The 233,574-nt window shown below is 39.5% G+C and overlaps 4 protein-coding genes across 14 annotated transcripts; 2 read left to right on the top strand and 2 right to left on the bottom strand.

Annotated features, from left to right (window-relative positions):
- The first annotated feature begins 11,544 nt into the window (after positions 1–11,544).
- Positions 11,545–73,829, top strand: MADD (MAP kinase activating death domain). 10 transcript variants are annotated; one of them, XM_075152265.1, is made up of 36 exons: positions 11,545–11,737; positions 14,532–15,146; positions 17,890–18,193; positions 18,506–18,637; positions 19,877–19,990; positions 20,698–20,778; positions 22,566–22,622; positions 23,383–23,561; positions 24,163–24,398; positions 24,776–24,932; positions 25,919–26,022; positions 26,886–27,079; positions 27,687–28,018; positions 28,663–28,802; positions 30,057–30,158; positions 32,086–32,145; positions 32,604–32,706; positions 33,760–33,946; positions 34,121–34,271; positions 36,744–36,950; positions 41,921–41,974; positions 45,082–45,179; positions 45,522–45,605; positions 48,640–48,798; positions 50,556–50,664; positions 51,216–51,278; positions 51,666–51,786; positions 52,927–53,032; positions 55,520–55,630; positions 56,548–56,655; positions 56,739–56,903; positions 58,207–58,279; positions 60,025–60,131; positions 65,534–65,603; positions 70,498–70,544; positions 72,295–73,829. In XM_075152265.1, the coding sequence occupies exons 1-36, from the start codon at positions 11,676–11,678 to the stop codon at positions 72,400–72,402; spliced, it is 5,100 nt and encodes a 1,699-aa protein (XP_075008366.1). In that variant the 5' UTR covers positions 11,545–11,675; the 3' UTR covers positions 72,403–73,829. The 10 variants fall into 10 exon arrangements, with proteins under 10 accessions (XP_075008366.1, XP_075008367.1, XP_075008373.1 ...); XM_075152266.1 differs by lacking the exon at positions 22,566–22,622 and having other exon boundaries at positions 27,738–28,018; XM_075152267.1 differs by lacking the exons at positions 32,086–32,145; positions 41,921–41,974 and having other exon boundaries at positions 11,588–11,737.
- Positions 73,830–86,522: 12,693 nt separating this feature from the next.
- Positions 86,523–147,298, bottom strand: MYBPC3 (myosin binding protein C3). The gene is made up of 32 exons (XM_075152276.1): positions 147,274–147,298; positions 138,282–138,548; positions 135,630–135,725; positions 135,277–135,363; positions 134,981–135,129; positions 133,916–134,033; positions 132,468–132,516; positions 131,155–131,199; positions 128,740–128,796; positions 128,016–128,018; positions 123,643–123,666; positions 122,738–122,904; positions 121,778–121,910; positions 120,974–121,098; positions 120,244–120,349; positions 115,923–116,089; positions 115,367–115,532; positions 114,312–114,418; positions 113,968–113,997; positions 113,668–113,804; positions 112,041–112,118; positions 110,620–110,779; positions 109,433–109,537; positions 106,533–106,721; positions 104,366–104,500; positions 102,978–103,145; positions 101,523–101,611; positions 96,395–96,590; positions 91,040–91,179; positions 90,093–90,252; positions 89,394–89,530; positions 86,523–86,849 (listed from the first exon to the last, which is right to left on the bottom strand). Exons 1-32 carry the CDS (start codon positions 147,296–147,298, stop codon positions 86,610–86,612), a joined length of 3,855 nt encoding a protein of 1,284 aa, XP_075008377.1. The 3' UTR covers positions 86,523–86,609.
- A 10,957-nt stretch (positions 147,299–158,255) lies between these two features.
- SPI1 (Spi-1 proto-oncogene) lies at positions 158,256–178,565 on the bottom strand. Its single transcript, XM_075152277.1, has 5 exons — positions 178,096–178,565; positions 171,431–171,524; positions 163,880–164,067; positions 159,751–159,907; positions 158,256–159,063 (listed from the first exon to the last, which is right to left on the bottom strand). Exons 1-5 carry the CDS (start codon positions 178,138–178,140, stop codon positions 158,747–158,749), a joined length of 801 nt encoding a protein of 266 aa, XP_075008378.1. The 5' UTR covers positions 178,141–178,565; the 3' UTR covers positions 158,256–158,746.
- Positions 178,566–209,968: 31,403 nt separating this feature from the next.
- Positions 209,969–231,620, top strand: SLC39A13 (solute carrier family 39 member 13). Of its 2 annotated transcripts, XM_075152279.1 has the most exons (11): positions 211,960–211,977; positions 215,525–215,633; positions 216,838–217,137; positions 217,553–217,666; positions 219,367–219,488; positions 220,740–220,892; positions 226,197–226,286; positions 226,650–226,700; positions 226,930–227,062; positions 227,196–227,295; positions 228,808–231,620. In XM_075152279.1, exons 3-11 carry the CDS (start codon positions 216,870–216,872, stop codon positions 228,881–228,883), a joined length of 1,107 nt encoding a protein of 368 aa, XP_075008380.1. In that variant the 5' UTR covers positions 211,960–211,977; positions 215,525–215,633; positions 216,838–216,869; the 3' UTR covers positions 228,884–231,620. The 2 variants fall into 2 exon arrangements, with proteins under 2 accessions (XP_075008379.1, XP_075008380.1); XM_075152278.1 differs by lacking the exons at positions 211,960–211,977; positions 215,525–215,633 and adding an exon at positions 209,969–210,059.
- The last annotated feature ends 1,954 nt before the right edge of the window (positions 231,621–233,574 follow it).

The following is a 233,574-nucleotide window of genomic DNA, read 5'->3' on the forward strand; positions in this document are numbered from 1 at the left end:
TGACTTGGCTGTCATTCCACACTGTAGTTTTTTAACACAACCTATGCTATCGTGCCCACAAGATGGAAATTGATACTTTTTTGTTAAAGCCAAGTAGAGAGTTGAATGTTTCACTTACTTTCCATTAGGAAGGAATCGGAGACAGGCGATGCATATGTTACAACCCAGATTAATTCCTGCAAATGTCCTTTGGCCCTATTGTGCCTGCATTTAAGATATACTGCATTAAATTTCCGGGCAGCCCCTTGGCAGAAAGGCTTTGACGTAGAAAATACAGAATGCAGCTACTGATTGGGGATTTGCAGCAATGGGGAAAGGATTTAGAAACAAGAGTGAAAGAGCTTGATATGCAAGATTAATATCACTTCCCCAGTTTAAATGATCTCCATCTATCTCAAAGTATAAATTTTCATGAAGGAAAAGCATCGTCAGTGACCTAACGAGACACAAAGTGAAATAAAAATGAGCAGCATGAGGCATCAATTAGAAGGGAATGTTTTTTAATGGGATAATCTGTTAATCTGTGGAATAATTGTGATATTTCTTTTGGTGATGGAAGGGTTTGCTGCTTTTCCTTCTCCACCTCAAGAGCTATGAAAAACTGTTACGGTGACCTACTGTTCACTCTCTGTAACTGAGCCGGTATAATTCAGCTGGTCTTTGCTCAGTTGTCTGAACTAGAAAATAATTTTAGAGCGATTAGATTCTCTGTCACTGGAGGCCTTTAAACCTGTCACGACCACATGAAAATTACTGTTGTTGATTGAGAAACATGCTCCTAATTTGTCTCTTGGAACTAGAATAACCAGCTGAAACCCCAAACCCAGCAAAACTCTGAAGAAATGACCCACATACCCCACATTTAGAGCCAGAACCTCTAAAATCTCTTTATACCGCAGAACTCCCAAATGGGGAGGCTGTGCCTTTTGGTACCCAGAAACCACTGAATTGTGAGAGATTGTGTTTACTTTTAATCACCGCTACTAGCAGGACCCTTGCCGTGATTTAAAAGTAAGAAGTGCTGCTTGCGTACGCCTACATTAGCTATGCTGAGGCAGTTCTCCTGCTGTGTTCCTAGGCATTGCGGTTAAATGAGAGACTGTTGTGTTTCCAGGTCCCTGTGAGAAATCATGCATCAGTGTAGCTGCAAGGAACAAAGTTTCATGGTTTTCTGTTTCTCCCACAGCCTTCAATATTTCACAGCAGCGGCAGCCCTCAAAAAAGGGCTGGTCGTCACGTTGCCTTTGATGTATCCTGTAATGTTTGTCAGGTCTCTCCTTTTTGTTTGTGACTAATTTCTAAACAGTTGTTCTACGTGGTATTTGTGAGAATCGGGAAATTAACCTTTTTTTTTGAGACAAAGATACCCAGATTGACAGTAATGTATCTGATGACCTCCAGGAACTGTGTGTTATCTTATGAGCAGAGCAGCCTTTTTTTTTTCTTAATCTGTTGCTTTTCTTTGTCATGTCTGTGAGTTCAGCGCCATGCTTGTCTCCTGCTTCCCTTTATATTCTAACTGAATTTCCCACTGTCAGTATCAAACGTTTGATCGTCTTCTTACCCGTAGCTTTGACACCAGCTTCCCCGGATCTCCGTTCGCCTGGGTATATTGTACTTGCTCTGGAAAGGCCCTTGTGACAGGAGATGGGGAGTTCTGCCTCTGCATCAGATCGCAGGCGTGCTTTTTGTGGTAAAGATGATAAAGAATTCAACCTGGTATTCACCAAAATTGCTTCACCCAAGAGCACTGAGCCACTCCGCTGCCGTGTCTGTATCTGTTTCCGCGGTTGATAGCGGTTAAACTGTGCTCTGCTGGAGCAACGAGCTGGGCATGCTTGCTCTTTCCTCTAGGCCACCTCGTTTCTCCCTTCTTTCTCTCATTAGTCTTCAGACATATCCAGCAGGTGTTGCGTTTTCCCTCCCCGCTTTGCCCTGATGACTGCCGATGTCTAGAAGGTCCTCTCGGGACCACTTGTTCTGTCACTCGCTGGCCCAAACAGTCGCTCGAGGCGGTTCCTATCCCTTCTTCGCTCTGAGCTTGCTTCCTCCAATGTTTACGTGTGGGTGAGTCTGCCAAACACGCGCTTCCCACATCCCAGAGCTCTAGCAGAGAGAAAATGGGCTTTTCTCTTTGCTTTCCTTTCAGTTTTGACCAGCTGGTACTATGATTTATCACCAAAATGAATAGTAGGATCGGTTTGAGAGTAGGAATTTTTGATCTTCCACAGTGTTGATGAAGAGAAGGGGAAGGTGTGTAGAGGGAAGGAATAACAAGGCAGGTGGTACACGTGGGGAGACAGGCTGAGTGTTTCTCAGGCGAGGCAAAACAGATGTGAGGCTCCGAGTACCAGTTCTGTGGTGCTACAAATAAACTGGATTATTTCAAATAAACTGGATTATTCAAATAAACCAAATTATTTCAAATACTTCTCTTTATTTTCCAGTTCTCATTATCCTGAGCAATGTTTCAGTGTTTCCACGCTGGTTGTGAGTGTCCCCCTTTTCTGCCTTATAAATGGCTGGAATGTTGGGATCCCGGCGAGCCTGTCGTTTGTCCCTGTGTGGCCCATCTCCAGCAAGGAGGGTTGAACGTGCCTGTATTTGGTGGTGGTGCTGCCATGAGCGATGTCACCTGTTAAACGAATAGGTGAATAGCTTGAAACCTATGTGAGAGGAGAAGCCGTCATTCATTGGGGTGCTCCTCGCTGTTTGCCTGCGGTGTGTCTTTTCTACCTGCTGTCCTCTTGTTCAAGTCTCTTCTCTGAACTCCTGGCTCGGAGCTGCTTACCGTGGCTGGGGCAGGCGTCGTGGCAAGGGAGAGCACTGAATAATTTAGCGGTTGTAGCTGCATCGAGCAGTTCTTTCAATTTAAATGTCATATGCTTTGTTGTTTTCTTGTTAATTTTTTATGGCTGTACATTTGCAGTGTTTGGCTTTTGGAAAAAACCCTGCCGGTGCCCGCGTTATGGGAACTGTTCCCTCAAACGGGAACTGGGCGGAGCGCTGGGAATGGAAACATCTCTTGGGTGCTGGGGTCTGGGCTGCGCTCAAAAGCAGCGAGAAATTTTCTCAGCTCAAAACTTGAGCCAAAAACAGTTCTGGTTTGGAAAAGAATGTACTTCCATAGAGGTTGCAGAAGGTGAGGCTAATTCAGCTCGGGGGCATTGTGGAGGTTTTGAGGTTTTGTGTTGCCTCCCCACCCCCACCCCTTGCAAAATGTGTAAGCGGCTGCTGCTGGAGTTTTGAGGTTGGACAAAAAGCTGATGAGGTAGAAATAGATGAGAAGGCTCTTGTATTTTGTGATGGTGACGTTGCAAGGAGGGGAAAAAAAGGACGGACTTGAAAAGAGTGAAGGGCAGGGAGCCAAAGCTCCTGTGTTACTGTTCTTTCAGGCAAATCTCTAGAGATTATTTTTAAATAAAAGATGAATTTAAATTCGAACATTGTAGAGCAGGAGAACTGGCTGGGTTGACAGAGGGGTTTTATGCTGGAATTTATGTTCTGTGAGAAGGTGGCGAGTGGTGCTCCGCGTGTCCTGCACTATGAGAGGCTGCAGGGAGGATCGCGAGAGAGGGTGTTTCAGGCAGGTCCTTAACCTAAATTGAAGTGTGCAAAATCAACTGGGGCTGAGGCTAAAATCTGTCATCTCCTTTCTATTAGCTGGTAGAGTACTGTAAAAGTGTGTGCTTCTCCTGCGTTAGTTTATTGTTGATGGTTTTCCCCAAGAGTGTAGTAGAATAAAATGGATAACAATATTCGCATACTGTTCTTTCTCACACGCTTATCTCTCATGGCTCATTCAAGGCCTCGGTCTTGGTTTTTCTTTTTTTTTTTTTCTTTTTTTTCCCTTTTTCTCTTTTTTGCTTTTTTCTTTTTTCCTTTTTTTTTCCTTTTTTCCTTTTTTCCTTTTTTCCCTCCTTTTTTCTTTTTTCTTTTTTCTTTTTTCCTTTTTTTCTTTTTCTTTTTTCCTTTTTTTCCCTTTTTCCCCTCTTTTTTCCTTTTTTTCTTTTTCTTCCTTTTTTTTCCCCCTTTTTTTTTTTCTTTAAACAATTAGTAGATAAATGTCCCAGCCACATGGTTTTCAAATACCTGCTGGTGGGTGCAGCTGTGCTTCTGTGGGGCAAGTACTGCTGGGACCTCTCCTGTGCGTTTGCTGCTGCCTGCAAGTTCCCGCTAGGATTGCACGTTTGTGTTGGCGCACTTTTGCGCGTCCTTTTTGCGCAAGGCTAAAGGAGCCGCTGTGGTGGATGTCTGTGGAAGCATCCTGTGTGCGTACCTGGATAAGCGGATTTTGTCAGCTGCCGTTGGTACTCAGCTGTCCGTGAGCGGTAACGACTTCAGATATTTGTAGCATTCATGGATGTGGAAAACCTCACGGACTGGGAGGCGTTTAACGTGTTGCAGATACCACGCTGTCATCTCGCTCGGGGGCCCGCGGGTGCCGGGAGGGCCGTGTTTCAGCGCTGGCTCGGGGCAGTCCTTGCGCCTGGGTGAAGCTTGTTTGTGGTGTGGGCAGCGCTGGGAGCTTTGGTGGTGGAGCGGAGGGGGTGGAGCGCTGCAGCTGCTCTATAAATAGACCCGACGGGCTGAGATCTAGGGACTAAAGATTGGGTTGCTATGGAGATTGATCTGAATCAGATTACCTGTGGGGCTGTTTTCACAGCATGTGCATGTGTGGCGACTGCGTGGTCTTGCATGTACAGCAGGCTGCTTTAGCCAAGCACTTGGGGAGAGAGGAGGCAACGCTGAAGGGCCAGCATGTGGCAAGGACGGGGAAATCTGTCACTATAGCGACCGAGAACCTGAATCAGTCCAGCTTCACTCCATGATGCTGCAAAAAGGTTCCCGTGTGTGTGGCATGATACTTCTATTTGTGAACTAATTATGGTCATGTTCAGTCTATTTGTCAGCATCCCTGTCCATGCTACCTCCATTTTGCTCTGGAAGACTGATGTGGAGGCCAAAGATGTTTGGCTGTGTCAGTATTGTTTTCAGAAGGTAAAGAGGTAATATAATTCTGTAGTAGGAAAGGAAGAAATCTTTAAATTATTATCGTGCTTCAGAAGGACTTCCAAGGATGTCTGTTTTCACGAATCATTCTCTAATTTTCTTTAATCTGATTTATTCTGTCCTTTCCCTCAAGCTTTATGGATAGATGGAAAGTGGAAACAGTTGGGACGCATCTGCTGTTTTATCTGTAAGGAACTCTTACTGACTCAACTGATCCATGTGCTCCAGGGAGGATGCTTTTAGAAATCTGCCTGCAGTCCTGTTCTCTACTGGGTGATTTCTTATGCTTGGAACTATCCCTAGGCATTTCGCAGAACCACACCTATATTATAGACTAACCATACTAGATAAATATGTCATTGTCTGTTTTAGGCATGCTTGCAATGCTTTGAAAATGCCTTCCTTTTTTTTTTTTTTCTTTTTTTTCCTTCACCAAAGTGCTAGTATCTTTTTAGCGGTCACAGCATTGGCATGCACTGCTGCCTTGCCAAGGTGGATGGTAACACACAAAGCAGCTGCACCAGTATAGCAAGTCCATCCAGGTCTGACTTTAGAAATTGTTCCATGTTCTGTCAGGCTCTGGAGAAGGGGAGGTGTTCTCAACTCATCTGCGCTGTCATCTGTGTTTCTTGTGTTAGTAGAACCACTGTAGTATCTGGATAATAGGGATAATGGGCTTCCTAGAATGTTGCATATTTTTAAGTATAAAACTACTAGCAATGTTTAATGTTAATATAGCTGTTAAGCAGAGAAAGTGTAAAATGGCTCATGTGAAATGTGGGCTGCTTGTCTGCTTCTTTAAAAGCTTAGCACAAGCAAAAATAGTATGTGCTATACCAGAGATGATGGCTGGAATGACTTGAAAGAGACTTGGAAGAAGAAGTAACCAAAATGGTAATGTTTCCATAAAGATTATTAAAATGTCCAAAGACAGGTCAAAGCTACCATGAAAAGTTCATATTGTGCTTCAAAGTGTGTTGATTCCAGTTCTACAGTGAGTTAAGTGGGGTTCCTGGCCACACGGGTGAGGTTGGCTGGTCCTGAGGTGCTTGCACCTATTTCTCATAGCTCAGCAGATAGCTGTCTCAGCGTACTCAAGGTGTGTAATGTGAGAAAAGGAAACATAAATCAACCAAAAAGTGGGCATTGAAACTCCTGACCCTATTTGTGTTTGTTTCAGCTTTCAGTTTAGTCCAATTGGTAGGGATCTTGAGTTCACAGTAAACAATGCACTAAGGTCAGGCATAGTAGCTATAGATCTGAACTGAGTACAGACTGTCTTGGCTGAGAATAAATAGTCATTCAAGATGTTCCAAGGACATTTTAGAACTGAAAATGTAGTCCCTTTTGGACATGGCTGGAAATCTGGTCTTTCGCAAGGTGAGATTTCAGTGAACCAGAATTCATGTGGCTTCTGTCCTGTAATTCTTGCTGTCTCCTTCATGACTTCCTCTTTTTTCTCTTAGAAATTAATGTCCCACTGTATGCTTTTCACTCAGTCAGTTAGTAAATTGAGTTGTGTGACCCTGATTTATATACTTAAGGTATCCATGCTCCGGTGTACTGTGCGGTACGATCCTTGTACCAGATAAAAGCTGGAGATAATGGAAGGAGAGGCCTTTCTAGTACCATCCTAAACTATGGAAGAGCTGCAAGGAAAGCAGGGCTTAACATTTGCCTGTTGGAAGATAATCTGTTGTCTTCATACCATTTTTTCAAGCGATGATTTAAATAGCTGCTGACTGTCATACAGTTGAGTGTAAAGCTGGCCTGTCAAAGCTGGAAGCTTCTGTGTGAGAAAAACGACTGTAAGTGAGCTAATTTGGGTTAACAGTTTGTTGCGTTCAAGTTATTCTTTGACTAAACGTCTTTGTTCCTCCAGCTTTGTGTCTAGAAAGAAAAGACACTTTTAAAAAGACTAAAGACTCCAAGGGGTAGATGAGACAGGGGTGCTGCACAGTTCGTGTCTCTCGGGACTAATGCTGGATGTCGGTCTGACACAGATGGCTCTAAACTGATAAAAAGTCTGCTGCAGTTCTTTCACGCTACCATATCTGTTCTGTGGTGTGGTGCTTTTCATGAGTGTGTGTGTGTGTTTATATCGACTTTTATTTCTGGGAGGCCTTTAAATTGCAGAATATCATGCAGATTGTCCTCTAAGAAGTCGTGCTACAACCTAAAACGTGGGTGTTTGGGGAATTTTGAAATGTAGAGTAGTGCCAGTAATAGAAGCGTTGTTTTGAACACTTTTTTGTCTTGAGTTACTGGTAGGCTGTGGGTTAGTGCTGGCTCTGGCCTTTGTCTTTGCATCTAGGCTACTGTGCCAATTCCTACTAGTTCTTGAGTATTGCTGACAGCTGCTACCCACTACTATGTGGGTAGTGTTAGTTCTCACCAACCTGTTCACCATCCATATGAGTGCTTATTTAAATTATGGTGTTCTCTGATATGTGATATGTTTGTGCAGTATGTTTCTGTGGTGGCCTTCACTTCTTTATTTTTCTCCTTTTCTTTAGTTGAAGTTATAGGAAGTTTCTTCTCAAGCGCTGCTTGAGGATTCAGCCTTCAAAGGGCTGGTTCCAAGATTTTTGCAAAGAGAAAGCACACTGCAGAAGACCTTTTCAGAAAAAGCAACCTAGAGTTAAAGCAGCTTGAGAGAGAGAAGAGGCCATCAATGTCAAAACCTGTACCATCGCAGAGTCAAGATAATCTCTCAGTTCAGGTCCAAATGCCAACATGAAAGAGAAGGAATGGAATTATCTCTCAGTTGTTTGATCTCTTTCTGTTCTAATGTACTTAGTGTGTAAAATCTAGGAGCTAGAGGAAGGATGATAGCAAATCTCTGAGAAGGAAACTACTTTACCTCTTTATTGCCTGTAGAGAAGCTGTCATCTGTAGTTCTGTGATCGTACTATGTTCCATCAAATTTTCCAGATTCCCTTAGCTGCTTGCTCCTACCTTTTCTTTGTGCCCACACAAGCATTTGTGCGGCCACTTGGTGAACCAAGTCATAGAAATAAGCTAGTAAAAACAAAAGTGGCAAGGGAGGAGAAGGGAGGGTGTTAGTTTTAGTCCATATCAATTCCACAGTCTGGCTCACCATGTAACTGCATGAGGACTTCTACCAGCACAGAGGAGGGAATGACGCTGGCCTGAAAGCAAGCTTTTGGCAGGTGGGGAGAGAGAGGCAGGACTGTAATGCCTGTTTGTGTTGATTTATACAGATCATCAACTGTGGTGTCTGATTAAAACCAGTAGGAAGATGAGTTCCAGCAAATATTGATCTAATGCTCTTTAATTGCTGTCATCAGCCGTTACTAGATCTCTGAAGAAGCAAGAGATTGAATAGGGAAAGGCAAAAAACCTAAACTTGATTCTAATTCTTCTGCCTCTTGCTCCAATCCAACAAAACTTCATCTTCCAAAAGAAAGCCTTTGTCCTCTGTCCTGGTTCCAGCTGGGACAGAGTTAACTTTCTTCCCAGTAGCTGGAGGGTGCTGTGTTTTGGGTTTGGTGTGAGAGGAGCCTCGATGGCCCATTGATGCTTTGGTTGTTGCTGGGTGGTGCTTCCACCGGGGACTTTTCGGCCTCCCATGCTCTGCCAAGTGCAGGGGAAGCAGGGGGGGAGCACAGCCAAGGCAGTTGACCCAGCTGGCCAATGGGGTATTCTATACCATGTGACCTCATGCTCAGTATAAAAACCAAGAGCAGGGGGGGCTCTCTCGCGGTTCGTGACACGTGGTCGGCTGGTGGTGAGCAGTTGCATTGTGCGTCGCCTGCTTTGTATATTCTGTTTTTGTTCTCATTGTTATTATTATTCTACTTCGTTTTATTTCAATTATTAAACTGTTTTTATCTCAACCCGTGAGTTTTTCTACTTGTGCCCTCCCGATTCTCTCCCCCATCCCACCAGAGGTGGGGGTGAGCGAGTGGCTGCGTGGGGTTTAGTTGCTGCCTGGTGTTAAACCACAAAATCCTCTTAACGTCTCACTGTAACTATGGCCTTGTTAAGAATAAGTCACCAAGTAAAGGAGACTCTAGAAGCCCCTGCAGAATATCTGCATCAGTCTGGTCTCCCTCGGTTGCAGTAGAAATCAGAGATTTCGGAAAGTGCTCGGGTCTTTTTTTAAAAAACTGACAGAAACTTTGATGTATGGCATCACCAGCTTCAGCCATTCCAGGGACGTTGGAAGCCCTGCATATGTTCCTTGTACTGGTCTGCTCGGATCCTCTCTTGAAAATTTTATGGTTTTGGTGGAGGTCTTCATATTGCATACCTCACTAGCTCCTTTGCAGAACTGTGGGAAAGATGTGTAATGAACTGCAGTCATACGAGATGTTCTCCAGGCTAGAGAATAGTAGAAAAACCACAGGGTATGGACAACTTACTGAAAGGTAAACTAAGGTTGCGGTCTTGTAGCCTCTCAGTTACTCTGTAGTCATTGCATATGTTTTTACTCCATTGTAAATGCAGTTTACTTTCTCCACCTTCACTGAGGGGTAGGATAGTCACTGTTACAAAGGAAGAACATATGTTTGGTTACCACTGAGTAGCGGAAGCTCCTCGAAGTCATACTTCTGGGTTACCTTGTGGTAACTTATTCCTGTCCCCATATCTGTAACTGAACAGTGAGTTCCTTAAAGAGTTCTGGGTAAAGCTATTTGGAAAGAAAAGAGATAAAGTTCTTCAAATTGAAGGCAGAAAGATCCACTTGGTTGTCCCAACTTCAACTTGTTCCTCTCAAGTTTATCCATGCCAAGATATTTGCAAAATATTTGATCAAGAGCTGGACAGATTCTACAATGTTCTCAATAATACCATTAAAATGAAGAATCAAGAGCTTTGCTTCCTGTGTCTGTATTTTCTCTGTTGTTCAGAGAAGATAATTTATAAAAGCATTGCTGCTCAGAGAAGTAATTCATAGTGTTGTCGCTTAGGAACCTACAGCAACTGTAATTGAGGACCTACTAAAACCATGCCACGAAGTCGTACAAAATGTGGGGTTTTGTGTGTGTGAGGGTTAAGGTTTCTTTCAGTTTATTATTATATAATTAATACTTACTGACCAGTACGATTTTCCTTTTTTGATAAATCATATACATACTTCTTTTGTGTGTTTGTGTTCTTACTGGTATTTGGAGGGCTAATGAATAGAATTCCCCAACTCTGTACCTGGAATGTGAAGGGCTGGGAAAAAAGCAAATACGTTGCTAGTCTTTGAATGTGATTGCGAGATGCTGGCTTTTGGTGAAGTAATGAGAAAAACATCAAGAAAATTACCTAATTTTGTTGAGATTTACAGGTTGTTAGTAAATCTGTTATACTTTTATACAATAAAGTCTAAACTTTATGCTGCAGAACTCAAAGATTTTAGTACAGTAATAATAATTCTCTGAATTCTGTGATAGCCTTAGGATGTAAACATGAACTGAAATAGAAACCTTACTCTGAATATGCCCCAAAAAGCAGTCAGTTCTATTTTTTTTAATATAAAATAATTTTATTAATGCTTTCATTGGGATGCTCAGTAAACTTGTAGCACAGTTTAAGCATCTCTGATTTTAGAGTTTCTGAGAACTTTCTGTTTCAGAAAATTTCTGTTTTCAGATTGTTTTCAAATGTAGGTAGGGAACATTGTCATATGGAACTTGATTACTTTTTAAGATCTTTTTTTTCCCCTCTCTTTCATGAATTCAATGAAGTATGAATGGTGGGATTGGAAAGAACAATTTTACAGGGCTTACTGAATTCTGGATATCTGTTAAGCGTAGTTATTGACAAATAGTAATGCTGCAGTAAAATACCAATTGTGGCAAGAGGATTTTTCTACTCTAAAATGGGCAGAGAAAGTAGCTGTAGGAGGCATGGGTATCAAAACTAAATGGTGAAGATACATAAGATAAATGGAATTGAATAAAGTAAGTGAAAGAAACAGTAAGATTTACAAGAAGCACTTTTGCTATTGCAAACTGCATATCTTCCCAGAAAAAGTGTTAGAGATCGCAGTCGTTGGGGATTGTGGAGATCATTCTTGCTCTAGGCCACATCCAGGTTTGGGGGGGTGAGGTGCATTATATCAAATTGGACTTCTCTTGATGTTACCCCTTCTTTAGTTATTCTGTTTATCAGACAGCTAAAGTTCAGGTTGCGTTTTTTTCCTCAGTCATGTTTAGCTGTACAGAATTGCCAAGTAAAGCTCCTTTCCCAAGCCCTGTAGGAATCCCAGGGATTTGCCTAAACAATACTTCTGCCTCGAACCGTTTCATGAATAGCTCTTTGCCAGTGGCATGCCTCTTTGTCTGTGGTCTTTCTTGAGATCCTCTTGTACTTTTTTTGTGTGTTTTTCAGCGCTCTCTGCTTTTGTGGGCATGTGGTTGTGGTTTTACACTCGTGAAGAGAGAGATTTGTGGATGGCCATGACTGCAACGAACACTGAGGCTTTTTGGGAATGTAATTGAGGTCATGAAGTTGCTTATATGTATTTGGTATTCCTGATTGTGCCTTTGACACTCTTGCTTTTCTTGATCGTAGGTTGGACTTGCCAGACAGTTCCAAGCAGATTCTCTTCCCCGAGGCAGTCGATCACGGCTGACTGGATAACTGACTACCGGATCGATGAACAGAAATTCACTGAGATGACATAGGGAGGGGCATCAAGGACAATGGTGCAGAAAAAGAAAATCTGCCCTCGGTTACTCGACTATCTTGTGATCATTGGAGCCAGGTAATGTAAAAGAGTCTCAGTGCTGCTGCTTGGGCAGTAGAGTGGGGATAAACAGCCTAGCATCCATTGATGAAGCCTTGCTTGGTGCTGAGGAAGTGCTGTCTGGAATGCGTGCAGAATGCTACCATAATGGGAGCATCTACTTGGGCCAGAGCACTTTCTGAAAGACACTAGTGCAGCCAAAGTTTTTTAACTTTGCGGTCTTTAGACTCCTTTTCAAGGGTCTGCAAAGGGTGACTAAGAAAAGCTAATTTATATGTGACTCTGGTAGCATATGTGTCTGAACTTCTTTGCTTCTTACTGGCATCAGGATAGAGGGATTCACAAACTGAAAATACTGAAAGCCACACGCAAGTAAAATACTAGTTTGGGGTTACTTTTCTAGCTTTTGAAGTGTAGTCTGTAAACTCAGCTGAAAAAAAAATAATCTGGAACTTGCCTTACTTGGCTGTTTCTCCCTCTAATACTCATTTATCCTCATAGGAATGACATGAATGCTTTCTTTTTTTAAAGTCTTATTAACTATCAATAGATAAAATGTTATGCTTATTTACTTAAAGCGTATATGAAATGTGGGGTTGATATGTGTGCTGTTTGTCAAATACACAGGTGCTCAGTAAATGTTATTTTTCTTTATTCAAAGTTTATGCAGTAACTTTCTGCCAGTCTATTTAATGGGTGTGTTCCAAAGTCTATTTTACTTTCATTTCTAAATATCAGTGGTTTAGGTGCATCACCCTGTTGCTTTACCTCCCTCTTTCTTTGCAGAATACTTTGAGTGCAATATTTAAATAGGCTAAGTGGAGGAAATTACATAATCATAAGTAAGAATTATTTTTATTATTGTATTGTATGGACAGAATAATTTAATAGATTAATTACTTCTTATTGTCTGTAGAAAAATAACCGAGTTTTCCATACGTGTGTCACCGACTAGGAAAAGGAGGAGGAAGAAATGTTAACTGCCTCCTCTAGTGATGCTTATAGTGTCTGTTCTCACTTGGAAATTTGCTAGCATCACTCCTGGACTCCTACAGTTCTCTTGCTTTTTGCTGGGCAGCGGTAGCTGGATTGCTAATGCTCAGAGGTCTGTTGTCTCACCAGGCACTTCAGCAAAGGCCCGTGATAAGAGATGGAGCTGACTGAAGTAGCTTCTACTGCGACGTCCTTCGGAGCTCCATGTGGCTTTTACCATTACATCTTGTTATCCTCCGTGCACAAATGCCTTTTGGAAGTATTCCCTTTTATTAGATGCAAATTTTCTAAATGTCTGAGAAGACTCTGTTTTTGTAGCTAATATTACTGCAAAGGCATGAACTGATGATATATTCACTGGTACTTTGTTGATGACTTTTTTTTTAACCATTTACTACCAAGTAGACTCTTTAAACAGTGCCAGCATTATTTGACATTTCTTCTTTGGCAGATGATGCATTAGTTGTGTCCACGAATATATAAAAGCTTTTTAGCATTTCTTTTTTCTTTCTGTACAGTATTTTAGTACTTAACTGTACAGGCAGTATAATTTTTATTACCAATTTATGCTTTATTACTAAAGCATTTTTACTTTTTCTTTAATAAAGTATTAGTTTGGGAGAATTAGTCACCAGAGCTATTTACACCAGTGATTTTCTGTTGTAAATTACAAACATTCTATTACTGCTTGTTTCGGTTTTCTCACCTCTCAGATAAGAGAAAAGCAAGTGTCATTTGTATTTTGAAGTGGGCAAATCTAAAGTATCAAGGTGAGAAAATGTCTTGTATGAGATCCCACAGGAGAGTGATGGTGGAGCCAGGTCTCCTACATCCTATTTAGTAAACGTTATACTAAATGCTAATTACTTTAGAAAATGGTGAGAGATCAGACTTTATAGCAAAGGGGTCAAACCAAAAAGAGGTTGTTCTGGGGACATATTTTTCTTCCTTCACTATGTGGATCTCATACTATTTCTCTGGCAGTTATTCAGTAGCTTTCATGGAAAAGTAGTGGTAGGGAAATAGTTAATACCTTGAAAGAATCTGTTCTTCTGGTGGAAAATTAGGAATAAGCAGTATTGCCTTTCTCTCTTTGTGTTCCATTAGTGATTTGTAATTCAAAGGTTGGTGAGCCACAGTGTTAAATAGGTCTGCATATTACTACCCAGCTTTTATAGTAACTTACACTTCAAATCCAACTTGAAAATCAAACACAGAAATATATATATCTATGGTTGCTGGAACTTTTTAATGAAAATTTTACAGGATGAGGTCCGTATCATTCCACCATTTGTCTGAGTTCTTTCCTAGTAAATTCTTGTTTTTCCCAGTTAGGAATTGATACTGGATTTTCTCATTTAATTTTTCATCTTGTTCATAAATGGCTGAAATCCCGGCGGTTTTCATCTGACTGTATATTTGGAGAGGGACAGTGTATTTCCTACACAAGAGTTGCCCAGAGACCTATGAGGTTAAATTAATTTTGGAAATCAAAGTCAGGCAAACATGAGAATACGATGTTCTCCTGGGAACAACATACTCCTGAAAGTCCTTTTCTTGGTGAAATTTGAACAGGCTCCTTGTTGGGCCTTGATAATGATGGTATAGACTTTTTTATTTAACCTTGCTGCAGTTGTGGCCTTGTGCTAGTGACTAGTGGCTAGTGACTGAGAAGCTGCGCTTTCCCTGGATAGCGAGGAAGAGAAGAAACAAAGATGAAGCTGAGCCCACAGGCTCCTGACATCTTAGTAGGGAGATACCAAAGATGTTTATTGGCATTAGTCAACTATGTACGTTTGTTCTGTTTTCTTTTTTGTAGGCAGCCAAGTAGTGATAGTGTTGCTCAGACTCCTGAACTGCTGCGACGTTACCCTCTGGAAGACCACGTGGACTTTCCTCTACCGCCTGATGTTGTATTCTTCTGCCAGCCAGAAGGATGCCTGAGCGTGCGGCAAAAACGCATGAGCTTCCGTGATGACACTTCCTTTGTCTTCACGCTCACAGACAAGGATACAGGTGTCATTCGCTATGGAATCTGTGTCAACTTCTACCGCTCCTTCCAGAAGCGAGTACCCAAGGAGAAGGGAGAAGGCACAGGGGGGCATCGAGCTCGGGAGGGACAGAAAATCCCCAAATCTGGCGATGCATCTGCACCCCAAGAGGAAGTGGGCACTGAGAGTTCGGAGAGTGGTTCTTCACTGCAGGCTCCAAGTACAGAGTCTACCCCAGATGTGAATCGATCACCGCGCAGTAAGCGTCTGGCCAAAGGCAGCCATCGCTCTCGGAACAGCACTCTGACTTCTCTGTGCATCCTTAGTCATTATCCCTTCTTTTCCACCTTTCGTGAGTGTCTGTACACCCTCAAGAGACTTGTGGACTGCTGTAGTGAGAGATTGTTGGGCAAGAAGTTGGGGATTCCTCGTGGGGTGCAGAGGTATGTTGAGTGGGAAGAAAGAACTTTTTCCTCCCACTGTTTGTGTCCAGGACTGCAATTGTCTGCAAAATTGACTGCAATTGGCAAATTGTGGCTACAGCTGTGGTTGCAGAAGCAGCCAAACACCAATGGTTGACCGTTTTGCTGTTTTAACCCAGGGTCACATTAGGAAAAGGAAATTTTTGTGATGATTTCTTTAAAACTTCTCTGTCTGATTCTGTAACCTGGTATGATTTTCATTTTTGATACGCCTAAGGAGGCACTATCCTGCTAACAGCTGACTAAGCATGATCTTTTCTGAAGCTGAGCACTGATGCTGTTATTGTTGCTTTGGCATATAAGCTCCGTGGCAGTGTACGTCAGGACTGATTCTCTGGCAAATTAGAAACAGCCAAGAAATAACAGGGAGAATTTCCACTTGGGGCAAGAGGGAAATGATGAAAGTGTGCTTAACGAGCTTATGAAATAATCTGAACTTCAATGTGGGAGAGAAAAGACTAGAGAAGCAGGAATGGCTGAAAGAGATCAAAGTACAATATTTGAAGGGGAGAGGGAGGAGAGGTAGAAAACAAAGGAGTTGTCTAGGAAGCATATGGGAAGGGGGGTTGGTAACAGCAAATTAACAGGAACTTGGTGTATTTTATGTAATGTAGTAATCTTACATATCTGCTATTATTACGTTGGGTATGTAACAAAAGCTGTTGCACTGTAGGGTACAGAAGGAACAATGTCTTTATATATATCAGTCATGGACGTATGTCTGTGCTATTGTACCTGACACCTACATTCCAGGATGATATTTTCCTTTCCAATATGCTAACTGAAAAGAGAAAATATAAAATGAATCTCTGGAGAAGGAGGGGATTCTCTCAATAGTAAGAGGGATGGGGCTGTGAGATAGCTCATAATGTGAGTTAAGTAGCTTGCTACACTCGAAATTAAACTTGTCAAAAGCAAAAAATGGCAGGACATCTATAATTTTTGTCTTTATAAGCTCTTTACATTTTGCATGAAAGGGGAAATCTGTCCCGTTCACAGAGCAGTAGCCTATTTCTTGTGTTACTGCCCTGGAATAGTTCTAGGAGAGTGTCCTGGGCTTATGACTGACTCCTGCCTTAGCAGCTTTATCACCTGAATCCACTGACTGTTGAGGAAAAAATGATTCTGTCAGAACAAAACTTCCCCCCCCATGGAAGTATGTTTTAAGGGAGCTTATTTGGTCACTTGGTTTAGTCTGATAATTACTGAGGTAGAAAAAAGCTAAATTTAATGATTTTCCTCAACTCTGTGAGCTCATCTGATTTTTTTAAAGGGGTGCTAAAGTATTCCAGGGTTTGAATGGCATGTGGTATTTGAAAAATTTGCTCTTGGTGGACATAATTCTTACAGAGAAGAACTGAGTGACAGATGAGGAGGGCAAGAGAAGGAATGCTGAGCATACACCTCTGGGAAAAGTAAAGCAGCGGGTTTGAATTACCATGTGGTTTGCAAGCTGTGACCAGGAAAAGTAGAATAGTTTTGAAGTGGTGGCAGAATAAAGGTGAAACTGAATCCTTACAGCCTGCAAAAGGTTGAGGGTGCCTGTTAACAACCTAATGTCCTGTGCATTACCAGCAGCTGAAGGAAGAGTGGAGGATGAGAAGCATCACAGTTCCTGAGACGTGTATCACTTAGCATACTTTGCCCTTCTTTTGACCCCTCCAAACTTCTCTAATTTTTCTTCCTTTCTGAAGCTTCCATTGACATCATCGTTTTTCTTTTTTTTCCTTTTCCTTTTTTTTTTTTTAAAAAAAGTCGTGAACTGTAAGGTAGAGCCTCTAGTTTGAACCCATACCATTCTAAGGGATCTGTTGCAGTAACTGAAGATATTTATCAGGCTGAAGTTTTTTGCAGAATGGCTACAGCAGGTTTGCAGCCTTCACTGTGCTACAACATCAAGGGCTGAAGTGGACAAACCACTTTGCTTCCCTTGTCAGACCCAGTTTCAAGTTTTGAAGCTCTGAAGGCCCTGAGCAGTGCTGGACATGCGTTTTGACCAGCCTGTCTGTGAGCTACAAGTTTGCAGATTGCTAGCTTAGGGCATGGAAAAATTGCTGCTTACTTTGCTAAGGAGCCTAAATGCTTTCTAGACAGCTTTCAGAAATGTACATTCTCAGCTGAAACGCATCCACTTCTGCCATGGGTTATTCAGCTCTTAAGAATCATACAATGCAATTTAGGATAGGATGAAAAAGAGTATTTTGTCATGCCAAAACGTCTGGGAGATCTTGGTGTGGCATATTTTTATTATCTCAGGTTTAGTTCCTATTCTTGCAAAGGTTTGTGGGACTGCTGGAAGCAGAATCCTACAATCAGTCGGTCTGCCCCAATTCCGGACGAGGTATGAGAGTATCCTATGTGCATGCTGAATTTCAAGCACCAAGGCGATGAGAGATCTTCAGAGGTCTGGACCCAACTGAACCCTTTAAATGAATGGATGAACTCTCAGGTGGAAGTGACATACTTGTGCTGATTCCTGCCAGTGATATACTTGTGTGATTCCTGCCACAGAAAGGTTTATAATTCCCCGCAGTGGTTGTTTCAGTAAGCTTAAATCCCTATCTTCCATTCCTCCGTGTGACCAAATGTTTGTTAGCTGCATCTTTTAATTCTCAGTGGATCTGCCCTTTCCCTGGAAGAGCCTTGCGGAATGGCTGTCAAGGGAAGCTCTTGGAGCGTTAACCTTGTTGTTCTCCCTGTACAGGGATACAATGTGGCGGATTTTCACAGGCTCCCTCCTGGTGGAAGAAAAGTCTAGTGCGTTGCTACACGACTTGCGGGAGATTGAGGCTTGGATATACCGGCTGCTCCGTTCTCCGATGCCTGTTGCTGGTCAGAAGCGGGTGGATGTGGAAGTCTTGCCACATGAGTTGCAGCCAGCTTTGACCTTTGCTCTTCCGGATCCATCCCGCTTCACCTTGGTGGATTTTCCATTACATCTGCCTTTGGAGTTGTTGGGAGTGGATGCCTGCCTGCAGGTGCTGACCTGCATCCTTCTGGAGCACAAGGTAGGAAGGGAAGAGTTGATCTTTGATAGGTACGTAGGAAGCTCTGGATGTGTAGAACAGCTATCTCCTGTGCTGCCTGGAACCAGTTTGTCTGCGGGGGGAAGGAATAGCTCTGTCTGAGATTCCTGTTTTGAAAAGTTTTGCTCTCACTCGAAAAAGCACCTGAAGCTTGTTTTCAGACAAGTTGATGGAAGGTCATCCAGTTCACAGCCATAAATCAGAGGCCTGCAGGCTGTGATCTTCGTGTACCCCTGGGGGAGTACTAGAAGTGAATGGTTGCTGCAGTGCTGATGTGAGTTTCTTTGGTTGCAGGTTGTATTGCAGTCCCGAGATTATAATGCGCTCTCAATGTCTGTGATGGCCTTTGTGGCTATGATCTACCCGTTAGAGTACATGTTCCCAGTGATCCCTCTGCTTCCCACCTGCATGGCCTCTGCAGAACAGGTACATATTTTTCCTTCATTGGTCTTTTGCAGATGTTTCTGTGATGTCTGAAATTTATATAGGAGTAGTCCTTGTTTCCTTCCCCGCTGTTTTCTCAGGGTTTGTAGCAAAGTCTGCCTTGCAAAGAACGTTCTTTGAGCACCACTAACTATTTAAATCATAGATAACACCACTTATTTAGGATATCTTTAAAGCATGGTTAGTGAATAGTATGATTCAAAGCAGTAGTTCACAGTAGTTCACAAGCAATGGACTGAAAGGCCATAGATCCACAATATTATGATGAGTATTTAACCCCTGCCACAACTGAGTATTAAGGTCTTTTGGGGAGGGTCCAGAGTAATATTTAAGGATGCTTGAGAGCTCTTGATTCAGAGTTTAGAAACTATTGACTGCAATTTATTCTCCTCAGAAATATGAAGTGTTGAGTTACTTCAGGTGGGAACATGGGTTTTACCAATAGTCAGCTCTCTGCAGGAGCTCATTATTTTGCTTGGAAAGATAGAATTCAGGCCATCTTACTACTTCAGTGCTATCCTGCAACTGATGCTGCAAGTTTGTTCTTGTACCGCCCCTTGGAGGTGACCAACTGTTCTAGATTTAAAGAATAAATTAGCCTCCCAAGCTGCTGGTCTCAAGCTGCTACATGCCTTACTGATTTAAACCTCTCCCTCTGCTGATTCCCTTATCAGAAACAACCTGAATTTTCCCTTAAGTTTTCCATTTACATTTGAAAAAATGTGTCTATTTCTTCTGCTTCCTAGAGATGATATTATTTTGAAACCAAATTACCATTACAAGGGTAAGGGTAAAGCCATATTTACAATGGCACAGACTCAGTTTGAGCTGAGGGTGTATTCAACTGTGACTTGCTGCTCCTCTGGTTAGGCTCTTACTCTGAACATCTTTTTCCTTGGTCCATGATAGATGTGGCAAGCTGTTAGATTAGCTAAGTTTTTTCCAAAGAGCCATGCAGCCATATAACTTACATCCCTGGGGTGGGGGCACCGGAGGTGGAAATTTATTTTCTTCTAGATGAAAATTGAAGCGCTATGAGCAGGAGCTTTTCTTCTTTTTTTTTTTTTTTATATTTCTATTGTATGGAATTAATTACTTATATATCAATGCCTTGTGTGTTGTCCCCTCTGCTATTACTGTAGTTAATAAATAAATATTTGGGAAGAACATGGTGATATCAAATGCAGATCTTGTCCTTATTAAAGTTTCTCTTTCTCTCAGTTACTTCTAGCCCCTACACCTTATATCATTGGTGTTCCAGCAAGTTTCTTCCTTTACAAACTGGATTTTAAAATGCCTGATGATGTATGGCTTATTGACCTGGATACCAATAGGGTAAGCCCATAAGGACTTGTGGCTTTGTTTCAGGAAACTGTGCACTTTCTTCAATGTATCCACTGAGAATTTAAGAATGCCTGGCCTCAGTCTGCCCTTGCTACTCCCATCTTAAACTTCAGAATTCCATTCCTTCTTGTGTCTCAAGGTCCCCATTTCTTTTGCTCATAAGGCATTCTTTTTCAGTTAATCCATCTGGCTATATCATTAGAAGATAAATCCTCAAACAAATGATAAAGCTGTCTTCTTGAGTAATTCTGACCTGTCTCTTATAGCCCTACCTAAGAAACCCAATCTGATAAGAGCCTTATAGCAGCATTGGTTGTCATGATTCAAACGGGACTATGTATCCCGCTTTCTACTGCGGCACGAGCAAGGCTGTTTCAAGGGAAATGTGTATAACATGTTCTACTTGATGGAAATTCCAAAGGATGAGTGTGGGTTCATTCAAGCTTCTCTTTTTTGTGGTAAATGATAAAGTAACTCCTCCATTGTTGTAAATGATAACAACCATAAAGCAGTGAAAATCAAAGTATGGATGCAGGTGTCTGTGTGAGGGGGTTGTGTTGTGGGAGGTTTTTTATTAATGATTTTACTATTTATGGCTTTCATTCCTCAGTCTCCGGAGTGGTGGAGATTCAGGAGATTCTGTTTTGGAAATGAATACAGCTGGGGAATTTTTAGTATGTTACTGTGTTTAATTCCAGGTGATCGTTCCCACAAATGCAGAATCTTTGCCAACACTGCCAGAACCAGAAGCTTCAGAGCTGAAAAAGCATCTGAAACAGGTAATAAGCACTTTGGGGAAAGGACTCAGATTCAGTAGAATTTAGCAGATGTAGTCTTGCACAGCAATTCTGCTATACTGGACAAGAATGCAAGTCAGCAAATGTAAAGCAGAATGTGTTAAAAGCAGGTGTGTATCCTGGCACATCGGATGGATGTGAAAACGTATCAGACTACTAGAATACTCTTGTTCAAGAAAGTGCACCTTGGTCAGTCATGGAGAGGTCTACTTCTCTGAATGTGGAGGTGGGATAATCAATAGGGTGGCTGATTAAACGATGTTATAAGGGTGTCTTCTTTTTTGCTCCCTGAGCTATATGACTTTCTAACATTGTCTTCTCCTGACTAAGCTAAATCTGAGACCTTCATCTTATTTCAGATCTCTCCGTAGTTTTTCCAGAGGACTTAATTGTAATTTTTGTTACCTGTTTTATTTTTTGCTGTCTCTGCTGCTTCCACCTTTGTCGTTTGTAGGGGAAGCATAGGACTAGGAATTTTCTGTCAACCTGTTTAAGATAGTATAGTTGGCCAGTTAGAACATCCCCCGTATTAGAATACAACAGCATTTTGAGCTTGAAAAGCAATAGCAATTAATACAGATGTTAAGTGATAGGTATCCAGTTGCTGCTTTTCTATCTTAATGGAAAGAGTTAATTTGGAAAAGTGAGTGGTCACTGAGGCTTGTAACTACAGTTAATTTCTTAGCCAGGTGAGGGATAATTTGAAAAGCTCCTAGATGCAACAGGTAGTTTCTGTTTTTTACTGTTGTTTGGGGCTAACTTGTTTCCAGTTGGTGCAGGAAGTTCCAGATTCCTCCTTCACATTTGCCATGTGGGCTTTAAACTCTGACTTGATCCATCAAGCTATGATCATCTTTGTTTCCCCTCCATTCACAGATCTGTGTGTGAGGTCTCAGTCTCTCCTCTCAGGTCCTGCTAAGCCATTAATCAGCTTGGGTCATCCTGGCTGATCGTGTCAAGCAGGTTTTATCTCTTTATTTCTGTTTTCCTTATGCACGCTGCATGCAGTATCTAAAGGTAAAGTGTGTTACTAATGTGATGAGTTCTGCTCTTTCTCTCTCCTTGTGGACCAGGAGAGCAAAGCGTGTAACCTCTATAAACCCCAGTACCTGCTGTCAGCACAGATGGAAGCGATGTGTTGCTTGGAGTTTTGTTAGATTCACCTTCCCCCCACTTCTGCCTCACCCCCTTGCAATTTCAGGCACTATTCAGCAAAACTCTCTCACTAGGGCAAAGTTGGATACCAGAAGAACAAATTGCAATTTCCTTGAAGACATATTTAAAATTCTGAGTGTTCACCCAAATTCAAGTTACATCCCTATGTATTCCTATAGGCATTATCATTAAGAGTTGACCATTGGCAAAGGAGAAGGAGCGCTACTGGTTGCTGTATGAAATAGAGAAGACTCAATTGTGGCCCACGTCACGAAGGTTAACACTTTTGTGTGCCTTTGGGTCTTAGTGTCAATGAATAAAATTCAGGATATCTGCTTTTAAACTGCAGTAGAAAGTTCTTAGCTGCATCAATAAGGACAGCAGCCTTTCCACTTCCCAGAGTGGCCAGATGTGAATGTTTGGGGGTGGGGCAGTTAGACCTCTCTCCCAAGATGTGCATATTTTGTGGTCCCTTTTATTTCCTCTCATTTGTGATATTTGGTAGTAATAGATATTTTTTTTTTTCCCTTCCATCTGTTTCTCTGTGGTCATGTGTTCGTCTTGGCTCTGATGGGCTGCTGGTGTTATCATATGATCTTCCATCTTGCCTCCAGTGTCTGGTTAGCATGACTGCAATCACTCAGAAACAGCTGCTCACTCCTGACAACAAGGTTCTTTATTTTATTCTTTTCCCCTCAATTTTCTATTTTACCCTTTTCCTTTGGAGTTTTGGTTTTTGTTTTGTTTTATATATTTGTTTATTTTTGAAATAAAAAGATGAAGACTCAGTGGGCAAATGGGAGAAATGAGGAACATTTAGGATAGGTCTGGGTATCCAGGACTGATTTACCACTTGTGCTGCTCCAGTGCATATCCTTGAAGAGGTTATGAGGCTTGAAGAGGATGGTAGCTTTATGGAGAGATGAAGACCTCATTCAGATGGGGAGTGGAGGTTTGCAGGGGTACAGGCAAATGTCTGTGTAAAGGTGTCTCCACATTGTCCTGGGATATCAAACGCACTGGTTGAATGGCCAAGTTGCAAGGCAAGTTTCAAGGCCTCTAGGTCCCAAGGTGTATTCAAATCACGCATGGGAGTAACTCTACAATAAGTTGTACACAGTGCCATACTACTAGTTGTCCAATTTGGACTATCTGTTTTCACGTCATGAATGATCTAGCAAAGTGGACTTCTGTGCTACCCCTTGGCTGGCTCCAGGACTGTTTCAGCATTGAGGAGATCGTTTTGACAATCCACGTAAAGGCAGGCCTGGAGATATTTGTTGACTCAACGTAGGAGACGGTTTAAGGCAAACTAATGGAGCATGCACAATTGTTGCAATTGCCTAGAGGGCAGGGTAGCTCTGATCTCTCTCTTGTTCCTTGAATAACTTTTCTTGCTGAAAATGTATGCATAATGTTGTCCTTCGTTAGGCACTGGCCAGCATGAGTCTGAATACTCAGCCCATTCTTAATCTAGAGAAGTTCCACGAGGGGCAGGAGGTGCCACTGCTGCTGGGAAGACCGCAGAATGATTTGCAGTCTACTCCCTCCACAGAATTCAACCCTCTGATCTATGGAAATGATGTGGACTCTGTGGACGTGGCTACCAGGTGAGGCTGAACAGGAGGGTAGTATTGAGTCTTCATAAAGTTTGCGCTTGAAGGCAGCACAGACACTTCTATGGGTCCTGTGGTGGAAGCAGCATCTTCCAGGTTCTACTGCAGGTTGTACTCTGGGAAAAAAAGAGCAGAAATTACAGTGTTTATCTCGGATCTATTAACTGCATGAACATAACTCTGTATCTTGAGGGGATGTTTTGTTTCTTGCATTTTTCCTATAGATTATCCGCTTTGCCTGGACTTGTCAGTCTGATACTGTATCCTCAGCTTAAATCTCAAGCCTTGAACTACAAAAAAGGCTGGAGACTTAGTTGCCACCTCAGCTAGTGGATATGAGAACGATGTCCCTCACTGGGTGGGTCTTGGTGTTGAGGTGGTGTATTAAAACAAAGCGATTTCTTGTTGTTTTTTTTTTTTCCTTTTCTTTTTTTAAAGACAACTCTTTTCTAAGAAGACTTAGTTTTTCGTACTGGGTTACCATTCTTCGAAGGTTTGAAACATTGCCTACTGCATACCTTTTAAAGGCTCTCTGTCTTCTTTTCTGTTGTGTTTTGTGTTTTTATCTGATATATTGTCCTCTGTTTCTTTTTAGGGTTGCTATGGTGAGATTCTTCAACTCACCAAATGTTTTGCAAGGTTTCCAGATGCATACTCGCACTCTTCGTCTCTTCCCACGACCAGTGGTGGCCTTCCAGGCAAATTCTTTTCTTGCATCTAGGCCGAAGCAAACACCTTTCGCAGATAAGCTTTCCAGGACACAGGCAGTAGAATACTTTGGAGAATGGTCTCTCAACCCTACTAACTATGCTTTCCAAAGAATTCATAACAGTAAGTTTTGATCTTGCCTTTCCTGCACTTGGATGTAATGCAGGAACTTAAAAAGCAGAGAGATTCTAGGGAAGGACTTAGTTTTACACCATATTATTCCTGCTGGGGAGGGAAATCCAGTTCAAGGAACATTTTTCTATTTTTATGTATGTCCTCATGTGATTCCACCAAGTTAGCCCTGCTATTAGCCGCTCACTCCTCTGATTAATTTTACCTCTTGTCTTGTTTGGTTACGGAGAAGAAGTCTTGTAGGCTTCTTAGAGAAGAGACTGTCCCTTCCTTTGTCCAAGACTTAGTAGGGCGTAGCCTCACTGTGAATGAAGCCTTTGACACCAATAAACGAGTTCAATTAACTCTCTCCTTGTTTTGTTGTGCAGACATGTTTGACCCAGCACTGATCGGTGACAAACCGAAGTGGTACGCTCACCAGCTGCAGCCCATCCACTATCGCGTCTATGACAGTAATTCACAGCTGGCTGAAGCACTGAATGTCACGGTAGAGAAAGAAACAGACTCTGATCTCACCGATGACAGGTTAGTGGGGAGCGTAACCCCAGTCACACGATAGTTACTTCAGACTGCTGGGCCTCTCCTACTTCTCATTTGCAGCCTTTTCCTCTAGCCTGCCAGGTTGCTGTTTCATTTCTTCTGTCTGGGCAGAATACTGACACTGAAGTAAATTGTCTCACTGCTCTGTCATCACAGCAACCTCTTAACCCTTTGCTAGTGTCTTCTTAAGCCTTCCTTTAATGTGATTCTCCATTTCTGTTTTCCTGTTTTCTTTTGCTACCTGTATGCCACTTGACGTTTGATATTTTCTCCCACCCTAATTCTTTTTTCTTCCATGCTGTTTTTTCTCTGGTTATTTCTATCGCAGTACTAGAAGTACTCCTACCCATCCTACCACTCTTTCAAATCTCTACTCAGTGCACATAGTTAGCAAAGCCTGTTAGTACTACCCACTGCCTGAGACCTCCTTGTGTGTTCAGTAAAATGAGAGTAAACTTTTTTTATAGTAATTTTGGCCATATTTCCCAGAGTTTTGCATCTAGTTTTATTATCCTTCATTCTCTGCTAGCCTGTGAGATCTTTCAGGCTTGGACTTGCACTTCGTTTACATTCTACACAGCACCAGTGGCCCTGACAGAGTGGGATTTGTCATTAGTATAAAAAGGGAATGCTTTTACTTGTGATTTCGAGTTCCCTTGAAGTCGTCCTACACACACACACACAATTAATACACTACTCCCTGCTCACTTATGTTTGACCTCATTGATTTTGCTGAGAGCCTTTAAACATCTTCCCATGTGTCTCTTGATGTACCTCAAAGTTATTTCATTTGCTCTGACTTTCATGAAGCTGGCTTCTGACTCTAGCCAGAAATTTGTTTGTAGAGACTGTAATATTATGAGGTTTATAAGAGGCCCATGAAAACAGTGCTGATTCACATCTTTGAAAGATCGGGCCCTGCTGTTGCTGTTATGCTGCCACTCATCTCTCTTTCTCACCTGTTGTGGCAGTGGCAGTGACAGTGTCGACTATGACGACTCAAGTTCCTCCTACTCCTCCCTTGGTGACTTTGTCAGTGAGATGATGAAATGTGACATTAATGGCGATACCCCAAGTGAGTAACTTTGCGCTGTACTTTCACAAGGTCCACATAGGCTCCTCTTCCCCATTCATCTGCACTGCGGAAAAAATGCCTCCCCTAAGTCCCTGAATCAGAGTCAAGTATTGTTCCGTTGTGGTCTTGCTCTGAGGCAAAAGTGTCTTCTATACTCCTTCAATATCCAGGGGTAGGCTGAAAAAAGACATTTCTCCTGCTTATAAACAACCCCCTCCAAAGGACACTGGGTGGAGGAAGAACAGAAATAGGTGCTGCTGAACTGGCTCACTAGGTCTGGAAACAATCTGCTGCTGCCAGTAGATGCTGTGCAATATGCGCAGCAGAGTACAAGCTTTCTCCTGCCCCCGCATATCGGTTCTCAGTGCTGGCTTTAATGAGTCACTCTGTCCTGGTGGGGACAGGAAAATGCATTCTCTGCGGCTTATATGGAGGCTGCAGCAATAACTTCTCTTGTGAGAGTGGGAAACACTCACTTTCTTCGATAAACTAAATCTAGGAATGCCAACAGATTTCCTATGTCCCAAGGACAAGAGGTAATAATCATAAGTTGCAACAAAAGAAATTCTGCTTGGACATAAGGAAAAGATCTTTGTGGTTAGTGTAGTTAAACAGGTTCCCAGGATCACAGTAGAATGTCAAGCCTTGGAGGCTTTCAAAACTCAGTGGGACAAGGCCCTGAGCAACCTGCTTTAACTTTGAAGTTACCCCTGCTTTGAGCAGAGTTGGACTAGATGACTTCCAAAAGTCCTTTACAACCTAAATTTTTATGCGAGTTTATTCTACTGAGCAGTCCTTATCTGCTAGGGATCTTTAGTTAGATGGGTAAAAGTGTTCTTTAATGCAAAATGATGTGTTTGCAGATGTTGACCCCCTGACTCACGCAGCCCTTGGTGATGCTAGTGAAGTGGAATTTGATGATTTTCAAGAATATACAGGGGATCTGGATGAACAGGCCATGGACAGTGAAAACTCCCAAGAGAACAACCAGCCTCGTTCAAGTTCCAGTACTACAGCCAGTAGCAGCCCCAGCACTGTCATCCATGGAGTGAATCATGTGTGTACTGAGATGAGTTCAGCCCCAAGATCAGCATATTAGGATATAAAGAATGGGAGAATGCACGTGGTTCTTTCAGAGAAGGGCAAAAGCTAATAGGACTGTGAAACCATGCACAGATTAAATTGCATGCTCTTTCTGGACTTTCTGAGCAAGGTGGACTTACTGGTACCCTCTTATGTTGGGATAGAGCATTCCTGTACATAGAAGCTCCCATGCATTGAAAAATGCAGCATTAGCAGAGAGCAGTGCTCCAGGTTGTGTCTGCAGGAATTGCTTTTACACAGTCTGGAAAGACCTGATGAGTTAGAAGAACAGGGAGTGGGGTGGGGAAACTCATGAATCTGTGGTCACTTAGGACGAATAGGAGTTGCTTGCATAACCACAAAACAGGGTGATGGAGAGCCGTTATCCTGAGGTAACACTTACCAGTAAGATCTGTTCCGAAGGAGAGTAAGTCCCTAGAACAGTGCACAAATACTGCAGCGTGTATAAAATCCTAGATTAGAGTCACGGATAGTGGGGATGGGGTTGGGGCCCGGTAACAAACAGCAAGGACCCTGCAGACTTCCCAGTTTGAAATAATTGTTCTTGTCCTGCCCTTCAGTTGTATGTAACGCAAATTAGCGAACAGATCAATGATTTGACTGGTCCACAGGAGTCAGCAGATTCAGCAGAAATGGAAGAGAAGTTGGTTGCTGGATTTTCAAACCATCTCCCTTCCTTGCCACTGCAACCAAGCTTTCCCAAGATAAGCTTGGATCGTCGTGAGAACGACAGCGCAGCTGGCAGCATGAGCTCCTCAGAAGGGGTGGTGAGGAAGCGAGAGTATGACAATCCGTACTTCGAACCACAGTATGGTTTTCCTACGGAGGATGAAGATGATGAGCAGGAAGAGAGCTACACCCCAAGATTTAACCAGAATCTCAATGGAAGCAGGCAAGTCCTCCTTGTCTCCTGCCCTTCTGTACAGCACTGTTGGGGTTTCCATCTGTTTCATGTAGTTTAACGTTCATTCATTCAAATGTCTTTTGCACCTGAAACGTATTGTTGATACCTTCCATTTAATATTGAAATTCTGTAAACCATTCTGGTTTGAGTAAAGGCACTTATCAGTTCCTTCTGTTCCTTGCTTTTATGTAAGCAGTAGGAGCTAACAGAATTATCAGTTCTTCCTAGAAACATTCTAGTATCTACTAGATACTACTGATTTCTGGAAACCTTCGAGCGATTTTTTTTGTGAAGCTTTGTCTTTTGGGGGAAATATGCTACAGTGATTGATGGCATTAGGTTTTCTTGTTGTTGCTATCAAAGCAAAACCCTTTCACCCTCAAATCTACCAATGCCCTTTTACAGACAAGTTTTCAGCATGCCCTGAAAGCTAATACAAGCCTGAATGCAAAGATGCTTCAATTCTCTTGGTTTTAATTTTTCTTTTTTTTTTTCTTTCCCACAAGGTAAGGGTAGTGTGGTGAAAACTGATGAGGAATGAGACCAGCATCGATCTCCCACAATCATACAACGTGTTGATTTGGGGCGGGAAGGAGTAAAGCTAATAACAGTTGTACTTAATTTCTTTAAAGGTCTCAGAAGTTACTCCGTCCAAACAGTTTAAAACTGGCCAATGATTCAGATGCAGATTCAGATTCCAGGGCCAGCTCCCCAAACTCTACTGTCTCCAACAACAGCAGTGAAGGTTTTGGGGGCATCATGTCTTTTGCAAGTATGTACTAATGCATTCATTAAGCTGGTTTTATTTATTATATTAGAATTTACAGAGAGATGGAATAGAGGCATGGCTCGTCAAGAGAATGACTTGATTGGCAAATTGTTACCAGCTCTCCAGAAGTCATGTTGGAAACTACAGGACCTATTTGATTTACACTGCTGATAACTACTGCTTTATGTGTTTTTCAGTAAGGAGGACTTTGGTTATGTGGTTAGGCCCTTGAGTTATATGGGCACAGATCAGAAATTCTTTCAGTTTCATTTAAACAAAAAATTGTGCACTTTCATGAAGTTGATACAAAAATCTTACCAGTAGTATGCCTTCCATGCTGCCACATTGTGTGTTTAGGTGCTAAGTTCAGTTTCTTGACTGTGCTCACCTGCTTTCAATTATATTTTAATAATAAAATCCACAGGTGTGGAAAACTAATCTCGAGTTTTTTAATGAGTGAAAGAAGATATGGCCAGTTGAGTTTGGCACTATAGTGGGAAGCAGTGCAAGAAGTTTGCAGCAGTGGGGAAAGTATATTGAATGTTTCTGGTAAAATGATTGTTACTAAAATAAGGCTGCAAAAAAATAACCAAAGAAAATGGAAATAATATGCTGACATTTTAAATGAACATCTTGAAGTGTTAATCAGCTCGTTGATCTACATGAGATACTTTCAGGCTGTCTACAGGCTTAACCAGATGATGATGCATTATTGTGTTCTTAAGATCTGTCTGTACTAGGAAGAATTTTTGTTTTCTCCTAATAAATGGAAAGCTCCTATTTTAAAGCATGCTTCTGTGGCAGATTTACAGCGTTTCACAAGGCACAGTGCACAATCCTCACTTCAGAATTACATGCTTTGGAGATCTTTCATCATCCTGTTTTCTCATCTGGCCCCTACCATTCATTTGCTCCTAAAAAGAGGACCAAACCAGAAGACACAGCTGATGTGAGGTTACCTGTTGAAGTGCAGAAAAACAGGCGGATATTGCTGTTACATTTAAGACTCAAAGATACAACAGCAATGATTGTAACATGAAAGCTAAGAACTACGTTTTTGTACAATTTAGAATAATCTGATTACAGATGTGGTTGCAATGTAAATGAGATTATGTTATGCTTGTAAGACTTTCGGGTAATAAAGAACAACTACATCATTAAGGATCTGGAATAAGAAGATGAATTACAGGAAGTTTAGGAAGTTCGGGTGTGTGCAGTAAGCGTTAGGCATTTAATTGTTTTCTTCTTCTGTTGTAGGCAGCCTGTACAGGAACCACAGCACAAGCTTCAGTCTGTCCAACTTAGCCCTACCAACCAAAGTTGGGAGAGACAAGAGTACTCCCTTTCCCAGCCTGAAAGGTAACCGTTTTTCCCTTTGTCTTCTACAGACTTTACAGTTTTTGTGACTTGCCAGTCTGAGGTCTTACCCCTAACAGGAACTGTGGGGGTGATGCATTTTGGTAGTTTGGGTAGTATCTGTCTTAAGTATCAAGACAGTAAATCGTTTTGATATTTTTCAGCCAGACTTCTTCCCAGCAATTGGGCTGCGTTGGGATGGGAGACTCGCTAGTCTAGCCTGTGTTAATGGATATGCTGTGAATGTTGGTTTTGTTTTGTATTTTGTTTTCTTCTATTTTTAAGTGCTTAGTGTAAAGAATGGGAACCAAGAGGTTTGTCCTACTTTTGTACTGCCACTGTCTTCATGATTAGCCTTAGGTAACTTGTTAGAGCAATGGTGCTGCATTTGTAAGTGGGGATAATGCCACCCTACCACGGAGACTGCAGTTTACGTGGCTTTCAAAAGTGTTTATAGTCTTTTCAGTTCACTAAATAGAAAATTTCTGATCAAAATCAAATTATAACCATACTTCAGCTCATTCAGAGTGAAGATCGATCCCTTATGTGCACAATCTTTTCATTGGAACATCTCCTGTTTGTCTGCAGTATCTTTAGATAACATGTCTGAATGGGCACTAGAGAAATGACCCTCTTACCGTGGGGAGTTAGACAGCCTGGTCATCCTTGTACCATGTAATAACAGAAGGGTGACTGAGCACGTGCTGGTGTTTTAGTGTTGAGACCTTTTCAGTTGCTAAACTGGGGAAAGGTTTTATTTTACCTTTTGAGTTATTCTATCCGATTAGAACTTACTGCGTTTGTTTTAATATGTTGATTTTTTTTCATTTATTTTTTCCTCCTCATCATTTTCATCGGTAAAGATTACTTTAATCTGGAAGTGGGAAGGGATGTGGATGAAGGTTGGTATGATGTTTTGCTGACCTTTGACCTTGTAGAAACAAAGGCCAAAAGCTGGTTTTTGTGTTTCTGCTTTGGACTTTGTTTTTGAGACAAGTAATCATTCCCTGTGTGTAAAATGAGGAGGAACAGGACTGGTATGGTGAAAACACTAGCAGAGACTCTGCACAGCTGTTTTTGACAACCTTTTACCAGTTGGTTACGTTTTCATGTCCAATTGTACTGGATAAGAAACACGCTTCATGTCAGGGTTATTTCCATGGGTAAACTTAATGACTGATTCCATGCATTGGAAGAAAACAGTGATGGGGTTTGCCATTCCACGTTCATGCTTTGCGCCTCATCTTCTGCACTTTGGTGTTCTTTTCTTGATTGTTGTAATCCTGTAGGGCCCTTAATGTTACTCTGCGGATATGAGGATGGGATTTCCATGGAGTAGTTCAGTCTGTTTTATGCATGTGCAAGTGTGTGTGTGTGTGTTCCTGTTCATTTACGTGTGCACGCTGGCTCACTGGGATTCCCACTGGGCACTTCACTGGTTTTTAAATGTTTTTGTCTCTGTTGTACAGGTGTAAAATTGCTGCATTAACTTGTTCTTACCAAGTGTGTGTGGTACCCTGTGTTTCTAACTGTAATGGGAAATGATGCTGGGACTCCATCTCATTGCTGCTGTTTGACCACTTTCCATCTTCCTTTTTAATTTTTATTTCATGCACATCCATTGATATTTTTTCCTCAGTGATGCAGATGTTTTTGATAGTGCCCTTGAAATACAGTATGTGCAATAATATCCTTGAAGATGCGTTACATTGGTTCCACGCTGCCAAATTTCAAGTCAAGCACTATCTCTAAGATTAATTACGCTGGCCCTTGTTGTCTTGGGCTTTCAAGCATCCTTCCTGCTCTAGCGTCATTTGGGTTTTGTTTTGAGGGAGGGCTGGGAAGAAACTGGTAGTTGGATTCTTTTGGTACTGATGGTGGGGAGTGTAGATATTGTAGTACACTACTAATTGTATATTTTGTGTCCCAGTATTTGGGTTAAATACTATTATGGAGATTATTACTGAAGCTGGCCCAGTAAGCAATGAAGGTGGGTTCCCTACAGCATGAGCTGTGCATGATATAACAATTTCCAGCATTCCCTATGCCTGACTTTGGGCTACCTTTCTCACTGGGTAACCAGTACCACATGATCTATACTAGTCACCCCCGATGCATTATGCTTTTACATATAGTGACTAATTTGAAGATGGTTCTTGTTGTGGAACTGCATGCAGAGCAGCCAAACTTTTCCTGCCTTTCACCTCCTGCTCCCATTACCATCTTCTCTTTTTCTCTCTGCATTACTCCCATTACTGTTTTCTGCCGATGTGTGATGCTAGAATATGATATACGCTGCTGCTTTTTTGGAGTTTCCATTTTGTTTAAGTCTGTTACCTGTAATCCGAATAGGTGTGTTAGCCAACCTTAGCGTTGCTTGTTACTGTCCTGGGATCAGATTGTTTTCCTCCCACCCCTTCCTCTCATCCTGTTCCCTCTCCTGTTTAGGAAACAGACGAGCCCTTGTGGATCAAAAGTCTTCAGTCATTAAGCACAGCCCAACAGTGAAAAGAGAGTCTCCATCGCCTCAGGGACGAGCTAGCAATTCCAGGTAATATTTTTCATTGCTTTTTGAGTATAAAGTGTTGTTAGAGTGGTCTCATACTTAGCCAATGTTTCCTCAGAAGTCTAGCTGTTGAAAACTAAATAGTACTTTTCTATGGCCCTAAGCTTGCACGTGTTATTGTCTGAGCAGATTCGGTATGGATGGTCTTACAGTTAATAGCGCACATACGTATTTTTCTGTGCTCCGAAATGTATCCTCTTTCTGTCTGAGATCCAAAAAATTCTAGGTCCCTACTTTAACTCAGTATTTATTCTTTTAATTGAGTCTGTTCTGAACAAGGTAGTCTAGCCAGCGGAGTTTTAATGCACCATGTAGGGCATCAGCTGAGTCATATAAAGCAGTTTGATTCCATGAATTCATGTGAAATGCTTTTCTCAGCTTTGGGAAGGGACTCGGAATGGTGCAAGTGAACATTACCTGGCCTGTGCCTGTGCTTTCTCCTCCCTTTCTTATGTAGCAGTCATGGGTAGAGTGCAATTTACTTTGAGCTACTGGGGTGGGGAGACAAGCAAGAGGAGTAACTGCAGTTCAGACTGGGAAATGCAGCAGGCTGCACAGGAGTTCCCTTCTTACCATTCCCTCCCCTGTGGCAAAACAAGCTGAAGCAGTACACGTGCCGAGGCTGCTGCACTAATGCTATTAGTAGCGCTGCGCTTCCTCTTTCAAGGAAAGGCTACAGGTCAGACAAGGCAGCTGTGGGAGAAGTTGTGGCGTAGATGATTCCTATGGATTCTGAGGAGTGCTGTGAAGGTGATACGTAAGAGTGGTAGCTAGAGGGGCTAGAGGAAAATCTGATTACGACTTATTATAGGAAATAACAGACAAAATAAAATATTTGATACTACACCTATAGAACAGAGCTTGGGCTGTGTGCAGTTATGTTAGCAGCAGGCATAGCTAGATTTGAACTTCTTTTCTTGTGAAATTAGCTTTGATAGGAAATGCATTTCTGTGTGTGTCCTGGCCATATCTGTCTTCCCATGCAAGCTGAGGTAAGCAGAGGGCTAACTTTTGCCTGCTTCCTCTTAAATCCATCAGTGAGAATCAGCAGTTCCTGAAGGAGGTGGTACACAACGTTCTCGATGGGCAAGGTGTTGGCTGGCTGAACATGAAGAGAGTCCGACGTCTGCTGGAGAGTGAGCAGCTCCGTGTCTTTGTACTAAGCAAGCTGAATCGCACAATCCAGTCAGAAGAAGATGCTCAACAGGATGTCATACAGGATGTGGTCAGTGCTGAACTCAGCAAGGTCCTCATACCTAGTGTCTGCTGAGGCTCAATTCGTAGAAAGTTTTTGTTAAATTGCCTCCTAAAAGCTGATATTGTAGCAGTTTTGGAATTTATGTTCTTGAATTACTTTCTCACTTCTGAAATAGTGACACTAATGGGATTTTCATTGCAGGAAATCAGCCGCAAGGTTTATAAAGGCATGCTGGACTTGCTGAAGTGCACCGTGTTGAGCCTGGAGCAGTCATATGCAAATGCTGGCCTGGGAGGTATGGCCAGTGTTTTTGGCCTGCTAGAGATAGCACATACTCACTATTACAATAAAGGTAAGAAAAGTGTTTATGAGAATACAATGTTTATGAACCAAACGAGATCCTTATTGTGGAGGTAGCTGTTTTGTGGCGTCTGAGATTTCAGGGGTTTTACGACACTTTCAAAATAGGTGAGAACTGCCATTGTTACTGAAACCTTACAAAGCTTGAAACCATTCTCTTGCACACATGTAACCAGACCAAGGCAAAATAATGACCATACTGATATTTGATTGAAAATGGAAACTATGCAGCAAGGTACAAAACCTGGGACTTTTACAGATGAAGTGAAAATTCTGAGTGTGGGGACCTTCCGCTAACACTGTCCCAACCACAGTCTTGAGAAGTTATTTGCAGACAACCTGAATAGGGAGGGAGATATTTCTAATGTGGAACCATATGCGACGTATCTCACCAACCATCTTGCATTACACAATGGTTCTTACATCACTAAGTGCTCTTGGAGAGGAAAGTCTGAAAGTGTCTCTTTATTTTTCAGCTTTTTCTGAAAATCTGCTTCTAATGCAAAATAAGAAAATGCATGTGTAAGGAAAAAGAGCAAAAGATGACAAAAAGCTACCTGCTTAATATTTGACTCGGCTGTAATCTCAAATGATGAAAAGCTATTTATTTCATTGTAGCAGAGGACTAACATCTACTAAACACTTTACAGTTGGTATTCTGGGTGGCTTGCATCTGGGATTTTATGAGTTGGCTTAGATGCCCTGTGGATTACAGGTGTTGATTTCCAGTCGTTGTTAGAATGCTGGGGAAGGGAAGGAAGGCTGTCCTAGTGTAACAGTCCGGAACGTGGGGAATAGGCTGATCTTGGTAATTATCAGCCTTTTAGTCTGACACTGATCTTAAGCAAAAATTATAGAGTGACTGATGTAAAACTCAATGGTTTTAGAGTGAAGTCTTGCTAATGTAATGCCAGATGCCATAATTTGATGATAAGTAGAGTTTACCCAGTCAATTAATTGTGGTCACAATGGACAAAATCTGATACAAACTTTTAAAGCCTTGTATATCTTTGAAAGACTTCTGTCACTATTGCATGACATCTTGATTTGTAGTCAAATTTTAGCTGTTTAGTATGTTTTACCCTTTTCCAATCAGTTGATCTGGATATTTCTAGAAATGTTTTATAGAGATTAGTGCTTATCTTAATGGTTTTTAACATATAGTAGTGATCTAGTAATGCTAAAATGGTTCAGTTTGCATATGATGCATACTATTTGAACAGGACATGATGGATATAGGTTGTTTGTCTAGAGGAAGCTGAATCTTAATAAAGCATGGTTGTGATTAATTTATTTAATATGGCTAAACTAAGGACTTGTGTTTAGGAACAAGGACGTTTACCAATAATAGCAGGATTGGGAACTATGTCCTAGGAAGCATGTCTCTGAAAATGGCAGCTATGTGTGAACTTCCCACTGTCTACTGTGTCTGTAAAAACTGGAGGGGGGGCACTGTGTAAACCTGGCAGTATAGATTTGGGATGCAGCTATTGTATGGTCTCTGGATATGTCACTAACAAAACCCACAGGTAGTGCTTCCAGTTCTGATCATCACATCTTGAAAAATTGGGGAGGTTTCTGAAAAGACCTACAAGGAGTTGGGAAAACACTTCTGCTCTGAAAGATGGCGGTGTTCAGTCTGTTGAATGTTAGATGTTGATTGTTTTCAATCATTATCTAAATGGAAGGGTGTTGCTGATAGCAGAATCTTTGATCTACTGGACAAAGGTATCACAAGGTCTTGTATACAACACAAGTTGTATGACAAATTTAGATATTAGGATATGAAATTTTGACTGTTAGCCTCATCAGCTATTGGAACAGCTTGTGCAGGATTGCAGGAGGTTCTTTACGGAAAACCTTGTTTTAATTATTCTATTCTGAAAGTTTTGGTGTAATTCAAACTGTGGAGTTTGATACAGAGAAATAATCCAAATTGCCTTTGGAGACGTATGAATATAGGAAGTCTTGGAGAATGATGGAAGAGCTATAGTTGATAGTTTTTTGGTTTTTTTTTTCCTAACTGAAGTTTCATTTAGTGTTACCCATCAAAGATTGTTGTATTTGTCATCTTTTCACTGTGAGAGGAGCTTGCTTATATTCTAGAAGTGATATTCTTGCTAGTTTAGGCAGAGTTGTTTAATTTTGCACAACTCAGCAGAGGAGATACTACAGTTCCTATGTCAAAGAAGATTCCTAGGCTTCAAATATACAGGAAGGAGATAATTTGAGTGTCCCAAAACCAGCATTCTGGCTTTCGACTCTACTGTTTCCACCAGTGTGTCAGACTATCTGCAAGCCATGGTGACCTATGGGAACAAATGTGGGACTGAGCTGTTTCAGTGCCAGGCTTAATGATTTAGGTGAGACCATCTGTCTCATCTTCCTTTTCCTGCTCTCATTTCCTTTTTCCTTATTTTTTTCTTTTTTTTTCTTTCCCCCAACACTTTTTTTTTCTTTAAAGAACCAGAAAAGAGAAAACGAAGCCCAACGGATGGATCTATCACTCCGGTTGGCAAGGATCCTGCATCGTCCCCAAGAGTGGAGCCAAAACCTGCGATGCAGCTGCCGGTACCTCAGCTGATGCCAAAGGCACCGAGCCCTGCAGGCAAAGGGCCAAGGGAGTTTGACACAAGGAGTCTAAAGGAAGAAAATTTTATTGCTTCCATTGGTGTGTATTGAGGTGCATGTGAAGTGCAGGAGGGACTTCTATTTTGGCATTAGGTTCTATTTGCATTCTCTCCATTTTGACACACTGCATTGCTGCTGTAACATGCTTCATTTACACTTTGGATCACAAGGAACAATATCATATGTGTTTTCACTCTACTCTTGGATAAACTATCCAGGGCAGTTTTCTCCCAGAAGCTTTCTAATCTTAATTGTTTCTGAATTTCATTACACTTTAGAGAACTTTATTTTTTGCTCTGTAATTGACATTTTCACGCAACAGGAAATGGCAAAAGGGAAACAGGGCCAGCAGGACTTTGGAAAGGGCAACTGTGGAAGGGACTATAGGAAACAAAAGTTTTCTAATCGTTGCTGTGGATTATCTAGATTGCATCCTGATAGAAGTGGGACCCAGGATCTGCTGATTGTTAATAATAAAAACTGCTAAGAAAATTTTAGTTGTAATGTTACAGTTTCAGTGAGCAGGACTGATGGATCTTCCTTCTATGCAATAGCAAACAGAATGCGTGTCCTTCTAAACAGCATCTGCTAGGCTGGTCACTGCAAATTTTCCCGGTCTAATTTCTTAGCTGATACAGATTTTCCCTGTGTCTGGGGAAAAGTTAGAGGTAGGCTTTAAACTCTTTTACCTAAAAAGGGCTTTACAGATTTTTGGGGGGAGGGGGGGAAGAAAAGAAGAAAAAAAAAATCTTGGTTGGATCCAATTTGCTGTGGAATGTAAACAAGAGAAAAGTACCGTCAGCATATGAGAGAAATTCTTTGTCAACTCCAAAAATATGTCATGTTAAATTTTAGCCATTGCTTCTTATAGTCTGTTTAAAATAACTTTTTATTGGAATCATTGTATGAAAGATCAATCTTCTGAAAGCTGCGTGCTACTGTGAGGCTGTACCTGCAGCATGTGGCATAAGACAGGGAATGTGTGTATTGGGCAGTTATGTGGCAGGAGGGCAGACATTCATTCTTATACCCACATAATAGCTGCAGGATGAGTGGTGTCGAGTCCTTCTGAACTGATATTGAACCCCTCTGACTTGATTTGCTTTCTTGTTTCAAGAGGCAGTTACTCAGAAACTAGTCTTTCACTCTATTTGAAAACCTGTCAGGGAGCTAAAAGAGATTCAGATTTCCAGCATTTCAGTTTAGTAGTTTGGTTCGCTCTGGGTACTTAATTTCTTTTCTGTAGAACAAAAGAAAAAGGAAAGTATGCTTCTGACAGAACTAAGAATGAAACAGACGGTAGGCCAGCGTTCTTGTAAAGAATGAAGAGAGATCTTTGGATTGGATTGCTGAGTCTGCTCCTTTCCCTCAGATGAAATTAAAGCCTCATAGAAATGGAAATCAGAGAGATCAGACAGTCCATGTTTGTGAAGCATCATAAGAAGTGCTTTTCAAAAGAAGTGCTACTTAATATATTATGTTAACTACTGTTGCCAGAATATTAGCCTTAAACAGTTCACAATGTTCAAGGACAGGCAACAGGTAAATTCTTGTTGGTGGTTCTGATGCTCTGATGATTTCCACTTGTCTTCTGTGGAACTGAGTTACAAGAAGGATACGGTTTCACCAAAACTGATCAGAGTTCGAAAGACTTTAATGTTTTTTCTGAAGTCTTTTTTCTAACTGGTTTTGTCTGTCACCAAGAACCATGAAGTAGTATGCAAGTCAGTCTTTAAGAAATTGCTGTAAAAACAACATAGTGTCCATGTTCATCTGACTCTTGAGATCTAGAAGTAAAGGGAATTTCTCTTATGTTGCAGGAAGATAATTTAAAGCTGCTTGGCTATTATACTTCCTTTATGTTCTGTTATGGAAGCTTCAATATAAGACAATACTTTGGATGTACAGGACGAGAGTTAGTCATGGCTAGGGTGAAATTTCTTCTGTAGTGAAATGCAGACTTTGTCATTCAAACTAACTTCCTTAGGGAAGAAGCATTTGGTAAACATTTACATGTGGCTGAAATAACAAAATATTTGTAAGTAATTTCATTTAAACACAAAAAAAAAATGTTTTTATGTGAAGATGATCCAACACTGGAACCGGTTGCCTGGAAAGGTTGTGGATTCTCCATCTGTGGAGATAGTGAACACCTGCCTGGACGTGGTCCTGCAGCAGCCTGCCCTCGTTGACCCTGCTTTGAGCAGGGAGATTTGACTAGATGATCTCCAGAGGTCCCTTTGAACCTCAGCAGTGCCTTGATTCTATGAAGTTTGAAAGGTGCTTACAGCCTCGGGTTGCAGATATGTAAATAAAAGTCTCAATGAATCTCTTGGTATTGTATGGACAAAATACAAATTGGGCTGCTAACCTTTTGACCTAGTTACAAAAGAAAATACTGGAATAAAAAGTAAGTCATCAGCATGACGGAGTAAAATCATGTAGGGCACTGTTTGCAATAGCCATACATAAAGTGTATGTTAGTGTGGCGATTAAACTGCATCTCTGAGATCTAGAGGTACGGTAGCTGAATGTGTGCAGTTTTCTTGTACTACAGGAACAACGGCCAGGAGGTTCACAGAGTTTTCCGAAATTCAGGGTGGATGTGTTCCCGCTTGACCCCCTTTTCTTCTTCACTTTTCAGAATGTTTGTGGTTTCTTGTATACCTGTGAAGTATGAAGGATGCTCCCTTGTAACAAGGAAGGCTGTTAGTATTGAAAATTCTTATTTCTGAGGTGAAGAGTAATGGATTTTTATCAGTTGAGGACTGATCTTTGCTGTGCTTTAATACCTAATTGCTTAGCTAGGAAATTCATTGTGAAGATGATGCTTCTGATACTTTGTTTCCTGAAAGATCACCAATTATTTGCTTACTTCTGGGGTTCTTGTCTTCCCTGGTCCATGGTCATCGCCTGGAGTTTTGGCCTTTTTGTTAGGACACTGGTGGCTTTAAAGTTGATAGTTAATAGTTTCCCCCTTCATATTAGTGGTTAATTTGGTTTTATTGCATACTTGCAGTAACTGCTAATGAAAATGTCAGTACTTACTGAAGTTTCCATTACTACTTTTGAAATAATTCTTTAATGCTGGCAGATCACTTCATTTTGACAGCTTTTTGAAACAGAAAAGATTGTGCTACCTACTTTGTCTGCATCAGATCCTTTCTGGCCCTGCTGTCCTATTTAGTTCAGGCTCATGTAACAAAGTCATAGGCATAGTATTTTATGCCCCTTGAGTTTATTTGAGGTTTTCCTTTTTCCTTTTCCTTTGAGGTTTGACAAAGTAGTCGAGAGTAAAATCTGGGCTGTTTTTAATGTGCTAGGGTATACTCTACCCTGAATTAACAGGCAAGTCAGCTAAAAGAAGTTTAATGGCAGGTATTGTAGCTTTCAGCCTGGTTGTTTTTAAAGTAAAGCCATATAGAGCATCTGGGCATTTAAGAGGCCAGATGTTTTCAAAGCCCTTTAACAAACAAATTCAGTACATCTTAATGAGATTGTTATCTATGTCAGTGTGTGCTCAGCTAGATAAGCCTATAGGATGCTGTTTGGATCCATAAGCAATTTTATCCTATCCGTCTGTGTACTTATGAAAGTTGAAGGAACATCCATCAATCATAAAGCAGATATAGAAATCAGTTGGCTAGCAGCTTTCTAGCGTTTTTTCCCTTGCTACGTTTGCCTTGCTCCTGATACGTTTAATGATAATACTTTGGAGCCTTCCTCCAGAATTGTAACACTATCCTTTTTAAATTTTTTTTTCTTCAGTAGGCATTTTGCTAAATAGAACTTTTTTAGAGCCTGTCTTGCCCTAATTTCTGCCATTTGCAGGGTGGGATGGGTTTCTGACACACTTCAAGTGGCCTTTTAGTTGCTCAGCAAGTTTCCTGGAAGAGCAGTAGAAGAACATTATACTTCTTTTTCCTTCCCTTTGCCTTTGCCGCTTTTCTAAGAGTATCTTCCTCTGTAGCATTCCCGGCTTTGACCGTGCTAGAGAGAGAGGGCGGTGCCCAGCATTCAGAGTCAGTCCAGCATGTCAGCTTGTAGTGTTTCCTTTGGCCGACAGGCCAGCACCTGGAATGATCCGATGTTTCTGAGCAGAAAAGATGACTGCATTTCAGAGGGTTGAGGAGTGTGAGTGATAGAGAAGTGCAAGTGCCTCATCACTATTTCGTCTCAGGGCTAAGCTTCAAATGAAAAGAGTGCATGCAGACTTCAGACTTTTTTCCTTTTCTCTGCATTGTATCCTCTTACGGGATTCCTTGATTTGGAGTGCTGTGACCTAATTTGAATTTTGGAAGTTGGCATTAAGCATGACTGATATCTTGGTCATTTTTCTTCTTCTTCCCTATTTTCCATTCTTTATACCCTGATAGGAACAAGTGGATGCAGAGAAGTTCAGCTTTTTGCATGTAAGACTGGTTGATAGGCAGAGCCAAGCATTTGTTGAGAATGCTGTCAGGTCAAAAATAACTTGTTGTACTTGTAAACATTGTGATAATTTTTAAGATATAACATTGGTTAAATATTGTGTTAACCTACAGTTTTAATTTTCTCGGAATTGCTGCTGCTGTTTTTGTGCCTTTTCCTTTCAATGATAGAAACTAGAGACATTAAAATGTTTCTGTTAATTAGAGCTTCTGTGATGCCTATGTTTTGGAGGAATAAATATCTGACAATCTTAAAGGCCTTTCTCAGGAAAGGTGATTAATTGCATTATATGTGTTCATAATAGCTGTTTTTCCTTAGTTGGTTCACGTATGAAGTCATCTCTAACATTTGAATTCTGTAAATGAGAGATGATGCAGTGCTCGATTCCTAACATTGATTTCTTGTAAAATGGTGTTGATTAACCCTTCACTCAGTAGTTGTCATAAATTTCTGCCTTTTTTTTTTTTTTTGAGATGAAGGGGTGGGTTTTCTGTTTCAAATTTTTTTCCCCATTTTCGCCTGTCTGACCAGCCGCTGACTCTTTCTCTTTCTCTCCTGCTTTCAATGCATCTTGGGTAGAATTGTGGAACAAGCACCAGGAAGTGAAAAAGCAAAAATCTTTGGAAAAAACGAGTAAGGAAATTAAAAAACGTAGAAACTGACTCCTCCAGCCTCCCCATAACTGCCAACTCCCCAGGTGCAGGGTGAGCTTGCATTTATGGCACACAGTTTTTATGCCCACAAGAACAAAGGTCTATCAAGAAAGCCTGCATTATAGAGGAGACCAAACAGATCAGTTTGCCTTGGAGAAATTGTGTTCAAATGTCTCTTCTTTTTTTTTTTTCTTTCTTTTTTTCCTCCCCTGAATGTTGCCTTCTTCAAAGAAGGGGAAGCAGATATTCTGCATCCTCACCATAGCAGATATATATGGAAGGATTTTAAGATTTTCCATCTCCTTTCTTAAAAGTTAAAGACCAGTTTTGCTTAACAAGTCTTTGACATGAATATATTGATTGATTGACTGAATGTTACTGGAATGAAGAATTCTGTGTTCTTTCAAGCCATGGGATGGCAAATTTTGTTACCTGGCATCAACCATGAACAGTTTATGACCACAGTCAGTCTGCAACAAGAAATACTTCTGAGGGGGAGAGAGAAGGTGTATGTGAAGAATTGTATTTAGTGATGGCTGTTAGAGAATAGCCTCATAATAAGGAATGCACCTGATTTTGGTTTTTATATCCCATGTTAAAGGAGGAGTGAAATAGTCTGAGGCTGTTTGCAGAGTCTAAATAGTAGTCTAAATCTACACAAATCTTAACATCTATTGAAATATGATATTGAATAAAATACTGAACGTGTCTTATCTGCAGGTGTAGTACAAGGTTTTGCTCTTTTGGTTATCACTGTTGTAAATAGGGACATAGGACATACGGACAATAGCTAGTTTATAATAACCATGATGTGGTAGGGAGGTGTTTCCTAACCATAAGTGTAGTTTCTGCTTTCCAGAGCTGACGCCCCTTTTACAGACTGAAGGTTGGGGAGGATTAATAGCTGAGATGAATGGGTGAAAATTCCTGACATTCTGAGCAGGCCTGGATTTGCTACATTAGTTTTAGGCTCCTCAGTTAAGTACTTCAGTTAAGTATGAGCGAGCATCTGGAGTTAGTTCAGAGAGAATGGGGCAAATGGGGCACCTCTGCAGTACAGCTTACTACATTTAAGATCTGGATTGCTTTCTGCTGAGGTAGGCGTGTGTGTGAGGCAGACACATAGCACGTGCACACACCCGCTCTCCCAAACCGGGCCTTTCGGGTAGGTGCCCACATTGGGAGGGATAAATTGAGGTTTTAGTCATTTATGTGTATTAGACATCCAACTCCATAAAGAAGGGAAGGGGAGGTTTGTAAGTGCCTGTAAATTGACAGTGACAACAACATGATTGTGGTTATTGCCCTCCTTAAACTCAGTTACCGGTATTGCCCACAGCTGTGAAATACCTGAACTGCTTCAGTCTGTTTCACTTGCTTTAAAAGTCAGATTGCCAGAAATATATCTGAATTATCTGTTGGGACAGGGAACTCTTAAATTGCTTAAAACACACAGCTGAAGTTTAGTATTCTTGCTGTAGTAATGAGATATAAAACTTTTTGCTGCATCGTTACTCAGAACTAGAAATGGTGGCCATTTGAATGAGTGGAAATAGACCTCTAGAGGTGAGCAGTGTATATTTCAGTGGAAAATAAGATTCCAAATTCTTAGAAAGGATATTTTTAGTTATTTTTCTTTTTTGTAAATTTTGTTTATACTTTCTCTTTGTTAGAATCTTTGATGATCTGATTTACAGTAACTAAGGCATATGGATTTAGAGGCAGAATACTATAACAAATGAAGAACAGTTTCTGTAAAACACTTCGCATGGAGAATTGGTGTTTGAGTAGTAAGCTAGTATATGGTCTGCACAGCCCGCTTATGGCTTTGCTATTCATGAGTTTACATACCATCTCAAACTCACTCCCACAAATCTTTGTATATTATCCTTCTCTCTCTCTCTCCTCCCTTCCCTTTTTCTTTCCTTTTCGCTGTCTTACCCTCTCTAATATTACATAGAATACAAACATGTTCATAATTCCCAGGTTGTTGTGATCAGTGGTTATAAGAGATAGTGGCGTTGTTTGCTTAGAGATACTGGATATAGTCATGGGTATATAATACAAATATTCCAGCTGCTGATCATGTCTTCCTGTTACTGAATAGTTGGCAGATATGGATATGGCAGAAGTGTTGCATTCAGTCTCTTCCCCTTTCTGAGAGTAGTGACATTCTGTGTACAGTCTATAACACATTCTTTTCTTGCCTCGTTATTTACCTTGTTCAGTGCTTATCCAAATTTCTTTTCAGGCTCTACCTCTCCATCATTCTCTTTTCCTCCTGCCATCCCATCAGAGGACGATAGATGATATGATTCTAGAACTGCATGGGAAATTGAACATAAAGTTCTTTATCTTTTTTTCCCCCTTTTTTGTTTTCGGATTGGCGGGTTAATGAATGCATGACTTAAGGCTTGCTGATTCCCTCTCTCACTACTGACCTATGTGATTGCCAACTCTGGAGAGCCATTTGTTAATGTAATTGGGGAACATTGTGAAGTACAGCATCATACAAGCTTCTTCCTTGAAATTCTTACTGGCGTAACACCAATTGTCGCTGTTTATGTTCTTGTCATGTGTTGCCTGATTTTTGCCTAGACAGTTGCTGCGGGCAACCTAACAAACTCAGTCCAAGACTTTGAGCAAATTAGCTGTTCAAAAAAGGATTCTCACTTTAAGTAAATAGATATCCTTTATTTTACCCAGAATAAAGGACGTGGCTTCCTAGAGTTGAATGGCAACTGCTCTGCATGTGTTATTGTAACTGGAAGCTATTTGACTTTGTCTGTCCTCTTTTCTTTCTTGAATGGCTAACAAAGGTACTGTTTAGTAATAGTCACTTCTGGACTACTGGAGTGTCCAAATACTTTGGAGTATTTCAAATTCAAACGTTTGAAGAAACATTGAAGAATGCTAGATGTGTCCTGCTGGCCTTGTTGTTTACAGTACCAAGGGATAAAAAAAAATCAAAGGAATGAGAAAGCAAATCTGTTTTCTTGGTACTGTTCCGGCTTTCAGTCTGTCATCTGCTTTCTGCCATACTGTTTTTTCTTGGTACAGTAATGATTTACTTTTTCCTTTGTTCAGGGCCAGAAGGTGTGAAACACTTTGATTTGGGAGAAACGGATGAGAAAAAATCCCAAATCAGTGCAGACAGTGGCCTCAGTTTGGCCTCAGGTTCTCAGGTCAGTGGCTCCTATGCTTGCTTTCTTTATGTGGTAAGAGAGAGGATTCTTCTATTCACTACTTAATTGTGGGAAGACCTTTAGGGTTTGAGCATTCTTGAAAGGCTCATTCAGTAAAATTTCTTCCCTCCTTCCTGTAGGGGACTGATCTTTGTGAACTCCTCAATTGTATGACCCCATGATCTTTTTGACATGCAGGCAGTAGTTTCTATTTGGCTAAATAAACCAAGGAAGCATAAGGTGTGTGGTTCAAGACCCCAAAGGAATGGGAACTGATGTCGTCTCCTTATGATAAAAACTAATGTGATTTTTCTTCCTGTCCTTTATATGTTTTGATTGCAGAAGAGTGATTTCGACTCTATTCCCAGCGGAGGACCAGCAGTTATGGTCCGAAGTACAAGCCAGGATTCTGAAGTTAGCACAGTGGTAGGATATGCCCAAAGTGAAATCTTGATGTGATTCACGGCTTGCTAAAGTGGGGGAAGGCATTTCGTGCCTACATTTTGTCTGCTCTAGCTGCATACTGTCATGCATGCATAATGTATGTCTGAGTTCTCTTTCCAGAGCCTCTGGAGCCTCTGGAGTGGGTGGCAAGCATATGTGTCTGACAGAACATACATAGTGCTTTATTAGCAGATTTCATCTTTCATATATGGTCCTCATTGCTGTTACATATATTCCTACATATTGGTGTATTTATGGAACTGGTGGATTGCAATAGTTTTATAAATATGCCTTAGTTGTGTATAAACCATCTATAAAGAACAGAAGTTTAAAAATGTAACCTGAGAGCAAAAAAGGCAGATTGATGCATTAAAAACAAGAACAAACTTTCTGATATATTATCGTAAAGCACTTGAATCATATAAAAATATGTCTGCTTGCTTTCTGATCAACTATAGGGCCTAGAGGGAAGAGGTGGCAAGAATGCATTCAGTAAAAAAAGAATGAGCCTTCTCCCTACCACATGTTATCTGATATGGCATATCCAGGGACAAAACCCAAGGAACTTTCCTTTTTGTTGTTGTTGTTGGTTTTTCTTCTCTCTAAACTGCTGCATACCTGCGAATATCTGGCTTTCCATGATCTTTTCCCAGCCTGTAACAAGAATAATACTCCCATTGTCTTTCTCTAATGGACCCAGAAATTGTATTCTATGGGATACTGCCCCAGAGAGAAGAGGGCAGTATTAACCAGAAGAGCTGGTTGATATTCAAGTATGTCCTCCTCCAAGCTCAAGAAAGGTCCATTCCGACAAGTAGGAAACCAAGCAAAAGCAGCAGGAGGCCTGCATGGATGAGCAAAGAGCTCCTAACTGAACTCGGACATAAAAAGGAACTATACAAGAGGTGGAAGCAGGGGCAGGTGATGGAGAAGTATACATTTGCTGTCTCATCTTGCAGTGATAGGGTTAGGAAAGCCAGTATGGACCCAGAGTTGAATCTGTCAAGGAATGCGAATGGAAACAGGAAAGGATTCTACAAGTACATAAGCAGTAAGAGAAAGGACTAGGGAAAACGTGGGCCTGCTGCTGAATGGGGCAAGGGAACTGGTGACAGATGGAAAAGACAGGTATTTGGGGCATTCTTTGCCTCAGTCTTTACCAGTAAAACTCACCTTCAGGAATCCCAGGCCCCTGAGACCAGAGGAAAAGTCTGGAACAAGAATGAATTACCCTTGGTGGAGGATGACCAGGCTAGGGAGCACTTCAACAAACTGGATATATGTAAATCCATGGTTCCTGAGGGGTTGCAGCCGCGAGCGCTGAGGGAGCTGGCTGATGCCATTGCGAGGCTGCTCTCAATTGTCTCTGAACAGTCATGGTGATTAGGAGAGGTTCCTGAAGACTGGAAGACAGGAAATACCACTCTTCAAGAGGGCAAGAAGGAAGATCTGGGGAGCTACAGGCTGGCCAGCCTCACGTCAGTCCTTGGGAAAGGTGATGGAGAAATTCTTCCTGGAAAATATTTCCAAACACGAGAAGGACAAGAGGGTGAATGGGACTAGTCATCATGGATTTCCAAAGGGGTAGGCATGCTTAACCAACCTGATAGCCTTCTACAATGAGGTGACTGCCTTGGTGGATGAGGGGAGAGCAGCAGACGTTGTTTACCTCGACTTCTGTAAAGTTTTTGACACTGTCTCCTGTAACATAGACAAGCTGACCAAGTATGGGTTAGGTAACTGGACAGCGAGGTGGACTGAAAATGGGGTGAACGACTGGGCCCAGAGGGTTGTAATCAGTGGCACAAAGTCCAGCTGGAGACAGGTCACTAGTGGTGTACCCCCGGGGTCAGTACTGGGGCCAATACTGTTCAACATCGTCACTGATGACCTGGATGATGGTACAGAGCAAGTTTGCAGATGATACAAAACCGGGAGGAATGACCAACACACCGTGGTCACATGGCACACAATGGTTGTGCCACCATTCAGAAGGGCCTCAACAGGCTGGAGAACTGGGCAGAGAGGAATCTATGAAGTTGAACGAGGGGAAAATGCCAGGTCCTACATCTGGGGAGGATGTAGGCAGGCTCCAGCACACACTGGGGACTGACCAGCTGGAAAGCAGCTTTGTTGGGAAGGACCTTGGGATCCTGGTGGATAACAAGCTGACCGTGAGCCAGCAATGGAACCTCGTGGCAGAAAAGGCCAACGGTATTCTGGGCTGTATTAGGAAGAGCATTGTCAGCAGGACGAGGGAGGTGATCCTTCCGCTTTACTCAGCACCGGTGAGGCTGCATCTGGAGTATTATGTCCAGTTCTGTGCTCCCCGGTACAAGAAGGATAAGGACTTACTGGAGTGAGTCCAGCTTAGGGGCACGAAGACGGTTAAGGGACTGGAGCATCTTTCATGAGAGGAGAGACTGAGAGAGCTGGGACTCTTCAGCCTGGAGAGGAGAAGGCTCAGGGGGGATCTCATCAATGGGTATAAATACCTGATGGGAGGGAATGAAGGCAAGGGAGCCAGACTCTTCTCAGTAGTACCCACTGGCAGGACAAGAGGCAGTCAACACAAAAATTAAAGCACAGGAAATTCCATCTGAACACAGGAAAACACTTTTTTTAGTTTGAGGGTGGTCAAACACTGGAGCAGTTTGCCCAGAGAGGTTGTGGATTCTCCATCTGTGGAGATTTTAAAAACCTGACTGGACATGGTTCTCAGCAACGTACTCTAGCTGACACTGCTTGAGCAGGGGGGCTCATCTATAAATGATCTTAACAGATCCCTTCCAACCTAAACAGTTCTGTGATTTTTTGAAGGGCTTTTTGAGTCTCTCTCCATCTTTTTCTGCAGAGTAGGATTTGATGAAAAGATAATGTTACCGAAGGAGAAAAGGCAAACATGGCCTTCAGTTGTACTGCTTCTTACTTTGTGCCTTAGGAAGAACCATTTTACAGCTTTTCGCTGCGCAGTGTCTTTGTCTGCTGAAGGTAATTGCTTTATTTTTCTCCACAGGTTAGTAACAGTTCCGGAGAGACATTAGGAGCAGACAGTGACTTGAGTAGCAACGCTGGTGATGGCCCAAGTGTGGAAAATGGTGGCAATTTGACAGGATCCAGAGGCACTGTGTCAGACAGTGAAATTGAGACAAACTCTGCTACTAGCACTATCTTTGTAAGGGCATTGCAGACTTCCCTTTTTTATTTTTCTTTTCTTTTTTTTTTAATTAAATCTGGTACAGTAATCATTTCAATGTGTGTGCATGTGTGGAAGAGGATCTCTGATTCTGTTTTAAGGGTTAATCAGCAATGACTTACAATATTAAAATGTTAAAGATGTAACTTTGTGTGGATCCATGTACCTTTCTTCATTTCCTGTGCAATACGTGGTTCTTGGAGAATAGCAGATTCACATCTCATACCATGTTACAGGCTCTAGCAATATTTAATTCACCCTCATTCAATATTTCTCTCAACCAAATGGACATTTAATTGCCCTTCAGAGGCAAAAGAGCATTGATCGGCATTGTTCGACCTTACCTAACTAAGAGGAATGGATTCCCCTGTTTCTTAGGAGCAGCTGTTTGATACAGGAAAGGGATGACCCATTGTAGGTTTAGCAGCTGTTCTGTTTCTTTGAAACATTACTTTAATCCTATTTGAAGTGTAATCATAACTTTTAAACATTTTTCCTAGTTTCCAACTTCTTTACAGTTGGAAGATCTGTATGCAGTAAAATTCAAATGATCTGAGAGCATTTCTTGTTCATTTTGTTTTTTAAAGTCCTTGATTATTGGATGTAGCCTCTAATATACATCCTACCAAGAAAATAATTTTATACTCGATTTGGCTAAATCAAGGTGTCAGCCAAATATGAAAACAACTTGCAATGCCTTAAGATTGGTCTCACTGTGTTCATTATTTTACAATCCTGATAAGATTGTAAAAGCCTTTACAGGGCTTCTACTTCTAATTTTAAGCAACAAACAAAATCATTGTGCTTCATTGCAGATTTCTTCTAAAAGCATGAAAATGATGTAACCGTGTCCGCTTATTTAGCTGCAAGAGAGTGTCTTCTCAGTTGCTAAAGAGTTAGAGATTTTTTTTTAAACACTTAGTTTTCTGTGTTTTTCTACTTGATTAATGAAACTAAATGGAATTTTAAGAGCCCTTGCAATAGATTTAGAATAAAGATGATGGGTGTACATGATGTATGAGGAATGTCAAGTATCGCACCATCGTTTACCTGGTGGTAGAGAAATAGATGGGCCAGCTTTGTTATCACAGTTCCTGCTGGCTGATAGTCCCAGCACACAGTTCTTCAGACCAGATGATATGTAATCATTTGCTTAACATCATACCTTTATGAATGGTAAATGAAAGAAAAACCTGTAACGTCTGAATGTGAGATAAAGCTCAGGTAATCTTATTCTGCTTGTGAATACTCATTTGCTATGTAATCCTGAGAAGGCCGCGTATTTCTTCCTCCGTTCCTCACAATCTGTAGAATGACAGTGATATTCAGCTATTTCCTAAACAGTGGGAAAGATTTACTATTAGAATTTGGGCAAACTTACTGCATAAGCATGAAATATGGGGGATGACAGAAGAGGTTTAACTCTGTTCTTTCCTTTAGTCTGGGATTTGCATTTTTTGTTTTGTCTGTTTTCCTTCAGGGAAGCATTTTGCTTTGTCTGTGTTTCGGTTTCTCTATCTCTCTCTCTTTGTTTTTCCTTTGTCTAACTCTGGACTTCTAAGTGTATTACCTTGGTCTTTGAATAGAGTAATTTATTTGTTTTGTGAACATTTGTGTGAGAAGCTTCTATGAAGCATAGCTTACAAACTGCATCTGTTAAGTACAACAGTGGGCTGCCAGAAATGACCTGCAGGGCGCAGAGTTAAATTGTCTGACACCTCTTGTATTATTTTCAGGCAAAGTCTCACAACCTGAAGCAGAGTGTGAAGGATAGCAAAGGCAGCACTCCAGGGAGAGGTCCAGAGGATGGGAACCAACGTGTCTATCTCTATGAAGGACTTTTGGGTAAACTATTTTTTTTGCGAGGAGGGGATCTTTTAGACTGAAGTTCAGGTGGAGTCATGTCTGGGGCACACTGGAATTTTTACATTCCGAGAGACTGTTTTTAACTACTTGCTGTTGTCCACACTGGTAGAATAGGGGGGCACTTCAGGCCATTCGGCATAAAGCCAAAGATTTGCTGGGGAGATTGAATAAGAGTAAGAGGAGATGGGTGTGAGTGGTGTAGTTTGCATAAAATGTAGTTTGTCCAAGGCTCTTGCTATTCTTGAATATGAATTCTTTAAACTGTTGGAAAAAGAGAAAGAACTTACTTAGCTATGGATGGAAGGCTAAAATGTATCACTGATCTTGAAAAAAGATCCTTCAGCTTAAGTCATTGAACGGAGGCGTACTAAACTCAGAATACTAATGGCCTTCAAGTGTATCCTTGAATTAGGAGTATATTGGCTTTTTTGAAATGTATTTCATCTGGACTTGCTGTTAATCATGAGCTTTCTCTTCCTGTGTTTTTCATCCTTTCCATTTATCGTTCCTACCTGCTTGGAATGGTGCAGGTAGGGATAAAGGATCTGTCTGGGACCAGTTAGAGGATGCTGCAATGGAAACCTTCTCTATGAGTAATAATCTTACCTTTCCACTTCTCTGTGTGTTGCCATGATCTGTGTTTGTGTGAGATATTCCTGTCTCTTTCGGGCAGTGTTAACAGTATATGGAAGAAGATATACTCTTTAAAGAATAGAGATGAGAGGTACTTTTGTGTAGGGGTTTGAAAAGATTATGCCATGAATTAGAATGAGGGATATGTCTTGTCTTCTCTTTTACGCTTTTCTTCAGTGTGATACTGCTTGTCGTTTAAAAGTTAACCTTTTTTTTTTTGTTAAATATGAATTAATTGTGTGTTGGCTTATGGTATTTTCAAGGAGTGGGAAGGAACAGGAGTTAATCTTTAAGTATTTGACTGGAGTAAATGAAATATATGCTCTATTTTTGTATACGTTGCATAGGCAAAGAGCGTTCAACTTTGTGGGACCAGATGCAGTTCTGGGAAGATGCTTTTTTGGATGCTGTGATGTTAGAGAGAGAAGGAATGGGGATGGACCAGGGACCTCAGGAGATGATTGACAGGTAAAGTACTTTAGTAGACCTCTTTCCTCCTCATTGTTTCACCTGGGGCTGAAATAATAAAAAAAAAATTATTTTAATTCTGCTGAACATGCTATTGTCACTTTGTAAACCTTGTTACTCTACCTGACTGTTCCAAAGTTAGCCTTTTGACGCTATGCTGGCCAGTATCTCCTGATACTGAAATACTATCTTCAGTTGTGATATTATTTTTTTTTTAACTCTTGTGGAAAGTTGGTATTTCCAGAGAAATGGGTAATGTAAGCATAATCACAGTATGAATAGATGGAATAGACTAGATCAGTAATAAAGCAAGAGATTTCTGTGGCAAGATGACTATATTCTGGAATAAAGGAAGATATCAGTGTGTTGACAAAAACTGAAAGAATTAAATGTCTTCAGAAACTGCATTTTGAGCCTTCTCAAAATGCAAAGTCACTCATAGGTGTTTTTACTTCACAGGTTGTAGTTAAAAGAAACAAACAAAAAAACTATGAGGGAACCACTCTCTAGAAATATCTGCGTGGTAGCTTAAAGCTAGACTACTTCTAAGGTGTCAATCTTCACTACCTGCTTGCCTTTTTTTTTTTTTTGTCCCTCAGCTCTGTTAATATCTGATCATTCTCTGCTCTGTCTACCACCTGCAGCTGTACTACCTACACCCATGGTATCATGTAACATGGGATCTGGTAGCCAAAATAAGAACATTTGTGAGGTGCTAGTTTGTAAACTGTTTCTTTTTCCACAAGCTACCTACCTTACTGGAAGAAGAGAGTGCCTGTGCGCTTCCTTCATCAGTTTACTTCTGCCTTGCAGCTACATTTAAGCTCTAAAGGCGGGGAGCTCTTGCACTGAGTTGTGTGTTCCTCTTCTGCCGGTTGTAATTGTCATGGAGCTGCGACAGCAGAAAAGAGGAAATGGATAAGCCCAGTGGACCACTGAGAACTTTCCCACTGAGCAGATGTTATTTACTTCAACTAGTTAGTAATTAATGGAAATGTTTAATTAGTGATCACAGTGTTTTACTGGAAAATGCCCATTTGGCTTAGTGTTTTTGGAGGTTTTATTTGCCATACGCTTTACAAATAGTGAACTGGATGAAGAATGCCTGTGAGTCTGCTTCAGATCTACCTCTTCTTGCAGGTATCTTTCCCTGGGAGAACATGATCGAAAGCGTTTGGAGGATGATGAGGACCGCTTGTTAGCTACACTGCTGCATAATATGATTGCTTATATGCTTATGATAAAGGTGACTTTTTTTACTTTTTCTTTTTAATAGATCACTGCTCAGATTTAAGCAGTCTATTTTGTTGGTGTTGTCTTGAAACCATACATCTCTGTTCACAAAGCTCAGAACAGTGTAGTATAAAAGAATGTTATAAAACATGTCCTAATATTAATGAAAAAATTGCTTCAGTACCTGGAGATTCTTTGAGATATGTTGTCTGAGTTTACACAGTTCTATGCCATGGGTATGCATATACATTGTTATTTAAAATAGAAATTTACTATTTCTACTAGTAACTTTAGAGGACATTCTTATTTTTAAGAGTATAGGTTATAAATTAAGTAGAGAGCATCTTCTAATCTGATTTCCTCACAGCCGCATATTCCCAACGTGGGCAGATTGCAAATACGCATGTCAATAACTTAACACGAAATTTGTCATTACTATTAAGCAACCCTTTTTTCTCATTCAGTGGGCCGTTTATATGTACCTTAATGCTGTAGGTGGCTACTAGCCATATCTTTCTTTTAGTCTGAATAATTTCTTAGATAGTCCAAATCCTCCCTCAAAGTCACTGGAAAATCAATCTTCTAAAATTTTTGTCATGTTTAGAACCAGCTTAGGTGCATGGTTTTATCTGTAACAGATTTGATGCACTGTGCTGTCCAGCGCAACAGCTTGACAGTAAGAATAGCTGTACACAGGTGATAGTTTGGTAACTTTTACTGTTTAAATGAGGAGGTGAGACATCATTCCATAGATAAAGAAAGTCTGATACCCAACCAGTGGAAGAAGTTATTGTATGCAATTTTTTTTGTGGGTGGGGGGAGTGGTGAGAGAGAAAGAAGGTATTGATTTTTCCTGATGTAAATGGAATATGAAGGTAAGTTTTAAGATGGGATTTGAGTATATTTGGAATTAGTTTATTTCAGAAGACGACTGTGGGGTTCGGCCATTAGGACATGCATTGCTGCAATACTTAAAGTAGAAGTAATAATAACCAGTGCGGTTACTTTCATCACAGGATGCAAAAGAGGAGGGCAAATAATATTGGTTTCAAAAGGCTATCTCATGACAGATGTTGATAGACTTAGTCCAAGAGGAGAAGAGTGTCTTTTGGTGGGGTGAAAATAATCAGATCCCCAAGAAAACAGTTTCCTGGGGGAAAGGGATAAGAAGGCAAACAGGATATTATGCCTTTGAAAATGATATCACTCTGGGCTATCACTATAGGTTATAGATGAAAAGGGAATACAGGGGATCTGAGAGTTGTGAAAAAAATATTGTTTCTTTTAGTGCATATTCAGAGATGCTTAAGAGTGAGGATGGGATGAAGAACTGAGCAAAAAAAGGGTTGTGGGGTGTTGTTGTTTTTTTTTTGTGATTGTTGTGGTTACTTCCCCCCCCCTTTCCCCCCCGATTATCAGTTTTGGGATAAAAGGTGGTGGATCTAGAATTTAGTATGCATTATTTGTATACAGGATTTTTTTCAAGCAGATAGAGTGAAGGCTTTAAGAGACTTAATACTGTACCAAGGTATCTCCTCTTAGGGCAGCTTCCAGTAGAAACTGTAAAGTTGGAAGGCCTTCTGTTACTAGAGAAGTGAATTCTTCTGAGCTGTCAAGGGAAGCATAATCCTCCAAATCCAATACCCTGGTATTTTAATTTATTTTCTTGTTTTGGGATAGCAGAGTCTAGTAGTTTTTACCTAAAAAATTCTTGAAAAATACAGTGGGTTTTTTTCAAGTGCAAAGAATTCTTGCCAAAGGAAGGAGCAGGTTGAGTTTGCTTTGTATGCTCCATAGCACTAAGGTCATAATCACAATATGATGAAAAAGAACGTCTGATCTAGCTTGAAGTCAGTGCTCAAGCATGAGCGTACCGTCTTGAAGCCTTTAGTATCAATGGCTGGCATTCATAATAGCCTTTTGAAATGGCGCCTGGGGCAGAAATGTTTTGCTTCTGAGCTTTCCTATAGTCCATCTTCAGGAGGAACCTGCTGCTGTTTGAGGACTATCTGGAAATTTTGGAGCCCTGGCCTAGTGACCAGGAAACAGATCGTGAAAGAATGAGAATTCTGAAAGGTATCATGCCTTTGTGTTAGTATTTCTTGTGTTGAGGGCTCTGCAGTTGACTAAACCAACTCTTTGCAGAGGAAGAGGTGGAGAAGCTAGCCTGGCAGATGACACCCATCACATAAGTGGCAACATGGAGAACTGAGGCTTTTAATATCACTAGTTGGAAGTGGACGGTAGTGTAATTGCTGTTCTGTTCTGCAAGAGTAGGCAGGAGATCTCTCAGTATCACCTGCCCACTAGCTGGGAAAAGTCGAGTATGTGCAACTTCTGTTTGTACTGCTGGGCTAAAGAGGCCCCAGCATGACTGAGCTGGAGATCAGTTGTTTTGCTGTCCTAGCAATGGAAACCAAGATATGCTGATTTTGGGAGATAGGAGTTGCTGCCTGTGAATAGAGAAGAGTATGTAACTGTCTTTATATCTGCTTCCTAGGTAAATAAGAATGATATTAGGAAAAAGGTGCGTCGTCTAATGGGAAAATCGCATATTGGATTGGTGCACAGCCAGCAAATAAATGATATTCTAGACAAACTTGCCAATCTGGTAAGTAAAGCAGTGATGCGTGATGTACCTGTGGGATGTAAAAAATTATCTGAAAATTCTTCTATAAATGCTCTGTAACACTAATTTAAAAATATTAAAAATAATTAAATTGAATTATTAAACACTGCCTTCACATGTGTATAATAAAGACTGTGATTGTATGACCCTGTTTATAATATTATAATGTTATGCAGTTATCAGAACTGCAATACAAATACATATAAACATGACATTTCAGTACCACAGTTCTATGCAACCCTAATATTTTGTTAATATCACTTTTGTGGGTGGGAACCTTTATTCTTACTAGGACTGTAACAAGTGTTTAGTTTTCCATCAGTTTCCAGGTCATTATAAGACTTGTAGCAATCAGTTTCTATACAAAACTGTTTCCACTATCAGCTGCCATGCATAATAAACCTTACGTCCTGTAATGCTCATTAAGAATATAGGCTAACAGTTACGTTAATAAAACTAGCCAGCTTTTAACACAACCATCACCAGGGTGGATGCAAGTAAGGCCCTTTAAAAGCTAATTTTTCAAAGCATTTTTAAATTTGGAACTTACTTTTATGCACAGAAAGGACACAAAATTATCTTAATTGGGGGAAAAAAGCAGACCAGCTTACTGCAATGTTACTGGAATCCAGACACCTCACTATCCCATACTGAGTATGGTACCAGCATGAATGTTGTTGTATGCTGTGATAATTCTCACAGTCACAGTTGTTGAAACTAAACTTACTAGAGTATCTCACTTAAGGTTTTGTTGCCTCCAATCAGCTGTGTTAAAAGTACTTCTTTTTTCTTTCATTTGTTGAAAATGCTTCTAGTGTCACCTAATGGACTTTTTTTCAATAGATAAGGAGAAATTGGTTTCAAAGTTCATTAATGATTGCATTTTTTTTTTTCTCTAGAATGGACGGGAACTCCCTGTAAGACCCAGCGGCAGCCGTCACATCAAGAAGCAGACTTTTGTAGTACATGCTGGGACAGACACAACAGGAGACATATTTTTCATGGAGGTAGAGACAAGAATAATATTAATGCAACTAGTAGCATTCAATAAATAATATTGGAAATCTTACGTAATATTTTGTGCTCCCAGGTATGTGATGATTGCATTGTGCTGAGAAGCAACATTGGAACTGTGTATGAACGTTGGTGGTATGAGAAACTCATCAACATGACTTACTGTCCCAAAACAAAAGTGCTGTGTCTCTGGCGGAGGAATGGTCAGGAGACACAACTGAACAAGTTCTACACAAAGAAGGTACGTGTCTTGTTTAATACACATAATACTGAAAGCTAAAAAGAAAAAACAAATCCTTGGTGTGTCATATTCCACGTTTAATCAAAAAATAGCATTCTCTCTCCAGCACTGGTTACTGAACTGCAATGGCTGTTTAACTGCACTGACATCTGAAGCTGGCGTTATGCCTTGTTATTTACCTGAGAAAGTAGTACAGCAGGATGTAATTTAAGCAATTACATGTGTAGCTTTTACTTGGGTTTTTTTGTTAGAAGAAGGAAAACATCAGTATTACTAAATATTGCATTATCTTGCAGGCTTATAAAGGTAGTAAAAATATTGTGGTAGATTCATGGGGAAAAAGGTAAATAAAACTATGTCTTAGTAATTGAGTTAATTGTGTCATTTTTAATGGCAAACCCAAACTGACAAAATAGATAAAAATTTTTCTCCATGGGCCCATGTTTGGTTTTTATTTCATATATGCCTACATTCTCCACTAATATGAAAGCCCTTTTCTTCTCCTTATGATTAATTGCAAACGTAAAGAAATAGCTTAAACCTACTAGGAAAACTCCAGTAACTCTTAGAACTCCAGTAACTCCCACACAATGACCAGCAAACAAAATGTAAAGATTTGTAAATGCAAGTAATATATTGAAAGGTTATTATCTTTGAGATATATAAAGGGATTAGATTTCGGCTTCAAAAAATTCATTTTACATAGACCAGGTCATCATAATGCAGGTGTGAATACAAAGGAAAGGAGGACAAAAGCAGTGTGCTACAGAAGTTACTTGGAAAACTAACTGTATGTATCTTGGGCTTCGGATAGAAATTCTCTTACATTTTACTCTGAGATTATGGCTTAACATTATTTGATATCAGAGAGGGGAATTGAAGAAAGATGAATAGAAGAATGTGTTGTAAGGAAATTGATCTGAATAACAAAAATATAGATCATAAGAGTATGATCAGTAACATTGATTGCTAGAAGCCGAAAGAAAGGGAGGGATTGTGGTATTGTTTTGAGGCTTTTTCTACACTAGGAAATGGAGTAAACTTGGTTAGATTGCTCATGAGCATGTGCCAAGCCATGAACTCTTCACAAGTGCTATGAAATTATATGAAATAGTTTCTCTGTCAACTGGAAAAATAAATATAAATACCATCTAATAATTAGCTGTGATTGAACTTTTATAGGCTTTTTGTTGTTATGCGCCACATGGGGCTTGTTCTTTTTGTAGAATCTTAGAATCTTGCTCTTCTTTTCCCTTAGTAACTTGGAAAAATAACATTGTATTACTCTTCTTTTACATGTTAGTGTCGGGAATTATACTACTGTGTAAAAGACAGTATGGAGCGAGCAGCAGCAAGACAGCAAAGCATTAAACCAGGTACAAGATTTTGCTTGTTGGGAGCATTTGTTGTTTAATCTACAATCAACAAAATTTTTTTATTGGTAACTTCTTTGAATATAATTTTCTTTTACTTGGAAATCTGAGGGTAGCTTTGTACATCTGTGTGTACATAGCAGACTTAGTGTTATCGTTAGTTTGCCTACATATACCTCACTCACAATAGAAACAAAACCAAAACACCTGTATAAAGAAGAGTGACTATGTAAGGAGGACTAGCTGCCAGTAAAATGATAACTAAGAAAAGACTATGCAACTTCAGCTTTGCTTTCTGCAGACTTCCCATGCACAAACCTTTTCTATATTGGAAAGTCTTTTTCTGGTGCAAGTCAAAAGGTGCAGTTAACCCAATGTTCTTATATCAGTATAACTTCTCCAGTGTAGACATTCTTCTTAGTTTAGCATCATGATCTGGGACAGGATAGTATAATTATACTGGTGAAACTTTTCTTGACAAACACCCTTTTCCTTTTCCTCTTGAGTCAAAAAACCTAGAAAAGTGGATTTGCAGTTTTGAGAGATTGAGTTCTCGGGAAGGCAATTTTCCATTTCTCTTAGTCCCCAGAGAGCAGCAGGTGCTGTGTGTACCTGGGTAACAAACATGAAGGTGCCTTATTTTATACCTTCATAAGATGGTTGTTTTTACCTTGCTGGAGTCTGTTTGCAGGTTCAGGGTAACATCACTGTGGTTTCGTGTTTTTGAAAGTTTGATTTTTGTTGCAACCATTTCTTTTTTTTTCAAGTGGATGCTAGGACTCTGAGAGCTGTGCTTTGAGGTACAGGCCTATTTTAGGTGTGTCTTAATGCCAAATCTAAGGGATCTACATTTTATACTCATAACTGGCATCAGCATGACTGTTTAAATCTAACATCTTAAGTGTTCAACCCTCAGCCATCTGTTGGAGCTTGGAAGAGCCACCACTTTCTTCCTCCTACCGTTAGTCCAATTTAATCTGAGGTCGGGGAGGAAGGACTGGACTTTCACTGAGGGTAGAGAAGGCAAAAGTGTCTTTGAAAGCTATTTTAAGAATTGGGCAATAATGCAGTATTAAAAATGTGTTTGAAAGCCATTCTCCAGAGTTCAGTGGTTCTGCACAAATGATAATTTTTAAAAAATCATTATAAGAAAGCATTTTCTAGCTGAACTGAATGATGTAAAAGAAACTAGATGAAAATGCCTAGATTGTCATCTATTAATGTCCTCTATTAAATTGTCATTGTTGTAATTTTCGTTGTTGAATACTGTACAAATTCATCAAGCTCACAAATGCAAGCCTAGTTTGTACTTGCATATGTGTTTGTACTTAAGACTATGCTGTCTGCGGTGTAATGTAATTGCAGTGTCTTACCATGCAGAAATGAAACGTGGCATTTAAAACAAAAAAAACCGCAATATGAACTACAATAAATACAGACTGAGTTGACATCGATGTCCCTTCATGTAACCAGGATGAAATTTGTTACGATACTTAAAAGTCTAGTGGTTCTCAGAAGGTTGTCATTAGTGAGTGGACTCTACTGAAATGCTGCTTACTATTCTTAGTAGTGTCCTCTTGCTATGCACATCAAATGGAAATTATGTTTTTATTGTTTTAGATTTCCCTTTGACATATCATGACTTGGCTGACTGCTTTCTGTTCTTTCTCTGTCTCTTTCTCTCTCTGGATATTTTTGTTTGTTTTTCTTTGATTCTTTTTTTTTTTTTTTTTATTAACATGTCACAGGCCCTGAGTTGGGTGGTGAGTTCCCTGTGCAGGATATGAAAACCGGTGAAGGAGGTCTTCTTCAGGTCACACTGGAAGGAATTAACCTGAAATTTATGCACAGTCAGGTATGAGGGAAATATGTGAGAAGACTGTGAGCATGACAGTCTTTGCAGCACGCCTGTATGTGTTTCCTCTTCCCAGAGTATCAACAAGGACAAGGGATAGTGTGATGGGGGTAAAAAAGCATATGTATATTTACATACAAACACACACACACACAAATATATATATGTGTGTATGTAAAAATACACTGAAATTAAGTATCCTCAGGAAAACTATAATCAACTGAAGAAAAACGTTGATACAGGTTTCAACTTCTTATTTCTGGTGGTCTGAATTGTCTAAGCACAAAACAAGTGGTAGCCAGTATATAAGGGACAGAAGAAGTGATCAATAGTAATCTAAACTGCCATAATGCATCACACTGTGAACATATCCTGATGGCATAAGCAGCGAACCTTAAAGATACAGTGTTTGAATATTGCAGAACAGAGGGCAACCTTCTGCATCATATTTAATCTGTCTGGTTTCAAAATTTAGTATGAAAATAAAATGGGAAAGTGGCTCTTGCTGTAATTCACAAACATAAGAAAAAATTACTGATTCTTTTTTCCTTCCAAATAGCAGATCTTGTGGGCATAGAGGAAACACAACTAGATTTGTTACTTCTTCCTTTCTCTGGATGTTGTTTCTGTTGCTTCCTTTGATCCTTGTTTTTTATTTTGCTTTGTGTTTTTTTGTTTTGCATATGATATTAAATGCATGCTATGCTAGACAGTAGAATTGATTTGGGGGGGGGGGGAGAGAGAGAGAGAAAGTGTGTGTGAGAGAGAGAGAGAGAAAGAAAAGCTTCTGTCAGTCCTCTGTGGAGTGTTTTTTCCTTTCCTCCTGACTAGACTCTTCTCCCCACACAAGCTTTGTTCTTCTTTGAGGATACATCAGTGTAGATCCCACTGGAAGTGCATGTGCATCTCAAACACACATGCTCAGAATCTTTAATACTTCTCCCAAGGTCACAGCAGCACCATGTGCCTCTTTGAGTTCGTATGTGCCGGTATAAGGAGTGGAGAGTTGTGAACCTCCTTCAGTTTTCTTCCTGTCTATTACGAGGGTAGAACCTGGACTACAGCTGACCTGCTCTAGTATTTCAAACCTACTCTGATGGAACAATCTACCTGTATGACTTAGTTATAGGTTTTAACTTTTTATTGGATATGCCGAAATACAAAGAACCGCAAGAGGAACTCGCTGTTAGTACAGAATGAATTTTCATAGTTATTGGAAATGGCTGGTCTAAAGCCTTTGAAAATTAAACCCTGCTCTCAGAAGCAACAGTTTGATATCATTATAGACAGACATAATAGAAATTACTTTGTCCTAAGGTAAGGACACACCACAGGGAATGTTCTGTTTGCTTTTCCTTCTTCTTCTGCCAGAAGTCAAAAAAGATGTTGAGCTCAAAGTGCTCATCTCTTGAACAGTCTATGGAGATGAGTCTATTTCATAAATGAACACCCAGGCATATATGCATTTGCAGTAAGAAAAGATATATAAGAAGGTAGCCACATCATCATCATCATGGTTTCTTAAGTGTAACAGGCATCTTCACAAGACAAAGACACTCAGTGTTAAGAACATGGTTGAGCACACATGCATCTGTCCAAAAGAAAAACTCCAAATCCTAGAACATACCCTTGTCCTTAAATTCAAAGCCTTTTTTTTCCTGAAAGACTGGAATGACATTCTGAAAGAAGCCTTAGGGAAACCTAGTACTGATTGTTATTATACGACTGTCAGGACCATTACCAGTTGAACTTTGTACCACAGATACCAAGTCCTGTGCTACCACCAGCACTCCTAGAGTGCTAGCTTTATCATATCCTTCCTTACAGAGAATGGTGTTCTAATTTGCTCTCCGTGGTGAAAATTACTATATCTTTTCTGGAAGACAGTCTGTGCAGGTCAGACCCAGAAAGTGTGCCTGCTGTCTCCCCCACTGGAAAGGTTATTCCTCCTTTTCATCACCTTTCCAATGAGGCTGTAGCCAGATCAGTTTACATTACTTAAGATGAATATTGAAACAAGTACAGTTTTGGAAATTATACTTCATGTATCCAATATGTTTAATTCTTGGTCTGTTAGATCTACAATTTGTAGATTGCCAGGTGGCAAGGGCATTCAGTACCATTTAGTGGACCTAAGATAGATCCTTGTTTTCTTTCTCAAAACGAAGTGTCTAGACAGGTATCAAAAGTCTGCCATTTGAGGGTCTGTGTAGAATGGACAACTGTAGCAGTTATGTAAAGGACTCCTACTAGTTGTACCATACAAAAAAAATCCCCTCCAATTTCATAATCTGTGGAGATAAATGATGTTTGCATTCTTATTCTAACATTCATCAAGCAGTCTGCTGTCTTAATAAAAGGTCTGCTGTTCTAGATGAATTCTCCTTTCCAATTTTCATATAAATTATATGAATTGCTCCCTAAGGCAGTTGATTTCAGAATATGTATATGACCATGATGAAAACTAGGATCCTACAGCCATTTCTCTGTGTTGAAAACAGCTTTTTCTGTTTCTATTGAGTTTGGATGGGGATACTGATCAACAAATGCCTACAGGACCTCATCAGGCACAGCTTTCTCTTCATCTTCCTTTCCTGACTCCATATACAGGCCCTGCTCTTGGCCCTCTTTCCAAGTACTCTTTTCAGCAATGCAACTTACTAAACGAAGGGATTTCTGTTGCTCTGCTTGGTTGGACATCATAGAAATAACTCATTTAGAACATAGGAAGAGGGGTTTCCACTTCTTAAAAAAAAAACCACAAAGATAAATGGAGTTCTATTCTGTCCTACCTGAGAAGACTGAACATACTGCGTTAGTGTTAGAATGGTGCTTGCTTTCATGAAACGGTTTTTGAAGGCTCTTGATTTGCAGTGTGTATACTTTCTTACTGCCTTGTGAATTCCTCAGGAAACGTCTTAGATGCATGGTGAGCCAACCTATTATTGACACATGATAGTTGTCTTTAATGTTCACAAATTGTCTCACCATGCTGGCAGAGCACATAAGTTTAAGAAGAAAAAATGTTCAAGTCTATCTGTGCCCAGCAGGTCAGAGGAGGTCCTTTAGAATAGGGAGGAATCAAGTGTACCTGTGGCATTGGCAGACTATTCTGAGTTTACATCTACAAATTATGTTGTAATATTGGGCCTCAGTAACTCTGTCCCCATTATGAATTCAACTGTGTCAAAAATAGATGGAAATTTAATAAAATGCAGCAGGCACATGCCCATCTACAGTAGGATCCACACTGAATGCTCTGTCTTGAAGAACCACAGTTTCCCTAGGGTAAGTAACTGTTGTTTCCTTTATGCTTGTTTTCTGATTGAGTGAGAGGAGAGCATCTCTGTCCCTTAAACAACATAACAAGAAATTGCCCATCATTTGGGCAAATTGATAACTTACTGTAATTGTGACAGTCAATAAATTCTCATCTCGCTCATAACTCTTGTGGAAATGCAGCATTCCTTAACATTATACCCAGATCATGAGCACCTGGGGCAGTCAAGTCTTTTAGGCAGCTTTACTGTTACCAGATAAAACAACCAATGTTTCGCCTGAGCCTTTTTATTGACTTTCTGAACTTTGTACTTTAGACTACTAGCAAAAATTTTTCACAGAAAATATTACAGAAAAAGGAAACTAAGTGCAATAAAGAAAGTGTTCTGTTATTGACTTGTTTACTCTGTAACTCTTCCTCAAAAAATAAAATGTTTTTTGACCAACTAAACTGACGTAGAACATGGGCGAAAACAGGCAAACAAGAAAGATGGGATTAAATCTCCTTTCCCTGAGTGCTTGAATGTAAGCAGAAAGCAAGCTTCAGATTTTCTGATTAAGTAAGTGGAAGTTTAGTTTTTTATATTGAGCAAAAAATATCCTGCGTCTGTTTGTTAGTTCTCTGCTAATAAAAAAATAAAACCCCTTTGACTTGAAAATCAACCTGACTTCTCTCAGATGTATGGTACATTTACTGATCTCTATTGATACAGTCAAGCCTGTTTCTTAAAAAAACCACAACAATTTCTGGTGTTGACTTCCTTTGCCTTTCTTGGGTAGCATATCATCTATGATTACATGGGTGTTGCTAGTATTGGATTCAAAAGAGTTGCAGAGATTTCCTTTCCCTTCTTTCCAAGGCAATGAAGTTTCTCTAGTGACATTTTTAAAAAAAGGTCTTGAGATCATGGTGTCATAAGTGTATGGGCACTGAAAGTAGCAATCCAGGCTATCGTAATACAGTCTTGCAAGGGTCTCTCTAAGGTGTTGGACGCAGGCTTACTCTAAATGTTAGGGCAATGTTACTCTTAGTGTTCCTCTTGCCTTGAAAAAGCAAGTATATTAGAAACTGGAATATGGAATTGATTCCTTATAGCACTTTCTACAGATTCTTATGTCTGTGTACTGACTCTCACTCTTTTGGAGATGTGCATATAAGAAGGGACTGTTTTGTATCTTGAAATGGATTGAATATTGAACAAACTCCTTATGCTCATGTTTATTCATGCAATCTTGGCATCTTGGTTCTGGACTGAAAAACCTAGTCATGTAGTTCAACTGTTTTGTCTTTTGGGGTTCACCTATGTAAAACATGAGTTTAAAGCAGGTTTGTTTTCTAAGTGACTGCTCAGCTAGCAGCAACCATATGTGAAGTGAGCAAACAATAGAGAAGGGTCCAAACTCTCCCATCCTGCTTAAAGCAGAAAATTGGTACTGACTGTTAAAGGAGACAGTTCCAAGAGTAAGTATGCAGATTATATATCATAAACTGTAGTAAAATCTTAAACGGCAAGGCTCTCGGGGAGAAGGAAGATTAGTGGTTCCTCACTGGATTAGATTTAACTACTAGACAGGTTAGGAGGATCAGTGTCAGGGTGGGAAGTATAGTGCCCCTTACCTGCCCTCTGTGCTGGAGGAGGATGCATGGAGGGGCAGAAACTAACTGGGATGGATCAGAGGCTACAAATCATGCCAAATTTGGGAGCCAGCTTTTTTCTCGTCCCCCTCTTCTGTTGTATTTCAGGTGTGTTGGTATTCTTTTTGCAATAACTCATTTGAGTGCCTGAAGGGGTAGCAATGTTGGATATGTCAGAGTTACTAACTCCTTCGTTTCTCTTCCATGCTTTCTCCTCCTGCAAGGAGCGGAAGGTACTTCATCTTCTGCTGTCTTCGCTTCTTAGCACTTTTAAGTTATTTGTTGATTTCTAGCATTGTGGCAAGTTTGTCTTTTGAATGTTTATTTCACCCTTTATTTATATATTAAACTGTAAATGAACTGGTAGTGTATGCTACAACACTTCAGGTTGTATCTGCTGTGATGATGTTTTTGTTTAATTTTGAGTTTTAGTTTAAAAAAACCAAACCTGACTAATTTTATGTTACTTTTCCTCCTGTTTTTGTAGGTTTTCATAGAGCTGAATCACATTAAAAAGTGCAATACTGTGCGAGGAGTCTTTGTCCTGGAGGAATTTGGTAATTACATTATTTTGATATTAGGTCTGTACTCAACATGGCAGTAACTCAAATTTCCAGTCTTCAGATTCAGAGTTGCACTGCAGTTTCAAAGATGGGAGAGAAATGTAGATTACATATGAGAAGTTGCCTAACGAAGAGATGGGTGACTTAACATAAAAATTTACACATTAATTTTCATCGTATTAAGATTTGTGGCCTAGGTGCTTTTTGGTAATAGGCAAAGAAGATGTTCTGAGTCTTCTGAAGCAAACAAAACAACAGTTAAACTTGGATGTGTGTAGGAATTGTCTTTGGTATATTCCTTTTTCATCTGAGAAACCACATTTTTAAGCAGGACTTATAGTTGATCTTTCTCAACACACTATGCTTTCATTACAAAGAATTACTGTTAATTGCAAAGTTTCTTTGCTGTTATGTGGAATTTCATTTTTGTTGTATGGAGCAGAAGATGTTTTGTCAGGTTACACTTTATTTATCCTGTGGTTTTTGTTTCAGAGCATGACTGGTAAAGAGTGGAAAATTAAAGGCTAAGGAGAATAGACAATTTGTGCTATTTTGGTCAGTTATTGCTATTACATATAATCTGCCTACAGTCTAGTTTGAGGAGAATTCTGGGTTACTATTCAGTGTTAGTGTCAGTCACACTACACTTAACTAGTGTCTGAAAAAAACGAGTGACTTCAGATGCAGCTCTCCAGAAGAGTGATCCACATCTCTTGAAATAGTCCCCAAACCTGCATTGGTTTATTCTTCCACCCATCTGTAAGACATTTGTTTAGGTCTTAAGTATATGTATGAAACATTTAAAAAGAAGATAAAATTTACAACATTCTTTCCATAGTAGATCAGCATCTATACTTTGGCCGTTAATCAAAATCTAAATCAGCAGCTTACTTTACCATGACTCTCATTGTTCTTTGGTGCTGTGAATAGAATGTTCTGGCTGAGGGATTCTCTCTTAGAATGTAAGACAGTTAATATGAGATTGCTGAAATTAACGTCTTTGTCCATAATAATGTGTTGTCTCCTTTCAGTGTTACAAAGTTACAGGGTATTCAGATGATAAAGCCTTTCTGACTATTGCAGTTTGCTTGTTGTTTGCCTTAAATTAATCTCCCAGAAGTTTGGGATTTGAATTTGTGAACAATTTTTTCCCATTTTCGGAAAATGTTGTTCATGGTTCAAATTATCAGTGTATTTAAACCCTGAAAAATTTCTAATAATTTAGATGTTCAGAAGTTGTCTGCAGTTTACGGTTGCATATTCCTTTTATGCCATGTTTTCACCCTGACGGGCATGATTCATTTTACTACTTACAGAAATTGCTTAAGGCTGTAAAAGATTATTGATGAGTTTTACAAAGATGAGAGTTCAGAAGCCATAAAATTAGCTTAAGGAATGGCTTCAGCTTCTGAAATATTTAACTTAAAAGAAATTACTTGGATCAGAAATGAATTTTGGATCATTTTTTTAGAGGTTTTAATTCAAAGTATTTCTTTTAATAGTTTGTTTATATTGCACAAGAAGACAGACAGCGTTTGACTTAGTTATATCCCGTCAACTTCTGTTGATGACTCTGTAATACAGTGTTTAGACCCTAAATAATGACTGTAATAACTGTAAGAAAAAGAACTTCTTTTTTTACAGAAAATTTTGTAATCAAGGGCCTATTGCAAAAGCTAGAATTGTGATACGGAACTTACGAAAGGGTAATTTTAAGAAGTAATTAAAAATAAACTGGGAGTTGGACACTACAAGCAAAATCTGAGAAATAAACCAATTAAATTAAAAATACCCTCCTCCCAAAATAGAGGTCACAGACAAGAACCAATTTAAATGTACCAAATGAGACTTACAATTTGCCCATCCAGCTAATAAAGAGAAAGAAGAAAGGAAGAAAGATGTTGCAGGGGAGCTAACCTTTCTTTTAGTGCAGAGATGAGAGACTGCCTCAGAGCTGCTTTTTTAATTGTTATAAAGATGAGAAGATACGCCAATCTGTCCCATTCAAGAGAAATTATTATGTTAATTTGTTAATAGTAAACTAACAGCATTCAGCAAAAACTTGTGTGGACTTCTTAAGAATGAAGTTATTTAGCTGTGTTAAACATTGTGAACCTTGCAATCAGATTCATTATAGTAGGAGTATACTGAAGTACTATCTCCTCTTAGAAAGGTAGAGTGTGGTCAGCATGTGTACTCCAGTCTGATGGGAAATACTTCAGTGAAAGATATGTTTATTTGATTTTGCCAAGCATGAGTGCTCCAAGTTTAGTGATACCGCAGCAGGAAATTAAAGGTCTGTTTGTGTTAACGCTGGGTTAGATGGCAGCGTGAAAGTTGGAATTGTGATTTCAGAGCAGGATGCAAGCAGAAGTTCAGGAATTGTTGTCCAAAAATGGAAGTGGAGACTTAAGTAAGTGAGGAAATGTAAGGCTGTTCCCTCTGGAATTTGAGTTACTGCTGTGTACTTGTGCTTTACTTTCTTGTGGCCCCTTCACCGCCGCTGCTATGAAAACCTTCATTCTCCAGCAGGTAAAGTGATGTCCCCTAAACTCATTCTATGCTAGCGCCATATTTTCATTCACAGGACCAAAGGCTGCAGGATGGTGCTTAATAATTTACTCCCTTCATCCACTTAGTTCAACAGCATCAGGAGTAATTTAATGTTAGAAGAAAAGTGCTTCTGCTAATCTCTTAATTTGAGGCTTGGGTCTTTTTTTCTCTCCCCCCCCCCCCCCCCCCCCTTCTTTTTTCTTTGTATTCTGCAGTGGTAGTGCTTTGACTTCTCTGAGTGTAAATCCAAACCCACTCTTTTTACTCTTCCTAACTTAGTCCTCTCAGGAGAATTTTCCCCATTGGAAGATTGTGAAGGAGTACTTTACTTAAAGACAAGGCAACTTACTGACTGTGAAGGGGGAGACAGTATCTTGCCTAGGTGCTCTCCTGTTCCCTCTCTTCCTATTCTCAGTTACGATACAGGACTTTACACCTTCCCTTCTCTCCTTCCCTCATGGCACGAGGTCCTTACAGCTTTCCCTTCCTGCTTTTTGAAGAGTATATGAACAGTTGTATGTTATCCAGTGGGCAGTGAGACTTAAACAGCTGTAAGAGTCCTACCCTATTTGGCTGTGCACAAGCCTCACTCCCACCTTTATCCCCTGGTGACATGGAGTTAATTTGGAACATCTGGTGCCAACGGGTAAGGTAGCTTGGATGTGCACCTCCTTATCTTCCCAACTCTAGTCACTGGTATCACTGGGGCAGTGCAGCCTGGGTGTGCACTTCACCTGTTTCTCAGTCCTTAACGTAACTGCCAACTCCAAGAAAAGAGAGAATTGAAAAATTAAACAAAAATTTTACATTACTTTTTACAGTCATATTCTGTACTTTTCACTAGTTTTTTTTCAAGAATGACAATACCATGACATATGAGAATTAGTAGGCACTGGTTTATATTTAGAGTACTTTCTCAAACCCAGTCTGCACTGCCTACTTTTGGCCCCTTAGAGTGTGATCCGTCTCCCTCTCCAGCGTTTAGCCGTGTCATATCATAGTTGGAAAGATGACATCTGCATGGATAGGTTTTGTTGTGGACTTTTCCTAGTTGTTCATACTGAACTCATCTGCCTCTGCTTCTTTTCTTGTCACTAGCACTATGTGTAATAAAACATTTACTCTTCCTTTATGAACCTGGTATGATTTGGTTTTGCATAATTTCTGTATTGCTTCTTCTAAATTTTTTTGTTGTGACACAGAAATTCCATGGCAAATTTCAGCTATTCTGGAAGGGAAGTATTCAAAGTTGGTCTTGGTATTCCATTGATCTTAACATTTTAAATTTCCCATTTGTATGTTCTTAGTGTGGTCTTTGTTCTCTCCTGGTGATTTCCCATGGTATCTGTTCACAACAATATTCATAGACCAAGTGTGGGTCAAAGGCACAGTTCAGATGCAATGCACACTAATGGGATGGTTACACCTTGCTTTTTATGCATTCCACAATGAGAACAAAAGGCAAATTTTCTTTAGCTATATTATGCCTGTTTCCTTTCTGTTAGTGTGAGGCAGTGCAAGGGAGCAAGATGAAATTTTCTGGATAATAGATTTTTTTTCATCAGTGCCCTGATCCTCTTTATATATAAAGTCGTCTAGAAATCAACAAACCTGGTATTTTAAGAATACATGTAACTGAAATCAGTATTTTATTTTAAGGCAACTTGTTCAAAAGCAATGAATGCTTTCAGTGAGTAGGTCAAGTAAATACCATCACACACATCCTAGACAGGAGAAAGAATGTCTTGAGAAACTCTTGAAATAGAACTGGGAAATAGTCTTCCAGTTTAGAAAATTTTCCCCCTCAGCTCCTTTTTTTTTTTTTCCTGGATTTCACTAACTTGCTAGAGTGTCCAACAGTTCTTTTGAGATCTGTTTTTCAGCAGAGAAGGATTCAAAAATCCAAAGGATAAAATCTTTGGGAATCACATACTGACAAATTCCTATGGAATTGTTGGTTTATGTTTTATCATAGTAGACATTAAGCATATTTTGTCATTAATTTTGTTGTCTAGCAGGAATAAGTAGTATGAGAAAAGCCAGAGTCTCTAAGAACCATCAAATATCTACTATGGTTTTGCAAACAGAGGCAGTGAAATATTTTTGCCAACCTGAGTAATTTATTATGACATTACCAGTATCTTCAAGGACATATGTAATGTAAATGAAGAGAAGGAAGAGTATCTAAAAGTGAGGGATAGTGAGGTGCCCTGTACCTGCACCTGCTGTCTGTGTGCATCCCTTCCCTTTCCTATGGGAACATTGTGCTATTTCTTTCCCCTTTTCCTCTCGTTTTTTGAACTTTTTGTTTTGTCTCTTGCCCGTCCGGTTTTAGTTCCTGAAACTAAAGAAGTGGTGAGCCACAAGTACAAGACGCCAATGGTGAGTCAACTGTGATGCCTTCTGGTAGTTCTTTAGAGGATGTATCTTTACATTTTCATGTGGCGAAAAGAATTACACTGAGATTGCAGTATTAGCATTGCAAATCCTGCAGTGAAACACCAGCTGCTCTTTTATGATAGTTTTCCTTAAGGGAAGACAACAAAACTTGGTGATGGTTGTTTCTATGAAACTAGAGGAACTCCCAGGTAATGCAGAAAGCGTGGTCTCTTTTGTTAAGATAGATAAAGATGCAAGGTAGCTGGTTTGGCATGAACTTTAGCACAGTAAGAGTGGAACTGTTCAATTTAAGACAGTTCAGAACACAATCCTTAATCCGCAGAAGAGATGGAGACTAGTTCCTGCGCATAAAAATGATTGCTAACTGAGTTTATGAAAAATTCCCATTTCCTCATGAAAGTGAGCAGTGAGATGCAAGAGAACAGTATAAGTATTGATTCCTGCCGTATAGGTGAGTTACTGCTGTGGTTTAGTGTTCAGTTTTTATAACATTTTTTGAACACCAGCAGTTGATAACAATACTTAGCACTTTTTACACATAATAGTACAATGATCAGGCTTATATGCACTTACGAGGAAGAAATAGAAGCCAACGATTACCATCAGAACTGTCTTCAGTTATTTTTTATGTCTGAAGTGCAGTGTGTACATCTGGTGGTTGCATGGAAACTCAGTCCTTCAAGAAGAGAGAGAGAGAAATTACTTGAAGAAGCTAGAAATGTTTTAGAAACAAAATGCTTAGAATATATGTAATTTAAGAAGCAGATAGCTGTATCTTTTAATAAGAAAAGCCAATTTAATGAAAATTAGTTATATTTTACATAAGTGTTTTAGCTTGTACTATAATACAACAAAACACTTTGTTATGCTTATTACCTTTACAAAGATCATAAATGACAATTTACAAGACAAGAACTTTTAAGATCACCAGAATAGCCAGTATTAGAGCTAGGATATAAACTAAGTCTGAGTCTTACCTTCACTGAATTGTGCTGCCAGTCGCACACTAAAAGAGGATTTTCTGTTAAATAATAGCATACTTGATCAGTTAAAAGCAATAATTGTAAATCTTGCTAATGCTATGTTAAACCCTCTGCTTTAAGGTAGTGAAGAAATTGCCTGGTATTCTTCATAAGAAACATGCAATGTTGGGTTGTGGTTTTTTTTTTAATTTAGAAAAAAAAGAGGGGGGAAAAAAAGCTTGTATTATCCATGGATTCACTAGTGTTAGTTAAAAATTACAAGGATTACCAGTCCTTGTGCTTTTGAGCATAAAAAGGTAGTTGAGAATAAGGAAGAATCCCACCATCTCATGAGTCGAGGTACAGTATCGGATGTTTAGTTTTAGTCCTTTTAGTTAGCTCTTTCAACCCCTCCCAGAAAACTTCTTGTAACTTCATACAACAGGCCAAAAGCAAATATGTAGGATGTTTTTTCTAAAGCCAGCTGGCTAACTTTCTAGCTTAGCATACTGTTCTTAAAAATGATTAGAATCATACTATCAAGCAATTAATGTTTTTATCCCAAAGGGGGTTTTTTATTTGTTATAAGGCTTTTTTTCTCTATCCATCTCCGTTATAAGGTAGTATGGGACACTTTTTCCTGATTTTGTCTGTAGCCACAGTAGTTGTCCCATGAAGGAAGACATGCAGCAAAATACAAAATGTGCAGTGGATTTTGTAAAACACTAAATCATCTGAATTTCATTATCTCTTTTTCTAAATTCTTGTAGGCTCATGAGATCTGCTACTCCGTGCTATGTCTCTTCTCTTATGTGGCTGCCATTCGTGGAAAAGAGGCAGAAAACAAAAGCAAACCACCTCGACCAGTTTCCAGTTGATCACGATATTGGGAAATACCTACCCTTTGGCACGTTGATGTGCAGTACTCCCGTTTTTACTGCAGTTACTGGAGCTCACTTTACTGTCTTCTATGAGAACTCGATTATTCATGTATGACCCTGCAAGTCTTTCCCCATAGAAAAACCTAAGACTTCACTGCTCAGTCTCCTTCTGAATTCATCCTTAATGGAGTTTTTATATAAGCTGTTAATCAGACAGTTTTGAGCATCAGCATCCAGCTGTGAGTGACCTACTCTGGCTATTCGTTTGGAATTTCTTTTTTCTTAAGATGAGTAACAGCTTGAGTTTGGTTGGTTTTTTTGTTTCTAGTGGTACTTGTTACAGATCAATCACTTTACAACTGCAGGTTTCTGCTTTCAGATTCTTTGGTATGTGCACAGTGGAAGCAGTCTGGTCCTGCATGTTGTTTAAGTGTAGCGTTTTTATTGTTTTCCTTCTGTGTTGTTCATTTTTACCCACCAACATGGAGTTCTTGTCACATAGTTCTTCAGACCCTTTTGGTAGAGATGAACAATTTAGCTATCATAGTCTTAAAATATCACGTGACAATTGAAGTTTGGCTATTAAATCGGTCCATCTGTGGAGATGACTGCTTCTCAAGTGGGAAAAGAAGTGGAGAGGGGAACTTTGAAGGCAGTATATTGTGAAAAACCCTGACACCTCATGGATTGTGTGGATTTTCAAAGGGGAGTTTAGGTAACATTTGTAGATATCCCAGCAGTAGAGTTAACAGATGCATATAAGCACTATCTAAAGCAGTTAATCACAGGGATTAGAAAATTAATAAGGAAATGTAAAACTTGAAAACATTATTGGCAGAAGCACAGAGCAGACCCATGTCTTTTGGGGTTTGTAACTATACTCTACACAAGATATTTCTATAGCAATCTCTTGAACATGTTCAGAAGCCCAAAGGATTATGCTGTCTCCAAATTTTTTAAGCTATTGCTTTTTTCCAATCTGTACCTGTATATCAAGGAATCTTGCAAATACTGTGTTCGTGTATAATGAAACTCCCACAGTTAAAACTATCCATTACATTCCTTATTTTAAATAGGCTGAATAGGAATGTTTTTTTGCATCGTCTTTTTGTTTTTGAACTGTACTGCACTTGTCTGGAAAGCTCTTAGGATGCTGGGAGGAGAGACTGTCTAAAGAAAATAATGTTACATGTAAAATACTTGGAAAAAATGCTCTGATGCACACTGATGTATGTTTTGACGTAGAATTCTGAGTAAATGCACCCAGAAATAACCCTGTTTTGGCTTGGTCAGGGTGTCTACCATTTTGAATGAAATGCACTAGTAATGGGTGAGGAAATTATGTAAATATTATAGTACCACATCTATTTATAGAAACTGTACAGCTGTCTGAATGTGAAAATAAAATGTCATTCAACCAGCAACTGGTTTTCATCCTCCTGTGCTTTTCTATTGATGCAACTTATTCTGAAATTAATGTAACTATATACAAAATACATCATGCATATATATGAAATAATGAAAAAGATAAGACTATAAATGGAAAATCTACATTTCTTTCCACATAAGCAGTTGAAACTTGCTTTTGCTTTTTTCTTCTATCATAACATCCATGTAATTTGTCTTTAGAAAAAAAACTTGTCTGAAAAACATGAATAGGGAAAACAGACACATCTGAAATATGGAATTTTTTTTGCACACATGCAAATGGAAGCAAAAAGTAAAGGATTTTTTTATCCTTTCCTAATATAAAAGCAAAACTGAAATTGGCAAACCCTGAAATTAGCCTGTTTTGTATTTAATTTATTTTCTTTCGTCTTGTGAGACTGTAAATTTTCTTATAGCAATTGTAGTATTCTTGATACTACTATATTACAAGTACAATTAAGACTGAAATCACTTTGGTCTACAATAGATGTTCCGTTTACTGCAATACTGGGTCCCACTTAAGTAGACAATATTAATTTTTAAATTGTAAATATTATGTTAGCAGGCCTATTAACATATTCAAAGCCGTTAACTTAAAATTATAAGGGGAAGATTAGAGTTTAAAATAATTAAATGCACAGCATCACTTACTATATACAGCTCCTTTTTTTCCCTGTAGAAGCTGTATTTTTTCAAGTGTATTTTTCTGTGACTAAAAATCATAAATTACATAAAGTGCTGTATGCTCTAGACTGCTGAGAAACTTCAGTCCAGAATAAGTCTTTTAAAGGGCCTGATAATAAAAATAGCCCTCTGTCCCTTTTAAAAAATTCTGTCAAAAGAACAGGTGTGGCTAAATAGTTACAGTGCCTGATGGCAAGGAAGAATCAGTTACAACCTCAGACACTGGGCTTCTGCTCTTTAGGTGAGAGCAACTGACTTGGCTTCAAAATTGAAGACATTTTTGAAATGTACAAAATCTTTTTTGTAGTTGCTGATGGTGACTTGGCAGGTGTTCTGCTAACTGTGGGAATGTAGCGTATTCATCTGAGAGAAAGGCATGCTGTGCAGTGGTTCCACTACTAAATACTGTTGCTGTTCTCTGGATACCAAATGCAGATCTGAAGGTTGGATTTAAAATTGGTATAAGAGCGTAAGTCTTTTGGAATGCAGTCTTCCATCCTTTCCACCTTCACTTCATTACTCCTAAGCATTGATAGGCATGTAAACTTTACTTTTGAGGAAAAAAATAATTACAGTGATTTGCATGTGTTTTGTCATGTCCCACTTATTTTGATCCTTAGGTAAGAATTCCTTAGCAGCAGTAAGAACTTAGAGGCTTCTAAACTTTCCAGAACCAAATGGAAGACTAACTGAGAATAATTTGTAATAATAAGTAGTGTGAGAAGATTCTTAGAACAAAATGAATAATCCTTCCGTTTTTACCACTAGGAGGAGCCTGTGTCCTAGTTTTTAAGTATTTCAAGATGACAACCTTTTTATTTTAACACTTGTGATATTTCCAAGGGACTTACACAAATGTGACAAAGATTCATGAACTTGCCTTAAAACTTGCTTATCCTGAACAAGTTTCTTTTTCTGCCACAATTCCTTGTTTGTGGAAGTTGGTTTTCAAAATGATCATTAAGTGTTCTTTGCAAACACTGGAGTTTGTGACTAGACTTCCTGGCAGTTTTCAAAGTGGAACCAAGGTTACTAATTTACCTGTCTTCTGGATCGCAGCTCTTCATTGTGATGTTCCAAAAAAAAAGCCCTCTTTTGTTTGTGAATGCATTGTCAGTTTCTAATATGAGTGAGTCCACATTTTAAAGGTCAAAGGTTTTAACGTCAGTGAGTGTCACAACAATGGTACTTATGAAGTGATATTTATTAAAGATATCTCTGGAAAAAACGTTGAAGATGTCTGTTGAAGGAAAGAGTTCATTACTTTAACAAAACCATTGTAAAAATTTCCTACACCCTGATTACTAGCTTTAGATAATCCCTACCCTCCTACTTTGACACTTTCAGGATAGCAGAGTTTGTAAGAGAAAATGTTCATCTGGGCATTCAAAAGCTAAATTGCTGGTAAATGTAAATCATGAAGAATTTTGATTCCAACTAAAGTTCTATCTTAGTGATCAAAGTGGATGGAAAAAAGTGGCTACGATTTTAAGCCTTCTTGGGAACATTTATGTTGCAAAGATATTGAAGATATTTCTAGAATTGTGCTGCTTACGTCAGAGGAGAGATTTTGGTTCCCATTGAGTGTATTGTTAATAAGGAAGCAGTTGCCTAGAATGGGAACAAACCAGTCACTTGCCCCCATGTCAGGCATAGGCTCCTGTTACCACCGAATTCAGAAGTAAACAGAAAATAGAAACTAAACTTCTCACAAAGAGCAATATTTACATCCCAGTTCCCCTTGATTGCCAAATGGATGAAAGTCAGAAGACGTTGCCTCTGAGGTAACATCTTCCTTCTGTGAGAAAAATGGCTTCTGCTCAACTCACTCCAGTGATACTTAGGAACTCCAAGTCACTGCTCTTAGACAAGTCAGGCTTTGGGGAAGGACAACACCTACTAGCTCCTAAAGAAGTGGGAATTAGGACCACGAAGCAGAACCGTTGTGCAAAGAACCTTGCCAGACAAAAGGCAATGCCAAAGAGCCTCTTGCTCTTCCAGAAGTTGCAATTCAGCCAGATGCATCTGCTTCTCACGAGGGAAGACATTTCGAAACAGCTGAGTGGTATTACTTTGCTTCTGCTAGCAGCAATGGCTTCACATATAGCCCTACCCTAAAATGCTCTTGTGAGATGTTCAGTGTGAGCAACAGGTTTGAGTTTCTATAGCCATTCCCAGTGTGGTTATTTCACTTAAATAGTAGAAATGTGATGATGCTTTAAATAATAGTGGGTATGTGACCCCTCTTTCCAGCACTGTATCTGAAGGTTTGAAAGCTTGATGTTGGTGACAGATGAGGTTTGAGTGCAGTTGAGTACAAACCAGACTTAGAGAGGACCTCTTTCGGGCAGATTCTCTGCTCAGATATGATAAAAATCAGCTCAACATTTATACCAAAGTTAGTAAAATCGTAAGTTAATTTTCTGTTTATATGTGCTTAGTATAATTGCAAGTTATAAGTTAATTTTCTGTTTACAATGTTTTGAAACTTGTGCTGCATAGTAGTTCTAGCATTGACTAATTTTGTTTTAAAGCATCAGTCCAACAAGAATCATACATACACCAGCCAAGGGCAAACAGTCCTGCTTCTATTTGCAACAGTTACTATAGTGATAAACGTGGTTTAGGAACCTATGTAGAAATAGAAATCCCCTTCTCCCAAAATAGCTATACGTAAAAAGGAACAAATGGTGGCAGGAAAAACACCAGTAAAACTTTAAACAGTTGCTTCCTTCAAGTATATGAAAACTCTAGTTCTGTATTTCCATTCCTTCCACTGTTTTTTGCCTTTTCAGTTTCTCTTATTAGCTCCAGTGAGTGCCAGTCTATCCACAGTGCTCTGGGTATCAAAGTGCTCTCTCCTTCCCTTTTTACCACTCTCCCTGCTTGGATTCCTCACTGTTTCTTGGCCTACACTCTCTTCAGCCAGTCAGGCTCAGTTCTGCACCTCAATTTCTCATCAGCTGTCTCCATCTGTTTCCCTTAGTGTTTTTTCATGCGTTCTTCTCGCGTCTCTGACCATCATCATCTTCCAGCCTCTTTGCCCAAACAGTTCAGACCTATGCTCTTCCCCGGTCTCCTGCTCAATCAGTCTCTGCCCCTTTCCAGCTTCCAGTCAGTCATCTTCCTCTCTCCTGTTCTTACCAAGCTCTCTGTCATCTTCTTTCATCCCTCAGCCTCATTCCACTCTTACTCCCTTTGCATTTAAATCAAATTATTTTTGGTGGACTGCTGAAGAGTGCTATAGAGGGAACAGAAAAGATTTCCAGTCTTAGCTCTGCTGTTCTGTGATAGCTCCCAGCAGCAGCTCTTCCCTACACTCCTTGTTAGAAATGGCTCAACCATTTAATCTGATATTAAAAATAGATAAATTTGTCTAAAACAGACTTGTAACCTAACAAATTGTCTAAATTGTTAAAGTTTTTCAGTGCTGTAGGAAACAAAAAAGCATAAGAGGAAATACCATGCTTTGTAAATAGGTAGTACTGTTAGTCCCTCCTTATACCAGTGAGGAAGAACAAGTCCTGTTTCCAGGTAGAAATTTTTTGAGGACTTTCCAATGATCAAAATCTACTGTACCTGGGGTTTTTTAAGGCAACGTATACATGAACTGACCTACAAAGCAGAAGAAAAGCTTGGATTTTCAGCCATTTTTTTTCCTGTGTTTGGTATATGAAAACCAGCAGTAAACAACAAAACTGTATTTGAGAATTATATTAGTAATTAGTCTTTTCATGGTCATACTTTCCTGGTGTAGATCTGGATTACTGGGGCAATTATTAGCACGATGACAGATACCAAGCAAATGCAACCTTATGGAAGGTTAAATTACTTTCATCCACATCCTGTGTTCAAATATTTGGGTCCCACAATTTACACTTCCAAGCAAAACAATGAAAACTATGTATGATATTCTTTATGTTTGTTAAATAAACCATAATAAATATAAAATCAAGTTCAGATTATTACCCATGGTGAAGAAGAAAAAGGGGGCACCCTTACTACTTATTTTCTCCACCTTATATCAATTTCCATACATTTTCATTTCCACTGATATTTTATATATATTGGATTAGTCACTTTTTTGAATTATTTGTCTTCAGTGAAGCTATCCTAATACAGAATTATGACTGAAATGTGTACATAGCTGTGACAGTTATCTGTGGTTTTAGGGCTGCTTATTGTCAACATTTCTGTCTGGCACAGAAAGCAGATGCTGGACTATTTTTTCCATATCAGGACCTAATAAATGAAGCTGTTCTTATCTGTTTCTTTTAAACTTTCACCAGTTCAACCTGTTTTAAGATGTGTTGCTCATGCAGACTACTGTGTGGACCCTGCCCAAAGACAAGTAAAGGATATCTCACTGACAGCTTTTGTTTCCCTAAAATAGAGTTCTGTGGTTGGGGAGCACTTGAAAGGTATCAGTAGGGCTATTTTTAATTTCAGCAGACTGTTCTTACAAAATTCATTCGTAAGGAGACAGGAATGGCTTGTATTTCTAAGCCTGCTCCAAGACGATATGTTAGTGGCAAACCTCTCTCCTAAACACATATAAGGATTTTATTTCAAAGAAATTCTGTGATAAAAGCAACATAAATGATTTCCAGAAACGTCTTTTCCCTTGCTGCTCTCATTTAAATGGCTATTGTATGATTAAATTAAGGAAAAAATGCTATCGACTAGTATTTTCATGTGCTTTTATTCATTCTACTCAATTGTAGATCTCCCTGGGAATAGCTAGCACAATAATCCTTTCTTAGAAGGAATGAAACCTGCAGGTGAAGTGTGCTGAAGCTATCTTAATTATCTGTCTTGCCCTGCATTGAAAAGCTTTGTTACAATAATATATGGGAACCTCTTGACCTCTCACTGTAATTTTCAACAAGTAGAATTTAATTCTTATATATAATTTTATATAATAAGCTTAGACAAATCCGAAAAAGTCAATAAAGATATCTGTTCCCTCTTGTAGAGGGAAGTCATAAAGGGAAGATAAACTCATGACAGGTAAGGCACTTTATACCATTTTAAACATTCTGTTGGGACAATTGGAGCTCAATCCATTTAATTTGCATTTCACCCCACTGTATCCCTTAAGTATTGTAACTTAAGCAGCAAAGCAGGGGCACAGATCATCAGCTTGTGCTAAGATCAGGCCATGCATAAACTGAAACAATCCATCAAGGACAATGTTTAGAGTTTATAAGCTACTAAGGAAAGCGAGATTTTTCTAAACATGTTACTGAATGCAAGTAGTTTTCTTTGTGTTACTTTGATTTCTGCCTAACATTAGAATGATCTTCCAAGCAATGATTTATTAGCAAATGTGAATATGTGAAAATTTAGGACTTTTTCATTTTAGGATATTTGTAGCAGCACCTTCAGTTACAACAATGAGTATTGTTTGGTGTAGTTAATCCTAATTTGAGTGTCTAAATAAAATGCATCAGTACCTAATCTGCAACAACATACTCGCATTGATGGAAATATAGCATCTTATTACACAGGTTACCCTTCCTTGGTCACACAAGGATCCACCTGCATTGAGAATATTATAAAAATATATTTTGTAGTTGGCACCCTTTCTACAAGAATAGCTCTAGTACTAGAGCTTATACCTGGATTTACAGTGGCTGGGGGATGAAATACTACATGTGTTTTTGTTAACCAGTTAGAAATCTTCAGGAAAGAAACAATAAGCATGTTTATTCTGGAGCCGTTACCATGGATATGCCTGCTAGTTTTAAACTAGTAGTCATGCATTTATGACAGCAGAATACAAAATAGGCTGCAACCTGAGAATGCAGTCACTGTCCTGACTTCAGTATGGCCATATGTCTTATTCCCTTCTTTACCTCCAACTGATCCACTTCTCATTTTTTAATAGGAAGAATTCATTATCTCTGTGGGGGACCATCAGTTAATTCACACAGAGCCTTTGACAACTTCCGTATAAGCCCGCTGAGTTAAAACTAGAAGAAGAACAGGATGAAATCCAGCACGCTTTACCTTAATCCCCCATGCTCATAAATAAAGTGATTTTCTTCAGGCTTTACAGACCCAGGCGAGAGCTCCCGGCGCTGAGGGGACGTGGTGCCGCGGCGCGAGCCGGCCGTTTGAGCGCCCCAACGGCCGCGGAGCTGGCGCGCGGCAGCCGCGTGCCCCTCAGGCGGGAAACGCCGCGCCGGGGCGACGCCATTACGCACCGCCGCCTGCGCCCTCACCTCAGGCCCCGGCGGGAACGGGCTCCGGGGTCCCCTGTTACACCTCTACGTGAGCGTCCCTGGGAAGCAAAACCAGACAGCCCCGGAGCGGTGAGGCTGCCACACGGGGTGGGGGTGCTGTACCTGGACAATGCTGAGGTGTCCTAATCAGCTCCCACCTGTGGCCCTGGAGGGGGAGCAGGATTTCAAATCCTCCTCAAATCCTGCTGCAGCCACTACCCAAAATTCAGGTGTTGGCATTTAAGGCAAAAAACCTTCCCTGCATCACTGTTCTGAAGTTCAGTCTGTGAGCATCCTGAAGAGAAGCTCAATTTTGTGCCTTTTAGGTAAGATTTGGTAACGTTTTAAAATCAGATTAGTAAGTAAGGAAATAGTTGATATAGGCTTGAAGGAGCCAATCGTTCATCTTTAAGAAGTGTACTCAATTTTAGAATTACACTTGAAGAAAAAGATTATTTTCTTAATGTATATTATGCTTTGGCTGTTGAATTTTTTTCTCCTGGGTTTCATACACTGTTTTTTTCTTTTATTGTTATTTTATGAAGTGTTGGTTAACCATTAACTTATTTTGCCATTATTTTTCGCTCATGGAATAATGGTTAGGATTTGAGCACTAAGGCAATCTCAAGTAACTAAAGGAAAATAGGAGTTCTGGTAAGGTTTGCTTGCATTTGACAGTTTAATCCCATCTTGTGGCTTTTATGAAGAGTATTAAGTGAAACTTCCCATTGCCAGGAGCAAGTAAACATTGTGTACTTACAATATTTATGTAGCAGTGCTGAAATACAGGGTGAAACACAAAAGAGTTAATGCTGTGGCGTGAAATGTGTGTTATCCTGGGCTAAAGGGCTTATTTGGCTAGCAGGCAATGAGACGCTGAGGCAACTGAGCTAGTAGGAGTACTGGAAGTTGTTGTCTTAATGTTTTTGGGTGACTTGATGTTTCTTGTAAGTGGTATCTTAGCTCAAGTGAAGCACTGGGCTAGCTTGACTATATCTGTGCTGCATGATCCTGTCTCTGTAGTGATGCTCTGCCACAACCCTGCGCTTTAGCTAGTCTTATGTACGTTAATTCAAAGTATCTCTATTCCTGATATATAGTTAATAGTAATTTCTTTGAAGGAAAGGCAGGGACACTGAACTGGCAGCAAGCAGGCTGAATTGATAGGTTTTAAGTTGAAATTGTGGTAGCATCAAAAGTTAAAGTCAACTTCACATCCAACTGGATAGAGAGAATAGACCTGAAGAGGTTATGTTTGTCTAAGTTACATATACTTTTCACATGGAAGGATGTTTTACTTGAGCAATAACAGAGTTTTTTTGTGTCGGGAAAACTCCTGAAAGGACTTCAACAGGACTGTTGTTTTTAATACTAGTTGCTGTCAGCTGTGAAAGGCACTTAATATGCTAAAAGAGAATGTTAGTAGATAAAAATTTTTAACATTATGGCCTATGTTAATATTTTTTTTACTATTGGTCTTACCTTGCACACTTCTTTCTAACAGTGCTTAACAACTACAACGTAAGAATATTTGCCCTGACATTTAGAGATAAGTCCATCCGATTTTTGCATCAGAGGAGATCCCACAGAGGAAAAGATAGTTAAAACCATCTTTTGTCAAGTAGTCTTTCAGGTGTGATGGGGAAAAATTGTGAGATACTTTGTTGCTCTTAGCCAGCTAGGTTTGGGAGAAACTGCAAGTTTATGTAGTTTTAATCAGATTGGGATGGAAGTAATGTATTTATTTATTTATTTATTTATTAACAACATGGAATTAATGGGCCGTTAGTGAACTATACATCAAAATCAGTATCAGCCGTGGAACAGATAAATGCTAATAATATATGCTTGCAAAACATCAATAAACACCTACAATTTCTAAAGACCCTTCTAGAACTAATCACAGAAAGTTCAGATCTTGCAGGTGCACCTTCCCCCTCTTCTTCTCCTCAGTGTGTGAGGAGTGGTTAGCATTTTGAATTTTCAGAATTCACATTTTTAGGAATAATTTTTAGAAACCTCACTAGAGCGTGCTTCTTTTTTGTAACTATTCAGATTTGGATTTGGTTCACTCCTTGTCATTGAAAGTTTTGGAAGTTAAAACTAATTTGTGTTTTTTATGTAGAAGCACAGCACAGAAGGCCCTATAGAATTAAACTCTAACTATTTGGCGCTGCCTTGCATGAAGTACTTCCAGAAGCAGTATCTCAGCCAGTTTTTTTGAGGAGGCATTTCTTTGATTAGTTTGAGGACTTCAAAACAGTAGAAAGTAAATTTGTGAGCACTGGAAATTTATTTTTTTATATAGGTATATGGTAGAATTTCATACTTGAAGACCATTTGAACAATGAAACTTCATGAAAAAATGATTGACTAACATCTAGTGAAAGTATCAATTTGCAGTATACTGCTTTTCACAGCTGAGGGGTGAAATAAATGTTCACTTGTGGAAATACTGCTCTTCCCAAAAACATTGTACTCACATTGAATAGGTAAGAATTGAGCAGAAAATGCCATTTTCTTAGTGACTCTTGATTTATTTTTGTACTCGTTCAGTATTGTCCCCGGTTACAGAATGAAAGTCTACTCTCTTTGTGAAACACCTTTCTGATAATAGAATGTGTTTGGTATAGCACCTGGGTAAACTGTCCTTTGTAATCTAAGCTCCTGCAATTCAGTCTCTGCTTTTCAATAGACATTGTCCCACAGATGCTGGCATGATCCTCTCAGTCCACTGCATTCTGGTCATAGGTTCTTTATAATATAGAATGTCTCTGACTTTTATGTGTGGTATGTGCCTTATTTTTTAAATAATAGTGTTGCTCAGAAAATGAAAGTACAAAACAATGTAAAGTTGTTTGCATATTTTCCATTGTTTTTTATTTATTTGTTGAATAATAACAATGTGCAACAGACAAAAGTTAACCTTGGATAAGTTGACTTTGGTTTAGAGGAGTACCCTTCTTTGTTCTGATACCATAATAAAATAATCAAAGTACACATCTCATTATCATCAGTGTTTTTATTATGAAGATGTATTCGCTTGTTTACTACAATTAACATGCTGGGTCGGACACACTTTCCTATCTCAACTGGCATGTTGGAGGCAGGGGAGCAGTATTACTTCAGTTCCTTTGTGTTGGTTCTTCCAAAAGGCAATGCTTCCTGGATTAATTTAATCTTCCCGCCTTCTCTTGTATTGTGATGATGAAAAAGTACTTTTCAGCCTACTGAAAACTACTAACAGCTACTGCAGGTCCAAAAAAACCCCACCCCAAATACTATTCAAACTAATAGGTGAGAAGCCAGAAATGCTATTGTGTCATTTGATTATACAAAATTATCTGCAAAAATACATATATATCATTCATAGACTTTCAAAAGTCTTCAGTAATATTTGATGACAGTAAGTTTATTGCATTCATCACAATTTTTTTTTTGTTTTGAAATTTTTTATTTACGTGCAAATAATCTTCCTCGTGACGTCTTTCTGTTTCATCTGATGTACAAAATTATCTCTGTAGATTAGTATGATGTCTGTGATTGGTTGCAGAAACATCTAATAACTGACATTCTACGCTGGTGTCTCTTTAAAAGCGAGAAAACCACTAGTGAGTAATTATCAAAGAAACTATTTTCTATATAAAGCAGAACAGTAGCTTTAGCCAGAGATTTCCAAATGGTGTGTTTTGGACGTGGTTCTGCAAAGATCTGCTCAAGAGACAGAAGTGGGTATTTCAAGCAGTGACAGTAAAAGCAGTAGGAGTGAAAGTTACTTTCTATTGTGCAGAGATCAGTATAATGAAAGGTGATTAAATATTACAAATAATTTGTTAGTGTTTCATTATTCTGAGCTACTTGTTTCTTATGAAGAATGTGAGAATTCTGAGAAGAGAAAATGGAGAGAACTGTAGATGTGGGGAATTTATGTTCATTTCAGACATTAGGAATGGACTGGGTTTGCACGTAACTGTAATATTTGTTTTTTTTCAGACATATCTTATGTATATAATGGGGGGAAAGTTTTATCTTCAGTTCCCTGAATTTCTTCACATGGAGACGGGGGCAATGTAACTAAAACAGATACATGAAAAGAGGAAATACTGTCTGACAATATGCTGAGTAAGCAGGATGCTAGAAGACACTGACGCCTCCTAGTACACGTATATTAAATGACTTTTAAGATGAGCAGGACTCCTAAATGTAACTGAAATTATCCTTCATTAATTTCTTCAATTTTCTTCTTTTCAAGTTCCATTCCAATGCTGAGACAGAGAATGGGGAGAAGGATTTATTGTCAAATGCATTACCTGATTATTAATTATAGCTATTTCATTTTTTTAAAGTCTAAAATGTACATTACACTTCTAGATGCATTGTAATTTTAACTCTGCTTGCTTGGTTAAAGTAATGCACAGATTATTGATGCTAGTTAGCTCTGTATTAATAAATAACGTCTCCTAGAGGGAGTGCTTGTAGTGAGTTAAGAAAAAAAGTATTCTGTTATTCTTACAGATTTTTACACTGGCACAGCGTATTAAGGATTGAGACCTATGAAATCCTGACTTTAAAGTAAACCAAATAAATTACCTTGCAGGAATGTGATCTTAGTATGATTATTGAAAAAACAAACAGAAATAAAAACAAGCACCCTCCTCCCTGCCAACGTTATAAACATTCCATAAAGCCTCTAACATGAATATCTAACAACTGTTTAATCTTGTATCTACCAAACAGCCATTGCTTCTTTATCCAGCTGAATTATTTTGATTCATACCTTGACTTGCAGATGAATTGAGATTCGGAGTTTTACTGAGGTGCTGAAAAAAAAGTTAAGATACTATCAGACATTAAAGGACGCTAATTTTAAATTGAGACGTGGTGCTGAAGGTGAAATATGGAAGTTTTATGGTAGTTGCTTTTATCTGATGATTCCAAGGAGATTTAACGTTCCTAAGGCAAGCTTCAGAAGATGATAATATTAAGCTTTGAGCCATGTCTACACTGTACAGTATAGCACTGAACAGAAATACCTGAGCTAGCCATTGAACTGAAAGTAGCGTAAGTGTCTTAATAAGCTGCTGCATAAATTAGCTAGACGTTTCAGAGTTCTTAGCCTGAGTTCACCGCAGTACTAATGCAGCTGTATTGCTTGCTGCCAAATGAGGGTATTGGTGCCCAGCTCTGCAAGGTGTACTGTGTACACATCCCTGACTTAGCACTGAGTAAAATAGCAAACTCTGTGCTGTGTAGAAATACCTTCAGGCTTGCTGTGCTGAAGACGCATCTTCGTCAATGGCTGTTATACAGGTCACTTTCGCAGCTTTTTCTGGTTTTAATGAGCATTTAAAGTGGTGTTCTATAGGTTTGTATTGACAAATAGATACATTAGTAGTGGCTTTACCAAGAATATTTAGTCAATATTCTTACTGTGTTGTAAACATGTGGCTTTTTTTTTCCTGGCCCTTTTGACAAACAAAATAAACTATCAAATGTTTCAAAAATGTTTGTGATGCAGCATGCACGACCTTTTACGTATGTTTAACAGCTAATGACTTAATTTAAATTTTCAATTACAAAGTATGGCACAAAGGATAATAAAATTATCCACAATGCAGTGTTTGTACATAGACCTCCATTCCAGTGCTAAATATCTTCTCTAGAAATATTGTCAGAAGCGTAATAATTGTCCACTTCAGACCTGTATTACCTAGCAAGTAACTTAATTCTATCATAATAATTTAGAATGGAAAACACAATCTTGCTGGTGCATGTAATTAACAAACTTTGTATATACCACCAAAGAAGTCAGGGTTAGATAAAGGGGAACTATGACACTTTTTTTTTTTTTTTTTAAGCTATCCGTTACTCTTTCTTCATTGCCGTATTAGTGTTATCCATAAGATTCATCTGATTACCTCTGACGTCCAGTCTGCACTCTATTTCAGCTTCACCACACTCATTAACAGCTTTACAGGTATAACAGCCACCGTCAAATGGAGAGGGTTTCCGGATCTCCAGGGTCAACACACCTTGTTTACTGAACATGCGGTATTTGGCATCCCCAGAAATATCCATTTTGTTTTTGTACCAGAATATCTTTGGCTGAAGAACACAAAAGAAGAATTTTAAAATAGAAGGTAGAAAATGGAAGACTTACAGCTGATCTTACAGCTTTAATTAGCCATCAAAGTTTTATGCATTATGAGGGCTGTATATTACACAACAGTGTTAATAACTTTTCAAGGAACCTCTCCTCATTCAGTACAAACTCATGAAATAATTCAAATGCTTAGTATTTTCTTTAGCTCTCAAATAGCATGTAGAGAATGTAGGTCTGTACCCTATTTTATTGCAATCTTTAAAAAAACCCTACAAACTGGCTACAAATTCATTCCTTCAGGAGTGATTTAATCATGCTTATTAATATATATTTGAATGCTTCAAGTATCTTACAGAATGGGAATTAAACTGCACAGATTATTAGAGCAGAAGTGTCATAAAGGTTTGTGGATGTTGGTGGCCAACTTGGGATGCCAAGGTTTGGGCTAGGAAAGGATTCTCCAAACCATTTAGCATATCTTTAGCGACTTCAGGAATTTCAGAATAAAGTTCCTGTTGGCTTCAGCTGAGCAATAAAGTGGTTGGCTCTGTACTGATTCAAGCCATTGTGTTTTGTTTCTGGTACCTGAAAATGTGCCTTTAATTTTTATAAATGGAATTTTGAAAATGAAAAATATGACATAAAGCAAACTGCTTTTGTTTATTTCAAGCTCGTTAGTATATATAATGAAGAAATAGGCTTTAAAGAGTAGAAGACCAAGCTCTGCATTCATCTGTTTTACTCTCAGAATTAACATCTTCTGTTTCTTCACCCATAAAAAAATAAAACTACTGTACTGTTTTATAGAGTGAATTCAGATCTACTGAATCACTTGTCTTTGACCTGTGATATACAGTTCAGTGCATCCCAGTTGCCATGCTTTATTTTCTTTAAAGATATCAGCAGTATTTTTTTCCTGCCTCAAAATTTTTTGCTTCTTTTTCTATAGCCTCTTTAGTTTTCTGGGTATATGTCTTTTATTTTGACACTGCCACCAGGACATGAATATTGGCTCTGCTTGAAGTGGTAACTTTTTCTTGCCATACAGATCATATCTGAGGTATACTTGATAACCTATAGTTATTCAGAATTGGAAAGCTCTATCAACATAAGCTACCCTCTGTGAAAAAGACCTGTTGCAGAGTTCTGCAGTAGATACAGAAACTTTTTGTTAAGGTTAGTTTGGGCAATGCAAGTACAGAAATGCATCTGGAAAAGCTGTTTTAAAAGTATTAGGTGTACTGAAGGATGAGGACTATTTGTATCCTTCAGGCTAATGTCGAAGGAAGAGCTAGCACGCTCACATTCAAAAGCCTGTGACTACTGTGTTTAACAGCTATAAAATATGAAGTTTTTCTTAGAATCTTCTTAAAGCCATGGAAACCGAATGAAGTGGATACAGATGCACAAAAAGGTCAGTTAACCAAGTGGGAATATAATTTCACGATGAATCTAAGTTGAGGCAGCTACTGGAGGATGGATTTTGCCTACAGTTGCTGGTATTTCTTCTATAATCTTCTTGTTCTTTTGCAGCTATTTGCGTGGGTATGCTTCCTTTTTATATTTGAGTTTTGTCTGGAGCTCCGTCTTCATCCAATGAACTGCAGCAAATGATTGCATTAAGACTACCTTTTTTTTTTTGAGTTAATTTGAACTTTGAGCAATTATCTTAATGTTTTGCTGTGTAGCTATCAGATCCTTGTGCAGGCATGAGGATGGGAGAGGAGCTGGAAATAAGCAGCCAGAAGGGGAAGGGAAAAGGGTACTGCATTTTTTGTGATTGTACTAATTTAAATTTATGACAAGATTATGTCATAATATGGTAAATGCCTTCACTGCAGACAAAAAGCCTATTTCCCTTTTTTGAGAAACCTAAATTTAGCACCTAGCTGATACAATTTTTACTGCTTGTTCCTGCATCTAACAAAAAAGTACATCTTTTTGTACTCTTTGAAGAGACTTCAACAAATATATTTAGACTGAGAAAATATTCCTGTGAGATTAAAAAAAAAAAGCCCCCGAACTTCACACATGACAGCAGGTCTTATTCTAGTTAATTTTGCAAAATAACTCAGACTCCTAAAAAGTTATGTGGATGTATTGACATAACTGAAAAACTAGTATTCCTATGTATCATTTAGGTTAATGGAACAGTATGTTACATTAGCTGCTGTTTTCTTGAAAGATTGAAGAGAACAAAATATACATTGTGAGAAGATACTTTTCTTGTTGTTGTTTACCTTCTTCAGTGAGTAGATTTTATGTACACATGGTACATTTTCAATGGCATGGTGTTACCATAAGAAATGACTGTCCTTTCCTCTGTCTCCTTTACTGTTGCCCCGCTGGTTCTGTGCACAACCACACAAACGCTTGCACCATGTGTTCTGGTTAAGCATTAGTTATGAGTGAGGTGGGAGATAATTGGGTGACCTTTACTTTTTATATAGTCATGTTACACTCCAGTCACACTGAACTGGCACGAATTCTAAGGCAGCATCTTGGCTTGTTGCAACATTATCAAGGACAGTTGATGTAATCTGTACCTTGGGGATTCCTCTTACAGCACAGCTGAGCGTGGTGTTGTATCCTGCAATCACAGAGCGGTTTACTAAAGGGTGAGTGAATTTAGGAGGTTCAGAGAAGTCGTGTTCTTTGTAACTGGGTGGCTTATAAGTGGTTCCTGCAATTTAAAGAAACAAAATAGTAAGAACTGTGTTTTCAATTCTGTTGACTTGTGTACAATCTATTTTTCATTTAATTTGCCTGTATGAGAACCTTCAAAGCTGTGGCATTTATGATATAACAAATCTTGAAATTCACTTCACACTCAAACACATCTCATGTTTAATGCTTTAGTTAAAGTAAAAGGTCCTGGCAATCATGGGTTTTCAGCTTCTGTTAAAAATATGAAAGCCATATGTCTGCAGGGGAAGTCTTCACCACAGACATCTTAAACTTTTAACCCCAGAATGTAAATATAACCCCTCAGTTGTATTATTTTCTTAAAATAATATAGTTTAGGAAGACTGTGTGATTAAATATTTTTGAACAGATGTTCGTGTTAGTACAGGAGATCTGCCTAGATAAAGGCTCTTGATGCTAAAATACTTCATAAGTGTTAGATACTAAGTAATGAAAATATCTCTAGTGGTGCATCTAGTAATACTGTATTTTCCATTTACCAATGTATTACTTCTGGTACTTAGCAGTTTTTGTGATCTTTGTTTTGAAGAATATGTTACCTGTTTTTTGGATATAGGCAGGATTTTTGGTAGTTGCAGCAGTTTCACTCAATCCACACAAATTTTCACTGAAGATTCGAAAAAAATACTCATTTCCCATAATCAGGTCTGACACTATACAGTTTGTGCGACGATAGTGATCAAAAACAGTATACCATTCCTGTAACAAGACTATACTGTTTAGAAAGATGCTATGAGAGGTCAGACATGGTGCTAGTTTTGATATCCTTCTTGCTACAAGGAAAAGACAGATAGAAAGGTATTTAATACTGGCCTGCAAAATGAATATTATGTTGCTTTCCATAAAGATCAGCTGATCTATTTTCTTACTCTTATTTTCTGGCTGGTGTGATAGATGTATGAACACTTGGATTTTGAGGGGAAAAAAAAAAACCAAACCAAAAACAAACAACAAAAAAACCTCTTTACATTTTAGCCCTACTCATATCTGGGGAACCTGATACACGATGTATCCTCAGAACATGACTATTTGATGGGGACTTGCATGAGAGAGACGTTTTCCAGTTTGACTGGCATACATACCTCTCCCAGTATATAGCCTAGTATGCCCAGCATCTGAGTTCAAGTCTAAGTCTTCCCCCCCTCCCCTTCAGTTTGTCCCTGCATTTATGAAAAATATAATTCCAAATAAAAAATACAATTCCACCTTCTGAGCAGAGCTATCTGTCCAGTCACTACCAGAGATGAGACAGGCTACGTCTCTTTTTACATTTTCTACCGGGCATTTTATACAGTTCTATACTTAGCCTTTTGGTTCTTTTTAGATTCTATTCTTCAGTGTTTAACTGCCTCCGATATGCCATAGGACACCTTGGAGACACAACTGAGAGTCATGAATTCTGCTGTTTTCCTCAAGTCTCTGTGTTCCTAGAGCATGTAGTAGTTTAAACTCCATACAAAGTCACTGACTCAGTGTAATTTCTTACCATTGTCTTTTTGTCAGCTTTCTGCACTGTGTAGCCCAAGATCTGTGCATTGCCATCATCTTGTGGAGGTGTCCACTCCAGGGCTGCATTAAATCCCCAAACGTCTACAAGCTTTATATTCTGGGGAGGACCAGGCTTGTCTGCAGAGGAGACGTAAAAAAACCCTTAGCTTTTGGTTCAAGATATAAGAGCTTTGTCATTTTCTCCCATGCAGGGGAAAAATAGAACTTGATAGCAATCTTCAATTGTTCCATAGCAATACACTTCATTTATGTGAAGGTGAAACAGGAAATTTGGGAAGTTTTCAAATACCCTCTTAATACTCTTCTGAGAGGCCTGAAACCTACTCAGTAGAATTAGTGACATAAGAACCAGACAAACTCTTCCTTAAAATGGAATAAGAAGTTTGTGTTGTTTGGATGGGTGTCATTAACTCTTTCACTACAGTGTTATTACTTGCTTTGTTACCTCAGTGCAATTTCTCAGCCATTTAGGTACACTGAGAGCAATATAAACAACAAAGGCAACTGGGCATATATTCTTCTCAGCTGAGGAAGGCCGGCCATTTGGGAATATACCTGACTCTTCCTGTTGCCTCAGTGCTTGTTAGCTTGCCCACTAGTGACAGTTCTCTGTCATAACTAGAAAAAGAACAAACTCTTTTTAAAGAGGTACATAAGTCTATGTCCATTTTAAGATACCTGGAAATATATAGAAGAATATATATTACAAAATTATAAAAATTTTCTTTTTTACTTTTTTTAAGGATCGTTCATATTTATGCTGATGTTGTTTAGTCAAATGCTGTAACATTTAAATTAGATTTATTAAGTAGTATTCCTGTCTGTTTTAACTTGAAGATGCTAGTTCCCCTTTTTGATATCTTAGACTGTTGCTCACAGTTACAGGGCCTGTTGGGGAGATGATCGTTAGGCCTGGGTAGATGGGCTTGTGGTTAAGTGAAGGATAGTTCGGGATCATTCTAGGTATGGAATGGAAACTGTCTCCCCTCTTTGCAGCTAAGCTGGAAAAATGAAGAAAATAGTAAGAATCTGATGGGTGTAGGTTTGAGATGAGCAAAGCATGATGGAATGTAATTATAGATTGCTTGTGATTTAATTCCTTAAAGAAGGATGTGCAAACCAGTAATAAACCAGCCTTTGACTGTTATTAGGGGAACTTTCTACGTGACTTTCTATGTCAAAGCATAATGTGCTTTTCGCTGGCATACTTTGCAGTCAAAGACTGTTTTATAATTAGCTTTAACCCTTTTTGTCCTCTTTCAAATTGCTAAACACTGGAGCCAACTAGAACACTGCATGAAGTTCAATAAGGAATATGGAATGCATTGTTCTCATTCCATTTATCGTCCTCTTCCTTGCTCTCTTACATTAACGTTTCAGAGAAGAAGCTGCCACCTTCTGTGTTTCTCAACAGCTACCAAATTCAGGTAAAGCTTTCCTTCTTTTTCTTCCCTGTTTCTGGAGTAGGGAATGGTAATCTGTTGTGAAATGAACAACATTGCTTATGAAGGTGTGGAAATGTATTTGTTGTTATCTTGAATCGCAACTTAAAAGAAAAAATCTAGATACATTTCTAGATGTGTATCTTTGTTATACAGAAATCAATTAATCTATTCTGATTTGAAGAGAAGCATTTTGGATACTACATATGAATACTTGTGTGGGTATGAAAATTGCAACAGTCTCAGTGGGCAAAGCTCTACAAGCCCTGAATAAGTGTATTATAATCTAATAGTAGACAGATGTTGTGATGTTTAGCAATTAATTATTTTCAAGACTACCTACTGTTATAACCTTCCACAGTATCTGCCTAGTTTTACAAGCATGTTTCCTGTGTGCTTACCTACAGATATATCTACACAACAGTTGTTTTTTATTTTAAAGAGATGCTTACACAATGTCCAAAACCTGTGAAGATCTTGATGATGGTAATTGGTTTAAACACTGTAGGAAAAGATTGATAATTGGAAGAAAAATACAGTCTTAGGTGCAATTGAAAGGAAAGAGAGCACTTTTTGGGGAGGCCTCACTGGACAGATGGGTTTTGAAGCCTGTGCCTTATTGCTCCTAGTTACCTAAAAGCAATTATCTGGGAACCTCCCTTCTAAACGAAAAACGATGGGATGGCAGGTCATTTGTTAATTTAGTAATGTATTGGAAGAGTTAGACATCTGGAATATGTGTGTGTGTGTATATTTAAGACATTCTTATCTATGTGTTTATGTACATAGATGTAGATATGACTTTTGGAGGGAACAATTTCAGAGTATGACTCTTAAGAACAGAAAAACACTTTAAGCCTTAACCTGCTATTAAATTAATGTGATAACAACTCGATGGTGTATTAAATAATCCCTTTTTAATTTTTAATAAATTATTACTTCTACCCATGGTGGTATAGATGGAATAAAGAAAAAGAATGTACTGAAAGCTTCAGTACTTGTAAGGCTTTGTAAAGGACAACCTTACAAAAGGTAGAGATGGATAAATTTGCTAAATGGATTTTTATATTCTTGATCTTTGTGGTTTGAAGGGATAATGCAATCTGCAAGAATATCTATTCAAAATTCCTTTGTAGAATTGTAGAACGTTCCCTTCTCAGTACTAACCAGTACATCTCTAGCTGGCAATTTGAACAGATGATGGGAAAAGTTAATCCTAGTGATGCATCTCTAGCAAATTATTTTCCTCTGTAGGACACTGTGTTGGAGTGGGGATTTATATTCTGAGGGAATATTCTGCTACCCTCAGCACAACCTCATCTGAGGATTTTTGCATGTTACTGAATTTTATGGAATGGGAAGAAGAGATAAAGCGTGAATTATCTTTCAAAAATAAATTATAATTCACATTTTCAAATAATAATTAATGAGAACAATAAATAATCCCAGTTAAAAAAAAATTAAAATATAGAACTGAGGTTTGCTTTTGTCAATAGAAGGCATAATGGAAGGCATCATTTATTGATTCATGTAGGGAGGGGGAAAAAAGTTGAGGGAATCGTATTTTTCAGAGATTGGAGATATTTTCATTATCTAAGACCTTTCTATAAGTATTTGAAATATACTGTATTCCCATAGTAAAAGTCTGCATTTTGTAGGTCTCTAGAGTAAACTGCAGCAATTGTTTTGGCAATAAGGGCAGGAGATGGCAGTAATAGAAGTGTTTCCTCCTGTTTGGAACTGAAAGGTGACTCATCATAGCATCAGAGCTTTTGGTTACCTGCATTCTTGGCTTACTCCAAAAAAAAAAAGAAGGGCTGAAGCTGCAAGCATTACTCCTTCATCAAGTAGACGTTTGCCAAGGGAAGTTAGCTGATGAACAGACACCTCAAAAGATCACTGACTGATTTGTTGTATTTCTGAAAGCTGAGTTGGCTTTTCAGCGTGCCATTCTACAGCACCTAAAGCATTGTTAGTAGTATAGAAAGAGTGCCTGAATCACCCATATTTCTCTCCTGCCAAGACAATATAAAATCTGGAGAGCAAAAAGTGCTGTTGACAGAATTGAAAAGAGGAAATTCTGATGAAAGAGTGACAGAAACAGGAATCGGAGTAGATGCCTTAATTGCAGAAGTATCTGCATATGTTACAAGCCCTTTCTCTTCTTGGCCAGGGATTAAATGAAATTTATTTATTCTCTTTCAGTTGAGCAAGCTGCCCAAGAAGTAAAAAGTTTTAATACCTGTCCTCCAACTCTGACGTGTATTAATCTGTGATAAGATTAATTGCTTTTTTCCCAGACATTCATTTTCTTTATAAAATAACTCTTTGACAATGGTACATGTATGTGTTTTTATGCCTTTCTACAGTACCAAACAATGGGTGGGAGGTGCTTGGTACTACTTGTAAGAGCAATGTGCTAGAATCTAGAGTCACTAACCAGTTTGAGAAAGGCATTTTGGTGTGTAGGGTTTACTACTCCCTTTTATCCAAGTCCCTTGGGATTACTTTGTTTTAGCTGCCATTTACTCATTTTGCTGTTGCAGAACTGCAGCCATCCTCTTGAGCAGAAGCAGCTGGTGGTATTAAGATGTATTTGCTCCAATTTGTTATGCCTTTCTTGTTTGCTGCTGGGCCAATGCATACCCATTCTGCCAACATTATTTTATAAAACTTTAAGCAGAATACAGTCAGCATTATCTCTTTAATTCCAAAGCATTAGTAGTTATGTTTAAATACTCTTTTTGTGCCGAAATACATATTCTAAAAATGTATTGGAGGAAATTTGGGATGACAGTGTGAAAGTGTGGGGAAAGAGAAATAAAAACAATTATCAAGAATGTAACATAGAGCTGTAATGAGGAGAAATAGAAGAGCTCTGGCTGAACGTTAATGAAATCTGTGTAGGCAAGATCTCAGAATATACCTCATAAAATCCCAAGCGAAGTTACTGAAACTTTGACAGTGCATTCCCTTAAAATGACACTAGAAAAGAGACTAGAAATTGTATAATAGAGAATAAGCCTCCACTAAGCCTCAAGCTAACTAGACACTCTTACTAGAGTAAGGCATTAAACGTGAATTTTCCAAATTCACAGGACTGTGTCTTGTTGTTTCTAATTCTTGGAACAGTAGAGGTAATTAGTGCAATGATTTTATCTTCACTGTCCTCATCTGCTGAAGAAACCCAATAAGAGTATATCCATTCCAGGATTCGTATTTCCTTCCTTGAGGACAATGTGGCTATTCCCAAGAACACCAGAACTCTCAAATTCTTTCTGTCACTCTCAAAGTGGTAGAAAGAAGGGTGATAAAGATGATCAAAGATATGGAATGGCGTCTTTTTGAAAATAAACAAACAAAGAGTCTAAAACTTCAGAAAGTTACCTGAGGAGAGTGTGACTGAAGGCTATAAAATCATGAATAGCATGGAAAAGGTGAATAAACGATTATTCATGTTTTTTCTTATACAAAACTGTATGGACATCAAATGAGATTATCAGGAGAAAGACTCAAACCAAATAGGTAGTTGTACATGCACTTAAATTGAAATTCCTTACAAAAGGATATTTGGATTCTGAAACTAGACCTGGATTAAAACCTGACTGGATAAAATCATGCAAGAAAAAAATCCCTCAAGAGCTATGGGACACACAGCTAATCCCTCTCCCTCTGAAAGTCTCTAGGAAACAGATCATTTCAAGCTGGGAAAATATACTAGGAAAAGAAAGTTACCTGCTAGCCCTGCTCTGAGCTTTGTCCTAGTCATCTGCTATAAACCATTGTCAGAGAAGGGATTCTGAGGTAGTTGGGTCTTGGGATCGCCTCAGTATGGCCACTATTTTGTTTTGTATGAGATTTGCTTAATTTTGATGTTGCCAGGTTCTTACCTATGATTTGCATTGTTATTGCAACTTTATCAGTCATGTTTTCTATCTGAAGAGTGACTTCGTATGCTCCTGAGTGATGAAGCTCTGCCTTTCTGATGAAAAGGATTGTGTCCGTGTTGCTGTTCCGAATTCCCACATCTTTGGAGTCTAGAGTTTGACCATCTTTCATCCAAATGATTTTGGGTCTTGGTTTACCCTGAAGAGAAAAAAAGGATTTTTTTTTTTTTTAAGGCTATAATAGATTTCCTTTTTTCATTTTTCTGTTTGTTAGTGATCTATAAGTCTAGAAAGCCTAATTTAATATGCAGAGTTGAGATAGTAAACTCTCTAAATGCTTTCCAATTTCTGTTTTCTTGCAGACAAATGTTTGCTTCCATCTGTGTGGTTTAGAGGCACCATGCCCTGAGGATGCCATTTAGTTACAGTTAGAGAAGAGACTGAAATTAGAGAAGAGACTGAGAACAAATCCAGAAAAAATATACTTGTGCTGGTCTGGTATTCTTTCCAAGGCGTCTGTGAAGCCAACAGTTGATCTGGCTTGCTCTAATAGAAGACTTAATATCTGAGGAGTTTATTAGCTTTTTTCCCCCTTCTCCTCCCTTTCTTAAAACATTTGATTCTCTATCCCCAGGCATTTTACAGATCTTTTGAAAAATTGAAGTCTTGGTATGTGAAACTTACTGTATAATTCTTTCTGCATTGCAAATTTGTTTCGGTGACTGTCAACCTGAGCAGTCACTGTTGCTACACTCATTGAAGATGACATTGTGGAATCAGTAAGGTATCTGTGGTTTACATCACTGTTACTCAGCCATTTCCAGGAAAACTGGTAGATAATGTTTAGATCTTCAAAAGTTATTTGAGTACTGCTTTCACAGTACAGCTCCAAATGAAGAATCCCAAGAAAACAGAAGGGCCATATCGTATTTATTAACTGTACTTATAGTCAATCTAGCAGAAAATAACTCAGTGGGTTTTTTTAAGTTTCTGCCAGGTTAACGTGGTGAAACAGTGCAGCATAAGGCTAGGTGAATGCCAGGAGTAGCTCAAATGGGTGGGGAGGGAAAGTGAGACCATCCAAGCCAGCAGTCAGATCTGCTTAGGCTGCCCTGGAACTGAAGTCTAAGGCACTGAAATTAGGACACATGCTGCTCTCCGCCTCTAGTAAACTGGAGAGGAAGCACCTCTAGACAGCTTCTCAGTTCACTGGGTGTCTGGAACATACTCTGTAAGACTGTAACTTTTTCCTTAGGCTACAGAGGGAGATTAGGATACTCAGACACTTGGTTTAGATGCTTAAAGGTAGGCAGAATAAAAATAAATCTATGTGCTTTGCTGCACCTTTGTTTCAGGTTTGCTTGGTATTTGCTCAGAAAGTCTGTGCAACATCATTTTATTTTTCTGTGGTATTAGAAAAAACCAACTTCTTTTATAAGAGTCTGGCCAAGATCCATCCAAAATTACACTTAAAGGACTTCTAAAACACCTGGAAAATGCTGTTCTTTAATAGATGCTCTTTTCTCTGGCATCTAAACCATCAGATGTATTGTAATTGATTTTACATCAGGGCTGATAATAAACCTCGAATGAGCAATGGTTTTGGATCTTCCATTTTCCCCATCTGGTAACTGATTTTCCTTACTGTTTTCTGCCAAGGAGTATAGTCACCTCAGGCCTGTAGCTCTGAAATATTAGATACAAGATTATCTTGTCTAGTTCCAGTGTACCTTCACCCTGCTCTCATTTCATAGAACCCTTACAAAAACTTATGGGAGGAAGACATGGCTTCCCTTCTTCAGCTGGAAGGTATAGTAGAAATTCTTGAACAAGTAAAAGGATGTGTTGGGTCTTTTTTCCATATCCGTGTCTGATTATTGGTGAACTTGACAAGAATTGACTCTATTTTACTTTCCATATATGTGTGTATTTTAAAACGATATGAGGATTCTGCTTGGAAATTTTGGCTAGGGAATGCTTTCAAAACAAAAACCATCTATTTAAAATGGTATAATTATATGGAAATTTTATTTAAATTTCTAATTTGTCAAGACAAATACTTCACTAGGTTTTCAGACTCATTACAAGATTTAATAGTTCTTGATGGATTGAGTGATGAGGTGAATCAAGGATCTGGCCTTAAATATCTTAGTAAAAATGGACATGAGAAACTATAGCATTATCTTTATCATAAGAAACATTTTGACTATAAATCAAGCTTTGCTACTACTGGTGTTTTAGTGTGGTTGATCAGATATGTTCTCTCAGAGTACCACCTTTTGAGGTGCTATGAGTGCCAGTGAAAGATTGCAAGCTTTCAAAGTGTTGGTTTTCATACACTCTTATATTTATAGACTGTGAAAAGCATAAACAGATAGAAAGCATGTTCCTAATACATATGACAGAGGATTAGATTTCTGCAATGTGTAATAGGTAATCTGAGAGAGAACAGTGAGTGACAGAGTGGGTAAATAGCACACCAGAGAAACTTCAGGGAGTTTACTGCCAGGGAAGAATGAATGTAAATGTTTTCAGATGTTTACATTCACAGCTATATGATGGGCAAGAAGATTGCTCAGTAATACTGTGAATTTTACCCACTAATAGCACATAATATCCCTTCAATCATGTGCCAATGTAGTTAATTTTGAAACAAGAACGTGTTGATTCCATTCCTTTCAGCAGAATGTCTCACCTGCTTAATGCACTCAACAGAAAAAGGGCTAGTAATAAAGTTGTACTTGTTCTTTTCTGTACGTTTTAATCTAAAGATTTGAATAGATTTGCAAATAACATTTAGCCCAGGATACCTTGACAAGGTATTTAATAGAATTTCAGTGTTAAATGACGCAGTAGTGACCACAGAGGTTACTGGCAGGGTGGCGCAGAAACTGTAAATAGTAGAAGACGCTCACTTATGCTTTCGTTAGATAATATTCTGCCTGCTTGTGTTCCCTAGCTCAGGGTTCACAGTAATTCCAGTAGTTATGTATTTTCTCCTATATCCTTTTTGTAATTTGAAGATTGCAATCATATCTACTTAAAGTCGTCGTCTTCAATAGAAATGGTCAGTGATTTAAACTTTTTCAAAATGTAAAGTGGAATGTTCTTTTTGCTTGGCTTTTTTTGAAGGATTCTCAGTTTTGCATATTCCAAACAGCTTTTGCAGTATTAGGAATTGTAGCTATAGCTGCAATTCAACACAACTACAAACCAAGAGTTTATACCAACACATGATTTGTCTGTCAGTCAGCTACTCAAATAACTTTTGAATCAGTTGGTTCGTTTCAGCTAAATTTGACAGTGCACTAGCAGTCTCTAAGATTAGCTTAGTAAATTTTGTGAAAACTGATGTCAGGGTGAAATACCGAAACCTCAGTTAGTGTCCCCACTGAGGAAAAGTCAGGGAGGACTTGGTATTTATCCGTTTTGTTTGGCACAGCTGAATGATCAGGCAGGATAAGTGAAGCTCTGGATTAGTTGCTACATGTACTTTCTCTGGCCTGGGGAACTGAAGACAGGTCAGCTAGGGCTGCCTAGGGGAGTACGGCAAAGAACTGGCAAACCTCTGGGAATATTGCGATGAGACTGCTCTAAGCAAAAGAGGTGGGTTATTATGCTGGGAAGATGGTGATATAGGGGACATAAGATGCAAATCTATAAACTGCCAAACTTCATCAGCTCCTCTGTTTATGGGACAGCTTGTCAATTTTGTGCAAATTTTCTTCAACTCGGACATCAAAGCAGCAAAAATATCTGTTTGTTTATTTTATTTTTTCAAGACTTGCATAACTCAAAAATATCAGATGTAAAATCTAGAATTTTGCATGTGGCTAGACCTCAGTGAAGGGGCCATTTTAGCAATTTTGGAGATAAGAAACGTGAAAGAAAAAAATAAGCATGTGATACTGTCGAAGTAGTACAAGCATGCAATTCAAGGCAGTTACTCCATGTATTGTTTTGTAACTGTTTACTGATTAGATATATCTTTGTGAAAAAGCAACTTTTCATGTAACCTAGTAACCACAGGGCAAAAGACATATTTTATTTTACATAGATTTTGCTCTTATATAGATTTTTTTTTTCTTCCTGCCCAAACAAAAGAATATAGGTAATGGATGCATAAATGTTTCCCTTGCTGAAAAAAGTTTTGCATATCTCCAGCTCTTTTAACATGAGAATTTCAGAACTCTTCACTAATAACAGTGATTACACTTTCATAAACGTCAAACCTGGACAGCAGAGAAATTTTAGTTTCTTTAAACTATAAATGAGGACTAAATTAAATGATGTTTCTATTATTACTGAGGATATCTCTGTCAGAGCCAGAATCTGCAATTTACAATTTCTTTTCCTATGTCTCACTCGGAAAACAATTTCCTTTCACACACTAATTCTTGCATTGTGTTGATACTATAGTCTTGCATCTGAAAAAATGCATGTGGTGTTTTACAAATAGTCATTATAGTTGCTTATACAGCTGTAGAAAATGCAAAGACAGGGTAACTAGTTAGGTCAGTCTGTGTGTATATTTTAGCGATTTTGTGCATGCCATAGCGGTATGTGTAGTTACATGCATGCACTTTTGATAATCCTTGGCATGCTGTGTTTTTTACACCTTGTGCTCATGTACAGTAATACCCAAGCTATTCTTTGTATACACACAGATTCTATATGGAGCCAATTGTGATATTCTATTTATTTACAAACTCTAATTTTTGTAGTCAGCCTTTCAGAAATGAACATACACACTGTTGGCAAAGAAGTTGTCCAGTAACATCAGTACCTTGGCTCCAGAAGAGCAGTTGGTTGAATTCTTACGCTTTTGTGTACTTTAAGATGCATCCTATGGTCAATAAGCAAGAACGGGCTTGCACTTATTTACAGCACTTACTTTTTATTCTTCCCCAAAAGGAGGGATTATGGAAGAAACTGTGACTCTGAAAAAAGTCATGTGACTGAAAGAAGAGTGAGTTTTTTTTTTCTTTAATGTTTGAGAGGGTTTTTTAGATCATCAGCCATACTTTATGTAATACTGCTTAAGCAGTGAAGCAATGGGAACTTGCATAAGGCAAACTACTTTAGGTAAGTTATGATAAATAACCATGACAAAATAGAAACTGATACATACCTGAAAAGGGATCACAATATTGATTGTCTCACCCACTTTCTTCACTAGAGTCTGTCTGAGATGGCGTGGCAACCAGATTTTAGGACGCTCTGCAGTTAAGCATTAGTACATTAAATACAAAGCTTTTGATAGTTGCTTTATAGCATAAATAAGACAAAACACCAAAGAGGAGAGGTTTGGATACTTGTAAGCAAAGAAAATTTTGCAAACACTGTTTATACAGTTAGGGAGTACGGGAGTAGTTAATTCTCTAAGTACTTTCAAATGTATTTGACTACTGGGTACAAATTTAGTGGCAACTCTCAGTTACATATTTACAACTGAGCCGGTTTCAATGACAGCAGGATTTATGAAACTGTGTCGCATCTGAAATGCCAGATTTGGGTGACTTCCGTTGAATGTGAGACTTCTATGTGGACTCTTTCTTTGGAGAACTTTATCAGTTCAGTAGAAGGGATAGGACAAAGGGTGTATTGGAGTAAAAGAGTGATTATAGACTATGATTAATCTATTGCTATATTGATACTGCAGCTCCTTGCAAATTATTATTTGGAGATATTTATGGACTTACTCAGAAAGTAGAGCAATCAATGGATTTCCTTTACCTTTCTACAGTCAGTCACTTATACTCCTTTCTTTGAGGTGGAAGGAGTGGAGTCTCATTGTAGCAGCTTACTTTTCACTAGCAGAAAGAGGACCTTAGTGCATGTTTTTTCATCTAGTCCCTGCTTTCCTCTACCTCACTGCAAAGCTTTCTATGTTCTCCATGTGTTCTTTTTTCTTTTCTTAGTCATTTACAGAAAGAATTTCTTAACATACAGCTGTAGTATCTGTCTTCATGTCCATTTGGTTTTGAGATGCATTACAACTTCGTTTCATTTACACTGAGTCATTTTACTGTCAGTGAGACTCTGGCAGACACTTCGTGTGAGTCAAGGTTGAGGAATCCACTATTAGCAGCTCTTGATATCTTTTGGACTCCAGTCAGATGAATTATAATCTACTGCTGTTGGGTGATACTCAGGGTGTTAATTAATAACCTAGGACAATCAAGTACAGATAACTGCTTTTATTTAAATAGATCTCTTGCTGTAGCCAACATGGTCATTTTGCAGGAATATAACAGCTTTTCCAGCAGAGAGCTAAATATTAAAAAATGTGTCTCTTAAATGCTGACAGAGCCATTACAAGAGGTGAAATGTCCATGTTTGGAAAGTAAGAAGTAGGATTTTGTTCTAAGAGCTATGCTTTAGAAATGTAAGACCTGGACAGTATAGTAATGTTCTCAGAATCACAAGATGTTAAGTGCCTCATCAAAGTGCAAGAGCTGTTTGGATGTTATTCTCAGAAGGTGGCACGGGCTTGTCAGTCCCAGAGTTTCTCTGCATGTGTACATGATTAGAATTTTGACCAGAGGAAATAGATGAGTAAGATTTATTCAGTCTAGATACTCACGCAGGATCTCTTGAACAGTAACCGGCTCTTTGATTATTGCTGCTCCACTCTCACCAGCCAAGTTTATAGCTTTTATACGGAAATGAAGTTTGTCCCCTGTGACCAGGTCTTTAATCAGTGCAGATGTGCGCTCAGTTAGGCCAGGAAGAGCTGGAATCCATTCTGTAGCTGCAAGTATAGGATTTGCATATTGTAATAATATATTATTTTTCCAAGCTAATGCCATGTCTACAATTGAAAGTAAATTTGTTTTAGGGTAAAATGAATTTAACATGCAATACTACGCTTAAAAGGGAGTTAAACTAAGCTGGAAAAAGAACTCTGGATCTAGAAGATGTGTTTACACATGGAGTTAAGGAATGTATACGCTTTGTTTATTCAAAATAGCTAAGGGTAAGGGAATCATCTTTGTGTAGTTCCTTTGTCATTCTGTTTTATAGAGCTTAGAGCTGTGGGGCTTCTCTAATTTATTTTCATTAGCAAGAGGCAGGGGGAGAGAATTTTGGAAGTATTTTTAGCAAGAAAGTGAAGCCTTAATTTATTTTTTTCTCGTAATAAGTGTATCTCTTGTGGGTGTCCAAAGGGATTGGTGAGAGCCACATATGTTGAAAACAATAACAGAGCACATAACTGTTGGAATTTATTACTAACTTCTCAATTGAGCCTGTAGAACAGAAGTCTTAGGGCTTCCTTAGTTATTCTAATGACACAGAAGTATGACTGATAAAATCATTCTTCTACGACGATGACATAGAGATTCTGGTAATTCCATGATGATACCTCATTAAAGACTATAAATTATTTCTGGATAAATTATATCCTGTAAAAACCCTAGTTTAGGTTATATGGCAGTTGAGCTTAGTGTCAGAGAAAATTTCATGACTGAAGTGATTATAAATTTGTTATTTGATTTTTATGACATAAATGTTATGTTGAAGCATCACAGTAAACTGAATGTTGTAGATATGGTGCAGTTATACTCTTTATTATCAGACCACAAGTATTAAATGAGATAAGGTAACAGTTTCTTGAAAATTTGATTGATGTTGTTACAGTCATGTTACTACATTGGTTTTAAGGAATACGCAATCTGTGAATGCTACAGAAGTATAGTATTGACTATAGAACAGCACTGGTATTTTTGTACTTTTCTGTATTAAAGTTTATGATAATCGTGAAGATGACATTATGGTTGATGAGACTTTCATGGTTTTACAGTCATGTTGTGGTAAGTCTGGTGATGGTTGGCAAGGATGTTAGTCATAAATTAGAGTTCAAATTTAATGATACTGGACATGGTTAATTTATTGGGATATTGCAGTGAAGCTATTGCATTGTATATTTTAATAATGTTCAGTTGCTGCTGCCTAGTAGTCGTGCTTACTTACATCCATCTTTGCAGTATTCCACAATATAACCATCTAATCCCCCGGCTCCAATCCGCTCAGGGGCTCTCCACTTCAAGGCAACAGTGCTGTCAGAAACATCTTCCACTGTAAAGTGGGTTGGTTCACTTGGAGGAGCTATAAGGAAATACGTAGAAGTAAATTCTGAGAAATAGCAATATAACTGTGAGAATTCAGAGGCTACAGGAGGAGTGATTAGCAGCTGAATTATATACCGCTATCTGTTTTAATAAAATAAATTTAGCTGAAGCTCAGTTGTAAAATGTAACACCTAATACTTCATTTAAGAGAAGTGCAGCATAAGGTTCCTATAACAGGGAGGGGAACAAGAGATTAAGGTAATAGTTCCTATTCATATATGGTCCCTTATGTGTAAAAGCCAATGAAAAAAGAAGAGTTGTAGAAGAGAGTCAAATTGTCAGCAGAAGTCTGCAGAAAAGTTTAGAAATAAAAATGCATACAATTTGTATGCTGTACACCCTTATGTAGACAACATTCACAAAGTCAGAGGACCAAATTCATCAGTGGCTAAATTTGACTTCACTGATTTTCCTTTCCAACAGTGGAGAAAATGCCCAAAGTTATGACTACATGCTTACAGAAACACTAGTTCTGATTTGCGCATTTGTAAGATACATTCCTGAGAAAAATATTTTGGGACTGAAAAATTTTCACTTCAGTTAGATATAGCTATTTCATATCTTTTCAGAACAGGAGTGTCATGGCTTTTTCAAAATCCATAGTTCAGAAAGACTACTAGCTAAATTCAGTCGTCTTAAGCATGACCGTTGTCTACTAATTAAAAAACAATCAAGAAAAGCCCTTACTGGAGAATCCCAAATACACACAAATGCTACTGTGAAATCATTGATTCCAAAAAGCAAACAGAAAGATAACTTTTTCAAAATAACATTGAGAGTGCTGGAACACAAAATTTAGTATACGTGGCATAAAAGCAATCATGTTAAAGAAATGTATGTTTAGCATACTCTGTGTATATGCATTATAAACTGAACATCTTTTGAATATACATAACAGATTTTACATATTAGAAATCTCATATATAAATTAAATACAGGTTTATAAATTGTGCAACTGATTGAAATTGATCTTAGTTCCCAAAGTTATTGTAAAAAAAAAATCACTCAGTTTCCTTTCTGTAACTGTGTCAAAATTTTTCATATTCAAATGGCAGCAAGGACTGTGAACAGCACACAGGAGGCAAAGGCAGTTGGGAGCATACACAACCACACAGTACACGATCAAAACCCCAAACCTCTTCTCTGAAGCAGTAAGTGTGAACTTTATCCTTAATCAAGTTAAACTCTGCCTATCCCATGAAAACTTTGGACCTTTTTTTTCAGTAGCTCCGCTTGATGGTTTTTGTTTGCCCTCTTTTGTTGCGGACCAGCCGTTGAGTGTTTGAAATCCAGAATTAAGAGACTCTTCTTGCAGTTCATCCTTTCCTTCTGACCCCTTCATTGCATCATCTGCTTTTACATTATCTCCTTCAGCAGGCTGTCCCCCTTCGCTGATATTTGTAGATTTAGCAACTCTAGTCATTTTAATCTCCAGCTATTTGTATTTTTGTGGGTCTTCTTTCTAAAACTTTTAGCAGGCAGGCTTCCTGAGGACTCCTTTAGTTTGCTCCTTGCTCAGGGACAACAAGAGACACTGCACTGCTGTGTTGGGAAGGATTATTTATAGAAAATCATTCCTCAAATATTTTCTTAATCAGCTATCCTTTTAGCTGTGGAGAGGGCCAGGATTAAGGGAGTACTGGGTGGGATACTGTGATATTTGCACCCATAAGGGAAGGGGAGAAGCTGAGAGGGACAGGGAAATTTCTGTCAATTAGTTCTCCTCCTTTCCAGATCCAGCTTGACTCTCACACTTCTAATTATAACAGCTAAAAATTCATCAGCAGTTTCATGAAACCGAAACCTCTGTGCTTCTCAGGAAGGGGAATGAGTGATAGAGAAGAGGAAGATTACAAAGGAAAAGGTTGATTAAATATAGAATAGAGAGATGTTGATAGCCTCTTTCCTAACACATTCTTTTTAGGCATAAGGGCAGTTGAAGAGAAGAGGTGAAAATTGTCCTGTCTTGGCTTTGTCCTAGAAATAATATCGAGTGTGGTAAAACTCACCAATTGGCATGAAGGGTTGCGAGGCAGGGCTTGGCCGGGACATGCCAATAGAATTCACAGCATAAATCCGCATCTCATAAACTACTCCTTCAATCATTCGCTTGGCTTCATAGGTTAGCTCTTTTAAAAGGTCAAAGTTCAGTCTCATCCATCGATAGCTCTTCTTCTTCTTTCTTTCTAAAATATAGCCTGTAAAGGATAGCTCTTATGATGTAAAAGAACTGCAAATTATTATCTCACATGCAGGAAAAAAGAAAATCACCTTTCCTCCCCCCCCCCCCCAATGGCATATAAGAGCCAAATGTGATTCAGAATTATTGCGTATAATTGAATTGTGTGAAGCTTTGGTATTTTCCTCCAGTTTCCTTTTGTATTGCTTTCCTTCTATCTGATGTTCTTACCGGAACAATTACACTTTTCAGAGTAGAAGTTACTTAGAATTGTCTATGTCTGGTATTAGGCTTTAAGCACATTTTGCATGCTATACACTACTATTAAGGTATTTAGGTGTATGTCAAGTAGAGATACTAGCAGAGCTGGTTTAAATGGTAAATCCTTTCCGGTGAGAATGCGGTCATTCACTCCTAAAGGCAGAGAAATGCATGAGACACAGCAGTTCAACAGAAAGCCCTTTCAATGAAGGAGAAAGTGCCTTGAAATGTGTAAGATGAGACATAGAGTTGAAAAATTAATTTCTTTCTTATATTCTGCTGCAATTCACTAATCTTGACTAACAGCATAAATCCCAATGCAAAAAATTAGTTGGAAGAACAGTTTGACACTTCCCTTTGTTTTTTTGTTTTGTTTGTGTTTTTTTTTTTTTTTTTAATGATTTATCAAAGAACTTATGTTAGATCTCTGTGGCCGCTGCTAAGTGGTAGAATTGCGGAGTGCTTCCCAGACAGTGCAGATCCCAGCTTCTGCTTCAGCCTTATAGTGGAGTGAGTCCTGGCCATGCACCATTTTTCTTGCTCTGATTCCCTTAGGAAGGAATGTGAACTTTTATGATTAGAGAGCACCAGGAGAGCTGGATGCACTGCAGAACAGATCTGTAGTATAGCTTAGATGTAGTCTGTATGCCCAGAATTCAGGTCCTTAGTACATCTCCCTCACCCCTCAACATCCACAGCCTTTCCCACACTACCATGCTGTTTTTCAGAATGATTAAGTCAGGCTGTGTTATCAGTTTAAAAGATAAACTTCTCATTTCCCAAAACTGGGAGTGGAATCTATGATTCTTGATCCTTAATATGAAGGGTGGTTGTATATCACACTGGAAACGTTTGTATAAATTATTTTCCAGTGACCTGCTACAAAGGAGTTATCAACCGTTTCTTTCCATCTAGCTATATTAAATTTCTGCTGCTTCTCTGTATTGCAGATGGTATGTCTGGATCTCATGCATGTAGACTTCTTTTAAATGGATTTTGTTTTGAAAGCTATTCATCTTTTAATTATGGGGTGAATAATCAGAAAATACACTGAACAGTGATTTACAGATACCATGTATTTGTATGTATTGTATGTCTGTTTCTACCAGGGCATATGTCTGTAACAGTATAAGTCTATAACAGTGTAAGTCTATAGCAAACACATTGTAAAGACTTATGAATTGAGCTGTGCAGGTCAGTGATTCAGTCCCTACTGCTCACAAAGGTTGTGGCTATCAGACTTGCAGATGTCCCTTTGGTATACCTGGGAAGAATGATTCACACTTACAGCTTCTAAAGGGAGATGGAGAACAACAGGCACGTTTGCTGACATGTTATAGGCATAGACATCAGCAGCAGCAGCCTTTCCTGTCTACATTGAATTGCAAGAAAAGCATGGGAGTCTGCAGAATGTTTTGGGAAATGAGTGGTGTAAGTACCTTTGAGCTTGACAGGTTGCATCATCACTTCTAATGTATAAAGTTACTCCTGGCATGCTTGTTTTCAGTAGCTTTTAAACAGGGTTAAATGCTGTAAGGAAAGAACTTATGGTTCCTTTGACATGTTCCTGTTTTTCTCTCTCTTCACGAGGGTCTGTGAGACTGAGAGAAGTTTCAGCAACTCAGTTTCTGTTTTTCTGCTATTTTAGATATGCTTACTTTCCTGTCAGAATTGAGACATTTCTTCATTGTGGCATACCAGAATTGCGATTAAAAAAAAAAAAAAAAAGGAGGTAAAAAGACAATACTAGTACTATTGGTGACATTTGGTAAAGCAGATCATTTCCCCAAATGCACAGAATGTATAATAAATAAAGATACTGCTTTAGTAATATAAAAAGTACATGAGACCCCATGAAAGGTTTGCGTAACAGTGAAGATGGGGTGTGAGTGGTGATATTCTTGATCGCTTCTGCCCATTTCCTGTATTGCATGATAACTTTGGCCACTGGTTTTTAGTACAGATTTTAAGGTCATTAAAATGATTGAAAAGTGTTTTGTGACCCATGGTGTGTGGTTGTATATGAAGCAGAATTATGAAGCAGTTTTCCAAAAGAAACATGTTGCATGAGTGTTTGAGGTTGCAGATGACTGGAGGTGATGGCTGAGGTGGCCACAGATCTGTTTTGGTATTCCTAGGTAAGTCCAAAGGCCTGTATACTGACCTAAAATTTCAGTCTTGAATAAGAATGTTTAGCTTTAGCTATTTTTGGTATCACCTTCTTATGCTTTGGTAACTTACTCACTGAAATATTTCTCTGAATCAAATAGCACGGGTAGGTGGCACTCTCTCCCTAAAATTGAATGGCCAGAATTCAGACCAGTTTGAAGGTTTGATATATTAGAGTAGTTAGTTTCTGAGGGTCAGCCTTCCTAGAGTGAATAAACATAGAGAATCCTTCTGTGCCATTTTAAAGGAGCAGCAAAAATATAGGCAAGGCTGTGGGGACTTTGTTTTAGCACTTCTTACCAAGTACTGGTTGCCCACCATCATATTTAGGAGGTTGCCACTGCACAGTACAGTAATCTTCTCCGATGTTGCTGATCTTGGGAGCTTCAGGAGGGTCAGGAACATCTGAAGAAAGTGTGAGAACGAATGAGGGTTATTACTGTTTCTGTATATGAGTCAACGAAATATTTTTCTTTAACATTTTTTCTGTATTGTATTGATATAGCTTTGTCAGATGGCAACAATAGGTACAACTGAGAATGTCTTATCTTAGTCTAAAGTGAATCCTGCTTTTTGATGCTTCTGTGTTAGGCTGATTTTCCTTTAAATACCGTTGATTATTCAACTCCTTTGTTCTTCCCAGACATAACTGACTTTTTGCAAAAATGTAAGGTAATAAGGTAATTCTCTTCTCGAAGAAGAGGCTTGCTCCAGGGTTTCCTGTTTTCTCTAGAATAAATTTTATATAGAATAGAATGGCTGCATGTCTCACATATTTTGTTATTTTTGAGATATTCATAGTAAATATCCTGACTTAGGATTTATGAAAGATAAAAAGAGACTTATTATTCACCTAAGCAGTGAATACTAAATTTTAATACTGTAGGTGAAAATGATTTTCTTTTATCATTTCTAAGTTTGCGTATAACCTGACCTTTTGTCATATGTGTGACAGGGTATAAACAAGTTAAATGTTATGAAAAATTTTATAAAAATTACTGAGTCAAAATCATATTCCCTCCAGCTCTTCTGTGACTCATAGTGGCAATCTGTTTATCTTATATCATTTACATTATGTCTCTTTATTCCATTAACCTTTTACTGCTTATAGAATGAAGTAATCTTTGCTTCAAAACATAAACCGCAACAAAATTACAAGAAATTTTTCTTATCTCAGACAAGCATGAAGCATATACTTCAGAAGGGAATGTCATCTATAAAATGACAGGATCACTTGAAACTGGAAACACATAACAAGGAAATACATGGATTTCTATTGGGAGTTGTTCTCTTACCTTTTCACACAGAAGGCAACTACCTGTGAAAAATACTTCTGCCAAATTTTGTGATTGATAGTATTCCTGCCTTTATGATCCTTTTCTGTTTTTCTAAACTTAAAGTCAGAACTTGCCTCACTTTTAGAGAAGGGCGAGTTTCAGTGAACTCAGGATGCTTTCGTGCTCTGGTTGTTTCCTTCCTTCACTTACCAATAACTTTGACTGTGATATCAGCCTTATCTTCTCCCACTGGATTCTTAACTATAACTCTGTATACTCCCTCGTCTTCCTTTTCTGCTCCTTCAATGATGAAGACACAGTGGTCTTCATGCATCTCCACACGAACTCTGCCTTCAGATTCAAACAGAAGCTGTGGGCAGTGAAAGTAACAGATAAAGTCATTGTAAGTTGTGCCAGGCACAGCCTGATGAGCCTGTATGTAAGCTGGTGAAAATCTTCAAATCATTGAATATTATCAAAATTATTGAAAAGCTATAAACTATTTCAAGTTCTATTTGTATGTAGAAGAGAGAAAATATAGACTGAGTGGCTCACATAAATAACATTTGGGAAAATTGGTTCTGAAAGTCTGCAGGTTGTTAAGATTCATTGCTAGTTACACATACCCAGTTATGTTTCAAAGGAGTTACTAAGTAGTTCCGCAAATTCCTACTTGGGATAACTGCTAGTATCAGTTGAAGGAGTTTCAGGGATAACAGTTGGGTACTGTGTAAATTCAAGAAGGTTGGCAAATTCAAATGGTTGCGCAAACATTCCTGATCAACAGTATCTACATTTGGCATCAGAACACACAGATTTGAACAATTTCCCTCTAAAAAATTTACCATGTTTCTTGTAACTGTTAATGGCATCAGTGTGACTTCTGTCACTCAAGAATGTCATATGGGGTAACTTTCTACTCTTCTCTGAGCTGAGGTCTGAACATAATGACCACAACTTTGCTGTGCATTTATAACACGCTCCTTTCTTCTTTATGTGCCCGCATATCTTTAGACTTAGAACAGGAACTGTTAAAAAGCATATGTGCCTAAATAGTGACTAGTACAGCAGAATCCTAACCCTGAGAAAGGTTTATTGTTGCATAATAAATATAAAATATTTTTGACTTTTAAAAAAGTTTTTTATGACAAAAAGGAAACTTCTTGGAAAACAAATACTCTTTCATTGTTTTGTACATACATAGTCCACTCTCTTGACCCATTGTCATCTTTCCCTGTGTCCTGTAAGATTTTTGTCCCAGTTATTTTTTCTGTAGTTATTATTGAAGCTTACAGGTTAGTGTGTGTGTGTGAGATAAACATTCAGAAATATATTAAAAAGAGTTTTTGAATAACTGCTTTGATTCCTTGTAATCCAGCCACCACGTGATGGTGATTAGAAAGAGAGGTCTTCCATCAGCATCTTACTCTAAAATTACTCCCTAGACCTCTTCTGCCTGTTCAAAGTGTTTGGTAATCACCATTGTGAGGCAGGATGTTGGGCTTGATATGCTGTTTGCTTCAGCAGTTTTAACATCTACTGACTTTAATTTTATTTCCTTCTGAATAGGACCTTTTATCTGGAGAACACTAAGCATATTTCTGTGTCTGCATAAATAATAAGGAACTTACCTTACTATCAGTGTTTAAATCACTGCTGTTTTCTGAGGCAGTAATGGAATCATCATTGCTCCGAACAAGGTCACTTTTCTAGATAAGCAAAGAAACCACAGAAAGTCAGCTCAGTCTTTCTGAGCAGAGCAGTAAAGCTGTTTCTGCAAGATGGAGGAGAAGAGTCCATAGGTTTGTTAGGGGGCTTGAATATAGAGGTGTGAGAAAAGTGAAGAGTGAAGTGAGGCAGCAAGCAGACCTGGGAAGGAAATCAACTGATAAGAAAGTAAAAAGCAGAAATGTATCAGACTGCAGTGAATTAAGGGAAGGATAAGTCAGCAAAACCAAATTTACAGCTTAACAAACAAAGGTGCATGACATTCCTGCAGTAGAATTGTAACTGGTTGTGCATCTGTCTGTATCCTGTGGTACTAGTTACTCTTTTTGTGTGACTACAAAAAAAAGGATTATTTCTTTTTGTAACAATGGGATAGTAAGTCGATGTAAATATTTTAACACTCAGAAATATAGTCAGGTCTGTAACACACATCAAACAGTATCCTGAAGCTGTCTACTGTTTGTTTAGGATTTCATTAGTAAGTATATGCTATACATCCTTCAAATCAAGACTGGCTTCTTTTACTTCTATGTTGAGACCTCACATCTTAGAATAACACTGTATAGAGGTTGTCTGATACCCAATCGTCATTTTATCAGAGAAACTTGTGTATGAGAGAGTCAATTTCTCTTGGTTCCCAAAAGAGAGACAAAGGGCTTTGTTTGTTTCCATACTAATTCTGCATTGCAGAAAAAAGTCCTAAGTGTTGTTAAACATGCTAACCTGAACAAAGAATGCGTCAGAATCATGAAGAAATTAGACTGGGGAAATTAATATAACTGGCCATATTATTTTGTCTATATCTACACCTATGGGAAGTGTAATGATACTGTAGAATATCATGCAAAGTATTTCTGTGTTTTGTGCTAGTTACAGCTCAAGAGCCCCCAGAGGGTGAGGGGTGGGGATGTTCTGAGACAGCCAGGAAGGAAGCTCACTTGACATTTTGTGTCTAGCTTATAAATCTTTTCTTTGATATTTTGTAATTGCTTTGATAAGGCAAATAGCAAGTGTCCTCTATTTTCATTATACCAAATACAGTTTTACCCCAGTGGTCTGCTAAGATGACACTTTCTTCACAGACTATAGAATTCTTGAGAGAGATTTCTTTTTATAAAAAGAAGCTGCCATCTCCAGAACATGTCCGTCCTATCAGGTGAAGGTAATGGGGATGACTGATCACTTATTTCTTTTTCTCTGAGGTAGAAAGAGAATAAATCTGTATGGTATCCTACTGTCTGCATATACATATGTCTACTCATATACTCAGTCCCTTCTTTTGGAATAGAAAAACAGGCAACAGTTCAGAAAAAGAAAAACTCAGGATGACTCTCACAAAAACAGCTAAATCCCAAACGGCTGCATTGCAGCTATTTAATCTTTTTTCTTGAAGTTTAAAAAAAATAAAATTAAAAGGAAGATGAAAATACTTGTAACTAAGAATTGTAAATCAAAGTAAGATTTGAGAAAGAAAATAATCTTCCTGTTGTGACTTTCTTGCCTCAGAAATTGTGTCAGGTTACACATTACCTTGTTTACTTTCTGCCAGATGACAGTGGGTGTTGGATCTCCTGATATGGGAACATCCAGTCTCAGTTTGTTCCCAGCCACCACAACAATAGTGTCAGGGGATTGGCCCAGACAGTCAAGGTGGATTTTGGGAGGTTCTATAGCAAGGGCAGAGGAAAATAAGTTTTAAATATAGTTTGAGTGTTCTGTATGGAAAAAAAAGGTGAATATTCATGCATAAAATTAAAAATGAAAAAACACTGCTTCCTTTTCTATTGAAAACATGTTTACTTGCATATAAATAATGACTGCTGTTCTTACCTTCTCTTGGTACAAAATCAATCTTGACCTCTGGGGAAAAAAAAAGGGGGGGAGGGGTAGGAGAAATAGATCAGAAAACAGAATTTACATAGCATCTGCACCCAAAAAGTAGTTTTAAAACTATTCATTAAAACCTCATAAGACATATACATCAATAGATTAATGCAATAAACTGGAAAACAGGCTCTGTAAAACAATGATAACACAAAGTAACAGAGAAAAGCAATGTGGCTGTTTTGAGGTATCGGGAAAGAGATTCTGCATATTCTTTCCTGGTACAACCATAACTAATGCCATCATTTTATCCCTCTGGAATTCCCATTTCATATTCTACGATAACTTACCCAAAAACTGAAGCTTGGCAGAAAGGTTGTAAGCAAATCCCTGAGGAATGAAGGAATAATCAGCCTCATCACCTGGTGTTACGTCCTCAATAGTTAGCTTATGGATCCTGGAAACATGAACAAATATATTCCACTTCCTTACCTTACCTCTCCAGGAGAAACAGGGCTGTCTCAAGAGACAAGGTGCAGGCTGTAGGATATTAACAGACATTGCTGTTTCTTCTCCTGTTGCCGTAACAGCAAGTCAACAACCACCAGGGCTGTAGACTGCTCTACTTTCAGTATTCCAGCAAATCCATGTCAGCATGTTGTCTATGAACAGATTTTTCTTGTCGAGGTAGATGCATAGTCTAGTCTGAACAGAGGAAGCAGTTTCTCTGCTTTAGTCCAGTCCTTTACCATTACGAGGGCAGTTGTAACACTGCTGACTGGTTTCATTTGATCAGATTGTGACTACAATAAATTCTGGAAAAACAAGCTAAAAATTGACGCTCCATCCCTGTATTATTGTAAATTCAAAACAGAATACAGAAAGGGAGTACAAAGGAAGACTCTACCTAACATGTAATGCTTATGTAGCTTCTGAATCTTCTTGGTCTCCATTTCCAGTAGTAGTTAGAGTGCCAAGAAACTTGAGCACAGAATTGCACAACTGTATGTGTTAATATAAAAACTAATTTCTCTGAAGGGGTGTAATCATAAGTGCTATCCTAATCTGTCTAAACACTACTGCTAATTGTAAAGTTATCAACAATATGTTTTCTAGATTGTTTGAATACCGAGAAAACATGAAATCCTAATGAAAACAGAGAATAAATTCTGCTGATATACCATGATGCCGTACATGCAAAATGTAGCGACACAGAAAGACTCTACACATACCAAAGCAAGTCTGTGACTATATGCTGATTGCGTATGACAAGGTTTTTAACTTTGTCCTGGCTTTAGCTAAAAGGAGAAAAGTCTTGGTTTATATTTCTATCCCCTGAGATAATAGTCCTGTGGATTGTAATGCAATACCTGAGCCTGTACCTGCTTTCTGAAACAAGACTAACCGGCCAATATGGGAGATCTTTATCCTTTCATCTGGGACCACCTCCTTTCCATTTTTCAACCAGATTCCTTTCACATTTTCATCGGAAACTTCACACTTGAAGACTGCCTGGTCACGTGCCTTCACTGTCAGGTCCGCAATGCTCTGATAAACTTCCAGCTTTTTCTCTGATATTGTGAGAATAATCGATACACACATCAACAAATCAGAATAGATCTGTAAGTAAACAGTTGGTGTGGATTTACTGAGCAGAAAAGGCTAGGGCTGAGCAAGCTGTTTGTGGAAGGGTGAAATATGAAGGGAAATCCACAGCATGCAGGGCTTTAACAGGACTGATAGCTAAGCACCTGTTATTATCAGGGTATCTGTTACATCTGGCACACAGGTCTGAGTTCTCCTTGAGGCCTTTATTATCAAACCTTATGCCCCTTATTAAGTTGTCTTTTTCCCTGGCATGAGGATTATGCTACCCCTATGCATTATTCTGGAGGAGGGTTACCTTCAGCCTGTTTTTAATTTTTCAGCTTCTCTGGTTCTGTAATATTACCTGTGCCTACCTTGTACAATTAGTTCAGCGACTGATACCCCACCATTGGTCTTCACGGTGTAGTGTCCACTATCCTCTTTGGTTGACTCATTAATAATTAGATACTGCTTTTTTCCATCTTTCTTGAATCGGTATTTGAATGTTTCTTCCCGTGTCAGCTCAATTCCATCCTTTTCCCTGCAATGCCAAATAGTGTTGAGTCATTTTTCTGTGGTTGGAAGAGGAGAGTAAGTCAGCTCAATGTTACTAGAGATCGGAAGACACAAGATAAATCCAATCTTTGTAGCATTTCAAGTTAGCAAAAAAGAGACTGTTGCACAAATGTTAGTGGAACCAAAACCAGAATGCTTTCTAGCTTGACCATTAATTTTCACTAGGTATTTGACTTCTGGTTCAAGAGAGTTCACTCACAAGGTATTACTTGATTGTTACTATTTATATGCTATAGATAAACATGAAAGTATGTTAAATGCTGTAGAAGATACAAGGATGAAGACACACTTCACCAGCAGGGAATGCACTATCTTAAAAGCTGCCAAAAGCTAAATGGGACTTGCTAGGAAATGACTTAAAAGTCTTAACTTTCCTGATGTGAATTATAATTGTTATGAATTCATGGTTTGTGGGCATCCGTAAAAGAAGAAAAATTTAGGATGGATTTAAATGAAGATGTATTTTGGATTTTGCAGCCCTTTCCATTCAAGGATGCCACAGTATATTTAAGATATTACTAAATTAAGCTTCCTCCCATTCAGCCTGGGAGGAAATTTAATTATTGTAATTTCCGATCATCATGAAGGGAAATGAGCAGAGAGGATTCATGCTGTTTAGTCAAGGTCACACAAAAATACATAAGACTTTAAAAAGATTTCCTGTTCCTAATCCTAAATAACATAAACAGGCTACAAGAAAATAACTTGGAATTTCTTCAACTTACTTCAACTTTTGTAGCATTTTATATTTTTCATTGTTATTTGAATATATTTATATTATGGTACTTGAATACTGCTGCAGTTTGTAAATGAAAAAGTTTTTCTCTTTGATACTTACTCATGTGGAAAAAGAAATAGAAAACATGTTATGCTTTTAATAGAGTAAGAATTTTCTTTCTACCTTGTGTTGTTACCAGTGACTATTCAGCTTAACAAATGAGCTTACAGGATAGCAAATTGAAACGCTGCTTAGGGTCTCATAAAAATACTATAGCTCTAATCTCTAGGTAGGTGTATGCAAGGTAACCTTTTGCCTCTCTCAGAGTCTGCTGAAGTAAATCACAGGATCAAAACTTTAAGCAGAGACAGGAATCCTACAACTTGTGACTTAGATGTACCTGCTGCAACTGCATTTCAAAATACCTACAGGTTACTCCTTTCTAACTGTTCTTTAGAGCACAGCTTATTGGAACTTATAGTTGATTTAGAAAAATACTGGCCTCCCTTCCTGATCACAGGACTACAACGCTAGTAAGGGAGGAAACAGAGGATGCCTGTAACAACCACGTGAAACACAGTGCTTAGTGTTATGTCAGGGTAATGTTTCCTCTGCTTGCTAAGTGGCAAGAGTCTGAGGCCACATGCAAGATGCTCTCCTAAAGCTGATATTCTCATTCATGCAGATTAATTCTGGAACAAGTGCTACAACGCACTGTGTAAGCCTTTGCTGAACTGCTGAGAATGGACTGTAATCCCGAAGTTCAACAGGCTGCTGTAACAAAACCAGGCACAGGCACTGTGGCTAGTGTTCCAAAGCTGAACTTTTAAATTTATTTTTTGGCGATGTATTTTGACACATGGCTCATCAAAGATATCTGAATGTTCTATTCAGCCATTGGTAAGAAAGAGATCTCTTGAAATCTTTTTTAAATAATGAAAATAGATTATTTGCAATGACTAGTGTCTTAAATCCCTGGGAAGGGAATAATATATTTAACTTGTGTTTGTTTTAGTGTTGTTTCCCCTCTATTTCAATTATTTCTGACCTAAGCACATGAATCCTGCTAAAAGCATTTAGTTGGTACTTTTACAAGTTCCTTAGGAAAGTCATAGCACGTTGCTGATGCTGTGTATGAGTAGAGTGTTTGCAGAGGGATGTACTGACAAATAGTGGAGTGATAAAACTGTAAACCTCAAAAAAGAACTCCCAGATATCATGTGGCTTAAAATAATACACTGCTGCAGTGAAAAGTGAAAAACCTCATATAAAGTAATATTACAGGCCTTCCTTTGGTAACTACAGCAATGAAGTTGAAGAATCAGTTGATATTAAAGTGTAAGTGGAGGATTTTATAGAACCATAGAAGTGTTGGTTTAAAAACCACCATAGGTCGTCTGCTCCAGCCTCACACTTGAAGCGGAACTAGTGCAATAATAGGTAGGTCAGCCATGGTTTAGTCTATCCACGTCCTGAACATCTGCAAGATCAAATATCTGTTCTCAACTCTGCCACTCAATGCCTCTTTTCTCTGTCTGGAAATGCTTTCCTATTTCCTGTTTAGAATGTAAGGATAAATTGGTTAATGTCTTCTGAGATACCACTGATGTAGGTACTATGTGATAATGGGGATACACAGATTTATTGTTATTATTACGTTACTATAGTTTGTTTTCATTTGGAGCTGATAAGATGGTACATCCAGCATTCAGAGATGGAAAAATCAGGTCAAAACTATGTATTTTATTACATCTTTTTCTTCAAGAATTGTATTATTTCCAGGACCGTCTGAAGTTTAGAAATAACGATTCCATAGTACTGCATAATAATAATGTGAGACCTTTCCGGGTGATCAAAAGAACATTCTTTCCTGATTACTGTGAAACGACTCACATAATGAATTCTCCAAGCCCTAGGCTGATGGCCATGCCTAAGAGGCTATAAGCCTTATTTCTGTCTTGTGCAAGTCACATAATTGCTTTTGTTCATGTGCTTGTGATTTCATATCCCAGGTTTAAAGGGTGCAAGAGCTATAACAGGTGCCCTGAGTTAGTGCCTGTTACTTGGCTTAAACTGTTGAGTATTTCCCTAATGAGCCATAAAACTGGAACTCTTTCTCCATGCTGTGCTCTATGTTTTCCCTGGACACTTCTCTCCATTGTCCAAAATGCTCCCTTTGTTGCCAAAAAGCATTGATTGAGTCTCACATAATAAAACCAGTAAAATATAGTGTAAATGTCTTAACTGCTCAGTTTTCTGTTGCTATGATTTGAAGAGTTTCTCTGACCACTTGCTGCATTGCAGGCTGAGACAGCTGCTGGTTTGCCCTTGTCACACCAAATGCCCATCCCACAGATACCAGCTCTGCAAGATGTATGGGAGTTGTTCAAAGGCATAGGATCAAAGTGCGGCAGCTGCACTGCGCTCTGAGAGGGACAGATCTGCTTGTCCCCATCTCTTGTGACCAGGCATCTGGAAGCAGTTCCTGAACAATAGCATGTGTGTGCCTGTGCATGTGGCTTTAATAGTGTAATGCATACGCTGTACTAGCTCTTGGGCTCTATTTAAATTCTCAGTTCCTTCCTTTGGGAGAGCAGATGAGTGGTTGCCACTTTCCAGGAATGTAACGGGCATTGTGGGAACAGTTGATAACCATGTGCCTGAAGCTGTTAACAAGCAGAAGAGAATTTCATCTGGTAGAGAAATGAAGTGAGAACAGTGTGCGTAAGACCTGGCATGTGAGCACTGCCTGCTGTGCCTGCCCAAGCAGTGTGAACCTTCCGGCTTCCACTCAGCTGGAACGCCCAACAAAATGGACTCTATGGTCTAAATGTTTGTCATCTTAATCCTGCTCACTGTATGTGCATAAAGACCAGCTTTGCAGGATCACCACAACAGATATGTTAAAATAAGTCAATGACCTTCCCTCTCTGTCTCAAAAGACGCTAACTGCTTACCTAAGAAAAAATACTTTAAAAAAAAAAAAAACAAACCCAAAACACCTCACTGCAGTTGAGAAGAGTCCATAAAGTATAGCAAACTCATCACAACACAGATCTGAGTAGGCCAATAGTTAGTCATTATTGTCAAGTGTTTAGAAAACTTTAAAGCTAACAGCTCGGTACAGTCAGTAGCATCCTGTAAACACTGAACAAGAAATTCTAGAGACACTATAAAATATCTATACTTGATTTGTTTTCTGCCATATTCTGGCCTCTCAGTTCCTCCTCAATGTTTGACATACAGGAGGAGGATCAATCTTTTCCTGAAAACAATTATGTAGGATGCCTCCTTTCTTTTTATTCCACAACTCTTGTCCACAAACACTGGTCCTAGAATGTCCCATGAAGGGATATGGTTTCATGTTATTTGCTTTTTTTTTCCTTTTTCTATTCCCTTACCATTTCACAGTAGCTCCTTCCTCAGAGACTTCACACTCAAACTCCACTCTCTCTCCAACCATCACCATCTGGTCCTCCAGTGGGTGAGTGATCAGGATTGGAGGTTCTGGAAATGAAGAGACTTTTATTAAAACAGTATTCTGAAAGACGGAAGACCAGACGTAGATTTCACCACTCTGCACTCCACAGGAAGAACCCCTGGCCGAATACATGGTTGATGCTCTCTGTGTTGGAACTTAAAATTTACTGTGCTGGATCACATTATCAATATTACCAAATGACCTTTTGGTTTTTGCTTCATGAGACAGAATACAAACACAGGATTAATCAGTTTTCATATATATTCTGAAATTCTAAACTGGAGGCATTAGTTTTCTGTACTATTAGATCTCTTTGTAGAGTTTGAGGCACATGTTTATCTTGAGGGGAATCAAATTTTTAAAGTAAGTTTCTAGCCCTGTTGTTGGGAAAACATAAATAACTTTCTAATGAGAATTAATGGTAATTATTACTGTGCTGTTTTCTTGTGTTTTCTTAGTTGCAGCAATAGGGAAAATTTTCCTTTATTTAACTGTAAGAAAAATACCTACTTCAGTAGGTGTCGGAATTTGTTCATATGTTTGAGAATTTCCTTTCCTACGAGATCAGTTAATCTGAGAGTAGAGAAGGTGACAGTAATTCAATGCTAAATGTTAGGGGAGATCTCTTTCCTTTTGCTACCATTGCTCACCTTTTACAAATAATTCTGTGAAGCTTTTCTCCTCCCCTACCACACATTCATAGGCTGCATCGTCGGCCAGAGAGCAGTGGTTTATCGTCAGTATTCTCTTATTCCCAACAGCCTCAAAAATATATCTGAAAAGAGAATCTAAATGTAATTATCAGAGAGTAACTCTTTTGGACTCAGTCACTGTCTTCCCCTGCCTGGCAGAGAAGAAGGTTCCTATGTTTTTTCTGATATCAGTGGCAAGGTTTGTTAAGACTCAAGCCCTATATCCCTGCTCTGGTGCAGTGGACAGCAGTAGTGTTTGAAAAACTAGCATAGGAAATTATGGAGAAATCCTCATACAAGTGTGAGACATATACAAACTCCTCTGTGAATGGTGTTGGTGCTTTTTGAACATCTAGCCATACATCAACCGTGACTACCGTTAAAAATACTTTGTCATGGCTTCAGCACAAAATCACTGGAAATTGGTTTTACAACCAAGCTACACTGAAGTATATCCCATATCATGAGAAAGTAATTTTGGACCCTGGATATACACATAAAGATCAGAATATAATCTGAGGACTTACTTGCTAATAGGTAGATGTAAGCGTGCAGTTCCACATGTAGATACATAGAGCAGAGGGAAGAAAAAGAAGAAGTCGTGAGAACAGCAAATTGACCCTGAGCCAAAGCACTATGTAGATTTTTTTCCTCAGCTCCTATTTCTCCCTATTTTATTCCTTTCTTTTTAAGTTTCTAGTTTTTCTACTTTGTCTAGGCTGTAGCTCATTCCTTTTTGTATTTCCCATATTTCTAGTTTACCTGCCGCTCACTTGGATCTCCTGTCCATTCTTCAGCCATTTCACATCAGCATCTGGATTGGCAACTTCAACCATTAATTTAATCTTTTGCCCTTTGTCCACTTGGTAAGCTGGATCCAGTTTCTTGAGGAATGCTGTGTTGAAGAATGATTTTTTTTTTTAAAAAAAAAAAAAAAAATCTTAATCGTTTTAATACTTAACTTTTTTTTTTTTTACATTCTCAGTCAGGAAAGTAAATCTTTATTCCTTTCCTGTTTTTTACCATCATCTCAAACTTTCCCCACTTTCTGCATCCCTGTTTGCATTTTTACGTTTCTGTCTGTTCTTCATCCTGTTCTGTTTTCTGTTTTTCTGTAACATAGGATGAAAACCATGTGATATAAGCTAAAATAAGCAAAGTAGAATATTCTAAATCAGATGTGAATATGTACTTCAACACATTCTAAATAAAGTTACAGCTATGTCTGCCCATGTAGGAAAATCATACTGAACTTCTCAGTACTAATGAATGGCAGTTTGCCTTCTCTAGTTCAGACTTCTAAAACAAATTAGTTAAAATTAGGTAATTAATACTTCCCAAGACTAGAAAAGGCTCAGGAATTCCAAATGTATCATCTCAATGGAAATTAAATTTTCTGACATACTGACCAGTTTTGGGTGTGTGTGGGGTGATGGTGTTTCACGTTCAGGGAAAGACAAGGGGCAGAAAAGAAGAAACTAGTAAAATGAGCAGGTTCAGAATATCCACAATTTCAGAGCAAGGTAGCTCAGAGCTTTGGGCATAGCTTTAATCTTCGGTAATCAGCATTTCACATGTAAAGACTATGTAACAATTGGAATAGGAAACTCCTGTTTCTCATGCTCTTGTATCTGGCTGCTGTCCAGCTGATGTTAATATTTGAAGAACTCCCAAAGAAGAAGATATGAACACATATATTTGGGATAAATACAGTTCGCCAACCTGTGCTTTTTTTCTCTTCCTTCTTTATGCGTTTGAGGCGTTTCAGCATCCCACGCAAATCTGTGATACCATACTGAAAAGCAATTTTCTCGTATTCAGAAGGAGGAGCTTGCCTCAGGATTTCCCAGACATCAACATCAGATTGTGATTCAGATTTTGCTTCACCTCTGCAGAAAGGGATTAGAGTATCTGAATTGCCACTATTGAGAGGATTTAAAAACAGCCATAGGCTTGGCAAGCTACATATTGGCTTGATGAAGCCATTTCTTAATAAAAAATTTAGCAGTCTAACTTTTTACTGTATTATTACCTAAAATAATGAAATAAAACTGGTAACTAGTTTTACTATATTTACATATACAGTGATTAAAATCCAATCGCTGTCCTGAAGGGTTTTCTTTCTAATAGCCAAAGCAAATAAATATTAACTTCCCTTTAACGATGCGTAATGGAAACACAAGGAGACTTATTTTCCTGTCATGGTCATACACAAAACATGTGGCAAAGCAAGGAACTAAACTGATATCCTGAGAACGCCTTAGAAACAAGGCAGTTGGTTTATATTAATAAGAAACAAGTCTTTTTCTACTCAGAACATTTTTTCTCTTTGCTAAAATGAATCACAGATTATTAAAATATTTATCATCTATTGTAAAGACAATTGTTGGCTATAGTGATCTGTAAAGACACATAAACTGGTGAGTAGTGGCAAACAAAATATTTACAATGGACTACTTATTTTATAGTTTAACCAAAGAACTGGTGATTAGGGAAGAATTAACGTTTGGTTTAGCAAAACCAAGTGAAAATTTGGTTGTCTAGCTTTGGGAAAGGCATTCTTTTTCTGTCATCATATTTTTTATTTAAAAGATCATAAATGAAAAAAGAAATTGGCGTTACCTTACCGATTTACTGAGCGCAAGAAGCTGCTGTACTCCAGAATGACGCAGAGAACCGTTTAGACAAACATGCAGCATCCCGATGGGCAAGAAAGAGGGCATCATGTGTTAATACAAAAGAGCCATGAATCTCATCTTCACCTTTAGCAGAACGTGCCTGTGCTTCAGTAGCTGGGAGATGAAGGAACTCATGCAAAAGCTCTGAAATAGGCTTAAGAAAAATGCTGTTCCATATTGAAACCAAACTCACTCCCACGCTTTGTATAGTTCCACTCTGCAATTGTAAGTGTAAGCACTGCTGCTTATTCCTAATTATGGCTGTTCGCTTTACAGGGAAACAAATAGCTCTACTTTGCCCTGTCATCATGGAGTTGTTGCCTGTCATAGTTCGCATTTTGGTAAACAGAAAAAGGATGAAAGAAGTAACATTTTCTTAAAAATTTCTTTAGGAAAAGGAACTTCCTGTGGCTTCCTGGGTTGTTTCTGGTATCACCGGGACCAAGCAGATTCCAGTGCAGCAGAACACACCCTTACAGTGAAGCCATGTTCAGTGGTAAACCCCAGCAAGAAGACAAGATATGCAGCAGGTAATGCAGAGAAAAGTGGAGGATTATTGGGCGTATTTCCATTTTTTTTCAGAAAAAGAACAGTCCCATTAGTCTGTGAGAAAAATTACTACTTAAAAAAACTGTAGTCAGTCTAAACAGCAGGTATAACCAGACATTTCTGGTATTCCTTTTATTGCCCAAAAAAGGCTTGCTTGTAATGAAAGCACTATGTTTATTACAGTACTCCCAAGTCCAGGCTTGGGATTTCCAGCACCCTTGTAGCTCTTGAACAGAAAGCGAGCAAGAGAAGAGGATTTCAGCTCAGTGAGTTTGAGCTGAAATATGGCATGCAATATCTTATATCTTTGGAGTGGTTTAGCACTCACTAAGCTCTCGCTAGCACTCATTGAATTGATAGGTGTATCTGAAGTTTGGACTCCTGGTGATAAGTGCAGCCTACTGGGTATTTGCTTTGTCATAACAGTGCATCAACATCACCCGCAAATTTAATCGGGATTCCTCTTCTCTCTTCTTTATATATCTATCATTTAGTTTGGGGCAGCTACAAATGGTTTGTAGTTTTGCCTAGCAGAAGGCAGGACAATTGAACTGATTTGCCAAATAGACCAAAATTTTTTGTTTTAACTTAAGCAGTTCTTGGGCTAATTGCCCTATCATTGATCATATCAATGAGCAACTTTAAAATATTTCTAAATGCGTGTAAATTGGAATAGGTATATAAGTACATAAAACTAGGAATATATAATATTTCTAATATGTGCTGAGTTCTTTGTACTAGTACAATTAATGTTCTGTGGAGCAAACTGTATCTCAAAAGGAAATATAAAATCATAGGAAATAAGAAAGACTTAATAGATTAAAATGTTATTATTTTCCCTCAGGCATTATATAAATATTTGTGGTCTCTGTCTATCTGCCTACTTATATGCTCATCTGTATATGCCCCTTTACCTGAAAATTTGCAGGTAGGATTATTCATGGAGTTTTCAAAAATATTTTGTGTGAGTTAGTTATTTTTAAATACATCATGAGTAAAATCTTCCAATTTGGAGGCAGTTCTACAGTCTAGTATATCTCACTGTTGAGAAGACTTCCTTAATTTTTGCTTTAGCTTTTCCATTACTCAGTGTCATCCCATGGTTATATCTGGCGATACTGGTTTGGTGTATGCAAGCTGACATACGAGAAATTTGATCGTAAGCAAGAGTGTAGTCTCTTCTTTGGAAATACTAATATTTTCTAATTACAGGGAAAGGCTTGTAAGTTGCATGTAAAATGGTACTAAAAGCTGTAATTTGTATAGTGTTTAACTGAGTTCTGAAAAAGAACAGAAAAAAAGGTCTTTGCCTCTGAGCAAAGGTTTCCCCATCCCAGTACTCCTTTTCACCATTTTGTATTTGTTAAAAGATTTTCTTTGATCCTATAAACACACAAAGTTTCCACAGTTAGGCTGTACTCTTCCGCTACCAACAGGAACTAAGCAGTGTATGAAAAGTAACAGAGCACTTGGACTCCTGAAGTTTCTCCCACCCTTACGTTACTCTACGTGATGTTGAGGATCCTTATTCAGAGTGATCACCTCATAGGTTAACTATGCACTGGGAGGCATTAAGATGCAGCTTAGTGAACACGCTGTAAATGGAATATGCAGCTGATACGTTTTAAACATATGTGGAGGGGATAAAAATAGTTTCGTACATCCCAGAAATGGTTCCTTCCTATCCCATTACTGTCAACTGATTGGACCCCTGTCAGCTGTCACCTCCTTCAAGGTCTCTGCTCACTATCCCACTTAATAGTTCTGTGACAGCTGTTCCCTTCCTCTTCCCAATGACCTCTCCTTGGCTCATGACATCTGTATGTCAACACCAGTTAATTAAATTACAGTGATAGGATATCTAGTATTAAATAAAGCTCTTTTTATTATAGTGGGAATGTTCATTACTTCTGGATTGAGGGGCACTTGTAAATTAGGTGGGACAAAGCAGAAGTGGTAAAAGAATAATCTTCAATTCTATTTGAAACTGTATAGCTCTTGAGAGTTCCTCAGCATGAGTTCCCTTTTTCTATTCTATCTTAATGAGGAATACTTTCATTCCATGATGAGTTTTTATGCCTATCAGGTCTCATTAATATAGCAGTGGTCTTCAACCTGTGGTGTGCAAAGCCTGAAGGATCCACAAATTACTTCTAAAATGGCTGTGAAAAACTGCTAGGAGCAGTGAATTTATCAGTATGCTTAAATTCACTAAACAGAGATTTGTAAGTGAAGAAAGGTCAAAAACACTGATAAAATGCAGTGAAATCTATAAGTTTCTTTTAATGAATTATATTTCTAGTCTAACAAATAATGAATAATTAACTCCACAAATTGAACATTTCTGGAAATACTGGAGATTTTTACTACTTTTTAGAGTTCTATCACTGCTGAAAACTAATTATGAAAGCAGAAGGGAAAGGCACTAGGAGAGGGGCTCATAGTACTTAGCACTTCATTCCAGCTGGAGTCACTGTATGAAATTATGCAAATATTTTCATGTTGGCCTCCATTTATTTGACATTTTTAAAAAGAGATCAACAATTCTTTTTGGCATTTTCTATAGAAATTAAAATGTGTGTACAACTACTGTACTTCAGCTCTCAAACCTGTACAGTTGTGATTACTGCCATTATTCAGAAAGCATGTTTTCCCTACTTTAGAATTACAAAAAAATTCTAATGCACTTTTTGTTTCAGACTTCTGTGGGGTTCATGATGAAACAAGAAACTTTGATATCAATGTCAGCTATAGAAAGTTTGATAGGTGTACTTTCTGTCTTGTCTAGCCTGGCCCCCTTCAGAGTTCTGGTTGTAGTCTTATTGCAAAGCCAGAATTCACTTCTAGTTGGACACCTTGCATATTGCATAGTACAGGGCTTTGTATACTTACGTGACCTTGTTTGCCCCACTGAAATTTGGGTGAGTTAACCTGAGTGAAACATGAGGCTATTGTGGCTTTATTGCCTTCCGTAACCAAGCTACTTCAGATGTCTACATGATCCTGTACTCTTTGTGAAGATAAAACACTTTTATAAATACCAATACCTGAGCGGAGACTGAACACAGATTCACAACAACATTCAGCCAAGTAGTTGATTGTGAAAATTTAAACTGAGTAAGTTTAGATTTGCAAAACATGAGTCTAGTGACAAGTGTTTATAGTAACTTCAGGAGCTGGAAAGACAGAGTGAGTGGCCAGGGGCAGTGAACAGAAAGAAGCATGCTTGGAGTAATGGGATGATAATGAGCAATGGAAACTTTACTTGGAATAAAAAGAAACGTTTTGTGGCAGAGAAGCCTGTACATATGTAGAATAAGTGACTTCAGTAATATGTTAACCTAACACGTTTAAGGATGGATGGAACACAACTTCAGCGCATATTTGATAGGCCCCCCCAGGCATATTATGCAGATGATTTCTCTGATTCTCATTTTTATGACAATAAGAATTTAAAGCAGCAGGTTATTGAGAAAATCTGGAAATTCAAGGACAATTTAAAACTGCTTATAAAAGAAAGTGATGGTAAAAACCAAAGGACATTCCGAGGAATACATTGATGTGTGTTGAATGGTCCACTCTTAACTTCTACTAATTGTTGAAAAGCATTTCTTTCTCAGAAATTGGCGGCTGATAATTTTCTTTCATACTATCTAATTTTTATCACGCTCTACACGTAAGAAAGATAAAGATGCATGCATTATTTCAAACCAAATGGTTCTTATATTCAGTCTGACCCATGCATTTATAATAAAATGAAATAGAAATCTTACTCTCTGTTGGCAACAGTGGCATCCAAAACATCCACGTAAAGATGTTGGTAAAAAGAGAAAAACATAAGTAGGCAGGTTATGAAAACAGATGTGGCAAGAAAGGATGAGAATGGGAGAGGAAATTCCACCACAAAAAGTGAAAGTAAAAGCAAGAAATAAGAATTAGAATTGGAACAGTAAAAAATATTTGTATAATATTTATACAACATAGAATATGTTTTTATATATATGATAAACAGCTATATAATATATAGTTGTATAGTGTAATAGTAACATTTAGATATCTAATAAAAAGAATTGTCCTCCCAGCTCTCTGATGCAAAGTATTGTGAAAACTTAGCACAGAAATTTCTTAATAAGGCAGCATTATAGACAGGTATTGTAAATTGTTGTTGTGTTTTGGGTTTTTTTTTAATGAAAACTGCTGGTGGAAGTGTGTAATTACCCTAGTCTCAGCTTTTCAATCTTGGGAAAGATCAATCTTTTTTTTTTTTTTTTTTTTTCTCTTTCTCCAGTATGAAACTAGCAGAAATGCAACAAATGCTGAGTATTTGGGGAAGTTGCCATAATTACCTGTCATCCTTTTTCCAATTAGAGCTGCTTTAGGAAAACTACAAGGATTCTGAATTTATGAGACTTTCACTTATTCTAGTTTTAGTGTTTTCAGAGTTGTTCAACAGAAGCTGGTTACTTTATTTCTCAAAGTCTATGGATTTTTACTCACCTCTTTTTCAGTAGGGCACTAAAATTAAACTCTCCACCTTCTTCATGCCCCTCGGTACTGTATAGTAACAGAAAACCATAATTAGTTTCAGAAGGAGGTCGGAATAGCTTGTGAGACTATATCATTATGTAGATGATATATTTTTGTAGAGGAGTAGTAAATGGGTTTAGAATGACTTAGAATGTGCACTGACATGGAAGGTGACTTAAATAGGCTCTTTGTCCATATTGGTCTTCATATAGGTTTAAGAAATGTATTTAATGAACTAGTATTTTTTCTGTACTGATTATGGATAAAGTTGTACAGGGTATTAATTTGGTGGTCATATTGATCTGGAATGTATTAATTACCATAAAGATGTTGCAGAAGCTTTCCTTTAGAATCATTAGTGCTTTTGGAAAGCTGTAGTTTCAGGAAGGTGGATATTGTTTACCGTGTGGGGCAGTATTTAACCACCTTTTTGTGGGACTTCTTATAATCTAAAATCACATTTTTTTTTCTAGTATTATCCCAGCTGTAATTGTTTCTTAAGGCTCTTTGTGATTCCAGAATTCATTATACTAACAAAAGTGTCACATCATTAGTGCTTGGGAGAGTTAAAGGAGGAATTCTATGATCTGACTTTGATTCTGAGATGAGGTTCAATATGCAGTTGTTCAACAAGCATCAAGGCAAGCAACGTTGTGATGAATTGACTCGTGAGAACAAGAAGCAACAAGCAGGAGATTTTTGATGTGTAATTCTGTCTGTTACATATGGTGAACTCAGACGGAATGCACAATGTTATTTTTGGTGTTCTGAATCAAATGTGATTTAGCTGTGCTTCTGAACATTTGAAGTACAGATCTGCTCTGAAAACTTAGCATAAAGTCACTAAAATCACTTCTTTGGGTTTAATTCCTAAAAAATCACTTCAGGGATTTGATATAAAAGTATTGGGAGTTACACTGGATTTCATGACTATTGATTATTTGACTTAGCAAAAAAAAAAAAGGTCTTTTTTGCATTCAGGCAGAGTTTAGAAACTCAAAATGGATTTTCTTCATCTCAGTCAGTCTCCCATCATCGATGTTCAGCTGCTCCTTGACATCTCTGCTGTCTTGAGTGTAAGAATCTGGTGATGCCATCTCACAGCATTCAGATTCTTCCAGCAGCAACACCTTATATTTAGTTATTGTTTTATATGCAGAAATTATTCTTTTCAGTTGTACTGGTGATAGTGGTAGCCCATAATGCTGTGTCTGTCAATACACAGTGCTAGCTGCTTCAGAGAAAATCTGTCTGTAGAAGTGTAAACCGGAATGTCAGGAAAACGCAATATTGCAGGAGCAAGTATTTTAAAAAGTAAGAGAACAGCCTCAACAGATAAATGATGGGCATTTTAACAATACTGTTAATAAAACGGAAGAGAAACGAGTGCCAAACTTCTTGTGCTGCTTGACAATGCAAGGTTAGTGAGAATAAGTACAATTTTGAACCAGTGTGATTTTGAATATGTTGTGAGACCTTTTTATTAAGACAGTACCATTTTTACTTCTGTGGTTACTTTCAAGGTAGTACAGTACTGAAAGGATAATTTTCTGGGTATAATGCCCAAACAGAAAAGTATTTTTGGCAACTTTGTTCTCTACTTTCAGAAGATTTTCAATGTTTGCAGGCATAAAATGTACATAAAAATCACTAGTATAATCCCAAATGTGAAAAGGGCTTCTTGTGATCAAATATTCAGGAAATCAGAATCTGCAGCTGGGAGAATAACTAGTCACCTTATTGCTTCCCAGGTGGTACTTAAATCAGATTTTCAGGAAAGCCCAGCAATAAATGTTTAGCTTTTCTGAAGAATAAGACCTTAATAATTGCTTTAATATGCATAGAGTTAAGTTTAATCTCAGAGTTCCTATTTTCGTTATGGTAGAGGACATTGGGACCAAAAAGGATAGGGTGGGAAATTTAAAGATACTAGGATAAAGAGTGTGCCAGGAAACAACAGATTTTCATATACACATATGTGTTTTGGTACAGTTCTGTGAGCAGTGGCAATTTTAGTCAGTATGTGCTCAGTAGAGAGGAAAACACGTAAAACAGAGGGGGCAGACATGCATATAATTTGAAGTTCCTTTTTTTCTTCTAACAGTGGTGAGAAGATGCCACTTGCCAAACACATGCGTTTTCTATAGATGAATCTGCCTCTCAGTGAACTATCAAACTACTCTTTTCATTATTTATACTTATCTTACATTACTACTTGTATGTATTCATCTCATATAAATACTACATACTATAAACGATGATTTATTTGGAATTTGAGCTGCAACTAGTTCTGTGGGGTTTTTTTCTTTTTTTTTCTTTTCCTAAGCAGAGAGAGACAGTTCATTGTTAGATTTGAATTTGTCTGCTGACACAGACAGTGGCTACCTGAGAAAGGCTGAAGTCATCCGTCTCCCCCCTCCTGCCAGGCTCCTGAGTGAGGGTATCAAAGACAAAGCTTCAGATTTAAACAGTTCAGTTCAAAATTTGTCTCCGTTCTTACAGAAGAAACTGAAAACCTGAACAGCCTGAAGCTGCTCACACTGCACTCACTCTGAACTGATTCTAAATTCTTTTAGTTGTGCTAGCAAGAAGAGAAGCTCTTGAAGCCTAATTTCACTGCAGTGAAATAACACAATGCAGCTATGCACTGAGTGTCCTCTATTTAATAGGCATCACAGCGAAGCTACCTATAGATGGATTTGACTGTAGATAAATTCTGCAAGCCTTTTTTAGTTCTTTGTGGTAGAATGTTAAAAAAAAATTCTCATATAAAAATAGCACTTATAGGGAAAAACTCAAGGAGTTGCCACAGAAGATTTGTGTCCTATGTTAGAGAAACAGGTGTCTGTTGGAATATTCTTGGTCTAGTAACTTTGCAAAAATATGTAAAAACTAAAACAGAAACTGAATTACGCAAAGGGAGAAGAAATACTCAACAGTGAAAAAATACATGTTGTGAATGTCTAAATAATAAAAAAAACCCAACCAATTTTGCAAATTTTACTAATAGAAGGGAACATTATTCCATTAAGTCATATATCAATTCAGACAGTATTACAGACGTGGGGAGAACAGCCTTTTCAACACCAGCACAATACCTTGCAGTCTTTAATATCTAAGACCTACATATATATGAGTTTTCACACACTTACAGTAGCATTGTCTTCATTCAATTAATAAAATTGTAGAACATGAAAACAAATACAATCAAAATCCTTGTATTAATGTTATCAGCGATATGCTGCTTACAGAGCTTACATCAAACTCCACTTCTTTGTTCAGCAAATGTTTGTGCTAAGGTACATGTAGTTCCTCAAGCCAGACCAAATCAAGACGAGGCACTACACAGAATCTTTTCCTTCTGTATTGGTCTATGTCTGGAGTGCTCCGGGAAAAAAGTGTCAAAGTTCTTGGTAGAATTATACACCTTATCAATTGCATAACTGAAGACAAGCATGATTGTTATGCTAGCACAAATTCTAAACTCTCTTAGATGATTTCTAGGAGTTGTATAGTATTTTAATAGTAGAAATATTTTCTTAATAGAAATATTTTTTTAGTAGACATCACTATCTTTGTGCTTGTTTGTACAACAGCTTTGCTTTTAGATAGTTTTGTCTAGGACAGTAATGAATTCCATTCCAGTAATGAATGGAAGTATAATCTGATCTACATAAGTTTCTACTGTACATACTCACGTGCGTCGGAAGGCAGCACGAATATCCAAGTCTCCAGTTACTGGTGCTTCTGATGTGACAAAAAGTGATGAACAAGAACAGGACAGCAAGTCAAAGTAATGCAAAACCACAGTGCTATTTCTAAAGCTTTTCCTTTGTGGACTTTTTTTTTCCTGAAGTTCTTATATTGTAAATTGTGATCAATTACATATTGAAAGATTCAAGCATGATCTTTAAACATGTAGCCTTCGCTAATTAGCTTTCAACATCCAGTGCTGTGTGAATAACTTAATTCTGTCTCATGCTTCATAATAATCTGCAGCATGACGAACTGTCTTGCCTCATTTGTCAATTCTCCTGCCTGTAAATTTTAGTTTCAATACTGGCTTCACAGGGTATTTAAACCCTAATGAGAAAACCACTGGATATCAACTGAATATTATTACTACTAATAAATTGTAATCCATCCTCTGAAAGCAAAGGTAAATTCCTGGAAAATATGTAGAGATGTACAGAAACTCCATCGAGGCTGTTGCATAGAGAGAAATTTATTACTCTGTTCTAAGCTGCTGTTGGTATGAATAGGTGTACTGCTGCTACTGGGAGAAAAACTGTTCTCAGTCACAGCTCCTAAGTCTGATAAGTCCTATAGCCAACTAGTGAAATGTCAAAAACGAACACTGCTGATTGAATAACTTCAATAAACTTTTGTCTTTGCTCATTGATTGCTGGACGCAAATTAATGTTGCAGTCCTTTCAGCAGAACCTCTGAAACAGGAATGGCCCAAACATTCAACTCTTTTAGGTGGTCCATGCTTACGCTGTTTTACCTAAACTCTTCCACACTAGGGGGAAATTGATGTTAAAATGTACTTCCTTTTCAATTGCTGATAAGCTTTTCAGCACAGCAGTTCTGAGTGTGGCACCATGTATTATAAAAAAATGAGTCATCTCATCTTAAAGCAATTTTACATCACAAGGTGCTTCTGCATAACTTGAATTTATCGGGAAAAAAGGAATTGATAATAGTGTCACATGTGTAAATCTTTCCATTTCCCCCCTTTTTTTTCTTTTCAAATATCCATTTTTATTACTGAGCTTTTGCCAAAGTAAGAATGGACCTCTCTTTTATTCTAGTGGAATTAAATATCATGAGAGAATGGAGCCGAAATCAGAATAAAGCCAGAGAAAAGTTGGGCTGATTTGCATCTTTCTGTGAGCTTTCTTTAAGAGCATCACAGTTTGAGTGACATCCAAGTGTTACTTCTAATGCTTTATATCTCTGCCAACCCATCCCAATCCTCATCTGTGGGCCTCTGTAAGTGTACCTGTAGCTCTTCAGGTCTGTACTTCAGATCTATGCTTGTCTAGTAGCCACTGTGTACCAGAAAGAATTGTTGGTGGGCATACAGGAAGAAGGGGAAAAAAAAAAAAAAAGGAAGAAGCAAGGTGGCAGGAATTCATCTTACCATTGACTGTCAGGTTGAAATTAGAACTATCAAACTTGTCCTTGGTAGACACCTCACACCTGTACCCTCCTGCAAAAGTCATGTTTGCTTCTATGATTTCCATTTCAAAGGTGTACACCTAGAACAGACACCAATGATGAAATAAGGAGAGAGAGAATGCAGCATATTAAGGCAGGGAGAGAAATAGACAAGGGATGAAATATGCTGCTGTGTTCTTTTAGAATTAAGAACCTTCTGAGCATGTCACTCATTACTGTCATAAAAATTACATATACCCCCCCAAATCTGTAGGAACAGCTAAACAGTATTAGTACAGGTCTTCCAGAGGATAGAATGTTAAATTAGCGAACTATGCTGGTGTACTAGTGTGTACAGTCATCATATACATTAATTGCATGTACATTGGAATCAGGAATAGAGCTTTCATTAAACAAATACAGCCCTCTACCCAGAATGTATACAGTACATTTAAAAATTCAGCAAAAGGAGTGGCTAATGTGAGCAAGTCTGTTCTGTTCCATCCAGGAGAGGGTAGTAGTGTTTCATATACCACACAGGATGAGAAGTCATGGTACAAACTCTCTTGTATTCCTGTTTGTGTATCTTTGAACACATTTGCGGTAAAAATGGATCATACTCAGCTATTTAAAGTAGTCTAGACAATGCAAGGGAATAATAAATTCCAACACTAATAGCTGAATGCTTGATCTATTAAAACCAAGGTAGACCATACTTATCTGTCTGATTTATTGTTTTCTCTTAAATATAACGAGTATCTATTGCTTGAGAGGAAGATGGAGGATATACTGCAGTAGATAGATAGTGCAAAATTGCTCCCCTAGTTCTCCACATGTTTTCTCATTTCATCATAGATAAGGTAAGCAAGAGTCTGTATGTAGTTTGTCTCTTGTCTGCATAGTCAAAACATGGACTTCTATCCATAAGTATAGCATTGTGTGTAGCTTTGGGTATCTTAATATCAAAACATTCCTATATTAGCTTATATTTTCCACAGATTAAAGATTAGTATCTGGAAGACTGAGAACCTTACTCTGCCAATTGTACCTTTTTATTTCGATCATAATTGTCATGTAGCTGGAGATGTTTCCCCACTTTGCTTCCCAGGTCCATCCACTTTCCTTTGAACCATTTCACTGATGGTTTCTTCAGCAGGCTCTCACCTGCCACTTTGGCAGTGAACGTGATGTTTCCACCTTGTAAGGGAAGTAGGTTAAAATAAGATCATGAATTGTGTTTAATTTATCTGTTATATCACTGCTGTCATCCTGTACATGGAGAGCTAAATATTCAAGCAGCAGGTACAGTTTACAAACATCACTTGATTCACATTTTGTACTCACCAACAGTAACTTCTCCATCCTGGGGTCGTGTCACAAACAGCCCAATAGGGTCCAGAGGCTCTTCTGGTTGAGTCCCAGCAGATGCAACTGAAATAAACATCAGAATTACTGGCTAGAACTTTCTGCATCAGCTTCTGTTACAGTCGATATAGTGAATTTGTTAAGTCATTTCAAAATATCTCAATATGTTTCTTCTGTCTCTGAGATTCCTTGTTCTTTATTTTCTGTCGTTCATCACTAAGTGCTCTGCTTTCAGCTACTCTCTTTACCTCACTGACTCTAAGGATCCCCTGTTGCTGTTCTTCCCTTCTGTTAATGAACCAGACTTGATAACAGTGTTAGTTCTCTATTACCTTCTGTGTTTTGGCTGCTTTCTACTGGTGGAGCAGGCGACTCTGAGGCAGCTGGGGCTGGAGCAGCTTCAGCAGGAGTGACTATCTCACTCTTTTCTGGAAATGAATGTAAGCCAAGATTAGAGAAAGTCATGTTTCTGCTTCCTTTCTGAAGAAATTTTGCAGAAGAACAGCTTTTAATATGTTAAGAAATGCAGAAAAATCAGCTGTGGTTTTCTAGAACTTAGAGGATGTGCTGGAAGGAGAAGGGGCCTACTGAAGCTGGATGGTGAGGCTCTTTCTTTCACTGAGCTTGGAAAGAACTGATGTCTGGGTTTCTAAATTCTGTAGTCTTGATGCATAGAAACTTGTCAGCTGATGAATAACGCTATTATTTGATGTTAACTTCAGTGGTCTAAATAGAAAAGGTAGTGAAAAATGATGCAATTATTATTTTTGTAAACAATTTGCTTATTCATGAGATTTTGTTTAACTCTGCTGTTGGAATGTAACGTTCCAAGTGCTGTTGCCATGTGCGGCTTGGGAAAAGCTCTAGACACTGCTAGTAATCAATACAGAAAAAATATTTTGAAAATCCATCTATCATTTCTTCCCCTGGCTCATGGAAGTTTATGGCCTCTCAATTAAACCATGACCTCACAGACAAATTCAGGCAAATGCATTTGGCACAACGGAGAAGACAGAAATGTATGAAAAGGGAGTAGGAGTGAGCAACTGGGGCAAATGGAGGGAGGTAGAATTTCTTGAAACAGATCAATTGCAGAAGGATTTCATTTTTTTTCCATAGGTAGCGGAGCCACTTCCCAAGGGCCTTGCTTACTTCTCACACAAGTCCCACATGCAGTTTCCCAGCTATTTGCAATCTCTTTTCCACCAGAGATTTCTGGCCCTGTTGTGTCATATGATGACTAATTTGAGTGACTCCTTTGTCACAAAGGGAGGTGGCTGTGTCTGGGCAGGTTGGGGTTCTATTTTTTTGATCATGAAGAGCTGAAATTGTTATTGTTTATGAAAATAATAATGGGTAGTCCAGTTACTCTTCAACAATCTAATCTTAGTAAGGTCTGAAAAACAAGACAGTATCTGTGAACACATGAACATGAGTCAACCCCACTCTCAGAAAATTTATGCCTTTTACCCTAAACTGTATTTGTGTCTTGAAAGAAAACTGTGTGATTTTAAATTGGTATTATTTTAATACTTTAGTATCAAACTCTACCACTTTTATTGCATCTTGTCCAAATAAATTTCAACTCAATTTTTCCTGAACTAAAGAACTAAACCTTATTCTGACTAATGTAGCGTAGATGCTCCCATAACTTGGATGCGTAGCTCTTTAGAAAAGGCTTATTTTGAGACATCAATATATAATGTATACAGGAAAATTATCTCTCCTTTGGCATCCTGATAATCTCCATCGCCAGTGTGTGCTTGTCAGAGGTGTATTGCTTTTAGATAATGATCACACTTCCAAATTCAGTAACTCTGTTATCTGTAGGCTGTCTGCCTGTAGCAGGCTCTACCTGCAACTAACCTGAAAGACGATGCGGAAGATATAACTAGTATAATATGTACCTGTTTACTTTCAGGGTAAGATAGTCAGCAGGAACATACTTTTATATGCTCTGACAGCTGTTAAATTGTCCTAATCCATACGAGGATTTCCCCCTCCTCACAACTTGTCATGCACTGTCTTTTCATCTGGAACAGGATGTCTTGTCTCCTGTTAAATATTCACCAGTATCTTTTCAGCTGACCAGAAGATCTCACTATCATCATGTTGCTAGAATAAACAGTGATAGCAAAGGAGAGGAGGTGATATAAACAATTTGAGTTTAAGGCTTTTCACCAGAATAAAAAGGGAAAATAAAAATACCAGAAGTGGTAAATAAGGACCATTTGGAGGGGAAAAAAGAGATCGGGAAGGTCAAAATGTTTCAAAAACCGAGCGATTTCTTCTATCCTCAGCATCTTCAGACATTTTTAATGAGAAAATTCCAGAGAATTTGGGTCTTTATAGTTTTTTCCAGGAAAGTTTCCAGGAAGTTTTTCAATTTCCCATCTAACTGATCCTTTAATGCATACAGAGGTAATAAAGATAGGTGGCATACGAATAATACAAAGGTTACTCTTTGTATTCAAGTTTCTCTTCAAATACGTATTTTTATTAGCAGGTGATTTTGAGATAGTTTTTGGAAACTTATGAGCTCCTAAAAACATTATAGCATAACTTGTAAATTTTTTGTCAATTGTTACAATTTTGTGTTTAAATAAAATAATTAAAAAAAAAACAGGCCTAAGATGCAGGCATCTTAGTTTAGGTCAGGTTATGTTAGACTAGCTTTGCTTTGCTTTTCAATAGTTAAGCTGAAAAGCTTGACAGAGAATTCTAAAGATGTACATTGAGATTTCCTCTGTGATCTCCACTGTGTGGACTTCTGACATCTGGAAATGGGTGTCTTAGCCACAGGAAATGTATTCCTCAGCTTAATATTAATGAGTAGCTTCAAATAACTGGGCAAAACAGATGTATTGCTGGTTAAGAAATTTTACAGTGTTAAGTTAGACTAATTTCCATGGACCTCATTCATGAAGTTTGCATGTGGGACTGGAAATACTGATGAAATTAGGATTGCTTAGGAAATGCTGTACCTGGTTCCTTGACCTTGAGTTCAAATTTGACCTTGGAGCTTCCAGCTATTACAGCATATGTCACATCATCTTCTTTTCCTACATTATTGATTGTCAGTGAATGCTTGTTTCCTTCTGCCTTGATGACATATTTCTCACTTTCAGTAATTTCTGTGCCAGCTCGCTGCCACTTCACCTTGATGCCAGCTTTTTCTGTCTCTGCTTCAAACACAGCTGTGCTTCCGGCTGTCACCTCTGTTGTCTTCGGCTTCTTGGTAAATGCAGAAACTAAAAAAAGAGAGAGGGCTCACTAAAATCTGTTTTGCAATTGTGGCATATCTGTTGTAGTCAGCTGTTGTGGCTGCAACAGCTGTCTCCTTTCTCTCCCATCTGCCCATGCAAGATATAAATTACAACACTTTCCACTCCACAGAGAAGTTGTGGAATTGCCTTTGTGTTTATTGAGCTCTGTCTCTGACTGAGATGTCGTATCTTCTCCATATTGTCAGAAAACAAAATGGAATGGATAGCAAACTCATCTCACCATCCATCTTCCTCTTTCTTTCCCCCATAATGTTTTGATCTATGACAAGATGGTATGATATGTATTCTTACATGTCAAGCTCCCTACATTAATTTGCCATGCAGTTTTATTTAGAAATATTAATTCTGTCCTAACAGTTGCTTAATACGGTTGTCTAACAGGATCAGGATCTGTTCCTCCAACAAAATTACGGTTTGTGCAGTAACCTGTGTCCTAATACACCACAATGAATTAATGGTTCATCTTTAGTCCTTCTGTTTTGACTGATCAAGGCTTTAGTGGAAAGGGATGCATGTTCTGATGATGGCCCTTGTAATTTTATCCCAGCTAAAATAATATCAATTGTTGTTTGTATTCAAATGTTTAGGTCAGCATTAAAAGTTAAAGTACTTGCCTACGTAGCGCTCTACAACAACTAGTTTTCTAATTAATTACAACACCTTGTAATTAATATAAAAAATATCAAAATATTTCCTTTGTGTCAAGAAGCACTTATGATGCTTATAATGAGAATTAATTAAATTACGAATATATGGGGTGAATAAGCATAAACCAAGTGATCTGTTTTGGTTCATATGTAATTTTTGGTTCATATGTAATCAAAGTAGCACAATAGATAGGAACTTGGAAAGCAAGCAATGTACTGCGATTTTGTTCCATGAGTATCCTAATCTTTCTCAAGATTAGATTTTAATACGGTAACTTATTTTACTAATTTCTTTACCCTGATTTATTTATTTAGATTTCTCTAACTTTATTTTGAATCAAGTTTTTCATTTTATGCTCATGTTTTGGTCGTAATGAAATCTGCTATCTTTTTGCTAATTGCCATGAGCTATGTTCATGTATAAAAATACCAGTAATTAACATGGTGATTCATACACTGAATGGTTTTTGTGCATCATTATGTCATCTTTTTATTGACTTGCCCCTGCATAACCACGCTTTTATAAAATATTAGTAATTCCATCACATTTAATTATATCTGTCACCTCTATGGCAAATTGTCTATGGCTCTTCAACTTGGGCAGCAACAAGAACTCTTCCAAACACCACAACAATGGTTACAATTAGCTTTAAACTTTTGATTCTGCTTTATAAAAATGAAGGGAATATGGGATAGAAATAATTTAACAGAAATAGTTTATACTCATGTTCAAACAGGTGCTTTAGTTAGTATAAATAGTATACTACTAATAATACCATCTGTTCATTGCACAAAATCTCTATTCCTGTGGCATGTCCTCAGGCTGCATAAATTAATTGACCTCAGTGGAATTACATCTGCAAAGATTTCACCTGATGGCCTTTGGACTTTAGTCATAATACAGTTCATTTTTCTTGCATTGTTTTGCAAAGGATTCAAAGCTGCTTAAACATCAATTCAGTATCAATTACAAATACTTTTAGGATTTAGCATGTATTGCATTTTGCCTCTCTTTGTTATATAAAAAACCTAAATTACATTTTTCTCTTTCTTTTTTCTTTTTTCCCCTACATTTTATATATTTGATGAAAAAAAATTTTGGTTTGCACTGAGCCTGTAATAGCCTTGACTGAGCTCCTGTTGTATTCTTCTGCATGCTTTTCTTCCACGTTAAGATAGAAGTGTGTGAAATTTCCTCTGGGAGTGGAATGTCCCTGCATGCTTTTATCTGATTTTTTTCTAACCTCAGGCCTGTAAGTGGTGTAATTGTTCTTAAACAGAATATAGTACCATGTAGAATATAGGGCTCTATACTACAGCTTAATACTCAAATGCCTGTTGCACATCTTTTGTATAGTGTTGCACTTCAGTACCTATACCCTGCCAGCACCCTACCTATACACAGCAGGGTATACTTTGATGCAATGTATCATGAATAATTGCAGAAGAGTTATTGCAGACAGCAGGTTTGAAGTACAGAATTCAAAAGACATGTAAAGGTGGCCAGGTTACCGCTCAGTGGGGAGCCAGGTCAGTTCTGGAACCCCCTCCTGAAATACCTGCTATCTGGCTCCTCTCCCTGTGCCGCTGGAGATAAAGCAGCTAAGAGGCATGTTTTTTGTCTCTGAGTGCTATCATCATCAGTCTTCTATTTAAGCACAAAAGAATCTATAAATATATTAATTACTTAACAGCAATGTGGCCTGTAAAGGTTCCAGCCTACAAATGGCAGGGTTTCAAGACATGCATACTTGGAAGTAACTCTCTGATCTGCTGCACACCCTGCAAAGTGATTAGGTTTCTTACATTTACTTTAGATGACTCAACAAAAACAGATTGTTGGCCAGAACTACATGCACAGTGAGAAATCTCCACCACCACCATAATATTTCTGACTTTTGGGAAATCTAAATACATATGTAGAAGTTTACAAGTAAGACTCCTTGTCTTTTTTTTTTCTCTCTCCCTATCCTGCCAAAAGACTCATTTCAGTTCCAACTTCAAATGATTGTGAATACTTCCACTAAAGCATAAAATTGGAAAAGCCCAAAATCTCCCATGAGAATAAAGGCCTGCAAGAACAGTTGTTGAGAACCCACTTTTTCACAGGTAAAGGAGACTCTAAGAGTCGTTTTCCTGCACTTGAGATTCAGAGTCAGTGACTGGCAGTGTCCAAAGTAGTGTCTCTCTGTATCCATCTGTATTCCCTTCATCTTCTGCTGTTCATATTTGCAAAGGAAAAGTAGTGATATACGGCTGGAGATTTTACAGGAAATTACTTTGCTGCAGAAGAGAGATTGCTGAACAAGTATGTGAAGAGAATGCCATCATTTTTCCTTCTGGGGGAAAAATGGGCTGCTTAACAGAAGAAAGAGAAGTGAGAGATCAGCTATTCCTAATCTCCTTCATTGTGGCTGCTACTTTAAGATCCAAGTTCACCAGCAGATTTTTTTTCTCATGCAGAAATTTCTCATTTCTCATCTAATCCAGCTATTTCCTCATTAGGAATGTTCCTAAACACCAACATGCAAAACTTTTTGTCTGTCCTGAAAGTCTCACTTTTGCCTGCTTTTATCAGAAACACATTCCCCATTTGGCAATCTCTCTCACTTCAACATTTGGCTTCTACCCAGATACGCCCCTCTGAGTTCCATATATCCATCCCATACTCAAAACACTCTTGGACCACCACCATCAGGCTGTGGAAAACCCAACGACCGTGACATCTCTCATGTGATGTTGTGGAATGTCTTAACAGCTCTTGTGCCTGTCAGGCACTGACAGATCTCAGGCACTATCATATACTTATCCAGACTCCAGTCGAACATGCACTTAGGAGCCATTGGGCTGGGGCACCTGATGACCAAGTAGCCCATGTCCTCTGCTGCCCACTTAGTTAACTCTCTGCTTCCCAGTAAGTTCTAACCTACCCTGCACAAAGGGAGAGAAAGGTGACATTAGTATTAACATACTATAGCAATTCTGGAGAGAGGGCAGAGACGCACATGAGTTACCAGTGCTGATGATGACAGGAATTATTGAAGGGAAGGAAAGCGGTAGGTGCTCTGTGTTTGTGCGTGTGTGTTTTGTGGAGATGGAAATGGAATTGCTGTGGAAAGTTAACATGGGGAGAGAAGAGGGATGTGGAGCTAGGGAAAGAAAATGAGGCTAGAGCCACTTTGTACTAACCCAGTTTTCAGCACTTCACTTCTCATAGCCCAGACCTTCCTCATCACTTCTAGCTTCCATAATGCAAAGAAATTCATATAACTTCTGAGTAATGTAAACCAGCAAATTTCTACCGCAGGCAGAAGAGGAAGGAGGCTGCGTGTGGTCTGCAATAGTCTTGCGGAAAACTTCTTGGTGGCTAATGCTTGCAGCACCCATCCTTTACAAGTCTTGTAACACCTGAAGGTGTACGCATCAGCTATACAGTTGTGTATGTTACGTAAGTTACAGCTTCATTAATCAGTAATAAAAAGCTCTATTTGGAGGTCCATGATCAGATTGCATTTTGATAATAATTTATTAATAAGTCTTTAAATCAGGAGGTTGAAGAAATATAAAATACAGTTGCTTTTGGCCATATTAAACTAGAATGAAAACATTTAAGTTCTAAAACCAATTTCCTTCACTGTTCACCTAAATAAAACTAGTGTTCTGCCTTCCTACTGCTGCCATTTATTACATCTTCATGCTAGCATCTTCATGCTTTCTCCCTTACTTTCTCACCTGCTTTGAAGCAATCTCCTCCTAACATCCACCATCAACCTAGTTTACTATTCTGCTTCAAAACTTTTTCATACTCTCCTATGCAAAAACCTAGAAAATGACTAAGCTACTACCCAGCTCGCTATCTATTGTACTAATCATTGTTTCCTTTGCTGTCTTGTTGAACTACCGATTTACTGGGCTTTTATTTTGTAAGTGTTTTGAGGCAGAGACTTTTTCTGTTGTCTTTGTACAGCATCAAATTGTTAGTAAGTAGCTACTAAGTACTGTTGTATCCCTAATAAGAATAAAAGTTAGTATTAGAAGCTAGAAGAGACATTCCTATTTGATTATTATCAGAAAAAAATGGAGATAAGATGTATATTAAAATAATGTTTAAATAACTTGAATAATTTCAATTTCTAGCCACATTCTTTAAGTAATTTGGCTTGTTAAGAATCACAAGCACTTGGTGAAAACCTTTTCCTAAATCACTGAATTTGGAAGTAGGCGTGAAGTATGTATGAAATGAAAGTGAGGAAGAAGTGTGGATTCCACAAGAGTGATTTTAACTAGATAGAGTGATAGAGAAGAGCCATTCCCCTGTTGTTTTGGTTGTGGGTTTTTTTTCCATCCTGCTTTTCAGAGTGGTGGCTCTGACTTCAGCTCTTCATCATTCGTTATTTGTGATATGTACATGGAGAAGAGGGAGATAAGCACTTAAGGAGAATGTGTGTTAGATAAGACTTTCAAATGATATTTCTGCCTTTCTGAAATAAAAACTGTTAAAGGTATAAATGTTTTAGTAGAATATAATGTATCTGGTTGAATGCACATGCTACAAACTCCAGCAGAAACCTGTGATGAGTGTAATTAGAAAAAATAGTGTCACAGGTTTTCTCCCACAAAACTGAGTTGCCTTACTGCACAGTCTGTGTATTTGGTATTAAAATATGTATCTGGCCAATGTATTGAATTAATATTATAAAAGTAGTATTAGCTTTTGGATTTCCTTAATTTGTTAAGGCTTCATGTTGAAAATTTATCTTTGCTTTAGTACTCACACTTGGCATCTAGTTTTCCTTTTATACCATTTGCTCTTCCATTGAGTTAAAAGCCAAACTGTGGATAAGCAGAATTCAGTAACGGAGCTTGTAAATTCCTTGCTGAGGAACTATATAAAGATGCTACGCATTCCTCGGTCAGGACCTAAGTGGCTTCTTGCAATTACAAGCTTAATCATTCCATGATCCAAAAGCTATTGAACTACTCAATCTTATCATTCCTTGCCTACTTCAGCAGCTGAGATTGTAAATTCCTGTAACATGAGCAACAGGCGAGGAATAGTTTCACTAAGCAGAGTCACCTCGCTCTATATGCGTTCATCATACTTTCTGTAAAGTGGGGATAATAACGTTCAGCTTGCTTTGAATCTTAACTTACAAAAAAGGAAAATATAGCTATATGAATTATTATCATTTATTTTTGAAATACCAGACTTCTCCTTTTCCAGATATAGTAATGCACGTATTTCCCATTAAGTCCCATTTATCTATTAAATTTGGCGTTTAAAAGGTCAGCTGTTTCCTCTTAATGTCACAAAATATTGTTAGGGAAACGGTAGGGGTTTTTTAACCTTTCTGAATTTTCACAACAAAAAAAGCAACCAAAACTTTCCAAAAAGCAAGACTTTGAACAGAGATTAACTATGAAATGTTTAAATCAAAGGGAGAAGAACATAAAGTTTCTGCAACAGAACCCTGTAAGAAGTGATGCTTTTCAATGTTTGATTGTTTGCTCTGACACTGAATTGCTACAGGTCTTCTAAATCCTGTTGCTCTCAGGGGGTGTATAGATTTTCTGGAAAGCTATGATAGTTCTTTTGGTATTATGTAAATAAACAGGGTAGTGCCTTAGCTTGAAGTATTTTAGTTGGACAGTTCAAAGTAAAAGAATGTCTGTTGGAAAATCTACTTCACTGTTTTAGGTTTTGTGGGTTTTTCGTTTGTTGGTTTGTTTGGTGGTTTTTTTTTTGTTTGTTTGTTCTTTTTTTAACCTGTTAAAAGGTTTATTAAAACAGCAGATATAGGCAGAATATCTCTGATCATTCTCTGGCATGAAGCATTTTCCTTTATATGAATTGCTAGATAATTATTCAGCCCTGCAGAGATTATGTTCAACATTATCCCATCTTGAAATGGCTTGAACTGTATAAACAACATGAAATAGAAAACCAAAGGGATTAATGTCTCTTGGGAGAATGAGAAGATCCCCTCTGCAAGTTATGGAGCATGTGACTGGTTCTGTCTCAGTCAAAGTGGGTAATAAGAGCTTTTCCTCCCCCTGCTGCGATAATCACAGTGTTTGGACTGGTTTGTTCCTAAGAATTGTGTAGGGTGATGTTAGACATCTGTTAGATTTCTCTGAAGAAATAAGCTGGAATAGAATTTCTCTTCACCGTTAGCTAGCAAAGGTGGGCATCTTCACAAACAGAGAAGTTGCCTCTCATCCACAGAGATTGCAAATGTTAATTTAAAGGCAGTTAAACCATTAGAAATCAAAAGTCACAATGCCTAGGTGATCACACTGTCAAATTTTGCCTACTCCGTTGTATTTCTTTTTGCCAGCATTGTCAATCACAAGCATTAGACATTTCAATGAACGTCAAAAATCATGTGACTTTAAAAATAGAATATGATTATGAATGTCTTCTTTTGGGGGCTATTGCTGAACCTTCACAGCTTATATTTTCAAGGTTTTCTCTACAATTACAAGGTCTGGTGTATACTTCTTTTTTACATACGATTCTACTTCCATCAACTTCAGAAACTGCAGCTTTAAGAACATCAGATGATGTTATAGTTGTGATAAAATTGAAGGGTTGATGACACCACTGTTGCTTTAGAGTTATCATTTCGAGGGAATATAAAGAATCTTGTTGGAGTTAATCATGCTTTAGTGCTTTGCAGTTCTTAATGGGAGATATGGGCTAGATTTGTGCTCTGCCTCTGGCAGTGGCTGATTCCATATATTTTGCCCAAAATGTAAATTTTTCTTAACAAGTTCTTCTTCTTTTATTGTGGTGACCACAGGACATTTTCCCATTGACCAGCCTAACAGGAGACTGATGGCTGTTCAGTCCTTTGCAAAGCACAAAGGCTACATTAATAAGTATCAACAGCTATTATTGACTAATTCTGGAAACTGCATGTTATTAAAAAAGCATGCACCTTGTACTGTACATTCAGGTAGTAGTGATTCTGGGTATACACTGGTATCAGTGAAGTGAGAGCTCTAAAAATGAAGAATCCCAGATTTAGTACAATTTTCTCCAGCCTTGTGTATTGGATATATGCACACTTTTCAAACAATCATAACTTCAGCTTTTGACAACTTTTTTTCCAAACTTAATTGTGGATAGAAAGTGCTCCTGAGGCATCTTCCTCTACCCACACACAGGTATCCTGAAGCTAAACTCTCCCTACCTCTGCTTCCCAGGCTCTTTTCCTCCTTCTTAGACAAACAAATTCATTGCACCTTACACCCCATCCTAGGCCTCCCCTTCTTTCCTATGTGGGCAGCCTCTGAGTGATTCCTTATTTCTCAATTTTAAATTAGAACTTTCCTAAATCTGAAATCTTTTCCTGATGTTTTTCTAGTGGGACAGGACTTGCACTGGGCTCTGCGACCTTGGCTTTCTGAAAATGTCTAGTTATCTTCTGGCTCAAGGGGAAAGGATGGAGGAGGGCGAGTGAAAAGAAATACGCGTATATTCTTTATAGTACAATGTTGTCTTTTTTCCTAGAGCTCTACTGTCACTGGCTGGAAGAACTAGAAAGAGTAAGCTCTGAACCAGGTGCCATTTGCTTTCATTTTCACAGAGATTTCACTAACAACAAATACCATCAAAATTTGCCTCTTACACTTCCTTGGAAGTATCAGGGAAAAAACCAAAACAAAACCAGGAGAGGTTTGTACTGCCTAACTGCCCAAGAGAGAGACTACATGCTTTTTTCAGAGTCCTAAAGGTGACTGGGAAAGGAAATGAGAAATGAAAAGAATCTGACAATTTAACACGTTTCATCTCTATTCTTTCCTCATCCAAAGTCTCTTGAGAAAATTCTGTGGCTGAGGGTTGCCAGACTAGTTACTGATTTTTCTACAAGATCACTCAACATCTTTTATATTTATAACTTCATAAAATATCATCTCTTTTTCCTCTCTATTTTTTTTTTCCACTGAGGCATCTCATTTCTCTAGCGTACAAAAGCTACTCACATTTTTCTCTGTCAAGCTGTTCTTAGGTTTTGTCTGTCAGTTATGATCCTTACCTGTTTTCTTTACAGGCTCTGGCATCTTCACTTTGTTTCTGATGAAGCTCCCAGTTGTATCTAGAAAGCAGGGTCTGAGCTAAACAGGAATGAGACTGCAGGGCTTTTGAGACCCTCTAAAGAAACACTCGGTGGAAGCCCCCATCCTGCTCCTCCCCCTTGATCCCCCACTGTTGTCAACTACGGCACCTTATCAACAGCAGGACACACTTGACAGGCTACATCAGCTGGGATAAATATAGCCAAGTTCCAGGAGCCAGAGAGCTCAAACCACCCAAGACTGGCTACCACTGATCTGTTGGTACAAACCAGAGCACAATCTGATGTTGCACATGTGTACATTTTCCAGCTTCGTGTATCTATTGCATTAAGAATTCCTACACTGCCGTGTTTATAGCAGTTAGGCAAACTAGATCGGATAGTTACATCTCCTGAATGCTGGTTCTGTACTTACTCTAAGTAGGTATCTGCTTGCATTCTTGCTACCTGTTTCAGTCTTTGTTATTGTTATAATTGGGTCAGAACTGAACAGCCCCTCAGAGAGCTTTTTTCTTGTTTCTTTTTTTTTTCTCTTCTGCTGAAGACTGTGTTTGTAAAACTAAATGTGAACCTTCAGGAAAGAACTTTCTTTTTCAGAGACACTTATACATTACTGACATTTGCAGTCACAACTAGAAAGGATGACACTACTTAAATAGTTTCAGTCCTCCCTCCCCATCCACCCACTTGATCCACGGCATATATTTCTTGAAAACCAGCAAGTCCTTTTTTTTTCCTTTTAAGTACCATTTAAAAAATAGTTCCAAGGTTCTATTAGATACCTCTAGAAATTTTAATTTTGCTTAATTATGTAGAAATGATCTGGGGAAATCTCACTAGAAAATTACTCTGGTATTACCATTTCATGCTCCAGTCATTGCTTCTTATTTATTCATACATTTAGCATATGTCAAAATAGTAACTGTGGACAACCATCCCTTTATTGACTTGGTGGTATATCTATTTCCAGTCACTTTTGTCTGTCTCATTTTGAGTTTTGAGCTTTATCAGAGAAACTCTGTAGCCCAAGCATTTCGCACATTTTAGCTACCACTAGTATTGAAAAAAGAATTAAAAAAAAAAAAAGTGGTTTTCATTTTTTCCAGTTTTACTAGCCTGTAAAAACCTCAGTCTAAGGATTTCTGCTTTTGGCAGGGAGCTCAGAACAGACGGGTGTGCACGCAGCCCATCAGTCACTGTATTTTGTGTCTGTCTTTCCCATCTGACTTCTGGGTAGACTGATAGGATGAATGTGAATGTGCGAGAACGACTGCTGCTACCTCTCCTGATTTTGGGCCAAATGCTTCCTCCCCTTCCCCTGAAGGAATTTTTTACATGTGAGTGAGGAAGATGGGCAGGATGTGACCTATGTACATTTTCTGTTGCCTCTGTTGCTAGCGGAGCACAAGTTAGCATGGTATGTTTTTGACCTGCTATCCTGTGCCTGAAGCATTTCACTGGGAGTCAGGAAATCTTGGCTATTTGCTTTGGCTTGAACTCTTTCAAAGGGCTTGGGTCCCAACACTGTGAAAAATTTGTCACTCGACTAGTCAAGATCATTATTCCCTTCTTAAATATTTCTCCCTGTTAGAGAGCTGCCGTTAACTGCCTCTTCTCTCCAGAGCTGATCCCTAACACGCTCTTGGAACGGCATCTAGATCCCTTCTGGGTAGAGAGTTGTCTCCCTGCAACCTTAGACAGTAGAGGCCGCAGGAGGCAGAGCTGCCACGGACTGATATGGAGAAAGAAAAAAAAAATCTATGCAGATTATCCAGAGGCGGACTGTGATCAGAGTCACGCTTCTTCTCAACTTAGTTGCCTCTCGAGTATGTGTCCTTGAAATAATGTTTACAAAGAAAATTAGCTGACTAGGAGTCATTTCTGCAGTATTTAAAACATGAACCTCTTGTAATTGCCATCAGAATATGCTGATCTTCCTCAGGAATCATTTTGCCTAGGGGAATTAGTTTTTCTACTTCATCCTTTCTCCCTCACTTATCAGCAAATAATTATTTTTACTGAAAGCCTGTGTGCTCTGTTCTGAAGTTCTTGATTTGGTAAAATACGTCGTATACTGATACGTTATGTTAGATTTGGATTCAAAAGGTTGTTCAGTTCTGAAGTTTTTTTACAGTTAGCACCACAGGCCTTTATTACCGTTAGCTAAAATAGTGTAAGTGGAAATAAACCCATTTGTATGGGTTTAAAGGAAATATATACTTATATACAAACTCTTTAAAGTGCAGGCATCTAGTATTTATCGTATACTCGAAGCCTGTATTTGTTCTCTGTGAATGTCCAGTAGGAGGTGCTTCAAAGCAAGAACTGAGAACCTTGGAATAATTAAATATGGGATAATTAATATCTAACACAGAACTCATTCTGAATGCTAATAGATATTGGCTTAAGTACAGCTTAAATATTTCTTCTACGTTCTTGGAACTCTCAATATTATTGATTCATCTAAATACTCATTTCTCTCTAAAATTACATTAACTCCTTGGACTCAATACTTTCCAATAGTCGTGATTCCACTGTTGAAATACACATTGTAAAAATAGGAATTCTATTATTCATTCTGAATTTTCCAACTTTTAATTTGAATATCCTCTTGTTCTGGGAAAACAGAAATTGCCATTCAGTGTCTGAATGTTGGTTGTTTTCTATACTTCTGTCACAGCACCTCCAATTTTTTAGGACAAAAAGTACAGCTATGTAAATCTACATTAAAACACTTCTAAACCTGACGTTACATACGGAAACATTTTCCTTTATTTGCGGCTTTCTTATTGTCAGGTATTTGTCTGTAAAATTGTCAGGCATGTGTCTGATGATGGCGTGTCTGTAAGAGCTCACTTCCATCGCTTTGATGGCGGTGGAAGGGTCCTGCTTCCTCCGGGGCAAATGAGGAGTTCATCCTGCCATCGCATGGCTTGCAGGATAATTGCGTTCGTGTGTTTCTCTGGAAATTTATGGGATGATCTAAACGGTGTTGCCATTCAAAGGAGATACAGTCATTCATTAGATTGAATTCTAAAGGTGCACTGTTTGAGGGTGGTATCCCAGAAACTGTCTACGAGCCATTATTTCCTAGGGAATTTGAAAGAAGTTTATGCTAATCTAAAAAATCTAATATGCTAGAATAATAGGTCGCTAAAAATACATGATAAGATGATGAAGCATTTGCACTGTGTATTAGAAAGAAAAGCTAGACAATATACTCTACATTTCTTCATTAACGTAGGGAGTACAGCATGCAGGAGTTCATCCCAATGATGCTTGCTGGGATCATGTAAATAAGTTTATTCTGTTTTGCACTCTCTCCTGCTTATTTAAATATCACAGATACTTAGAAACTCTTTTAGACTTGAAGAGTTATGGATTATCCCAAGTGCCTGGGAACCTTTTCCCAATGCATTTCATGTTTCCCAACCTTTATAGGTATTTTCTTCTCTGTTTAAATAAATATTCCTTATATAATGTGGTTGTAGCATTTTCCTTTTCATGAATGGATTTTCCACCTATGACAACTGACATCTTATTTTCTTCGGATCTCTTTTCTCAGGATTTCATTTTATCTATTTCATATCTTTCTCACTGTAGATTTGATTCTTTCTGTAAACATTTAGTGGTATATTTTTAATTCAGTAAGCTACTGGAGGGCATGAATATCTTTAAACGTGGACTTAATTCTGACTAGTTGTGTGCTCAGAATCAGGCATATTTAATTCAAGTACTGTGGTGAGTCAGTCCCTTAGCTGGTTATTCTCCACAGATAACTTTCCAGGATTCAGAATCGAATAGAGAGTATGAGTTACTTCTTCCCCACAATGAAACAGAGACACGAGAATGATTTAATCTGATGCAGGGAAATGATCCTATTCCAGTTATAACTTTTCAGCTTTCGTGATTTTAAATGTTATTTAAAATAGTGTCTGCATGTTCAAGGCAGAGCAAAATGAATGTTTTGTCTGCTATTACACTTCTGGTTACCAGGTGGCAGCATTGTTGTAATAGTAAACTTTTTTCTAGCATTTTCTACATTTTATTTATTTATTTATTTATGTAGCCACTTTTAATAACAAAACTGCTATGCAAATGAAATATATGATAGCGATGGCTACACTGGCCCAAAATAGATGTGTAGTGGATTGTGATAACTACTTAGCAGTGCACCGCAGCACTAGACAATTTTTTAGAAAGTGTGTGAAGTTTCATCCTATATTCAAATGAAACTGATGTACAAGCATGGTGAAGCAACATGTAATAAAGGTCTCTGGGGCTTTACTAAAGAAGTGAATGAGGGGGAAAAGGGTATCCTTCCTTGTCAGAGGAATTATCTTGCAAGTCTGAAATTATTGTTCTATGCCTCAAACAGTGGCTTTCATGATATAGTTCAAAGTCAAGTTCAAAAATGACAGCAATAGGTGGCCTGCAGTGACAGGCCCTGTGATGTATCTTCCTGATTTTGGATGGTTGCAGCATGGCTTATGCAGAGAAACCTGAGGATTTATTATTTATAGACAAAGTTAACAGCACCTCCTTCTAATTAAGACTATCCAACTTCCTATTAAAAGGCTGTGTTTTTAGATGGTTACGACTTTGCCCAAATGTGGCTATCCAGGCGGAAAATCTATACATTACTTTTCTGCTTTGGGCTTTTTTTGCTTTTAGTTTCTGTCATGCCATTTGATTTCTTGTCTCTGTTTATTTCTCTCTCTGCCTCTTAGTTTTGTTTTGTGAAAATATCACCTCCTCCGTGATTCAGCAGTTTCTGAGGTCAAGGTAGTGTAATTAACTCTCGGTTCCAGGGGCTGCAGATTTACTGGTGTGAGCACGGGTCCAGCGGGAGTCATTCGCTGAAGTGCTGCACCCATGAAACCAGGCAGACTGTTTCCTTTGTGCTTTTGAAACACGAAGCTCTGGGGTGTACGGTTCAAAGGCACTTGGCCTCACTGACAGAACTTGAGTTTACAAGGGCTTACAAGATCTGGGTAATGCTGATCCTTCATATTTGAGCTTCCCTCTGCACAACCATTTTGTATTCCTATACTTTGCACCCCATATTTGGGATCTTTCTGGACATTTGACAGTTAACTTGCTTTCATTTCAGGGATGTACATTCAACTGGCTTCATGATAACCAACCTGGGTTGCTCCATATTCTAGACTATAGAAAAAAATGCAGTGAGAGAAAAAAATGCTCAGTGAGAACTTTCTAGATTTTATCCTCTGAAGAAGTTTTGTCTGTGTCAGTTGGGTCCAGTGTAGGGGTCAGCAGGATTTTCTCTTTGTCTCTGGGCTACTGTGGGGCTTGGGCTGAATCCACACACTTGAACTAAGAGCAAACAGCATGTATGTCCCGTGTTCCAAATAGCACCTCCCTCAGGCGCATACAAAATGGAGGGGAGAGCTGGGGGGGGCTAAGAATCGGACCTTCAGAGAGAGAAGGGAACACACAGAGTAGAGTGGGACAAGGAAATAAAAATATGTGATTGAGGGGTACGAGTGGGGAGAAAAAAATTGAGGCTAGAGGTGTGGGAGGGGTTTGAAATAGATCCTCAAAGGACAAGAAGATTGAATGGGGAGCTGGGGTACAAATGGGAGTGAGGGAAGAGAACTGGGAATCAGTAGGTGATAAGACCGAAACTGTAAGAGGATGTGGGATGGGAAAACTATAAATGGCTGAACAAATATATTGGAACTGAGAACCATTCGCATAAAGAGAAACTGACTGGAGGCATATGTAAGAAAATTTGGTGTGAGAGGAAAAAATAAGACCAGCTGGACAAAAGTTAAAACCTGACATTGAAAATAAAGCAACTGGGATCTACTAAATATGGAGGCGTCTGGTGGCTGAGTCTAGAGATGGAGAAAAGCTGAACGAAGAGCTGGGAGTGGATAGCTGGGACTGGCTGAGACAGGAACAGAGTACAGAGTGTTGGTGAGTGGGAAAAAGTGGAAGAGGGAATGTCTAAAGAAGAATTCCAGAACTATGTTTCTAAAAGCAAACACTCAAAACTCAGAAAATTAGTTAGTTAAATCTAAAAGAAACCCAAACTGATTTGTATACGCAAATGCCCAGCTCAGCACCCAAACATTCTTCACTTTGCATAAGGCAGAAGCATCGGAGCATTCTGCACAAAGGTGTCAGTGGTCAAAGGGCTTCTCATATGAAGAGCACGGCTGCTCTGCTGCTGGGGAGTTAAAACAAAAGCTCAGAGGGAGCCCTTAAAGCACAGAAACTGCATTCCTTCCTACCACAAAGCCGCTTCCCCAATCCTTTGCATAACCTTGGTCTCCCCAACACCTCCTCCCACCCTTCCTTCTCCTCCACCACCTCCTACTAAACCTTATCTGCTCTACCACATCCTCATTCTCCTCCTGTCCATAGACTGCTCTGCTCATTCTCACGTACTGCTTTGACTCCCCAATAGTAAAAAGTAACACTGTGGGGAACTGAAGGCACGAAGAAGGGGGATGTGGCTGTATGAGTGGAGAGAATGGGAAGAAACAGAGAATGTAAAGAAAGTTGCCCTGAGAAACCTGATCTAATTGGCCTGCTTTGAGTAGGGGGTTGGATGAGGTGACCTCCAGAGGTCCCTTCCAACCTAAGTTACTCTGTGATCCTGTGTGGTGATGTGAGGAAGTGTGAGAGAAATAAGTGGGGCTAAAGCAGACACAGATGAGTTATGAGTGAGAAAATGAGAACGAATATCTGCAGCTTACTGCTGTTTTCATGTTCTTTGGAAGAAGTTCACATTCCCCAGCTCTTGGAATAGGACTCTGATGAGTGGGGTTATATACAGACCTCCCTAATACCACAGGCTCAACTGAACCAACTGAATTGCAACATGCAAATTTGTTAGAGAGGAAAGGTGAAACTTGGTGAAGTTTTAGCTATGTTACTGTTGCTTCGAAGAGCAAAGCTCTTTGTCTGCTTGATTGTAGTATGAGATTAGTGGATTCATTACGGTAGCTTTGTTTATTACAAGCTTTACATTTTTAGTGTTTTAGGTATATGGGTATGCGAAATTATGTGAATCTGGTTTGAGTATTGCTTAGAACAAGGAAAGGTGATGAGATAGCAAGTTAACACACAAAATAAATCAGAAATAAATGCAAATTCTTGGAACTGGTACCCACAGAATGCTGTAATCTGTATCATATCATAGTCTTTTCCACCAGTAATCCATACATGTTAAATACACAGGAGTGGGATTCCCATGGAGAAGGTACTGTTCTGGGCTTTTTCAAAGAAAAAATACTTATTGTATTGTCATCAGTGATAAAGTCTCTGCTATGAATTTACAATGTGCAGTTGGAGAATAAGCAAAATTAGAGCAATGGAGTAAATAAACTGAATTGAACTGTCATGTGATATATGTGCTTGTTATGAAGTTGGCACTATAGTTTAAAATAAGCTTGATGATTATGAAGTGACTTTTGTTGTGCAGAGATTTGAATGAGGGAGGAAAAAAACTAGAAAGAAACAGAAGAAAGAAGAAGATTAAGGGATACAAATAGAAAAAGTAAACTGAGGCAGAAGGTTTACTGAGGCAGAAAAACCTGGCAAAATACAGAGCATAAGCCCGGTTGTAATTGAAAATGAAGACAAATACAGATTATAAGACTCTGGTAGCGTATGGATCTCAAAATGAGGCTATAGAAATAAAATTTAATGAAGGAGGAGACAAAAAATCAGTACATATATTAGGGTATGTATATGTATTTTTCAGGAAATTTGGTGGGTTCAATAAATGTGGACTGTCAGGCAAAAACAAATGATAGCACCTTTAACTGCAGTTCTGTCTGATGTAGGTGAGTAGCAGCTCAGATCTAGAAATGTGTAAAACTCCCTTTGACTGGGTAGAATTAAAAAATATATGCTATCTCTGTAAATTTTTGTATGCAGAATATCCCTCAGTACAGCCAGTGCAATTTTTTACCTTCTACACCTCTGATATATGGCTGGAGGGAGTCTAAAATATTGTAGGAAGATCAGTATTTTGGATTTAGCTCAGCAATAGTTTTCTGAATAATATCTTTCCACAAGAATTGATTAGAAACCAGTCAGCAGCTAATAAAGGTGGTTGGTTTTTTTAAAGCAGGCTGCAAAGGTCATATGTAAGTTGAATATCCAGCTGTAATATGAATGCTTGCTTTGAAAGAGGATTGATGATCTCTAACAGCAGTGGGCTGCAAAATGTTCCAATAAACTTGCGCTAATTATGGGTCATCTCTCCAGATAATGACCTGACCTACCTTTTTCCAGCACGTCTGCCTGTCTGGTACTTGGCCACTTTCAGAGAAAATGGAATGCTTGCTTCTCTGTAATTTTCCTGAACCAGTGATTTTGTCACATTAATTTTAGTAATTTTCTCTAAAAAAGCCAAAGAGCTTCTGCTTGCATATGCAACTGAATGGTGATAATTCAGCTTGATTAGGCAGACTGCTATCCAGACCGGTTTGATTGGATGGGATACAAACGGTACTGTGGTGGAGAAGCATCATCATTTGGTCTCCTTCACAGCTGCAACACATGATTATTCAGACTCTTTATGCCACAGATGAAAAACCTAACCAGAAACAGATGGGGAGTGAATATTTTTAGAAACAGTATTTCAAAGCATTTACAAGAGGAAGAGAAAAAGATTTCAACTTTGGAGATAAAGAAAATTTAAAACCTGCTTGTTGAAGTATATTCAATAGTATTTTTAAAAATGTTTTAATTATAAATAATACTGTCCCCAGAAGTATTTTTCCTCAGATTCTTCCATTTCTATGTTACTTGTGGCCAAAGACAGTGTAAAATGCAAATTGTTCAAGTACAAGTAGCTGCTCTAAAATAATATTTATAGTAATGCACAGTGCTCAAATCACTCATTTAAAGGTTCTTGTTGTTTCTGTTTGAATGTTTATTTTAATTTTGTATTATTTCTCCAGCATCTAATTGTTTTCTATGCAAGACTTGCTAGGAAAATGGAAAACTAAGTCTCTGAGATCTAAGGCGGCTTTTTGACAAGCTTGGAATGGCTTTTGTGATATCTTAAACATCTCCATAATTAGCTCACCACTTAGCTCTTTTCAGTCATCATAGTTTTCCTGCAAGAGGAAATGATCCTTCTCCTTTAAATTATAGTGTCAGAGAATGAACAGTTCTGCTTTTCAAGCTGTGTTTGTGATAAAGATATTTTTATGAAGAGAGGAATTAATATCAAGCCTGCAAGTCTGATGAGGGCAAATGTCTTTTATCTCTTTCTAGTAGCAAATCAGTGGTGGAGAGTCATCGTCAGTACCCAGTAGAAAAGTCCTGAGTTTCTAGCTCAGCATTGAAGAAACCCTAATTATGTCTGTGTTGAGTGTTGTTCTAGCCCTCTGAGAGCTCCCTTCAGTGTCTTCAGCTTCCATCCTACATTTGCAACATGGATGCAGATGGAGTCTATATGACCCTAATTTAGTGAATATTACATTACGTCCTATAGAAAGTAAATTCTTACAGTACAACTTTAGAAACAAAATCTCTTCTTAAATTGTTTTATATCTTTGACATATCTTAACCCTAATTAACCGCATAAAAAATACTTGACTGGGAGAATATACATGATCCTCAAAGAACAGTAACTGAAAGTTGGGTTGCAAGATTTTTGATAAGACTGAAAGATAATTTCTATTTATTATTCTTATCTTGGATACAGAAGGTTCTGAAGCCCTCACCCGCTTTTAACTCTCAGTTGATTTCTGGCATTGATTGATGTATTTATCGTGTTCATGAACTGGGAAAAAGAATTGGGAAGTACTACACTGTAATTTTTTTTAAGCAGGAGCTTCTTTCTTTTCTGTTTGGCTCCAAGGAGACACTGTAGCCCAGTGATGTCACCAGACTTTTCACTTCCACAGTGAGATTGTTAGTTAGATAAAACTGATTATGTTTAGATATAATTTCGAGAACTCAGGTCTGTAAGAAGCTCATCACTTTCAACTATTTCTGGTTTCAGTGAGGGGCAAGCTCTGAAAAGCTTCAAGTTAGTTAGTTACGTTATTTAGTTGCGACTTCCAAATTGTCGTATTTGGCATGTTCTACTACATTTTAATATTGTTAAACAAACCTCTTCTCTTCATTCTAGACCTATCTCATTTCACCTTATCTATTTTGGAAGTCATGATGATTCCTGATTTCTGAGTGCTTGAATGCAATTGAGATCTGTTAAATAATGTTAAAATGCTAATTTTCTTAGTGTTAGTTGACTTTGGTTTTCTTTTCTGTGTTTAGATGTACTGGGTAACTTTACCATGGTATCTCAGGTGTTGAATTATTTTTTATTTTGCATTTTGAGTGTAATCTATACAATGCAGTTGTTATTAGTTACTATTCATTGTTTTACAGTAGGGACTAAAATCCACAGTTAAAAGCTTGGAAACCTTTCATACCAGAATTCTGCAAAGACATGATTAAATACAACTTATTTCCCAGAAAGGTTCATAAGCTAAAATCAAAATATCACTGTGGAGGTAAGCAAGGAAAAGGAAAGAACAGGAGCAGGAAAATGAGTGAAACCACAGAAGAACATGGTTAATTGTTATGTTCTAAACCGGATAGAGCTATAAATGTCATTCTTGGTATAAGTGAATAGAAATTATTCAACTGGCAGGGCTTCATTTGCACAGGAAAAAATAATGACAGATATATATGCATATGTATTTTAAAATTTACTTCAGTACTGTAGTCTCTTTCACAGTAATGTATCTCACTTATTATATTTGTTACTTAGTTTGACAGCATTGATGATGTTCCTAAGTAAATTAAAAAGCAGTGACGGATGGATAAGGCCCTATAATCCAGTGTGCTTTGTGTTCAGGTACCACACATGAGCTGTATCTGCATAACTGAATGCACATGAGATTTGTTTGTGAAGTAATCATTTATTATGCAAACACCAGAACTTCATTATATCAAATTTTATTAAATATGTACATGTTATTACTATTTAAAAGAACAAGTATCATTCCAAGATCTGCAAACTTCTCTCTAGCTTTGAGAGCTGCGGCAGAGCCTGTATTAATGCTAGTTTGAAAGCTGTAAGCTAATGCAGTGTCACTGTGAATGACACAGCACCACCTTTGAAGGCAAAACTTCATCAGCTGTATTCTTTAGTTACAATACAATCAAAAAAATCTTTCCTGGCAATAATATATTTGTACATTGTTTAAATTTCCCAACTCTGTCCAACTTGTAGGATGGAAGCAAAGAATTCTGTCACGTTTAGGATTCTCAGATGCTGAAGAAGGGAATTCGTACCAGAAACATCTGACGGTAAAGGCCGTTTAAAGGCAGAGAAGGGGGCACAGGAAGCAAAGAGAAAGATGCGTCCATCTCCTCTGCTGGTATCCAGCCAGGAGGTCTTAATATTTTTCTTGCTTAGGGTCCCACGGCCTCAGTGAGGATAATGCTTCCTATCAGTGACCCCCCTTCCCATCACCTCTCCACTAAACTGGTAGGTCAGCTTCTTCTTGACTTTCTTGACCTCCCCTGTCTTGCCATAGTTTCTCAAAGCCCGTGCCATCTTCTGATAGGTCATTTTCTTGCGATTGCCTTTCTGGATGCCCCAGCGATGCGCCAATGCTTCTTTGTGTTTGGAGGAGAACTGGAAAGTACCTTTTTCCTTGTCCACCCACCAGATGCTGTCCTTCATGTCTCCACTGCGAAGAAGATCCAGAAGGAACTGATATAGACGTATCTTTTTCTTGCTGCCTGTGTGAGAGTCAGAGAAGAAAGGCAGTGGAGCATTAGTATTAGCGCGTAGTTCTGCTGGTGAAGCAGCAGAACATATATATACTTCAGATAACCCTTTCAGCTAGCTTGTCAGTCACGTAACTTCTGCAGTTTGCAACATTTATAACAATAGACAGTTACGCTGTGAGGACATAATGTGGATTGATGTACCAAGAAGGAAAAAACAAGAATAAGGCCAAACTCTTATTCTGAAATTAATTTGCTAATTTGAAGCTAGTTGAAAAACATTGCTTATTTGAAACTAATCTGAAGCTAATTTGGGCAGGTTATACAGGACCTGACTTTCAGGTACTGAGCAAACAGAGCTAAATACTTTTTAAAATCAGTTCCTTGACCTTCTGCCTTGGTTTTCCCATCTGTTAATGGAAATTGGAGTAGAAATGGCAAAAGCAGTTTCCATTCAGGAAGCCTGAATAGGCAAGGCAGAAGGAGGGAGTACCTGAAGAAATGAGATTTGAGGTATAGACACAGTTATGGTCATAAAAGATTCAGAGGACGGGAGAGTGCAAGGAGTCAGGGAAAGTGAAGCTTTGGCAGTGGGATAAAATATTAGCACAGCAGTTCCACAGTTTTATTCATTATCATCATAGTAATGTAACAGCTGCTCAGCACATAGCTTGACGAAGTCCCTCTGTCTTCACTGACCTGTTTCTCCATGCATAATTCCAGGCCCAGGATCCACACCATCAGTCTCCCCATCTGATACCTCCAATGGGGGGCTCTGCCTCTCTATGTCCTCCTCATCAGAACTGGGCTGCGGTGGAGAGGAGTACTGTAGGCACATCCGGGGCAAATAGGACACCTTTGGGAGAAAAGAGGAGTAGAGGGAGGAGGTGGTGATAGAGCGTGGGGCGTTGAGATAAAAAAAGGAAATGTCATGGAGAGAGTTACAGAGAAGAGGGGGAAGAAAGTAAGAGGTATATGAGATTGTTTAGGGTAATATTGAGTGACTTAGTTGTTCACATTTATAATGAATACTGTGCAATTAAGAAGCACTTCCAGCTAACCGTCAACACTTACACATGTACAAAGATGCATCTTTACAAGAGGGAAGGAGGAATAAGGTTATGGAAGTCAGAACTTTCCCATATGTTATATCTTATGCAAACGATATTGCCCCTCTTCCCCCATACCTCCCCAAAGCTAGCGTTCTTCCTAATGAGTTTCTAATCCCTGTTGCCTATCCACAGTGTAAAACTGCTTTTGAGAACAACTTTTTTTCTGACACAGACCTTCTGGAACTACTCTTTTAAATTTGAAAGAGCTGAACAGTTCTGCCCTAGCATGGCTGCTTTGGCTGGCTTTGGCTCTGTTGTCCTCTTCCTTTCTCAGGCATAGCACCTTCTGACAGCACTGAATCCCTACAGGACTGCATTCAACTCTGGAGATGGGATTACACGGGTCTGTCAGCTTCCTGCCCTGAATTTCCCCCGTGAGGAGGGCAATAGCCTTAGCACTAAGATAAAGGATACATCATATTGGCTCACATTCTCTTTTCCTAAGTGGCTATCTGAAAATTCCCCATTAAAGGGGATTTCTCATCTGCAAAGCTAGCAAGCCAGTTTTTGTGCTAAATTCTCTTGCCCTTATATAGAGGTCTTGTCAGGAGCAGTGTGGAATATACCTTAGCTCTGTAAATTCTTGGTTGCAGCCTGGTTTGTTAGGGATCATGACCACTTGCCATGAATTATTGCGGCTTCTTATTTAAGAATGAGAAACAGATCAATCTGAGGGGCAGGGAGTAAGAACCCAATTCCTACATTAAAAAAACCCAACCAACATCCCCCAAACCCAGCAGCATATAGAATGTGGTTTTCATGAAATGGGCCAGATCAGTAGTCCTGGAAGGTGGGCTCCTTTTGAATGGCTTTTCCTTCCCTCCACCAAGAAAGGATGTCTTGAGCCTGATTCCTTTCCCCCTTTCCTTGAGCCATTCCCCCTTTCCAGGGGACCTTAGGCACTGAAGCAGGGAGTGGGTGTTCGCTTCATGAGTCACACCACCCGCCCCATGTCGGGCTTTGCCGAGTGGTGCTTTTCAGATGAGTTTTGCACCAGCTTAAAATGTCCCAATAAGGAGTGTGCAAAGGGCTGGTTTTGGGGTGCAGCAGCTGGCGGTTAATGAGTTGGCAGATTGGCGGGAGCCGATCTGGCAGGAAGGCCAGGATTGGGTAAGAGTGTGTGTAAGCTTCCTGTCAGATCCCCAAGAGCGAAACTTCAGCCCTCACCACAGAGTCACCTTTAGCTTTTTACAGTTAAGAAAGCTGCGGCCTCAGCGGTAGGAAGGAAGGGAGAGACAGGGCCATGGGGGAAGGGGCATGAGAAGGTGGGACAATGTCTTACAGGGGAGGGGAACAGAGATTGGTGCCCTTGCAGAGAAAAAGGTTGTGGAAACCTGGAGCGCGTTGGGGGGTGGTGTGGGAAAAGGAAACTGCTCCTCTGGGGCTGAGGGGGACGGTGGGAGAGTGCTGTGGAGGAGGGAGGGGGAATGGTGTCTCGCAAGCAAAGGGAGTTGCAGAGGCCAACCTGGGGAGTTGAGCAAGCTTCCCGCACACTGTCCCCACTTTCCCTATCTGCTGTGTTTTTGCTTACACTTTGCACCTGAAACTCAGCGTAGGTCAATACAGTGTCACACAGTTATGTTGCACAGAGTCACAGAGGACCTGCTAGTGTGTTTGAAAGAGCCAGGTTACTAATACAGTTCTGGAGAGAGAAAGCTTAAGAAACTGCTAGCACCTGATTCTGTATTCTGATGTTGTCTTAGGGTCTGTGGCATCCATTTGTGATCTTCCTCGTTCTACAGCTCTTCACAGTTTTCCAACCTTTTCTTTCATTCTCCCTTCAGAATGACTATTCTTTTCTTAATTTATTATTTGTGAGACCACCTGTTGGCAGGCTAACAAAACTTTTTAAAGAAATTTTGTGCAAGAGCAGCTTGAGCCTCAAATTTGATTTCACAAAATAATGTGATATCAACAGAAAATTAGAGAAATATCTTTGCATATCTTCCTTTATTTGCAAACTGTAACTCTGATATTGTACGACAAGCATGGGTGAAGTTAGTAACTGGCAAATTCAGTGGAGGATTAAAGCTTGCTTCCTGCTTCTGTTTCTTTGAAAATGCCTTGAATAACAGTATGTGTCGCCTAGGCTGAGACACACCAGAGTCTGAACCTCAGAGCATGCCGAGTACCACTTGCATGAGCTACCGTAGGTTAAAGCAAAAAGCCAAAGACCACAGCTGGTAGGGGAAGAGGAGGGTAGTGGTGAATTCTACCTACTAATATCTTCTGCAGCTCGGTATGGGGTGGGGCAGAGAGAGCACAGTGCTCTTTATCAAAAGTTGCAACAAAATTACTTCTCTGCCTTTTGTCCTAAAATGAAAACTGAGTAGAATGAAGTGGGATAAGCAGAAGCACCTTCTCTTGTTTTTCGGTCGTGCTTTCAAAGACATCCATAAAGGGGCTAATTTTTATTCTTTGCCTTTGGTTGGAGGTAACGGTCGGTCATTATGTATTAGCAGTTGCAGTGAGCAACTGAAACGACTTGAAGCTTCCCACAGACTGCTGTTCCATGAAGCATTTTTTATATTTGTAACTTTCTGTTCCTAATTCTTTGTTTGTATCTGCATCTTATATTCTATTCCTGATTTTTTTTCTGAGTAGCAGGTGAGAAGTTTGATGGCTTGCAGTCAGTCAGTTTCCTGTTGACAGTGTTAACTTATTCACTCCATTTTTTTCCATCTTTGTTTTTGATGAATACAGTATTTGTATACAATTTCAGTTTGCTTTGAACAAAGAAGCCCAAAATGACAGCTCCGTGCATGCAGTTTCTCTCACAAAACTTGAGCAATGGCATCGTTATATGCAGCACTGTAATGAGCAAGCACTTTTTTCTCTGACTTCAGTCCTACACTGTGTTACATTCAGCACATCGTATGTAGCTTGCCTGCCTGGGGAAACTCCTTAGCACAAGATCACCCAGCTTTCTTACTGCTCCCAGTAATGACTTTGGGCATATTCTTGTAGGATCAAGAGTTAAAAGTGATCTCCATATCCACTTTGCTTACTATCTTTGCAGTATGATGGAACCCCTTATAATTTCAGCTTTAGTGAGAATTCACTGGCACTTTGGTGACTATCTTTACTGCACAATGGAGTATCTTTTTTTACAGAGGGATGACTGGCTTCATGTAAAATCTGAGCAGAGACAGGACAGTGTGTTTTAGCTCGCTGCTTACTTACTTTCAGGTAAAAATACAAGTAGGTTGTCCTCAGCCTGTTTCACTGTGGTAAAATTACCAGTGACTTGTCTTTGTTAGCATTTCTTGTACAGGTCATGTAAAATTGTCAGGGTTGCTTGGAAATATTTAAAACTTTCCTACTACTTTGAAGCTCAGGATACTTCCCAGTAGTCATGGATACCGTTGCTATGACAATGCATAGCTTCTCAGGTCCAGTTCCTCTGCAGAATTTCAAAACAGTTGATTTTCCTTCCAAATGAAACAAAATTTTGAAATTTCAAAAACCTCCACAAAATGCAATTATCTTTTTAGGCGTAGTTTGAGGAACATGACTCCTCATTATCCAGATGAAAAGAATGCTTAAACCACATTAGTCCTGAAAATGAAGAATTTTATATCAAGTGCTTGTGCAGTAAGAACTTGTGTAATTCATTTCAACAATCTCTTTCACATAAGAGTATGCATTCCCTGATGCATTATTTTCCTTACCCTTAACTATCACCCTAAATTCTGAGTAAGGGTTGGTAACCATACCTGATGGTTGAGTCCGATGTGTGTGGTTGGGATTGCAGAATCCAAGACATGCATTTGTTCAATCTCCATGTGCCTGTACAGCTGCTGCAGCTGGGGAGGCTGTACACTCTGCAGTTCTGTGAAGTGATTGTCTCCAAAGGTCTCAAACTCACTGTGCATGTGGTGTGGATGGTATTCCCAGTAATGATCTAAAGAAAATAAAAATAGATTGTCTGTCATTACAAGATTAAGAAACGTGACATTTACCTGTCTTTCATTGGTTCCTACTCCTGTCACTCTCCTTTCTGCCCTCTCCACACCATCCCTGGTGACCTGTCTGTCTCTGGTGACAATCTATATAGATCCCTGTAAAGTTTCTTTTCCTAATCTCATAAATGCTTGTGGCTGGAAAGTAACACTTAGGCCACTTTAATTAGGAGAATACTCTTAGATGGAGAGATGGATTTCAATGATAATTTAGCACAAGATGCAAAAGACATTAATGCTGGCACCTTTCTCAAGAAGAGACCATAACAATCTTACATTTTCATTCTTGTCATATTCTCATTACACTCTTCTCATGGCATGGAAATGAGGAGATGGAGAAAATTTGCAGATTATTCTGCAATTATCTTCAGTCTTTATTTTACTGTGCTAGCAAAATTTCAGGAATGCTGCAGAAAAGGCACAGCACTTTGCTAGATATTTCCTGTAATCATGTGTTGGTATGTCACACATTTTTCAATTCCAGTACTAGTGAATAAAAGGATAAATTGTCTGGTGCTTTTAGATATGCAGTCTGGTGTACATTGTTTACAGTGAGGCTAAATTCTGATTCAAAAGGTAGACTCTCTCTACCTTTTTTATCTCTTTAGCATGTTTGAAATTTCTGTGATAGTTTAGATTTTCTTCAAAAACATAAAAAAGTACTCATATAACTACTATCCTGTTTCCTGATTTATTTACTTTTGAAATTAAATTCCATATCATTCTCACTTTTAGATTTCTGGATTTTTAGTTCAATATAAGCCTCCAAAATTTTTAGAATTTCATATTTGCTGCTCAAAATTTAAAAGCTGCTAGAGGAAATGTGAAGCATTGCAAATTCTATTTCTCTCTTACATACAGTAGCTGCATGCATAATTATGCACATATTTATGTGCACTCTGTTTTTTAAAATCAAAGTCAACATCATGTCCTCTGCTCTGACTGAGATAGGAACTAATCTTCCATAGTTTAACTTTCCATGCATCATTTTATGCATGGCCGAAATTTCTTTATGATATTCAGTGTAACAGTTCTAATTTATATCTTACTATTGTGAGTTTTCTTCTTTTGTATTATTATAAATAATTTCTGTCCTACCCTTTACATGTTTTCAGGTTGCTATCATGTACCCTTACAATCTAATTATAACTTACAATCCTAATTACAATCCTAATTATAACTTAACCCAGCTGTTTATATATTTAGCTCTTAGTCTTTCAATATAAATCAGTATATTCACCCCTCTAATCATACTTGTGCACTTCTCCAAGCTCCCTCCCAGCTGTTGAAATCCTTCCGATAATGTGATGGACAGAACTGAACATGTTGTTCCAAGTGTAGTTGTACTGAATTTATAGAGGAGCAATTGTCTCATTCTGCAATGTGATGTTATTGTGTATGACATTTTCTGGATACTAATGTGCTGTGAATATTTTTTCTTAAATACCAGTTTAATTCTTTCTCTCAGCTTCTATCTCCTCATCCTCCCCCATTTATGTTTCAAACAATTAGGTCTAATCTCATTGAGGATTTGAAATCCGGGATAGTGTCTTTGAATGTGGCTTCCTTTAGAGGGAACTCAGTGATGTGATTATACCAAACATAGTTGTACCTGAGAAGTTGTAAGCTCTTTTAGCTGCTTTTATGGCTCAGGCCTGTAGAAACTTATTTGGAGGCTCATCAGACCATTTACCACACCAGTGCTTACTTTTTTGTCCTTCCTGCTTTTCTGATTCATGGGTAAACCATGTCACTGCATTGTGAAAGGGATGGAAAGATGCTTATAAAAGCACCCAGGGAGCTGCTGCATTACTTTGTAATTTCTTTGCTTTTTTGTGGGCTGTGTACGGATTTTATAGCCCAAAGTTATAACTACAATGCACAGTAGCACTTCTTCATGTTGTGGTGCTAGAGAAAAAATTTATTCTCTCTGGTAAAAAAGTGTTTTTTATGGGTGCAAAGTACCCAGGTACTTTTACATTCATGACTACTCCAACCCCAGAAATGGCAGTGTGTGCGAGTTTGAATTCACAGGTCATCTAAGGCTGTGTCCTGGTAGGAGGCTTTGGGCACTTTCAATCTGAAACTTTTTTGTTTAGTTGTGAATATTTTTCACACTAACTCATGCTTTTTCTGGGTTAAATTACTGCAGATTTCTCTAAGTAGAGCCAACCATTGAGGCCCCATATACCATGGGCAGCCCTGTATAATAAATTGTGGAGAATACATTGCAGGAGTAATCTATACTCTTGTTCCTTAGAATGATCTGGCTCTGCTCGTTGTGCAGAAAGTCCTCTGTCAGGTGGCAATGTATATTCTCAAAGACCCCGGTCTTTGATAATCTACTACAGCAAGTGAGATCAATGCATAATTGTGAGGATGACAAAGCCCAGGCAAAAGTCTCCGAGGCTGTCAATGGCAGGTCTTCAGCTGTGGAATGTCTTGCTAGTAGTAACTATGGTGGTCAAGAGAGAACACAGTACATTTCCAACATGCATAGCTATGAGTATTTGTGCATGCTCCGAGTGGTCTACTTTTGATTCTTCTTAAATATTTTTTTAATCAGCGGTCACGTTTTTATACTTCAAGATACCTCTTAGTTTTTTGGAGCCTGTGACAAGGTTCCTGCTGCCTCCAGAACTGTTCTTTTAAACTCTTTCTTGGCAAAAAAATTAACCTATGGAACACTATTTATGCATATTCATGTTAATGGCTATGTAATATTTAGCCTAGTCACTACTGAATTCCTGTTTTATGGAATTACATGCTGCTGTAAAAATACTATAATAGAATAGTAGTAATAGCACAGCATTTAGGGACTTAGAGTGACCACATAATACAAATACATAATACAAAACCAATACTAATACAAAATAAATCTATGTCAGAAATTACTTCAACACAAACTTATGTCCAAATATTGAAGTTGTGACAGGAGAAAAAGTCCTTATTTCCAAGTTATCTATAACTTCACGTGATGCTTAGGAAAAACAATATTGTTTTAGTTACATTTAGTTACAAGAGAAATTCCGAATTCTGTCTCCACAAGCCCCTCTGCAGTTAACCATCCTGGCTAAGTTATTGCACATGAAAATATACAAAATTTCTAAATATCTGTGTCTGCAGTTATTAGAGTTATCAGCAGCTGTTTACTTCTATGTTCTTTGGTAGTGCGCATAGCAATTCTTTTCTCAAAAACGTAAAGGTGGAAGGAAGAAAAAAGAAAGGAGAGAAAAATTCTAGAAATGGAAAGTGTCTATTCTTTGGGTAAAGGAAAATGTCATTAAAAGCCAAGCTATAGCTACACAATGGAGTCATTATGAGAAATTTCATGTGAAGTGAAAGAGGATGTGAAAAAAATTCTCTCTTATAGAGACATGGAGATGGTGTTTGTTTTGGTCTTGTATGTAGTGAAAGGTTAGAGGAAGGACAGTCATGAATTCTGAACTCCCTCCCATGACAGAGAGGATGTTAGCCTGTTGGGAAGCAATAGCGGACCTGAGGGCATTGTGTTAATATCACCATGGAGGTAGATTCTCACTCTGCGAGTGAGAAAACATAACTGAACTTTCTCAGTCATCTTCTGACGATTGTAAATTGCTTTGCTTCTGTTTTAATAGATGAATAATGTTAGAACCAGCAGTTAGAATATGAAATAGGCTTAAGGAAGGTATTTATTATACAGTGGAGTAACAGGCTAAATCTGCGTCACGCAGTGCAAAATCATGCAGAAACTCATGAGCCAGCTCTTGAACCGGAAACGTGACAGCTCTGTCAGCACAGCACTCTGCCCGCTCTAAGGAGACATGGCTTCCTTGTGAGGTCCGAGCTAGTGTCTCTGAGTGGTTCTGCTCTGTGCTGTACAGATTTTCCAACTCATTTTGAACTAGGAGAGGGTTTCTTACACAGTGCCACATGGCACAGCTTAGATGTTCCCACTGTGTTTCGCTCACCTGAAAAAACAAGCTAAGAAAAAACCCGTAGAGGAAATGAGAAAAATATGGAAAATGAATGTCTTGATTCCCTACAGAATCGCTCTCTGTTGAGTGAAATGCTGTGCTCCTAGGCAGTGCAGCAGTCTTATCTATAACAACAGTAGGATCTCATTAGCTCTCACTTTACAAACTTCAGGATTTTAATAATGCCAAACGTTTGAAAATCTATGAGTCAGGCCCCAGCAAATCATGAGAATGGCTTTGAAGCGAGGGGATTTTTGGTGAAGTTTGGAGTTCTTTCTGTTTTCCATATAGCATTTAAGACTAAGGTTCACATGTTTGGACTTTCCTCCACTTCTGTGTGGGCTAAAATCCTAACAAAATCAAAGCTGAGGTTCTTAAATGATCATATTACTCCAGGAGGTGGGATGAAAATAAAATCCCAAATCACAAAATCCAGTAAGTTCCATGAGGCTAGCAACAAAGTGAACAAGGGTCAGCATTCAGCTTCATACAAAAAGTGATTTTTACTAAACCAATAATGTTTAGTAATAACTTAGAGACAAAGCTGCAGTGGAATTTTGTAATTACTAAGATTGCATCAGTGTTACAAAATATGCTGTATTACATTTACAGGCTTACTAGCATACAAGCTTAGGGCAGGGTGATGGACTAATACATGATCACTAGAAGTAGATTCTGTCCTGCGTGACTCTGTCTCTGTGTTTATTACAGTATTTACAAAATAGTTAAACTACAGCATACAAAATAAATGCAAACAATGCATGTTGTGATGAACATATGGATATTTTTATGGTGTGTTTTTGCTTGTTAAATTTAGTGTTCACTTATTGGCAATGATCTCTTACAATTTAATTAGTGACACACTATTGTGTGTACTTTACTGTACTTTACTCATGTAAACATGGAGTAAGGGTTGCCTTCAGTCTTATGTTCTAGAAAAGTGACAGTAATGCATGTAGGACAGATCTACAGGTTAAGATATTGCCATCTCCCATTCACAAAATTAATTTGCTAGCAATGAGAGAGAGAGAGGTAGTCTGACACTTGAGCAAGACCTGCTTATCAGCAAAGTCAGAAGTATTATTCTGTCTTGTAGTATCTATTTACTTTATCTGGTAGCTTTTCTTTGAGGTCCATAGTAGTATTGAGTAGACCTGCAAAATTATTTTTTATGTATTGCCAGTGATCTCACTGTACCCCAAGCTGAACTCCTCTCTCACAATTCTGTCCTACTTATTTCTTCTTTTTTCCTATCTAATCATGTTCTCAGCTCTTTCACTTCACTGTTATCACTGCAGCACCTTATTTATTCTTTTTCCCCGCCATTTTTCGATCATTGTTCTGAACACTTAGTACATATTTCTAAAAGTAGTTTGTCCCTTTCCTGCTCTTCTGCACAGCTGTTCTCAAAACCCACTACTTCTGTCATGTTAACAAAATGAAAGCCAAAGTTGGGTTTGTCAATGTTTATAGGAAAGAAGCAAAATGTGTTAATTTGTGTTTTTCACTCCCCTTTGTATTCTTTGGTTGTTCATTGCTCTTTTGGACTGTGAGCAATTCAGAAAAGCGTAGGGCATATTAGATATTTAGACACAACCAACTACATTAGAGGTACTTTCATAAATAAAAATTTGATGGAAATGTGCAGGCTGGGATTAAGTTGCCTCTTCCATAACCACTTACTGTAGGAGTTAAAACATTAAACGATGTTTTTTTGTGTCTTTATGACAAGCGCAACACAAGTTTAGGAAGAGACAAATTTCTGTTCAAAGTGGGTGTTTAGGTACTACATAGGCCATAACCCACATAGGTGACTTTTGAGTTTTTGTTGTGTTCATTATGATGAGTAAAAATGTGTTAATGATCTGAGCGGTGTAGCTTAGGAACAGCCTTCCAACAGAAAAATGGGCAGTAAACCAGATGGCATGATAAGATTGGGAAGATAAAGGGATGTTGTTGCTTGAGGTAGCCTAGATTTAATGACAAATTATTTCCTAGTGCTTTTTCCTACATGGCATCTTTTATATTTATTGTTTAATTGTCACGGTTGCCTTTTGAGATAATATATGTTATCCTCATTTTATGGGTGTGTAAACAGATATAGGTTATAATGTAAAAACCCTGAATTTCCATGTGGAATTTGCTGGGTTTGATTAACGTGACTTGACAGATGCCATGAGATAACTTATAAAAACTGAATTAATTCTTTGTCTCCAGGTGTTAAGAATATCATAGGTGTTTCTTGAATGCAATGTAGAGAACAAATTTAGGTAGGAATTTTTCCAGTTAAATGCTTAGAACAATCCTATTCTGTAGCTTGCTGTCCCTTAAGGTAGCTTCTGTTGCCACAGATAAAACAGTGCTATACTGTGAAGTTGTTAGATGTCTTAAATCAGGCAGTGATGGGTCTAGTTGCTATATCAGTGGGAGTCTTTTAGGGAAACTCCAGGATCTGAAGGGACTGCCACGAGTGACACAGTAGAACGGTGTTTTTCCTTCCTGAGTCAATATTGACTCTGATATTTCCAGGGTGGTGTTGCTGGACCATTGTATTGCACAGGAGACAAAATTCACAAAGCAAGACTCTCCCCTCTGCATTGATTAAGAGTCCAGTGCCCAGACAATGTGAAAATATAAAGACACCAAAGCTTTGAAATCGCATACATAAATTAAAGCAATAGATAATCATACAGTATTTTTATATTGAGCTAGGATTATGTACAAACAGCTACAAGGAAGTTTTACATAGATTTAGAGAGAGGAAGTACTTGGGTGTACTGGAGGAAGAGCACAAGTTAAAGCTAGGTGTGGCAGCATGCAAAAGAGATCAAAAGAAAGAGAGAAATATATGGAGTTGAAAAAGGCCAAATACCAAAGAAACATAACTAAAATGAAGGCACAAATAGAGTGTCTAAGACCTAAATCAAACAGGAATTGGAGATGGGAACACAAGAAGAGAAATACAATATTGAAAAGCCATGTCCTCAAAGAATTCTGAAACAAGCAAAGTGCTTTTGATCTGCAGAGGAAAGTAAAAACACAGTGTAGATAATGAAGGATAGAGATCATGAGATCCCACCTTCCTGGCAATGCACTGAATGTCCTGGAAGCTCCTTGCATCATTCAGTGCTTTCTAAAATTCTCTTTCGCAGAAACCGTGTTGCAGTTGCTGTCTTGGAACAGTGCCATTAAGCAGAATAAAATATTGTTGGTTTCTGATTTGAAAGTATGGGCCTATACATTATAGATCACAGCAACATGTTTGTTCTTTTCCTGAATGTCCTAAATCTCTTTCCTGTGCTATCTCATGAGACTTTATGCTCCAAGAAGATATTTTTTAACTTACCACCATGACTCTCTCCATCACTGTTGAGATATTGGTAATAGTCATGGGGCTGTCGGTAGAGGTCTGACTCATAGGGTACCATATCTTCAGAGGGCTGTAAAGAGAAGAGGAATTTTTAGAACTGTAAGCTTACACAAATCCCTTCAAAATTATTCATATAGTTAGTGAGGGGGAGATGCCAACACATTTTATATTGCCTAGGGGAAAGAAGGGGGAGGCTTCAAGTTCTTATTGAATCAGCAGGAATAAAATGCTTGACACCAAACACTGGTTTGCAAATAAAAAAACAGAGTAATCCATCTCCTTAGACCCAGTCTGTGTAGCAGAGCTTGTCCTGTGGTATTACACAAGTTCTTGTGTATCCCGCCCTCCAACCTTCTGCGGATACTGCTTAGAGAGCTGTCTTGGACATCAGGCCCAAGCCAAGATGCCATCACAGCAGCACAGCAGGGAAACCTTTTCTTTGGTAGTGACAGACATTTATTATTATCATTCCTCCTGTACACAAAAGAGAAAGCAGAAACTTGTCTTGCTTAAGCATGTTATTCTGAGTGTTTCTAGGAGGTCTCACTAAATGAGAGTGGCAGTTTGTAGGAGGGTAATGACATTGACAGAGGGCATAAAAACATTTTCTGTCTCAGTTTTTGTCCAAGATGTAAATGTTTGCTGGTTCAAATCAGCTGCACAGGGCTGTTAGGTATGCACAGAGAAGACTTAAAAAGTCCAAATGTGGGGCAGATATTGAGTCGTGACCTATTGGATGCTTAGCTGTAGATTTAAAGTCCTCTTTATCTTCTTAAAACAGGTGACAGGGTAACTTTCCCACTTGTCTTCCTCCCCCCGCCTAGTATTCCAATGTTAATACTGTTTAACGTCTTATGTTGTTTCAATAAAGGTGGTCTGTTTATTGTTAGTTGTGCACAATTCTGTTGCTTCATTTAACATTTGGTTTTGTCTTTTTCCAGAATGAAGAGTTGGAGCAGGACAATGTGCTTCACAGGGCTTTGCTAAACTTTTGTCCAATTAACTTTGTTACAATATTTTCTTCCAATCTGAACAAATTCTTAGAGTGTCAACAGCAATGTAGAACTCAAACACCTTCTTGCTTCTTGTTCTGAAGGGAAATTATTTCTAGTAACATTTTTCTTCTGTTAATGACTTCAGCATAACTAACTTTAAAGAAAAGGACAAATATTTAAACCAATATGATAACATACACGATGGACATATTTTTTATGTTCATATCTTTGTATGTTCACATGCCTATCTGTATGTCCCAAATCCTTATCTCCCTCCATAAATCTGTGTCGTTGGAACACCAGCATTTTGTAAGCTTAGGCTATGGTGACAGCATGCCAGAAATGCAGGCGAGCTTCTCTTTTTCTTCCTCCTCCAGACTACTCGAGAACATGAAACCTAAGGCAGCAGCTGCCATTAAAATCCAGATGGAGGTGGTAGATAAGCAGCTGGCAAAAGGAAAAGGTTTTTTTTTCTGGTGAAAACTCCATCAGAGTTACCATTGCTCATTAACGCTTCTCTTTAATTCTTCTAGTTAACTCCTTCAGTTCATTCTGTTGGAATTTGGGGATTTAAAGATTGTCCTTTTCTAGGAATGCGATTTCTATTATGACATTGAAGAAATTAGATCAAGAAAAAGAGACTTATTCCCAGAGAGTTAAGATGTTAGAACACAAAAAGGTAGAAAATACTTTCAGAAATTACTTCGGTCCTTGGTAGATCCTTAGTAGCAGCTGCATGCTGTATTAGCGTATCATATTAAAACGCACTGGTAAGACTGCCTAAAACGTCATGACTTCCAGAATACACACTAACTGGGCATCAGATCCATGGAATATTCAAAGCCTCAGGAGCAAATCCATTGCTTGGCTGTCAGCTCCCAATATAATCTGTGGTGGTGGATAATTGCTTTGGGGAAATCTTGAGAAGATGATAACCCATAATAAAGAAAATCTAAGGGAAAGACTAAGTAAAAGGAGCAAATCATCATTTAATTGTATCCACAGCAGGGATACCAGTGAAGGGACTCCTCTTACTTCTGGTCTCCAGAGGACGTAGGTGCAGTCTCCCTTTCCAAATCAATGTGATTCCAATAGAATTGCCCTTCATCTACACAGAGATTTAATGGGAAGTATAATCTATTTTCCAGATTTCAGAGGGGTGGTCAAAGGAGACAGTACAGCATAGATTCTCTCTGATGCTTCTGGTTTTCCTCTACATATTTTCTTTGTGTTCTCTCTAACTGTGACTGGTTATATGCATTCACTCATCCCCATTCCTTAGACCTGCGGTGTACTCTGATCTCTGACAAGAAAAAGTAATGAGACTGTGTTTTGCTTTCTTCAGGATAAAGTTCTGAATGGAATTTCTACTTTTCATTATCTTTGCAAATTAATTCACCCCACTCCCCCATTTCCTTTCCATAAATATATGCTTCCTGTTAAATCATGTCAACCTGAAGAATGTATGAAGTTTTTGCCTTCATATTCAGAACTGTTAATTTGTCATAACTCAAAGGAAAGCATTCATATTCTGTGAAAGGACAGACCTCATCCAAATGGAAAATGCACATCATACTAGTTGGGAGAAATGGAGGTTAAAAAAGTCATATAAATGTACATAGTTCGAAAGAAAGCTTTTTGTTTCCTTTCAACTAAAATACTAGAAACTGACTGAAATTATAAAAATTTTCCATATCTAAATGTATCAAAGTTTGTAGCTCTGATAAATATTTAGTCAAAAGTAAAGAAATTTGCAAAGAAATCAGTGTCCTGTCAATCTAGGCTTAATTTGCTATGTATAAAATTTCCACTTCTACAACAAAAGCTCTATCACTCATATCTTTACAGAAGTATAGCTTGACAGGAAGGCCAAGCATCAGTCCAAAAGCAGATAAACAATACGTACTTTAGGCATGGGAAAGAACGTTTGACTTTTCCTAGTTGTGTTCTTCCTTTGTTGTCTCTTCTTCCCTAAGATTTTCCAAACTCGCCCATTTCAATCCAATATACTATAACAGGCAATAGTGTCTCACAGTCTGAGAGCTGAGAATGATGTATTTCTACCGTTCGAAAGCCAGTTTTACAAGTTCAGATGTGTATTCAATGACCAGAGCTAAAGGAAGGTGTGTTAAATAGACTACTAAAAAGGTGATTCCCTTAATGTTTACAGATCTGGCTGACTGCAGAGCAAGTTGCAGATACTCAACATCTAAAAACCAGTCTACTTTTACATAGATCATTGGTTTTTTACATATTCTGTTTTGAAAGTCTGGGACTTAAAATCTCTTTATTATGGTTTGTGGGAATTTTCTTCCTTAGATTTGTTTTCTGCTCAGTGATCCATTTGATAAAATATGTATGTGTATATCCCTATGCAACCTGGACCAATCCATCCCCACAAAGGACTTGAATTGGCACCACTTTCCATCTTGGTGTCTGATCTTCAAGGGTACAGTAACTATTATGGGAAAATGCATATTAAATATTTAAAACTTTATGTATCATAAACTTAATCAGATTGTGGTCAAAGGAGACAGTACAGCATGGATTCTCTCTGATTATCTTTATCCTGTGGGAAGGTGGGATATTTTCCTCTATTCATTAGAGAAACTATTTCCAAGAACCTGTTTTTAATCTCGCTCTGGTTTTTTTAAAGTTTTATTAAAAGTTTTTTCTCGAGTTAGAGAGAAGAGATTTCGCTATGTGCTGCTGTTGCCTCTTGTACCAATCTTTACCCACTTGCCCCATCCTTCTCTGGAACCTCCCCACCCACACACCCATTTCATCATCTTACTTACTAATAGCACTTCCATGACTGTTTTGTTTCCCCTGACAGAAAGCAAAGAATGGCTTATGTTACAATTTAATATTTAACCTGATGTCAATGGTCATTTGTTCTATCAATTGTTTTCATGTAAAAGAGTGACAGAAAGCTTTGTTAGCAACTCACAGCTGTGGTCTGAAGTTGGTATCTCCTTTCCTACATGCCATGAGGTGCAGTACGCTATCAAAAACCATATTCCAATCTCAAGCAAGAGGTCAACAAACAATACTTTAACTGTCACAGACTTTGATAAATGGAGAGTTGCCTCCATCTTCCTTCTTTGCCCTGAAAATCAAGGGAAAAGCCACAAAACTACTTGGAGAAAGCTTGGTTGGCATTGGTTTGAGAGAGATACAGGGGACTCAACTGACTAGCAATCTGAAAATTCTTGTTATTCACCAAGACTTTGTCAGATGATTCCAGGTGATTGTAAATTCACTATATGCTGATCTTTTTTTGTTATCCTGACATAACTATTCACTGGCATGTGATTCAGAAATGCTCCACACAGTTTCCAATGATGTGCTGCTGAGACAAGTTTTAAGGCCAAGATTAACCGTATTTCCTTGGAAAAAAATTACAGTATAACTATCTTAGAAAAGATGAGTAAAAATATTAGCATTATCACTCATTGGGCCAGCCTCACTGGACCATGCTGGCAATGCAGTTATGTGGAACAGAGTGCTTCGCTCTCACACAAATACACTTCCATACAAAGCTGTGATTTCTACAGGTGGCTACTTAGGGATTCACATATAACTGGGGCCCTCTTTAGGCAAAGGTGTTTGACTTAATAATTTTTTACCCTGTAGCACAACTAGATTCTATCATGCACTAGAAGACATGGGCCCAGTTTGCAGAACTTTTCCGTACAAAATTCCTAGTCTTCAGAGAAGGATGCTAAACCATTTGAGCAGCGTTTTCCAAATAAAGGGTAAGAGTTTCCTAGCGCAGTCAAGAGGAAGGCAGTTACTGACCCACCCTCAACTGAACGGGGAGGGGCAGAGGAGGGAAGTATTGCTTCACAGAAACCCCTGTCTAGAAACAGGGGTCTATGTCTCCCCTCTGAAAAAGCCCCAGGAGGCACAGACATTTGTAATGATGTCATGAGGGGCTCTAACTGGCAGTGCTCAAAGGGCACTTAAAACTATTTTGAAAGTACAAACCACAAAATTATTAATTTTTGGACATTTTAATCACAAAAATAAAAACCAAATTGCCCTGTCAAGTGCTCCTGTAAGACATAATTGTATCTTCACTGCCTCTTGTATCATTCATCTGAACAGAGTTCAGCCAGAATATTAACTGCCACACAAATTAGAATATGGGCCAGACTCTCTTAGATTTTCACTCCACTTATTCAATGTATGCACTGGAATTCAATACTGAAAAAGAGAGGCCAGAAAACTTGGCTATGACTGAATGAGTGGACAGCAAATTAACGATTATATTTTTTTTTTAAATGGAGATGCTGGTTTCTGGGGTAGTTGAGGACAAGGTTTGGGTTTCTTTTTAGTTTTTTTTTAAGCCCAACAAGTAACAGATTGAGAAATCTCTGTGTACTTTTTTCATTTTCTCAGTTTCTTTTCAGATTTCTATGCTGATGCATTTACAGTAGATCCACTGGGCCACTCGGTGTATTTAAGAAAAAAAAAAAAAAGATTTTTAAGGTCTTTTCACCCTTTGGGTAGATAGGGGATTTCAGGGACACTGATGATGAACTGCTAGAATAAAGGGTTTCCCGAAAAGAAGACATATTTTTTCAGTCAACATGGATACCAAACATGAAAGGAATTCAAAGGGCCATCTTTCTGGGTGGAAAATAAGGAAACATGTCTTTAGCCTTCATTAGATGGGACAAGACAAAAAGAAAACTTGATACAAGTTTTGTTCAAAGGACTCTTGGATCTGCATTGTCTTTTTCTGTTTTCTGAACACATACAGCAATTACCGTAAGTCATCTACCACATAAAAAGCCAAGTAAAATACCTTATCTGACATCTCTTCAGCTTCTACAAACTTAATAAAATGTAGTTAGGGCCTCTTTTACCCATTCTGCTTAGAGATTTCCCATTAAGGTTTGTTTCTGAACAACAGGTTAGTGACATTACGTTCTTCATAAATAATAATTTCCGAACTCACCGTATGATAAATTACAGCAGTGTAATAATGCTTCAGAGTTAAAGAAAGGATAGAAACAGCCTCATAAGCATACAGAAAATTTTGTAACTTGGAGAAAACATTGAAAGACCAATTCAGGGTTGTGGGTTTTTTCCCCGCATTCACAAATTGCTTTTTCATAGCAAGTGAATCCAAGAGAATTCAGTTCAAGAGAAGCTGAAGTTAGAAACTAAAATGCCACCATTGCAAAAAGCACTGAGTCCTAAAATCTGCAATAGGTAAAATCAGCATTCAGCAACTCTTCTCTCACAGATTGGTAGATAGTTAAATACATAAACTATGTCAGAGACATCGGATTATTAAGAATTACAACCTGAAGAAAGACTCGGCCTTGTATCACAAAGCCGGCATTGAAGAAAAAAATACACTGACTTGCTATACGCATACTCTACAAAAATACCATACATTTAATCTGTGAAAACAAATGGAGATCAAAATCAGATACAAGTTTAGGGAGGAAATGTTAATTTCCCATTCATTGCAATGTTGTCACTAGCTTTATATATTGACCTCAGCCCAACTTCCTGGCATTACAAATACAGACCAAACCAGAGATATTCTCAAATAATAAAACCTGGTTTACTTTGCCTTTTGCTACTGAGCCCAATGATCCATATTAGGAATAAACCCCATATACTCACAGGGGGAATGAGGGGAAATCCTTCCATTTTGCAAGCTTGCAACATTCAGCCAACTTCTGAGTGAATTTTTCTTAATTCACTTTTCAAACATCCAGAATAACTGACTTGAAAAAATCACATGAAACAAAAAAAAAAAAAAAAAAAGAAAAAAAAAAAAAAGAAAAAAGTGAGATCCTCAGACTCCGTGAAGTCCCTTTGCAGTGATGGATCTCAGGATAGGAGAAGGTCCCTAACAAGTTTTCATAGTTTGCCCTAACAGGTTCTGAGGTGAACTTCTTCCCGAGTTGTATGTGAAGTTCCTGATTTTATCAAATGTCTGTAGAAGGGAGATAGCCCTTGGGTCTATCAGTGCGCTGTGACATCACAGCTTTTAGCCAGTTTGCATAAATCTCATTTCAGGGAGCTGCGGCGCTGTAACAGGAAGTCTGCCCTGAGCCAGATCTGCCATGGGGCAGGTGCTTACTGTATAATCAGCAACCCAGAGCCTGGGCCTGCTACCAATAAACAAGCGTATGGGTGCAGTGCTCTGTGGGGGACTATATGCGTCCCACTGTAGATGAACCATAACGATGGTGCTGCTCTCTGGTTTAATGATGTATCATAGAGACACAGTCCTGACAACTTCTGTGAGGACAGTGCAGTGGCATAGACTTGCTTTAACAATAGTCCTGTGTTGGAATTAGGTGGCAATACTTAGCAGAAAGGAAAAAAAAGAGTATGCAGTTTCAAATATACAGTCTTAAGTTTCTACAAAATACTGAAGTTAAGCCCATGAGACTTTCTTCATAAACCTTGCAAGAGAGCAAAATGATTCAGTGAAAGATACTTAGCCCTCTTATTTGTTTCTTGTGATTTCTTTTCTTTTCTAGCTCCTGCAAGGAGAAAGCGAGTGGGGAAAAGGAGAAAGTATTACACGTCCCATGCAATTACTTGACTTCTCTCAGATCCCGAGTGCCTTTAACAGTGAGCAGAGAACAAGATTTGTAGACTTGCATCTAAACAGTCAGGTGCTGAAATTTCTTGTAGCGATTTTGCTTTAGCTCTTCTCACATGGTGTTCTTCCCTCTCTTTATCCCACTGTTTTACTTGCCTTTGGCTGCACTGAACAAATGACCTTTGTTCTGAGGTTCTGGCAGGGGCAGGGGTGAGTGGGCCACGGGGCAGGATGTGGAGGGTGGGGCCTTGCGACAAGGGGAGAACGCTCTCATTCTGCAAAATGCCTTCTTGCTTTGCAGTTAGTTACTAATGTCTTGGAAAAGTGAAGTTTCTTTGTCTGGGTTGTTCCCCTTCAATCTATGCCTGTGTGCCACAGGTTCTGCTTTTGAAAGTAGCCTGTTCACCACTCACCTGGGTCTATGTGTGAGGGGGAATTTCAGCCACTACAGACTTCCTCCCTCGTACACTGGTAAAACCAGAGGCCACTCACAAGTTCCTCTCGTTCCCCACTCTAAGGAACTCAACAAAAGAAACCGTATTAGCAATGGGATAACATCAAGAACATGATGGGAGATTAACTCTTGAAGCCCCAAACTGAATTTGACTAGCATCTTTTGATAAGTAAGCATTTCATTCTTATTTTATTTGTACCATGAAATCTGACTTTAACCTAGAAATAAGCATGCTGCTAAACAGTCCACTCCTGTCTCTGAGATGGTTCTCAAGTCTCTCATGGATACCACCCTGGAAGTGATCAGAACCACCTGGGGGAAAAGGAGAGAAGCAAAGTACAGTCCTGATGATAAAATTCAGTGCAAACAGAGGAGAAGGGAGTGAACAATAGTATACACAAATCTTAAAGTGGGTAATTGGATAATAGGTGATAAAAGTAATTGTGGAAATTGTGTGTCTATTAAAAAGGCTATTCAGAACAAAGAAGATATGCTATCTGATGCATTGTACACTGAAAGATAGCTTAAGCAGCTACTAGAACGTTTAAAAATGTAGTGTTTTACACAGAGAGGCTTCTATTAAAGTGGAATGCAACTATATTTCATATGCTGGAGGATATTTCTGCGCTGTCTCTTAGCACAGGAAATTACCTAATAAGGGTAGATATATTGCACCAGCCTTACTGTATTCAGGGAATGCTAGATTATCAACATTATCAACCATGTTTAACATATAAGTAATCATAAGCACACCAAGGTTATCAATATAAATAATGAAATTGATTCTCTGTATGATGAATTAGAACCAAATAACATACCACAAAGCTTGAGGGCCAGCAGAAAGTCCAGAAGTTGAATAAGCTTCCTAGGAAGGAGAGTATCTCCATAAATGGAAATGCTAAAAGCGAAATAAAATGCTTGTTTACACTATCATATTTGTATAAGAACATCACTAGTAACAGTCTTGCTAAAATTCAACAGAGATTACTTTCTCACTGTTGCATATAAGTGGTGTTTTATCCTATGTTTGTAATCACACAATCTTCTCACTCCTAAAGGAAGGCCTACTAGAGACGATACTTTGGGCCCAGATCCTTGTAGTACCTTATTAGATGACTTACATGCAGAAAACAGATGACATTACCAAACAATTGTATAGCAGAGAACCGATTGCCAGAGGCATATGATGTGAGCTGCTACTCACAGAGTGTAATCTGACCTTCAAAAAGGCTTTTGAAGTAGGGTGGGAATCCTTCTCCATGATGGGAATTTAGAGAACCAGAGAAAAACCTGCTGAGTTGAAAGATTGATTCTGAATTTTTTTATTTCTGAAAACATTTAACATTCATATTAATCTGAGAGATTAATATGTGTGTGCAGTTTTTTGAAACAGTTCTTCCCCTACCTCTACCCATTTATTCTTCAAGCTATTTCTAACCACAAGCTACCAAAGCAAAAGGGTTTCAACTCACAGCCACATCACAGAGAGGTCCCGTTACCTCAAACCCTGCTCGGTGCTTGGAAGGTAATTTTTCTCCCTACTAAAACCACATAAAACATCACTCATCCTGAAGTCTTTTAATCAGAAACAGGTGTTTACATAGATTCTGCTACAGAGTTTTCTTGTAACAGTAAGACAAGACCACTAAGCAAGGGATTCCCTTGTACGTTCCATATTCTTCCCAGAGCTATGTTTTCCATTGAACTTGTTTTATCTAGAGGTAATATGCCTTATCTAGAGGTAATGGGTCTTGTACACCATCCTTCAACACTGAATGTCCATTCAGACGACATGGAGGGGATCTGCCCTCTTCTCTTAAGAGAGCCTATGGGTCTCTCTGACTGTGGAACTTGTGGGGTCTGGAGCTGTAGAGCACAATCCTCTGCATTTAACTCTTCGTTACATATACTGCTACTGAGTTGAAGATATGAGTTGAAATACCTTTGTTGCAGTTTTCCGTAATGAGAGAGTAGGAGCCAGAGAATGGCTGCTGTAAGTTACTGGCTGAGAAGAATTTGTTACCACTTTTTCTCATGTGGAGTTTCACCTTAGGATCCTTAACAGTCTGAATGTAGACTCCACGGAAATATGTGCTCCCCTTTCCACTGTGATAGGTTATCACTCACTGATGTTCTCTTGTGATACCCATAGGTTTATTACCACGGCTACATTTGAACAAAGACTTTTCCTCACTATGTGGGCATCCCCTCCTTGAATTGGTGCAGTTCCTAGTGGCAAAAAAGTGCTTTTGACAGTCCAGCTTTCATGAGTTCCTGAGTTTTATGTAATGGCATCTGTACAACGACTTTTGCTAGTGGGAAATGTCATAAAGATGTCATTAAAATATCACAGTCTTAACTAACTTTACTATATTGGCAAAGATTTTCAAGCATAGACTAGACTAAATCCATGCCAGAATGAAGATAACCATTTTCACTTGGAGGAAGAGGAGTAATTTGAGTCAGTACTAATCCAGAAAGCCTGGATTTTTTAAGAACCATTATGATGAAAAGCACTTCATTTCTCATTTTATTAGTAACTTTTAAACTGTCCATAAAGGAGAATTCAGCAAAGAAGAAAATCTCCCTTTGGCAATTTATATGGCTTCAAGATCTGTTTACATCTCAGCTACATTTTATTATTTACTGTATTTGGAAAAACTTGTTTTGGCTTTAAGGTGTGTTCAAATAGCTATAAGATTTGATGTCAGTTTTTAATGACCTGCATTCTGCAGGCAACATATTTTCAATTTACGCATTCCTGCTCATTTATAGTCATCCAATCTCTCAAAACTGTTTTATCATTTCAAGCAATTAACATGGAAGAGTGCTCTAATACCATCTCCTCTTGAAGTCTACATCCAGTCTACATACTATGTACAGTCAGTAGCACCAGTAAGATGCAAGCAGTATTGTCTAACATCCCTTCATAGAGTTGTGCCTTGAACCTACAGTCCAATTGAGGTCCCCCCCCCAAAATCAGATACTTTAATAGTCAAAATTAAACTATAAGGATGAGGTGCAACTGAGATATGGCTCAATAAGAGCATATCTGTAGAGAAAAAAATTGTTGCTGAAGGCTCAACAACCACCCTGTATTTCCTTCGGGGAGTGTCACTTCAGACTGGCTCTAGTCTGATGTCATGGACTGAGTTCCCATTTGCAGCTGGAGTCCTGAGCCACATCTTCAGTTTCATCTGAAAAGAATCCAGTTTATGCGCTCTAATACTGCTATGTGATGCAAATTAAAGTACAGTAAGCGGGGAGGATCAGGAGATTAATTTTAGAAGTGCACTTATGATCTGAACTAAATTGCTGATCTACACCCACCATTAGAGAGGATTCTTTCCCTGGGTCCATAGTCACCTCCGCTAACCTGTGTCAGAAATACCTCTGCTGTATGGAGTTTGATTGGATATGTAGGCAGCAGTTCTTTCTTGAGAGTGCGGCTGTATCTAGGAAGAAGTCTTGCTCTCCTAATGTAATTAATACTTTCAAGACTTGCATCTTATTAGGATTATATCTCTTCATAATCTCTCAGAATTCTGAAGAGAAAAACACTATTCACAAATAAACATGTCTTTAGGTAGCTGGTGGGTTTACAACTGCGCTTCCTGTTTTCTCTGCCACCACTTTCACAAGGACTTTGTATCTGGAATTTTGCATAAACAGAGGAACTGAAGTACTAGAAGCCAGTGCTCTTTATACATCCTCACAGTAGACATTTGGCTGTATAAGAGGTGAAGCATGCATGCAAGCCTCATGTCACAGCTTTATGTGTTTGACTAGGACAGGTGTGTATGACTTGTGTATGACCCGCTCTGTAGTATATTATCTATAGAAACTTTTTTCTTATAGAAGTAGTTACTGATAAGAAAAATTGTGTTTGAATTAATTATGTTTAATTCTTTTGTAACCTTAGACCATCTTTACTATATAAGTCACATGCAGTTAGATTCTTTAGTCTTCATTTTTGCTTTCTTGCCTATGGGTTTTTTTCAGATGCCTTGAAATCTGCAGTGTCTGATAAAAGGTGACATCTTTCACTAGTCTTCTGATAGAAAAAATTAACAGTCTAGAGATAAGTAACTTCATCTTAAGCTGTTCAGTTTTTTAGAAGTACAGTTTGCTTACTGCTTTGACAAATGCTACATCAGCCATGTAGACTGCAGGCCCATTGAAGGAGTTGATAATTTTTGTTTGGTTGCAGTTGTTTTGCTCTGTATTTTGGTACTATATTTTTTGTAAAGTTGTTCTGCTAACAATATATGGGTTGATAGTTTATTTCCTCCCTCCTGTTGTTCTCATGACTGTGGTTATTGGTCTTCTAATTTTGCAATCTTTTTTTTAATACAAGCAATTTTCTGTATCTACAGTCCAGTATTTTACTGTACTGAACTATATTTAACTCTTCTTGTTGTGCTAGAATTATTACATAAACATTAAAAAATTACAGTATTGTATTATATTATACATTAAGCAAACAAAGACTAGGGAGGACCAGTTGTGTGAAGGGTCTTAAAAGGACTTCGAAATTTGTTTTTGATGTGGTAATTGAGAGGAATATAGTGGAGAAATACAAAAGAGAGCATTTGAACAGTATTTTGATCCCCCCTTACACAGGAGAAAGGAGAGAAAGGGAAAAGAGAGTCTGAAGTCAGGAAGGCCAGAGAGAAGGAGACTGCCATAGTTCAGGCCATTGGTGGGTGAGAGCGAATGAAAGGAAAGTGAAAAAATTTGATCTTACAGGTGTCCTACAAGAGGAAGCTGCACATCCTTGATAAAGCCTGCTTGTGTAGATTGGCATAGTGTCAGAGACAACACCCAAGTGACAGCGAGAGTAAGAAGAATAGCTTTGCTAAAAGAAGGAGGTAGAAGGGAAGGAAAACAGAGAGGTTTTGTTTTGACCATGTTGTATTAGTGGTAGCAGTGAAACATTTTAAAGAATGTTACAGAAGAATAAGCTAAGAGGTATATATGTATCTCAGAAAATGAGAAAAATGAAATTATCTTCCCATTTTAGGAGAAGAGACCTCCACAAATCTGACCGAATTAACAATGTGGAGAGCCTAAGTTCTCATGACTAAGAAGATTTCACTGCAGTGACAGAGGGGTGCAGAGGAGCGGAATGCTTTGGATGCCAAGTGCTTGTATATGGCTGAAAGGGGAAAAGGGAAAGAGGAACTTGGGGTATTTTAGTTTGTAGGACTGGATCAATTCACAATAATTCCCAGAAGGAGTTAAACATTTTCTGGGGTTAAAGTGAATCAGAATCTGCACATCGTGTGCTGGAAATTCCCTAAATTATTTCAGTGGTCATTGAGAAAAGGGAAATGGTTCTTTTGTGAGTAGGAGATGGTAGGACACAGAGGAGTAGACACCAAAACAGAGCCATGGCTGAGTATTTATAACTCAGCTGACTCTGTCCCCAGTTTGCAGGATTCTTGCCAGCTGAGAAGGGGACAGACTTTCCCAAGGGCTTTGTCTGTTGAGGGGGGTCTTGTTAGTAACCATTGTGACCCGTTGAGACTGATAACACAACAGGCTGAGATAGTTACAGTTCTATTAGGAATACTACATGCAGTTAACGTACAGCATGGGCAAATATAGGTAAAGCTGCTGATAAAATGTGCTCTACTGATAAATGGAGCTTCAACTTCTGCAGTCACCTTATTCCCGCTCCTAATGCCCCTGGGCTTACTCAAATTTTTTGTCTCTTCAGTCACAGACCTCATCTACATACAAAGCCTTAACTGCTTATTTAAAATTTAATTCAAGTACTGGATTGTGTATTTTAAACGGTGACTAAATTTAACATAGTTTACAGTTGCAGCATACTATTACCAATGTTATTGTTTTCATTTAATTCAGTAATACAGAAATTAAATCTAGTTTAACTATTACAAGTACTTTCTTTAGACCTGTATTTTCCAGTCATGATTTAGTGACTTTTCAACTCATGGTTTGTAGGCCTCTGCAAGTCCATGGAGTATTTCTGAGGCATCTGAGAAAAATAACAAAACGTAACCCTATTATCAGTGGGCTTAAACTGACCATGTAAATTGACCATGTAAATTGCATGTATGTTGGCCCCTATATGGAAGCATTTTAGAGATCTGCAAGTAAAAAAGTTTTTGAACTCTGTGACCTAGAGGAACCTCCGATTTTATTTTCTTTGTATAGCTTTTCTTCTGAGTACCGTTTGCCTCCAGCCAAGATCTTGCCATCATCCCCCAGTCCCTAACTGGCTGTAGGATTCTACTGTGCTGTGAAGAAATATAATGTGTCTGTCCTGTGTTAGTTTCTCCACCAAACCAATGGCAAAGTTTGCCTTTGGAGCAGCAGGCAGAGGACAAAGACTTCAGGAGTGCTGGTGCTGTTTATCTCACTATCCCAACCCACAGTGCTTCCTCAGCCCTGCTCCTGCTCCTCCCCGTTGTTGCTTCTGCCTACTTTCCTAATAATCTCTCCTTGATGCTATGGCTAGATGAAGCTTCTTCACTGTTTTATTCCTAATCATTCATGTAATCATAATCTTTCTGGTCAGCACTCTACTCATCCATCCACCCTGTCTCTGGTGTTAAAGATGTCTGAGGTATTGTAGAAGATTCCTCTGCAAATGAAGATCTTCTCAATATTGCTTTTTGCTTCACAGCTATTGTTTTGGTCATGATATCACTTTGCGTGCTCAGTGCAGATTACTGTCAGCCTAGAATAACCCAGCATTACTGACCGCCCTGCCATAGTTTAACCTTCCAGAGGCCATCACTCCCATATGCATTGTGCAGAAGTTTTGCTACTTATTTATGGGAATGCATTTCCACTTTTAGTTTATGTTACATAACTGCATACGTTTAATGCAAAATTCTGCTTTGTACTGAATATTTTTGAATATGCAGAGCTCTTTGAGTGTTTTGGAATGAAAATCATGGTGTGGGTACAGAATTTAAAGCAAATCCAGTCTGCAGTTAAACAGAAACCCACAGCAGTAGCTGCTGGACTGAGCTCACCATGTAGTTTCCAAACAAGCTGACAGCAGTAGGAATCGTGGTTTATAAAAAGCTGCCAGCAGTGCTGAGCTGGTGAAGAGAAAGAGGAAGCTACAACGGGAAAGAGAAAAAAAGCACAACCAAAGGCAACTTCACTTCTCTGCCTTTACTGTTTTTAAATAGATTTGGCTCTAAGTTGCTGTTGGGGGTGCTGTGAAGAACAGCGATAACCTCACAAACAGAGCGCCCCACAATATTTATCCCTTTCTGACCACCACCTGTAAATCACGTCCCAGTTCTAAGGGGCTTCTTGATGTTTTTGTGCATACATGTGAGAACCTGTTATGTATGTAAGTATGAATATACACCATGTTACCATAACTATTGCTCAATAGCATGCCAGTAAATAGAAGTTTACTAGAACAGCTTTTGCCATTTTGCTCCTCCTTTGCATGATACACTGAGCTGTTCTTCTGAGATTGTTTCCTGATGGTCCCATCCACTTCAGGCTGTGGATTTCACTTGATTATTCTTGTTGTTGTATGAAAAGTGAAAGACTGCTTCTCATCCTCAAACCACCAGTAGTAGGAAATCATCTAAGGCACTATTGATTGCATTGTCTTGTACTAGGTGTTAGGACTATGGGAAGGTGCTCTTGAAGAGCTCAGTTGGGGACTGGGGCACAGACTGACTTCTTTCACTTTGGGAAGGAAGTCTAGCTGATCAGAGGTTCTCTAGCCAGAAGGCAAGCCTCCTGTGAGGTTATATCTTGGGTCTTATTACAAGTGCTAAGCCAGGTGATGGAAGATATGCTGCATTAAAGGGAGAGTGTAACTACAAAGCTAAACCCAGAAAGCAGAGGAATAATGTGAGAAAAGCTGATGATTAAAATTAGTTGGCTTACAGTCTCCTTTATTTTGTGTCATTCTGGGATCACAGCTTTGGTTCTCTGTATTCTAGTTGAGATGGGATTAACTTTTTGTAGAGCTAGTCAGAAGACTTCGGGAAGAAAACATTGCAGAGGGAAGGACCTTAGGGTCCAGGTTAACTGCATTTTGAGTTACACTGTATAGTTAGCTCTCTGAAAGAAGGACCTGGCAGAGTCTCTCTGCATGTTCATTGCTCTGAATCTGAACACAAAGAATCAAAATGAAAACCATACAAAGATGTTGTGATCTGTTTCAGTAGCTGTGCTAGTCCTAGGAGGAAGGCTGCCATTGGCATGCCCTAGAAGAACTGGGCATGATCTTTGAGGATAAACTGAGGACATGGTTAATCTGCAGTCAAGCTTTATTGTTGCAGTATGGGTCACAACACTAGCCAACTCTCCTCTGTAAGTGGGAAGCAAAAGGCAGTAACGGAACACGTGAATCCCATGACTTCCCAGCAGCTAGCATGCTGGGCGTTGTTGCAGAGGATTGTTTAAGCACCCAAACTTTATAATAATGATTTCTTTCCCTTTATCATTGACTTTTTGGCACCAGACCTGTTAGCACATTTGCTTGTAATGCCTGAGATATCAGTATATAGCAAGGTGTTTTCAGCTCTGGTGCCAGAGCCCTTTATATTTAGCAAACAGCTATGAGTTGGTGGTGGGATCTGCAGTGCTCTTTTTTTTTTTCCTTGCTGAAACATTAACATCAAACCTTCAAGAGAGATGATGCTAAAATTACTTCCTCTCACAAGTTACCTCTTGACGATGAAAGGATGGCCTAATGGATATGTATTCTTCCTCAGAATCTCCTTCAGAGAACATTCCCCATTTCTTTCCATTCCCGTTTTGCATGAGGTCTGAAGAGACCAGGCTTTTCTCTATGGCCAGTATGTGTAGGCTTGGAGAGAGACACTGTGTAGCTCTCTTTCCATCCAACAAATACACTTAGTTCTTTTGCAATGTACACAAGCCTAGGATCATTCCCAGCTGTCTGTCTGCTATCATGGAAAGAAAGTTTCCTAAATATTTTTCTGTTTATTCTCCTGATCCAATCAGTTCTTAGAAAGATCAAAACTGGATGCAGCTATTGTAGTTACTAATAAAACCATGATTCCTGAAACAAGAATAGTGAACAGATCCTCAACATCTCTCCTTCTCTGGATATTGATAAATCCATAGATGACTTATCTCTAGATTTTGTGGATATACTTCAGGGGAGCATGTTTATTGTATTTGACTGGACTGGAAATGCAAGGAATTTCCGCAAAGTATTTCTTTAGTCATTTTTCCCCTGCCTCCAGTTTCTTCAAATTACATATAAAACTGTTCATAAAACAATCAGAAAACATACCTTGGAACAGTTTGTTGCTGAGCTTTGCTACTCCTTTCATATTTTGCAGTGGCTTTGGTTGTATCTGTCTCCAGTATATGCTTATGCTCATATATAGAAGGGAGTCAAAGAGGTTTCACCCAGGCTAGGAAGGTTTTTATTTTCTTTTTTACTAGTTTCTTATTACAGTGTTGAGAGCATATTATTTGTTCTCCCAGTTTGATTAGGAAAGGAACCCGAAGAGCAGGAGTAAAAACAAGATGAAGGAAAGGACTTTTCTTGTTAAAAGTACTAGTATCTTTTTACGGGCCTCTTACATAAGAACAAGCTCTTGTTCTTCTTCCATATTCTGTACCTTTTTATTCAAATTTAAAAACTTGTAGATTTGATATAGGTCTTAGTCCTGAGCAGAGAAAAGAGGTTACCTGGAAAATGAGAATTGGGCCCTGAATTCCTAACTAGTACTTTTTGAATTGTCATCCAGCCCAGCCCTGAAACGTCTCACAAATATGTTCTTTTATGCAGTGATGTGAATTTGTTAAATTCTGGGAAATTCTGTCACCGCAACTTTTCCTCTTTAACAGACTTAAGATTTATCTAACTGATAGCTACAAGCTCAAGCTTGTATTCATGTACCACCCAACCATCTGAAGTGAAAACACCAATGTTATGTGAAAGGACGAGACTGCAGACTAGCAGTGTCTGGAGTGGACTCTGCTGATGATTATCTCTATGGGAAAGAATAAGGTTCCAGATTGTCCAACACTGCATATGCATGATTTCCCTAGAACTCCCACATCCCGCACTTTGCTAGTGCTGTCCACGTTGCTGTTGATCAGTCTGTGTTTATCAAGCCTTGAAGAAGAGAGGAGTAAGATTGGTTTTAGTTAACTTATTCACGGGCTTCTACTGGAGCACAAACCGTGGACACAGTGCATCATCTGTTACCATAATGCAATTTAGAGGCCTCTTTCTCTAAAAGCCTACTGTTATTTCATGTACGTTCTTGCTGCTGATAATCAGTGGATAAACAACTTTCATAACAACACTGCAACTTCCCCACCCCCACCTAGCAGTCTGACAGTTGACTTGATGGTTAGCCATGGACTTGCAGCAGTCTTGGGTAGCCAGTTTCCAGATAGCAGCCTGCCTTTCTGGTCAGTATGGGCTCTGTCACTCATGGTATGTGGTTCCAAAGGACTGGGCAGGTTTATCACACAGGTCTGCAAAGGCCTGCTTCCTCATGCAGAAGTTTTGGAGCTGCTGTTGTACATCAGTGACTGCAAACTGATGTGATTTGATCCTCTGGGTTAGTTCAGTTCCAGAAAACACTGTTGGACATTTTGGGAAAGTTAGTATTCATCATGTCATCCAAAATGATGGACACAGATAACATATCCATAGATTTTGTCTTTTTTTTTACCACCATCCATGTCCATTTTACCACCCTCCACGTCTTTTAGCCTTGCATTTCCTCTCAAGTTCCAAGACCTGTCTGCACCTCTCTACACTGCTTCTCCAGTTTGTGAACAGCTCAGTTGAGGTTATAAGGAATTGCTCTGCAAGAACCATGCTAGCTCCATATTGCTGCAAACTGAGCTGCATGCCAGACCATCAAAGATGTGTGTGATTGGGGACTGCAGTCACTCTGCTTTTAAAGCCAGGAAGGAAAAATGAATGTTATCTCATAATCTAACCATAGACTGATTCTCAGAAGAGTTTTGCTCAGTGGTATGGTAAGAAAACTGGGATGTGCCCTTTCTTATTCTAGTGTTTTATATGCAAAACCCTGTGTAGATACCGCTAAGCAGGCTTGATGAGATTCTCAGAAACGAATGTGAGTAAAGAAATGGACGCTTGAAGGTAGAGCTGCTGAGCCAGATCAGGAAGATATCTCACGGCGTATCCTCATTTCTTGCATCCTCCAGCAGTGCCAATGTCTTCATCCTATGAACTGGGAACTCAGGAACCCTACACTTGAGCTCAGAGAGCTTTAGATTAAATCAGTGAGTGAAAAGAGGAGAAAGTGAAACAAATGCAATGTGGGGAGAGGAACTGAAGCTCTTTCGTATTCACTTCTCTGTGAAAACTCAGGACAGGCCCATGACAAGAATTCAGAAAGCAAAGGGACATTCATCGATATTGAATATTTATGTAAAACACAGTCTAAGATTATGAGGGGCCAGGCAAGAGTAGGAGGGTGTGAAGGTCCAAGAAGTGGAAAATGATGTGCAAATATTTGGGAGTATTTTAGACAATTTAGCATGTGGTTCAAATAGATGGTTAAAAGCAGAGGTGTTAACATACAGGTAATGGAATATAAAAGCATTCTCTAGTATGTGTGTTAAATGCATCCAGCACAATGTAAACATTTGACAGTCGGTTGGGTCGAACATACGATCACTTTGAGGCATGAGACTTACAATAAGATCAAGGAGTAACAGAGCTATTTGGTTTAAATAGTGGTCTCTGTTCCTCTCTGGGCTGGCTCCAAATGTCAGGAGTGACCACACATATCTCCCCAGGAGGGTCCCACCAGTCCTTCCTTTTACCACTGCTCCTTCAGCCTTAAGAGAGATTTCTAGGCTCTTATTTTCTCACTGTCTCCTTTTCATTTTGCATAGGTCTTGTTTCCAAAATGTAGACCTGGGCTGCTTTTGGGCATGGCACTGAAGACAACCGCAATGAATTAAGGCTTTAATCGTGAAACTGTCTGGAGCAGGCTGGGGAGCTTGGACCTGAACTGAAACAGATTAAGAAAAAATCATGTTAGTTTGCCAAAAATATCTAGTGCTGTGATGGATAACTTAAAGCATAAAGGAAAGCCTAATATTTAATTCACTGAGCTTAGTGCATGGTAAAATGCACACTGCCTTGTCTATGCAAGATTTCTCAAGCATATTCATTAGCATATGTTGGCTAACAGGTGTTACCCTCAAATTTCTAGACAATCTAGGGGCTGATGTGAGTCTGGAGCGCAAAGTACAGTATGAATTTAACTGCTTTTTTTGTTTGTTTTTTTGTTGAGTTTTTTTTTGTTCTTGCAAGCAGGTGCTCCAAATATTCATTTTGGTTTTGAGAGTGTCCTACTCAGGGAAGCATCTTCTGTAATCCTGGTTATATTGTATATTTGTAAATAGATATGGAGAATGTCTCATATTGATACGAAAGTTTTAATAATAAAAACCGGATAAAGTTGTAACAGGATAGATTTATTCTGCGTCTTTTATCCTACATCAGAGGATTTTCTTTGTCAATTTCTTTTCCCTTCCTTTCTTGTCTTTTACCAAAAAATTCCCTTCTTTTACCAACAAACTGAATCTAGTGTGTCCTTGAACTCTCCAATGGTTTGAATGTTTATTGGTCAAAAGTCTGTGTAAAGGTAGTTCTGTGTTTCAGTAACCTTCCTGTCCATCTACTGTTACTGACTTGTGGTTTTATTAAGTCTCATGATATTTCATGTTTTTCATATTAAAAAAGAAGATATTTCTTGCATTTATTGCAGAGAATGGGATATATCTCAAAGAATGGAAATCAAGTGAACAGAAAAAATCTTTTCCAAAAGTTGTATGATTTTTGAACTAATCTCATGATCTGTTGTGGTCTGGCTCTTGATTTTCAACTGTTTGGCATTCTGGGCATTCCCCACCCTCTTCTCAATGCACGAGCAGGTAGCCCAACGCCCCAGAGTTAAGAGTTCCAACTCTGGAAAGATTTGGGATTTTTCTATAAGGATGGGATGGTGATTCATTCTGAGCTCTCACAAGACTATCATGCAGCTGCCCCTGTTTCAAAATCAGCAGCCCCGCCAGCTCGTCTCCATCAGCCTTGAGAAAACAGGAAGCACAACGGCCACCACAGGAAGTGGTGCGCTCTTACACCCACCCCAAAAACTTAGCTGCTGAACCTATTGCAAAATGTTAACAGAACACTGCAGGGTACACAGAGAAAGAGATGAGAAATCTGCTGACCTCTGGGTGCCTGTGCAATTCCTGGCTTCAGTTTCTCAGGCCTATAGCCTAAGTCCGTCACCAACGTGTCCTGTGTTTCTCAGTCATTGCAGCTTAAATCCCCTATAGTAGGATGCTCTTACCCAGAATGTGAGGGCTTTTTCTTAATTATTTTGTTTCATCCCCAAAATTTGTACGGAAATGCAGTAAGAAGCTTCTTGTCTGGAGGGCTGACAGACTGAAAGATAGAAATAGAGAAGGTGGAGAGGACTGTGTTTTGTTCATCATGATTAACTATGTACTCATTTCCTTCGCAACATGGAAGAAACGGGTGTTTTTAGGGTGGAGATACATATGTATATCTTGTGATTTGGGTGTTTTTCATGTTAAACAATAAAAAATACTTCTTATTCTCATGGTTGCAGAGAAAGGTCTGTACCATAACATTTCAGAGAACAGAGGTGCCTTCTGCATATAAAAGGAGGAGCACGATGAACTGCTCTAAGTAGGAAACACCATTCCTGGGGGTGCTGTGGGGCATGGAATAGAACTAGGAATGGCTTAAAGAGAACAACAGGACGTTCCACAACAAGCAAAAGAGACAAGAGAGATAAAATATGCAAAAAGATTTGAAATTTGAGAAAGTTTTTTGTTGCATTTGGGTACTAAAATCATCTTGAAAATCTTTGAAAAATCAAAAAAAAATTGGTTTTTCTGCAAAATCAAAGGGGAAAAATGCAAGTTTATATGCTGGATGATGGGCAAGTACAATTTTAGTAGGGGCTTTCAAATTATAAAAGCAGGATTTATGAATTAGAGAAGCTGCTGCAAAAGAAGTGCAATAATGAGAAAGCAGGAGAGGATCAGGAATGGAAGATGATGTTAGCTATGAGACTAGATCTAGGCATTATTTTTCTGCTAGAGGTTTTATTTGTCCAATGAATGCAGATTTGAGAATCTGGTCCTGGAAACCAAACTATTTGTAAATTCTCATTAAATTCTCTGAATTGTTTTGACAACAGTTAAAGCTTTTGAAAGCTGGAATTTTTTCTGATTTCAAAATTTAACAAAATTTGAAATGAAAAAGTATGTAATTTTAGTTTGAAACAAATGTTTCATTCAACTCATAATTAAATCTTGGGAGATTTCCATTTTTGTAAGAAAATTGTAAAAATTATTTAGAGTGAAAATGAATTCCCTAGCTTTCCTTTTTTTTTCCTTTTCCTTTTTTTGATTCAGCCAGTAAAAGTCAATTATTCCCACAACTCCAACCAAACTGAGAAAAGCAGTCGGATTCCTGAAATCTGGTCTTTAGCATTCCTGAAAGATGGAGAATACTAAGAGCTATATTGCAAGAGTGCTGAAAGTCCTACACAGAGAGTAAATGTAGATTTGAAGACAATGTCATCAGAACAGTAGACAAATATCCCTAGGAAGTTGGCTTGGTTTTACTAAAGCAGCAAAGTTGTATGTAGAATCTTTAAGCCATCTTGCCTGGATGTGGATTACAGACAAATATCTTATTCAGCAGAGTGAATAAATGCTTTATCTCTTTGTCAGCACTAGCTCCTAAGTGTCGTCTTTCTCTGTCACAGTTCAATTGATCTTACTCTATGACGAATGAAAATGCAGTTCTACCAAAAATAAGTTGAATATTTTACCTGCTGCTGTTACTACCCAGATTTCTTTTCTCCAAATTGCTTTAGAATGGCGTTTATAACACTTTCAGCACAGCTTACTTTTGAAAATACTTAATCTGAGATGAAAACTTCATAATACTTCCTTTTGAAGTAATTCATTCTATACAGATTGTTTCTGTTTTGCACAGTCATTCAGCAGGCAACTTCTGTTTGTCTTGTAACTCCCCTCATTACGTTAACTCTCTTAACAGCACACACTTTGGAATTTTTCTAAAGCTCATAACTGTGTTTTTTTTCCTGCCATGAAATACATTTTCATTTCAAGTGTGCACAGAGATTAGCAACGTGACTAGTACCAATATTAACACATCCATATTCTCTTCATTTTGATCTAACATCTCTCTCTTCCTGCTGGTTATTCTGTCTGTTGGTTATTTTGAAAGTTCTAAAAATATTAATAAAATAATGAAGTTTACTGGACAGAATACTGCTGTGCTGTTCATGTCTTTTCTCCTGAAAACTATGATATGGTTATCCTTTTCTCTTGGTGGCAGACTAGGCAAAATAGATGTCTAATCCTGTTTGTTTCTAGTAAAATGTCCCAGTTCACACACTTGTCACAGATTTTCCACGGATTTTCCATGGAGGGCTTAATGAATTTTTTTTTTTTGTGGACAAATCAGCATATCCTATACTCCAAGATATGTCTTACCACTCTGCATCCACACAAAAAAAAAAATCACTAGCTCACTTAAATTTGAGGTCTGCATTGAATTCTGTCCCTTTGGGAATATTGTGCATGTACTTAAGATTGGACTTCGGGGACTCCATCTCCTGGCAATGTAAATGTGAAAAATAGCCCGTCCTGAGCAAGCAAGAGATCCTTATCATGCCTGTTACTGTGAAAATCCATCCTGGAAATCAAACATTCAGAAACAAACTATTCCACCAGTTCTTCCTCATTTACTTTAGTCAACTTTGACTACAACTCACAGTTTGCTTCCAGATGCTTTCCAGAGGTCTGATGATTCATCTCAACCTGTTTCTAGCTGAACATTTATTGAGAATGATTTTTCCCTTATGATCTATCCAAAGTGAGTATTATTAACTTCTGCAGACAAAAATTTAAGTTCTGAGGGGAAAAATCACACATTATCATTAATTTTCATTGCACTAAAACACAGGGCCAATGAAGATGATCAGGGAAACCAGGGGGTTTCAGTCCTCTTCAACTTTGTGTGCTTATTAGACTAGATCATGCTCTCTGAAATTTGTACCTTATTAGTGGTCTAATATGCAGTATGAAAATAATCTAATGTGTGAGGCAAGAAATAGAAGGAAAGGGGTGCATTTTATGCAAATGAACTCAGAAAATGTTCAGGACTAGTGACTTTTAAGTGCTTAGGAAGCTGAGAGATTCTTGTAGTCAGAAAGACTTTTTCCGTGCCACTCGGTGGAGAAAGCGTTGATTGGTTAGATTTGACATAGCCCTTTGCAAGTCAAGTAGGTACAAAATTGCCCTTAAAGCTAGAAAAAACACCCTCTGTGAACAAAGGTATAATTTGTATTAAACTGTATCATGCGGGTACAGATTAGAAAATGGAAAATGGAAAGCAATCTTTAAAATGTGGACATGATCAGTGTCTTGAAGAACAAAATCTGTTCTACAGGAGGCCAAGTTAGTTACGTTTGATTACATTTCAATCAATTATTTCTTACTATTTTTTCAGAGGGAACTTTTTCAAAATGCCAAGCTGCTGGTATCCCTCCTGCCTATGACTTTGCCTGGGCAGTCTCTGAGCTGGCTCCTGTAGTTTTCCTTTCAGCTGTTGTTACCAAGATTATAGAAGGCCTCGGGTAAGGACCATACATGCGTAGCTTCATAGGCCTTCACTGAGAGCTACAGGAAGCATCATTTCTCCAGTAGCCACTCTGTAACACACATTTCTTACTTCAAAACCATCTGTTTTGATTTTTTTTTAATTTGAAAATTATTGTGCACACTTCACTTTGTCCCTTCATTTGTTCTCTTAAATTCACTGGCAAGGTAATCGCTCTGGTTGTTCTGTATCTATACTGTATTTTCAGTAGTCAGCACCTTCTTTTAACCCTCATAACCTAATTTTGCTAAGCTAGAACTCTTTAGAACTATTTTGTGAAATACGGTTCAGGTTTATTTGGTTATTTTGTTGCTTGGTTGTTTGTATTAATTGACAAAACTGACAGACCAAAAAAGAATTGGAGCAATGGAGAAGGAGAAAAATGAAAGGAGGCTGAAAGCTCAAAACACAGTTTCATCACTTTCAGACTAACATATATTTTAGTCCATCAATTTGTCAATTCAACCTTAGGTCAAAACATATTTTTTATCACATTAATTGAAGCATAATTTTGCTTAATTCAAACTCTGACTCTGTTTACAGTTTCTGCAGTGTGAAAGGGAAAAGTTCTCCTCCTCGTACACACTTAAGACTTGGTTTTCATAGGTCCTGAGTTCTCTTGATTTCAGATGCAGTTGTTGGAACTTTTAGACTATTAGATATTTTGCCAATAAATAGTCTTATCCTTTTCAGAGCTGCATATGATCTATAAAGTATTTTGTAGGATCAATAGTACTTTTGAAGCTAAACCAGTGCAGAAAAAATACTTTCAGCTTTTCTTGATGCAATCAGAGCTTAAGAGAAAAAGCATCATTAGATTTATTTATTGTTTAAAGCAAATACTTTAGCTTTGCTTTAATAAAATCAGTATCTAAAATATGCAAATTGTGTATTTTGAATGACAGAGGGTTTCTACATGCCCGTTCCATTCTACATGCTACACCAAATTTTCTTAGAGGGAGTAACTTCCTTATGTCAGGATTATGTGACAGAGCTAGAGCTATGTTCAGGATAGAGCTGACCTCAGAGAAAGAGCAGATTTTTGTTTCCCTTCTTTGTGATTTTTTTTTTAGCAATTTTAGCCCTATTTAACATTATGCTTGTCCCAGGTTTCAGTTACACAGATGCTCACAGTACTTCTTCCCTTTGAGCAGACAGCTTGAGTCTGAATCAGGTGACAGAGTGGTTGGACAAGGTTGTCCAAGGACAATGTTTGTTCTGTTCAGGACATTGCAAAGGCAGAGACTGCAGCTGCCATAGACCTGCCTGGTAAATCCACACTTGCTTATTCTATAGCCCTCAGGAATGTAAGAACTTTCCTTACTGCATAAAACTTCAGAAGATCAGGTAGAAGATTTTCCTTTACATGGACTAAGGACCACTTTGAGGAGATCAGCTTAGATCTTCTCTGATTTTTCAGTGCTTTCTGTCTTATTTTTAATTACTGTTTTCCACTAAAGAGTTAAAGATTGATTTTGGTGCAGCATCTTCCAGAACCATTAGTTTCAGTCTCTATCAATCTCTAGCCTTCAAAACCATCAGTCTCTATGATTATGTGCAATGAAGCTGGGCTTCATTTAGGATTTGCATTTCCTGGGAAGAAAAATAATTAAAGCTTGCATGAAGGGAGCGGGTGGGGAAGATAAAGCAACCAGAACATTTCTACTCTGCATTTTTTCCAGTTGGTGATAAGCTTGACTGTATCTCTCCCCCACCCATGCAAACATTGAGCTTTGTTTCTGTAGGTCACAAATGGCATGATTTTGCATTTCTGCCTGCCTGCTGGTTTGGGCGAAGTAAAGCACTGGGGCTTTGCAAAGTGGGACAGCTGGGTGAAATGGTTCTTACTCTCTTGATTCTTTCTTTCTCTTTCAAAGTGAGTTGCACTGGTCCTTGTGGGAAGGAAGAAGAAGATGGTGGTTTTGCACATACATTCTCAGTGACTGTTCTTTTCTTTGGCAATCTTGGAATTTCCCCGAAGGCTTTTGTTTCTTGCAGCTCCTCTGATAAATTTTTTCTTCAGTTTCTTTCCTAAGTCTCTTCAGTTTCTTTCCTAAGTCTCCGAGCCCCAACCAAACTTGGTCGCTCTCTTTCAGTAATATAATGGAAAACTAACCTTTGATCCATCCAGTCCCTTTGGAACACCAGAGCTGTAATAAACTACAAAAAGCTGTGGAGGTATGGCTGTTGCTTGCCTCTGGTAGATGGATTTTATCAGGAAAGGTAGTGCTGATTTGTATCACTCAGCCACACCAAGGTTATACAAAGAGCAGCAAAGCCCCAAGAGCATAACAGTCGGTCTGCTCTTAACCTCAACCTTTATCTCTCACAGCCAGCTTCCTTCCCACACCACAAGCACCACGTGTTATTTTACACTGAAGCAACACTCAGCAACTGAGGTCTATCTGCCCGAAGAATGGAAAGGGAAAAGAAGGATGACATGAACACAAGATGGGTGGGCAGCATGAGGGCTAACAATTACGGAGCAATGCTCTTACAAACCAGTGCCAATCTACTACATGCCACAGTGTATGAGCTTTGGAGTGGTCGGGATGGGCTTTTCATCAGTCATTTCTTTTTGTCTCAAGCTGTTATCTTCAGCTCTAGGTGATGAGAAGTGAATTTGACTAACAACTGCTGAATGAAATGAGAGAAAGCTGAAGGAATCAGACGGTGAGAGCACCTGCTTCAGTCTGCCGGAAGGCACCCATGACTAAAACCAATGCCCCCCATGCCCCAGGGGGATATATTCATTGTACCCGGAGGGTGGTGGCAGCTCCCATAAGGTTCCATCACTAAAAAGTCACATCACCCCACATCGGATTTGAAATTTGTTGAGCCCCGCGAATAAGTAGGGAAGCTGAGTGTACTCCTTTATGCATTTCCTGTAAATCATCTTTACAGGGGGAAGAGTGGTGCTTATTGGAGTTCACAAGGAGTGAGGCCTTCTAAAGCCTTTGGCAGGGGATAAATCCCTGAGCATTGCGCCTGGAGAACAAAAAGAAAACAAAAGAAAATCTAAAGCCAAGAGTAAAAGTCTGTCGGAGTAAGAATGTGTTGGTATTTACTATTTAATTACTAACAAACAAGACAGATAGTTGGTTGTTGAGGGTTTCGTGATCAATATGTTGCAGAAATCAGAATAGTATTTTTTACTCTTCATCTCCCTGATCTGCAACATAGAATGATAAGCCGTTTATAAACATGAGATGGGGTAGGCCAAAAAAAAAAACCAGAGACAGCTGCACAGACCAGCAGCTGTGACACACACAGGAAATTTGGATGGAAAGAACCATTAGTGCATTGAGACCATCTCCTCGCCTGTTAGCAGGGCCAGCCCCCTTTTAGCAGACTTTGAAAAAGCAGCTCCTTCATGACAGATGTGGGTGACTAAGATTTTGTGCTACTTAAATAACCTCTCAGGGAAAAAAGCCTTTTCAGATATCAGTCTCTGCCTCACCTTTTCTAGTTTGAACTTGTGTCCATCCTGCAACAGAAACAGGCCTATCCTCTGTATTTGAAAGACCTGTCAAACTACCATTTTGCTCTGTATTATCCAAATAATGACTGTTCATTTGTTGTTCTACAGCAGGTTCAATTACATGACAAAGCCCGTCCTAGGATAGGCATATGATGTCTAGGAACACTTATTTTGCAGCCAATTTGTTGAGTGATGGATGTGTGTCTTAAATGTTAGAGGAAATAAATAGCAGGCAAGACTGTACATGCCTCTTGGTCAAAATGCACATCTCCCATTAAGCCTCAAATATTATAGTTTTGCTTTGCAGACCATCTGCTTATCCTCTCAGTCCCTTAGGAATGGAGAGTATTAAACGGTTGATAAACACACGTTCAGATTTTAGAGACTTTGTGACAAGTCTTTACTTGGGTCATCCTAATTTTCTGCTGATAATCTGACCAATTTCAAATTAATTCTAAGGAAAAAATCCCAAGTAAATGTTCCATATGTAACTGGATAGATTTCATGGCCATTCAGTGTCCAAGAATATTCTATCCAAAATTAAAACCTTTTATTTTATCCTATTACAAACTACTAAAGATACTCAGTGGAAGTTTTTTGAAGAGCCACAGCTGGAAAACTACTAATTGCATTGGCAAAATAAGAGCTCTGAAGTCTCGTCTGGCTCTTAAGCCCAGTCTATCATCTTCCCCATCTTGCCAAACATAGAAAACCATGTGTTTTCTGTCAAAGTTCCACAGCACACCATGTGGAAAACAAAGAGCTATAAATAACTCCTCCCCAACATGAAAGATGACTAATCTGCTGCTTCCAATAATATCGCCCTCCAAACCCCCAAAATTTTCTTTTGCCTTTACCTTTCTTTGTATTAAAGCCACATTGCTGTCCTCTTTTCCTGAGCACCTCTCTCTTGAGATCTCATCCTACTACATTTGGTGTTCTCTTTCAGTCCTCAAATACTTGCAAAAATGTCACTTTAATTACCTGTAACCTCCGAATTACTTTTGTGGAAAGGTAGATTTCATAAAAGAAAATGGAATTGCAAGTGCTAACATAGGAGAGTATGATCCACTGTTTGGAGTCTGGCTTGTAATCTAGGATATCGGGTTAATTTTCTGGCTCCTTGACTCATTAGCCAGCCACTTGCACTCTATATGCCTTTATTTTCCCTGTCGGTCATGAGGGGGTACGTGTTCAGTGCCTTGTTTGAAGTAAAATACTGTGGCTAAAGAAGAGTAAAATGTTTTGAGATATGTTGGTTTTAAAAAAAAAAAAAGCAATATAAGCACTAAATGCTATTACCACAAAGAAAAGTCAGCTGAAACTGTGCTACAGAGTTTAAAATCCATACAGGTCTGGGAAAAAAAATACATGGAAGGATTTCCTCCTACTGTTGTCACTGCTGTCATTTGCCCTTTATCAGTTACGGGACATAAATCACCCACTCGGTCTTGAATCTTTCCTATATTTAATGGAAATATGGTGCCAAAAGTGGTGTCATCTTTACTAAGCATATGCTAAAGATTTCAAAGGGAGGATAGTTCAACAGCGTATGACTTTATAGCACAGTTCTAGAAACCTTCATATAATAGTGGTACAACGGGATTTTTTCTCAATAGAATTAGGATGGATATGTTTGAAACTGAGATACATAAAACACATGATAGGGAAGTTTATGCAGAGTTTTAAGGTTTGTTTTCAACTAACCACTTAGTAATGACTATGTAAGTATTTTTAACTTTGTACTGTGTTTTAGTGTGCTATAAGCCAAACAATGATAGTTGAACTAAACAAGGGAGATGATTTCATTTGTTGTTAAAAAAGAAATTTTTCACATGACCTAAGTCACACAGTTAATGTAAGTCACTAGCCATATTTTTTTAATTTATCTTCTTTTCTCTCCAATAATTTCTTCTGTAGGTTCTGTCATTCACTTGTTGCGTTTGATTTCAAGTTAGGTTACAAGATTTTTCTTGCACATGTATCATTTCATCCAAATGTTGTTCTCACCTACTGCTAAAATAATAACAGCAACAATAACAATTTCGTAATGTGTTGAAAATCAATGATTTGTGTCAGCTACAGTATTTCATAATTCCAGAGTACTTTGTTATTTTGAATTTATTATGTATTTTGATAATCTTAGGGTGAGTCATAGTTAGTGGGGAAGACTGTCAGTAAATGAAGAACTGAAATCTTTATTGCTTTTCCATATTTTCTTTTTGAGTACAGCTTTGTCTGTTTGTTAGCTGGTTGTAAAATAAGAATTTGGAAGAGAACAGGAGAGGAACAGTATTCCAGTGAAAGAAATTACAACTTTCTTTTCATTTGTGAATGAAATGAGTTCTTTTCATTTGTGAATTTTCCTAGATTTTCCTAACTGATGTCACAGTTTTAGATTGAATTTCTGCAAGAGATCTATAGGTATCTTTTTCCTGATAAATTTGTTTAGACAGTCAAAGTCTGGAAGTTTCCCCTGCATACTTTAGCAAATATATATGGAGTCTATGTATTAGTTTAAAGTAGGAAAGTTAAATCTCAATGGGCTATGAAAATATGGCTTTGAAAAGCATTTATCTGCACATAAAAATATTAAATGCTTATGACTTTATACATAGAAAATTTTGATCATTATGAAGTTTTTTGGATGGCTTGATAATAATCTCTTCCTTTCCTTGTGTTTTGCCAGGCCTCTCAGACTTCCTCTTTGACATAACTTACCCTCGTTCCCTGTATATTTTTGATATTTCATTTCTCTGTAACTTCTTGTCTCTGGGCATCAGTGTCTCCCTGACTGTAACCATGGCTCCCCCTGCATCTTTCTTCTCTTTTTTGTGTCCTTCTTGTGTCTTTCTATGTTGTCTAATGCTTTCCAATTCGTTCTATTCCATGCATCCCTTTCCAGGTACCGCACCATTTTCTCCCTCAACACTCTGGTTTGTTAGGAATCCAGTTACAGTGCTGAGAAGGCAAACCATAGTTCAGCTCCATCTACAGGCTTAGGAATAAAGCCTGTTGTAACTAAGCACCCTAACAAAATATTTTTGCAGTGCAAATAAGTCCTCTGTGTGGGAGGCCAACTTTTCAAATTTGAAAAATTCCCTTGGGGCTCTGACCTTGTAGGCAAATCTCTTAGAAACTGGTTCCAAATGGCTTTTCATGGTGAACTGTCCAGACAGCATCTGCTCAGCAAGGCTGTCTTTTAGCAGGCCAGAATCGAATCTTGATTGTGTCTGTACACGTATTTTATCCTAGCCCGAATGAGGAGAACTCAGCCTGTTTCACCCCAAGTGCTAGTGCAGGAGGAGCTAGGACAAAAATCAGTGACTCCATTTTGACACAGGCAGGAAACAATGAGAGGGAGGGGGCCTTGTTTCTACAGCATAAATAACATTTTTGTGACTCCTGTATCATGATTCAGCAGCTCTGATGTCAATTTACAGTAACAAAGGAGACGGGAGATGGTCTGTGTGGGAAGGAGTGTTGACAAAAGCATCTTGTACAACTTCCTCTGGGCTCCTCAGCTGTGTTATCAGGGGTGGGCAGCTGTGTAGGACAAGTCCAGCATTAGGGGAGCAAAGCCCCAGACTGCTGAGAAGAGGTCTGTGGCAATAGCAAGAAATGAGGGTGGTAGATAAGCTTTCAAACTCAGCATCTGTGATCTTTGTGGGGCCACTGGCTCTGCCAACCAGCAGATGTATTTGCTCAGTGTAAGTAAATGCCTGTGCTGGAAAAAATGCACTGTGCACTGTTCAGAGAATACCCCGTTTCTGATAGTGCAAAATTTGTGAAGCTCAAAAATACAGGATGAACCTAAAAATGTCATGGTTGGTTAAAACATTTTTAGATCCTTCAAATATTAATTTGGGGTTCTCTTCTTTTGTGTTCAGATTTTTCAATTTTGTCAGTTTCATGTTTTCAAATTTTTCAAGCTGCCTGATAAAAAACTTCTGAAAGAAAGAGAAACTGAGATTCTGTAGGACCTCTCAGTATCCAAGAGGTTTGGCTTCTGAGAACACAAAACAAAAGATAAAATACAAAACACTTAGTGTGAAGTTGTGGGGAAAAAAAGGATTTGACAGTACTGTATCTCACAGCTTTTCTCAGCTATCTGTTCTCTATCGCTATTGTATCTGATACTGTCCATATCCAGCTACAGTAAGATCAGTTTTCTAGACCTCATCTTTGAGATGCTGTGCCTACATCCCAATTTTCTCCTCCTAAGACTTACTTTGAGTTGGTCCTACACACCCTTTCTTGCCCCAGGCTGCTTGTTTTCTTCTTCTAATTATTCCTCTTGATGTCTCTGCTAAATTTACTTCTGCCTGCACCTTTTCAACATTGATCATAGCACCAGGAAACCGTGGCTGTGTACTGGATTGCTCGTCTTGGATTTTGCATGTGAATTGTTCTGTTTAACCAAAACTTCAAGTTTCTCATATTACTGGTAACAATGAATGTTAGTTGAGCTTCAGTGGCAATTCTCTTTGCTATTCTTGCTCTGAATCCTCCTTCATAATAATGTCTGCCACTGAGTTTCAGTGGTGCCTGTGGCACTCCCACTATTGCTCCAGTCCTGGGCTTCTTTGCCAACTAGAAAAGAAAAAAAAAGGGCTTCCCCACCTACTTTGAAGTACCTCAAATGAACTTTGCTATCAATTGCACTTTTTTTAGTGCCAGCTTTATACAACTTCTGTCACCTTAGACAAACAGAAATGGAAAAACCCTGATCTCATAGGTTTTTTTTCCGTCTTTGAGGACGTATTCCATAACGCAGCATGTCAGATTGAAACATAGCAGATGTTCTCCTTGGTCTTCTTACAGAACTGTTTGTACCAACCTAGTGAGTGGTTTTGTATTTTACCCAAATGGAGACTGCATAGATTCATCAAGAGTCTGGAAGGAGACTGTAAACCACTGACCTCTACACTGTTGTGGCCTCATTAGAAGAAAACTGGACTAGGCTGTAAGACCTGGACTTAGAATTTGAGTGGTAAATACTAATAATGGATCTTCCTGTATTTAAGAAGCTGGAGAATTTCTGTTTCTGCTGGCTTGAGGTGGGCATTGTTCTGAATCACAGTATTACTGCTTTGGAGATCCTTTTGCACTCCATGAACCCCTTCATTACAGGGGCCTGATATTTAACCCTTTCTGCACACCGTGCCTTAGAGTGTAAACACTGATCTTACAACTCTGCCAAGTGATGGCTGCTCCACTTACAGGGTGTGTAGCACTGTACATAGCCTGGAGCTTGCAGCACTCAGAGTGAGCGACAGCACAGCTCTCATAACTTGCAGTAGCTGAGAGTGTGAGTCCTGGCACTAGCGTTCGGAATATGGACCTCACTAGGGAGGGATGTAGATCTCTCCGTGCAGAGAAGGAAAGTGTGAATGTTGGTTGTAAAGTATTTGTATGCCTGCAATACTGATACTGAAACATCCATACTGAACTGCAGCCTCTCCTCTGGCACCTGAAGGGCGGGAACCACTGTTTGGGCTGTACCCTGGGGACATGAAGAAGATGTGTTAGCTTGTAGAAATCAGGGTTTTCATTATTGAGCACTGAAGAACATAAGAAAACCCTCTTTCATAGTCAGAATTCAGCATTATTAACTACATTTAGATACAAGATGAAGACAGTGTATCAAACACGTAACACATACTGATACCCAGCTTGGCAGGGTAATATTGCGGCCTCATTATTTAAGTCTGAAACCTCATCAAAGAACAAACCCATGCTGGTCTTCTGCTAGAAGTCTAGATTCTGCTAGACCTTCCAGAACCATTCGTTGTTCACGGTCATATAGTTTTCCCTTCCTTTTTCTCACTTACGTTAGTTAAGACTAGGTAGAGCACCTTTTCAGAATGAATCCCAGTTCTAACTTCTGTAAATCCTGTATGGCTCATCTGCCACGTTGCACTCATCTGCCCTAACCTGCTTTCTGGCTATATCTTTCCCAGATCAGGCCCGTCTTTTTTTCTTCTTTCTCCAGCATGACACTGAAATCTGCCCAGATTAAATAGCAGTCACCAGGCACTCCGTTTATTCCTTATAAGCACTAGTAAAGTGCAGTGGGTCAGACTGGGCTCCCAGCTGGAAGTTGGGCATGGAGGCAGGCATAAAGGAGTCACTGGGGCTAGTGGACAAACTTGTGGTGCACACAGAGTTAATATGCTGACAGAAACACTGAGGTTTACATCTGAAAAACCAAATATAAAAATAATATGATGAGTAAGACTAAAATTCCCTGTTCTGAGCTTCCATGGGGCCAGCTCCCCTCCCCCCCATTCAGGGCTCAGCAGTCACTTCTCCTTTTCTGCTGTGCCTTGCAGAAATGTGTCCTGGGATGAGTCAGAGCAGGACTTCCAGGCGGTAGCGTTACTGCGTTTGGCTCCCACCAAACAGCAGGCAAAAATGCCCACTTCTGGGGCCTCGCAGCTCCTTTCACACTCTTAGAGGGCTCTCCCTCTGATTCATTTGTTTTACCCCTTGATACTGTTTTTTTTTTCTGAATCATAGGATCATAGAAAACATTAGGTTGGAAAGGACCTCTGGAGGTCACTTAGTCCAGCTCGAAGCTCACAATTAGATCAGGTTGCTCAAGGTCAAGGCCAGCTGAACTTCTGAAAATCTCCAAGAGAGACCACAGCAACCTTGGACATCTCTTCCAGTGCCTGACCACCTTTATTGGGAAGAACTTTTTAAAATCTTCCTGCCCTATCCACATTCATGGTCTGTTCCTTTTTCTCTGCTTGCCCGTGCCCCATCTGTCAGTGCTTAACATCTAGTCTTACACATGTGCCCTCTCCAGAGATTTTACTGAGGCTCTGGTACCTTCTCTTTGCAGTTAGTGCACTCTCAGGGCACCATTCATGTCCCACCCTTTTTCTGACTGTACAACAAGAAAAAATATGTTTAAGAACGTCCTGGGGACAGAGTGCAGAGAGCACTATTAGGTGTGAGGAAGCATGAATTTATTAAGCCACCCTGATCCCTTTATTAGCAAGTTTTATGGTGGAAATTCAGCTGCAAAATGTCTTCCAAGGAAAGAACACCCCCCTGCAGTGGCTAGGGAGCCAGACTCCTCCGGAGGGTCCCCTCCTTCAATGAAAGCAGATGCTTGCCAGGCTTTCATGAGACACTCGGGGCCTAAATCCCACTGAGGCTGTGCCTGGCTAAAGGAAGGTCTCCCACAGCGCTGGAGTGACAGGGAGAAGGTTTAGCACCATCCCTGGGCTTGGGGTGTTCCCGTCCTGCCAGCGCACCACCTCATCTTCATGGGGAGGGGTGACCAGCGGTACAGCCGTACCAGCCTCATTCCCCAACCCTGACTGCACACAAAGCCCAGATACTGCGCTGAGCTGTAAACTGCGATGACAAAACCAGTCATTACCAAGCTCTCACTGTAAGGTGCCATGTAACTCCCCGCGACATTTGGGTATTTTACAAAGGCCACTCATGTAGTATTACTCTTGGGTTTAATTGCTTGTGTCCAGTAGCTGTGTGAAAGATCAGATCTAATCTACTAGGTTATATCTTCTTCCCTGGTGAAATTCCCTATTTCCCCACTGAAAGACGCTTTAGCTCAAACCCCGGCAGGGAAAGGGGGAGTTGCTCTGGCCCAGCGATCTCGTTTTGCAGGCAGGTAGCACCTCCGTGCGGTGTCTCTGCAGAAATACAGCTTTAACAGGATCGCCGCTTTTCCCAGCACGGCACCCAGCTGCTCCCGAGCAACTGTGAGCTACAAGCTCCAGAAACTTCAAGAACCAATTAGGTGTGTGAGAATAAGCGATTTTCCATTTTTCCTTTTACATTTATTCCATCTTTTTTTTTTCAGCCTGAATTCTCTAAACGGATTTTTCAGATTGGTGACCCAGCCAATAATGTACTACTTTATCAATCAAGGTGGGACTTTAAAAAATAATAACAATAAAAAAATGAATAATGCTGCTATTTGCAGCATTTGTGATTAATTGACTAATACTTTTGAGTGACTGAATTTTTCAGTAAACAAATTATTTGCCCAAAAGATGTGCCAAGCTCTACTGGTATCTCTTGGCTTTGGTGGATGCACAATGCGTCAGCCTTTGGGGGCTGTGCATGAGGTGTACCCCATGCCTCTGTCTTCATGGGTGCCAGTGAGCTATAAATTTTTTTTTCTGGAAAGCTGCTTCAGTTCCATCATTGCCCCACTCTGGCAAGAAAGACACGAGAGACCACAAAGACTGTAAACAAGGGTAAGCATTGGAGACACCCAAGTAAAGATGTTAGAGAGGCAAAAACATCAGTTACAAGTGAAAGAGAACTGGATATATGGTGACTGGTTTTGTTAGTCTGCCTTTAAAAGTGGTTTGTTTTTTTTTCTCCTCAGCCAAGGAAATAATTCAGTAAAGAATACAGAAACCTAAATGTCATTTTCAGAGAAATCAGGCTGAAGTGGCTCTGTGGCTTGGGGGAGGCAGGAGAAGGTCCCAGATCCCTGCTCCAGTCATCTAGTTGCTCTTGTGACAAAATACCAGCTTTTGGACCCAGCCTGCTGTGCTGTGATTTTGCCATACTGATCTCTAGACTATCACTGAAAATCCACTATACAGCCACCAACTGTGAAAAGCTCCATTTGATGCACGGTATATTAGTAGCTGCCGTCTGATGACACGAACTACTGACTACACATTTCGTCCAGAATTCTTCCTGTGTTGGCTTACAGTGGGATGTCATAAAAACTGAAAGTCTTGGAGTGAAATCCTCCACCACTGAAGTCAAAAGCAAACTCCCACTCGTTTCTCTGAGACCATGATATCACTATTGGTTGCAATAGTCCAATGTGGCTTGGTACCTGAGGAGGTGCCTGTTGTGACTGTGATAATCACAAGTACGATTCGTCAGCACAGGGAACTGTGCCACTGGAGCAAGGCTCAGGAAGGCTGACGATAGTTATTCAGGCAGTAGGAAGGCAGCTGTGGAACACAAGAACCATAGATCTTACAACTTGAGAACAAAATGCAAAATACTTTTTCTTCAAAAATTCACTTTCAGAATTCAGCTTCCTATATAAACATTCTGCTTGCAAGTGAGAAAGATGTAACTTTTCTTAAACTGCATTTGCAGTGCAGTAGCACGTAGGATTCTGTCCCCATTACATGAATGCAGAAAGAGCAGCTAGAACAGTGCAGGCGACTGTGGCTGACTTAATTCCTAACTCCTGCTCCAGGGCATGACATTGGTATGATGTAATGAGGCTAGGGCGAAACTGTAGAAAGAAGCGTCAGCATCAGCAGTGTCTCCTTGGGGAATGGGATTCATTCTGAAAATTGGAGTGAGAAACAAGTCCTCTGTCTCAGGGAAAATGGTAAGAGATGGAACTAAAAGCTACATCAGTGCGTTTTGGAAAGTGACTGTATTGGAAACCATATAGCTCCAGCTTGTATAAAAGTAAATCTTTGTTCTCCTCTGACCTAGTTTCTTGAGCACATGCAGTTTCTGCACACCTCTGTAAGAACGGTGGATATTCTTCACCACTAATAGTCAGGACACTAGAGCTTATGGAGCTCTGGGGTTACATAAGCGTCATCATGAAGGCTGCAATGAACCTGTAAGGAGGAGGCAAATACGTTTAGAAGTCATTGTAGCTTTTAAAAACATTCGGAGGCTAAGTCCTAGAGGAGGCTGCCATACTTTCTTTTGCTCTAACAACTTCCAGAAATTCTGCTCAAAAACAGGTTTCCACTATGCTCGTCTTTGCACATCTGTAGCCCAAAGAATTTATAGTCCAATTAGACAGATTTAAAAAAAAAAAAAAAAAAAAAGTAAAAAGATCTCAGCATATTCTAGAAAAGACAGCTCTTCCACAGCATGCGTGTTTCTGTCCCACTGCCCAGAAGCGCGTACTACTGTACCTCGCTATCTGTACGAGCTGCGAACTGCAGAGGGCTGTTCGCAAGGGCTTTGTTTCCGCTGGGGTAGGACGTGCCCCGCGGGGGCTCGTCGAGAGCCCCGGCGGCGGAGCTCAGGCCCCTCGGCCGGGGCTGTCGGGGCGGGGAAGTGCGCGGGCCTGGCCGGGCCCGGCCCGACGAGTCCCGCTTCCGCCCCGCCGGCCCGGCTCGGGGCCACCCGGTGCCGCCGGGGGCCGCCCGCGGCGGGGGGGCGGCAGGAAGCGCGCCCGGCGCCCGCCCCCCCAGCGGCGGCGGCCGGAAGAGCGCGCGGCGGCGGGTCCCCGCCGGGGCGGCGACGCTGGTGCCGAGGAGGCCGGGACCGACGTGGCCGGCCGGGGGAGGCGGAGCTGAGGGGCCGCCGGGCGGGGCAGATCCCGCGCCGAGCCGCGGCTGGATGGCAGCGGCGGCCCGGGGCACGGCGGCGGCGGCGGCGCACGGTAACGACGGCTCGGGGCTTGGGAGCGGCGCAGCCGGGGGCGGGGGGCCGCCGGGCTACCCCCACTCCGCTGTTGCGGTGGCGAGGGGGGACGGTGGGGGCCGGGTGCAGCCGCGCAACTCAGCTCAGCCGCGGGCGGCGGCGGGACGGGGTGAGCGGGGGCGGCGGGCAGCGCTGCCCGCAGCGGAGCCGAGTCCGGCACCGGCGGGGCCCGGCCCGGCCCGGCCGAGCGCGGAGCAAGTTTGGGAAAGACGTGGGGGGCAGTGCCTGGCCAGGCCGCTGCTGCCGGGAGCCGTGCCTCGGCCCGGACCATGGGCTCCGCGCCGCCCGCTCCCAGGGCCCCAGCCCCCCCGGGCTCCCGGGACCGGCGTCCCCCCGGTCCAGCCCGCCTTTGCTGCAGCTTGTCGGGGGAGCGGCGCCGTGTGGCTGCCGCTGCGGGCGTGCCCGGGGCTGGGAGCCCAGCCCCTGCGGGACGCAGCGGAGAAAGTTTTGGAAGTCGGTGCTCCGGCCGGCGATGCCGCGGGGAGGTCTCGGCGCCGGGGGATGTCCCGGCTCTCCGCCGCGGGAGCCGGCTTCGCGGGCTGGCTGGGGTCTGCGCGGCCACAGCGGCATATGCACCTCTGGGGGCAACTAACGTACTGGTCCAGTAAGGTGCGTGAACAGGGTTAATTACTTCCCTCCCCCTCCCCCCGGCAAATATGTCTCACTTAGCAGTGGTCAGCATTCCTCTAACGGCAAACCCGCGCTGTCTGTCCCATCAGACGCCATCCGCGGTGATGTTAAAAACAATGAGAAGAGCGGGGCCGCCGCGTTAATCGCCTGCAGATAAGAGCTGTGCCGAGCTTGGCCCAGGCTGGGCGAGGGCTGCAGCACCGGGTGACTGCTCGGGGGGGCGGGAGGGAGGGCGTTCTGCCCGGCCTCTGCCTCGGGCTGCCACGGTGAGTGGGCTGGGGGAGAGAAATCCCACCTAGCCCTGGGGGGGTGAACGCCATTGCCTGATCCGCAAACTTTCCTCTTTTATCCTGGGTAGGATGGGGAAGGAGTCGCTGTCTCCCAAACTACGGTAGTGTTCAGTCAGTGTTTTAACTGCCTTCCTTGCCAGCTCTTAGGTTTGCCCTGGGTCTGTAATCTGTTCTGATCTGCGATACCCCGTTGTTCTTAATCCTGTGCATCTCCAGCTTTTCGCTGCGCATGCTGTGATGTGATTTGCAGAAATGCAAGTCTCTGCGCAAAGTGGGTTTTTTATGGGAGGGATGGGGGAAAGGAGAAGGGTCCCGCCAGAGCCATGCATTCCCTAAAGATGGGCAGTGATTGAGAGAAAAGGGAGTGCTCGGGGGGGACTGGAGACCTTTTGCGCCTCTGCTGAGGTCAGGGCTTCCAGGAGGAATTCAAAGCTCTCCACAGGGCTAATGGAGGGAGGCGGCTTGTGGAGAATTTTTTGGCTGAAAATTATGCTTCCTCCCTGGAAAATAACTTTTTTCCATTCCATGCAGTGCTCTTTTGCAACTGTAAGACCAGGCAACCGGCTTCCAGGGAAAACACTTGTAAAAAAACCTTTTCTTTTTCTTTTTTTTTTCCCCGACAACATCTAAAATGTCATTGTGTGGCAATGAGCAATTGTGCTGAGACAGAGATGAAGCTGTGTGGTCTGAAAAGGCAGAACATCGAGGAGGGGAGGAGGCACGTTGCTGCAGGAATTGTTGTCGTGTCAATATTTTATTTTCTCTTTTCCAATAGGTTTTTGCCTTGGCATTTTAAAGTTTTGTCTGTGTTTTCTCAGGCACTGTCTGCTACAGAGGGGCTCAGTGAGCGCTTGTGAGGTGGGGGAGGCCCCGGGAGCCTCCCAGGAGCAGGGCAGGAACTCTTCTCCTGGCTTGGTGTGCAGCCTCCCCCTGCCCCCACTCAGGGGTGTGTAAATGGTAAATTCTCATTTGTTTCTTCTTCCGGAGCTGGGAAGACCTCACGGTTATTCCAGTCCTGAGGCTGTTCCAGGAGCTGAGCAAGACCTGACTCCTGAATGCTCGGCTCAGGGACCTGCATGGAACACGTGGTGCTTGGAGAGTGCTGCCAGTGGTAATGGTGACCAGGTTCTGATCTGGCACGGCTGGCAACTGTGATCCCAAACAGTGTCATTGTCAAAACCGACAAGTAAATGATGCACTGGCTATTTCTTTCCCATGCATGTTCTTAAATAGGTCATATACCCTTCTTGAGAAAAACACATCTCCATAAACCTGGTTATGCCTCTGTCTCATAGTGACCACAGGCTTCTCTGAAAACCTGCGGGTGCTTTCTCTAGAAATTTCTCAAGATCTTCTCTAGCTGGGTTCCTAAAACAGATGCTGTTGTGTAAAATTAGGAGTAGGTAAAGACTTCTTCCACCCTCTGCAACTTAGTGGCAGAGTATTTCTCTCTTGAGCTTTTTTTTGCTAGGACTACATCTTGACTGCTCCTTTTCTTCCCCTTAAATATTTGTCTTGGGAGCAGCCAGTTTGAATTTAGACACTTTACAAACATTAAGTAAACTTAACGTCTGATGAGGAGCGTGTACTAATGAGACAGAGAAGTTAAGGGGCTATAGAGCTAAAAAGTGCATTTTTTAGAGCAAGTGGTTACGATATGTTAGGAAGAAGCAAATGCTGGGAATATGCTCTAAATAATTAGCTGGGCACAAAGATCAGTTCAGGTGTGTCGTGGATGATGCACCAAGTTCCTCGTAGATGTTTTATAAGCATCAGGAATTTATTGCATGAGATATGGGGATGTTCTTGAGCCACAAGGTAGTGACGGTCAGGCAGCACAGGTATAAAGAAATGTACTGTTTTTCCCTTGTGTGAGTAACAAGAGAGGAAAGACCCGTGAGCCACAGAAAGTTGACTGACACAAATGTGAGTTGGGGGAATCAGTTTTCTACCCCTTTATGCCCGTTTATTGTCCACTGCCATCCTTTCTTGGATGGAAACCTGGTCCCTTTTGCTGCTGGAAGAAGGACATGAAGCCAGGTATGCAGCCTGTTTTCAGAGCCCTGGACATGCCTGTGTGCTACTGCCTCTCTCGAAGATTTTGGTCACTTGGTCTCAGAGACCCTTTCAGGTGTCCCTTGGGGCAGATGTGGGCTGTGAGTGTGGAGAACAAGATGGAAGAAATGGACCTGTTGCATCAGTTGCAGTGATTTCTTTTCCAGGCTTTCTCAAAAGCTGTTAATTTTGTGATGACAGTGTTGCAGAAGAGGCCAGTTTGTGCCACTTCCCATCACTGCCGAGCTGCGGAGAGCAGTTGTTTTGCTGTCTGTGTTTGTTGCCTCTTCATAGGCATGTGGTGGCTGTATAAATCCTGATTTTTTGCTCTGCTTCTCACAGTAAGCTGTTCTCAGTCACTTTCTAGGTCTAATCCTGTCATAAAGGAAGAGGACGTCCGTCAGGCCTGCTGTGGGGTTGGAAGGGGTGCCCGTGTTTTTGAAGCAGGAAATTCTCTAACTGCAGGTTGTTACGCAGCAGCTAGTAAGCGGAGAGAAGGCTGTGGCTGGTGTAATCTGCCTGAAGAGTCCCGTCACGTCCCTGTGCAGCTGCCTCTGTGGCTGATGGCTTCAGCCTGTATGGGTATTTGGGACAGAAGAAAATCTTCAGTTAGGGGACAGCTAACATTTTAAGAGCTTCCTATCTTTGTGGGTTTGTTTTTTTTTTCAAGGAGAAATTTGGGGGTTTCTGTGGCATAGTTTTCCCATAGCTGTGTGTGTCTGTTTGCATAGCTGTGGGGGAGCCTGAATCCCAGTGAGGGGAGCCAGAGGGCCTGGCAGTATCTCGAGTACGTTTGTGTGGTGGAGCAGGGCAGAAGGTGGCATCTCTGGCCCATCAGGCTCTCCTTGCAGTTGTCTCACTAGTGTTCCGAGCACCAGCCCAGCGCCTGTTCACTTCAGTGCCTGAGTTGAATTGGTGTATGGAGTGCTGTGAGAGATGAAAATGTCCCTTGTTGCCACCCCCCCTTTCACTATTGTTTTGAAGTGGTTGTGCCAATAGGGATTTACAGCTGAAAACCTGCCCCCTTTGGTAGAGTCCTGCTGGTAGAACAAGGATCTCACTGCCTTACTTGAATCACAGGTGTAGGGCTGGAGGGACTTCCAGAAGGCATCTAGTCTTTGCAGTGAAATAGTGTCTGCATCAGGTGTTTGTTCTTTTTCTCAAAAGAAAAAAAAAATAGTGCTGGAGACTACATCATAGATAACCTGTTTCAGTATATCACTACTTTGGCACTATGTAAGTTTGTTTCTTCATGTCTAGGCTGAATCTTGTTTACCTTTTGAGCTGATGGCACAATGTGGAAGAAGAGTTGAGCACTTTCCCCCTTTCTGGTGACTTTTAATGTATGCAGACTGTTCTGTTCCCTTCAGTGTTATCTTTTTAAGACTAAACACACCCAGATCCTTCAGTCGTTTTTTCCAGGTCATGCTTTCTACACTCTAATTTTTGTTTCTTTCCACTGGAATGTCTGATTTTTGCTTCTGTTTTGTAAAGAAGAATATGTGAGGCTGGGTGTGGTCTGCTGCTAAAGTCTCACTTGTGTGGAATGGAACGGGATCACTGCTTCTGTGTCACACATACAATGTAGCTACTAATGTGTCCCAGGATGTCATTTGCCTACTTCGTAGCAGGTTTATTTTGCTGGCTTGGAATTAATTTCTGAAGCAATGTAATGCATGTATGCATTTTGTTTCTCTGGCACATCGGAGTTACTGTTTTGTCATGTACATTTGATTTTAATTTTTTTTCCTTAGTATACTCTTTTGTACTGATCTTTATTGAGATTGGTTTGATAGTATGCTATAGGTGGGTCTAGGGTTCCTGCAGCCAGATCAAAACACTGCATTAAGATGCCACAAAATCCTGAGCTGGTTTGAACTTGCTATGCTGAGGGATTTTTTTTTCTTATTTAAAAAAAAAAAAGTGATGGGTTTTGTATGGGTCACTAGAGTTTACACTTGATCAGATGTTATCTTGTCACAAAAAGTTTAGCTAGCCAAGCCAGTGACTTCATTGGTTCCTTCTTGGATCTTCCCTGCTCCTGATGTCCATGGTCACCATGCTTGGAGCTCAGTGTCCTCCTTCATGGAAACCATAGTACCCTGTCCCTTAATTTTCTTTTTGGTTGCTCACTGCAGCTGGGCCTTCCTCCTGCAGTGATTTAGTTCAGTGACTGAAATTGGAAAAGGGCCAAGCCTTTAAAAAACAACAGTTTTTCCTGCTAGTTTGTTCTGACCCCGCTCACTCATGGAGTCAGGCATGAGCATGGGGAGGAGATGCTTCATGAGGGGATGGGGGGGAATGACAAGGGGCAACACTGCCTTTTTCAGCTGCAGGGAGCCCTTAGATTGGTTCCAACACCCTGGATTTTGTCTTGATAATTTCAGGCCCCTTTCTGTCTGGCTCTTACTTAATGCTTTGCTATCTTTATCACTTTCTTATCTTATAGGTAACTACAAACTGATCATTTAAGTTGATCAAGAATCTTTCAGAGGATTGAAGTTACTGGTCTGTAACTTCTTAAGTCTTCTCCCACCTTTTTTTTTCTTTTTATAAAGGTAGGTGAGGCATGATGCTTCTCCAGCCTTCTGTGGCCTTCCCGTATTCCTGTAAATTTTCAAAGATGGTCACTAACGCTTCAGAGATTACTTTGACTGGCTTCTTACATGCTTTCAGGTGAATGCTGTTATTCCCTCTCAATCTACAGCTGTCTTGTGAACATTTGTTAAGCCGATCTTTTGTAACCCACTCTTTTCTCCCATTTCCAAATTAATTTTGCTTGTCACATTTAACTTTTTCTTTTGGAGACTGAAGGAGCATTGGTACTTCAGCCTTTGTATCATTGCTTTCCTTTCTTGTTTGCCAATGAGAGTGTAATTATCTTTATTTTCATCTTCTAACATGCCCGCTTCTCTCCAGTTTTCTTGTGACTGAAGAGTTCTTAGTAACAGCTGTGCTGATTTTGACTAAGAGACCATCTAACCCAGTATTCTTCTAGGAAAGAAGAAAAATAGGACAAGTATATATGATATTTTCCAACTACTCTTCCAGCCTGCAGCTCCTTTCAGATAAGGGGATTTCCTGAGTCTAATGTGAGCTGTCTAACCATGAACAATCAACAGATTTGTCTTTCTAGTACTTGTCCTGTCTTTGTTGAATGCATATAAAATTTTCCATCATTTTTGGAGAAGTGCTACCACACAAGTTACCTGCTGGTGAAGAGTCACATTTGTTTGGTTTGTTTTGTTTTGAAGCTGACCCTCACTGGCTCCATGTGATGGCTGTTAGCACTTACATCTGAAGAGACGGTGAATAATCTACCCCTGTTCACCGTTTTTGTACCACTCATGATTTTACGGACCTCTGTTATGTTGCCTGTCTTGCATCCTAATTTGTTACATGGATGCTGTTCCGTGGCAAAGAGAAGACTTATCTGGGTAGCACCTCTGGTCAATACCTTTCTCTGAAGCCTTGGGACACTGAAGGGCAAGGACAAGGGTACTTGGAGTCCTTGTTCAGTCCACCTGAGGGGAGACGCTGAAAGCCAGACTCTTTCACAAGATGTCTCATGTGCCGTTTCATACACCTGACAATAAACAGCCTCTCTGTCCTTTAGTGCTGTTTTGAAAGATGTTCCTTATGGGGATACATACCTGTGCTAAGATGCTGAGGGAGGGGATGGTGTGACGGAGGCCTTTCCTCCGGGATGGTGGGCGGGATGGTGGGCACGCTCTCAGAACTGCTCTCCCCTGCTCTTTTCAGAGATCAGCCAGCCTGGCTGAGACCACTTAGCGATGACAAAACAAAAGCTTCTGCTTGATGGGACGCTCTCCTTGTTTCTGATTGTGGCCTGTGAAGCTCAGCAGCTCCCGAGGAGTCATGTTGCTGCTAGTTCTGGTCCTCTGTGCGAGAAGGAGGCAGAGTCCTGGGGAAACCTTTTCAGCAGTGAGCGGCTGGATGCCTGGATCTGTTCCCTCATCGGTTCGTTCATGGTGGGGCTAAGTGGGGTCTTCCCCTTGCTGGTGATCCCATTTGAGACGGGAGCTGCTCTGCGGTCGGAAGGTAAGCCTACTACCTGCGTTAGCCTTTCTGAAGCCAAAAGTCCTGGGTTGTGACTGAACGGCACAGTGATGAACAGGACCTTGTCACAGAAATAGTGTCCTTTACAATAGACAGTCCATTTCTGGTGCTTTAGTCCATACCTGGCAATTTGATAGGGAGTCCTCGGACAAATGCAAATGTTGGACGGAGCTTGTACAAAGAATATTGTTTGTTTTGCACCCTGCTTGGTCCGGGGCCAAGTGGTGCAAGGGCTTTTTCTTGCACTCTAGCTATTTCTTTTGTACTCTCTCCTTTGAAAGCTTGCTTTGCAAATGCTTCCAATTTAGGTCTCTTTGTGCAAAATCTCAGCTGGAGATGTTTTGACTCCCGGCTGAGTTGTGATCAGTTTTTGTTACCTTTTTTTTGTTTGTTTTAGCTGGATCACACCGCTTGAAGCAGTTGTTGAGTTTTGCAATTGGTGGACTACTGGGGAATGTGTTTCTGCACCTGCTTCCCGAAGCCTGGGCCTATACATGCAGTGCAACGACAGGTATGAAAGCCTTATGTGCCTAGAAGCAGTCCGTGTTATGCTTACTGCTACATTTTTTGGGTCTGTTCCATCTTGAAGACACAAGACCAGCCACGCTGGGTCAGCCCAAAAACTGGTCTAGGCTGGTATTCTCTTTCAAACAATGTGTAAGAGCAAGTGCCTAGGGAAGGATATAAGAAAAATAAAAACACATGTAATACTTCATCTTTGTACTCTGTAGTCCTCCACAGATTTTGAGATTGGAGGCTTTCTGAGTTGGCCACGGTTTCTTTATGTTTAGTATCTTGCAATGGATTTCTTGTCTATCAACTTTTCCTATCTTGCCTTGGACTCCTGTAAATCTCTGTTGATTTTCCTTTGTCCTTTCTATAAGGAAAGGGAATGCTTCTTTAACCTGATGGGAAGTTATGAATGTGTGTGTAGTCTGGTACATGAACATACGCACCATCTCAGGTGGGGATTCTGCCCCATCAGATGCATCTTGTCTATAAATCTGTCCCTGTAACAGTGTTACTCCTAGAGCCTCTTTCGTGGGACTAAGAAGGGCCCCTCCACTGGGTACTTCAATCTATGGGAGCCCAAATTTGTTGCCCTCTCAATCTTTCCTCAAAGAGAAGTCATGGAAAATTGTCCATAGAGCCATGACTAAGATGGGGCGGGGGGGCAGGGGAAGAAAAAGGAAATGCAGGTGACAGAAACCTGTGTTTGCCAGTGAAGTAAACACTGTTTGGGTTGGGATAGAGCTTGTGGTATTAGTGTATCTCCTTCACCCCTCACATAGCCACGGTTGTTGAAACCTGTAGTGATTGTATCTCTCTGCTTCAGCAAACTGATAGCATAGAAGGCAAGTGCTGCTGCATCCCACCTGTTGAGAAACCAAGAAATCATTTCCGTGCTGAAAATGTGAGAGCGGGAAAAGGATGCCCTGGGTTTCCCAGACTTCCTTGCACTTATGTCCTGGGATTTCAAATCTGCTGGGCCTTTGGTCCTCTTCTTCCTCACACCTCTGGCACTGCCAGCAGAACCTGCTGTCCTTTTTTTCCCCTTTCTACAGTGGTTCCCAAATGACTCTCTGTTTGTGCTCTAGCTTGTTTGCTTCTGCCAGACTGTCCTGAAGCATAAAGGTTTCCTTGACCCTTGTGAGCTCCATTACAGAGTCATTCCGTTCTTCCACTGCAATGCAATCTCCATTTCTGCAGCCAGGCTGAATGGATGATTATCTCACAAGCTTGGCTGTAATTGAAAAGAAAGTTTATAGCTTTGGGCTTAATAACTTGCCCAGGTGTGGCAGAAAGGGGAAGGTGAGTCTGTAGCTCCACTAATAGCAGATTTCGTGTCAGGGCTTGCTGCTCAGTAGATACAGCTACAGGATTTTTATTGATGTAATCTTCACTTGCCTCTGGAGCTCAGGGAAATTCCCAGTGTTGTCAGGAAATGCTCTGGATTGCACTATTGAAGCAAAAGGCTTTCACTCTCAGTGTCCTGAGATGAGGATATCTGTTAGATCAAGAATGAGCAAGTTAAATTAATTTGCTGTGAGATATGTTTGCTCCTTATTTCTTGCAGGAGGTGTTTCCATTGTTGTTTGTTGTTTTTTGTCTTGGAACTGCTGGTTAAACTGTCTGGGGCGGGGCAGGTTCACATGTGGGAGACATTGTGTACTTGACAGTGACATGAAGGTTTCTCTCTTGTTCCCTCAGGAGAAGGGCAGAGCTTTCAGCAGCAGAAGCTTCTGGGTCTCTGGGTGATCATTGGTTTCCTGACCTTCCTGGTGCTAGAGAAGATCTTCCTAGAAAAAGAAGAGAAGGAGTGCCCTGGTGTGGTAAGTTAGCAGACAGAGGGGAGGGAGTGCTGTACTAAACACCTCATCTGCCCTATCTGACAGGCTCAGCAAATGAAGCTGTGAGTAGCTTGTCAATGCCCTTTGGGAGCTTTTTGCCACTTCTTTGACACTGAGCTCTAGAAGAAGGTGTTTCATCTCCAGGCTTTGGTTTTGTGGTTTTAGCTGAGATTTCTCACCTCTGGGCTGGTTTTGTTCTTGATGTGGTATGTGTAAAAGAGAGCTCCCCTTTTATGGGGACTGGGAGCTGGAGTGCTCTGCAGATGAGAGTCTTGCTCAAGTAAGCTTTGAGGGATGACAGCTTGCTGATGCATGTTGCCCTGAGCCATCGTGACTCACTCCCCTTCTGGGTCCTCAGTCAGGACAAAGACCAGCCTTCTCTGGGAGGTGTTCCTTGCTGCCCACTCCTCTTGGGTATGGCCTGGACCAGGCATTTATTCGGGTAACTTTGTGTGGTAGAAAGGGTTTATGGTTGGCCAGGTAATACTAAGCAATGGTTCAGAGGAGAGTCACCCAGCTGCAGAGGGACAACGTAGACAGAGGTACCAGAAGGTAATTCCAAGATAGAGGAGAGCAGCTAGTCCTCAGACATCTGCGCAACTCCTATAGACTCTTCAGTCCTTGCTGTGCCACGACTTTTGAGAGGTGAAACTGCAGGTCAGGCACTGCATAAGAGCAATTAGGTGTTACTTTGACTCAACAGGAGACTTTGAAGTCTGAAAGGAACTTAATCTTCTCGTTTACAGAGAGACTGAAGTTTGAGATGACCATTTTGTTGTTTGGAAGCTGACAATCCCAGCTATAGAATAATTCTCTAGACTTAGTTATCCTGATGCACTGGGGAGAGCAAGACTCTTTTTCCCCCATCCCCTGCCCAGGTGGAGTTGTATTTCTCTGGGCAGCAGCTGCCAGCAGGAGTGGCAGGCTCAGTCCATCATCTTTCCAGTGGAACTTGGCTCATGCCAATGGGGCGTGACTCCAATTCCTCCTCTCTCTTTACTTTCCTTCTCTTGGTGATTGGGGAAGTCTTTGTTCTTGTTGTCTCACAGTGCAGATGTCACAATGCTCTCTGAAATCTGTCTCATTTCTGGCAGTTGTCCTTATTAAACTGGGGTACCAAAGCTGCTGATTTGCATTGTAAGGACAAAAGGATTAAGGGTGAAGATTGGATTTCTGACCGTGATTCATGCTTATTCATCACTGACAAAGACAAGTTGTTTTCCCCTAATTTAGGGCTGTGATTCCAAAGCACCAGCTGGAAAGTTTCCCAATGGAAGTGGCTACCCCCTGCTGAAGGTGGCAGGCCAATCCCAAAGAGCAGGAACAGGTTCAGCTCAGTGTAATGGCTCCTCTCTCCAGTCTTGTCCAACAAACAACAGAATCAAGGTAAGAAACCCACAAACTGACCTTCACACCGTATGTTTTCAGGGCTTATATTTTAAAATTCAGTCAGGAGGATGAGTTGTCTGTGGAAAGAACTGTGCCTGAGTGAGTTGTGCTTAATTTTGTTCTGTCAAAGTGTTTGTCCAAGTCACAGCAGGGAGGAAATAGCGGACTTGGAGAAAATCTGCACTGCAGCTTATGCAAAAGAGGAAAAGTCACTATTGTGAAGGCATGAGTCTGATGATGTGCATTTTGGTTGAATCCTGAAACCGAAGTACAGTACTTTCACGTTTTGTTACTCTATATCTTATAGTCATTATATCTTTATTTGCTTAAATTTTTGTGCCATGATTTCTCTGTTCTCTAGTGCCTGCATTGTACCAATTGCGAGCTGCACGTTTCCTTTTAAGGCACCTTTTGGAAGCTTTTTGACAGTTGAAGCTATCTGCTGTAAAACTTAGAAGTTCAGTTTCTCGGATTAGCAGTTTATCTGCTGCCAAAAAGGGCTTCTTGTCCACTTCTGCCTCCAAACCTGTATTTCCCACACTTCCTTTGCACTGGACCTCATCTGACCCCACAGTGAGCCTACTCAGGGAGCTAAACAGGCAAAGAAATAGCTTTTTCTTTTTTTTTCCTCCCCCTCCTCCCCCCACCCCCTGCCACAATTTATTTCTCTCTTAACTTCTTGAATCAGCTTGGCATGTAGACAGGCAGCCTGTAGTGCTGGGATAAGGGAGATCAGCAAGCTCATCAGATTGGAGGTGGAGGGGGGAAAAGGAGTACTGTACCATTGGGCAGTGGCTAACCTTTAGATTGGCTTTGCTTTTAGTTTTATGTTACTGTCTTTGCACTGTGGAAACCTCTGTTTGGGTGAACATCACAAGCAAGAGAGTAAAGGACCGCTTTGGTGAAGGAGAACCTATTATTTGAGTTTGAAAGCCCATAAAAATATGCAAGATTGTAGGAGAGTAACTATGAACAGAAAGTGTGGTTGCATGAACTAGCCCAAACCTGGATATGTGGTCAGTCAGAGACTCTTCAGTCTTTCTATTTTAAATCTGTTTTGCTGTAACTTTATAGCTCTCACTACACAATGTGAAAGATATGCTGAAGTCACTGGGTATTTTTGATATCTGTCACATTCATGTAATCTGTACAGAACACTGCACAAACTGCAAGGTGCCGCGTTGGTGTTTCTAGAGGTGACAGTGGTGAAGAAACCAATATTACTGGGTTATGAAACATTGTGCCATTATTTTAGGAAGGTTTATATAAGGAACTACGGACTTAGAGGATGGTTAGTCTATCACTGATTTCAAGTAGAAATGAAACACTGATGGGGGACACAATTGCTCAGGGCCTGGTCCTAATGTAAAAAATAATAATGTAGTTAATGCTAATTGATAGGATCTTATGGAAGATAAATTCTTGTCAACCAGACATTTTTTCCCTGCCTTTTATTCGGTCATAAGATTGTTCAATAAAGGTAATGATACTGGCAAATGTAACTAAAACATAACTTTCTCCCATATTCTAATAAAACTAGTACTGCATGAAATCAACTTTGCTAACATTAGCTATATTAAAAATCGGTTATTCTATGTTACCAACAGGGACTGTTGATTAATGCAGCTCCCCTCGAATCTGTTCACTAGTGGCTTATGATTTTTCTAAGTGATTATTTCTAAAAACAGTATACCTTCACATTTGCAGATATTGCTATATTACTTAAATGGCACATTGTGACTGCATGAGGTCAGTGATATCAGCTAAACTGAGTAACTTCATCAAAAGAGCTGAATTTTTAACATGTTTTGATACATGCAAATATTAAGGGATAGATTAAGAAAGAATGCAGATCGTATTTACAAAATAGGGACAGTTTCTAGGAAGTCAGTGCCTTGGAAAAGGGTACGAGAATCACAGTAGGAAATTGTTTGAACATATTCTTCCATTATGATGCTACAGCTGGGAGGGTGGGTGAGTAGGAAATAGTATGTAAGAGAAGAGGCAAGTGTTCCTCTTTCTATATAGCAGTAATGAAACAGCTGCCTGACTTTTTCCAGTAGTGTTATTCACAATATCCAAAATACTACTGATAATTTGTAAAGGGATCAGGAAAGAGCTGAAATAATTATTTTAGGTTTGCAGTACGTGATAAGAAGTGGTTTTCTTTAGTCTTTAGCTCTGTAGATGTGACAGATCAGGGGTGACTTAAAGTACACAAATACCCATGTAAGAGGCATGACTAAATTTGAATAGTTAAAGCTATATCAAACAGTAGCAGACTAGAAATCAAAGACAGCTCTAACTGAGGGTAACTTGCCAGTGGACCAACTTACCGTAGAGACATAGTAGATTCTTTGTCACTTGTGGGCTGTGATATAAGCTGCTTTCTACAAGGTATGCTATAGCTTAAGAAACAATGGGCTTCATGCAGAAATTGAATGAGATTTTTTCAGTTGTGTTATGTAGAAGGATTTTAAAGCTAGAAAGGGCTCTCCATGGTGGTCTGAACCTAACACGTCTGTTCGGTCTTAGAGACTGTTATCAATATGCATGAAATAGAGACTAATGAGTTAATGTGTGTAGTTTTAACTTTCTACCTTCTGAGCATATAATCTGAATATTTTAATAGTCTCTTGGTAGGGGGGAAATTACCAAAACTACCAAGATACTCCTGCGTTGTTAGCCTGTTTCCTTAGGCAACAACATAAGTAGTCATTCCATCTGTCTGTCCATCTGTTCTGCCCTTCATTTTCAATAACTTTTGAACCTGTAATTAATTTTACTCGAGTTCAAGAGAGGATAGAAGTCTTGAGGGTAATCAAATTTCTGCAAATTCCATAAAAATCAGCATGGCGGTAGAGGAGGAATGCAAACTAATGGCCTATTGAAAAACTCTGGCAGAATTTTAGATGTTGTATGCTGCTTGGCAGGTCCGCCTGGTTGGCAGATCAGCAGGTAAGTCTCACTGCCCCTACTTGGTGGGGAAGTGGCTGTCATGCGGTGCAGAGTGGGGAAGGGACATGCAGGGAAACAGTGTTGCTGGAAGTGAGCAAAGTAGGTGCTTGCAAAGAAAAGAGAGAAAGCCATAGCAAGGCAGACTGCTTTAGTTCTACTATTCACTCAGTAATCCCCTTTTCTTCAGAAAACAAAAAGGGAAAGATACTATTTAAACAAACAAAGTCACCCTTCAGGGCTTAATGATTAGTAAGCTGTAATCAGTCGTCCTTTGTCCATATATATTAGAACTTCTGCTCATTAGCTGCTGCTGTAGTAATTTGTCCTAGCTTGAAAACTGCAGGTTTAAACCCAAACATAGATCAGTTCTGTCCTGCATTGCAGCCTTTATTCCCTCAACAAGTAAAAACATTGTAGAGTACTTTTGCCTTGCTTATTCTTTCTTTTTCCCTGTGGCACATGGGATCCTTGCTGATTTGTAGAAGTATGTTTTATTGCACAGTGACATTAAAGCTGAAGCATGAACATAAACACTTCATCTGGCTGTGCTCTTTATGAGCAGCGAGAACATCCTATTAGGAATTCGCAGAATGTAAATGTCAGAGGCTCATAACTGTCAAATCAACCCAATTTATTTCTGAGCACTCCAAGGCTTTGCTTCTTTCAGTGACAGTTTTTTCCCAAGCCACTGACAAGAAAAAGTCATAATGTTTTAATCATAAAGTCTATTTTTTCCCTATACAGTGGTATGGGAAAGCATTTTTGTGTAAAGCTTATGTGAATAATTATTATTAGCCTGTGGGGAAAACGCAATCACATAAAATCCCAACATGAAAAGGAGAAATTTTAGACAGTCAGGTTTGACTGAAAATGAGGAATGAGAAGTAAAACTGCTGTGTTCATGGGTCTGCCTGCATGCATCCCTTTGTGTTCCCCTTCTTACAAAAACATGCAGGGAACTTCTGCATCCATTGTGGAGATGTTACTTAGATTGTTACTTAAATGTGATCTGCAGTAAGGCTTTGCTTAATTTTTTATTTTCATATTGAATCATCAATGCCCTTTTAAAAGTTTAGAGCCTATAAAGATGTCCTGAGATTGTGCAGGAGAAGTGCCCTGCAGAAAGGTGGTGCTTTGGAGAGAGAGACTTGACAGAAAGCTCCACCTGAGCTGTGGCATACAGATGGCAGGAAGAAAAGATACCCCAAGCAGAGTTTGACAGAAACAGGGAAGAGCAGAAGACCAAAAAGGGCTCATGAAACCCATCAGCACTTGCATTTTTCCAGCTGAACTTTGGCACCTGATGCTATGGTCAAGTAAGAGGTTAATGCCTCACAGTTTCTAGACAGTCTGTTCACTCACTGGATGCTGCCGTATGTCTGGAGTTAATGTATGCAGCTTAGTTCTTGCAGTCCAGAGGCAGCCTGATGTATTTGATAATAATTTAAACTGCAGTGCCGTATAGTGAACTGCAGTTTCTCAGGACCCACACGCAGTAGTTTTTGTTAAATCTAATGGAAAAAACCAAAACCCTGTGAGCAAAAAGGCTGGGGTGGTACCCTCATAAATCACTTTAGGTCAAATATTCAGAATTTGTCTGGAGATGACCATAGTTAGCATGATAGGGAAGTCTGACATGGAGATGGACTTCTGAGGAAGGAAGCTGCTTTATGCTTATAATGCTAAGAAATGTGTTTATATGCAAATGCACATTCATGCTATCCAGCCTTCTAGTAGGTGGTTTTTTGGTGACTGTCATCACTATCTTCTCTTTTTATTCTTTGTTAAGGGAAAGCAAACCCACAAGCACAAGCTTTTTTAGTACAATGCTTGAAGATTTGTTTAGTTATAAAAAGCAATTTCAGCAGCATTTGTTCTGTTGCATTGTTCTTGCCAGCTTTTGAAGAGGAGAAGTTTAACAGTTGGATATTAAAGTACATGACTAGAAAACAAGGTCAGGTCAGATGCGAAGCCAGTCACCTGTGTAAATTAGTCAGTGTTACCTAAAATTGGTTCGATTTAGAATCAGATATATTCTTTCATTTTGGCTTTCTTCTTTTTCCTTTCTCTTTTTCTGTTTCTAGAGCTCTTTGTCATTTGCATAAAATGATAATCCTAATCTCAGACAATACTTGCCTACCCTAAAACTTAGTTTACTCTAAAACTGAACATAACATGTAATTTGTACTTGAGCACTGACATAGTTTAAGATCTTCGCCAGAAGTGCCATATCCTGACCTTTCCCATCTGATCATGACTCTGTATAACCTGTGTCTAAGCCATGCGCTTTTTTTTGTCTTGTAATGTCTCTTCCTTTATCTGGGCTCTTCCTTCTCTTTGCAGATTAGTGGATACCTCAATCTGCTGGCCAACACCATTGATAACTTTACACACGGCCTGGCAGTAGCAGCCAGCTTCCTAGTTAGCAGGAAGGTAAGGTTTGTGCCTGTGTACTGAACTGGAGAGGCCTGTTCTCAAGTGTGATGCAACATGCAAAAAAAACAAAGATGTGAGGAGTTCCCTCCTATTTTCTGGAATTTTCTGAGAAAATGGAGACTACATTAAAAAGCAACCCTATCCTGACCCTCTGATGCAGAGCTGCTTCAAACTTGGGACATGTTGGTCATTTGTACTGGCATTAGGGGAAGGGTTAGCTCATCTACCCTTTTGTTGAATAATTCTAAAGTCTGAGAAACAAGTCTTAACTTGCAAAAAGGGGCCTTGACATGCTGATGGAAGTCTCATCTCTCAGAGCTGGGGGACTGTTTCCTAATCACCTTCTCTCCTCTGCTACAGGTTGGGTTCCTAACCACATTGGCCATTCTCCTGCACGAAATCCCACATGAGGTGAGAGGGCTTTGTATCCTGCCATCATGAGGCATTACAAGGGTGCTTCATCCGCTAAGAGGAGGGCTGGGTTTGGTTAACATTTTCTTGTCCCTTTGAAAGCTGCTACCTCTGGGAGACTGGCAACATGGAAAACTAGAAACAGTCTTGAAGCACTGGTCTTGTTACGGATGGCTTTTGTGACTGAAAATGTTCATATTCATTAACTGCCAGCTTTTGGTTTTCTTAGGTTGGAGACTTTGCAATCCTACTTCGGGCTGGCTTTGACCGCTGGAGTGCAGCCAAGATGCAGCTTTCCACAGCTGTGGGGGGGATTCTAGGAGCCTGCTTTGCCATATGTGCTCAGTCACCCAAAGGAGCAGGTAAGGCTCCCTGGGACCTCTGTAGGAATAGGCGGGGGGGCCTATCGTCTCCATGTGTGTATCTTCTTTCCCTTCTCTGTTCTCTCCTATGGCTTTGTCTCAGTAATAACAAAAGCTTTCTATATTTGTGCAGGGGAAACAGTAGCCTGGATCCTCCCTTTCACTTCTGGAGGATTTCTGTATATTGCCTTGGTAAATGTTGTGCCTGATCTCCTGGAGGAAAAGAATCCTTGGTAAGTGCTCCCTCCTGTTCCGCTGCAGCAATTCTTGCTGCCGGGGAACAGGGATATAAGCTTTCTCCGTGCCTGTTCTGGGAGCACATGAATGCCAGTTTTCCAAATCCCATGGGCAAGGCTGGAATCTGGATAGACTGCTGTGCTAGCTATTGCGTTTATGGGGCTACAAAGATCATATAAAACATGAGAACCTTCAACTGGGTCAGTCCCAAAGATTGTGCTAACGCAGTATGTAGCATGACCAGCTAGAGCAGGTTGCTCACAAACATGGCCAGTAAGGTGACCCATTCCCCAGTCTGTCTTGTCAGCTTCTGGCATGTACTGGTTTAGGGACTGTCTGAACCAGGGCCCCATAAAGGTGTGTGTGTGTGTCTGATAACCACATGTGAACCTATCCTTCACATGCTTCTCTTATCCCTTTTTGACCTTATCCATTACTTTGGGCTTCTGTGATCTCCCTTTGGCAGCAAGTTGGCATAGTTTGACTGCACTGTGTTAAATGATGCTTCTTACTATTTGTTTTTTATCCTCTTGCTTATTAATTTTGATTAGATGCTGCTGTGTTGCTGTGTAAGTAGAAAATAACAGTTTTCTTCTCTTTATCATTCAGCATTTCATAGTCTGTTATGTATCCTGCCTCAGTCATCTCTCTTCTACACTGGTATATATATTCTGGTATATTTGGCCTCCCCTCATTTGTATTATTCTAGTTTCTTGCAGCCTGGTTAAGGCTGTAGCAGGTCCAAATCCAGCGGTACCATAGTAAAGGCCCTCTCAGATCTGCTGGCAGAGCTACCCCTGAATGTTCCCTCCGATTTCAGTTGTAATGAGACAGGTAACTTCAATAGTTTAAATAAGAAGTCTTGACTCACCTAGTTCATTTTGACTGAAACAGTTAAGGAAGTGCTCAAAAAACAGCTCCACAGTCACATGTGAGGAGGAAGGAACCTCTGGTGGAGAAATGTTAATGATCAGTTGGGAGCTTGCTTTTGGGTTGGTAACCTCTTGTGCTGGCAGAGCTGTTGGCAGAGTATGCAGAGGTGGTAGGTACAGTCACTTCAATCCAGCATAAACCTGAGATGATGCTAAAAGAATGGCAAAATTCATCTGCCTTTTTTTTTTTTATTATTTTCGTAACTGTAGTTGTTAGCTGGATGAGGTCCCTAAAGTATCTGTGAACACGCTGCACAAGTGCTGGTTCTCTTGTGAGAGAAAGGACAGGAATATATACATGGGTAGCTGCATGACTGAATCAGCTTAAATTGATTTTGAAACCTGAAGTTGGGCCTTGCAACTGAGTGGAACAAATACCTGGCAGTTTATAGACAACTTCTTTGTGTGGGGTGCTGGGAAAGAGTCTTCTCAGCTGTGTTAGTGGCTTCATACAGCTGTTGTGTTCTCCTTGTAGGAGATTTGCAAGGGCAAAGAACAAACCATTCGTGAGCCTCTACACTGCTGCCTATGGGGATTGGTCTATGGCTCCTCCTAATTTTGCTATTTCTTTCCCAGGAACTCCCTGCAGCAAATTCTGCTCCTGTGTACAGGCATTACAGTCATGGTGCTACTCTCGCTCACAACTGAATGACCTCTGCGCAGACCTCATGATGCCTCCCAGAGCCACCACAGTGACTCTGAGCTGTTACAAAGCAATAAGGAACACTAATGTTACTTCCTATGTGTGCGCGTGCAGATCTGGCTGCTAGTATGAGAAGCAGGTGAGAAAGAGGTCTGGATGTGCAGGACTTCGTTCCCTGGCTCTCCTATCCCTGTTCTGCTAAAATCCACACATCAGGGCTTCTGTTTTTTTGTGGGTTTTTTTTTTTGGTTTGGTTTGGTTTGGTTTTTTTTATGGTGTAAAGGATACAGTGAACAGAAATGAACTGAACAACTGCTGCACAGCGAATGGACAATGTTTCATTTGGTTCATTCTGATGGAACGGCACCTCCCAAGCTCTTGTGTGAGAACAACAGAGGTGATTCCTGTAGCTGATGAAGAAGAAGGACTTTTCCTACCACTCTAAGGGCTGGAGGCAGAACAGGGATGGCAAAGCAACGATAAACTAACAGCTTTAGCCAGAACTTCCTACCCATGAGAAGTTATGGTGCTATGAGACAGAGGGGAAAGGACCCTTTCCAACTTGATCTCCAGCTTTTCATTGACATCACCTGTTCCTAAAAGTAGTATTAGCCTCAGCAGTCCACCTCTTTGGTCTATTTTGTTTATGTTGAAATCGAGCCAAAAGCTTGAGGCACTTCAGGATAGGTCACTACAGTTAAATGGCTCAGCTTGGAGATTACTTGCCTCAGCCCTAACCACTCCAATAGCCAGCACAGCCTGTTTATCTGAAAAATGGTCAGTAAATGTTTCTTCTGTTGCCATATTACCAGCTCACCTACATCTGGAAGGAAAGCCATGTAGTTGTTGTGACTGAGATCCCCCTCCTCATAACCATTAGCTGAATATGGCTCTGAGCCTGCTGTCGAGACCCAACTCGCCACCATCTGCCCCACATGTTTCAGAGCTCTCTTCAGGTGTAGCATGTCAGCCCTGCCTGGCATGCTATAGCAGCCCTAGACTGTCATGGCAGAGGTCTGGGCAGTTTGGGCAGTAGTTGAACACGACAGCTTGGGCAGCAGCTGATAACCCCAGGTTAGCTTTTCCTCTGTTCCCTGTAGACTATCTAAGAGCATGCTATAACCAAAAATATAGATGGCAGCCTATTTCTGGCCTTCTTACCTCACAGTGGAGTTAATCTGTTGGGGATGAATGGATAAGAAATAATACTGACAGCTGTAAAGGAAGGGGCACAGCAGCAAAGAATACTGGAGGGAGGGTGAAATGGGAAAGGTGAAAGTGCTGGTGAAAAGCTTTTAAAAAATGGGTCTGGAAAAGCTGTGTGCTAAGTAAGGAGAGAAAGGGAAACGAAAGGGTGACAGTAAGTATGCTTTAAGAGGAGTTTTCTGTTGTGTGATGCTTGGGATAAAATTTTTAGCAATTTGAGACTTAAAAAAAAAAAACACATTTCTAGTGCTTTGCCCAGCTCACGGGGCTGACCAGGCCATGGTTCCAGAGGGATGTTCTGTTGCCACAGAGAGGTGCACAATTACTGGATCATCCCTTCTGCAGAGCTTATCCTCGTTTTGCTTACATCTGTTTAAAAACAGGTCTAATTGAACTAGCAGAGTCATTGGACACAAAACAGTTGCCACAATGTGAATTGCACCAACTCAGCTCTGTCTTTAAACAGCTTTCGTGAATCAGTACAGCTCTCCAGTCTGCACAGGGCCTTATCAAGAGGGCTCATCCCGTGAGAGGGCGATTTGGGTCAGAGCAACGAGGCAGGTATGCTGCCCACAGCAGAGGCATTTACTTCCCTAAGAGATTCCTGAACTGTTGACACAGTTCTTTTTTTATGACAGCTCTTGTCCTACTTTTCAGAGAGCGCTGGAGAGCTCATGCTTGCAGTTCTCTCTGCCCAGGAGCTGCTGTCTAAAATTTTTTCAGCTTTCCTTACCCCAGGCTTACATCAGTAAGTAGTTTCACTGCAACAACAAGGGAGGTTTAGTGCAATTTTTTTATTCCTCTTTACAAAGTTGCCTTCCTTTGCCAAGTACTCCCTCATACATTCAATTGTCACAAAGTCTGAGGGTAGCATCCGCTTCCTGCTTTCCTGGAAGGAGGATTAATCTGATTAGCCTGCAGGGACTCGGGGAGTATGCTAACCCTCTAGTTCTAGCTTTGGGCTGTTTTTTCCTTCCCCCACCCCAGGACTGAAGCTAAGCGGACCCTGTAGTAGGGCTGTGGAGGAAGCAGGTTTGCACAGAAAGATGTGCCTGCTGTTTCCCAAGATGTCTTTTTCAAATTGAGGCTGGCATTTAAGTTGAGACATTGTCAGGTGAGTGCCTGTGAGTTGGCGTTGTTGCATCAGCACTGAGCCTTACCAAGACTGAAAACCACAGTCAGGATTTTGTGCTCAGTGTTTAGGAATGTGAAGTGGATGACACTGAAGAAAGAATTTCTGAGTTGTTTTTCTTGGCTGCTACCACAGGCCTGGACAGTCTGCGGTTCTTGGGAAGATACCCTGGTAGGAGGTAGCACGGGGCTTGTTAGTTTTCCACTACATCAGCCCTGGGGCTGAGATTGGAGAGCCTTGGGAGGAAATGGAGCATTGCTCCACCACATTTGTCACTTTTGGAAATGCAGAGAGAATTGTATTTTCTAGCTCTATTTTTTCAGCTGCTCTTATGCATTTTCCCCCTTCATCTGTATTGGTCTGCTCTGCATGGAGACAATAGAGATGAAATAAACGGTTTTCCGTGTGGGTTTTGTGTTTTTTTTTTTTTTTGTTGAAGTTACTACTTTTCATTGAATTACAAATTCAATTCAAATTTCATTTGAATTACAGAGCACTATCTCTGGGTTAGTCTAGAGGAGTCTAGGCTCTGTCTTGCCCTCCTTTCTACTCCTCAGACTTTCACAACTGAAAGAAAAGGTTCTAATCCACTTTACTGTTCCTGCTGCCGTGGCACTGTGGGCCAGGAGCGGTGTGGTCTGATCATAATTCTTGGCTGCTGGTTCCCTGAAAAGCATCACCAAGTGAGTTGCTCCTCTTTGTGGGGGGAGCTTGCATGGTAACTGAGAGTTTTGCAACCATACTTTGTTGTGATTGGTGTTGTTTTTTTTTTTTAATCTAAAAACCTCAAGGCCTATCAGATATCAATTAACACTACCATGCTTACCTGCCATGTGGGACAAAGGCGCGCTCACCAAACGTTGTATGTAGGAATTGCCAAGAACGAACTAAGGGGATTTTCTCTACCCTTCAAAAACATGGGTTCAGAGCATGTCTTATGCCACTCTTCATTTGAAAGATTTTCAGCCTATGAATACTGAATGGTAGTACGTGCCTCTCAGTTCTTACCGGAATTCTCAGAAGAGGGAAAGCCATAACCCACGAGCTGGAAGAAGATGAAGGCAGGTAGGTGATCAAGGGCATGTTTTCATGATCTGGGGGCTTTGCCAGCAATGTACATTTTGGAATCTCTGTCCCTGGCTTCGCCATGCTGCACTCTTTGGTTGTGCTGGTACCCCTGCCTGTGGGGCTGTGCTGTGAGCCTCCCTCCCCCATCCCTTTTTCCTTCTCAAAAGTAATCAAAAATAAGATGGATTAATCAACTGCCTGGCTCGCAGGCTCCACAAAGAGTGGCTCTGACACAATTGCAGTAGCACAGAGGGGAGAACAATTGGAAGGAGTCTCGTACATAGGAACTTTCTAAGATGGTGGTCTCGCCTAAGCCCCTGTCTTCGAAACTATAGCCTGAGCTGATGTAGAAAGTAGGGTGACATAACAGGATTGCAGATTTAGGAAACGTGAATATTGGGATTTTTACAGGAAAGAGCTGTTACAATTGAAGGATTTTTCCATGTTATGTAGAGCAGTGACTGTACTTGAAAATTATTTTTCATTTTTGATGTGGAATACTTAATTTAGCTGGTATGTGTAAGAAAATTCACTTGACAGCAGCCCTTTCAATTTGTCTGCCTTGAAGGCACTAATGTGCAGCTGCATGGATGGTAATCCCATCTGTCCAGTGCGAACTGCTGGAGAGGATCATGCTGAAATGTGGTTAAAACAAGTTTTATCCGTGGTTGCTGCACATTTCCACCAGGCATGGTGCTCTGGGGAGAGAAGTAGTACTCTGCTCTGGGCAGGGTCCCTGGGACGGGTGCTGGGGAGGACATGTAGGTTGTGCTTGGTGTGGCCGAGGGAGCAAGAAGTGACAAGGCGGGGGAAAGGATCTGAATCTCCTACAGTTGAATATTTGCTCCTGGGAGACAATGTAAAGTACTTTTAACAAACAAAACTAAGGATTTTAAAACTGGACATTAAATTTTGTAATTTAGACTTACCATATCGCTAGATCATTTTATCTGGAGGCCAGAACTGAAAAGATGATGCCCTAACAACTGGCTTTGGGGACTGATAGTGCTGCAGTTGGAGGAACAAGTCCCATAGAACAAGCAGGTTCGAGAGGGATTTTGTGCCCTTGGAAATGTTGCATTTAACTAATGGCGTGGATTTAGCATGCTTCTCATTGCGTAAAACAGATGGACGTTTTTCAGCTCTTCAGGCCTTATTGTCCATTAACTGATAATGAAGGGTTGAGGAGAAATCGTAATCCGAACGCCAACAAGCGCTGCTGCTAGTGGTGTTTGTATTTCATCCACGTTTTAAAAAGCGCTTGATCCCGTAGCATCTCGGTGTTAGCGGGACT

This window comes from Calonectris borealis, chromosome 5, assembly GCF_964195595.1.
Source record: "Calonectris borealis chromosome 5, bCalBor7.hap1.2, whole genome shotgun sequence".
Lineage (NCBI taxonomy): Eukaryota > Metazoa > Chordata > Aves > Procellariiformes > Procellariidae > Calonectris > Calonectris borealis.

Coding starts and splice junctions, on each gene's coding strand:
- MADD (XM_075152265.1), top strand. CDS start 11,676: ATGGTGCAGAAAAAGAAAATCTGCCCTCGGTTACTCGACTATCTTGTG. Junction 33,947..34,120: donor AGGATGTCATACAGGATGTG/GTCAGTGCTGAA, acceptor TTTTCATTGCAG/GAAATCAGCCGCAAGGTTTA. Junction 41,975..45,081: donor AAAATCTTTGGAAAAAACGA/GTAAGGAAATTA, acceptor TCCTTTGTTCAG/GGCCAGAAGGTGTGAAACAC.
- MYBPC3 (XM_075152276.1), bottom strand. CDS start 147,298: ATGCCAGAGCCTGTAAAGAAAACAG. Junction 132,517..133,915: donor TTTCAACCTGACAGTCAATG/GTAAGATGAATT, acceptor TTGTCACATCAG/AAGCACCAGTAACTGGAGAC. Junction 131,200..132,467: donor CGTGCTGCCTTCCGACGCAC/GTGAGTATGTAC, acceptor ACCCTCACTCAG/GAGCCTGGCAGGAGGGGGGA.
- SPI1 (XM_075152277.1), bottom strand. CDS start 178,140: ATGTTGCAAGCTTGCAAAATGGAAGGATTTCCCCTCATTCCCCCT. Junction 159,908..163,879: donor ACATCGGACTCAACCATCAG/GTATGGTTACCA, acceptor TTTCTCCCAAAG/GTGTCCTATTTGCCCCGGAT. Junction 159,064..159,750: donor AATTATGCATGGAGAAACAG/GTCAGTGAAGAC, acceptor ACTCTCACACAG/GCAGCAAGAAAAAGATACGT.
- SLC39A13 (XM_075152278.1), top strand. CDS start 216,870: ATGACAAAACAAAAGCTTCTGCTTGATGGGACGCTCTCCTTGTTTCTG. Junction 217,138..217,552: donor AGCTGCTCTGCGGTCGGAAG/GTAAGCCTACTA, acceptor TGTTTGTTTTAG/CTGGATCACACCGCTTGAAG. Junction 227,296..228,807: donor CTGGAGGAAAAGAATCCTTG/GTAAGTGCTCCC, acceptor TTTCTTTCCCAG/GAACTCCCTGCAGCAAATTC.